Source organism: Phyllobates terribilis, unplaced genomic scaffold (genome assembly GCF_046119375.1).
Source record: "Phyllobates terribilis strain yellow unplaced genomic scaffold, ASM4611937v1 Scaffold_7__3_contigs__length_470593459, whole genome shotgun sequence".
NCBI classification, from domain to species: domain Eukaryota; kingdom Metazoa; phylum Chordata; class Amphibia; order Anura; family Dendrobatidae; genus Phyllobates; species Phyllobates terribilis.
Window position 1 is genome coordinate 275,532,468 of NW_027362767.1, and position 214,481 is coordinate 275,746,948.

Here is a 214,481-nt window from a genome sequence, read left to right on the forward strand (position 1 = left end):
ACACACACTATAGATGGATATACTATACACACACTATAGATGGATATACTATATACACACTGTAGATGGATATATCATACACACACTGTAGATGGATATACTATACACACACTATAGATGGATATACCATACACACACTATAGATGGATATACTATACACACACTATAGATGGATATACTATACACACTTCTCTGCCTCCTCTGTGAGAAGTTGTGAGCACACAGAGATGCAGCAGAGCTCGGCCGGTGCAGTGAGTGGTGGGAGGAGAGGGGCACGGCTGGGCGACCATCCTCCTCCTCCTCCAGCAGCCGGTGCAGTGTGCTCTGCTTCAGGAGCCGGATCTGGAGCTGCTCCGGCTGGCACTTCTGGCCTCACAGAGGGCACCATGGACTGCCAGCTGGATCCCTACACAGGGAAGGACAGGTCGTCCATCATGAGGAAGAGAGCCGCTCTGCTGAGGAAGGGCTGCAGCTTCGAGATTCAGAGGTGAGCGCTCAGTGCTCAGAGCTGCAGAAGGTGCAACCTGCCATGGGCAGCACACTCAACTGCTGCAGCCACTTGTGCAGGACCACCTGATGAGAGTAGTAGTCCATTGTCAGGTAGTGGGCAGAGCATACCTGTTCTGGAAGTGCAGGACTATTCCAGGGACACAATCACAGGACCCTGCACTGACTGTCCACTGTCAATCACACTGCTGACAGTAAGCGCAGAGACCCCCAACATACACTTCAGGGACAGTGACATCTGTGGGGGCTCTGCGGCCTCTAAAAACCTGCAGATTCCAGGTAAGCAAACCAATGTGCCTGCATGTCTCTGTTTCCTCCCTGCATGTCTCTGTTTCCCCTCAGCCCACAAGTCTCTAACTGTTCCCCGCTGAACCCCTACGTCTCTGACTGTTTCTCCTCAAACCCTGCATGTCTCTTTCTGCCCTCAGATCCCGCACGTCTCTGACTGTTTCTACCCTCAGATCCTACACGCCTTTGACTATTCCTCGCCTCAGACCCTGCATTTTTCTCACTGTTTGTCCTCAGACCCCGCACATCTCTGTTTCTCCTCAGATCCTGCACGTCTCTGACTGTTCCCCTCAAACCCTGCACGTCTCTGTCTGTTCCCCTCAGAACCCCCACATCTCTGACTGTTCCCCTCAGACCCCTCACGTCTCTGACTGTTTCTCCTCAAACCTTGTTCGTCTCTGACTGTTTCTCCTCAAACCTTGCTCGTCTCTGACTTTCTCCTCAAACCTTGCACGTCTCTGACTGTTTCTCTTCAAACCCCTTACGTCTCTGACTGTTTCTCCTCAAATCTCTCACGTCTCTGACTGTTTCTCCTCAAACCCCTTATGTCTCTGACTGTTTCTCCTCAAACCTCTCATGTCTCTGACTATTCTTCTCCTCACACCCCTCATGTCTCCTGTTTCTCCTCAGACCCCACATCTCTGACTATCTCTCCCCTCGGACCCTGCACGTCTCTGACTTGACTGTTTCTCCTCAAACCCTGCACGTCTGAGTGTTCCCCTCAGAACCCCCACATCTCTGAATGTTTCCCTCAGACCCCTCACGTCTCTGACTTGACTGTTTCTCCTCAAACCTTGCACGACTGTTTCTGCCCTCAGATCCGACACGTCTCTGACTGTTTCTGACCTCAGATCCGGCACGTCTCTGATTGTTTCTGCCCTCAGATCCGGCACGTCTCTGACTGTTTCTGCCCTCAGATCCGGCACGTCTCTGACTGTTTCTGCCCTCAGATCCGGCACGTCTCTGACTGTTTCTGCCCTCAGATCCGGCACGTCTCTGACTGTTTCTGCCCTCAAATCCGACACGTCTCTGACTGTTTCTGCCCTCAGATCCGGCACGTCTCTGACTGTTTCTGCCCTCAGATCCGGCACGTCTCTGACTGTTTCTGCCCTCAGATCCGACACGTCTCTGACTGTTTCTGCCCTCAGATCCGACACGTCTCTGACTGTTTCTGCCCTCAGATCCGGCACGTCTCTGACTGTTTCTGCCCTCAGATCCGGCACGTCTCTGACTGTTTCTGCCCTCAGATCCGACACGTCTCTGACTGTTTCTGCCCTCAGATCCGGCACGTCTCTGACTATTTCTACCCTCAGATCCGGCACGTCTCTGACTATTTCTGCCCTCAGATCCGGCACGTCTCTGACTGTTTCTGCCCTCAGATCCGGCACGTCTCTGACTGTTTCTGCCCTCAGATCCGACACGTCTCTGACTGTTTCTGCCCTCAGAACAGGCACGTCTCTGACTGTTTCTGCCCTCAGATCCGGCACGTCTCTGACTGTTTCTCCTCAAACCCCTCATGTCTCTGACTATTCTTCTCAAAACCCTCATGTCTCTGACTATTCTTCTCCTCACACCCCTCATGTCTCCTGTTTCTCCTCAGACCCCACATGTCTCTGACGGTTTCTCCCCTCGGACCCTGCACATCTCTGATTGCTTCTCCTCAGATCCAGCATGTCTCTGTTTCTCCCCTCAGATCCCCCATGTCTCCTGACTGTTTCTCCTCAGACCCCACATGTCTCTGACTGTTTCTCCCCTCAGACCCTGCACATCTCTGATTGTTTCTCCTCAGACCCAGCACGTCTCTGTTTCTCCACTCAGATCCCCCATGTCTCACTGTTTCTCCTTAGACCCAGTATGACTGTGGCTGTTTCCACTTTGACCAAGCCCATCTTAACTGTTTCTTCCCTCAGACCTTGCACGTCTCTGACTATTCCTCTCCTCAGACCCCACACCTCTGACTGTTTCTCCCCAGACCCCGCACATCTCTTACTGTTTCTCCTCAGACCCTGCACGTCTCTGACTAGTTTTCTCTTCAAACCCTGTCTCCTGACTGTTTGTCCTGAGGCCCCACGTGTCTGACTTTCTCCCCTCAGACCCTGCATATTTCTGACTGTTTCTCCTCAGACCCCGCACACCTCTGGCTCTTTCTTCCCTCAGACCCCACAAGTCTCAGACTATTCCTCTCCTCAGGCCCTGCATATCTCTGATTGTTTATCCTCAGACCCGCACGTCCTTGTTTCCCGTTAGACCCTGCACATCTCTGTTTCTCCCCTCAGACCCCGCATGTCTCTAACTATTTCTCCTCAGACCCTGCACAACTGACTGTTTCCACTTGGACCCCGCACCTTTCTGACTGTTTCTTCCCTCAGACCTTGCCCGTCTCTGACTATTCCTCTCCTGAGATCCCACACGTCTCTCACTGTTTCTCCTTAGATCCCACACGTCTCTGTTTCTCATCAGAACCCGCAGATCTCTGACTATTCTTCTTCTCAGACCCCCCATGTCTCCTGACTGTTTCTCCCCTCAGACACCACACATTTCTGACAGTTTCTCCCCTTAGAACACGCATGTTTCTGACTGTTTCTCCTCAGACCCCACACATCTCTTACAGTTTCTCCTCAGACCCCGCATGTTTCTGACTGTTTCCCTTCAGACCTCGCATATCTCTGACTGTTTCTCCTCAGACCCTGCACATTTCTGAGTGTTTATCCTCGGACTGCTCACGTTTCTGTTTCTCCTCAGACCCCGCATGTCTCTGAGTGTTTATCCTTGGACTGCTCACGTTTCCGTTTCTCCTCAGACCCCGCATGTCTCTGAGTGTTTATCCTCGGACTGCTCACGTCTGTTTCTCCTCAGACCCCGCATCTCTGACTGTTTCTCCTCTGACTCTGAACATTTTTGAGTGTTTATCCTCGGACTGCTCACGTTTCCGTTTCTCCTCAGACCCTGCATGTCTCTGAGTGTTTATCCTCGGACTGCTCACGTCTCTGTTTCTCCTCAGACCCCGCATGTCTCTGAGTGTTTATCCTCGGACTGCTCACGTCTGTTTCTCCTCAGACCCCGCATCTCTGACTGTTTCTCCTCTGACTCTGAACATTTTTGAGTGTTTATCCTCGGACTGCTCACGTTTCCGTTTCTCCTCAGACCCCGCATGTCTCTGAGTGTTTATCCTCGGACTGCTCACGTCTCTGTTTCTCCTCAGACCCCGCACGTCTCTGAGTGTTTATCCTCGGACTGCTCACGTCTCTGTTTCTCCTCAGACCCCGCATGTCTCTGAGTGTTTATCCTCGGACTGCTCACGTCTCTGTTTCTCCTCAGACCCTGCACTCTGTGTCTTCCCTCGCACTCCCGCGCTTTTCCTCAGTACACCCTACCACTTCACTCTCTGCGAGCGTGGGATCTCATGCAGCCAATCATGAAGTAGCTTTGGTTTATTTAGGGTATTACCCAATATTGAATACTTAATTTTCTAACCTGATAGGGTTGTGCATACACAACAATTTGAAGGTGTTAGTATATCTGCATGTGGTTATGTCCTGTGGAAGAAGTGTGCAAGCTTCGAAACGCGTCGGTTAAAACCGCATTCATTACAGTCTGTACGTCCTGGAATTTGTTGCTATTCACCAGCAGCGCAGAAAATCCACAAATTTATTCCTGTATTCCATGTTAAACTAGCAGGAGCAGATGACTCGCTTCGATTGGCAGTTAGTTACAAAGGCATTTTGGTTGTTGTAGTTCTTCGTGGCCAATTAACTGCAATCTGGACACAGTTTAGGAGTCTTCAGAATCGCTTCTTTCCCTCATCTGAGTGCAGCGCTAAAGAGCTGTGAAAAATACAGGTCTATGGGGATCAGTGAGGAGCGGAGAGGTGTATATACTGTGATGGGGGCGAACAGATATACAGCAGACTGGGGGTGGTATAGTCACTGTATATACAGTGCCTTAAAAAAGTCTTCATACCCCATGAATTTTTCCACATTTTTCATGCTCCACCCACAAACTTAAAGATGTATAACCATCTCCAAGCTCCTATCCCATTATGTAGTAGGTGTAATAATAATAATATTAGTAAATACCTCCAATTAGAAATGTAGTATAGTTCTTCTGATTCGCTATGTCATGTACCCCATTTGCATGGCATTGCAGTAGCTTAGGTATCCATGGCTACAACCACTCATATAGTGACAGCTAGCTGTTAATGGTCATAACCATGGATACCTAAACTACTGCAATGCCCTGCACATAGGGTAAGCGACATAGCGAATCAGAAAAACTATACTACATTTCTAATTGAAGGTATTTGCTAATATTATTAGAAGCCACATTATTATTATTATTATTATTATTATTATTATTAAAAGCCACATTTCTAGTGGTGATATTCAGAATAATGTCCCCACCTAGTCCTCCATATAGTAGTGTGGGCCAAATATAATCACCCTGAGGGCCAGATTTGGCCCGCGGGCCAGAGTTTGACACGTATGATCTACACCTTGTATTAATCTGCTGTACGTACTTGCTTTATGACTTATCGTTATTGTTCCATATTATCATTGAACATGGTTTGTCTTTATTGCTATTGTTTTGCATATCCAGCACTAAGCACTTTATTTAAGTGTTTTTTACCAATTGTTTGCTATTGGTTAACCATGTGATTGTTTGATTGGTCAGAATTAAACTTTATTTTCAGTTTATGTGATCAACAGTCATTTGGCTTTTTAAGTATTTTTACTGTTATCTTTGGTTTCATGTACAATAAACATTAATTATTTTAGATGATCCCTTTTTGCATACTTCTCTTTATTTTCATGTAGTTTTTCTGGTATGCTGAAGGTTGGTCCCTTTACAAAGGGTGGTGTCCTCTATTATCCAGTTATGTTTTTTTAAAAAAGCACATTAAAAATGTCATTATTGTAATTGTCTTTCACTATTTTTTAGTAAATTTTTTAGGAAGAACAAAATATTATTTTTATTCTCCCTCTAGAATACAGGGACACAGAAATACACTGCTATATACAGATGTATCTCTATGTACCAGTATCACCTGCCTGTGGGTTTGCAGCCTGCAATGCAGCTTCAAGTATAAAACACTCTTCCAGTGATGTCAGGGGAGCTGGCGGCTCATAGCTTTAGCTGTAGACTGCAATGATGTAAGTTGTGGGTTTCATTTCCGGGGAGACCGGATTTCACAAAAAAAGAAAAAATATATATTTTTGTAATTGTTTTTCATATTTTATTTAATAGTTTTATAAGAACAAAAAAAATCTGACTTTTTCTTTATCTCTACAAAACTGAGACATAGAAATAAACACTGCTATGTAGAAATGTATCTCTATGTACCAGTATAATCTGCTTCTGGGTTCAGTGTCTCTAATGTAGCCTCAAATATACAAAATTCTCCTGTTTTCATCAGCGCAGGCTGTGGCTTACTGCTTCAGCTTTTGCCTGCAATGATAGTTGTATGTTTGAGTCCCCAGGAAAATCAAAAGAAAATAATTATTTATTTAATTAATGTGTGTGCAAAGTAGAAATGCTGGCCTCGCCCCAGAGTAGGAGGAGCTACGGAGCAAAGAAGAAGAAGAAGAAAAGTGAGTATTGGAAGTCAGAACAAAACCCTTATGTGCTGGGACAGCGGGACTGACCCCTCAAATCGTGAAAGTCCTGCTGAATCCAGGGCAATTGGGAGCAATGTTAATAACCTGAGGCCTTCACAGAGCAGCTGTAGTTATACTGAGAAGAAATTACACGCAAGTGGACTCAATTTACTAATTAGGTGACTTCTGGAGGCAATTGGTCACTCAGGATTGTATTAAGGGGTATCAGACTAAATACAAATGTATGTCACAATTTTCATACAGTATGTATACTTTTAAATAATTAGAAAACCATGTATCATTTCCTTTACACTTCACAAATGCTTGCTACTTTGCGTTGGTATCACATAAAATCCCAATAAAATACAATTAGTTTTGTGGGTGTAATGGGAAAAATGTGGAAAAGTTCACAGGGTATGAAGACCTTTTCAAGGCACTGTATATACTGGGGGTGGACAGGTGTCCATACAAGGGGCGTTTGGTGGGGGGGCAGACAGTTGTCTATACTGGGGTGATCGTTGAAAAGCAGACTGGTGTCTATAATGAGGGGCGGACAAGTGTTTATTACAGGAGTAGATGGAATAGGGGTGGGTGTGATGTTGTGGCTGTATGTACAGTTGTGTTTATGTGTGGACCCCTGATCACTGGCGTGATAAGGCTTTGTGCACACTGAGGTTTTCGAGACATTTAAAAGGAGGAGTTTTTTAGTGGGAAGTGCTCCTTGTTTGGGAAGGTTTTGGAAGAGTTTTTTTCTTTCTGAAGCATTTTCCAGCCTTCTTATTTGACAGTGCTCAGTTTGCAGCTTTCTCAATAAGGAGCCGCATCCTAGAAGTGATGTGCACTTTCTTTTTTTCCACCTTACCAAGTTTCTTATTGTCATTGATTTGAGAATAAAATTAAACTGCCTGTTACTCTTTCAGCTTCATGTGCACATCCCTTAAATCCTTCTCTAACTTGTAACAGCAGGAAGCCATCGGAAGCTGAAGTGGATGCATTAGTAAAGATTATTAATTAATGGGCTCCGGAGCAGTGCATCCCCTGGTCTGCAGGCTGCATTATATGCCGGGGGTCCGAGTACAGAATGGCTTATTGAATGTTCCCATCATTGGGTGCAGAAATTGGAAGTGTGTTCTGCAGATTCTCTGCTTCTCCCTAGATTCTACATTGACCATCATTCTCCTGCCAAAGCCCTGAGGCCAAAAATGAGCCAATATACGTGATTTGTGTAGTGAAGCCTGTCCCCAAGTCTACTTATGGGGGCGGGAGGTGGGTAGCTCATTTTCCTCTTTTTCTCTCTGCTGGTTCAGGTACTGGTAGACTTTAGTCTTCTGTCTTTTCTGTAATAAAAAAACATTTTTCTGTGCACTCATTTCTTTCTGAGCCTGTTTGATGCACATGTAGAGCTGCAGTGTATAGCATGGTGTAGGCAGTCCTTGATAAGAACGGAGGTGGATTTCAGTCCACCTTAAGGTTTGCTGTGTGCGGATGGCTCCTTTCTTATGTGCGTTGTGATATCACTGTATAATTGGCATCTGATTAAGGCTATGTGCTCCAGACTTTTCCTGAGCGTTTCTGCATCTCCCTGGCAGAAAAAACCCATGCGGATTTTACATGCGTTTTTTCAGCCAGTGACAAGCGTTTGTCACGCGTTTTGCACATTTGATTTCGCATGCGAGTTGTCAAGCGCTTTCCAAGCGATTTTAGCATCACTTGGAAAAGTGCTTGACAGCTTGGTCACACTATATAAATCCATGCTGCCAACATGGATTTTATATAGTGTGACCAAGTTAGTTAAAAAAAATAATAAAAATGGTAACAAATGAAAAAAAAACATTATACTCACCTTCCGATGGCCCCCCGGTCTCCTTTTCCGATGCGTCCGGTCTCCCCGGTGTCTCACGGTGGTGTAAAAGGACCTTCCATGACGTTATTTAGTTATGTGTCAGGTCACGCGACTGAATGACGTCCTGGAAGGTCCTTTTACTCCATCGCGAGCCACCAGGGAGCCAAGACGTAACGGATAGAAGACCGCAGGCCATCAGAAGGTGAGTATAATGTGTTTTTTTATTTTAAATTCTTTTTTTTTTTTACAGTTACTATGGTACCCGGGTCTGGAGAAGAGTCTCCTCTTCTCCAGACCTGGGTACAATCCGCACATTGAATCGCTTAATATCCGCATGTGCACATGTAGTCATGCGGATATTAAGCGATTCAGTTCAAGTCAATGGCGGCAAAAATGCCGCGATTATGCAAAATAATTGGTAGTGCTGCGGATTTTTCCGCAATGATAATCCGCAGCGGAAATTTCCGCATTATGTGCACAGCACATGCGGATTATCATTGGGGAACATGGCAGGCCTACTAACAAGCGTTTTTTAAGCGTTTCTGCGGCGGAATTGCTGCTGCGAAAACGCTTAAAAAACGCATAGTGGGCACACAGCTTAACAGTGTCCCCCGGTGGACAGATCCCCTTGATTTACAGTGAGATATATGTGCATGCTGTGGCCACTGCTCAGTAGTTGTGTTCAGCAGTGGGTCCAGTATCAAAATCTGACTGCTGCTCCCTCCTTATCTCTCACTCTTGTGCTGTAGAAAGTAAATATGCCAGGGTAATATGACCTTGACCAGAAAGTTCTCAAACTTCACAGCTGGAGTCCTGGGGAAAAGGCGCTGGGTCTGATGCTCGTCCCTTTAAGCCACTCCTTGTGGAACCTGTAGATGATTGCGCCTGAAGTTCTGCTCTAGCTGAGGTTTATCTTCTTAGGAGCCGCTGTAAATAATGTGCAAATCGTTCTGGTGTGGCCTCCACTGCAGAAAACAGTGCAGGTCCGCTTCTGTCCAGTAATATTGGATCTGTCACAGACATGACCAGAGGGCAACAGATCTCTACACGGGCTCCAGTGAGGCGGCCGCACTGTGTCAGGACGCTATTAATCTGCATATTAACCTCATATCTGTAGGTTAATAGCGTTACTTTACATGACAGGTTTGCTTTAAACACATACATAAAAAATGGTACGGAGTCACTAGTAATTTGGATCAGTGTATAGTCCGTGTGTCATCAGTGTACTGTCACGGGGGTACCGCGACAGAGAGTGGTCTCCTCTATTTCAGGGGTCAGAAGATCTCAGTGTTTGGCTACACTCACACCTGCACTGGTTGTGTCAACTTTGCTTTCCAGTTAGCTGTGCAGATTTCTCTTGTTCGTTTGTTGCAAGGGTTAAACTCTCCTGCTTGTCTCCAAAAGCTTTTTGCCCTGAGTTATCTCAGCTGTGCTGATTTTCTTCACTCCCCTCTGATATAAGTACTCACCTCTAGCCTGGGTAGTTGCCAGTGTTAAGCCCCCGTCTCACATAGCGATATCGCTAGCGATATCGCTGCTGAGTCACGGTTTTGGTGACTCACCAGCGACCTCACCAGCGATGTCGCTGTGTGTGACACTTTGCAACGATCAGGCCCCTGCTGTGAGGTCGCTGATCGTTGCAAAGTGTCCTGGACCATTTTTTGGTCGTTGGCCTCCCGCTGGCCAGCACACATCGCTGTGTGTGACCAGTGGGACCAACGATCTGGCTGGTAACTATGGTAAACATCGGGTTACTAGGGGCACGCGCGCACTTAGTAACCCGCTGTTTACCATGGATACCACTCTGCTACGGTGCGCGGAGGCTCCCGCGCACCGTAGCAGAGTGGTATCCATGGTAAACAGCGGGTTACTAGGGGCACACGCGCACTTAGTAACCCAATGTTTACCATAGTTACCAGCCTGCTCCTGCTTGCAGCAGGCTGGTAACGGGAGCAGGACATCGTGGAACGATTCTTTCCACGATATCGCTGCTCCCCTGATCGCTGGTGAGCCTGCCTGTTTGACAGCTCACCAGCGATGTATTAGCGATGCAGCAACGATCCCTGACAGGTCGTATCGTTGTCGGGATCGCTGCTGCATCGCTTAGTGTGACGGGGCCCTTAGCTTGCTTTATCTTCGAATTGCTTTGGAGCTGTGAGCCTTGCAACCAGAAGTAGTTTAGGCTTCCTCTAAGGAGATTGCTGTTTCATTTTCTCCCTTTTGGTTTTCCTCTCCCTTCCTTTCCCTTTTTATACTATCCCATAGTCTGGGTGCACGTTGAGTGATTTCTGCTTTCTGTTACCCTTGTCTATTTCCTTTTGTGTCTTTATTATAGAGCAGCACAAGTGTTCCTGCTGCCCTGCGCACTAGCCAGGGATAGGTAAGCGACCGCCGCATGGGCCGAAAGAGCCCTTCTACGGACTTCAAAGAGCTCAGGGTTGCACAGGGCAAGTCTCAGGGGTCGCCCCTCTAATCATTCCTAGTGGCAGTATGTCCCTTCCCATCCGTCTCGCCGTGTGACATATACGGTCCATGTGACTCGCCCCCTGGGCCATGTTGTGTAGCGTTGCGCACGCGGGGAATACCCGGAGCCGGATCCGATCGGGGTAGTAGTCCTCGTGGCGGTGACCCGGTCCGTGCCCAGGGTGTCAAACTAAGTGGCGTTATTGGTATGATGGTATTAGTGTCCGACTACGCCACCCGTTGAATGCGGCTATGAAGCCGCCGCTGCAGGGCAGTCCGCTGAGGCCGGTGGTACGGATGTGCAGCGTGGATGGTATAACCCCCAACGGGAGGGGTATGGCCTCACGGCAGAGGATGAGAATGATGTTGGGAGAGATGGTGTGTATGTCCCAGCACTGATGGTACCGGTGCGACAAGGAATCACTGAGACTTACAATTGCAGTTTTCACAGCTTTACTCACAGTTCTTTATCAGGTCCCTTGTGCACAGTTAGGACCACCCGATCCGTGCTGCGTCCACCAGGTGCGGGACTCGGCCAACTCCCAGGCAGTTCCAGAGCGTGGTCCTGAGCTCCCCTCTCTTCCTTTCTACTGGCCGTCCCCACCAGGGATCCACCTTTGTCCAGCTCCCTCGGGCCTTCTGGTGGTGAAACCTTTCCTGGTTTCCCTGACCCTATATGGTATGCCTTCCTGGTAGATATGGCGAGGGGTCGCGCCAAATCTTGTCCACGACCTCCGGTTCCTGGCTAAGGATAATTGGCCTCCACCAGTTTGGGATCCGGCACCCTGTTCTGCCAACCCTTCACCCGTTATTTCGTGGGATCTCAGGGTTCCCTCTCTCTTGCGTCTCTGGGCCTTTCCTGGTGTTTCTGTTCCTTCTTCCTCTGACTTCTCTCTCTCTCTCCCTCTCTCAGCTTCAGGCCTGGCTCTGGAGCTGGGCCCAGACGGAGCCACAGCTCCCTGTCAGCCCTCTCTGTCTGAGCTCCTCTCTGCACAGAGCAGACCAAAAAGACCCTCTCCTAAGATGGTGCCCACCTTATATACTCCCTCTGACACCCGAGCCCAGGTGACAAGCACCCAATGGGCTCCTACCTATGCCCAGAGTCCCTCCCCTATCTGCTCCTACACCACTGGGATGTCCCCCCCCCCCCCCACTCCAGCCAGGGACAGAAGCTGTCGTACCTGCACATCTATCTGGTGGGAGTACCGTTGATCTGTCCCCCGGAAATGGGGTGAGTGTAGTGCATGCAGCTAACTGAGCTCAGTTCCACACTCCATCCTTACCCGGGAGTGGAATACCACACCTCTGGTCTGAGGTGCAATACCCCTGTAGCAGCCGAGTCCTCGGGGTGCTACATTCCCCCCTGGTAAATCACAGCACGTCCTCGGGCTGGAATAGAGCAAAAGCAAATTAAAACATACAAAAATTTTTAAAGTGCACTCACACATAAGATACTAACTTATGAACTCATCCCTTTATGGGAGGTACTTTTCCCTTTTAACTTTACAGGTATAAAACATTACGAAAACATTATCAGAAAATACCATTAACTCTCTTAACATCATAAAAACTTTTTCATATAAAACATTCTTGATCAACACGTTCTTGATCTCTGGTCACCGTGCAACTTGTGACCAGGTAAAGTGCAACAGTCTCTAATTCTGTAGTAGGAAAACAGTTTCCTACAAAACCAGTAGGGGGCGCTTTAAGAAGCGCAACTATTTACAGGGTATGGCCGCTCTCAGTCCTCGGCCAGTGGGAATAGGGGAATGGCTGCTCACAGTCCTCAGCCTGGTAATGGATAGGGGCACACAGGAAACAGTTCCTTTAAACAGTTCCACACTAGTCCCAACGGGGACCACACTTCAATTAGCAGCATGTCAAGTACCCTTACGGGTAACTATATACAGTACTTTGTTTATGCTACTTCCTTCAGTAGCGGTATCCTCTCCTTGTCTCCTCCTGAGGGTAGTCTTCAGACCCGTCCGGGTCCTCTTGGCTTTCCTCATACTGTATCTCCTCCTCAGTCAGCCGGTGTACGTGAAGGGCGTACGATCCTTTGGCACACTGATGCCGGGTGAAGGTGACCTCATCACCCGGGTAGAGGTCACGTCCGCGATGTCCCTCCGGCAGGTGGCTCTCGACATCCCTGCGGGTGACAAAGACGTCGCCGGGGGTTCGGTGATCCCGGATAAAGCCCCAGCCATGCTCCAGCTGGAACTTTATTACGGTCCCGGTGGCGCGGGGACCGTGGGCCGCACGGGGGTTTCGTCGGGCTCGGCGTTTCTGCTCCGCGCTCCGGACCTGCAGCTGTTCTTCGCGGATCCGCCTCTCTCGTCGTTCTCTCCCGAAGACCTCTAGCTGCTGACGGCAGCACTCCTCACGCCGGGCTGCGTCCGCCCGGGTCTCCTGGGTAAACCCCATTAGGTTCTCACCGGTGGGGTCCCATGCAAACTGGGCTTCCTCCAACGGGAGCGGGACAATTTTGGCGGGCGCCGGAGCCGGGATTAGAGGCTCACACAGGGGCCGTTCCCTCCGGAGTCGGGGATTGATGTACTCCGGTGGCCAAACGAAGGGCAGCCCGTCCGGGCTAGTATGCTGTGCAAACAGATCTTCACCCAGGGTGGCACGGTGGAGGTAGAGGGCGCTGTAGGGGCAGCGGCGCCCGGGAGTGCTCGGCCTTGCGTCCAGGCCGGTGGCACTTCCTCTTTTGCCGTGCTCAGGGTCAAGGGGCGTGGCGCGGAAGGGGGCTTGACCGCGGCTCCGGCCGCTTGAGGCCTAGTTGGGAGCAGTGGCGGTGCGGCAACGGGCGCGATGAGGGTGACTTCGGGCTCTGCGACGGGGAGCTGGGGCAGGCTTACGGCTACTGGGCTCGGGGTGATGACGTCCCCATTACCTGCTTCCATCCCTGCGGCTCCCTCCGCGGCGTCGTCTCCGGCCTTCGTCCCTCCTGCACCATCCTCAGGGGCAGACATGCTCCACGTTGCGGGTGGCGTCCTCTGCTGGCGGGTTCCAGCCTGCTGGGCCATCTCCCTCCTCCATTCGGCCAGTGCTTCTTGTTGTACTCGGGCCATCTTCCGGGCCAAGGCCTCCAGCGCAGTCTGTGCACGCTCCCGATCTCTGGGGAGCTGTGCCAGGATCTCCACCAGGCCTTCTGGGGTGGCGGCCTGCAGCAGGCCCCGGACCACGGGGTCGGTACCGCTTGTCTCTTCCTCCATCCCCGGGTGCGATCTGTCCAGACTCCTCCATGCCGCACCCATCTTCTCCGTTTTGTTCTCTATCCGCCCTCCTTGGGAGTGGCCCCGGGGCAACTTGGTGACAGTCAGTTTCAGGGGCAGACCCCCCACTTTGATGGACATTTCCATGGTGGTAGTCTCGGCTGGTGGGGGCGGTCTCCGCTTTTGGCGCCCTTCTGGGACCGCGCCCACGATGGGAGGTGGTCTCTTGCCACCCTCTGGCACGCCCATAATGGCGTCCGCTCTGCCAGGGCGGGAACTGTCCAAGATGGCGGGAATCGTCTCCCGATGGCGGGAAACTTCGCAGATGGCGGGCAAAGACTGCAGATGGCGGGCAAACGGCGGGAAACGACCCCAGATGGCGTCCGATGGCGGGAACCCTCTGGAATTGGCGGGAGACTCCTTTTTGCGGTAAATGTGAACTTTTCTTCAGGCACGCAGTACCCGGTGGTTGCGGGCACGGAATCCTGACGACTACGCCAAAGTTGACTCGCCCCCTGGGCCATGTTGTGTAGCGTTGCGCACGCGGGGAATACCCGGAGCCGGATCCGATAGGGGTAGTAGTCCTCGTGGCGGTGACCCGGTCCGTGCCCAGGGTGTCAAACTAAGTGGCGTTATTGGTATGATGGTATTAGTGTCCGACTACGCCACCCGTTGAATGCGGCTATGAAGCCGCCGCTGCAGGGCAGTCCGCTCAGGCCGGTGGTACGGATGTGCAGCGTGGATGGTATAACCCCCAACGGGAGGGGTATGGCCTCAGGGCAGAGGATGAGAATGATGTTGGGAGAGATGGTGTGTATGTCCCAGCACTGATGGTACCGGTGCGACAAGGAATCACTGAGACTTGCAATTGCAGTTTTCACAGCTTTACTCACAGTTCTTTATCAGGTCCCCTGTGCACAGTTAGGACCACCCGAGCCGTGCTGCGTCCACCAGGTGCGGGACTCGGCCAACTCCCAGGCAGTTCCAGAGCGTGGTCCTGAGCTCCCCTCTCTTCCTTTCTACTGGCCGTCCCCACCAGGGATCCACCTTTGTCCAGCTCCCTCGGGCCTTCTGGTGGTGAAACCTTTCCCGGTTTCCCTGACCCTATATGGTATGCCTTCCTGGTAGATATGGCGAGGGGTCGCGCCAAATCTTGTCCACGACCTCCGGTTCCTGGCTAAGGATAATTGGCCTCCACCAGTTTGGGATCCGGCACCCTGTTCTGCCAACCCTTCACCCGTTATTTCGTGGGATCTCAGGGTTCCCTCTCTCTTGCGTCTCTGGGCCTTTCCTGGTGTTTCTGTTCCTTCTTCCTCTGACTTCTCTCTCTCTCTCCCTCTCTCAGCTTCAGGCCTGGCTCTGGAGCTGGGCCCAGACGGAGCCACAGCTCCCTGTCAGCCCTCTCTGTCTGAGCTCCTCTCTGCACAGAGCAGACCAAAAAGACCCTCTCCTAAGATGGTGCCCACCTTATATACTCCCTCTGACACCCGAGCCCAGGTGACAAGCACCCAATGGGCTCCTACCTATGCCCAGAGTCCCTCCCCTATCTGCTCCTACACCACTGGGATGTTCCCCCCCCCCCCCACTCCAGCCAGGGACAGAAGCTGTCGTACCTGCACATCTATCTGGTGGGAGTACCGTTGATCTGTCCCCCGGAAATGGGGTGAGTGTAGTGCATGCAGCTAACTGAGCTCAGTTCCACACTCCATCCTTACCCGGGAGTGGAATACCACACCTCTGGTCTGAGGTGCAATACCCCTGTAGCAGCCGAGTCCTCGGGGTGCTACACATGTGCTGTTTTTCCCATCAGTGATCAGTGATTTTCATAGATGGTTTAACAAATAAATATATAACAAAGCTTTTCCGATCTTTTGCCATGTTAAATACAGACAGCTCACTGACTGCACACTGATCCATCCATCCATGTGCTGTATGTTTTTCACAGACTTAGAGACTTGTATTGGCATTTTTCATCCATGATACTGGAGAAAAACTGACACGTGAATGGCACCACAGATTATAATGTTTACTTGTTCCTTCCGTGAAAAAAAAACAACCCAGATACAACACATACGGGCAACACTGACGTCTAAACGAGGAATAAGACTCCCTCCACGTCTAATTATTGTTATTATTATTATTTATTTATATAGCGCTATTGATTCCATGGTTCTGTACATAAGGAGGGGTTAGATACCAAATACAGATATCACTATAGTAAACAAACTAACAATGATAGACAGGTACAGAGGGAAGAGGACCCTGCCCTTGCGGGATTACATTCTACAGGATGGTGGGGATAGAGACAGTAGGTTGGGGTGGTTGCAGTAGCTCCAGTGTTGTTGAGGTGGCTGCAAGCAAGGTCATGGCACGCTGTAGGCTTGTTTGAAGAGATGGTTTTTCAGGTTCCGTCTGAAGGATCCAAGTGTGGTGGATAATCAGACGTGTTGAGGCTCAGAATTCCATAGGATGGGAGATTTTCGGGAGAATTCATGAAGGCGATTGGGCGAGGAACGAATAAGTGTGGAGGAGAAAAAGAGGTTATGGGAGGACCAGAAATTACATAAGGGAATGTATCAGGAGATTTGTTCAGAGATATACGGATGAGAGCAGTTATGGATGGCTTTGTAGGTCAGTGTTAGTAGTTTGAACTGGATACGCTGGGCAATTAGGAGCCAGTGAAGGGTTTTGCAAAGGGGGATAGCAGAGGAGTAGCGAGGCGAGAGATGAACTAGTCGTGCAGAAGAGTTAAGGATGGACTGGAGGGGTGCGAGAGTGTTAGCAGGAAGGCCACAGTGGAGGATGTTGCAGTAGTCGAGGTGGGAGATGATGAGGGCATGTGACTCGCCCCCTGGGCCGTGGGGCACTCGGAACCGGGCAATAGGGAGACGATGGGGGTAGTAGTGGCGACCCGGTCCCGTGGCTCAGGGTGGTCAGACCAGTGGCAGTCTTTTAGATGTTTTAGATAATGTCCGACAACGCCACCCGTGGATTGCGGTTATTAGGAACCGCCGCTGCAGGGCAGACCGCTGGGGCCGATGGTGGGTGCGGCTGGGATGGTGTGACTCCCCACGGGAAGAGTGCGGCCCCAGGGCAGTGTAGTGGATGGTGGGAGTGATGGTGGTGAGAGTCCCAGTACCATTAGTGCTGGAGGAGCGAAAGAGCACACAGACAACGTACTGCAGTCCAATGTCTTTTACTCACAGTTCAGGTGCTCCGGGTCACTTCTGCGCAAGCAGTGACCACCCAAGCCGTGCAGTGTCCACCAGGTGAAGGGCTCGGTCAACTCCCAGGCAGCTCAGGAATATGGCACAGGACCCCCTTCTTTCCTTTCTCTGGCCTACCTCACCAGTGACCCACTTTTGTCCAGCTGCCGCGGACTTGTGCGGGTAAACGTGGGCCCCGTTCTCCGCTGTCGTATATGGTGCCTTCCCAGCAGGTTTGATGAGGTGTCGCACCAATAAATGATCGCGACGTCCGGTCTTTGGCTGAGGGTTGTTTCTCCTCCACCAACTTAGGATCCGGTACCCTTAATCTGCCTGACCCTGCACCCTGGATTCTCATGGGTTCATAGGGTCCCTTCCACCTTCTTGTTCCTGAGCCCTTCTGTTCCTCTGTCTCTTCTTCTCCTTTTCTGTTCTGTCTTCTCCTCCTTCCCTTGGCCTCTTCCTAGGCCCACTCTGGAGTAGAGCTCTTACAGAGCCTCTACTCCCTGTCTTCTCCTCAGTCTGCACAGACTGAACTTCACTTCTCCTTTCTCTCAGAGCTAGGATAGTGCCCACCTTTTATACCTCCCTCTGACCATGAGCCCAGGTGACCAACAACCAATGGGCTCCTTCCTACGCTCAGGAACCAACCCCTATCTGCCCCTACAGCACTGGGTATTCCACCCCCCTCCCCACGCCAGCCAGGGACATAGTCGGTAGTGCCTGCACTTCTGTCTAGTGGGAGCACCGTTGAGCTGTCCCTCGGAAATGGGGTGTGTGTGCTGTATGCAGCTAACTGAGCCCTGGTCCATACTCCATCCTTACCTGGGAGTGGAATACCACACCTCTGGCAGAGGTGCAATACCCCTGTAGCGGCCGAGCCCTCGGGGCGCTACACATGCACAAGCAGTTTAATAGATTGATGGTTGAGGAAAGCACGGATTCTGGAAATATTTTTGAGCTGGATGCAACAGGAGGTGGTGAGGGCTTGGATGCTTGGTTTGAAGGACAGAGCAGAGTCAAAGGTTACTCCGAGGCAGCAGATTGCCGGTACAGGGGAAAGTGTGATGTCATTTATTGTGATAGAAAGGTCAGGTGGGGAAGATATGCGAGATGAGGGAAAGATGATGAGTTCAGTTTTATCCACATTGAGCTTGAGGAAGCGGGAGGAGAAGAAGGAGGATATGGCTGCTAGACATGCTGGGATTCTGGATAGCAGAGAGGTGACATCTGGGCCAGAGAGGTAGATCTGGGTGTCATCAGCATACAGTTGGTACTGGAAGCCATGGGATTTTATGAGCAGTCCCTGGCCAAGGGTATAGATTGAGAAGAGTAGGGGTCCTAGGACAGAGCCTTGAGGGACTACAACAGAGAGGGGACAGGGTGAGGAGGTAATGTGGGAGTGGTAGACGCTAAATGTGCGGTTAGAAAGGTATGAGTAGATCCAGAATAGGGCAAGGTTTTTGATGCCAAAGGAAGAGAGAATCTGTAGTAGGAGGCAGTGGTCTACTGTATCGAAAGCAGAGGACAGGTTAAGGAGACAGGTCTAATTATTTCTGTCCTGTATACTGGGTTATGACTTACAAATACTGATGTAAAATATTGAACAAATACTGAATGTGTGACCGAGGCCTTAATTTGAGGGTATTCACATCCTAATTGGAGTAAGGGTGTCACGCATAGTGTGGGAAAGACTAAGTGCAATGCGAAGGGATAAGGGGAGGGTAGCCCAAACGCTAGGGAGAGGGGGAGTGGAGACCCCTGGGCAGAGCTAATATCACCCTACCTGTCCTATCGTCCCTATACAGGTTCCGCACCTATCTCTGTATATCCCTAGAGTTAGGCCCTAGATAGGGAAGGGGTGGTGAGCACTCGTCAGTCCCCACTATAAACTAAAGACAACAAGGCAGACAAACAAAGGGGGGAAAACTTAGCTTTAGCAGACTCCAGATAACACCAAATGTCCTCCAAGGGCACCAGAGAGGAAGCAAGCTGACTGCTATTGCTCCAAGCCTTCATAAGGGAAAATGAGAATATCACCGGCGACTCCCTGAAGCAGACTGAAAGTTTATAAACACCTAGACCAGGGTGTGTCAATCAGAGCAGGAGGGAGGTTGCCGCTGGGTCGAAATGTGAGAAGCATTAAAAAGGCGTCTGCAATGCCAAACGCAGTGACCTTTTGCAGCCAGATCCAGAGCGACTGTATGTTACATTTGACACACCCGTGACAAAAGGTTTAGGAATCTTTAAGATTTATCTGCCTCTTTTTAAAGGGACCAAAAGTGATTGTACAGTTATCTCAAAAGCTCTTTAATGGTCTGCATGGGCTTTTCCCTCAGTAATCTATCATCAATTAAGCATGTAAAAGGACTGGAGCTGATTCTAGGTGTGACATTTGCATTTGGAAGCTGATGCTGTGAACCCATGACATGAGGTCAAAGGAGCTCTCAATGGAAAATAAACAGACCATCATTAGGCTGAAAAAAAAGAGGAAATCCATCAGAGAGAGTTGGGAGTGGCCAAATCAACAGTTTGGTACATTCTGCAAAAAAAAGACTGCAGTGGTGAGCTTGGGAACTCAAAAAGGTCTGGACATCCACAGAAGACAACAGTGACTGATGATCTCAGAATCCTTACCTTGATGAACAAAAACCCCTCACAACATCCACACAAGTAAAGAACACTCTCCAGGAAGTAGGTGTTTCAGTATCTAAGTCTACCATAAAGAGAAGACTTCACAAGAGCAAATACAGAGGGTTCAGCACAAGGTGCAAACCATTAATCAGACTTAAAAATAGAAAGGCCAGATTAGATTTTGAAAAAAAAATATCTACAGACGCCAGCACACTTTTGAAAAGCATTCTTTAGAAAATTAAACTAAGATCAACCTGTACCAGAATGATGGGAAAAAAAAAAGTTTGGAGAAGGCTTGGAACGGCTCATGATCCAAAGCACAGCACATCCTCTGTAACACATGGCGGAGGCTGTGTGATAGCACGGGCTTGCATGGCTACCAATGGCCCCGGGTCACTAGTGTTTATTGATGATCTGACTGAAGACAGAAGCAGTCGGAGGAATTCTGAAGTGTACAGGGTGATACTTTCTGCTCAGATTCAACCAAATGCAGCAAGGTTGATTGGATGGCGCTTCACAGGACAGATGGACAAAGACCCAAAACATTCTGCGAAAGTAACCCAGGAGTTTTTAAGGCAAGAAAGATGCACAAACAAGCAATAGCTGAAGCCAGCTGCAGTAAAGGCCTGGCAAAGCATCACAAAGGAGGAAACCCAGGGTTCGGTGATGTCCATGACTTCCAGACTTTAAACAGTCATTGCCTGCAATGGATTTTCTACAAAGTCTTCAAAATGTACATTTTATTTATGGTAAAGATAATTTGTCCAATTACTTTTGAGCCCCTGATATGGGGAGGCTTTGTAGAAAAATGGTTGCAAACCTTAAACTTTTCACATGACATTTTTGCTCAACCCGTTTCATTAAATCTGAAAGTCTACACTTCAATTGCATCTCAGTTGTTTCATTTTACATCCAAAATAGTGGCCTGCAGAGCTGAAATCACGGAGATTCGGTTACTGTCCAAATATTTCTGGACCTAAATGTATATACACTGCACAGTACCACTTCTCCTGTCCTGTCATACATAAATACTGACATGGCCGAAAGTATTGTCACCATTGAAATTGTTCCAGAAAATGAATTATTTCTCCCAGAAAATTATTGCAATTACACATGATTTATTATACACATGTTTATTTCCTTTGTATGTATTGGAGCGACGCAAAAAAACAGAGAAATAAAGGAAAATTGAACATCATTTCACACAAAACGGGTAGGATAAAATTGTTCACACCTTTCCAAAATTGTGGGTAAACAACTTTGTTTCAAGCATGTGATGCTCGTTCAAACTCACCTGTGGTTTTTTGCCTATTTTATTACATTATATCCTGTGGTTAAATAGTTTTGTAATCCGATTTGTGTGTGATGCATCAGGACTAAATAGTCTAAGTAGGTGAAGTGAAGTGAGAAAAATATAGGCATAAATTAAATTTATGGTGTCAAATTAATAAAAATTACCATGTGTATATGTAGTCACCCCTTTTGCAATGAAGCCCATAAAAAATTCTTGTGCAAACAATTACCTTCATAAGTCACTTGCTTAGTGAAAAGAAACCCATCTGTGTGCAATCTAAGTGTCACACGGTCTGTCAGTGTATACACAGCTTTTCTGAAAGACCACAGAGGTTGCAACACCATTAAGAAAGAAGCACCACTAACCAAACAACACCATGAAGACCAAGGAGATCTCCAGACAAGTCAGGGACAAAGTTGTTGAGAAGTACAAATCAGGGTTGGGTTATAAAAAAAATATCCCAATCTCTGATGATCCCCCTGTCACGCACAGTGTGGGAAAGACTAAGTGCAACATGAAGGCATGAGGGGAAGGAAGCCCAGACACTAGGGAAAGGGGGAGTGGAGATCCCTAGGCAGATCTAATGACACCCTGCCTACCCTACCATCCCTACATTGGTCCCACACCAATCGCCGAGCAGGAAACTTAAGCCCTGTATATCCCTAGAGCTAGGCCCTAGATAGGGAGGAGGGATGAGCACTAGTCAGTCCCCACTATAAACTAAAGACAACAAGGGAGACAAACAAAGGGGGAAAACTTAGCTTGAGCAGACATCAGAGAGATAACACCAAACGTCCTCCAAGGGCACCAGAGAGGAAGCTAGGAGATTGCTGTAGCTCCAAGCCTTCACAGGGGGAAATGTGAATATCACTGGCGACTCCCTGCAGCAGACTGAGAGTTTATAAACACCCAGACCAGGTGTGTAAATCAGAGCAGGTGAGGGGTTGCCACTGGATCCAAAAGTGAGAAGGATTTAGGAAGACGTCTGCAATGCCAAACGCAGTGACCTTCTGCAGCCAGATGCAGAGAAACTGTTAGTCACATCTGACACACCCGTGTCTACGAGTGGCCTACGAACACACAGGACCAGGTTTCTCAGGATAACAGGTGCTGAATGAACAAACTGTAACGGGTCTGGGAGGTGGAACCTCTGAGCTACTATACAAAGGGGCAGTCCTTGTAAGGAAGCGGGTGGCTCCCAGGGAAGGCGGGCAGGTAGACACGGCGAGTGATGGGGAAAGTCTCTGGGTAGAAGGGCAGGTGGTCACGGCAAGTGACGGGAAAAGTCTCTTGACAGGCGGGTGGTCACGGCAAGTGACAGCAGGGTAAGAGTCTCTAGACAGGCAGGTGGTCACGGCAAGTGACGGCAAAGCCTCCAGGTAGGCTAGCAGGCGGGTAGCAGGTGAGCGCTCCCAGGTGAGCGGGTAAGAGTCTCTCGGCTGGCTGGCAGGTGGTCACGGCAAGTGACGGCAGAGCCTCCAGGTAGGCTAGCTGGCGGGTAGCAGGTGAGCGCTCCCAGGTGAGCGGGTAAGAGTTTCTCGGCTGGCTGGCAGGTGGTCTCAGGCAGGTATCAGGCAGGTGCCTCCTGATCCGTAGGCGAACTAGTCCATAGACAGACTGGCGGATGCTGGTAGACAGACTGTCGGACTGCAGGGAATGCAAGCAGGTAGACAGCTGGAAAACAGACTGGCAACGGGACCTGAGGGCTGAAGCAGAGGTGAAAGGCTTTGCAACAACTTTGCTCGGGCACCTCCATTTTGGGGGAGGTGCCTTATATATGGGAGCTCCACCGGCAATTGGCCGGGGACTCCTTAGGACGTGCGCGCGGCCCCTTTAAGAGAGAGGGAGCGCGCGCACGTCCTAAGCACAGTGCCCGGGAAGCAGCGAGCGCTGCCAGCAGCGCGGGAAGAGGACGCCGAGGACGGAGCAGGGAGGTGAGGGGAACGGCGTCTCTGCCTAGCAGGAGGCAGGGACGCCGACGCTACAGTACCCCCCCTTTAGGCCCTCCCTTTTTTAGGACGGAGAGAAATTTATCAAGGATGAGCGGGGCATGGATCTTCTCCCGGGGTTCCCACGTTCTCTCGTCAGGACCAAACCCCTTCCAATCCACTAGAAAAAATGTCTTTCCTCTTACCCTTTTGGTGGCCAGAATGCTCTCTACCTCAAACTCGTCTTCAGTGGAAACCGGAGCAGGAGGCGTACCTGTAGACTTGGAAAAAGAGTTAAGTACCACAGGTTTGAGGAGAGATACATGGAAGAAGTTAGGGATCCGCAAGTTGGCCAGGAGTTTCAATTTATAGGCCACCGGGTTGATTTGTTTGATAACTTCCAGTGGGCCGATGAACCGAGGCCCTAACTTGTAGGAAGGAATCTTGAGCCGGACGTATTTGGACGAGAGCCAGACTTTATCTCCAGGACGGAATTGGGGCGGATCCAGATGTCTTTTGTCAGCCTGTTTCTTCATCCGCTCGGAGGACAGAAGAAGTGCGGATCTGGTACTTTCCCAAATGGAGGAGAATTCGCTAACAAGAGATTCCGCGGCCGGATTATCCACCGAGGCGGAGACGGGAAACGGGATCCGAGGATGTTGACCATAGACAATAAAAAACGGGGATTTAGAGGAAGACTCGCTCTCGTGATTATTATAGGAAAATTCGGCCCACGGTAAAAGATCCACCCAGTCGGAATGGTGGGCATTAATAAAGTGCCGGAGGTAACAGGTTAGAATTTGGTTGATTCGCTCTACTTGACCATTGGACTGTGGGTGATAAGCAGAGGAGAAGTCCAAGGTGACCCCCAGCAGTTTACACATGGCTCTCCAGAAGCGAGAGGTGAACTGAACTCCTCGGTCGGATACGATGTGGAGAGGGAGACCATAAAGACGGAAAATATGATGGATAAAGTCTTTAGCCAATTCAGATGCAGACGGAAGACCCGGCAGGGGAATGAAGTAAGCCATCTTAGAGAAGCGGTCAGCGACCACCCAAATGACCGTACAACCAGCAGAGACAGGGAGATCCGTTATAAAGTCCATGGCTATATGCTGCCACGGAGCAGCAGGTATGGGAAGAGGCAGAAGGCGGCCGGCTGGCAGATGTCTAGGAACCTTGTTGCGGGCGCAGGACACACAGGCTGAGACAAAGTTTATTACGTCCTTGTGCAGGGTAGGCCACCAGTAATGCCGGGTAATAAGCAGGAGGGACTTCTTCTGGCCAGCATGGCCAGCTAGCTTAAACGAAAGTCCCCAATGTAGGACTTTCTCACGATCAGGTACTGTTACGGACGTCTTACCGGGTGGAAGACGATTTAGATCCACGGGAGCCACCAGCATTACCTTGGCGGGGTCGATGATGTGCTTTGGCTCCTCCTCTAGATCGGAGAACAAAAAGGATCGGGACAAGGCATCAGCTTTGATATTTTTGTCTGCCGGGCGAAAATGAAGAATGAAATCAAAGCGGGCGAAGAACAAGGACCACCGGGCTTGGCGCGGGTTAAGTCTTTGGGCACTCTGGAGATAAGCCAAGTTTTTGTGATCCGTGTAGATAATTACCGGGTGAAGAGCCCCCTCGAGCAGGTAACGCCACTCCTCCAGTGCCAACTTAATGGCTAACAATTCTCGGTCTCCTATAGAATAATTGTGCTCAGATGAGGAGAAGAGTTTGGAGAAGAAGCCTCAGGTTACCATTCTTCCGGATGGCGACTTTTGGGTGAGCACCGCTCCGGCTCCGGAGGAGGAAGCGTCTACTTCTAAGAAGAATTGTTTGTTGCTGTCCGGACGGTGGAGCACAGGAGCGGAGGAGAAAGCTTGTTTCAAAGACAGGAAGGCCTCCTCTGCCTCGGGCGGCCATTCTTTGGGATTAGCGCCCTTACGGGTGAGCGCAGAGATAGGGGCAGTCCGGGAAGAGAAGTGCGGAATGAAGAGGCGGTAGTAGTTGTCGAAGCCCAGGAACCGCTGGATAGCCTTCAACCCCTCCGGTCGGGGCCACTTCTGGATGGCAGAAAGTTTCTCTGGATCCATTCGTAGACCGGTCTGAGAGATGATGTAGCCCAGAAATGGAAGCGAGCTCTGCTCAAAGAGGCACTTCTCAAATTTTGCGTAGAGGTGGTTTTGCCTGAGCCTGAGCAGGACCTGACGAACGTCCCTCCGGTGTGTAGGGAGATCCGGAGAGAAGACCAAGATGTCGTCCAGGTATACCACCACGCAGGAGTAGAGAAGGTCACAGAAGATATCATTGACCAACTCTTGAAAGACGGCGGGAGCATTACAGAGACCGGAGGGCATTACGAGGTATTCATAGTGGCCATCCCGGGTGTTGAATGCCGTCTTCCATTCATCCCCCTGACGGATACGAACCAGGTTATAGGCCCCACGGAGATCCAGCTTGGTGAAGATTCGAGCACCCCTCAGACGGTCAAATAATTCAGGAATGAGCGGAAGGGGGTATTTATTCTTCACCGTGATCTGGTTAAGGCCTCTATAGTCTATGCAGGGACGGAGTGAGCCGTCCTTCTTTTTAACGAAGAAGAAGCCTGCTCCCGCCGGGGAGGTAGATTTCCGGATAAATCCCCGGCCAGGTTCTCCTCGATATATTCAGATATGGACCAGGTCTCAGCAGTGGACAAAGGGTAGATACGCCCTCGGGGCGGAGTAGCGTCAGGTACCAAGTCGATAGGGCAACCGTATGGTCTATGAGGAGGTAATGTCTCTGCTTACTTTTTATTAAAGACATCAGCATAAGACCAATAGGGTACTGGCAGGCCAGGTAGATTGGCTGGGGGAGGAGAAGGACGGACAGGACGAACGGGAACTAAACAAGTCTTATGGCAGTCCTGTCCCCAGCGAAGGACTTCTCCGGTCTGCCAATCACGCACGGGTGCATGTCTCTGGAGCCAAGGTAGGCCAAGCAAAAGAGCATGAGAGAGTCCAGGTAGAACATGGAAGAAGATGCTCTCAGAGTGCAGCATTCCCACCTGCAGAGTTATGGGTTCGGTGATAAGTTGAATGGGATGTGGTAAGAGACCCCCGTCCACGGAGGCGACAGATAAGGGTTCGGCCAGAGGTTTGGTGGGAATGCGGTATTTCTCTACCAGGGACTGGGAAATGAGATTTCCTGCAGCTCCAGAATCAAGTTGAGCTAGTTCAAAGTAACGGTTCTCCCCGCAGATGTTAGAGACCGACTGCATCAGAGATGGAGAGGGTTTATTCTTGTCTAGGATGACCTCTCTGAGCGATCCTAGACACAGGCGTTTCCCGACCTCTCCGGGCAGGAACGGATCCAGTGCTCCTTACTGCCACAGTAGAAGCAGCTCCCCTCGGCACGGCGTGACTCTTGACGGGTTTTGACCATCTTGGTCTGGTCGACCTGCATTGGTTCAGGTGAGTGCGCCTGGGGAGTAACAGAGGAAGTGATGGGATTCTGGAAGGTAGGAGCAAGGCGAGGAATCCTCCTCTCACGGGTGACCTCTTTGGTACGCTCCTGGAACCGGATGTCAATCCGGGTGGCAAGTGTTATTAAGTCGTCGAGAGTGGTAGGAATGTCCCGACCAGCAAGTTCATCTTTAATCCGGCCGGATAGACCCTCCCAGAAGACGGACACCAGGACGTCGTTATCCCAGGCAAGCTCCGAAGCAAGGGTACGGAACCGTATGGCATATTTATTGGCCCACGGTGAGACTCCCTTGACGGAGGCGTAGCAGAGATGAGGCGGAATAGGTCTTTCGTCCTGGTTCGTCGAAGACTTTCCGGAAGGCCGTGAGAAAGGCTGGCAGGTTGGACACCAGGGGGTCTCCTCTCTCCCATAGAGGATTTAGCCAAGCCAGCGCCTCCCCATTGAGATGGGACATGATGAAGGCCACTTTGGCTCGGTCGGTGGAAAACTGGTGTGCCAGAAGTTCGAAGTGCAGGGTGCACTGGTTAATGAAGCCCCGTGCCTGACCGGGATCTCCACCAAAACGAGGCGGGGCGGAAAGGCGGGGATCGGGAAGGGATGCCATGGTATTGATGGACAACGGCGCTGCCGGGGTAGTAGTTGTGCGAGTAGAAGCAGCTCCCGACGAGGCAGTCAGTGTGTCCAGGTGGGAGTGAACACTACGCAGGTGGCCCAAGATGGAGTCCTGTTGGGACCTCTGACGGGAAAGTTCATGACATAGGTCCGAGAGCGAGGGAGCTTGGGTGCCACCGGGTTCCATGGCCCGAGCAAACTGTAACGGGTCTGGGAGGTGGAACCTCTGAGCTACTATACAAAGGGGCAGTCCTTGTAAGGAAGCGGGTGGCTCCCAGGGAAGGCGGGCAGGTAGACACGGCAAGTGACAGGAACAGTCTCTGGGTAGAAGGGCAGGTGGTCACGGCAAGTGACGGGGAAAGTCTCTTGACAAGCGGGTGGTCACGGCAAGTGACAGCAGGGTAGAGTCTCTAGACAGGCAGGTGTCACGGCAAGTGACGGCAAAGCCTCCAGGTGGGCTAGCATGCGGGTAGCAGGTGAGCGCTCCCAGGTGAGCGGGTAAGAGTCTCTCGGCTGGCTGGCAGGTGGTCACGGCAAGTGACGGCAGAGCCTCCAGGTAGGCTAGCTGGCGGGTAGCAGGTGAGCGCTCCCAGGTGAGCGGGTAGGAGTCTCTCGGCTGGCTGGCAGGTGGTCTCAGGCAGGTATCAGGCAGGTGCCTCCTGATCCGCAGGCGGACTGGTCCATAGACAGACTGGCGGATGCTGGTAGACAGACTGTCGGACCGCAGGGAATGCAAGCAGGTAGACAGAGCTGGAAAACAGACTGGCAACGGGACCTGAGGGCTGAAGCAGAGGTGAAAGGCTTTGCAACAACTTTGCTCGGCACCTCCATTTTGGGGGAGGTGCCTTATATATGGGAGCTCCACCGGCAATTGGCCGGGGACTCCTTAGGACGGCGCGCGCGGCCCCTTTAAGAGAGAGGGAGCGCGCGCCCTAAGCACAGTGCCCGGGAAGCAGCGAGCGCTGCCAGCAGCGCAGGAAGAGGACGCCGAGGACGGAGCAGGGAGGTGAGGGGAACGGCGTCTCTGCCTAGCAGGAGGCAGGGACGCCGACGCTACACAAACCAACCTGGGGGCATTCACCTCTGATGCTGAAACCCACATCCTTTCCTCTGGACCATAACCCTTCCAGTGCACCAAGTATTGTAGGGAACGACGTTGGAGACGAGAATCTACAATCCTCGAAATCTGAAACTCCAAATTACCATCAACCATTATTGGGGGCGGCGGTAGGGGTGAGGACTCAAGAGGTTCGGCATATTTCTTGAGCAGAGACCTGTGAAAGACATTGTGGATCTTAAGGGCCTGAGGTAGCTCTAGACGAAACGCTGTTGGGTTTATAACGGCGGTTATTTTATAGGGACCAATAAATCCAGGTCCCAGCTTCCAAGAAGGAACCTTCAACTTGATATTCCTGTTAGACCACCACACAAGGTCATTCACATTCAGGTCCGGACCTGGCAAGCGTCTCCTGTCAGCCATATGTTTGTACCTGTTTCCAATGATCTTCAAATTACTCAGAACCTCCCCCTGAGGACAGCGACGAAGCAAAACGTTCCTCCTCAGGAACTCCCGAAGCACCTCCCTACTGAAAGTATCAAACTGTGAATGGTAACCGTATGCACCAAAGAACGGTGACCTGCTGGTAGATTCTTGACGATGATTATTAATAGCAAATTCTGCGAGCGGTAAGTAGGATACCCAATCCTCCTGATTTTCGGAGACAAAACACCTGAGGTATGTCTCCAAATTCTGAATAACACGCTCGATCTGTCCATTCAACTGAGGATGAAAGGCAGAGGAAAAGGACAGCTGCACCCCCAGTCGGGAACAGAATGCCTTTCAGAACTTGGAAACAAACTGGTACCCCGTTCTGACACCACATCGGAGGAAACCCCGTGAAGCTTTACAATCTCATTTCTAAACACCTGAGCAAGAGTCTTGGCATTCGGAAGTGCAGGTAATGCGACAAAGTGAACCATTTTACTGAACCTATCTACAACCACCAAAACCACAGTTTTGCCTGCAGATACCGGTAGGTCAGTAATAAAATCCATGGACAAGTGTGTTCATGGCCTGCTAGGAATAGGTAGTGGAAGAAGAGTACCAGTCGGACTGGTATGCGATACTTTAGAATGGGCACAAAATACCTCAAGCAGATATGTGTTCAACCACATCCCGATGAAACCCTAGCCACCAAAAGCAACAAGAAAGGAGGTCCGCAGTTGCCTTACCACCTGGATGACCAGCAAGCACAGAGTTGTGATGTTCCTTAATTACTTTGCGGCGCAGATTAGATGGTACAAATAACCTTCCTGAAGGGCAGGAGGCAGGGGCATCCCCCTGAGCCTCCAACACCTCACCCTCCAGCTCAGGGTGCAATGCTGAAATGATTACCCCCTTCTGTAAAATCGGGGCAGGGTTCTCATGGTCACCACCACCAGGGAAGCTCCAGGACAAAGCATCAGCCTTGACATTTTTGACCCCTGGACGGAAAGTGACAACAAAATTGAACCTAGTTAAAAAACAGGGACCATCTAGCTTGCCTAGGGTTGAAACGTTTACCTGAGTGAAGATATGACAGGTTCTTATGGTCCGTAATAACAGTAATAGGATGGATAGCCCCCTCCAATCAATGTCGCCATTCTTCAAACGCCAATTTAATCGCCAAAAGCTCCCTTTTAATCATAATTTCTTGCAGCCGAAGATAATTTCTTAGAAAAGAAGGCGCATGGACACCATTTACCAGGGGACGGACCCTGAGACAACACAGCCCCAATCCCCACCTCCGACGCATCAACTTCCACAATAAAGGATTGGGAAACATCGGGTTGACTGAGTATAGGTGCACTGGCAAAACAGCTCTTTAGGGAGGAAAAAGCCTGAAGGGCGGAATCCGACCATTTGGAAAAATCAGACCCCTTCCTTGTCATGTCAGTAAGGGGTTTCACAAATACTGAATAATTTTGTATGAATCTCCGGTAAAAATTACTAAAGCCCAAAAAACTTTGTAGAGCCCTCAGGTTCTCAGGACGGTCCCAATCAAGGACAGTATGGATCTTCTCCAGATCCATCCGAAAACCCGAAGATAACAACAGGTACCCCAAAAGCTGCACCTCCTGGACGGCGAAAACACACTTTTCTAGTTTGGCATATAGTCTGTTATCCCTTAATATCTGAAGTACCTGTCTAATATGCCCCCCATATGTCTCAAAATCAGGTGAGTAAACCAAAATATCATCCAGATAGACCACGACAAACCTGCCCACCAAATGATCGAAAATATCATTAATGAAATGCTGGAATACCGCAGGTGCATTGGTCAAACCGAAAGGCATAACCAGACTCTCGAAATGCCCTTTAGGGGTATTGAACGCTGTTTTTCATTCATCCCCCTCTCTGATTCTAACCAGATTGTAAGCTCCCCTTAAATAATTCAACTTGGAGAACACCTTAGCTCCCACAATCTGGCTGAACAAATCTGGAATCAGAGGAAAAGGGTATGGATCCCGGATGGTGATTTCATTTAAATCCTTCATGGCTTGTCTCTCAGGGCCAGAAAGATTATACATAAGAGCTAAACTGCATCATTGCTAAATAAAATGTACTTACAAAAAATGAAGGCTCTTAGCGCATAAATTGGCCAATTCATGTATGCCCATCAACCATGACAAGGTAGCCTCTGCATGATGGGTAACTAACCTCCTAAATATGCCTTCAGGTAAAGAAGGTGTGAATCAGGAGTAAAGTACCCCAATCCTATATCTCTGTAAGGGAGAGGAACTTCAAAAATGTGGAGCAATGACCATAACCCAATCACAAATAGAAAGCCCCATCACAAAGGATTCATATATGGAATAGTAGAGAGGGAGAGTCGGGCACATACATCTCAGAACCATTATAGTCTGTGATATCCTCCATATTTGCACTGCAAATCCCTGTCCAGGAGATCCTGTGGTCCTTCTAGTATATCCACACACCAGGACAACTCCTTTGGATCAGTTCTATTGAACATGGCACATCTACATCCCAATGTACTTAATATATTTTGATTTAACCTTCTTCTCCTATGACTTGATCAAATAAGAACTGTACTATTTTAGTGACCTTTACTTTTGTACTGCATCTTTAAACTTGGGGATATACTAGAAGGACCACATTCTATATATGAATCCTATGTGTTGGGGCTTTGTATTTGTGATTGGGTTATGGTCATTGCTCCACCTTTTTGAAGTTCCTTTCCCTTACAGAGATATAGGATTGGGGTCCTTTACTCCTGATTCACACCTTCTTTACCTGGCAATGTACCAAGACTGTGGGACCAGTGATTAGTTTGTTAAAATACCTGCAGTAATTGAATCTTCTCTGAACTTTATGGCTTGATATTTATATGTTGCAACATATGATGGACGCTGTAGGATGTGCACATCCCGGCTTCTATCCTTACAGGATATTGATCCACTCTGTCGACCTTGACTACATGTAGTGAGGGCCCCCGTCCCTCACCCCATGTGGCCATTCGCGACCGTGTTGGATATCTAGAATTTTGCGTGTATGATATGTACATTTCTTCAATCAGCTGAATGTGTGGTTTTAATGTGTATGTACTCTTTGGTACTTATATGCACATTACCTGTGCTGTTAGGCACGGGTTGATCATTTACCAGCATTTCCCTATCGTACTGTGCATGGACGCCCTAGTAACTGCCCACTGGGAGGCATGGTTACAGATTTTGCGTCCTCCTAACTGTTGGGGGTGGTATCTGCTGATGTGGTGCCCCATACGTCATTTCCGGCCACGTGACTTCCGTTTCATGCCGGCGGGACCGAGACACGCTGTCATAGGTAAACATCATTACCCTTCACTAGGATATATATAACGGACCAAACATTTGTGCACACCATTCCCCTGACGAAGCCGCGTGGGTCACAGCGATACGCGTGGGGCTTTCTCTTTCCCTCTGCCTGACGCTATCCAGGCCCCCTTTACCTCCATACTAGCTGGCGCTTTAGGTAACCATTTAGTGCTCTGACAGGACGCTTGCTCTTACATATCCCCTTGTGGGACATATGATTATTCTCTCTGGATTTTCTAGAGTCCATCATTGGGTCTTTTTGTATTTTTCAGTGGTTTGGGTTATTTCCCACCTCTGAATTGTGTTTAATTCATGGTCCTACAGTAACTTTTATTATGAAGGCTACTTTATTAGAGCTGGCATTTACTATGAGATGTGTCTTCTCTTATTTATATTAATGTTATTCTCTATCATGAAATGTATCTTCATCTGTTTATATTGACATTATCTCATATATATATTTCTTTGTGCATGGATTAATTTATGCGCCATCTACCTATTAATGTATTTCTCTATATATTATTGGGGATTTTTCTAAATCATGTATTGTTACATTATTTTAGCATTATTCCCTACTCACTATTATACCCGTATGTATTTGGGGGTGTACATCACTGTTTGATTATTGACATCAGTCATGCGGGGGGGCAATTTGTATGCCAATTGATGGCTTTTTTAAAATGTTTTTATTATGTGTGGTCCAATAAACTTTTTTCTACATTATTCTATATTGGAGGTGTGCTCGTCTACTATGTAGTGCTTTTTCTTCCAATAAGTTCATGTATTCTCTCTCTACATGACGTAGCACCCCCTTTTCATATCAGTATTAGTATTGGTGGTGCAACCCCGCTCCCCCATTTTTTTATACTGTTGTAATTGGAATGGCACAGATCTTGCAAAAGGGAGCACTCCATTTAGAAAATGGCACAGTCCTTTCTTTATGCTGTATCTTCGAGCATTGAACAATGGTTCTAGGTCTAAACCGGCTTTTACCAGGTACCAGCCACTCCCACCTACCTCCCCCAGTGACTTTATGTAGCATCGGCGTCTCTGCCCCCTGCCAGGCAGAGACGCCGTCCTCCTTACCGCCACGCTCCTGGTCCGGCGTCTTCTGGCCCCTCTGATGCTGCTGCTGCTGGTGCACGCAGCTTCCCGGGCACTGTGCTTAGGGCGCGCGCTCCCTCCCTCTTAAAGAGGCCGTGCGCATTGTCCTAAAAAGTCCCCGGCCAATGGCCGGATGACTTTCCCTATTTAAAGCACCTCCTCCAATATGGAGGTGCCCGTGCAAGGTTGTTGCTCTGTGATTCTTACTGTTGCTTCAGCCCTCAGGTCCCTCTGCAAGTTAGTCCTGTCCGCCAGTCTGTTCTTCAGTCCAGTCCGCCAGTCTGACTACTATCCAGCCCGACAGTCTGTCTACAGTCCAGTCCGCCAGTCTGTCTATGGGCTTTGCCTGCCGGCTTACCTGGAAGCACCTGCCTGTTACCTGCCGTGCCCGCCAGCCTGCTTACCTGGAAGCACCTGCCTGTTACCTGCTATGCCCACCAGCCTGGTTACCTGGAAGCACCTGTCTGTTACCTGCCGTGCCCGCCAGCCTGCTTACCTGGAAGCACTTGCCAGTTACCCGTTGTGCTCGCCAGCCTGCCTACCCGGAGCACCCGTTTGGCTATCAGGCGAATCAGCCTGCTTGTCTACCCGGACCACCCGTCTGCCTGCCTGCCGTGCTCAACTGCTGTACCGGTCAGTTCCTGCCATCTGACTCGTGGGAGTCACCTGCTCTCATACAAGGTCGGTCCCAGAGTGGCACCTGGTCCCCCTGCTCGGTCCCTCCCTGGTTCACGGAGTCGATTGAGCCGCCGTGCGACCTTGGTCAGGCCGAGTAGGTACTTAGTCACGCCCCTCTGGTTCCTCCTTGCACCGCAGCACAGAGGTTCCACCACCTGGATCCGTAACACTTTACATGGGGGCCGATAAATAAATTGCGGGTTCAGGTACCAAAAATTATGAGTTCCCCGATCTTAAGGATATCTGTCCCCCTGGAGGTCCCAGGAGGGAAATATTAATGCCATATTTCTATACATAAGAGACATGGTATATACAAATATATCCACCTGGCTGATACTAATTCTGGGTAATAGGCAGGCCACACAGCAATGCAAGTGAATGATGCCACGATGCCAAAAATGTCTTCCATATCTATAGAACCTACTTTTCACTAAAAAATAATATTCATATTGTCCTGGCTAAGCCATTGCTTTGTGTGCTTCTTTAAAGGCAGGAAGAACTTATTAAGGCTATGTGCGCACGTTCAGGATTTGATTGCAGAAATTTCTGCAGCGTTTCTGCATCTCTTGGCAGGAAAAACGCTGCAGAAAAAACATGCGTTTTGACGCATTTTTTTATGCGTTTTTAAGATGCGTTTTTGTACATCAATGAATGCTTTTTGGAGCTAAATAAAGATATTTGAAAAAAGAAATGTGTGACATCTCTTTAACCCTTGGATTACCATCAGACCTGGGGTGAGTATATTGGTTAATTTAAATGATTGTGTCTGTTGTATTTCAAATAAAGTATTTTACTCTGTGTGTGTGTGTTTATTTCAGGGCTGTGGAGTCGGTAAGCCAAACCTCTGACTCCTCAATTTCCACGACTCCTACTTCCTCATACATGGCTCATGTTTAAGTGTTAAATTTACTATAGCACAGATTTATCTCAGCTAAAAGTCTAGACCCTTAGATCAGGAATAGGACAGACATTTATAGGACATTTCATAACTTTCCCAAATTCTTATGAAAAAATATTCCCCACAAACTGCATTGAACTACTGTACCCAATTTATTATATATTTTAGGAGTTGGAGTCGGTCCATTTTATACCGATTCTGACTCCACCAAAATGGACACCGACGCCACAACTCTGACTCCACAGACCTGGTTTATTTAACTCTTTACTTTAATTAGGTTTAGTACTGAAAGGGTCTGATTGACACCTTGTCATCACTAAACAAAAGGGCTAAGTGTCAGCTAATCCTGTACACCCAATCTCATTAGCATTTCCATTCAAGTCATTTCTGGGCCAGCTGAGAGCTGCTATTTTTAGCCTAGGAAGGTGCCATTAGGCAAACATGTTCCCTGGCTTTTAATAGCAGCTCACAACTGTTTCGTTAGCCGCCAGGCCCCCACAATCAGCAATAAGCAGCGCTTTGGACGCAGCGTATTTTCACTGAGTCCAAAATGCTGTGTCATAATGCCGCACTTTTGTTGTAAATACATTTGGATCCACCATATATAATGCTATTTCAATCGGTCAAAATCTGCAGCGGAGACTAGCGTGTCCGCTACAGAAATTGACATGTTGCGGGTGAGTTTAGGTACGTGGCCACGGTCAGGAGCCGCTGCAGGTTTGAAGCTGCATATTTACGCAGCATCAAACCCGCAACGTCCAGATGTTACAGCAAAGTGGATGAGATTTCTAGAAATATCATGTCCACTATGTGTACATCTGAGGTTGCAGATGACCCGTGGACAATGACATGCGGTGTATCTTTCAGGACTGCAGCATGACAAATTTGCTTACGGAGTCGCTAGTCTCCGCAACAGAAATTTGACCACTAGAATGTATTGAATGCGGTTAATACGCATGGTTCAGTGAACACATGTGGATTTACCTGCGGTCTATAGAATGCAACATTTTGGACGCAACAAAAATATGCTACATCCGGATTGTGGGCACATAACCTAAAATAAATAAAAAAATGTCGTGGGCTCCCGCGTCATTTTCATAACCAGCAGAGGGAAAGCCAACCGCTGGGAACTGATATTAGTAGCTGGGGAGGGGGCCATTCTACAGCAGTCACATCAATCATTGATGTGACTGCTGTTGAAGACAGCACTGTACACTGACAGGAGTGTAATCACTCCTGTCAGTGTACATCGCTGTGCTGCTGGCTGAGGTCACCTGAGTTCATCAGCTGAAGATCAGGTGATCAGCTCTGGTGACCTCATTACTGCATCAGTGATGGGTGGGAACATTCATGAGAATATTCCCACGCAGTACTGGTGCCGTAAAGTGAGGTCCCGGAGCTCTCAGCTGATCTTCAGCTTATGAACTCACATGACCTCATCCAGCAGCACAGCGATGTACACTGCCGGAGCGAGTGCGCTCCTGTCAGTATACCGCCGGGTGATCGGGTCACCTGGGGACATCGGGAGAACACCGGACATGTGAGAAAGGTGTTTTTTTTATTTTCAATAGATTTTTACTTTTTTTTTTTTACACCGCGCACACGCCAGCTCGGCTGAAGAGACTACTTCTCCCCTCAGCTGTTCCGCTCTCGCTGTTATCAGCAGGAGCGGCGATCAGATGATGGGAAAAGTAGTCTTTTTCCCCGGGTCGAGTACCATTCTTTGTGTGTTTTTGCGCTGCAGAAACGCTGCAAAGAATGGACATGCTGCGGATTTTAACACAATGACATTCCTGAGCGGAAAAATCCGGATCACGTGCACAGCACATCAGAATTGTCATTGCGTTAGCTGGCAGATGGATTACCTAGCGTTTTTGGTGCATTTCTGCTCTGAAAAAACACAGCGACAACGCATCAAAAATGCACATTGTGCACATAGCCTAACACAGGGACAGCAAATATCACCATACCAGCCTGTTGTTTGGCTACAACACAGCGAAGGGTCGTAGAGCAAAGGGGTGGAAGAGATTATCAGCTTTTTTTTTCATGGCCCTGTTTCACAATTCATAGTGAAGCCATGCTTCTATACTCAATATGAGGGTCACACATTCGCTCTCAAGAGATGGTTTAAAAGATCGGTTTGCTGACCATTTTTTAAGTCCATTTCCCCAGCATCCCTCTGGCGGGACAACCCGTCTGCGTTGCCATTATTCGCTACCTTTCTTGTGTTGAATGGTAAAATCATACTGCTGTAGATCCAGGCTCCACCCCGGTAATTTACCATTGTCGCTGGCCACCTGGTAGAGCCAACTGAGAGTGTTGTGGTCAGTCACTATGTTGAAATTGCACTCCTACAAGTAGGGCTGTAGCTTCTGCAGGGTCCACACTATGGCGAGACACTCCTTCTCCACAATTCCTGGGGCAATAGCTTGCGGCTCAGGAACATCTGGAATACTGTGTACAGTTTTGGGCACCACATTTTAAAAAAGACATAGACAAACTGGAGCAAGTTCAGAGAAGAGCGACCAGAATGGTGACTGGTCTGCAAACCATGTCCTATGAGGAACGGTTGCAGGATTTGGGAATGTTTAGCTTGCAAAAAAGAAGACTGAGAGGAGACTTAATAGCTGTCTACAAATATGTCAAGGGCTGTCACATTGTAGAAGGATCATCTTTATTCTCATTTGCACAAGGAAAGACTAGAAGCAATGGGATGAAACTAAATGGGAGGAGACACAGATTAGATATTAGAAAAAACTTTTTGACAGTTAGGGTGATTAATGAGTGGAACAGGCTGCCACGAGAGGTGGTGAGTTCCCCTTCAATGGACGTCTTCAAACAGAGGCTGGACAGACATCTGTCTGAGATGATCTAGTGAATCCTGCTTTGAGCAGGGGGTTGGACCAGATGACCCAGGAGGTCCCTTCCAACTCTGCCATTCTATGATTCTATGATTCTAACATCACTGGATTGTCTTCCCCTCTTTGTTTATCTGGCTGAGCATAGCAACCAGGCCACATGCACTGGCATCTGTTTGAACTACAAACGTCTGAGTGAATTACGAGGCTTGAAGAACTGGGGAACTGGCAAGGGTGGTTTTGAGTGCTGTGAAGGACCGCTCACAGTTGACTGTTTGCGGTAGCTTTTTTTTGGGATGGTCCGTCAGAGGCTTGGCAATGGCACTATAATTGAAGACGAATTTCCTATTGTACCCTCTCTCTATCCAAGAAGGACATCACCTGATTCTTTGTCTTTGGGGTGGACCAGGAGGTGATAGCATCCTCTTTCCCAGTCTCTGGTTTCAGGGTTTCACCACCCACTTGGTGACTGAGGTAATGCACCTCCGTCATGCCTGTCTGGTGCTTTGCTGGCTTAATGGTCAAACCAGAGCCCTGGACCCGCCTGAGCACCTACGACAGGGACTCCTCCCAGGTGTGACTGAAGATAGCAATGTTATCCAAGTAAGCCATTACAAAGCCATCCATCCCTTGATAAGCTGGTTGAACAATCACTGGAAAGTGACAGGAGCAATTTTCATGCAAAAGGACATGACAAAGGATTCGTACAATCCCAATGGGGTGATAAAGGCAGAACTTTCCTTTGCCTCTTTGGACATGGGAATCTGCCAGTACCCCTGACTGAAGTCCATGATGGTCAAATAATATGCACCAGCTAAGCGATCCAGCAACTCATCAATGCATATGCATCAGTGGCTGTGATGGCATTTAACCTCCTGTAGTCCACACAAAGCCTGGTTGTCTGGTCCTTTTCCAGGACTAGAGGCGAGGCCCATGCACTTTTGGACCATCCCCAGACGTAGCATTTCGCCTATCTCACTTTTGATGTTGTTTGCACCTCTAGGGAGACACTGTATGCAGATTGCTGGGCTGGAGGGTGATTCCCTGCCTACCTGGTGGTCGGCTAGCTGCCTCATCCTTGGTACACCAGTGAAGGTGGCCAGGTGGGGTCGGAATACCTCCCGCAGCTGAGACCTCTGGTCCACGGAAATCTGTGGGTTGAATTACGCGTCCTCAGTTCATTCTCCATCCCGGGCTGCTGCTAGCAATTCCACCAGGACTTCACTCTGGGGGCAGGGGGGGGGCGAGGGGAGGTTACACACAGGAAGTGCACAGGCTTCCCTGTCATGATGAGCATTCATCATTTTGAATACGAAGACCTTCTGCCACTTCGTAGCATGTGTAAGTGTGGTGGACTGTTCTGTTGCGTTCCTACCCCTGAAGACAACAATCGCGCTATGTGTAATGCAAATAGTGATGTGCATCTTTTATATCGTGTGATGGTAATGTACAGCGTATAAGTAATGTAAAGTTTTAATGTGCAATTTGAGTAGTGCATTGTGCTGGCTAAGCACAGGATTAGACTTGGGATAGTATAAGTACTGTTCATATAGTTAAGTGGTTTAGCAATGGTATAGGACATAAGATAAGGACAATATGTTTAGTCTACAGGATAGGATATAGTTAATGTATGGAACTAGCCCAGTGGGTGGGGACCAGTTTTAGTAAAAAGTGGGCACTTCCTGGTGGTGACTCAGATAGGGAAGTACATTGACAAGGTCAATTTAAAGAACAGTGGGATGCTAGGGCCAGCATGTACCAGTCGTTCAAAGCAGTGGGAAGCCGTACTGGAATCCCAAGCGGATGCTCCTGTCATGTCCGGAGCCCACGGTTGGGCATAGGAGCTGCCGAGCACATTCTGTTCTCTGTCGTACAGTGGAAGATGGACAGAGACCCGTGTAGACGGAACGTAGTGGATCCTGGGTGCACTGCTGAAGTGGACAGGAAATCCCTGAGGCTGACAGAATCAGTGGGCTTGGGGATAGTCCGGATGAACTAGTGGTAGGGCTGAAGATGTGTTGTGCTAAGGTAGTAAGCAATACAAAGTGCTGTGCCATATCCCACATGTTACAACCTGATGAACTTGAACAGACCAGTGAACTTTTGCTTGTTGCAATGAACTTGGTGTCCCCTGAGTTGTGTGTGGCGGCTCCTGAAGATGGAGGCCTGGAGACAGCGGAGGCCTGCGGCCTACAAGTGAGTGTGATGCACCCCTCACCTGACAGAACACTGGGTCTGGGACACTCTTTTCCTGTAAAGTGCCACAGTGTAACCGGACAGCAGCTCTGTCATGACTACCGCTCTTGGCTACTTTACACATGGTCAATGCTGACCACGTAATTTATGTCAATGAGACGCTGGTGCATGACGTATGGACTGTCCCATGCAGCGTGAAGCTTATTCTGAGTCATGGGGATTAGGACCCACACCTTCTGACCTTATTCGTACACCCTCTCCCGGTCATTGAACAGATTCTGGCTGGCTTGGAGTGCGTCATTGATGCATTTTGTCACAAAGCCTCATGATGTGCTCAATGATGGACACTTTAGGGCTGATCAGTTCTTCTTTCCAGTATTCCCTTACCAGATCAAGGGCCCCCGGACTCGTCTTCTATACAGGAGCATGAAGGCAAAGAACCCCGTCGATGACTGTGCTACCTCTATGTAAGCAAATAGCAGGTGTGGGAAGTACCGCTCCCAGTTATGCCGATGGGACTTCACCAGCATCTTAAGCATCTGGTCAAGATTACCATTGAATCGTTCACATGTAAGTCGTGTACCAGGAGAATTCTTGAGGACACGGCAGAGCCACGGGCGAGAAAACAAACTCTTACACAGTTTGATCTTAAACTAAACTATTTTACTGTCTATTTTTACCAACACCAAACAAAAAGAAAACATTTAAATATTATGTGAACATTAGTTAACAGCTGAACCTCAGTGCTATACAGTGGGCACCTAAGCAATCTGTATTAACTATCTTTTTTATAAATTTGCCTGCTGGCGTACCTGTCTAAACTGACCGCCTGTTACCGTTTTACACCTTAAGAATTAGATTAATTATATGCATGTAATGTACAGGCTAGCCAGCGGTATAACACTGAGGTTTTACAATCTTTCCAATATTTCCCCTATTTACCCAACCAAACTTCCCTTTCCCTACCCGTAGTATTTACAGAGGAACAGTATTAGGATGCTGTGCAGAAACTTCCTCCTGTACCAAACTGGAGTTCAAATATTATCCAGAGTCCGTAGTGTGCTGCGTCAGCACCTCAAAGTGGATCGGGAATAGTTATTAAATCAGCGTAAACCGTGGTAGCGAATCCGAAAGTTCTGGTCACTGATACTAGCCACAAATGTGTGAAGAAGTCAATATACCTAACTAACTACAGGCTATACTTTAGCCTTGAATATTCTGGTGCCAAAAATGTCATGTGTGAACAGTTACTCACTGCGGGGCCCCTTTAACAGGTGAGCGGTACCGTTGATGCTTAATTTCTCAATGATGTCTAACACGTCTTCACCATAGATCCTGGCCGTTATTGTCTCTGGACAGGGTTTCTGGCAGGAATTTCCTCAGGTTTGGACAGGATCCGGTCGTAAGCAATCTCAGCTTCAATATCCTGTCCCTCTGGAGCCAATGGGGTATTTTCACAAGCAGATGCCACTGAATTCCCTTCCAGCGCGTCCTCTTCTGTTCACGACATATTCCAGACTCCCCCCAAAATGGCCGCTCCACTTATTCCTGTCACGTCCGTTTTTCAACTGTCACTGAGAAATCCTCTGAGCACAGTAACTAAGCCCCTCCCACACTGGAGCTAGACCAATCACCAACTCCCCTGTGGTTGTTGGGCAGATTTCACCATTACTACCCCATCATCAATATATTAACTGCTTATTCTCCTTATCTAATCATGTAATACAATACATTTTAAATCATTCACAGAGTTAAAACCTTATATACTGTGTATATATATAGTACAGACCAAAAGTTTGGACACACCTCGTTTAAAGTTTTTTCTGTATTTTCATGACTTTGAAAATTGTACATTCACACTGAAGGCATCAAAACTATGAATTAACACATGTGGAATTATATACTTAACAAAAAAGTGTGAAACAACTGAAAATATGTCTTATATTCTAGGTTCTTCAAAGTAGCCACCTGTTGCTTTGATGACTGCTTTGCACACTCTTGGCATTCTCTTGATGAGCTTCAAGAGGTAGAGGTCTACATCAGTTCGGGTAAGTATTCCGGCCACCGAGCCTTTTGACTATCCTCCAGAGTCCGCAGCAGCTGAAGCAGAGTGCGGTTAAACCGCTCACATGCCCCGTTCCCTTGGGGGTGATATGGGGTCGAGCAGGAACGCTCAGTGCCATAAAGCTGATATTGCTTGGCCATCAGAGTGCCCTGGAAGCATGCCTCCTGATCCGAATGAATTCTTTGCGGACAACCAAACACTTGTATAAAGTGTTTGCAACCGCCTCAGCGGCTGACTCTGCTGTCTGATCCCTGGTGGGTACAGCCACCGCATATTTTGTGAAATGATCTGTCATGACCAGACAGTATGAGTGTCCCGAGACCGAATACCCAATTTGTACATAATCATCAGGATCTCTAGGGACGCAGACATTCGAATGGTCTGGACAGGGGCCCGCTGTTTGGAACTCTTACTCAGTGTGCAAGGCCGTCTCCTGAAACATGCCTCAGTCACCATGTCTTTCAAGTCGGGGCGATATACCAGGCGCTGGAGCCACCTGTATGTCTCATTGCTCCCAAAATGGGCACCCCTCTCATGTGCCTCCCGGGCGGCCGCCGGCCCCAAAGACATGGGAATAACTATCTGCTGTTGATATTGCAACTCCGATTGTAAGTAAACAGCCCGACACAACAGCCCCTGGGTAACAATCAAATTATCCCATTGCCTCTGCAGCTTCTGGTCTTCTGGAGACAGGGGGGCTTTCTCTTCTGCCTGTGGCCAGACTTTGATCCGGACCCACTCTTTCACTCTCCGTAGGTCCAGATAGTCATCCTGAATTCTTCCCCAATCAGCCAAAGTCTTTCATAACACCATTGGCATCCCGGAAGCCATCCCACTTGCCAAGTTATGGAATGTAGGTAACTGGCTGAAATTCGGTGTTTCAGTGTCCTCCAGCTCTTTATCGGCATCCTGGAACGGCAATCCTACTGGGACTCGAGAGACTCCATCAGCATTACCTTTCTCTCTTCCTGATCGGAACCAGATGCGATATTGGTACTTGGAAAGGCGAGCCAACCACCTTTGTTCAAGAGCCCCCAATTTAGCATTTTCCAAATGCGCTAATGGATTATTATCCGTCATTACAGTCACTTCGGCACCTGTCAGATACTTTGCAAATTTTTCGGTCATGGCCCACACTAGGGCCAAAAGCTCCAACTTAAAGGAACTATAGTTATCAGGATTGCTCCGAAACTCTCAGAGATTGGTTGCCGTAAGCAATCACCCTCTCACGTCCGTCTCGGACTTGAGATAGGAGAGCCCCCAGTCCATGTAGACTCCCATCAGTGTACAACAAAAATGGAGTATCAAACCTCGCATACGCCAGGACTGGATCACTGGTCAGTGCCTTCTTCAACGCTACAAAGGCCTCATGCTGCTGTGGTCCCCACTTGATGGGTCGAGTCTTGGGCTCCCCCGTCATGCATTTAGTGGGCCAGCCAAATGAGAGAATTTGGGTATAAACCTTCTATAGTACCCGGCCACACCTAGAAAGGCCCACAATTCCCGGAGGGTATTCGGCCGAGGCCACTTTTGGACTGCTTCTACCTGGCTGGTAGCCGGATTCACCCCCTCTGAGGTGATCACATGCCCCAAGTACTCTATCCGATGTTGAAACAGTTGATACTTCCGGGGTTTGATCTTGAGGCCGTGATCTCGCAACCGCCCTAGGACTTGTTGCAGCTTCGGCAAGTGATCCTCGAAGGAGGCACCAAACACCACCACATCGTCCAAATATATGAATACTGACTCGAAGTTGACGTCACCCAAACAATGTTCCATCAACCGTTGGCATGTCCCTGGGGCATTTGACATGGCCAAACGGCATCCTGTTAAACTCATACAGTGCCATGGGTAAAGGCCGTCTTTGCCTTGTCCTTCTTGGCCATCGGTACCTGCCAGTATCCACTGGCCAGGTCAAGAGTTGAGAAGCACTTCGCACTACTCAGGGCGGATAACGACTCTTCGATCCGCAGAAGAGGATAAGCATCTCGGACAGTCTGGGCATTCAATTTTCGGTAATCCACACAAAATCGGAGGGACCCGTCTTTCTTCCGCACCAAGACAACTGGAGCAGCCCAAGGACTTTAACTCTCCTGGATCACACGATTCTCTAACATGCTTGCCACCATATCTTTCACCTCCTGATACATCTTTGAGGAAATTTGCCGGTATCTTTCTCGAATTGGCGCAGCATCACCAGTAGGGATTTCATGTTCAATGGCAGTACCACATCCAAAGTCTTCATCGTGTCTTGAAAACGCCTCCTGAAATACCCACAGAGTTTCTTCAAGAAGCTTTTATTGTCTCGGAGTCAAAGTCTGGCGGTACACCCCCATCAGATTCATTACCGCTCGCCCATTCTATTCCACTATTGGAGCCAGCCTTTGCTGAATGTCTATGGCATAAGTCCAGGCCGACCTCCTAACTGGCTGTAACGTGAAGTCTCTTCTAGGAAGGCTTTTCCATCAGACACATAGACATTGGCCAGCAGGGTACCTCCGGGGACGGTTAACTCGCTGTCTAGGATATTAATACAGCGTACGGGCACACATCTGTCTTTCACAGTGGTGAGGGCCCAAGCTACCAGTGGTGTGTCTGATGTCTCTTCCTGAGTAACGGGCTCGATCTGCACTTCCAGTCCATTTAGTCGGTGTCCAGTTCCTACCAGCAGCATCAATATCTGTTCCTGCCGTGGGGGGATTTTCACCAGAGTCTGACGACACCCTCACTCGTCCGACAGGCTGATTGCACATGGGGCTCTTCTGGAGGCTACAGCTCCTCACGATGTGCTGCAGAATTTTCTGAATCGGCCGGTGGGTGGTGGCCCGCTGCTAATATTTAGGCCCTTCCCTGGCATACAGATGGTGGTCTAGATCCCTTAGTACGTTCATGCCCAACATCACATCCAATCCTCTCCGGAGCGGATGGTCTACGAGCACGATCCCCTTCTTGCCAATGTCCTGACCAAATAATTGGACTTACATCCAGACTATTCCTTGCACCTCCATCTCACGATTGTTGGCTGCCGTCAGCCTGATGATGCTTCCATCTCCCGGCTCCATCATGTGTCCAAAATGTCTTTCAAAGAACTCAAGGGGCATAATAGTGCATTCTGACCATGTATCAACTAGACAGCGTACCTTCTGATCTTCTAATTCTGCTTCCATAACAGGGCTGCTGGCGTACAGATCATGTTCAGCTTGTCCGGGGTTTGGCATTCTGTGGAACGCCGCAGGACGCCTAACTACTGTGGCGGTTGGGAGTTTAACGCCGGCTCAACATGCACCTGTACAGAGCAGTCCCTAGCGATATGACCATATCATCAACAGCACCAACATTGGGGCCCCCAACGAGGTCGTGGTTCTGATGTGACATGATCCATGGGATTTTGCCTCCTGGCGGGTCTTATCGTAGGGCCTTGAGATCGCGGAGCTGCTGTCGGTACAGGGAGAGACTGAGTTCTTATCTGGGCTATCGCTAAACGAAGTTCCCGTATTTTTTCTTGCATTGCTGCCATCAGAGTCTGGACCGCCTCTTTCAGACCCGCCGTCTCTCCTGATCCAGTCTGACTTTCTGTAATTAGGGCACTACTCACTGATTTCTTTATCACTGGATTTGTCTCTTCCTCCCATTCTAAGGCAGCCAAGTATATGTCATCAAATGTCAGAGCCGAGTTACCTTGAGTCAACTCTCGAAGTTTGTCCAGTAAGGACTTATCAGTCATCCCAACAATGAACTGGTGTCTCAGGAGCCGATCCAGTTCCTGAAAGGCACCCATACCTGCTGGGTCTCGTCTCCAGATCTCCTGCATTGCTTCCTGAAGGGTGTTCGAATAACTCATTAGTGCTTCCCCCTCACATGGCGGTCGGTTAAAGAATTCGCTCCTCAGCTGCGTCACCTGCACACAGGTCCCATGGACCCTGTCCAGCAGAGCAAATATCTTTTCTATGGTGTCTCTCTCATATTCGGAGCGCACCATCAATGTCCGCCTGGCATCACCCTCTAACTCATTCAGAGCTACCTCTGCTTGTAACTCTGGAGTCAGGGTATACTCCTTAACTGCACTCTGCACCCTCTCCATCCAATCCTGAAGGCCCATGTTATTGCCATCAAACTTGGCCAAGTGATGGAACAAAGTCTCTGCTGGAAGGTACCCAACCTGGGCTGAGGCACCATGAACGGGACCCTGAGTCGACTCTGGGAAATTGCTTCCCGCCGTTTTCCCGTCCATGACGATCGCCGTGTCCTCCCGACTACGCCAAGTTGTAAGTCTTGTACCAGGAATATTCTTGAGGACATGGCAGAGCCACGGGCGAGAAAACAATCTCTTAAAGAGTTTGATCTCAAACTAAACTATTTTACTGTATATTTTTACCCAAACCAAACAAAAAGAAAACATTTAAATATTATGCGAACATTAGTTAACAGCTGAACCTCAGTGCTATACAGTGGGCACCTAAGCAATCTGTATTAACTATCTTTTTTATAAATTTGCCTGCTAGCGTACCTGTCTAAACTGACCGCCTGTTACCGTTTTACACCTTAAGAATTAGATTAATTATATGCATGTAATGTACAGGCTAGCCAGCGGTATAACACTGATGTTTTACAATCTTTCCAATATTTCCCCTATTTACCCAACCAAACTTCCCTTTCCCTACCCGTAGTATTTACAGAGGAACAGTATTAGGATGCTGTGCAGAAACTTCCTCCTGTACCAAACTGGAGTTCAAATATTATCCAGAGTCCGTAGTGTGCTGCGTCAGCACCTCAAAGTGGATCGGGAATAGTTATTAAATCAGCGTAAACCGTGATAGCGAATCTGAAAGTTCTGGTCACTGATACTAGCCACAAATGTGTGAAGAAGTCAATATACCTAACTAACTACAGGCTATATATATACAGTACAGACCAAAAGTTTGGACACACCTTCTCCTTTAAAGATTTTTCTGTCTTTTCATGACTTTGAAAATTGTACATTCACACTGAAGGCATCAAAACTATGAATTAACACATGTGGAATTATATACTTTACAAAAAAGTGTGAAACAACTGAAAATATGTCTTATATTCTAGGTTCTTCAAAGTAGCCATCTTTTGCTTTCATGACTGCTTTGCACACTCTTGGTATTCTCTTGATGAGCTTCAAGAGGTAGTCACCGGAAATGGTTTTCACTTCACAGGTGTGCCCTGTCAGGTTTAATAAGTGGGATTTTTTGCCTTATAAATGGGGTTGGGACCATCAGTTGTGTTGTGCAGAAGTCAGGTGGATACACAGCTGATAGTCCTACTGAATAGACTGTTAGAACTTGTATTATGGCAAGAAAAAAGCAGCTAAGTAAAGAAAAACGAGTGGCCATTATTACTTTAAGAAATGAAGGTCAGTCAGTGCGAAAAATTGGGAAAACTTTGAATGTGTCCCCAAGTGCAGTTGCAAAAACCATCAAGCGCTACAAAGAAACTGGCTCACATGAGGACCGCCCCAGGAAAGGAAGACCAAGAGTCACCTCTGCTTCTGAGGATAAGTTTATCCGAGTCACCAGCCTCAGAAATCACAGGTTAACAGCAGCTCAGATTAGAGACCAGGTCAATGCCACACAGAGTTCTAGCAGCAGACACATCTCTACAACAACTGTTAAGAGGAGACTTTGTGCAGCAGGCCTTCATGGTAAAATAGCTGCTAGGAAACCACGGCTAAGGACAGGCAACAAGCAGAAGAGACTTGTTTGGGCTAAAGAACACAAGGAATGGACATTAGACCAGTGGAAATCTGTGCTTTGTTCTGATGAGTCCAAATTTGATATCTTTGGTTCCAACCACCGTGTCTTTGTGCGACGCAGAAAAGGTGAACGGATGGACTCTACATGCCTGGTTCCCACCGTGAAGCATGGAGGAGGAGGTGTGATGGTGTGGGGGTGCTTTGGTGGTGACACTGTTGGGGATTTATTAAAAATTGAAGGCATACTGATCCAGCATGGCTACCACAGCATCTTGCAGCGGCATGCTATTCCATCTGGTTTGCGTTTAGTTGGACCATCATTTATTTTTCAACAGGACAATGACCCCAAACACACCTCCAGGCTGTGTAAGGGCTATTTGACCAAGAGGGAGAGTGATGGGGTGCTAAGCCAGATGACCTGGCCTCCACAGTCACCAGACCTGAATCCAATCGAGATGGTTTGGGGTAAGCTGGACCGCAGAGTGAAGGCAAAAGGGCCAACAAGTGCTAAGCATCTCTGGGTACTCCTTCAAGATTGTTGGAAGACCATTTCCGGTGACTACCTCTTGAAGCTCATCAAGAGAATGCCAAGAGTGTGCAAAGCAGTCATCAAAGCAAAAGGTGGGTACTTTGAAGAACCTAGAATATAAGACATATTTTCAGTTGTTTCACACTTTGTTAAGTATATAATTCCACATGTGTTAATTCATAGTTTTGATGCCTTCAGTGTGAATGTACAATTTTCAAAGTCATGAAAAGACAGAAAAATCTTTAAATGAGAAGGTGTGTCCAAACTTTTGGTCTGTACTATATATATATATATATATATATATATATATATATATATATATATATAACAAGCACAGTGTTGTACTGGTGTGGATACAGATTTACAAAATTACAGCACTCTGGTGAACCAACACACATCTCACACACACAAACCATTAGTCTGTGGGTGCTGCACCTGCATTTTCTTACAGAGTGATTGCATTAGAAAAGACATGAACTGAGTCCCCTCATCTGTAAGCATCACCCTGTAAATTTCCTATTAGAGAGAAAATGGACAAAAGGGCATCTGCCGCCATATCTGCCCTAACTTAAGATAGAGCCACTGCCTCCGGGTAGCATAATCTACCACGTTAAGTATGAATCCTTTTCCAGAGTTGCTGGAGATGGCCAGAGGCCCGATGATGTCCACAGTAATCCTATGGAAAGGTTCCTCTATCAGCGGCAAAGGGATCAAGCGAGCCTTGAGGACAGGTCCCGACTTCCCCACCCTATGTCAAATGATATATGAATGCCATTAGTTGGCAACATCTGTCCCCATTTTGGACCAATACAAGTGGTGGGCCAGCTGGGGCTTGGTTATGCTGACCCCAAGTGTCCAGCCAGTGGGACCTCGTGGGAAATCTGCAACAACTCCTTCCTAAACCGATAGGACGCAACCGTCTTTCCCTCAGCCACTCCTGTTGGGAGTTACAGGGAACAGTCTCCCGGTATAACCTCCCCTGGTCCCAGAATGCATTCTCCTTGTCGGATTTGGAGGTGGACTTCTCCACAGAGTCCCTCAATGCCTCCAGACTGGCCTCTGTATGCAATGCAGCCTGGACCTCTGAAACTCCTCTCTAGAAGTAGCCAGACGTGACATTAAGGCTCCAACCTCACTGGACCCCTCTGGGACCTGCTCTGGGCTAGGAACTGGACCTGTTATCCCCCAGAATAATGAGGGTCCAAAAGGCAGCTCTTTACTTGCATGCTGGACATTCTGACAGCAAGTGACAGCGGCTATGCATCCTCTCTCCAGGAGATAACAACACTTTCCGCCTTCCTGACAGGCCGTAGATAACACTTTCCCATAATCCTGACAGGCTGTGGATAACACTTTACTATCATCTTGACAGGCTGTGGATAACACTTTACTATCATCTTGTCAGACTGTGGATAACACTTTCCCACCATCCTGACAGGCTGTGGATAACACTTCTTCATCGTCCTGTAATACCTCATGATCAGTCATGGGACTGTTACCACTGGCCATGTCACAGTCCACCATGACACTCGCCAGCTGCATGTGACCACCTTCCTCATGTTCCTCTCACTTCTGGTAGAGGATCCTCAGCAACATCACCCTAGAGCGTGGTATGGCTGAGTTCCCCTGCACCACAGAGCATATCATCATCATGCACAACATTGACATCCACATTACCAACATTTTGATCTCATGACTGACCAGATCTTAGAGGGTTGTCAGGAACGTACTGACCGACCAACCGTCCCAGATCAGTCCCCAACAAAACATTTGTGGGAAGGTTCTCTGACACTCCACTTCCCTCAACCCCCTCCCAGCACCCCAGTCTAGAAAAACCCTGGCCATCTGCAAAGGTTGGTGAACACCCCCAAGCCTGGTGGCATTCAGGCGTTTACTCTGATGGTCCATGGCAAATACATTGCTATTGCCGATGCTCCTACTATGGTGTATCTCCTAATCTGTCCCCTGATGAACCCTGAATGAGGAGAGGGTGAAACGCGTGGGGATAGCTGCTGGCATTCTCTGTGCCATGATTTTGGGACTTTTTCCTATGCATTGGTACAACCTACAGGATACTGTTTGAATTGAATTATCCGGTCTCTATCTGAAAGCAATCTACTACCTACCTCAGATAAGTCCATTTCTCTCTTAGGCTATGTGCCCACGATGCAGAAATGCTCCGGATTTTTTCCTGAGCGTTTCTGCATCTCCCTGGCAGAAAAAACGCATGCGGATTGTAAATGCGTTTTTCCTGCCAGGGACAAGCGGATGTGAAGCGTTCTTCACATGCATTTCCGCATGCGGGTTGTCAAGCGCTTTCCAAGCAATTTTAGCATCACTTGGAAAGTGCTTGACAACTTGGTCTCACTGTATAAATTCATGCAAACGGCATGGATTTATATAGTGTGACCGTAAAGAATGTTAAAAAATAAATCTATACTTACCTTCTGATGGCCCCCGGAGTCTTTATTCAATGCGTCCTGGCTTGCAGGCAGCTCGCGGTACACTGAAGGACCTGCCGTCACATGACTAAATGATGTCAGCGCAGGTCCTTCAGTCCACCGCGATCTGCCGGCAAGCAGAGACAAGGAGACCGGGGGCCATCAGAAGGTAAATATAATATTTATTTTTTATTTTATTCTTTTTTTTATAGGTTCTATGGTACCCGGGTCTGGAGGAGAGTGTCCTTCCGCATGTACAGATGCAGTGATGCGGAATCCAAGCGTTCCAATACAAGTCAGTGGCGGCGAAAACGCAGCACTTCCGCAAAATAATTGGTAGTGCTGCAGATTTTTCCACAATGATAATCCGCAGCGGAAATTTCCGCAGCATGTGCACAGCACATGCGGATTATCATTGGGGAACATGGCAGGCCTTCTACCAAGCGTTTTTTAAGCGTTTCTGCAGCGGAATTGCCGCTGCGGAAACTCTTTAAAAAACGCATCGTGAGCCTTATAGCATTTTTGTAGTATCTATTGCTTCTTTGAGATTATTGATTATCTCTCTATTTATACTTTGAAAGAGATTAAAATGTATGGAGCACTTATCATATGTTTATAAGCGTTTGGTTGTGACCTAGGCGGTACCACTGCATAGGATCAGAATTTTGTATCTTGAATATCTTTATGTTAATGTATGTTTGGTGCAAGGGTATAATAGGGCAATTAAGGGACTGCTGACGTGGAGCGGGGACACCAAACCGTCTCACTAGGGTGATAAACATCCGCTGCTAGGCAAGGTCCTAGTTGTTTTAGGGATATCCAGGGCCAGCCTGAATGATATTATCTAATTATATCTCTTATCATTACTAGTGTTGAGCATTCCGATACTGAAATATCGGGTATCGACCGATATTCGCGGTATCGGAGTTCCGATACTGAGTTCCGATACTTTTAGAATATCGAATACCGGAATTGGAAGTTCCCATAATGCCTGCGCTCTGCAGTGTCTCTGAAGGATGACAAGCTGGATGGCAGCGCTCAGCTTACTGTACTTGTCATTTAGTGTAAAGGATTTATTAAAAAAAATAATAGTGTTTTCATACACCGTCTCTTAAAAAAAGCCGGCCGGCAATTCAGCAGCGGTACCCGACAATTTAGAATAGAAAGAATAGAGGATCACACATAGATTAGATACATAGAAACATGTCAGTCACATATATAAGAAGTACAGTGACAGTGTTGCTTACTGTACTTGTCATTTAGTGTTAAAATAAAGGATTTATTTGAAAAAAAATTGGCGTGGGGTTCCCCGTAATTTTAGGCTCTAGAGGAGGTTAAGCAGACGACTGGGGCAGATGTTTGAAGCCTGGGAAGGGGGTAATACCCACGGAGCTTCCCAGGCTACTAATATCAGCCCCCAGCTGAATACCTAGCCTTTACTAGCTATTAAAATGGGGGACCCCCCCCAAAAAAAAATGTCATGGGGTCCCTCCTATTTTAATAGCTAGCAAAGGCTAGGCAGACAGCTGGGGGCTGATATTAATAGCTCAGGAAGGGTGCCATGAATATTGGCCCCCTCCCAGGCTAGAAACACCAGCCGTCAGCCGCCCCACAAATGGCGCATCCATAGGATGCGCCAATTCTGGCACTTAGCCTCGCTCTTCCCACTGCCCTGTAGTGGTGGCAGTAGGGTAATAGGGCTGGGGTTGATGTCAGCTTATAATGCCAGCTGACATCAAGCCCAGGTTAGTAATGGAGAGGCGTCTATAAGACACCCCCATTACTAACCCCATAGTCAAAGTTAAAAAAAAACACAAACACCCAGAATTAAGTCCTTTAATTGAAATAAAGACACAATTCTTTATTGTTCTAAATTAACCCATACTTACCATCACGCCCATTCCAGCTGAAGCCAACGATCTCCTGCAATAAAAGTAAAATAATAAAGCAACATCATCCTTACCTTTCCATGGTTCCCACGACAGCTTCAGCTCTGCTACATTCACATGACAGGCTGGATCGCAGCCGAAAGCAGCATTTCTTGGGCGGCTGACGGCTGGTGTTTCTAACCTGGGAGGGGGCCAATATTCCTGGGCTATTAATATCAGCCCCCAGCTGTCTGCCTAGCCTTTGCTAGCTATTAAAATAGGGGGGACCCCAAGTCATTTTTTTTGGGGGGTCCCCCATTTTAATAGCTAGTAAAGGCTAGGTATTCAGCTGGGGGCTGATATTAGTAGCCTGGGAAGCTCCGTGGGTATTACCCCCTTCCCAGGCTTCAAACATCTGCCCCAGCCGTCTGCTTAACCTCCGCTAGAGACTAAAATTACGGGGAACCCCACGCCAATTTTTTTTTAAATAAATCCTTTATTTTAACACTAAATGACAAGTACAGTAAGCAACACTGTCACTGTACTTCATATATATGTGACTGACATGTTTCTATCTATCTAATCTATGTGTGATGCTCTATCTTCCTGTTCTAAATTGTCGGGTACCGGTGTATGCCGCTGCTGAATTGAAGGCTTTTCATGTTTCACTGTGAGCACTGTTCCCATCGATTTGGGCAACCACCTCCCCCAATACATTCTACATTATTGTTAGTTGTTTTCCTTCATGTAGAATTAACCTACAAGGAAAGAAAGGGTTTATTTTCATTCCGATATTTGTGTCCCATTGACTTGCATTGGTTTCCGGTATCGGAATCGGCGATATCCGATACTTTTTGAGTTTCGGCCCAATCCAATCCGATCCGATATTTCCTGATATCGGAAGGTATCGCTCAACACTAATCATTACCCTTTGCTGCACGGACATTTTTATGGTTTTTGTCCACTACATGACCAATAGCTGGTCTTTTAAAGTATCTATTAAAAGTTATATCTTATTTTAGGTTTTTTTCTCTATTTGTCTTGCATTCATGGTCTTCCCAGGGATTAGGTCTTCAGGGGACACCAATTTAGGGCGGATGAGGGTTCGTTCAGCACCGGAGTCCTTGAGCCCCACAGTGACAGTATCTCACAGTAATTGATTGTCACAGGCTGACCCAACATCCCCATTCGCAAAAGAACAGCAACATTAGGCTCCTGGACCTTGGATGTGGAGTTCCTCTTCTGCCTCCCAGCAGGTGATACTGATGTGTCCAGTCCAGTTGCAGGTGAAGCACCTACGGGAATCAGGGACAGGCTTGCTGTGGGCAACTGTTACAAACCCCACAGATGAGCCTATGGCAGGGACGGCAGAACGATTGGTTGGCCTTTGGCAAGGGCATTTCCTGTTAAAATTTTTTCTCTCATGGGGTCACGGCCCCCGATTGGCTAAATAGAAGTCCACTATTCTCGCTGCTTGAGCCATATCTTTGAGTTCACGGTCCAGAACAAACTGCACATCCGGTGGGCAGAGGTTCAGGAACTGCTCCTTTAGGAATAAGTCTTTTATGGCCTCTGCAGTGGTGACAGACATGCGCTGGTCCACTGTTCCATGGTGACCCTCTGGTGGTCAGAGAGGGCAGCATAGGTTTCCTGAGGGCCACGCTGGATCTTGTGGAACTTCCGACGGTATATCTCAGGAGTGAGGTTAAACTCCTTCGTCAGGGCCTTTTTAATGGCCTTATAGTCACCACAATGCTCAAACTCAAATACACTGAGGGCCAAAATGAAAAACTCGGACAAACTCACAGGCCAACTAGTATACAGTATAATGGGCCCCACAAAGTCTTCCATACAGAATACTGGCCCCCACATGGTCCTCTGTACAGAATAATGGCCCCCACATAGTCCTCCGTACAGAATAATGGTCTCCACATAGTCCTCCATACAGAATAATGGCCCCACATAGTCCTTTATACAGAATAATGAGCCCCACATAGGGGTGGTGGTACTGGTGTCGCGAGCCAAATAAAACCACCCTGTGGTTCAGATTTGGCCCATGGCCAAGAGTTTGACATGTATGAGGTAGAGCTACAAACAACTTCAGGGCTGCACCTCTCAGTCTTAGAGTTAAAGTGGTTGTCCACTACTAGGACAACCTCTTCTCAATCTGAATGTTTGCTGCCGTTAAAATTCGGTATATATAGTCACATAAGCTTAAAAGGTATAGACAAAAAAGTTACTAGACCTGTTATCATAGGAACGGCGCAGATCTTGCAAAGGGTAGCACTCCGTTTAGAAAATCTCCCAGTACTGAACATGGGTTGTAAGTCAGAACCTGCTTTTACCAGGAACCACCCCTCCCATCTACCTCCTCTGGTGACCTCAGATGGGGGCCGGTAAATATGATGCAGGCTCAGGTACCAAAAATTATGAGATCCCCGATTTTAAGGATATGTTCCCCCCTGGAGGTCCCAGGCAGGACATATTAACACCATATTTCCTATAATGATTTTCGCTTTGTATATATATCAGACATGGCATATACAACTTTATCCATCTAGCCGATATTAATTCTGGCTAATGTGTAGGCCGCACTGCAATGCAAGTGAATGTCTTGTATTCGGCATTGCGCCACAATGTTGAAAATATGTTTCCCACATCTATAGAACCTATACTTGTCACAAAAAAAAGCAATATTCATATCTGGTACATGGCTCCAGAATCTGCGATTATGGGCCATGTGTTGCTTTGTAGTCAGGAAGATCCTATTTACACAGGGGTAGCAAATATCACCATACGAGACTGTTATTTGCTATTCATACTGACTTCTTCACAGCGAGGAGCCGTAGAGCAAAGGGATGGAGTAGAGTGTTAGCTCTTCTTCTATGGCTCTAATTTACAATTTATAATAAAGCCATGCTCCTATGCTAAGTGTCAGGGTGACAATCAGTATCCATTATTCTGTATATATACACACTGCACAGTACCACTTCTGTCCTGTATACTGGGTGTAATTCTCAGTATCTGTATTATCCTGTATATACACACTGCACAGTACCACTTCTGTCCTGTATACTGGGTGTAATTCTCAGTATCTGTATTATTCTGTATATATACACTGCACAGTACCACTTCTCCTGTCCTGTATACTGGGTGTAATTCTCAGTATCTGTATTATTCTGTATATATACACTGCACAGTACCACTTCTCCTGTCCTGTATACTGGGTGTAATTCTCAGTATCTGTATTATTCTGTATATATACACTGCACAGTACCACTTCTCCTGTCCTGTATATACTGGGTGTAATTCTCAGTATCTGTGTTATTCTGTATATACACAATGCACAGTACCACTTCTCCTGTCGTGTATACTGGGTGTAATTCTCAGTATCTGCATTATTCTGTATATACACACTGCACAGTACCACTTCCCCTGTCCTGTATACTGGGTGTAATTCTCAGTATCTGTATTATTCTGTATATACATACTGCACAGTACCACTTCTCCTGTCCTGTATATACTGGGTGTAATTCTCAGTATCTGTATTATTCTGTATATACACACTGCACAGTACCACTTCTCCCGTCCTGTATACTGGGTGTAACTCTCAGTATCTGTATTATTCTGTATATATACTGTCATGAAAACGACACCCACTTGGGTCAGACCTTGCAGCTCTCTGGCGCCCCCTTATCCTGCTGGTCAAACACGGTATTGACCGAGGATACGCACGGGTGCAGCTGCTCTAATTTATGTCGACTATTGCGGCACGTGATGTGACAGGACCTATATATACCACCAGTTCCTTCCAGGAACGTATATATACCTCCGACCAGCCACCCTCAAACCACAATATCACATAAACACTGGTATACTGCCACCACCGATCGCTTAACAGGTGGATCGGGTACCTGGTAGGTAACGTGAATTAGCGGGTGAGGAACATGTTTGCTCGACATAGGACAAGAAGAAAGAAGCTGGTAAATAATAATGATTTACTCCCAAAGGTGGGCAGTGTTTACAAAATATATACAAGATATTATAAAGGAGACAATTTACATGTATGCATAAAACAGTTATTAAAATAACAGGGATAAGTAATAGCAAAACCTGCTTCACAAGGTGATGGTCTCAGATTCTGTGGGGGGGACGGCTCCCCGGGAATTAGAGGTGATTCTTCTTACGCCGCGTGATGTGCGTGCGTTCGACGTCCCTGAGAAGAATGGCTTGAAAAATGGCCGATCTGGTTTTTAGCAAGCAGCCAAAACTCTGGGAGACACCCCTTATTTACCTTACAAGGGGGCTCGGCTTTGCGAGCCCACCCAGCTGCAGAAGACCTAAAAAATCCTTCAGATTTCATATCTTGGTGTGGGGGGGTCCCACATCCAAGAGGGAGACATCATCTTGACCGTCACCAATATTCATGAAGATAGATATTAAATATGAAACCTCTATGACGCTCAGAAGCTCAGAATCCATTATCTCAGTTCCTGGTCATTCCTCAGTTATGCAAGTTATACTATTGTAATGGGAAAAAGGTAAGCATTCAAAAAAAGTGGTTCCGATGTTTCTGTCAGACCTGTGCGTGATTAAAATTGGCATAAAACGTTTGTACAATTAAACAATGGGATTTTTTGGAGGGATTTTCCGGTTTGTACCAATGCGTGCCCTGGACTGAGGTTTTATGGCGGGTCATAAAGATTCCTGGTTTGGGGAAAAGCAAAAGTGAGTTCTATGTCTTCTCTTACAAACGGATAGGGGGTGGGGGTTTTCCTTTTTTAAAACATCTCTCATTTTTAAAACTCGGGCAAAAATACCTTTTGCCTGACACCTCCCCCTTTTAGACTGCGCTATGGAGGTAGGACCTTCTGGTACTCCTCCAAGCGTATGTCTGGAGGCTCACCTCGCCGGGACAACCCATCGGCATTGCCATGCTCGCTGCCCTTGCGGTGTTGAACGGTAAAGTCGTACTGCTGGAGGGTGAGGCTCCAGCGTAACAACCTTCCGTTGGCACCTGACATGGTGTGCAGCCAACTGAGGGGGTTGTTGTCAGTCACAACATTGAAGGGGCGCCCGTACAAGTAAGGCTGTAAGCGGTTGAGGGCCCATACAATGGCCAGGCACTCCTTCTCTATGGTGGAATAGGCCACTTCCCTCGGCAGCAGTTTCCGGCTTAGGTACAACACGGGGTGTTCTTGGTTCCCCGAGTCGACCTGGCTGAGTACAGCACCGAGGCCAAACTCACTGGCGTCGGTCTGTACTAAGAGTGGCCATGTGCCGTCGACCGCCTTTAGTACAGGAGAGCTGCTCAGGGCAGTCTTCAAAGCCCTAAAGGCCACCTCGCATTCATCCGTCCATTTGACGGAATGGGGTAGGCTCTTCCTGGTGAGGTCTGTCAAGGGCTTCGCAAGGCTACTATAGTCCTGTACAAAGCGTCTATAGTACCCTGCGGTGCCCAAGAAGGACTGCACCTGCTTCTTGGTCCTGGGGGTGGGCCAGGACACGATAGCGTCCACCTTCCCAGGCTCTGGCTTCAGAGTACCCCCACCTACCCCGTGCCCCAGGTAGTGGACCTCGTTCATGCCCTTCTGGCACTTTCCCGGCTTGATGGTCAAGCCCGCCTGGTGAATGCGCCTGAGCACCTGCTGCAGATGCTCGAGGTGATCCTCCCAGGTGGGACTGAAGATGGCAATGTCATCCAGGTACGCCACTGCGTACCTCTCCAGTCCCTGGAGCAGGTGGTTGACCATTCGCTGGAACGTGGCAGGGGCATTTTTCATGCCGAAGGGCATGACCGTGGATTCATACAATCCGAAGGGGGTGATAAAGGCGGACTTCTCCTGGGCCCCGGGGCTCAAGGGAATCTGCCAATATCCCCGACTCAAATCCATAATGGAGAGATAGCTCGCGCTGGCTAACCGCTCCAGCAGCTCCTCAATGCGTGGCATTGGTTGTGCGTCAGAGGCGGTGATAGCGTTGAGCCCCCTGTAGTCCACACAGAACCGGGTGGTCCGGTCCTTCTTAGGCACCAGGACTACAGGTGAGGCCCACACGCTCTTGGTCCGCTTAATCACCGCCAACTGCAGCATCTCCTCGACCTCCTGGCGCATGACATGCTGCACCTCGTCGGAGATTCGATAGGCTGTCCGCCGGAGTGGGGCATGATTCCCGGTGTCCACTTCATGGACCGCCACTTCAGTCCTGCCAGGCAGGTTGGTGAACACTGCTTGGAAGGGTTTCAGCACTGCTTGCATCTGAGACCTCTGGTCTGCGGATAGCAAGTCGCTTAGCTCTACATCCTCTAGGGACCCTCTGGCCTTCGCTTGGGCGAGCATGTCTAAGAGGGGGTCATCCTCCCCATCCTTGGGCAGGTTGCAGACCGGTAGGACACAGGTTCCACGTTCTTGATGAGCCTTCATCATATTAACGTGAAACGCCTTCCGCCTACCCCGCTCGTGGTCAAGTGTGATCACGTAGGTGACCGGGTTGAGCTGTTGGTGAATGACGTACGGGCCTTCCCAGGCCGCCTGAAGCTTGTTCTTTGGTACGGGGACCAGCACCCACACCTTCTGACCCACCTGGTAGCTCCGTTCTCGGGCGTTCTGGTCGTACCAATGCTTCTGGTCAGCCTGGGCTTGCGCCATGTTGTCATGCACCAACTGCGTCAAGGTCTGCATCTTGTCACGGAAGCGCATGACATACTCCACGATGGACACTCCTGGGGAGCTCGGCTCTTCTTCCCAGAATTCCCTTATCAAACCAAGGGGTCCTCGGACACGCCTGCCATACAGGAGCTCAAAGGGGGAGAACCCCGTTGAGGCCTGTGGAACCTCTCTGTAAGCAAATAGCAGGTGTGGGAGGTAACGCTCCCAGTCGCGACCCTGGGTCTCAACCAGCATTTTTAACATCTGTTTGAGGGTACCGTTGAATCGCTCACACAAACCATTGGTCTGTGGGTAATACGCGCTCGATACCAGATGCTGCACCTGCATTTTCTTACATAGGGCCTCCATTAAGCGTGACATGAACTGGGTCCCCTGGTCGGTAAGCATCTCCCTGGGAAATCCTACTCGCGAAAAGATGGCCAAGAGGGCGTCCGCCACCTTATCCGCCCTAATTGAGGACAGGGCTACTGCCTCCGGATACCGGGTAGCATAGTCTACCACGGTAAGGATGAAACGTTTTCCAGAGCTGCTGGGTGTGGCCAGTGGTCCCACAATGTCCACAGCAATCCTCTGGAAAGGCTCCTCTATCACTGGCAAAGAGATCAGGGGGGCTTTGGGGGCCGGCCCTGACTTTCCCACTCTTTGACACGTGGTACAGGAGCGACAGTAGTTCACCACATCTGTCCTCATTTTGGGCCAATAAAAGTGATGAGACAGCCGGGCCTTGGTTTTGCTAACCCCCAAGTGTCCAGCGAGTGGAATTTCATGGGCGATCCGCAACAACTCATCCCTGAATTGGTAGGGGACGACCAGCTGTCTTTCCCTCAGCCACTCCTGTTGGGGTGTACAGGGAACTGTCTCCCGGTACAACCTCCCTTGGTCCCAGAATACCCTCTCCTTATCAGACTCGGAGGTGGGCTTCTCAGCGAGGCTCCTTAACGTCTCCAGGCTAGCATCTGAGTGCAGAGCTGCCTGAAACTCCTGGCTGGAGGAAGCCAGAAGTGAGGTTAAGGCCACGTCCTCACTAGGACCCTCTGGGACCGGCTCTGGGTCCATACCTGATCCTGTTATTCCTCTGTCCGAGGAGGGTCCAGAAGGCAGGGCGTTACTTGCATTCTGGGCACTCTGACTGCGGGTAACAGCGGCTATATAGGCCGTCTCCCCGGGGAATAACACCGTCTCATTAGCCTGAGAGGCCATGAGAACTACTTCTCCATCATCCTCCATTACCTCAGGCACAGTGCTACGTATGCGGCAGCTACCATCAGCCAGGTCTCCATCTGTTGTGACACTGGTCACTGGCACAGCACCACCTGCTTCATGGTCCTCGTGCCTCTCCCCATTACCCTTGGCACTGACCTTTGCTTCGGCTAGGGGATCCTCAGCAACATCACCCCGCAGAGTGACATGGCTGAGTTCTCCTGCACCTTCCAAGACAACAACATCATCATCATGATCATCATCATCATCATCATCATCATCATCATCATGATCAGGTAAAGCATTGACATTCACAGTATCAGTATTAACCTTACCAACCGTATCAGATCGGGGAGGGGTGTTAGGGACATAATAAGCTAGCATCCTCCCCAAATCAGTTCCCAACAAAACATTTGCAGGTAGGTTTTTGGATACTCCCACTTCCTTCACCCCACTCCCCGCACCCCAATCAATAAAAACCCGGGCCATGGGCAAGGGGCATCGGACGCCCCCAATCCCGGTGACAGTCAGGGTCTTTCCTGGATTAAGCGCTTCAGGGGACACCAGTTCGGGTCGGATGAGGGTTCGTTCGGCCCCAGTGTCCTTGAGGCCTACAGTGAGAGTGTCCCCCACCCTGACAGACTGAAAGTTTTCACAGGCCCTCCCAACCGGCCCACCCACCAAAAGAACTGAGGCATTAGGCCCTGGGGCCTTGGATGGGGGGTTCTTCCTCTGCTTCTCTGGGCAAGTGGCGCTGAGATGACCAGTCTGGTTGCAGGAATAACACCTGCGGGCATCAGATGCAGGCAGGGCCTTGGTAACGGGAAAAAGGCCTCCGGAAGGTCGGCTGGCAGGGGCAGGGATAGTGATTGATGGCTTACCCCCTTTCCAGCTGGTGACGACCGGCTTCCGCACCTCTGGTCTCCGGTTGGCCTCGTAGGTGTCTGCGATCTGCGCTGCTTTATTGGCATCAGGTGGCTCCCGATCCATCACGAACTGCCGTACCTCAGTCGGACACAGATGCAGGAACTGGTCTTTCACCATCAGATCCTTTAGCTGCTCAAAGGTGGTCGCTGACAGTCCTTGGATCCACTGCTCAAAGTTGGTTCTGAGCCCGTCTACCACATCGCTGTAGGTGTCATGTGGTCCACGTTGGAGGGTTCTGAATTTTTTCCGGTAAACCTCTGGAGTCAGCTGGTACTTTTTTATCAGGGCCTGCTTGATGGCCTCATAGTCTCCATCCTGCTCTCGAGGGAGGGAAGCAAACACCTCCAAAGCTTTTCCTCGGAGCCCTGGAGTCAAATATCTTGCCCATTGGTCGGTGGGCAGCTGATACTGCCTGCAGGCCTTTTCAAAGCCTCGCAGGAATGTGTCCAAGTCCCCATCCTTTTCCATCACAGGGAAGTGCTCAGGACGAGGTTTAAAGCAGCTGGCACTGTTGGACTCACGGGTCCGCGTAGAGGGCGACTCCTTCTGAATCCGGGCTAGCTCCAGCTGGTGTTGTCGGTCAGCTTGTCGCTCAGCAGCCTCTCGGTCAGCTTGTCGCTCAGCCCGCTCCTGGAATTTCAGGATCAGCTGCAGTCGTCCATCATGATCGTCTGTGGCGAGCTCCTCCAAGGCCATCTGCAGGTGGGGGTCCACACTACCCTGGTTGCGGGTATGGCTGGCAATCACCGGTTGGACCCCTGCAGCAGCGCCATCCGGGCCTTGGCTGGCCGCCCCCTCATCAGGGCTCCGCTGTCGGACGGGCTCTGCAGCATCTTGTAACAGTTCAGAAATCATTTGTTCTCTGCTTTTGCCATGGGGGTCAATGCCTTTGATTATACATATTCCAATAAGAGTGTCCTTTTTCTGCTGGTGATACCAGGACTCCCCAACTACGACCATGATCACCAAAATAAAAATAGAAAAGAAAAAGCGAAGAAGGGTAGGGGTAACTGCTACACATACAGTATTGTCTCAGATCTAATAAACACTGAGTTCGATCTTCAAAACTTTTGTGCAAGTTTTTAGTGAGAGGAATGATTGCTCAAACCAGATCACTAATGTCCTATGATCCCACCGCTTGCCACCAATTTGTCATGAAAACGACACCCACTTGGGTCAGACCTTGCAGCTCTCTGGCGCCCCCTTATCCTGCTGGTCAAACACGGTATTGACCGAGGATACGCACGGGTGTAGCTGCTCTAATTTATGTTGACTATTGCGGCACGTGATGTGACAGGACGTATATATACCACCAGTTCCTTCCAGGAACGTATATATACCTCCGACCAGCCACCCTCAAACCACAATATCACATAAACACTGGTATACTGCCACCACCGATCGCTTAACAGGTGGATCGGGTACCTGGTAGGTAACGTGAATTAGCGGGTGAGGAACGTGTTTGCTCGACATAGGACAAGAAGAAAGAAGCTGGTAAATAATAATGATTTACTCCCAAAGGTGGGCAGTGTTTACAAAATATATACAAGATATTATAAAGGAGACAATTTACATGTATGCATAAACAGTTATTAAAATAAAAGGGATAAGTAATAGCAAAACCTGCTTCACAAGGTGATGGTCTCAGATTCTGTGGGGGGGACGGCTCCCCGGGAATTAGAGGTGATTCTTCTTACGCCGCGTGATGTGCGTGTGTTCGACGTCCCTGAGAAGAATGGCTTGAAAAATGGCCGATCTGGTTTTTAGCAAGCAGCCAAAACTCTGGGAGACACCCCTTATTTACCTTACAAGGGGGCTCGGCTTTGCGAGCCCACCCAGCTGCAGAAGACCTAAAAAATCCTTCAGATTTCATATCTTGGTGTGGGGGGGGGGGTCCCACATCCAAGAGGGAGACATCATCTTGACCGTCACCAATATTCATGAAGATAGATATTAAATATGAAACCTCTATGACGCTCAGAAGCTCAGAATCCATTATCTCAGTTCCTGGTCATTCCTCAGTTATGCAAGTTATACTATTGTAATGGGAAAAAGGTAAGCATTCAAAAAAAGTGGTTCCGATGTTTCTGTCAGACCTGTGCGTGATTAAAATTGGCATAAAACGTTTGTACAATTAAACAATGGGATTTTTTGGAGGGATTTTCCGGTTTGTACCAATGCGTGCCCTGGACTGAGGTTTTATGGCGGGTCATAAAGATTCCTGGTTTGGGGAAAAGCAAAAGTGAGTTCTATGTCTTCTCTTACAAACGGATAGGGGGTGGGGGTTTTCCTTTTTTAAAACATCTCTCATTTTTAAAACTCGGGCAAAAATACCTTTTGCCTGACATATACACTGCAGGTCTTTTTTTTTTATTGATAGAATAAGTACAGTACATGACAGAACAATAATACATTACAGGACACCAAACATAAGAACAAAACAAGACGACAAATCACAGAAAATAAATCCCCCCAGGAATATATACATATACAAGAAATAAATATTATAAAACCTATAAAACCCCCGGCCCAGCTTCATTCATACTACTATATACAATCCCACACAACGCTCACACCATCCTATATACACATAAAACACCGTCCTATATACAAGATTATATACAATAAAACACTAAACCTAATATAACGTATGTACAACCGGACACTAACACTAACCTACTGGTCCCACTGCCTGACCTTACAGTCACCCCCTTACCGCACCTCATTCACACCACAGCAAACCAAAAATATATATATACAATAGTGACATGAACAATTTTAAACTTTTTTTTTAAATTTTGTAATTTTTTAATATATATATAAAACACAAACCTACACTAACTATCCCGCCACCCCTGATCCAGCTCTGGCCACAAAGTTCAGGATTACTCCGAGCTAGGATCAGGCCCCAGAGTTTTTCCCCAGGCGGGGCCTGGACCAGGCCAGATCAGTCCTCTTATCACCGCTGATGAAGAACCCCCCCCCAAATCCCCCACCCAACCTAACTAAAAACCCCTATTATACATTATATACAATATAAACAGAACACAACCTACACCCTCACCATCCAAGGCTCAAGTTCGATGCTGACAAACCTTCTATTCAGGAGACAGAAATACAAAACAAAAATCTAGGGTGGAAAGACATCAGCCCACCACCAGGATATAGGAGTACTACCGGACTAAGGCACCCTGAAGGAAAAGCCCCTCCAGAGACGGGCCGCCCTCCGGGCACCCAGTCTTTCATACTCCAGAGAACGTACCTTCACCAGGTCACCTAGGATGTTCCTACAGACTTCATCTACATGGAGGATTTTACTCTGCGTCGAGACTAAAACTCGTGCGTTCCACGTGAAATACCTGACCACTGCGCTGACTATGAATAAAGTGTCTCGGTCCCTTCTCCCAAGGTCTCCGAACGCTCCATAGGCCCACCCGGCGTAGGACAGAGTAGCCAGCCGCGGCCAACCAATGGAAGCCCCCACCCTGTTGTACACCTCTGTATTAAAGGGACAATGAAGCAGGAAGTGCTCCATGCTTTCCAGCACGTTAGCACAAGCCTCACGGGCGCAATTCCTGTCCTCAGAGCTCCTGAACTTCAAATTGTCCCTCACATACAGCTTACCATGGAAGCAGCGCCAAGTCAAGTCCCAGTACTTCTCGGGGATCCTGCTAGAATTTAACAAACTCAACCCAACCTCCAGATCCCGACTTGGGCAGTCTTTGAGGGCCAATCGACTCTGAAAATGAGAAAGCAAGACCCTCATATCGAGGAGTTTCCTCGGGAGGGACCTCACCTCCCACATTCCCAGACCCCACCGGCGGATCATTTTCAGAACCGGGGTAACATAAGCCGGGAGATGCCCGTGTGGTGTGCGAAAATCCTTCAATCTTCCCCCTGTCTCCCATTCCTGGAAGAAAGGCTGAAACCATCCCTTGCAGGAGAATACCCACGGAGGAGCCCTCTCTTTCCAGAGGTTTGCCACGTTCACTTTCAAGAAGGTGTTCACTAGGAACACCACGGGGTTCACCATATTCAAACCCCCTAGTCTCCTCGTGCGGTAAGTGACCTCCCGCTTGACTAGGTTCAGTCTGTTCCCCCATAACATCTGGAAGAACAGACTGTAGACCCGTGTCCAGAGAGGCTCTGGCAAGACACAGACGCTGCCCAGGTAGATTAGCAAGGGGAGCAGGAAAGCTTTGCACAGGCCAACCCTTTCCCTCAGGGTCAAAGACCAACCCCTCCATTGGTCCACTCTTTGGGTGACACCTTTGATTCTGCCTTCCCAGTTTTTCGTGGGGTAATCACCCTGGCCGAATTCGATGCCCAGGACTTTGGCATGTTCTTGGGGTTCGGGGAGGGTGTCCGGAAGATCAAACCCGGGATCTCCGCCTCCCAGCCAGAGACTCTCACACTTATCCTGGTTGACCTTGGACCCGGATGCCTCCGAGTAGCGCTCCACTTCTGACATCACCACCACTGCCTCCTCTTGCGAAGAAACAAAGACGGTGACATCATCCGCATAGGCCACCACCCTCAGGATAGCCTCCGGCGCCGCCCCGCCCATCCGCACCCCCGCCAACGGTCCACAATCGATCCTTCTGAGGAAGGGATCGATCGCAAACGCGTAAAGCAAAGGGCTAAGAGGACAGCCCTGACGGACACCGGATCCTACCCCGAAAGGTCGTCCAATCCACCCATTCACCAGAGGGAAAGTCTCAGCCCCTGCATACAAGGTCTTAAGCCAGTCCACAAACCCTCCAGGCAGACCATACCTCAAAAGAGTGGACCAGAGGTACTCGTGGTTAACCCGATCAAAGGCTTTTGCCTGATCCAGGGTCAGCAAGAACCCCTTCCAGAGGCCCGCCCTGCCTTGCTCCACGGCCTCTCGGACACCTAGAACAGCACTAAAAGTGCTACGGCCAGGAACGCAACAGTGCTGAACCTCCGAAAGGAGCCAGGGTGCAAACTTCACCAGCCTGTTGAAAAGTATCTTAGCCAAAATCTTCCTGTCCACATTGAGAAGTGCTATGGGACGCCAGTTCTCAATGCGTGACGGATCCTTACCCTTTGACAAAATGATCAAAGCTGACCTCCTTAGTGATCTCGGCAGAGTGCCCGAGGAGAGACACTCGTTAAACACCTGAGTCAAGAGGGGGACCAAAGAGTCCCTAAAGGTCCTAAAGAACTTGGATGTTAAGCCATCCAGACCTGGCGACTTTTTGGGCCTAAGCCCATCGATCGCCAGTCTCACTTCCTCTTCTTTGATCGCTTCTGCCAAATCGCCCAGCGAGAGGTCAGCCCCTGGCTCAGGAACGGATTCAGCCAGGAAAGCCGACATCCCGTCACGATCAAGCTCCCTCCTTCCCAAGAGGTGCAAGTAGTAGGAACTGACGACCTCCAAGATCCCTGATCTGGACCTTCTCAGGGACCCCGTACTGTCCACCAGCCCCGTCACTATCTTACTATTCACTGACATCTTACAGTTTCTGTAAGGGTCGGGCGAGCAGTACTTCCCGTAGTCCCTCTCGAAAACCAAAGATGCGTGCCTATCGTACTGACACCTCTTCAGCAAGGACTTCACTCTGGAGATTTCCTCGTGGCTACCTCCAGTCGAGACAAGATGCTCGAGTTTCCTCCTCAGGCTCTGATAAAGGCGATCCCTGTTCAGGCTTCTGAGGTTCGAGAGCTGCCGGAAGAATCTCGCCACCCGATGTTTGAACATCTCCCACCACTCCGACTTAGTGTTACTTAGGCCCAGCAATGGTACCTGGCTCTGAAAGAATTCCTCAAAAGACCGTCTTACAGCTTCTTCCTCAAGGAGTGACGAATTCAGCTTCCAATAGCCTCTTCCCATCCGAGGAGTCTCTGTAACATTCAGAGAAAACATAATCAAACAGTGATCGGAGAACTCCACCTCCACAACCGACAACGGTGAAGAGACGGCCTCCTCCTTCAAATAAAACCTGTCTAGCCTAGACCTGCACTGACTACCTCTAAAAAAGGTGAATCCCGTGTCGCCCAGGTTGTGCCGGATGTGGACATCCACCAGGCGAGCCTCACTCACTATCCTGTTTAACGCGACGCAGTCATAAGCCAGCCGGTCTCCGGAACCTCCTCTATCACAGGATCTCGTGACATTGTTGAAATCCCCTCCGAAGACCACCTGCCGACTCGAAAATAAAAAAGGTTTGATCTTCAGGAAGAGACATTTGCGGTCCCACTTGGACTGGAAACCATAGATGTTAATGAGCCGAAGCTCTTGTCCCCCCATGGAGACATCTAGGATCAAGCATCTCCCCATTTCTAATTCGATCACTCGTCTGCATTCAACCGCTGCGGTCTTAAAAAGGACCGCCACCCCGCTATACGGCTCGGCCGCAAGAGACCAGTAGGAGGGCCCATGCCTCCACTCCCGCCTTGCTGTATGCAAGGTTGATATATCGGTCAACCTGGTCTCCTGCAAAAACAAAATGTCGGCGTCAAGTTGGCCGAGAAAATGAAAGGCCGTGTACCTTGCCGCATCTGACTTTATGCTGCAAACATTAATAGTTGCCAGCGTCAACGGGGTGGGTGCCGCCATCATGATTGATTGAATTAGATAGCCTTTTTCTTCCCACCACTGACAGTCCCAACCTCTTCCTCCGATAATGACGGGTTTTTAGTGCGCTTAAGACAAACAGACTCGTCCATTCTCTCCTTAAATACATTCTTGCCCTCGTCTGGTGGTCCTGGGTTAGTCGTCCCCCCAGAGGGCTTTGTATTTGCCCCCCGAGAGGAAGACCCAGCCATCTCCTGAGCCCCAACCACCTTGTCCGCAACCTCCGGCCCCGTGTCCCCACTTCCCCCCTCCAGAGGGAGGTCCTGAAGAGCCCCGAACCTGTTGGAGAGATCCACCAGAGAGGGGGCGGCTGAACCCTCCAATGGCGCTTGGATCACGGGCAGAGAGTCAGAGGGGTCGCACTCCAAAGAGGCAGCTCGAGACCTGGTCCCCCTCCTACCTCTGGCCGTTTTCCTGTTACCCTTTTTCTTTTTCTGTGACCACTCCCCCTCTCCCTCATCTAGACTGTCACCAGAAGAGGGTTCCTGGGAAGACATGGCATCCTCTCGCTCTTCCCTTTCAAGTCGCTTTACTTCCTCGCTCAATTCACTGTCTTTAGGATCCTCAGCTGCAAGTGAAGTACCTGGGTCAGAGTTTAGGGACATTACTCCCTGCCCCCTGTCCCCACGGCGCTTCTCCTGATGGTGGATGGCGGCAGCTTGCTCCTCACCGGTTCCCTGCCTCCCCCGCCCCTACTGGTCCCTTCACCGGCAAGATTAGTTCCAGCTTTCGCCTGTCCCGCACTCGCCGCTTTCAGGACCGCATTGGCGAAGGAACGCGGACAGCGACTGAACGGGTGACCGAGGTCACCACACAAGTTACACCTAATCCTGCGACAGGCAGCAGCAAGATGACCAAGGTCCCCACACAGTGCGCATTTCTGGGTGGTACACTGCGCACTGAAGTGTGTGGGGCTACCGCACCTGTGACAGACCTTAGGCTGCCCCCGGTAGAAAATCAAGATCCTATCCCTCCCCAAAAAGGTTGAGGAGGGGATATGGGTAACAGTGTTTCCCGAAACCTTCAATCTCACCATGAAGGTCCAGGCCCCTGACCAGATACCATGGTCATCCAGATTCTTTTCGGGAATATTGGTGACCTCTCCGTATCGACTCACCCAGGTGGTAATGTCCATACAGGAAAGCGACTCGTTACTAGTCAAAACGGTCACTTTCCTGACTGAATCTTGGCGGGTTATTGCCAGGGGAAAGAGACCATGCCATTCGGGGCGACTCCGAGCCAGCTCATGGCGAGACCAGAAAAGCTCAAGGCCCTCCGGTCTCACGAAGCTGACATCGAAGTAGGAGGTCCCGTAGGGATGGATCAAGGCAAAGATGTCATATGCCGCAAAGCCCATCCCGAGCAGGAGCTCAACCACCTTCGACCTATCAGGACAGGCATCCTTGCTTAGCCACTGGAGACGGACCACGTTCCTACGGTTACTCCTCTGCCCCGTTGTCGGCAGAGACCAGACAGTCTCTGTGTCACGGGTGTGTCGCCACGAAGATCGTCACGATTACACAGCCTGACTTCTCGCAGCTGACTTTTTGGTGCTTTGTGTTTTTCGGCAGTGAGGGAGTTAATTCTCTCTCTCTCTGTGCTAGACGAGGTCCAGCCTCGCCCAGCTGCAATCAATGCTGCTGTAGTGAGACTCCTTCAAATGCCTGCTGGTCTGTTAGGGAAGTGTCGGTGAAAGCATTTCATGCAGACTAACAGAGCGGATCGTGGTATTTGGAGTTTCAGAGATAAGTGTATTTGGAGTGTTTTTTCCCTTCCTCGCTTTATCATTTATCTCCTTTCCCGTTGGTGTTCCCTCTGTTGTAGTTGTGTAGTTTTTGTATGCAAGGTGGTTTTGGTTTTTCCCTTGTACTGTCTCGTTCGTCTAAGTACTGTGTGTGGGCATATTATTACTTGTCCCCTTTTGTTGTGATCGGGGTCCTTCTCAGGACTAGATTACTTAGGTGCAGGGATCCTCAGGAGGTAGGGGTTACGCTGGCGGCCTGGACCTCTGTACCTTTAACAGTACCTCCAGGTTGAGGGATTAGTCAGGGCCCCAGCTTAGGGTCAGCTTAGGCCCCCTACCTCCAGTATACAGAGACAGCGTGACATTTTCACCGACCACTTAGTTTTTCTCCAGCTACCATGGATCCAGTAGCCGGTCTAGCTCGGCAGTTGCAGAGTTTGTCCATGGAGCTGGCGGACGTTAGGTCCAAGGTTTTGTATCCTCAGGAGCAAGCCGGACCAGAACCTAAAGTAGCTCTCCCTGACAGGTTCACTGGGGGGCGGGACAAGTTTTTTGTTTTCCGGGAGGCATGCAAGTTGTACTTTCGGCTGCGGCCTCGGTCATCGGGGAGTGAAGAACAAAGGGTGGGAATTGTCATCTCGCTCCTACAAGGGGACCCACAATCTTGGGCGTTCTCTCTTCCCCCAGTCAGTGGATAGGTTTTTCGCTGCTCTGGGACTCGTATATGATGACCCAGATCGGATCTCCCTTGCTGAGTCTAAGTTACGTAGGATCCAGCAGGGAGATCGTCCGGCGGAGGAATTCTGTTCGGAGTTCCGTAGGTGGGCCACGGACACCCAGTGGAATGACCCGGCTCTTAGGAGCCAGTTTTGTCAAGGTTTATCTGACAAATTACAGGATGTGTTGGCACAGTATGACTCTCCCGTGTCACTGGAAGCCGCTATGGCCCTTGCTATTCGCGTTGACAGACGGCTTCGGGAGAGGTGCGGGATAACTCTACCCCCTGTGATGACTCCACCTCCTACAAGGTCCCCTCATATGGTGGTTCCCCTGGTCAGTCCAGAGGAGCCTATGCAATTAGGAGGGACATCATTTCGGGGGAGGAGACCGGTGGTGCGCCATAAGACAGGAAGGTGTTTCTTCTGCGGGAGAAAGGGACATTTTATTGGGGGGTGTCCATCCCGTCCCTTGCAGAGTGAAGAGTCGTCGGAAAACTGTTGATCCCAGGTTGTGTGGTGGACGGCAATCTGGGAGTAGGTATTTCGTCCCTAGGTTCGTCTCAGTTTCTCGTACCGGCGGAGGTGGTGGTGGGTACGAGAACTGAGAGGATATCTGTTCTTCTGGATAGTGGGGCCGGGGCTAATCTGGTTGATGCTCGGTTTGCCCGGGTTCAAGGTATGCGATTGAGTGAGTTGGCTAAACCCATCCCCATATTCTCGATCGATGCCAGGCCTCTCGGTCAGGGAAGTTTTTTGCAAGCTGTGCATGACGTAAAACTTCAAGTGGGGGCGATACATAAAGAACTGTTGTCTTGCTACGTGTTGGAGGGTCTTCCCACTCCTATAGTGTTGGGCCTTCCTTGGTTAACTAAGCATAACCCGGTTATTAATTGGCAAACCAGAGAGATAAGCCAATGGAGTAAATTCTGTAATAAAAACTGCATGAACACGGTCATCGGTGCGGTTACTTCTTGGGTCTTACCTCCATTTCTGGCGGACTTTGAGGATGTATTCTCGGAGAAAGGGTTCCAGGAACTACCTCCTCATCGCGAGTATGACTGTTCTGTAAAACTGCTCCCTGAGGCCAAGTTACCTAAAGCTAGGTTGTATAACCTTTCTGGTCCTGAGAGGCAGGCCATGAAGGATTATATTTCAGAAAGTCTGGCTAAGGGGCATATTAGACCTTCATCTTCACTGGTGGCTGCGGGGTTCTTCTTTGTTAAGAAGAAAGATGGAGGCCTACGCCCTTGCCTGGATTTCCGTGAACTTAATCGGATTACGGTCCGAGATCCGTATCCGCTCCCACTTATTCCCGATCTCTTTAATCAGATCGTGGGCGCCAAATGGATCTCTAAGTTGGATCTCAGGGGGGCGTACAATCTGATTAGGATGAAGGAGGGGGATGAGTGGAAGACGGCGTTTAACACTCCGGAGGGGCATTATGAGAACCTTGTCATGCCATTCGGTCTGACTAATGCCCCGGCGGTGTTCCAACACTTTGTTAATGACATTTTTCGCCGCCTGGTGGGACAGTTTGTTGTCATATATCTGGATGATATCTTAATTTACTCGCCGGATCTGGTGTCTCATCAGGAGCACGTTAGGCAGGTGTTACAGATCTTGCGGGATAATAAACTGTATGCCAAATGGGAAAAGTGTGTGTTCGCCGTACAGGAACTCCAGTTTTTAGGCTTCCTGGTTTCAGCGTCCGGTTTTCGTATGGACCCTGGGAAAGTGCGGGCAGTTCTTGAGTGGGATCGGCCTGAGAATCTTAAGGCACTACAACGTTTCCTGGGGTTTGCTAATTATTACCGGAAGTTCATTCGTAATTTCTCGTCCATGGTTAAGCCTCTCACAGACATGACTAAAAAGGGGACGGATTTTTCTAGGTGGTCTGACAAGGCTTGTCAAGCATTCTCCTCCTTGAAAAAATGTTTTGCCTCGGCACCCATACTCATTCAACCTGATGCGTCACAGCCATTCATTGTAGAGGTAGACGCTTCCGAGGTAGGGGTGGGAGCAGTATTGTCACAAGGTTCGTCCCCTGGTAAGTGGCATCCGTGCGCCTTTTTCTCTAAAAAATTGTCGTCCGCTGAGAGGAATTACGATGTCGGCAATAGGGAACTCTTGGCCATTAAGTTAGCTTTTGAGGAGTGGCGCCATTTTTTGGAGGGGGCAGTCCATCCGGTCACCGTCATCACCGATCACAAGAACCTGCTATATCTGGAGTCCGCGAAACGTCTGAATCCCAGACAAGCTAGGTGGTCTTTGTTTTTTACCAGGTTTAATTTTGTCGTTACATATCGTCCTGGGTCAAAAAATGTAAAGGCAGATGCCTTATCTCGTAGTTTCCCTGGGGCCGGGAATATGGACGACCCGATTCCTATCCTTCAGGAGGGGGTGGTGGTTTCGGCAGTATGCTCTGAGCTGGAGGAGGAGGTATTGGAGGCTCAGGGGGACGCCCCTGTTGGACCTCCGGGGAGACTGTTTGTTCCAGATCAGTTGCGACAAAAGGTGATCGAGGCACACCATAACTCAGTTTTTGCAGGACACCCGGGGAGTAGAGCAACTGTGGATCTCCTCTCGCGTCGGTTTTGGTGGCCTAACTTACATAAGGAGGTGGTAACTTTTGTCGCGTCCTGTGGGGTTTGTGCGCGCTCTAAGACCTCACATACCCGTCCGTCTGGGGCCCTCTTACCTTTGAAGATCCCGGAGCGTCCTTGGACTCATCTGTCTATGGACTTTATTACGGACCTCCCTCCGTCTTCGGGTAAAACGGTCATACTCGTTGTAGTGGACAGGTTCAGCAAGATGGCACATTTTATCGCTCTTCCGGCTCTCCCTAATGCTAAAACTCTTGCGCAGGTGTTCATTGGGGAGATTGTGAGGCTTCACGGGGTACCCTCCGAGGTGGTGTCTGATCGGGGGTCTCAGTTTGTGTCCAAGTTCTGGAAGGCGTTTTGTGCACGGCGGGGGATGCATTTGTCGTTCTCATCGGCTTTTCATCCTCAGACCAATGGTCAGACGGAACGTATGAACCAGAGCTTGGAGACATATCTCCGGTGTTTTGTGTCAGAGAACCAGGAGGACTGGGCTTCTTTCTTACCTCTGGCAGAGTTTGCTCTTAATAATAGGCGGAGCGAGTCCACTGGTAAGTCCCCGTTTTTTGGGGCATATGGTTTTCACCCCCAGTTTTGTACTTTCAGTAGGGGGGGCTCTTCGGGGGTTCCTGAGGAGGAACGATTTTCCTCATCACTCGCTTCAGTATGGAGAGGGGTGCTGAAGAATCTGAATACTATGGGGAACCGATACAAACGTATGGCTGATAGGAGGAGAGTGTCTGGTCCGGACCTAAGTGTGAACGATCGGGTATGGTTGTCTACCAGGAATATAAAACTTAAGGTTCCCTCCTGGAAACTGGGTCCCAGGTTCATCGGGCCGTACAGAATCAGTTCTATTATTAATCCGGTGGCATTCCGTCTTGACCTCCCCCCTACGTTTAAAATTCACAACGTGTTCCACAGATCGTTGCTTAAGAGGTATGTGGCGCCGGTGGTACCGTCACCTTTACCTCCCCCTCCAGTGGTGGTCAAGGGTAACTTGGAGTTCCAGGTATCGAGGGTCATCGATTCACGCTTTAATCGCCGGTCCCTTCAGTACCTGGTTCATTGGAAAGGGTATGGTCCTGAGGAGAGGATGTGGGTTCCTGCGTCGGATATTAACGCAGACCGATTAGTTCGGGCCTTCCACACAACTCACCCGGATAAACCTGGCCCTGAGGGTCCGGAGGCCCCTCGTAGAAGGGGGGGTACTGTCACGGGTGTGTCGCCACGAAGATCGTCACGATTACACAGCCTGACTTCTCGCAGCTGACTTTTTGGTGCTTTGTGTTTTTCGGCAGTGAGGGAGTTAATTCTCTCTCTCTCTGTGCTAGACGAGGTCCAGCCTCGCCCAGCTGCAATCAATGCTGCTGTAGTGAGACTCCTTCAAATGCTTGCTGGTCTGTTAGGGAAGTGTCGGTGAAAGCATTTCATGCAGACTAACAGAGCAGATCGTGGTATTTGGAGTTTCAGAGATAAGTGTATTTGGAGTGTTTTTTCCCTTCCTCGCTTTATCATTTATCTCCTTTCCCGTTGGTGTTCCCTCTGTTGTAGTTGTGTAGTTTTTGTATGCAAGGTGGTTTTGGTTTTTCCCTTGTACTGTCTCGTTCGTCTAAGTACTGTGTGTGGGCATATTATTACTTGTCCCCTTTTGTTGTGATCGGGGTCCTTCTCAGGACTAGATTACTTAGGTGCAGGGATCCTCAGGAGGTAGGGGTTACGCTGGCGGCCTGGACCTCTGTACCTTTAACAGTACCTCCAGGTTGAGGGATTAGTCAGGGCCCCAGCTTAGGGTCAGCTTAGGCCCCCTACCTCCAGTATACAGAGACAGCGTGACACTCTGCCCCTCTCTCTCGGAAGGCTGAAAGACCATGTCTCTCTATCCAGAAAGACAGACAGATCAACCTCCCTCCCCTCTACCGTGATGGAGCTCTCCCCTCTCCTCAGGGCGTCCAGGAGCTGCTGTTGCAAGTCACCATCCCCAGGGCCACCAGACGAGGGCGCACTACTACCCCCAGCACTGACAGCTCCTGAATAGCTTTGGGCTGAAGCCCCCGCCAATGCTGGGGGGGCAGCGGGACCAGCGCCTACTCCCCCCCCACCAACACCAGTGCTGCTCCCACCATTCACTCAAGTAATATTCACACCATTCGCAGGACCATTACTCCCATCGTTCACTCCACTACTACTCACACCATTCGCAGGACCATTACTCCCACCATTCATTACACCACTACCCCCAACATTTGCTACACCACAACTCCCACCATTCCCACAACTCCCAGCATTCATTCCACCACTACCCCCACCATTTTCTACATCATCATTCACTGCACCACTACCCCCACCATTTGCTACATCATCATTCACTGCACCACTACCCCCACCATTTGCTGCATCATCATTCACTGTACCACTAATTCCACCATTCCTACTACTCTCATCATTTGCTCCACCATTACTCTCACCATCTGCTCCACCATTACTCCCATCATTCACTGCACCACTATTTCCATTCCCTTTACTTGTCACCCCATTACCTCTGCTGTTCTCTGCACCTTCCACAGTCACCTCCATTCCTTCCTCCCTTGTGTCTGGTGTCTCTGCACTCACACCTGCTGGGCCGGGGGAGGGGAGCACTTCCAGAGACTCCTTTCCCTGCAGCACCACACCCGTTTCCCTTTGGTTGCTGCTGGCTTTCTGCAGGTCATCTCCTGGAGAGCGCCGCCCCCCTACTGCAGCATTTTGGTCCTTGTGCTGAGCAGACTGTTTTCTCGGCACCTCTGCCCGCCCTGCACCCACAGACTTTGGGGTCTTAGTGTCCTTTTTGGGCGCTGGGGCACACTGCCCCCCTGTCGCAGCAGTGTGCCCAGTGTTCCTCGCAGAGGTGTTTTTCACATCCCTCCCTGCCCCCCCGGCCCCGGTGATAACCGGCTTAGCCGCAGAGGGCAGGGTGGGAAACTCCACAGAACTCCCTATGTCCGGCGCTGTGAGTACCTCCACAGCCTCGCCTCCTGCACTGTTCCCCGCACAGATGGCAGCATCGCCGGACGTCCTTCTCCTCTCCCCACCTTGCCTTTGCCTCGAGCCCACTCCAGAGCCCGTGCCTTTAGGTTTGGTGGGGTTTAAACAGAAGGTGGCAGGCGCAACATCAGACATTGGTACATACTTGTAACTCACCACCTCCTGTGCAGCTCCTCCGGTCTTCCTCTTCCTCCTCTTGGTCTCCTCCACTGGTTTGTCCTCACCGAAAGAAAACCGTGTCAGGTCCACTGGAGACTCCAGCAGTCGGATCTCCCTCAGCAGTCCTCCTTCCTCTTCCTCCCCCGACACTCCAGCCTCTGCTGTCGGAGTCCTCTGCCCTGCAGGGAGACCACTTGAGCTCCGGCTCTGCCCCTCACTGGCTCCAGCAACTGAGACTCCAGTCACCTCTTCATCCTCCCCCTCCTCTTCACTAAGGACGCCGGCTGGCGGTTCTCCTGAGGTGTTTAACCCCTTCATTTCTGAGAACCGCCGCTGGTTCTTAAACCTCTCCAGGAAGGGACCTGCGCTTTTCTCAATCCCCTCCCGGAGGAGCACTAACCTGACCACCTCGTCTCTGAGGGCTTTAAACCTCTGGGAGGTCGCGGGTCTTTCCTTGTTGGACGCCCGGGTGTTCAGGATCCGGGCCTCCCTCAGCTCCTCTTTCAGCTGGGTTAGTGCTTTGCCGGCGTCCTCGTACTCTCGTAACGTGGCGACCACTCGGGAGGAGAAGGAACTTGTGGACTCGCTGGAGCTCATCTCCCCCCAGGATCTTACTGGGCTCTTGTTCCTGGGGCCTGGGGTGCCCCGGTCTCCCTCTCTGGGCTGGCGGTGAACAGTCTCGGGGTTGGAGCAGATGGATGTACTCTTCCTCACCCTTCCCGATCTCCTCCCTCCCTCCTGGGCCGGTTGTTGAGGCTCCTTTTCCCCCGCCGGCATAGACCGGGGGATAGGAGGCTGGGAAGCCATGCCGGCCTCCCAGTAGGCCTGCCTCTCCCTGGGGAGAAGAGAGGCAGACGACGGCCCTCCTCCTGGAAGTGCTTGGGCTCAGGAGGCAGGTGCTACTCTCAGCACCACTCCTCCTGTCCTGTGTGTATACACTGCAAAGTACCACTTCTCCTGTCCTGTATATATACACTGCACAGTACCACTTCTCCTGCCCTGTATATGCTATACACTGCACAGTACCAATTCTCCTGTCCTGTATATACTATACACGGCACAGTACCACTTCTCCTGTATATACTGTACACTGCACAGTACCACTTCTCCTGTCCTGTATATACTATATACTGCACAGTACCACTTCTCATGTCCTGTATATACTGCACAGTACCACTTCTCCTGCCCTGTATATGCTATACACTGCACAGTACCAATTCTCCTGTCCTGTATATACTATACACGGCACAGTACCACTTCTCCTGTATATACTGTACACTGCACAGTACCACTTTTCCTGTCCTGTATATACTATATACTGCACAGTACCACTTCTCCTGTCCTGTATATGCTATATACTGCACAGTACCACTTCTCATGTCCTGTATATACTGCACAGTACCACTTCTCCTGCCCTGTATATGCTATACACTGCACAGTACCAATTCTCCTGTCCTGTATATACTATACACGGCACAGTACCACTTCTCCTGTATATACTGTACACTGCACAGTACCACTTTTCCTGTCCTGTATATACTATATACTGCACAGTACCACTTCTCATGTCCTGTATATGCTATATACTGCACAGTACCACTTCTCCTGTCCTGTATATACTGCACAGTACCACTTCTCCTGCCCTGTATATGCTATACACTGCACAGTACCAATTCTCCTGTCCTGTATATGCTATATACGTCTCAGTATCTGTATAATTCTGTATATACACTGCACAGTAGCAAGTCTCTTATATGCAGAGTCCCTCTTAGGCTATGTGCCCACGATGCAGAAATGCTCCGGATTGTTTCCTGAGCGTTTCTGCATCTCCCTGGCAGAAAAAACGCATGCGGATTGTACATGTGGATTGTACATGAGGATTGTACATGCGTTTTTCCTGCCAGGGACATGCGGATGTGAAGCGTTCTTCACATGCATTTCCGCATGCGGGTTGACAAGCGCTTTCCAAGCGATTTTAGCATCACTTGGAAAGTGCTTGTGAACTTGGTCACACTATATAAATCCATGAAAACGGCATGGATTTATATACTGTGACCCGAGAGAATGTCAAAAAATAAAAAAATAAATCTATACTTACCTTCTGATGGCCCCCGGAGTCTTGCTTCGCTCACATGACTATGACGTCAGTGCAGGTCCTTCAGTCCACCACGATCTGCCGGCAAGGGAAGACAAGGAGACCGGGGGCCGTCAGAAGGTAAATAGAACATTTATTTTTTATTTTATTCTTTTTTTTACAGTTTTCTATGGTACCCGGGTCCAGAGGAGAGTCTCCTGTCCTCCACACCCGGATACCATCCGCACATTGAAACGCATGGAATGCGCATGTACAGATGCAGTGATGCGTAATCCACGCGTTCCAATGCAAGTCAATGGCGGCGAAAAAGCAGAGCTTCCACAAAATAATTGGTAGTGCTGCAGATTTTTCCGCAATGATAACCCGCAGCGGAAATTTCCGCAGTATGTGCACAGCACATGCGGATTATCATTGGGGGACATGGCAGGCCTTCTACCATGCGTTTTTTAAGCGTTTCTGCAGCGTTTTTGTCGCTGCGGAAACGCTTAAAAAAACGCATCGTGGGCACACAGCCTTAGGGTCTGTTGCCGTTTTCTCATGTCTTTTCTGTGCAGTTTTGTCACAAGACCTGAAGCCCTAGTCCCAGCAAAGTGGATGAGATTCCTGAAGTCTCCTGCACATGTTGCTTATTTTTTCCTTGCAGATTTCACCAATTGTAATGTGTGGGGAAATATCTGTAACAAAAACGCATGTAAAAAATGTGAGAAAATCACAGATATTTTCCGCCTAGTTTTTCATCAGGATGTTGTGCTGTAATCCTGAGCGTGTGCACAGAGCCTTATTCTGGATGTGTGTGCTGTATTGTCACCTCTTGTATGTTACATGTTGTCACATTGTACATCAGTGTTGTGTGATGAGATGGTGGGGGTTGTGGTGCTGCCTTCCTTTGCAGAGGCTCCACACCCCATCACCTTTCTTCCCCCCTCTGGGGTGTGCGTATTTGGGAAGCCTGGCCCGGCTCCAGCTCTTCTCCATCCTCCTCCTCTGCTGAATGTGGAGCTGCAGTGGTTGTGCTGCCATGGAGTGGAGGAGACCCTCATCATCCTGCGCTGGTGTCTGACCTCAGCCTGATGTGCAGCTTGTGCTCATGACTGCTCCCCATGTCTGCTGGCTGCAGTGGCCGCCGCCTCCTCTGCTTTCTTTCTCCTTGTGCTTGAGACACTAAGATGGGAGAGGACTGGTGATTGTAGCATGAGGTGAGGAGGATGCTGGGGGTAGTGGTGCTAGGCTGCTTCATGTCTGCTGCATACATGCAGGATCTATGGGGAGGGGATGTGTCTGCAGTGTGACCCCCTCCTCCTCCATCACACACAGCAGTCGGTGTCCCCAGAAAGGCGTGAGGTCTCCATTATTCCTGCTCCAACTCAGCAGCTCACTCCCATTATTGCTGCAGAGCCCTCATTTCCAGCTGGGCATTAGTGAGGATGGATACTTTTATTCTGGTGTATTTTTGGTGTATGCCTGTGTTACCCCAGAGTTTCCAGCCAGGGGCGCTCTACCCTAAGTGTAGCACATGTGATACATCACCCTGTAAATGCCATCAGCTGGCCACTCCTGTCCTCACCATCAGATCAGGGGTTTCTGTCAATAGAGTATGGCATGTGTTAGTGACGGGGGCTCCAGGGTGGGGTGTGTGATGGTGATGGGGGTGCCTCGATGGGGTGTCTGTTGGGGCCCAGGGTGCTTCTGTTAGTGACGGGGGCTCCAGGGTGGGGCGTGCGATGGTGATGGGGGTGCCTCGATGGGGCGACTGTTGGGGTGACTGTTGGGGTCGGAAGTGCCTAAGTGTGGCGATTGTTGGTGATGGCGGTGCCTCGGTGTGGCATGTGTTGGTTTTGTGGGTGCCTCGGTGTTAGTATGTGTTAGTGACAGGGGCGCCTCCATGGGGCATGTGTTGGTGAAGGGGGTGCCTCGGTGTGATGGTGACGGGAGGACATAGGTGTGGCGTGTGATAGTGATGGGGCACCTTGGTATGGCGCGTGATGATCACAGGGGCGCATCAGTGTGGCGTGTGATGGTTTCCGGGGGTGCCTCGGTGTGGTGTTTGATTGTGATGAGGACGCATCTGTGTGATGGGGACAGGGCGCCTCGGTGTGGCATGTGATGGTCATGGGGCGCATTGGTGTGGCGTGTAATGGTCACGGAGTGCCTCAGTGTGGCGTTTGAAGGTGGCAAGGGTGGTGTGTGATAGTGATGGGGGCGCATCAGTGTGGTGTGTGATGGTGACGGGGGTGCCTCGGTGTGGCGTTTGATGGTGACAAGGGCGCATCGGTGTGGCGTGTGATGGTGATGGGGGCGCTCCAGTGTGGCGTGTAATGGTCACAGGGCCACATTGGTGTGGCATGTGATGCTCACGGGGCGCCTCAGTGTGGCGTTTGATGGTGACAAGAGTGCATCGGTGTGGCATGTGATGGTGACGGAGCGCCTCAGTGTGGCGTGTGATGGTCACGAGGGCGCATTTGGTGTGGCATGGATGGTGACGGGGGCGCCTCGGTATGGTGTTTGATGGTGACGGGGCACGTCGGTGTGACATATGATGGTCACGGGGCGCCTCGGTGTGGCGTTTCATGAGGACAAGAGCGCATCGGTGTGGCGTGTGATGGGGGCGACTTGGTGTGGCGTGTGATGGTCACGAGGGCGCTTCGGTGTGGCATGTGATGGTTACGGGGGAGCCTCGGTGTGGCTTTGATGGTGACAGGGGCGCGTTGGTGTGGTGTGTGATGGTGATGGGGGTGCATCGGTGTGATGGTGATGGGTGCGCCTTGGTGTGGTGTGTATTGGTGACGGGGCACCTTGATGCGGCTTGTGTTGCTGACGAGGGCTCCAGGGTGGGGCATGTGATGGTGATGGGTGTGCCTAGATGGGGCATGTGTTGGTGACGGGGGTGCCTCGGTGTGGCGTGTGTTAGTGATGGGGGCTCCAGGTTGGGGCGTGTGATGGGGGTGCCTCGATGGGTTGTGTGTTGTTGAAGACGGGGCGCCTCGGTGGGGCGTGTGATGATGACGCGGCGCCTCAGTAGGGCGTGTGATGGTGACGTGGGCGCCTCGGCGGGGCATGTGATGATGACAGAAGCGCCTCGGTGTGGTGTTTGATGGTGACGGGGGTGCATCTGTGTGATGGTGACAGGGCGCCTCGGTAGGGCGTGTGATGGTGACGTGGGCGCCTCGGCGGGGCGTGTGATGATGACGGAAGCGCCTCGGTGTGGTGTTTGATGGTGACGGGGGTGCATCTGTGTGATTGTGACTGGGCGCCTCGGTGTGGCATGTGATGGTCATGGGGGTGCCTAGATGGAGCATGTGTTGGTGACGGGGGCACATCGGGGTGGTGTGTGATAGTGATGGAGATTGCAAGGGTGGGGAGTGTGATTGGGGTGCCTCGATGGGTTGTGTGTTGTTGAAGGGGGCACCTTGGTGTGGCGTGTCATGGTGACGGGGAACCTCGGTTAGGCGTGTGATGATAACGGGGCGCTTCGATGGGGCGTGTGATGGTGACGTGGGCACCTCGGCGGGGAGTGTGATGGTGACAGGGTGCCTTGGTTTGGTATGTGATGGTCACGGGGGCGCCTCGGTGTGGTGTTTGATGGTGACAAGGGCGCATCGGTGTGGCATGTAATGGTGATGGGGGCGCATCGGTGTAGCGTGAGATGGTGACAGGGGCGCCTCGGTGTGGCATGTGATGGTGATGGGGGCACCTCGGTGTGGCGTGTGTGATGGTCACGAGGGCGCATCAGTGTGGCGTGCGATGGTGACAGAGGTACCTCGGTGTGGCGTATGATTGTGATGGAGGTGCATCAGTGTGACGTGTGATGTAACAGGGACGTCTCGGTGTGTCGTGCGATGGTGACAGAGGTATATCCATATAATAGCGTGACTGGTGTAGCATAGGGGGCTGGTTGCTAACACCGGGGTAACATGGGTGTTTGTGGCCCCCATTACCAACTTGTATATCAGTCGTTCCAGTCTCTGGTGGATTCTGGGGGTTCAGGATTCCTGTTGTCCTTCTACCGTTTGACCACTAGTGGCTGCTTTTGTTCACCTAGATATTATGCTGCAATTTCACCTCTTACCACTGGAGGCTGCTGTTGTGTCCTGCCATTGTCCTTTACTAAAATGGCAGATTGTGAAACTGTGGAATCCATCTTGTTTCCTGTTTGGGCCTACGTAAAGCCGCATGGATCTCTCACTCATTGCTTGAGTATTATGTCTAGCTGTTTAACCTAGTTCAGTCTTCAGCTCCTTGTTCTGAAAATTATCTTACCCAGACTGTTCCCACTTCTCTATGGATTGTTGCTACAACTCCTACTGCTACTTCCAAGAACTTCTACTACTGCCAGCCGTTTCTTGCTCGTGCTCCTCCGGCCATTGGATTCCAGCAGTGCTACACCAGAAGCTTAATAGGAATCCTGACATGGTAGTAACTGCTGAGGGTCTCTCTTCCTCTTCCTTCGGGTTTATATTATTTCCATTAACACAATAGAAATATCTGGAACTTTATGACAGTTGTATAATAATCTCTTCTTTTCTTCTCTCCCATCGCTGCCACAGAGCGACGGCCGCCGTCCCTGCCAGGTACCGAGCCATCATTGTTGATATTATAGAGTGTGGGGGATATATATATACAAGACATCAGACTGGAGATGGGGGGATATATGTTATAATACCCTGACAGGTATGCAGGAGACTGGGGGGGATATAGTCTCTGTATATATGTGTTGTATACTGACAGGTATACAGGAGACCAGGGGGAAGATATAGTCTCTGTATATACAGCCATGGCTGAAAGTGTTGGCACCCTTGTCATTGTTCCAGGAAATGAAGTATTTCTCCCAGAAAATGATTGCAATTACACATGTTTTGTTATACACGCGTCTATTTCCTTTATCTGTATTAGAACAACACAAAAATTAACCAAGGAAAAAAGACAAATTGCACATAATTTCACACAAAACCCCAAAAATGGGCCAAACAAAATTGTTGGCACCCTCAACTTAATATTTGGTTGCACACCCTTTGGAATGAATAACTGAAATCAATTGCTTCCTATAACCATCAACAAGCTTTTTACACCTATCAACTGGAATTGATCACTCAAACTGCTCCAGTTCCCTCATATTTGAGGGAGCCTTCTCCTAACAGCAATTTTAAGATCTCTACACAGGTGTTCAATGGGATTTAGATCCAGACTCATTGCTGGCCATTTCAGAACTCTCCAGTACTTTGTTTCCATCTATTTCTGGGTGCTTCTTGAAGTATGTTTGGGATCATTGTCCTGCTGGAAGACACATGACCTAGGACACAAACCCGGGTTTCTGACACTGAGCACTACATTGCGAACCAAAATCCTTTGGTAATCTTCAGATTTCATGATGCCTTGCACACAGTCAAACACAGCCAGAAGACACAGAACAGCCCGAAAAAATCTTTGAACCTCCACCGTATTTGACTGTAGGTACTGTGTTCTTTTCTTTGTAGGCGCATTTAGTTTTTGGTAAACATTGAAATTATATGCTTTATCTTGGTCTCATCTGTTCACAAGACTTTCCCAGAATGATTTTGGTGTACTCACTTACATTTTGGCAAACTGCAGTATAGCTTTTTTATGTCGCTGTGTCAGCAGTGGGGTCCTCCTGGGTCTTCTGCCATAGCATGTCATTTCATTCAAATGTCAACAGATAGTTCGCGCTGACACTGATGCACTCTGAGCCTGCAGGACAGCTTGAATTTCTTTGGAACTTGATTGGGGCTGCTTATCCACCATCCGGACTACCCTGCGTTTCAACTTTTCATCAGTTTTTGTCTGCCGTCCACATTCAGGGAGATTATCTACAGTGCCATGGGTTGAGGGTTGTAAACTGCTTGATTGTGTTGCGCACCGTGGACAAAGGCATATCAAGATCTCTGGAGATGGGCTTGTATCCTTGAGATTGTTGATATTGTTCAACAATTTTGGTTCTCAAGTCCTCAGACAGTTCTCTTCTCCTCTTTCTGTTCTCCATGCTTAGTGTGGCGCACACAGACACACAATGCAAAGATTGAGTCAACTTCTCCCTTTTTTAACTGGTTTCAGGTGTGATTTTCAGATTGCCCACACCTGTTACTTGCCACAGGTGAATTTGAATGAGCATAACATGCCTGAAACAAAGTTGTTTACCCACAATTTTGGAAACGTGCCAACAATTTTGTCTGGTCCATTTTTGGGGTTTTGTGTGAAAATATGTCCAATTTACCTTTTTTTTCTCTGTTTTTTGTGTTGTTCCAATACATACAAAGGATATAAATATGTATAAAACAAGACATGTGTAATTGCAATAATATTCTGGGAAAATACTTTGACTGTATTTATTATATACGATGACTGTATTATACACAATGACTATATTTTATTTATTATATACTGACAGGTATACAGGAGTCTGGGATTGTATGGGTGCGGGGGGATATAGTCACTGTATATACAGTACAGACAAAAAGTTTGGACACACCTTCTCATTTAAAGATTTTTCTGTATTTTCATGACTATGAAAATTGTACATTCACACTGAAGGCATCAAAACTATGAATTAACACATGTGGCATTATATACTTAACAAAAAAGTGTGAAACAACTGAAAATATGTCTTATATTCTAGGTTCTTCAAAGTAGCAGCCTTTTGCTTTGATGACTGCTTTGCACACTCTTGGCATTCTCTTGATAAGCTTCAAGAGGTAGTAACCTGAAATGGTCTTCCAACAATCTTGAAGGTTTCCCAGAGATGCTTAGCACTTGTTGGCCCTTTTGCCTTCACTCTGCGGTCCAGCTCACCCCAAACCATCTCGATTGGGTTCAGGTCTGGTGACTGTGGAGGCCAGGTCATCTGGGGTAGCACCCCATCATTCTCCTTCTTGGTCAAATAGCCGTTACACAGCCTGGAGGTGTGTTTGGGGTCATTGTCCTGTTGATAAATAAATGATGGTCCAACTAAACGCAAACCGGATGGAATAGCATGCCACTGCAAGATGCTGTGGTAGCCATGCTGGTTCAGTATGCCTTCAATTTTGAATAAATCCCCAACAGTGTCACCAGCAAAGCTCCCCCACACCATCACACCTCCTCCTCCATGCTTCACGGTGGGAACCAGGCATGTAGAGTCCATCCGTTCACCTTTTCTGCGTCGCACAAAGACACGGTGGTTGGAACCAAAGATCTCAAATTTGGACTCATCAGACCAAAGCACAGATTTCCACTGGTCTAATGTCCATTCCTTGTGTTCTTTAGCCCAAACAAGTCTCTACTGCTTGTTGCCTGTCCTTAGCAGTGGTTTCCTAGCAGCTATGAAGGCCTGCTGCACAAAGTCTCCTCTTAACAGTTGTTGTAGAGATGTATCTGCTGCTAGAACTCTGTGTGGCATTGACCTGGTCTCTAATCTGAGCTGCTGTTAACCTGCGATTTCTGAGGCTGGTGACTCGGATAAACTTATCCTCAGAAGCAGAGGTGACTCTTGGTCTTCCTTTCCTGGGGCGGTCCTCATGTTAGCCAGTTTCTATGTAGCGCTTGATGGTTTTTGCAACTGCACTTGGGGACACTTTCAAAGTTTGCCCAATTTTTCGGACTGACTGACCTTCATTTCTTAAAGTAATGATGGCCACTCGTTTTTCTTCACTTAGCTGCTTTTTTCTTGCCATAATACAAATTCTAACAGTCTATTCAGTAGGACTATCAGCTGTGTATCCACCAGACTTCTGCACAACACAACTGATGGTCCCAACCCCATTTATAAGGCAAGAAATCCCACTTATTAAACCTGACAGGGCACACCTGTGAAGTGAAAACCATTTCTGGTGACTACCTCTTGAAGCTCATCAAGAGAATGCCAAGAGTGTGCAAAGCAGTCATCAAAGCAAAAGGTGGCTACTTTGAAGAACCTAGAATATAAGACATATTTTCAGTTGTTTCACACTTTTTTGTTAAGTATATAATTCCACATGTGTTAATTCATAGTTTTGATGCCTTCAGTGTGAATGTACAATTTTCAAAGTCATGAAAATACAGAAAAATCTTTAAATGAGAAGGTGTGTCCAAACTATTGGTCTGTACTGTATGTGTTATATGCTAACAAGTATACAGAAGACCGGGGGGATATAGTCACTGTATATTTGTATTATATGCTGACAGGTATACAGGGGAATATAGTCACTGTATATACAGTATCTCACAAAAGTGAGTACACACCTCACATTTTTGTAAATATCTTATATCTTTTCATGGGACAACACTGAAGTTATGACACTTTGATACAATGTAAAGTAGTCAGTGTACAGCTTGAATAACAGTGTAAATTTGGTGTGCCCTCTAAATAACTCAACCCACTGCTATTAATGTCTAAACCGCTGGCAACTAAAGTGAGTACACCCCTTAGTGAAAATGGCCAAATTGTGCCCAATCTGTCAATATTTTGTGTGGCCACCATTACTTTCAAGCACTGCCTTAACTCTCTTGGGCATGGAGTTCACTAGAGCTTCACTGGAGACCACTGGAATCCTCTTCCACTCCTCCATGACGACATAACAGAGCTGGTGGATGTTGGAAACCTTGTTCTCCTCCACCTTCCATTTGAGGATGTCCCATAGATGCTCTATAGGGTTAGCTCTGGAGACATGCTTGGCCAGTCCAGCATCTTTACCCTCAGTTTCTTTAGCAAAGCAGTGGTCATCTGGGAGGTGTGTTTGGGGTTGTTATTTTGGAATGCTACCCTGCAGCCCAGTTTCCTAAAGGGGGGGGGATCATGCTCTGCTTGTACATGATGGCATTCATGTTTCCCTCCTCACAGCTGGCAGCACTCACGCAGCCCCAAACCACAACATTCCCACCACCATGCTTGACTGTAGGCAAGACACACTTGTCTTTGTACTCCTCACCTGGTTGTCACCACACACGCTTGACATCATCTGAACCAAATAAATTTATCTTGGTCTCATTAGACCACAGGACATGGTTCCAGTAATCCATGTCCTTAGTCTGCTTGTCTTCAGCAAATTGTTTGCAGGCTTTCTTGTGCATCATCTTTAGAAGAGGCTTTCTTCTGGGATGATAGCAATGCAGACCAATTTGATGCAGTGTGCAGCGTATGGTCTGAGCCAGGTCTGCCACCAGCAATTTCAGGGCTCCATACTGGCAACATTTTCAGGCCCCCTTGAGACTCCGCCCAGGCTCCACCCCAGCTTCGCCTCCACCCCTCGAACCTTCCACAGTCCCATCTCTTAGAAAAACTCCACTTCTGCACCATGTCCTCACCAATGACACATTAACAGTTCCCATCAAACACCGGATCACATTCATAGCCAGCAGCTTTTGTTTTGGCCAAAAGATTTTTTAAGCCGCCACCAGGACAAAGTAGACTCTTCTGTCCGGGCCCTACTCTACTCTAACCTATTAAACATTTCTTAAAATATCCAATACTCTTTTTAGGTATATTTTTCTTTTTTTTTCTTTAAGGGAAGGTGTCACATACATTTTTTTAAAATGACCAATAATCTCACATACAAGGGACAAATACCGTCACACCATGGCAGGACCACATATTACCACCACATAGAGAGCAAATAATACTACATACAATGGACAAATACCACCACACCATGACAAGACTACATATTACCACCACATTGTGACCGAATGTAGCGTCGGCGTCTCTGCCTCCTGCCGGGCAGAGACGCCGTTCCCCTCACCGCCACGGTCCAGGTCTGGCTTCCTCCAGCTCCCCTGCTGCTGCTGTTGCGCGCACCGCGCGTAGCTTCCCGGGCACTGTGCTTAGGGCGTGCGCGCGCCCCATCCCTCTTAAAGGGGCCGCGTGCGCTGTCCTAAAGAGTCCCCGGCCAATGGCCAGAGGACCACTCCTATATAAAGCACCTCATCCAAAATGTTGGTGCCTGTGTAAGGTTGTTGTTTGTGTGCTAACACTCTCCTCAGCCCTCAGGCTCCAGTGCCCGCCAGCCTGTCTGTTAGCCGTGCCCGCCAGCCTGTCTATCAGCCGTGCTCGCCAGCCTGTCTGTCAGCTGTGCCCGCCAGCCTGCCTGTCAGCCGTGCCCGCCAGCCTGCCTGTCAGCCATGCCCGCCTGCCTGTCTACCCGGATTACCTGTCTGGCTACCTGCTGTGTCCGCCTGCTTGCCAACCCGGATCACCCGTCTGGCTACCTGCCGTGCCCGCCTGCTTGCCAACCGGGATCACCCGTCAGGCTACCTGCCGTGCTCTCCTGCTGCACCTGTCAGCCTCAGCCATCTGACCCGTGGGAGTCGCCTGCTCTCACACAAGGTCGGTCCCAGAGTGGCACCTGGTGCACCTGCCCGGTCCCTCCTTGGTTCACGGAGTCGACTAAGCCGCTGTGCGACCAGGGTCGGTCCGAGTAGACACTTAGTTACGCCCCTATGGTCCCTCCTTGCATCCCAGCACAGAGGTTCCACCACCCGGATCCATAGTAGTTTGCACAGCCCATGGAACCTGGTGGCTCCCAGGCTCCTTCACTCTCAGACCTGTACCAAGAGGTCTCTCGCCAGAGATCCCAAGAGGATACTATCCTGTCCTACCTGCGGACAGTCAACTCCCGCCTGGATGTGCTGTCCACCCCGACTGTGTCCGCCTCTAACTGAGCGGCACCCGCTCCGTCGGTACCTCAACCCAGTGGCGCTGTGGCACCTGGCTTTGGACCCTGGCTCTCTGCGCCGTCCTATGTCGGGGCTTCATAAATTAGTGCACACTGCACTTTGAACTCCTGGCACACCAGTTCACCTCCGACCGGGCCAAGGTGGCGTTCATCATGTCTCACCTCACCGGAGAGGCGTTCCCGTGGCTTAACCCTCTGTGGGAGAGAGGGGATCCTCTGGTGTCCGATCTTCAGGCTTTCCTCGCGGCCTTCCGGAAGGTGTTCGATGAGCCCAGACGAAATTCTTCTACTGCCTCCTCACTTCTCCGACTCCGCCAAGGGAGTCTCACTGTGGGCCAGTATGCTGTACGTTTACGAACCCTCGCATCTGAACTTGCCTGGAACAATGAGGCCCTGGTGTCCACCTTTTGGGAGGGCCTTTTCGGACGGATCAAGGATGAGCTAGCCGGTCGTGACATACCTCCCTTCCTGGACGACCTGGTGTCATTAGCTACCCGGATTGACATCCGTTTCCTGGAACGCGCTAAGGAGATGACCCGTGAGAGGAAACCTCCGCGCCTCGCTCCCATCCTCCAAAGTCCAGTCTCGCAACCTGCACTCCCCCGGGTGTCTTCTCCTAAGCCGATGCAAATTGACCAAGTCAAGATGGTTAAGTCTCGCCAGGAGACCCGTCGTGCCGAGGGGAGTTGCTTCTATTGTGACAATATAGAGCATCAGATCTGCTCTTGCCCGGTGAGACCGGGAAACTCCAGTGTCTAGGACCGCTCGGAGAGGTCGTCGTAGGCAAGAGTTTTTCCTCTCCGCCCTTGACTCTGTCCGTTTCCGTTACCAGTGGTGAGACCCGCTTCTTCAAGACTGCCCATCTGGATTCTGGAGCCGCTGGGAATCTCATACAACAGGCCGTTGTGGATCGTTTTCAGATTCCAACCATACGTTTGGCGGATCCTTTAGCTGTTTCCTCTGTGGATGGAAAGCTTCTCCCCGAAACCATCTTGTTGGTCACTGACCCGGTAACTCTTCAGGTGGGAATGCTGCACTCGGAGAAGATCTCCTTTTACGTACTGTCCGGTCTCTCTCATCCCCTCTTGCTTGGCCTGCCTTGGTTACAGAGACATGAGCCCGTCCTGAATTGCAGCTAGAAATGCCATATGACCTGTCTGGTTCCAGTTCGTCCTGCTCGACCCCTGTCTACTCCGGCTAACCTACCTGGCCTGCCAGCACCCTACTTGTCCTATGCGGACATTTTTGATAAAAAGGAGGCAGAAACACTACCACCTCATAGGCCGTATGATTGCCCCATCGACTTAATACCTGGTGCTTCACCTCCTCGCGGGCGAATCTACCCTTTGTCGCTGGCCGAGACCTGTGCCATGTCTGAATTTATTGAAGAAAATCATGCTAGGGGATTTAGAAATCCACCTCTCCGGCTGGAGCAGGATTCTTCTTTGTCAAGAAGAAAGACAGCTCTCTTCGTCCTTGTATCTACAATAGGGGTCTAAACCAGATTGCCATCAAGAATAAGTACCACCTGCCTTTCATCTCGGACCTGTTTGACCGCCTAAAGGGCGCAAAGGTCTTCACTAAGCTCGACCTGCGTGGGGCATACAATCTGGTCCGGATCCGCCAGGGAGACGAGTGGAAGACGGCATTCAACACCCGGGATGGTCACTACGAGTACCGCGTGATGCCCTTCGATCTCTGTAATGCTCCAGCCGTCTTCCAGGAGTTGGTAAACGATATATTTCGAGATCTCCTGTATTCCTGCGTGGTGGTGTACCTGGACGATATCTTGGTGTTCTCCCCTGATCTACCCTCTCACTGGAGGGATGTTCGTCAGGTACTGCTGAGGCTCCAGAAGAATCGCCTGTATGCTAAGTACGAGAAATGCCTCCTTGAGCAGACCTCCCTGCCATTTCTGGGGTATATCATCTCGTAGACCGGACTGCGAATGGATCCCGAGAAGGTGTCTGCCATCTTAAAGTAGCCCCGACCTGAGGAGTTGAAGGCTATTCAGCGGTTTCTGGGATTCGCTAACTATAATTGCCTCTTCATTCCTCATTTCTCCTCCCGGACAGCTCCCATCTCTGCTCTTAAGGCCCCATCACACTTAGCAACGCTACAGCGATCCCGACAACGATACGACCTGTCAGGGATCGTTGCTGCGTCGCTATGTGATCGCTGGTGAGCTGTCAAACAGGCAGGCTTACCAGCGATCAGGGGAGCAGCGACATCGTGGAAAGAATCTTTCCACGATGTCCTGCTCCTGGTTACCAGCCTGCTGAAGCAGGAGCAGGCTGGTAACCATGATAAACAGCGGGTTACTAGGGGCACACGCGCACCTAGTAACCCGCTGTTTATAATGGTTACGAGCCTGCTACGGTGAGCGGGAGGTTACCGCTCACCGTAGCAGAGTGGTAACCATGATAAACAGCGGGTTACTAAGTGCACGTGTGCCCCTAGTAACCCGCTGTTTATCATGGTTATCAGCCTGATCGCTGGTCCCGCTTGTCACACACAGCGATGTGTGCTGACCAGCGGGAGGGCGAAGACCAAAAAATGGTCCAGGACATTCTGCAGCGATCAGCGACCTCACAGCAGGGGCCTGATCGCTGCAAAGTGTCACACATAGCGACATCGCTGGTGAGGTCGCTGTTGCGTCACCAAAACCTTGACTCAGCAGCGATCTCGCTAGCGATCTCGCTATGTGAGACGGGGGCTTTACCCGTAAGGGAGCAATCCCAGGGAGTGGTCTGACGAGGCAGAGAATGCCTTTATCTCTCTTAAACAAGCATTCTCCTCCACTGCTGTGCTACACCGTCCTGATGGCAATAAACAGTTCTTCCTGGAGGTTGATGCCTCTTTCTCCGGAGCCAGAGCAGTGCTCACCCAGAAATCCTCGTCCGGGCGAATGGTGACCTGCGGCTTCTTCTCTAAACTCTTCTCTCCGGCCGAGCATAATTACTCCATAGGAGATCGAGAACTGCTGCCCATCAAATTAGCGCTGGAGGAGTGACGCTACTTGCTTGAGGGGGCTCTGCACCCGGTGGTCATCTACACTGACGATAAAAACCTTGCGTATTTGCAGACCGCCCAGAGACTTAACCCGCGTCAGGCCAGATGGTCTTTGTTCTTTGCTCAATTCTGCTTCAATCTCCATTACTGCCCGGCAGACAAGAACATTAAAGCCGACGCTCTATCCCGCTCCTTTCTGTCTTCCGACCTGGAGGAGGAGCCTCTACACATCATTGATCCCTCCAGAATAATGACTGTTGCTCCTTTTGACCTGTCTCATCTACTTCCTGGTAAGACCTTTGTAGCGGCTCAGGATCGGAAGAGGTTCTTACTCTGGGGCCATTCGTCCAAACTGGCTGGCCATGCCGGCCAGAGGAAGACACTTCTGCTCATTGCCCGGCACTATTGGTGGCCCACCCTGCGCAAGGATGTTGCAGATTTTGTCGCGGCTTGTTCCTCTTGTGCCCATAACAAGATACCTAGGCACCTTCCAGCCGGTCGTCTCTTTCCTCTTCCCGTGCCTTCCTCTCCGTGGCTATATATTGCAATGGATTTCATCACGGATCTTCTGGTATCGGCTGGTTGTACTGTTATTTGGGTGGTCACCGACCGCTTCTCCAAGATGTCTCACTTCATTCCTCTGCCTGGTCGTCCGTCTTCACCTGTGCTTGCTAAGGACTTTATCCGTCACATCTTCCGTCTCCACGGCTTACCCCTCCACATTGTCTCGGACCGAGGAGTTCAGTTCACTTCTCTCTTTTGGAGAGCCACGTGCAAGCTGCTGCATCTCTCTTCGTATTTCTCTTCTGCCTATCATCCTCAGTCCAATGGTCAAGTGGAACGTATCAATCAGATCCTTACCAGATCTCCCGGCTTTGCTCAGTACATGACTTTACTAACTCTCCCCTTCCACTCTCTGACCATAATCTTCTTTCATTCTCTGTCAAGAACTGTGACTCTACTCAAGACACTCCCACCGTCCACACTTATAGAAATTTACGCGCCATTAACACCCAGAAATTTATAAAAAGGTTGCAATCATCATTGGCCCCAATCTCCTCCCTCTCATGTCCCGAATCTGCATTGAAGCATTATAACAAAATAATGCTATGCGCCCTGGATGAAGCCGCACCTCCTACACAAAGAACAATTCGGCATAGACTGCGACAACCCTGGCACACGCCTCAAACACGTCTTCTCCAGAGGTACTCCAGGTGCGCTGAACGGCTGTGGAGAAAATCAAATCTGCCCGAAGATTTCCTCCACTATAAATTTATGCTGAAAACATATAACTCTGCCCTTCACCTCTCCAAACAAACCTACTTTAACAACCTCATCATCTCACTTTCCAATAATCCTAAACGACTCTTTGACACGTTTCATTCTCTCCTCAATCAAACAGCACAGGCCCCGACCACCGACCTCAGCGCTGACGATCTGGCTAACTATTTCAAAGAAAAAATTGACCATATCCGACAGGAAATTTTCTCCCAATCCCCAAATGTTATGCATGCTCCCCCCCGCCACATTGTATCTTGCTCATTTTCTGACTTCGAACCAGTCACGGAAGATGAAGTGATCAGGCTCCTTGCATCTTCTCGCCCTACCACCTGCACCAGCGACCCTATTCCCTCACATCTCCTTCAGTCCCTTGCTCCAGCTGTCACCTCTCACCTAACTAAAATTTTCAACCTTTCCCTCTCATCTGGTATCTTTCCCTCTTCTTTTAAACACGCCAGCATACAACCATTACTTAAAAAACCATCCCTCGACCAGAACTGCACGGCCAACTACAGACCTGTTTCCAATCTTCCCTTTATCTCTAAACTCCTGGAACGCCTGGTCCACTCCCGTCTAATCCGCTATCTCTCAGACAACTCTCTTCTTGACCCTTTACAATCTGGTTTCCGCTCTTTACATTCTACTGAAACTGCCCTCACTAAAGTCTCTAATGATCTACTAACAGCTAAATCTAATGGTCACTACTCCCTGCTGATTCTCCTGGATCTCTCTGCAGCATTTGACACTGTGGATCACCAGCTCCTCCTCACTATGCTCCGCACTATTGGCCTCAAGGACACGGTTCTCTCCTGGTTCTCCTCTTATCTCTCTGACCGCTCCTTCTCTGTGTCTTTTGCCGGCTCCTCCTCCTCCCTACTTCCTCTTACTGTCGGGGTTCCTCAAGGATCAGTCCTAGGCCCCCTTCTTTTCTCCTTATACACCGCTCCTATTGGACAAACAATCAGTAGATTCGGTTTTCAGTACCATCTCTATGCTGATGACACCCAATTATACACCTCTGCTCCGGACATCACCCCTGCATTACTACAAAAGACCAGTGATTGTCTTTCTGCTGTGTCTAACATTATGTCCTCCCTCTACCTAAAACTGAATCTGTCAAAAACTGAACTACTCGTCTTTCCTCCCTCCATTAATCTACCTGTGCCCGATATTGCCATCTCCGTTTGTGGCTCAACCATTACTCCCCAGCTACAAGCCCGCTGTCTTGGGGTCATTTTTGATTCAGATCTTTCTTTCACTCCTCACATCAAATCACTCGCTCGTTCATGTCATCTACACCTCAAAAACATCTCAAGAATCAGGACTTTTCTCACCTTTGACTCGGCAAAAACTCTTACTGTCGCTCTTATTCATTCTCGTCTTGACTATTGCAACGCTCTACTAATCGGTCTCCCTCTTACTAAACTCTCCCCTCTCCAATCCGTCCTGAACGCAGCAGCCAGGATCATATTCCTCGCCAACCGCTACACCGATGCCTCTTCCCTGTGCCAGTCATTGCATTGGTTGCCCATCCAATATAGAGTTCGTTTTAAACTTATCACGCTTACCCACAAAGCGCTCCATGCTTCAGTACCCCCCTACATCTCCTCCCTTGTCTCAGTCTACCACCCTACACGTGCCCTCCGTTCTGCAAATGACTTGAAACTAAAATCCTCCATAATCCGAACTTCCCACTCCCGTCTCCAAGATTTCTCGCGTGCTGCGCCAATTCTCTGGAATGCACTACCCAGGACAGTTCGATTAATTCCCAATACCCACAGTTTCAAGCGAACCCTAAAAACACATTTCTTTAGACTGGCGTATCACCTAAACACACTCTGTCCATCCCAGCTTTCCCCCATATTAAAATCTTCTTCAACTTCGGGTTCAAACCAACCATGCACATAAAAGCCTCTGTCAGGACTGCACACATACTGGCTGGCGACCAGTCCATGTATTATTATTTATCCTATTCAGTATATCAAGGCTGCATTATACAATATATGTACTTTTTACCTTTTGTGTCTCCCCCACTTCCTCATAGACTGTAAGCTCGCGAGCAGGGCCCTCACTCCGTTCGATATGAGATATGCTTATTCTGTATTGTCTGTATAAGTCCCCCCTAAAATTTGTAAAGTGCTGCGGAATATGTTGGCGCTATAAAAATAAACTATTATTATTATTATTATTATTATTACCAGCTTTCTTCGGCACTTTGTCAACGCTCACCATAGCGATTGGGTTGAGCTCCTGCCCTGGGCCGAGTTTTCCTATAACAACCATGTGAGCGAGTCCTCTGCTAAGTCTCCGTTTTTTGTGGTATACAGTCAACACCCCCGGATTCCGTTTCCCTTCTCCGCTTCAGTGGACAATCCTGCTGCGGAATCACTCGTCAGTAAATTTTCTGCGATTTGGGAGGACACTAGATCTGCGCTTCTTCTGTCCTCCGAGCAGATGAAGAAGCATTCTGATAAGAGACGTCTGGATTCCCCTCAATTCCATCCGGGAGTCAAGGTCTGGCTTTCCTCCAAATATGTCCGTCTCAAGATACCATCATATAAGTTGGGTCCGCGGTTCATCGGTCCGTTCGAGATTCTGAACCAAATAAATCCAGTGGCTTACAAGCTGAAACTCCCGGCCTCCTTACGGATTCCCAACTCCTTTCTCGTGTCTCTACTCAAACCGGTTGTCCTTAATTCTTTCTCTGACGATCCAGGTACCACTCCAGTCTCCGCTGAGGACGTCCTTGAGGTAGAGAACATTTTGGCCATCAAGAGAGTAAGAGGAAAGACTTTCTTTCTTGTGGATTGGAAGGGGTTTGGTCCTGAGGAGAGATCTTGGGAGCCCAGGGAGAACATTCATGCCCCTCGTCTTCTTGAAAACTTTCTTGCGGGCCTAAAGAAGAGGGGGTGTAGGGGGGGGTACTGTAGCGTCGGCGTCTCTGCCTCCTGCCACTGGCTTCTCTGCCACCGCTGCGGTCCCGGTCCGGCATCCTCCAGCTTTCCTGCCGCTGCTGTTGCGTGCACCGCGTGCAGCTTCCCGGGCACTGTGCTTAGGGCGCGCGCGCGCTCCCTCCCTCTTAAAGGGGCCGCGCGCGCTGTCCTAAAGAGTCCCCGGCCAATGGCTGGAGGACCACTCCTATATAAAGCACCTCCTCCAAAATGTTGGTGCCTGTGCAAGGTTGTTGTTTGTGTGCTAACACTCTCTTCAGCCCTCAGGTTCCAGTGCCCACCAGCCTGTCTGTTAGCCGTGCCCGCCAGCCTGTCTATCAGCCGTGCCCGCCAGCCTGTCTGTCAGCCGTGCCCGTCAGCCTGCCTATCAGCTGTGCCCGCCTGTCAGCCATGCCAGCCTGCCTGTGTACCCGGATCACCCATCTGGCTACCTGCCGTGCCCGCCTGCTTGCCAACCCGGATCACCCGTCTGGCTACCTGCCGTGCCCGCCTGCTTGCCAACCCGGATCACCCGTCTGGCTACCTGCCGTGCCCGCCTGCTTGCCAACCCGGATCACCCGACAGGGTACCTGCCGTGCTCTCCTGCTGCACCTGTCAGCCTCAGCCATCTGACCCATGGGTGTTGCCTGCTCTCACACAAGGTCGGTCCCAGAGTGGCACCTGGTTCACCTGCCCAGTCCCTCCTTGGCTCACGGAGTCGACTAAGCTGCCGTGCGACCAGGATCGGTCCGAGTAGGCACTTAGTTACGCCCCTCTGGTCCCTCCTTGCATCCCAGCACAGAGGTTCCACCACCCGGATCCGTAACACCGAATATTACAATACTGATCATTAATTAAAAAAATACAATACTAAGTGCCATTATACACAGGAGCTCTGTATATAGTGTCACTGTACAGGTAATACATTGATCACCAGTGACATTATACACAGGAGCTCTGTATATAGTGTATAGGTAATAAAGAGATCACCAGTGACATTATACACAGGAGCTCTGTATATAGTATACAGGTAATACAGTGATCACTGGTGATATTATACACAGGAGCTCTGTATATAGTGTTAGCATACTGGTAATACAGTGATCACCAGTGACATTATGCACAGGAGCTGTGTATATATATACAGGTACTGTATATATTATACACTGTATAAATTATATATATTGTATACTGTATATATACAATATACTATATATTACTATATATATATATACTGTATATATTATATATATATTATACACTGTATAAATTATATATTGTATATATTATACTGTATATATTATACACTTATAGTACTGTATTACCTGTACACTGTGCATGTCAGTGTACAGGTAATACAGAGATTACCAGTGGCATTATACAGTACAGACCAAAAGTTTGGACACACCTTCTCATTTAAAGATTTTTCTGTATTTTCTTGACTATGGAAATTGTACATTCACACCGAAGGCATCAAAACTATGAATTAACACATGTGGAATTATATACTTAACAAAAAAGTGTGACTGTGGAGGCCAGGTCATCTGGCGTAGCACCCCATCACTCTCCTTCTTGGTCAAATAGCCCTTACACAGGCTGGAGGTGTGTTTGGGGTCATTGTCCTGTTGAAAAATAAATGATGGTCCAACTAAACGCAAACCGGATGGAATAGCATGCCGCTGCAAGATGCTGTGGTAGCCATGCTGGTTCAGTATGCCTTCAATTTTGAATAAATCCCCAACAGTGTCACCAGCAAAGCACCCCCACACCATCACACCTCCTCCTCCATGCTTCACGGTGGGAACCATGCATGTAGAGTCCATCCATTCACCTTTTCTGCGTCACACAAAGACACGGTGGCTGGAACCAAAGATCTCAAATTTGGACTCATCAGACCAAAGCACAGATTTCCACTGGTCTAATGTCCATTCCTTGTGTTCTTTAGCCCAAACTTGTCTCTTCTGCTTGTTGCCTGTCCTTAGCAGTGGTTTCCTAGCAGCTATTTTACCATGAAGGCCTGATGCACAAAGTCTCCTCTTAACAGTTGTTGTAGAGATGTATCTGCTGCTAGAACTCTGTGTGGCATTGACCTGGTCTCTAATCTGAGCTGCTGTTAACCTGCGATTTCTGAGGCTGGTGACTCGGATAAACTTATCCTCAGAAGCAGAGGTGACTCTTGGTCTTCCTTTCCTGGGTTGGTACTCATGTGAGCCAGTTTCTTTGTAGCGCTTGATGGTTTTTGCAACTGCACTTGGGGACACTTTCAAAGTTTTCCCAATTTTTCGCACTGACTGACCTTCATTTCTTAAAGTAATGATGGCCACTCGTTTTTCTTTACTTCGCTGATTTTTTCTTGCCATAATACAAATTCTAACAGTCTATTAAGTAGGACTATGAGCTGTGTATCCACCAGACGTCTGCACAACACAACTGATGGTCCCAACCCCATTTATAAGGCAAGAAATCCCACTTATTAAACCTGACAGGGCACACCTGTGAAGTGAAATCCATTTCTGGTGACTACCTCTTGAAGCTCATCAAGAGAATGCCAAGAGTGTGCAAAGCAGTCATCAAAGCAAAAGGTGGCTACTTTGAAGAACCAAGAATATAAGACATATTTTCAGTTGTTTCACACTTTTTTGTTAAGTATATAATTCCACATGTGTTAATTCATAGTTTTGATGCCTTCAGTGTGAATGTACAATTTTCACAGTCATGAAAATACTGAAAAATCTTTAAATGAGAAGGTGTGTCCAAACTTTTGGTCTGTACTGTACATAGGAGCTCTGTACATAGTATATAGTGTATAGTGTCAGTGTACAGGTAACACCCTGACTCACCATTGACGTCTCTAATTTGAAGATATTCATCTTCACTTTCCATCCAGCACAGACCGCCATTACTTTTTTTCCAGCCAGGACTCGTCTCTGCATAAAATAACACACAGTTATCTAGAGCATCGCTTCCAGAGCACATTCCCCAACTTCTACACTACGCAGCACAGACGTGCACCCACAATTAATATATAATTAGTTATTATGCAACCCACCACTCCAAATATAAATTGTAATCCACCACTGTGCCCCCATTAACTATAAATAGCCACTTTCCCCACCTAATAAATATATAAATTAATTAGCACCTGTACTCTTTCCCCCAATTCATTACCAGTCACTGCATCCTCAACGCCCCCCACCCTGTACCTCCTCCTACCCCGATTCATTAGATTTACATGCCCCCTCCCTATACCCCAATTCATTGTCATGGCATGTCCCTTCTCCCACCTCCACCCTCTGTTCATTATCAAATGCTCTCCCCCACATTCAATACATCATTTACTCTCATCCACCCCCGATTCATCAACATTTGATCTCCCCCACCCTCAATTCATCAACATTTACTGTCCCCCATCCCCCAGTCTCAATACATCATCATTTAATCCTTAACCCTCAAAATTCATCATTATTTGCTCTCTCCCAGCCCCCCCAAGTCATCATTTACATTCCCCACCCTCAATTAATTTGCTCTCCCCACCTCCCACCTTCAATTCAATTTCTGTTCCCCGTTCCCCAACCTCACTTCATCATTTGCAGTCCCCTGTCCGCCTTCCTCTCTCACTCCATCATTTGCAGTCCCCTGTCCCCCTTCCTCTCACTCCATCATTTGCAGTCCTGTCCTCCTCTCACTCCATCATTTGCAGTCCCCTGTCCCCCTTCCCCTCTCACGCCATCATTTGCAGTCCTGTCCTCCTCTCACTCCATCATTTGCAGTCCACTGTCCCCCTCCCCCCCCATCATTTGCAGTCCCCTGTCCCCCTCTCACTCCATCATTTGCAGTCCCGTCCCCCTCCTCGTTTAACGCCATCATTTGCAGTCCTCTGTCCCCCTCTCACTCCATCATTGCAGTCCCCTGTTCTCCTCCCCCTCTCACTCCATCATTTACAGTCCCCTGTCCCCCTCTCACTCCATCATTTGCAGTCCCGTCCCCCTCCTCGTTTAACGCCATCATTTGCAGTCCTCTGTCCCCCTCTCACTCCATCATTGTAGTCCCCTGTCCCCCTCTCACTCCATCATTTGCAGTCCCCTGTTCCCCTCCCCCTCTCACTCCATCATTTACAGTCCCCTGTCCCCCTCTTACTCCATCATTTGCAGTCTGCTGTCCCCCTCCCTTTCTCACTCCATCATTTGAAGTCCCCTGTTCCCCTACCCCTCTCACGCCATCATTTGCAGTCCCCTGTCCCCCTCTCACTCCATCATTTGCATTTGTTTGCAGTCCGCTGTCCCCCTCCCCCTCTCACTTCATCATTTGTAGTTTCCTCCCCTCACCCATTCAATCCATTTTATAAAGAAAAAAAAAAGTTTTTCATATTTATCTCACTTGCCATCCCCTGCAGGTTCAGCTCCGCTTCTGCTGTATTAGCAACGGCCAGTGGCGCGCGTACATCACAGCATCACAGTGATGACGTCATTGTGTACGCGCCGTCACCTGACCAGAAGTCCGGAAAAGGCAGAGGGAGCTGGAGCTTCGCAGCCGTTCAGGTACTTTGACGGCTGTGGATCTCTAGGAAAGCTCCTATCGGTTAGGTGTGTGGTGCCAAAGGCGGCGCCCAGGCGCACAGCACCTTGTTACAGCCTGGGGCCTGGTGAGCAGAAGCACAAGAGGGGGGGCCCTGACTGGGCCAGAGCCGCTATGCTCACCGGGCCCCATACAGCAGTAAGGGCGGTAATGCCCTGATGGCGGCCCTGGTCTGAGCAATGACAGGCGGACCCCCCACCCCTGTAACCTATTCAGCAATTCTGGCAGCACTCATACGTCTATTTTGAAAAGACTACTTCTGGATATGACGCATTTGCACTCAACTTGTTCGGTCGTCCATGGCGAGGCCTGTTCTGAGCGGAACTTGTACTGTTAAACCACTGTATGGTCTTAGCCGCCAAGCTGCAGCTCAATTTCAGGGTTCAGGGTGTTGGCAATCATCTTGTAGCCTAGGCCATCTTTATGTACAGCAACAATTCTTTATTTCAGATCCTCAGAGAGTTCTTTGCCATGAAGTGCCGTGCAGAACTTTCAGTGACCAGTATGAGAGAGTGTAAGGCTGTGTGCCCACGATCAGGATCTGCTGTGGGTTTGACGCTGCGGACTTATGCAGCGTCAAACCCGCAGCTGCCAGATGTTACAGCATAGAGGATGGGATTTGTAGAAATCCCATGTCCACTATGCTTCTCTGTGCACCTGCGGATCACCTGTGGACACGGACATGCGGCTCGTCTTCCCAGACCGCAGCATGTCAATTTCTCCTCATGTCTGCATGTGGAAAAAATGTCCGTCTCTCATTTGCATAATGAGCGGAAGCCGGGGCAGCTCTTCCGCAGCGTCTGGGCCGCAGGCTGGTACTCATCGTGGGCACATTCCGTGAGAGCGATAACACCAAATATAACACACCTGCTCCCCATTCATACCTGAGACCTTGTAACACTAACGAGTCACATAACACCGGGAGGGAAAATGGCTAATTGGGCCATTTTCACTTAGGGTGTACTCACTTTTGTTGCAAGCGGTTTAGACATTAAGGCTGAGTTCACACGATGCGTATTTCATGCGTTTCCGCGGCGTTTTTGCAGTTGCGTAAACGCCGCGGAAACGCATGAAAAACGCATGGTAGAAGGGCAGCAATGTTCCCCAATGGAAATCCGCATGTGCTGTGCCCATGATGCGGATTTTTCCGCAGCGTTAACGCTGCGGTCAAAAATCCGCAGCATGTCAATTAATTTTGCGGAAACGCGGCGATTTCGCCGCCATTGACTTGCATTAGAACGCGCCAATTCCGCAAGACAGCATTTGTACTTGCGTAATTGGTGCGTTCTAATGTGCGGATGGTACCCGGGTGTGGAGGAGAGGAGAGTCTCATCCACAGCCAGGTACCATTAAAAAAGCTGTAAAAAAAAGAATAAAATAAAAAATAAATGTATTCTTACCTTCTGTCGGCCCGCGCAGCGCTCCCGCTTGGTTCCCGGCACTTGCAGTGAGTTGTAGGACCTGATCTGACGTCAGAGTCATGTGACGGGTCACGTGACGCTGACGTCGGCAGGTCTTTCAATTCAAAGTTGCCGGCGAGGGAGAACAGATTGAGCAGGACAGCGCGGGCCATCGGAGGTAAGTATATACACTCTCTCGGGTCACACTATATAAATCCATGCTGTTTGCATGGATTTATATAGTGTGACCTAGTTGTCAAGCACTTTCCAGGTGATGCTAAAATCGCCTGGAAAGCGCTTGTCAATCTGCATGCGGAAACGCATGTGAATCCACATGTATTCTGCAGGAAAAACGCATGCACAATCTGCATGCGTTTTTTCTGCCAGGGAGATGCAGAAATGATGCAGAAATTTTCTGCTTCATTTCTGCATCGTGTGCACATACCCTAATAGCAGTGGGTTGAGTTATTTAGAGGACACACCAAATTTACACTCAAGCTGTACACTGACTACTTTACATTGTATCAAAGTGTCATATCTTCAGTATTGTCTCATGAAAAGATATAATAAGATATTTACAAAAATGTGAGGGGTGTATTCACTCTTGTATACAGGAGACCGGGGGGGGGGGGGGATATAGTCTTAGTATATATGTATTATACACTGAAAGGTATACAGGAGACCGAGGGAGGGGATATAGTCTTAGTATATATGTATTATACACTGACTGGTATACAGGAGACCGGGGGAGGGGATATAGTCTTAGTATATATGTATTATACACTGACAGGTATACAGGAGACCGGGGGAGGGGATATAGGCTCTGTATATATATATTATACACTGACAGTTATACAGAAGACCGGGGGAGGGGATATAGTCTTGGTATATATGTATTATACACTGACAGATATACCGGAGACCGGGAGAGGGGATATAGTCTTAGTATATATGTATTATACACTGAAAGGTATACAGGAGACCGAGGGAGGGGATATAGTCTTAGTATATATGTATTATACACTGAAAGGTATACAGGAGACCGGGGGAGGGGATATAGTCGATGTATATATATATTATACACTGACTGGTATACAGGAGACCGGGGGAGGGGATATAGTCTTAATATATATGTATTATACACTGACAGGTATACAGGAGACCGGGGGAGGGGATATAGTCGATGTATATATATATTATACACTGACTGGTATACAGGAGACCGGGGGAGGGGACATAGACCCAGTATATATATATATTATACACTGACAGGTATACAGGAGACCGGGGGAGGGGATATAGTCCCTGTATATATATATTATACACTGACTGGTATACAGGAGACCGGGGGAGGGAATATAGTCCCTATATATATATATTATACACTGACTGGTATACAGGAGACCGGGGGAGGGAATATAGTCCCTAAATATATATATATATATATATATATATATATATATATATATATTATACACTGACAGTTATACAGAAGACCGGGGGAGGGAATATAGGCCCAGTATATATGTATTATACACTGACAGGTATGCAGGAGACCGTGGGAGGGGATATAGTCCCTGTATATATGTATTATACACTGACAGGTATACAGGAGACCGGGGGAGTGAATATAGTCCCAGTATATATGTATTATACACTGACAGGTATACAGGAGACCGGGGGAGGGGATATAGGCCCAGTATATATGTATTATACACTGACAGGTATACAGGAGACCGGGGGAGGGGATATAGGCCCAGTATATATGTATTATGCACTGACAGGTATACAGGAGACCGGGGGAGGGGATATAGGCCCAGTATATATGTATTATACACTGACTGGTATGCAGGTGACCGGGGGAGGGGATATAGGCCCAGTATATATGTATTATACACTGACTGGTATACAGGAGACCGGGGGAGGGGATATAGTCTTAGTATATATGTATTATACACTGACAGGTATACAGGAGACCGGGGGAGGGGATATAGGCTCTGTATATATATATTATACACTGACAGTTATACAGAAGACCGGGGGAGGGGATATAGTCTTGGTATATATGTATTATACACTGACAGATATACCGGAGACCGGGAGAGGGGATATAGTCTTAGTATATATGTATTATACACTGAAAGGTATACAGGAGACCGAGGGAGGGGATATAGTCTTAGTATATATGTATTATACACTGAAAGGTATACAGGAGACCGGGGGAGGGGATATAGTCTTAATATATATGTATTATACACTGACAGGTATACAGGAGACCGGGGGAGGGGATATAGTCGATGTATATATATATTATACACTGACTGGTATACAGGAGACCGGGGGAGGGGACATAGACCCAGTATATATATATATTATACACTGACAGGTATACAGGAGACCGGGGGAGGGGATATAGTCCCTGTATATATATATTATACACTGACTGGTATACAGGAGACCGGGGGAGGGAATATAGTCCCTATATATATATATTATACACTGACTGGTATACAGGAGACCGGGGGAGGGAATATAGTCCCTATATATATATATATATATATATATATATATATATATATATATATATATATATATATATATATATTATACACTGACCGTTATACAGAAGACCGGGGGAGGGAATATAGGCCCAGTATATATGTATTATACACTGACAGGTATGCAGGAGACCGTGGGAGGGGATATAGTCCCTGTATATATGTATTATACACTGACAGGTATACAGGAGACCGGGGGAGTGAATATAGTCCCAGTATATATGTATTATACACTGACAGGTATACAGGAGACCGGGGGAGGGGATATAGGCCCAGTATATATGTATTATACACTGACAGGTATACAGGAGACCGGGGGAGGGGATATAGGCCCAGTATATATGTATTATGCACTGACAGGTATACAGGAGACCGGGGGAGGGGATATAGGCCCAGTATATATGTATTATACACTGACTGGTATGCAGGTGACCGGGGGAGGGGATATAGGCCCAGTATATATGTATTATACACTGACTGGTATACAGGAGACCGGGGGAGGGGATATAGGCCCAGTATATATGTATTATACACTGACAGGTATACAAGAGACCGGGGGAGGGGATATAGGCCCAGTATATATGTATTATACACTGACAGGTATACAGGAGACCGGGGGAGGGGACATAGTCCCTGTATATATGTATTATACACTGACAGGTATACAGGAGACCGGGGGAGGGGATATAGGCCCAGTATATATGTATTATACACTGACTGGTATGCAGGAGACCGAGGGAGGGGATATAGGCCCAGTATATATGTATTATACACTGACAGGTGTGCAGGAGACCGAGGGAGGGGACATAGTCCCTGTATATATGTATTATACACTGACAGGTATACAGGAGACCGGGGGAGGGGACATAGTCCCTGTATATATGTATTATACACTGACAGGTATACAGGAGACCAGGGGAGGGAATATAGTCCCTGTATATATGTATTATACACTGACAGGTATACAGGAGACCGGGGGAGGGAATATAGTCCCTGTATATATGTATTATACACTGACAGGTATACAGGAGACCGGGGGAGGGAATATAGTCCCTGTATATATGTATTATACACTGACAGGTATACAGGAGACCGGGGGAGGGAATATAGTCCCTGTATATATGTATTATACACTGACAGGTATACAGGAGACCGGGGGAGGGGATATAGGCCCAGTATATATGTATTATACACCGACAGGTGTGCAGGAGACCGAGGGAGGGGATATAGGCCCAGTATATATGTATTATACACTGACAGGTATACAGGAGACCGGGGGAGGGGATATAGTCCCTGTATATATGTATTATACACTGACAGGTATACAGGAGACCGGGGGAGGGGATATAGGCCCAGTATATATGTATTATACACTGACAGGTGTGCAGGAGACCGAGGGAGGGGATATAGGCCCAGTATATATGTATTATACACTGACTGGTATGCAGGAGACCGAGGGAGGGGATATAGGCCCAGTATATATGTATTATACACTGACAGGTGTGCAGGAGACCGAGGGAGGGGACATAGTCCCTGTATATATGTATTATACACTGACAGGTATACAGGAGACCGGGGGAGGGGACATAGTCCCTGTATATATGTATTATACACTGACAGGTATACAGAAGACCGGGGGATGGGACATAGTCCCTGTATATATGTATTATGCACTGACAGGTATACAGGAGACCGGGGGAGGGGACATAGTCCCTGTATATATGTATTATACACTGACTGGTATACAGGAGACCGGGGTAGGGGATATAGTCCCTGTATATATGTATTATACACTGACTGGTATACAGGAGACCGGGGGAGGGAATATAGTCCCTGTATATATGTATTATACACTGACAGGTATACAGGAGACCGGGGGAGGGGATATAGTCCCTGTATATATGTATTATACACTGACAGGTATACAGGAGACCGGGGGAGGGGACATAGTCCCTGTATATATGTATTATACACTGACTGGTATACAGGAGACCGGGGTAGGGGATATAGTCCCTGTATATATGTATTATACACTGACTGGTATACAGGAGACCGGGGGAGGGAATATAGTCCCTGTATATATGTATTATACACTGACAGGTATACAGGAGACCGGGGGAGGGGATATAGTCCCTGTATATATGTATTATACACTGACAGGTATACAGGAGACCGGGGGAGGGGATATAGTCCCTGTATATATGTATTATACACTGACAGGTATACAGGAGACCGGGGGAGGGGATATAGTCCCTGTATATATGTATTATACACTGACAGGTATACAGGAGACCGGGGGAGGGGATATAGTCCCTGTATATATGTATTATACACTGACAGGTATACAGGAGACCGGGGGAGGGGACATAGTCCCTGTATATATTACACAGTGGCAGGTATACAGGAGGGGGTGTATACATATGCACTTCAGCAGGACATGGGCGGATTGCGGGTGGGTAGATTTTGGACGGATTCCCGTGGCCGCTCTTTCTCCTATTGACTATCAGCAGTAGAGGGCGCTAGAGACTCACAGCTTTATTGTGGGGGGGGGCTATCCTGACAGCAGCCCCTCATTATAACGCTCCAGCACTGATAGAGTACAATAGATAGATACAACCAGCAGTGGTGCTGACAATGGGGAGGGTGGAGCCTCTGGTCGGTGATGGACCCGGAGCTGTGCTCTCCCCCCCGGTACACGGGAATGCGACATTCCGGCGTGTGCGCTGATGCTGCGGGGACCCGGAGACATTGTCAGCCCTGCCCCGAGGAGGAGGAGGCGGCTGCACGTCCCGCCCCGGCCGCTGATCCATCGCTCAGGTGCTGCGAGACATGTCCGCCAGCCCCGGGGAACCCAGCGGATGATGGACTGTGCAGAAGCTGCAGCCACCAAGCTGCACTGCCTCAGCCAGCGGTAACAGCGGGGACACCGGCCACCTGCACTGCCGGGGGGAAGGGTGGAAACCGGTCACCTGCACTGCCGGGGAGGGCTGTCACAGGAGACACATGAGAAGATACTGTGCCGTGTATGAAGAGAAGGAGGAGGTGGTGGTACTGTGCTGTGTATATTGGGGAGGAGGAGGTGGTACTGTGCTGTGTATATTGGGGAGGAGGAGGCGGTACTGTGCTGTGTATATGGGGAGGAGGAGGCGGTACTGTGCTGTGTATATTGGGGAGGAGGAGGCGGTACTGTGCTGTGTATATAGGGGAGGAGGAGGTGGTACTGTGCTGTGTATATGGGGAGGAGGAGGTGGTACTGTGCTGTGTATATTGGGGAGGAGGTGGTGGTACTGTGCTGTGTATATGGGGGAGGAGGAGGTGGTACTGTGCTGTGTATATGGGGAGGAGGAGGTGGTACTGTGCTGTGTATATTGGGGAGGAGGAGGCGGTACTGTGCTGTGTATATTGGGGAGGAGGAGGCGGTACTGTGCTGTGTATATTGGGGAGGAGGAGGCGGTACTGTGCTGTGTATATTGGGGAGGAGGAGGCGGTACTGTGCTGTGTATATGGGGGAGGAGGAGGGGGTACTGTGCTGTGTATATGGGGGAGGAGGAGGGGGTAGTGTGCTGTGTATATTGGGGAGGAGGAGGTGGTACTGTGCTGTGTATATGGGGGAGGAGGAGGGGGTACTGTGCTGTGTATATGGGGGAGGAGGAGGGGGTAGTGTGCTGTGTATATTGGGGAGGAGGAGGGGGTACTGTGCTGTGTATATTGGGGAGGAGGAGGCGGTACTGTGCTGTGTATATGGGGGGAGGAGGAGGTGGTACTGTGCTGTGTATATGGAGGAGGAGATGGTGGTACTGTACTGTGTATATGAGGGAGGAGATGGTGGTACTGTACTGTGTATATGGAGGAGGAGATGGTGGTACTGTACTGTGTATATGGGGGAGGAGGAGATGGTGGTACTGTATATATGGGGGAGGAGGAGATGGTGGTACTGTACTGTGTATATAGAGGAGGAGATGGTGGTACTGTACTGTGTATATGGAGGAGGAAATGGTGGTACTGTACTGTGTATATGGGGGAGGAGGAGATGATGGTACTTTACTGTGTATATGAGGGAGGAGACATGGTACTGTACTGTGTATATGGAGGAGGAGATGGTGGTACTGTACTGTGTATATGGGGGAGGAGGAGATGGTGGTACTGTGTATATGGAGGAGGAGATGGCGGTACTGTACTGTGTATATGGAAGAGGAGATGGTGGTACTGTACTGTGTATATGGAGGAGGAGATGGTGGTACTGTGCTGTGTATATGGGGGAGGAGGAGGTGGTACTGTACTGTGTATATCGAGGAGGAGATGGTGGTACTGTACTGTGTATATGGGGGAGGAGGAGGTGGTACTGTACTGTGTATATGGAGGAGGAGATGGTGGTACTGTACTGTGTATATGGAGGAGGAGATGGTGGTACTGTACTGTGTATATGGAGGAGGAGATGGTGGTACTGTACTGTGTATATGGAGGAGGAGATGGTGGTACTGTACTGTGTATATGGAGGAGGAGATGGTGGTACTGTACTGTGTATATGGGGGAGGAGGAGGTGGTGCTGTACTGTATATATGGAGAAGGAAATGGTACTGTGCTGTGTATATGGGGAGGAGGAGGTGGTACTGTACTGTGTATATGGAGGAAGAGATGGTGGTACTGTACTGTGTATATGGAAGAGGAGATGGTACTTTGTATATGGAGGAGGAGATGGTGGTACTGTACTGTGTATATGGAGAAGGAGATGATGGTACTGTACTGTGTATATGGAGAAGGAGATGATGGTACTGTACTGTGTATATGGAGGAGGAGATGGTGGTACTGTACTGTGTATATGGGAGAGGAGATGATGGTACTGTACTGTGTATTTGTATATGGAGGAGGAGGAGATGATGGTACTGTACTGTGTATATGGAGGAGGATAAGATTGTGGTACTGTACTGTGTATATGGAGGAGATGGTGGTACAGTACTGTGTGTATGGAGAAGGAGGAGATGATGGTACTGTACTGTGTATTTGTATATGGAGGAGCAGGAGATGATGGTTCTGTACTGTGTATATAGAGGAGATGGTGGTACTATCCTGTGTATATGGAGGAGAAGATGGTGGTACTGTGTATATATGGAGGAGGAGATGATGGTGCTGTAATTACTGTGTATATGGAGGAGGAGAAGATTGTGGTACTGTGCTGTGTATATGGAGGAGGAGAAGATTGTGGTACTGTACTGTATATATGGAGGAGGAGATGGTGGTACAGTACTGTGTCTATGGAGGAGGAGGAGGAGATGATGGTACTGTACTGTGTATTTGTATATGGAGGAGGAGGAGATGATGGTACTGTACTGTGTATATGGAGAAGATGGTGGTACTGTACTTTGTATATGGAGGAGGAGAAGATGGTGGTACTGTCCTGTGTATATGGAGGAGAAGATGGTGGTACTGTACTGTGTATATGGAGGAGGAGATGATGGTACTGTGTATATGGTGGAGGAGATGATGGTACTGTACTGTGTATATGGAGGAGGAGAAGATGGTGGTACTGTACTGTGTATATGGAGAAGGAGGTGATTGTACAGTACTGTGTATATGGAGGAGGAGATGATGGTACTGATACACAGTACAGATGATGGTGGTACTGTGTATATGGGGGAGGAGGAGATGGTGGTACTGTACTATGTATATGCAGGAGAAGATGGTAGTACTGTACTGTGTATGAGGAGGAGGAGATGGTGGTACTGTACTGTGTATTTGTATATGGAGGAGGAGGAGATGGTGGTACTGTACTGTGTATTTGTATATGGAGGAGGAGGAGATGGTGGTACTGTACTGTGTATATAGAGGAGGAGATGGTGGTACTGTACTGTGTATGAGGAGGAGGAGATGGTGGTACTGTACTGTGTATAAAAGGAGGAGGTGGTACTGTACTGTGTATATGGAGGAGGTGGTGGTAATGTACTGTTTATAGGAAGCAGGAGGTGATGGTGGTACTGTGCTGTACATATAGAGAAGGAGGTCATGGTGGCACTGTACTGTATATAATGAGGTAGTGGTACTGTACAGTACATAAGGAGGTAGTGGTGGTATTGCTTGTAAGGAGGTGATGTACTGTACTGTGTATGAGGAGGAGGTGGTGGTACTGTGTATAAAAGGAGGTGGTGGTACTGTACTGTGTATAAGGAGGGGGTGGGGTTGGCACTGTACTGTGTATGAGGAGGTGATATGGTACTGTACTGTGTATGAGGTGGTGGTGGTACTGTGCTGGGTATGAGGAGGTGATGTGGTACTGTGCTGTGTATGATGAGCTCGGAGGTGGTACTGAACTGTAAATGAGGATGAAGTGGTACTTTGCTGTGGAGGAGGTGGTACTGTACAGTGTGTGAGGAAGAGGCGGTGTTACTACTGTGTTGTGTAGGAAAAGGAGTTTGTGGTGCTGTGCTGTGTATGAGGAGGAGGTGTTACTGTGTTGTTTATGAGGGGAGCGTGATGGTAGTACTGTACTGTCACTGTATATAAGGGGGTGGTGGTACTGTTTGCAAGGAGGAGGAGGTGATGGTACTGTGCTGTGTATGAGGAGGAGATGGTGGTACAGTACTGTGTGTATGGAGGAGGAGATGGTGGTACTGTACTGTGTTTATGAAGGAGGAGGAGATGGTGGTACAGTACTGTGTATATGGAGGAGATGGTGGTACTGTATTGTGTATGAGAAGGAGGAGATGGTGGTACTGTACTGTGCATAAAAGGAGGTGGTGGTACTGTGCTGTGTATATGGAGGAGGTGGTGGTACTGTACTGTTTATAAGGAGCAGGAGGTGATGGTGGTACTGTGATGTATATATGGAGCAGGAGGTGATGGTGGTACTGTGCTGTACATATGAAGAAGGAAGTCGTGGTATTGCGTGTAAGGAGACGATGTACTGTACTGTGTATGAGGAGGAGGTGGTGGTACTGTGTATAAAAGGAGGTGGTGGTACTGTGTATAAGGAGGAGGTGGGGTTGGCACTGTACTGTGTATGAGGAGGTAATGTGGTACTGTACTGTGTATGAGGTGGTGGTGGTACTGTGCTATGTATGAGGTGGTGGTACTGTGCTGGGTATGAGGAGGTGATGTGGAACTGTGCTGTGTATGAGCAGGAGATGGTACTGTGCTGTAAATTATGAGCTCGGAGGTGGTACTGTACTGTAAATGAGGATGAGGTGGTACTTTGCTGTGGAGGAGGTAGTACTGTGTTGTGTAGGAAAAGGAGTTTGTGGTGCTTTGCTGTGTGTGAGGAGGAGTTAGTACTGTGTTGTTTATGAGGGGAGCGTGATGGTAGTACTGTACTGTCACTATATAAGGGGGTGGTGGTACTGTTTGCAAGGAGGAGGAGGTAATAGTACTGTGCTGTGTATGAGGAGGAGGTAGTGGTACTGTGCTGTGTATGAGGAGGTGGTAGTGGTACTGTGCTGTGTATTAGGAGGAGTTTGTGGTACTGTGCTGTGTATAATGAGGAGATGATGGTACTGTGCTGTGTATGAGGAGGTGCTACTGTGTTGTGTACGATGGTGGAGGGTATACTGTGCAGTGTATGAGGAATTGGTGTTACTGGGCTGTGTATGTGGAGGAGGTAGTGGTGCTGTGCTGTATATGAGGAAGAGGTAGTGGTGCTGTGCTGTATATGAGGATGAGGTAGTGGTACTGTGCTGTGTATGGTGATGAGGTGTTGGTACTGTGCCGTGTATGGAGAGGATGTTACCGTGCTATGTTAGCAGGTGTTACTGTGCAGAGAATGCGTAGTAGGTTGTGGTGCTGTGGTGGTACTGTGCTGAGAAGGTGGTAATTACTGTTTGGGGGGAGGAGGTGGTGGAACTGTGTTGTGTATGAAGAGGAGCTGGTGGTATTGTCCTGTGTATGAGGAGTTGTACTGTGCTGTGTACGAGAAAGAGGTGGTACTGTGCAGTATATGAGGATCAGGTGGTGGTACTGGGCTGTGTATGAGGAGGAGGTGGTACTGCACTGTGTATGTGAAGGAGGTAGTGGTACAGGGCTGTGTATGAGGAGGAGGTTATGGTGCTGTGGAGGTGATGGTGGTACTTTGCTGTGGAGGAGGAGAAGGGTGTACTGTGCAGTGTATGATGAAGAGGTGGTGGTACTGTGTTGGGTATTAGGAGGTGTTTGTAGTGCTGTGTATGAAAAGGAGGTGGTGGTACTGTACTGTGTATTAGGAGGAGGTGGTGGTACTGTGCTGTTTATGAGGAGAAGGTGGTACTGTGCATTGTATGAAGCGGAGGTGGTAGTACTGTGCGGTTTGTGAGGAGAAAGTGGTTGTAATGTATTGTTTATGAGGAGGAGATGGTGAAATGTTGCTGTGTATGAGGAGGAGGTTGTACTTTGCTGTGTATGAGGAGGAGGTGGTGGTGGTACTGTGCTATGTATGAGGAGGCTGTGGTGATGGTACTGTGCTGTGTGTGAGGATGAGGTGTGGTACTGTGCTGTGTGTGAGGTGGTGATGGTACTGTGCTGTGTGTGAGGATGAGGTGTGGTACTGTGCTGTGTATGAGGAGGAGGTGGTGATGGTACTGTGCTGTGTGTGAGGATGAGGTGGTGGTACTGTGCTGTGTGTGAGGATGAGGTGTGGTACTGTGCTGTGTGTGAGGATGAGGTGTGGTACTGTGCTGTGTGTGAGGATGAGGTGTGGTACTGTGCTGTGTATGAGAAGGTGGGGGTACTGTGCTGTGTATGAGGAGGAGGTGGTGGTACTGTGCTGTGTATGAGGAGGAGGAGGTGGTGGTACTGTGCTGTGTATGAGGAGGAGGTGGTGATGGTACTGTGCTGTGTGTGAGGAGGAGGTGTGGTACTGTGCTGTGTGTGAGGATGAGGTGTGGTACTGTGCTGTGTGTGAGGATGAGGTGTGGTACTGTGCTGTGTATGAGGAGGAGGTGGGGGTACTGTACTGTGTATTAGGAGGAGGTGGTGGTACTGTGCTGTTTATGAGGAGAAGGTGGTACTGTGCATTGTATGAAGCGGAGGTGGTAGTACTGTGCGGTTTTTGAGGAGAAAGTGGTTGTAATGTATTGTTTATGAGGAGGAGATGGTGAAATGTTGCTGTGTATGAGGAGGAGGTTGTACTTTGCTGTGTATGAGGAGGAGGTGGTGGTGGTACTGTGCTATGTATGAGGAGGCTGTGGTGATAGTACTGTGCTGTGTGTGAGGATGAGGTGTGGTACTGTGCTGTGTGTGAGGTGGTGATGGTACTGTGCTGTGTATGATGAGGAGATGGTAGTACTGTGCTGTGTATGAGGAGGAGGTGGTGGTACTGTGCTGTGTATGAGGAGGAGGTGGTGATACTGTGCTGTGTATGAGGAGGAGATGGTGGTACTGTGCTGTGTATGAGGAGGAGGTGGTGGTACTGTGCTGTGTATGAGGAGGAGGTGGTGATACTGTGATGTGTATGAGGAGGAGGTGATAGTACTGTGATGTGTATGACGAGGAGGTGGAGGTGGTACTGCACTGTGTGAGGATGAGGTGGTGGTACTGTGCTGTATGTGAGGAGGATGAGGTGGTGGTACTGTGCTGTATATGAGTGGGTGGTGGTCGTACTGTGCTGTGTATGAGGAGATAGAGGTGGTACTGTGCTGTGTATGAAGAGGAGGAGGTGGTGGTACTATGCTGTGTATGAGTAGGAGGTGGTGGTACAGTGCTTTATAGGAGTAGGTGGTGGTGGTACTGTACTGTGTATGAGGAGGTGGTGGTGGTACTGTGCTGTGTATCAGGAGGAGGTGGTTGTACTGTGCTGTGTGAGGAGGTGGTGGTACTGTGCTGTGTATGAGGAGGAGGTGGTGGTGGTACTGCGCTGTGTGTGAGGATGAGGTGGTGGTACTGTGCTGTGTGTGAGGATGAGGTTTGGTACTGTACTGTGTATGAGGAGGAGGTGGTGGTGGTACTGCGCTGTGTGTGAGGATGAGGTGGTGGTACTGTACTGTGTATGAGGAGGAGGTGGTGGTGGTACTGCGCTGTGTGTGAGGATGAGGTGTGGTACTGTGCTGTGTATGAGGAGGAGGTGGTGATAGTACTGTGCTGTGTATGAGGAGGAGGTGGTGATGGTACTGTGCTGTGTGTGAGGATGAGGTGGTGGTACTGTGCTGTGTGTGAGGATGAGGTGTGGTACTGTGCTGTGTGTGAGGATGAGGTGTGGTACTGTGCTGTGTATGAGGAGAAGGTGGGGGTACTGTGCTGTGTATGAGGAGGAGGTGGTGGTACTGTGCTGTGTATGAGGAGGAGGTGGTGATGGTACTGTGCTGTGTGTGAGGATGAGGTGTGGTACTGTGCTGTGTGTGAGGATGAGGTGTGGTACTGTGCTGTGTGTGAGGATGAGGTGGGGGTACTGTGCTGTGTATGAGGAGGAGGTGGTGGTACTGTGCTGTGTGTGAGGATGAGGTGTGGTACTGTGCTGTGTGTGAGGATGAGGTGTGGTACTGTGCTGTGTATGAGGAGGAGGTGGTGGTACTGTGCTGTGTATGAGGAGGAGGTGGTGGTGGTACTGTGCTGTGTATGAGGAGGAGGTGGTGACTTACATAATGGCCGCAGTGATTGACATGATCTACGGCAGATTCTGTACCCGGAGTGGCGCTTTTCTGCCATCATATTCTGCCCTCAACACTATATGATCTATTTTCTACTCCCCCTAACAAAATTCCCTGTCCTGTGCCCGCCGGATAATGTTTCATGCTGAACAGGACCACCTGTGTATGGTGCAGGTGCAGTTTCCTTTATTGCAGCGTGTTTTCCATTGGTGGTGGTGGTGGATCGGTCTTGTGCAGGCACCACCCCTCCCCCTCCTCATTTGAGACCCCTCCTTGCTGGGGACCATTGCTGTGCAGCCTGCTTGCAGTAGACTCGCTCTGGACCGCTCGCTATGGTTACTAATGAAGCGTTTCTCTTCCAGCTCCGTCTCTGAAGACCTGGGCTGCCGGCGCGGAGAATTCAGCAGGAAGCACTATGGCTCCGTGGAGCTGGTGAGTCCCAGCTGTCATAGAAAGTATACAGCAGGTCAAATAAGTATTGAACACGTCACCAATTATTAAATATATTTCTAAAGGTGCTATTGACATGAAATTCTCACCAGATGTCGGTAACAACCCATCCAATCCACACAGGCAAAGAAATCACACCATAGATGTCCATACATTAAGTTTTGTGTAATATTGAGAAATGACACAGGGAAAAAGTATTGAACACGCTTACTGAAATGTATTTAATAACCTTAAGAAAGAAAAATGAGCTGCACTCACCAGTCCTTAAAAGCAGTATCTTTATTCCATAAGAATAAAAAGTCCGGCGAGCAGGGAGAGCGGGGAAGAAAAACGCAGACAACAGCTGTTTCGCGTGAAGACGCTTCTACGGGTCTGTGTTACACACAAAACATGACATCACATCCTTTATATGCAAATTAACCAAGAACACATGATCACAAAAATAAAAAAACACAAATCAGAACAGAATCATCAAAAAAGAAAAATCCAGACGATCATTTAAGCCCAATGGACCATTAGCATTCAGGTGAATGATCCATTTAGTTTTGATTTGAAGCAGCAGCTTATTCAGATTGCCGCCTCTACTGGGAAAATGAAGCTGTTCTAAGCCAGCAAATCTCAGTGATTTAGGGTTAGCATTATGAAATTCAGTAACATGCTTAATAAATCTTTTAGAGCCCTTTTGGGTTTCTAGGGAATGTACATGCTCCCTGATCCTAATAAATAAAGAACGTATAGTCTTCCCTATGTAAAAAAAAATTACTTAAACAATGTTCTTGGACCTACAGGTAATGAAATCCTTAACAAAATGTGTAATCGGGCCAATATGCAAGGGATTAGTCATGAGGTGCAGATTACAAAAAGAACAAGAACCGCATCTAAAATTCCCACAGGGAATGTTTTTCTGCAACCAATTTTTAGATTCCACTGGGAGTCTGTGTTTACTGACTAAGACAGCTTCAAGACGCCTCCTGTATGGAGAAACTAGTCGCAGGAATTGCTCAGGTGTGATTTTGGCCCATTCTTCCACACATTCTTCAAATCCTGAAGGTCCCGTGGGCTTCTATGAACTCTGAACTTTAGTTCTTTCCATAGATTGAAAGTTTCCTTGGCTGTGTGTTTGGGATCATTGTCTTGCTGAAATATCCACTCTCTCTTCATCTTCATCATCCTGGTAGATAGCAGCAGATTTTTATCAAGACATTTGTCCATTCATCCTTCCTTCAATTATATGAAGTTTGCCATTGCCGTATATTGAAAAACAGCCCCACACCATGATATTCCCATCTCTAAACTTCACTGTTGGTATGGTGTTTTTGAGATTATATGCAGTGCCTTTTGGCCTTCAAAAATGGTGTGTATTATGGCATTCAAAGAGTTCAATTTTGGTCTCATCTGACCAGAGTATATTCTCCCAGTATTTCACAGGCTTGTCTAAATGTTGTTGATCAAACTTTTAAATGCGTTTGACATGCTTTTTGTTCAGCAATGGACTCTTGCATGATGAGCATGCATACAGGCCATGGAGGTTGAGTGTATTACTACTCCGGATTATGGCCCCAACAGTGCTCACAGGAACCTTCAGTAGTTTAGAAATTCTTCTCTAACCAATGCCATCAGTATGTTTTGGATCAGTAAGGTTGTGGAGGTCTTGAGACAGCTCACTTGTTTTACCCATCATGAGATGTTTCTTGTGTGACACCTTGGTAATGAGACTCCTTTTTATAGGCCATCAGTTGAACCACCTTTAGAAATAGATTTACTTCGAAAATTGGTGATGTGTTTAATAGGTATTTCACCCGCTGTATGTTTGTATATAACAGGCTTTTTTCATAGGGTAGGGGAGATAGAACCCTAAGATTATCCGCATGAGTTGACATCTGTACTGTGAGAGTGTGTGTATACAATGTACTACTGGGTGTATATGTTTCAAGGAACACTAAGTATACATTGCTGTTACTGTATTGTATATGATGAATAATATATGTCGTAATGTCTGGATGGATTTTTGTCTCTAGTAGTAGTAATGTCTGGATGGATTGGGGGGGATCGGTGTCTCTAGTAGTAGTATTACTGTCTGGATGGATCGGGGGATTGGTGTCTCTAGTAGTAGTAATGTCTGGATGGATCGGGGGATTGGTGTCTCTAGTAGTAGTAATGTCTGGCTGGATCGGGGGATTGGGGTCTCCAGTAGTAGTAATGTCTAGATGGATTGGGGGGGATCGGTGTCTCTAGTAGTAGTAATGTGTGGATGGATCGGTGTCTCTAGTAGTAGTAATGTCTGGATGGATCGGGGGATCGGTGTCTCTAGTAGTAGTAATGTCTGGATGGATCGGGGGATCGGTGTCTCTAGTAGTAGTAATGTCTGGCTTGATCGGTGTCTCTAGTAGTAGTAATGTCTGGATGGATTGGGAGGATCGGTGTCTCTAGTAGTAGTAATGTCTGGATGGATCGGTGTCTCTAGTAGTAGTAATGTCTGGATGGATCGGGGGATTGGTGTCTCTAGTAGTAGTAATGTCTGGCTGGATCAGGGGATTGTGGTCTCCAGTAGTAGTAATGTCTAGATGGATTGGGGAGATCGGTGTTTTAATTGTTGTAATTTCTGGATGGATCGGTGTGATCGGAGCGTGTAGTAGTAATGTCTGGATGGATCGGAGTATTGGTGTATGTTGTAGTAGTAATATCTATATGGATGGGGGGATCAGTCAGATCCGTGCCTCTACAATTAGTGCTGCTGTCCCCAATCTCAGTGCTAGTATTCATCCGTTGACCAGCACAATTTCCTTAGGGGTACTCGTGTCTTGTGCCCACCATACGTGAGATTCGTGGCCAGCAGAAGCTGTTGTAGGATTTGGTGGTCAGCGCGTCCAGTGTGTAATGTTATTACTGCGGCCATAACCCTGATCCTGCGCGCCGTCATCTATAATGTCACAGGCAAGCATCTTATAATCTATATCTGTGGGGGAGGGTGAATATGTGTCCCGGGGCCTTTGTCTTGTCTGTATCCCCCCGGGACAGTAGTAAAAGCTAGTGTATGTCCACTCCTTGGGGAGGACCTACAGTTAAGTCCAGAAATATTTGGACAGTGACGGAATCTTTGTGATTTCAGCTCTGCAGGCCACTATTTTGGATATAAAATGAAACAACCAAGATGCAATTAAGTGTAAAATTTCCGTTTTAATTAAAGGTGTTGAACAAAAATATCCCTTGAAACATTTAGGAATTGCAACCATTTTTCTACAAAGCCTCCTCATTTCAGGGGCTCAAAAGTAATTGACAAATTAATTTTAACATAAATAAAATTTTCATTTTCAATACTTTGTAGAGAATGCTTTGCAGGCAATGACAGCCTGAAGTCTGGAAGCCATGGACATCACCAAACACTGGGTTTCCTCCTTTGTGAGGCTTTGCCGCCTTTACTGCAGCTGACTTCAGTTGTTACTTGTTAGTGGGTCTTTCTGCCTTAACCCCCTAAGGACTGAGCCACTTTGTAGGTTAATGACCAGGCCAATTTTTTTCAATTCTGACCACTGTCACTTTATGAGGTAATTACTCTGGAACGCTTCAACAGATCCCCCTGATTCTGAGACTGTTTTTTCATGACATATTGTACTTCATGATAGTGGTAAAATTTATTTGATATGACTTGCAATTATTTGTAAAATAAACAGAAATTTGGCGAAAATTTTTAAAATTTTGCAATTTTCAAACTTTGAATTGTTATACCCTTAAATCAGAGAGATATGTCACACAAAATAGTTAATAAATAACATTTCCCACATGTCTACTTTACATCAGCACAATTTTGGAACCAATTTTTTTTTTTGTTAGGAAGTTATAAGGGTTAGAAGTTGACCAGCGATTTCTCATTTTTCCAACAAAATTTACAAAACCATTTTTTTAGGGACCACATCACATTTGAAGTCACTTTGAGGGGCCTTTATGACAGAAAATACCCAAAAGTGACACCATTCTAAAAACTGCACCCCTCAAGGTGCTCAAAACCACTTACAAGAAGTTTATTAACCCTTCAGGTGCTTCACAGAAACTGAAGCAACGTGGAAGGAAAAAATTAACATTTAGCTTTATTTCACAAAATATTAAATTTAGACCAAATTTTTTTTATTTTCAAAAAGGTAACAGAAAAAATGGACCCCAAAAGTTGTTGTGCAATTTCTCCTGAGCACGCCGATAGCCTATATGTGGCAGAAAACCACTGTTTGGGCGCACGGCAGGGTTCGGAAGGGAAGGAGCGCCATTTGACTTTTTGAATTCAAAACTTGCTGGAATAATTAGCGGACGCCATGTTGTGTTTGGAGAGCCCCTGATGTCCCTAAACAGCAGAAACCCCCCACAAGTGACCCCATTTTGGAAACTAGACCCCTCAGGGAACTTATCTAGATGTGTGATGAGCACTTTGAACCCCCAGGTGCTTCACTGAAGTTTATAACATAAAGACGTGAAAAAATAATCCAAAAAATTTTCTTTTAGCCCCAAATTTTTTATTTTCACAAGGGTAACAGGAGAAAATGGACCTCTCATTTTGTTGTGCGGTTTCTCCTGAGCACGCCAATACCCTACAATGTAATTGGCAACTACTTTTGAGGCACAGTGCAAAGGTCAGAAAGGAAGGAGCACCATATTATAGTACAGATTTTACTGTTATGGTTTGTGGGTGCCATGACCCACTAAGAGATCCCTTGAGGTGCTGTAACAACAGATTCCCCCATAAATGACCCCATTTTACAAACTACACCTCTCAATGAACTCATCTAGGGGTGCAGTGATCATACTGACACCAAGGGTGTGTCACAGAATTTATTCCATTGGGCAGTGAGGAAAAAATAATTACATTTTTACAGCAAAAATTTTGTTTTAGCCCCAGATTTGACATTTTCACACTGGATAATTGATAAAAATGGCACCAAAATTTGTCCCATAATTTCTGCTGAATGTGGCAACACCTTATATGTGGTTGTACAGTACTGCTTGGCCACACGGCGACACTCAGGAGGGACGGAGCGCTATTTGCCTCCTGGAGCGCAGATTTTCCTAGAATAGTTTGCATACCCCATATACAGAGCCCCTAAATGCTAGAAGAGCAGAATCCCCCCTTAAGTGACCCCATTTTTTAAATTATACCCCTGCCAAACATGTGGACACTAAATGTGGTTTAGGCACACTGCAGTGCTCAGAAGGGAGGGGGGATTTGGGAGCGCAGAATTTGCTGAATTTCTTTTGGGGGGTGAGGAGCCATTTAGCTTTTCCAGAGCCTTTGTACTACCCGTAACGTGGAAGCCCCCTATATTTCCATTAACACATGACAGACCTGAGTGGGGGCTTTTATGTGAAGCTTTTATTGGGAACATTTTACATAACATTTATCCGGCGCTCTACTCTGAGCACTTACTTTGGGGTTTCCATCTAAATCTCCAAATGACGTGATTCAGATGAAACCCCTGAGGGATCCATTCACTATATCGAGATGAGGCAGCAGAGTTACTCTGGACTCTGTCTGGCCTCTGTTCAGCATTATCCTTCTTTTCAGAGGTGCACAAAACTGTGGCTGACTGCGCTTTTATTTACGCCTAAAAAGATGCACACCGCCAGATCATAGGTCAGACTGCGACCATAGTACCTCCATCTGCCTCATTACAGGGAATCTTCCGTTATGGGTTCCGTCTGAATCAAGTATTTCAGAGATTTACACGGAAACCCCGGTGTAAGCGCTCAGCGCAGGATAAATGTGCGCCAAGCCATACTGCGATCTTTGGGAGGCAGAATAAACAAATCAGCAGGTGAAGAATTGGTTTTATATATTTTTTACGCCGTTCCTCGTGCGGTATAAGTGATTAGGCGACTTTATTCTTCGGGTCGGTGCGATTACAGAGTTGCCAGATTCATATCGGGTTTTTATGATTGACAGCTGTCACTCATTAAAAGACACTTTTTTTTGCAAAAACTAATGTTTGCATTGCCATATTTAGAGAGCTATAATTTTTCCATATTTTGGCCGACAGAGTCATGTGATGGGTTGTTTTTTGTGGGACGAGTTGACATTTTTATTGGTACCATTTTTGGGAAAATTACATTTTTTGATCGCTTTCTATTCAGATTTTTGGGAGGCAGAATGAACAAAAAACAACAATTCAGGATTTTTTGTTGTTGTTACTTTTGTGGTAAAATTGATAAGGCAGCTTTATTCTTCGGGTCAGTACGTTTACAGCGGTACCACATTTATGTAATTTTTTTATGTTTTTGCGCTTTTACATAAAACTTTTATAGAAAAGATAATTATCTTTGTATCGCTTTATTCTGAGTGCTGTAACTTTTTAATTTTTTGGCTTGATTTTTGCGGCACAAGTTGACGTTTTCAGCGGTACCATTTTTATTTTCATCCGTCTTTTTGATCGCGTTTTATTCCACTTTTTTTCAGCGGTATGATGAAAAGTCATAGTTTCTCATGTTTTTGTTTTTTTTACGCTGTTCACTGAAAGGGTTAACTAGTGTGACACGTTTATAGATCGAGTCGTTCTGAATGCGGCGATACCAAATATGTGTACTCTTTTGTTTATTTTTATTTTTTTTTACCTATAAATATGTATTTATTAGTGTAATATATATATATATTTTTTTTTATTTTATTTTTTTTAGATTCTTACATTTTTTTTTTTTTTAAACTTTTTTACTTAGTCCCACTATGGGACATTCACTTTTTTCATAGATATAATGTATTGCAATGCACAAGCATTGCAATACATTGAACCTATATTGAAACTCCTGCAACTATGCTGTGCATTGGTCTTAGGAGCTTTCCGTAGCTTGGTGACCTGGGGGTCGTCATGACGAACCCTGGTCACCATGGCAACGGTCGAACCCCCGCAATGACGTCACGGGGGCGCCGATCTGAAGGCAGAGGGAGCTCCCAGCCCTCTGCCTTGTCTCCTGAATGCTGCAATCGTGCTCAATCGCAGTGTTCAGAGAGTTAACAGCCAGGGGTGGCGCTGACACCGCTCCTGGCTGTTTAGTGCTGGAGGCCAGCCACTGGCAGCGCTGAGCTGCGGCACTGATAGAGCAACAGACGCTGAAATTTCAGCGTCTGCTACTCCATCATGCTGTGATCGGTCAGTTAGATTGACTGACCGACCGCAGCGATCTGGGTGCAGGGACCGACGGCATGGGTCCCTGCACCCCTTCTCGTGCCGCTCAGCTGTCACGGACAGCTGTTGGCACTGAACTGGCACAGCGTGTTTACACGCAGTGACCGTTCAAAGCCATGACGGACACTGCAGGGCAACGAGCGGTAACTTCCACCCGCTCATGCCCTGCAGTGTCCGTCATTGAGCGCGATGGGGTTAAACTCCTGGTTTACTTTCGCAGGATGTTTTGGGTCATTGTCCATCTGTCCTGTGAAGCGGCGTCCAAGCAACCTTGCTGCATTTGGTTGAATCTGAGCAGAAAGTATCGTCCTGTACGCTTCAGAATTCATCCGGCTTCTTCTGTCTTCAGTCACAACATCAATAAACACTAGTGACCCTATTGGAAGCCATGCGTGCCCGCGCCATCACACTGCCTCCACCATGTGTTACAGAGGATGTGCTGTGCTTTGGATCATGAGCTGCTCCAAGCCTTCTCCAAACATTCTTCTTCTCATAATTCTGCTATCTTAGTTTTGCGTTTCCAGAACTGGGCGGCTTCTGTAGATGTTTTTTTTTTGCAAAGTCTAATCTGGCCTTTCTATTTTTAAGGCTGATTAATGGTTTGCACCTTGTGGTGAACCTTCTGTATTTGCTCTCATGAAGTCTTCTCTTCACTTGGGTGGATGTTGTGAAGGGATTTTCTTCACCATGGAAAGGATTCTGTGATCATCCACCACTGTTGTCTTCTGTGGACGTCCAGACCTTTTTGAGTTCCCACGCTCACCAGTGCGTGTTTTTTTTTTTTTTTGCAGAATGTACCAAATTATTGATTTGGCCATACCTAACTTTCCTGTTATCTATCTGATGCATTTCTTCTTTGCAGCCTAAGGATGGTCTGTTTTTCTTCCATTGAAAGTTCATCTATCTGCATGTTGTGGGTTCACAGCAACAGATTCAAATGCAAATGTCACACCTGGAATCAGCTCCAGACCTTTTACCTGCTTAATTGATGATGGATTAATAAGGGAATAGCCCATTAAAGAGCTTTTGGCATAATTGTCCTATTACTTTTTGACCCTTGAAAAAAGAGGCAGCTACATATTAAAGAGCTGTAATGCCTAAACCCTTACTCCAATTAGGATGTGAATATCCTCAAATTAAAGCTTTGAGTCTGCACGTTAAGCCCATATTGATTATATAACTTTCATGAAAGTCAGCCGCCATCTTAGGTATGATACGTCATACCTGAAGATATTCCCTATTGTCACACAGCTTCTACCATGTCACATTTTTGCAGCACCTAGTAAACAGAGCAATTCGCCCCCACCTCTGGAGATCAGTGTCCAGAAACTTCTTTGATATGGTAAATAGATGGGCCCGTTTTTGTTGTGTCCAAGCAGGACAGAGTCAGCTAGGCCCCAGGGGGGTAATTAACACCTTGATGTCACTGCAAACCATTTGTGCAAGCCTGAAAACCATGTGCTTTCTTTGTGGAAAATGGCCACCAAAGCTACAAGATACACTATCAATTCCTAACCACACGATACAAGTTAGGGAACCCAAATAAAATGTATCATGTGAGGAAGGTGCCCGCGGACACAATGATGGGACTTATAAATCCATAAGTGGCCTGGAAAGCTCTATAGTTAGAAGAACCATATACAAGGTCCCAGGGGAGGCATGTTTAGAGTCAATGGCTTCCCCACAAGAGGAGGATCACGACGAGATCTCTGGTGATACGATGAGATCACCCCGGGGAAAGTTATGGGTACTTTTCCAAAATGGAGCTAAACGAGCATTGGTAGGGGGGCGGGGCTTAGTAAACTGACATCACCAAGAGTGGGCGTGACTGGACTTTAGTATAGCCGTCAGCCAGAAACCCCCTCAGTTTGACCCAGGAGATGATGTGAACAACTCCTAACGTCGGGTCCAGGTCTCTGAGTGGGAGGAGCACCTTTGCCATGTGCTACTGAGGCTTGGACGACTGCAACTAAGCTTGAACCTGTGGGATCGCAAATCCTCCCTTGCACCACAAGAACGGTAACTGATTTATCGTTGTTATTCCTGTGTTTTGTTTGTCTAATTGTTATATCTCTTATTCTGGCCAAATACCGTTGTATAGTTAATTGTATAGCCTTGTAATCTAGTGTATTCTTATAATCGATTAAATCATAAATTAATCGTGGGCTGTATCCTTTACTCTGCATATACGAATCCATTGGACCGGAAACGCTTGACTGAAACGCTACTGGGTTGGTTCCTGACCCGATACAAGTCTATTAACGGACCGGGCTTGTATCAAACGAGAACTGGTGGCAGCATACCATCTGGGCGATTTGAGGAAGGCTGGCAGTGACGGTCGGAGGTGTGGATATATATTACTGGCGCAGTCAGGGGAATATATATACCGCCCTCACTGCAGAAGGCCTCAAATACCCAGAGGGCTACAGGACGGCCTCTCCGGCGACCACTCACTCTAGGTGCACTACCTTGACTGACCTGAGAGGCAAGGGGGCGCCAGAGAGTTGTGCCTGTATCGTGGCGTCACGGATTGGTGACGTGTAAGGGACAACACACCACCGTGTTTTCCCCCGCTGGTAGCAGCTTCCTGGCACCACTTACTCTAGGTGCAGTACCTTGACTCACCTGAGAGGTAAGGGGGCGCCAGAGAGCTGCACCCACCGGCCGGCATTCATCACAATAACTGTATCTTGAATACGTTTTGGTAAACAGCAAAAATTGCAAAACTTGTGTCACCGTCCAAATATTTCTGGACCTAACTGTATATAGACACTTTGGTGGTCTCAGCGGGAACACTGGATTATGTGGGATCTGCAGTCAATGCATAGTTAAGGGAATCTCTGACTTCTCCTTCATCAGCACCCCCCAGTGATAACTGACTCCTGTCGGTTGGGGGTGGTATTCTGTTGGGCTCGGTACGCTTCTGTGCAGTATTAAAGGTAGTGGCGGATCATATGGCGGCATGCAGCTGGCCTGTGCTTTGTGTACTAGGGAGACATAACGCTGCTTTCTCGTGCCTGTGGCCGCTGAACCCGTGATGGATTCCAGGCCCGTGTAATTCTGTCACTGGAGATGTAATTAGATGAGTCTGGAGAAATGTTGTCTCGGAGATGTCTGACTCCGGGCCCAGCTTTCTGTCTGGCCTGTGCTTACTGTTGGCAGCTGTTGTAATGACATGTCCCAGTCCTTAATGGGGTCTGTTCATTGAGGACGACCCCCATATTTACCAGCATGTCATCCTCCCAGCTGCTGGCGGAGCCAGATAGACGCTTTAAACCCACATGAATGGAGATTTGTGATTACAGGTAACGTGAAAATGTAGGACTACAACCCCCACCCGATTATTTTTATATAACTCCCACCCTGTGATGAGTGCAGCGCTGCAGATGGTAGACCACAAATGGAGTGAACTGCAGGGAGCACAAGTGATGCGGTCTGTGACTGGCTGAGGAATCCAGGCTGTACATGGAGTACTCTGCCAGTGCTGCGCTTTGTCTCCGTCCCAGGGATTCGGACTGTACGTCAAGTACTCTGCCAGTACTGCGCTCTGTGTCTGACTTGGGGCTATAGGCCGGACGTGGAGTACTCTGCCGGCGCCACGCTCTGTGTCCGACTTGGGAACCTGGGTCGTACATGGAGTACTTTGCCAGTGCCGCGCTCTGTATCTGACTTGAGGATCTGGGTCGTACATGGAGTACTCTACCGGCGCCACGCTCTGTATCTGACTTGAGGATATGGGTCGTACATGGAGTACTCTACCGGCGCCGCGCTCTGTGTTCATCACGGGAACCGGGCTGTACATGGAGTACTCTGCCGATGCTGCACTCTGTGTGTGGCTCAGGATTTCCGGCTGCATGTGGCATACTCTAACGATGCTGCACTTTGTGTCTGTCCCGGGGATTCGTGCTGTACGTGGAGTTCTCTGTCAGTGCCGCGCTTTGTGTCCGTCCCTGGGATCAGAGCTGCATGTGGCAGTGGAGTTCTCTGCAGGTGCTGCGCTCTGTGTCTGGCTCAGGGATCCAGACTGTATGTGGAGTACACTGACGGTGCTGCGCTCTGTGTCTGGCTCAGGGATCCAGGCTGTATGTGGAGTACACTGACAGTGCTGCGCTCTGTGTCTGGCTCAGAGATCCAGGCTCTATGTGGAGTACTCTGCTGGTGCTGCGCTCTGTGTCTGGCTCAGGGATCCAGGCTGTATATGGAGTACTCTGCTGGTGCTGCGCTCTGGGTCTGGGTCAGAGATCCAGGCTCTATGTGGAGTACTCGGCTGGTGCTGCGCTCTGTGTCTGGGTCAGGGATCCAGGCTGTATGTGGCGTACTCTGCTGGTGCTGCGCTCTATGTCTGGGTCAGGGATCCAGACCGTATGTGGCGTACTCTGCTGGTGCTGCGCTCTGTGTCTGGCTCAGGGATCCAGGCTGTATGTGGCGTACTCTGCTGGTGCTGCGCTCTATGTCTGGGTCAGGGATCCAGGCTGTATGTGGCGTACTCTGCTGGTGCTGCGCTCTATGTCTGGGTGAGGGATCCAGGCTGTATGTGGCGTACTCTGCTGGTGCTGCGCTCTATGTCTGGGTGAGGGATCCAGACCGTATGTGGCGTACTCTGCTGGTGCTGCGCTCTATGTCTGGGTCAGGGATCCAGGCTGTATGTGGCTTACTCTGCTGGTGCTGCGCTCTATGTCTGGGTCAGGGATCCAGGCTGTATGTGGCGTACTCTGCTGGTGCTGCGCTCTATGTCTGGGTCAGGGATCCAGGCTGTATGTGGCGTACTCTGCTGGTACTGCGCTCTATGTCTGGGTCAGGGATCCAGGCTGTATGTGGCGTACTCTGCTGGTGCTGCGCTCTATGTCTGGGTCAGGGATCCAGGCTGTATGTGGCGTACTCTGCTGGTGCTGCGCTCTATGTCTGGGTCAGGGATCCAGGCTGTATGTGGCGTACTCTGCTGGTGCTGCACTCTATGTCTGGCTCCGCTCTGGGATTGGCTTCTCCAGGATGATGTGTGTGGGCTGAGCTGTGGCAGAGCCGAAGACCTAGAAATATCGGCTTCCTGCATTGGGGGACACTGGTCTTACTGGCCGCACTATATATAACGACACATCATGTGATCTTGTTTCCACAGCTCATTTCCAGTGACGCTGATGGAGCCATACAGAGAGCGGGAAGATTTAGGGTTGAGAATGGATCTTCAGACGAGGTACGGGCTCATGAAGGGGTCCATGTGGTTATAAAGCTTTCCAAACTGACTGCAAGAAATCACAATATAACCAGTATACCGCCATACACCAACACAATATAACCAGTATACCGCCATACACCAACGCAATATAACCAGTATACCGCCATACACCAGTGCAATATAACCAGTATACCGCCATACACCAGCACAATATAACCAGTATACCGCCATACACCAGCACAATATAACCAGTATACCGCCATACACCAGCAGCACAATATAACCAGTGTACCGCCATACACCAGCACAATATAACCAGTGTACCGCAATACACCAGCACAATATAACCAGTGTACCGCCATACACCAGTACAATATAACCAGTGTACCGCCATACACCAGCACAATATAACCAGTATACCGCCATACACCAGCACAATATAACCAGTATACCGCCATACACCAGTACAATATAACCAGTATACCGCCATACACCAGCACAATATAACCAGTATACCGCCATACACCAGCACAATATAACCAGTGTACCGCAATACACCAGCACAATATAACCAGTGTACCGCCATACACCTGCACAATATAACCAGTATACCGCCATACACCAGCACAATATAACCAGTATACCGCCATACACCAGCACAATATAACCAGTATACCGCCATACACCAGCACAATATAACCAGTGTACCGCCATACACCAGCACAATATAACCAGTGTACCGCCATACACCAGCACAATACAACCAATATACCGCCATACACCAGCACAATATAACCAATATACCGCCATACACCAGTACAATATAACCAGTATACCGCCATACACCAGCATAATATAACCAGCATACCGCCATACACCAGCACAATATAACCAGCATACCGCCATACACCAGCACAATATAACCAGTGTACCACAATACACCAGCACAATATAACCAGTGTACCGCCATACACCAGCACAATATAACCAGTGTACCGCCATACACCAGCACAATATAACCAGTATACCGCCATACACCAGCACAGTATAACCAGTATACCGCCATACACCAGCACAATATAACCAGTGTACCGCCATACACCAGCACAATATAACCAGCATACCGCCATACACCAGCACAATATAACCAGTGTACCACAATACACCAGCACAATATAACCAGTGTACCGCCATACACCAGCACAATATAACCAGTGTACCGCCATACACCAGCACAATATAACCAGTATACCGCCATACACCAGCACAATATAACCAGTATACCGCCATACACCAGCACAATATAACCAGTGTACCGCCATACACCAGAACAGTGTAACCCCATACAACCAGCATACAGCCATACACCAGCACTGTTTAACCCCATATAAGTAATATAGCACCATACACCAGCATAATAGAACCAGTATACAACCATACACCAGAACAGTGTATCCCCTTATTACCAGTGTACCGCCATATTTCGCATTGCCTCTCCATGCACATTCCCCTTTTGCTGTACAGTGTCCTGAACTGGTTGTTATAACACTCACATTTGTCCTCTGCAGATCAGTGACTACACGCCGGGGGTCTGGAGACGGACGGACGTTCACCTGGAGAACCCCGAGTATCACACACGATGGTACTTCAAGTATTTCTTGGGGAAAGGTGAGTGCAGCCGCCACATGAAGGAAAGACTTATTAGTCAGCAATGTCGTCTAGCGGGTGATGGGGACTGCATGTTGGGAGTGGTCTTGCGGGAGCGGTGCGCTCTGCGGGGATCATGTGCTTGGGGTGGTCTTGCGGGAGACATGCTCTCTGCGGGGTCTTGTAGGAGGTGGGCTCTGTAGGGACCGTGTGCTAGGGATTGTCTTAAGGTACTGTATGCTGGTCTTTCAGGAGGTGCACTCTGCAAGTACCATGTGCTGGGGGTGGTCTTGTGGAAGGTGGGCTCTGCAGAGACTGTGTGCTAGGGATAGTCTTGCGGGAGGTGGGCTCTGCAGGGACCATGTGCTGAGGGTGGTCTTGCGGGAGGTGGGCTCTGCAGAGACTGTGTGCTAGGGATAGTCTTGCAGGAGGTGGGCTCTGCAGGGACCATGTGCTGAGGGTGGTCTTGCGGGAGGTGGGCTCTGCAGGGACCATGTGCTGAGGGTGGTCTTGCGGGAGGTGGGCTCTGTAGGGACCATGTGCTGAGGGTGGTCTTGTGGGCAGCGTGCTCTATGACAGAAGATTTTGGCGATTTGTTGATGGTGTTTTGCTTTCAGTCCATCAGAACTATGTAGGGACTGACGTAGAGCGGAGTCCGTTCTTCTTGTCCGTGGTTCTTTCTGACCAGAATAATCAGCGTGTTCCGCAGTACCGAGCGATCCTATGGAGGAAATCTGTAAGTGGCGAGGACATAGAGCAGCGGGGTCACAGCAGCGGGGGGCAGCTCCCTCCAGTACTTCTCTTACTTTTCTGTGATTGCTTTTCCAGGGAACGCTGAAAATTTGTCTTTCTTATTGTCCCACAAAAACCTTATCAGTGAAGTCTATACTAAGGTGAGTGGCCTGGATCCCCCCGCGGCTGGTGAGCGCTGGTTCCCCCCACGGCACGCAGTGGACGAGCCCCGATTCCGTTGTAGCAGAGCTGTGTGTGACCTGACAATGTGATTAGAAAGCAGAAGCTTTTTTTTGCAGATCTCTGCTTGCTGTGAGTGAATAGTATTGATACAAAATCTGTCCTGACCTGTTCCTTCTCACAGCTGTGAATTTGTTGCAGTGTAACTTTGTGGATATACTCTAATCTAACCACAAAAGCAACACAAATCCTTCTCTCTGCTGATACATTGTAACAACCTTCAGCTGGGATAGCAGGACTAGGTTTCCACCCTGTGGATGCTTCCATTCTTACTTATTTAATATGCAGCATTGAGGCTCCCTCCGCTGCTGACCTTTCTGTTGTCTGCAGGGTCTTACAGTGAACCTCGTAGATAATGTGCTGGTGGGTGCATATTTACTGGAGTCTCCTATACCCAGGAGCCACAAATAACGGCTTGATTATATCTTTCAGTGCCATGAACCTAGATAAATTTGAGAAAAGTCCCAGGGAAATCCTAAACCCAGAGATTCAGAAGGTGAGCAGTCTGCCATCTTTACTACAGACCCTCCCACACCGGCATCTGTCCCCGCCCCTGATGTCGGCCTGCCCCCTGCTGTCATATCCTCCCTAGCCCCCTGCTGTCAACCCCGCCCTCTGCTGTCATCCTCTCCCTTGCTGTCATTCCCTCCCCCACCCCTTGCTGTCACCCCCCCCTGCTGTCGTCCCCGCCCCCAGCTGTCATCCCCTGCCCCCTGCTGTCATATCCTCCCTAGCCCTCTGCTGTCAACCCCTCCCCTGCCCCCAGCTGCCGTCCCCTCCCCTGGTGTTGTCCCCTCCCCTGCCCCCTGCTGTCTTCCACTCACCTGCCCCCTGCTGTTGTCCCCTGCCCCTGCTGTATTCCCCACTCCTGCTGTTGTCCCCTCCCCTGCCTATGCTGTCGTCCCCTCCCCTGCCCTTGCTGTCGTCCCCTCCCCTGCCCTTGTCATACCCTCCTGCTGTTCTTTCTGCCCCTGCTGTCGCCCCTGCCCCCTTGCTGTCGTCCCCCGCCCCTGCTGTTGTCCCCGCCCTTGCTGTTGTGCCCACCCTTGCCCCCTGCTGTCGTCCCCTCCCCTGCCCCAGCTGCCGTCCCTGCCCCTGCGGTCGTCCCCTCCCCTGCCCCTGCTGTCATCCCCTCATCTGATGTCGTCCCCTTCCCTGCTGTCGTCCTCTCCCAGGCCCCCAGCTGTCGTCCTTGCCCCTGCTGTCGTCCCCTCGCCTGCCCCCTGCTGTCGTCCTTGCCCCTGCTGTCGTCCCCTCTCCTGCCCCTGCTGTCTGCCCCTGCCCTTGCTGTCACTGACTCTCCTCTCTCCTCATTAGGATCTTCTGGTCTTGGAGGAGCAGGAGGTGAGTGCCCTGGAGCTCGGGGGCAGGAGCCACTTCTCTGTATGTCAGACATTTCCTGTGCATTATGGGAATAATCGCCTGCACTGCCGCCCGGTGTCTCTATCCTCTACCTGGGAGCAGGCAGCACCTATAGTGGCCAGTGAGCAGCGCAAAGTAACATCTGTTTGTTTTTTAGGGCTCAGTGAATTTTAAGTTTGGAGTTCTTTATGCCAAAGACGGACAATTAACGGACGACGAGATGTTCAGTAACGGTGAGAAGCTAATTACATTGTTGTCAACCAAGGCCAGGGGCGCCGCATATAGAGGTGGGGGGGGACAGGCGGATGCTGTGATGTAGGAGTTGGGAGGACTCTTGCAATGATGCGGGGGTCGAGTGTGCTGGGTGCAGTGATGTGGGGTGCAGTGATGCGGCTGGTTGGGGAAGGGGGGTGCGGTGATGTGATTGGTCAGGGGCTTCGGGTGCGATGATGCGGCGGGTCGAAGTGCCAGTGGGTGTGCTGATGCAGTGTGTCGAGGGGGGGGATATGCTGATGCAGTGTGTTGAGGGGCTGGTGGGTTTCTGATGCCGTGTGTTGAGGAGCGGGTGGGTGGCTGATGCCGTGTTTCGAGGAGCGGGTGGGTGGCTGATGCCGTGTGTCGACGGGCGGGTGGGTGTGCTGATGCAGTGTGTCGAGGGGTGGGTGCAGTGATGCAGCGGGTCGGGGGCACCAGGTGCAGGTGTGGTTATGACACCTCGTCCCCCACAGACAACAGTGGTTACAGTTGCATCCAGTGGAGACATTCCTGTGTATCTCCAGGCTGGCCAAAGCTCAGAGAGTGGTTGGGCACCGGCTTCATCTGTAACAAACCCTCAGCTGTCAGCAGGACTAGGCCCTTCTGAGGCAGTGCCTGCTCTGTCCTGCGCTGCGTTCCCACAATCTCCTTTTCTATTTCAGAGGCTGGAAGTGAAAGTTTACAGAAAATGCTGAACCTGCTGGGAGACACCGTCACGTTAAAGAGCTGGATCGGTTACAGGGGCGGATTAGACACCAAAAGTAAGTGCTCCTAAATGTTGGATTGTCATCACCTGACAGAGAGCTGTTATTTGAGGGGCCCATAGACTTTGCTGGGGGACTCCATGGACTGTGCTGGCTGAGGGGGTCCACGGACTGTGCTGGGGGGTCCATAGACTGTGCCGGGGGGGGGTGTCACCTCAGCGTATGAAGCGCTCTGTCCGACATGACGTCCGCTCACCAGTGCCGGGAGGTGCTGTCTTGGGCGGAGGATGATCCCATCTTCGGTGAACCTCTCCGTACAGGGCAGGTTGTCAGCGGATTGGTACCTGGAGCCGCCACAGAATCGCACTGGACTCTCATACATTTGTTTGCAGATGACACCACAGGAACACATTCAGTGTACACAGTTTACCAAGGGCACGAGATCATGTTCCATGTCTCCACCATGCTGCCGTACTCAAAAGACAACCGACAGCAGGTAAGGAGCTGTGGTGGTCTCCCGTACTGCCCCCTCGCAGCCCAGTGATCAGCTTGGGATGTGAGGGGCTGGGATTCCCTGTGCTAGGCCCGTGCACCCTCTGACGTCTGTCCTGTTACTTGCCTGGGATAGTGACCCGCTCCTGCGCACCATTTACACTGTGCCGTCAGGCGATGGATTTTGCCGTCCTGTGCCTCTCGTCTTACTTGTGGCCTAATATTGGTGCATGTTTCCGCCACTTTTCAGGCGAGGCCCACACAGTGTACATCAATGTGCTGGGCGGATCGTCAGGGTCTTATGCTCGGATTGAGCCTCGGCTTTCTGTATATTCCAGGTAGAGAGGAAGCGTCACATTGGGAATGACATCGTGACCATCGTCTTTCAGGAGGGCGAGGAGTCGTCTTCGGCCTTCAAACCATCCATGATCCGCTCCCACTTCACACGTATCCACCCGCTGTAGTGTCCCAGGCAGGAGGAAGCGAAGCTCAGACCGGATATGACGTTGTACCAGCTCATACTACTACCACCATCATCCTTATCACTGTGACCTAGAGTATCAGCACATGAGTGAGTGCCCCACATAGCGGCCATGCTTTCCCTCCTGGAGATGGTTGTCTGCATCCACAGATGGTGAGGGTTATAGTGTCTTGAGTGTCCCCGTCTTTCCTTAATATAAATGATAGATATCTTTGCCTTGGTGCGATATAACAAACAGAAGGACAGTTACAGGTGAGTGTTGTGGCCAGCGTGGGGCGCTGCATACATTACACAGTTCGGACATGAATCAGTACACCTTTCGACTATACAACAGGCTGAAGATCTTTTCCGAGGAAAGTGTCCCGCTGTTTGGGCCTCCCCTGCCGTGCCCACCCGTCTTTACTGACCACCAGGAATTCAGGGATTTTCTTCTAGTAAAATGTGAGTGTTTCCACCTGCAGCAGCCTCCATGATGATGTGCATCCTTCTTACTGACAGTCTCCATTGTGTCTCCTCTGCCAGTAATAAATGGTGAGAAGGCGACTCTAGAGACCCCAACGTTTGCTCAGAAGCGGCAGCGCACCCTGGACATGCTGATCCGCTCCCTTTGCCAGGATCTGATGCCTGACTTGCATAAGGTTTGCCCAGTGTTGATGGTTTCCTCATAGCTGTTGTGAAATATTCCGCTGCGCGTCGCCCACACGGCAATCTGTCAAATCAGCGCCTCATCCAGAACATCTGCTCCGTGCCTGTCAGCAGCCAGCGCTGCAGATGTCAGTACCACTTATCCGTATGGCGAGTGACAGCAGATACGAGCTGCATGTGTGCTATATAACAGTGCTGTGCAAAAGTTTTAGGCAGGTGTGGAAAAAATGCTCCAGAGTAAAACACTTCAAGGAATAGAAGTTTGAATAGTTTATTTCTATCGATCAGACGCCTCCTAGTGGTATTACATGATGGATGAGAAGCTCCTGGATTTCTCAGCATTGAGGACATCATTAATCCTGACCAAATCCAAAACCCTCCACCGTGCATCACTACTCTTGCAGACCCTCATTATTGTGTCGCTGTTCAGCCTTCAGGAACAATCTGCTTCTGTTATAGCATAATATTTTACTCCTCGGAGACCTGCTGACATTATCTGCTACCCAGTTCCTATGTTTTCCTGCAGAGTTTGTACATTTGGGTGTTTCCATGTAGAAGGTTTGGTTTAATTCTTCCATGAGGACGACTTCTGGCCTTGGTGCAGCTGGTCCCCCAGTTTGCTGCCTGGTCTGAGCTGATGGCGCTGCTGGACATTCTCCAATATCAAATGGCAGCAACGTGTCTCATCTACTGCACTAGGTGTCCTTGGCCGACCGCTGGGTCTGGGATTCTCAATGTTGCCTAATTCTTGCTGCGTCTTTGGAAGAGCTTCAGCAGTACATTGTGAAACTCCAGTAGCTGTGAAATCTTTGCCTGGGAGAGACCTCGCTGATGCAGTATAACTACCCTATTTTTTCTCTGCTGCGCTTAGTTTTGCCATGGTGAATGACCTGGGACATGAAGCCATCTTTCACACCCTCACCATTGTAGCACAGTGTGGCTGTTCCTCATCTAGCGTTCAGCCTCCTACACAGCGGTTTCTGTTTCAGTTAATGACTGTTTCCACCTACATACAGTGGGTACGGAAAGTATTCAGACCACTTTAAATGTTTCACTCTTTGTTTCATTGCAGCCATTTGGTAAATTCTAAAAAGTTCATTTTTTTCTCATTAAAGTACACTCTGCACCCCATCTTGACTGAAAAAAAAACAGAAATGTAGAAATTTTTGCAAATTTATTAAAAAAGAAAAACTGAAATATCACATGGTCATAAGTATTCAGACCCTTTGCTCAGTATTGAGTAGAAACACCCTTTTGAGCTAGTACAGCCATGAGTGTTCTTGGGAATGATGCAACAAGTTTTTCACACCTGGATTTGGGGATCCTCTGCCATTCTTCCTTGCAGATCCTGTGCAGTTCCATCAGGTTGGATGGTGAACGTTGGTGGACAGCCATTTTCAGGTCTCTCCATAGATGCTCAATTGGGTTTAGCTCAGGGCTCTGGCTGGGCCAGTCAAGAATGGTCACAGAGTTGTCCTGAAGCCACTCCTTTGTTATTTTAGCTGTGTGCTTAGGGTCATTGTCTTGTTAGAAGGTGAACCTTCAGCCAAGTCTGAGGTCCAGAGCACTCTGGAAGAGGTTTTCATCCAGGATATCTCTATACTTGGCCGCATTCATGTTTCCTTCAATTGCAACCAGTCATCCTGTCCCTGTAGCTGAAAAACGCCCCCATAGCATGATGCTGCCACCACCATGTTTCACTGTTGGGATTGTATTGGGCAGGTGATGAGCAGTGTCTGGTTTTCTCCACACATATCGCTTAGAATTATCACCAAAAAGTTCTATCTTTCTCTCATCAGACCAGAGAAACCTATTTCTCATAGTCTGGGAGTCCTTCTTGTGTTTTTGAGCAAAATTCTATGCGGGCTTTCATATGTCTTGCACTGAGGAGAAGCTTCCGTCTGGCCACTCTGCCATACGGGCCCGACTGGTGGAGGGCTGCAGTGATAGTTGACTTTGTGGAACTTTCTCCCATCTCCCTACTGCATCTCTGGAGCTAAGCCACAGTGATACTGGGATTCTTCTTTACCTCTCTCACCAAGGCTCTTCTCCCACGATTGCTCAGTTTGGCTGGACGGCCAGGTCTAGGAAGACTTCTGGTGGTCCCAAACTTCTTCCATTTAAGGATTATGGAGGCCACTGTGCTCTTAGGAATCTTGAGTAATGCAGAAATTCTTCTATAACGTAAGCCACATCTGTGCCTTGCCACAATTCTGTCTCTGAGCTCCTTGGGCAGTTCCTTTGAGCTCATGATTCTCATTTGGTCTGACATGCACTGTGAGCTGTGAGGTCTTATATAGACAGGTGTATGCCTTTCCAAATCAAGTCCTAACAGTTTAATTAAACACAGCTGGACTCCAATGAAGGAGTAGAACCATCTCAAAGAGGATCACAAGGAAATGGACATCATGTGACTTAAATATGAGTGTCTGAGCAAAGGGTCTGAATACTTATGACCATGTGATATTTCACTTTTTCTTTTTTTAATAAATTTGCAAAAATGTCTACATTTTCTGTTTTTTTTCAGTGAAGATGGGGTGCAGAGTGTACTTTAATGAGAAAAAAATGAACTTATTAGAATTTTCCAAATGGATGCAATGAAACAAAGAGTGAAAAATTTAGAGGGGTCTGAATACTTTCTGTACCCACAGTATAAGATTGATTGTCATCATCATCTCTTTGGTAGAATCGGTTACTCATAGCCTTAACTAAAATTCTGGACTGTAGAAGTGACAAATACCTAGAAGAAGTGATAGAGATGACGGGCGGTCACCAGATGCTGAATGGATAATTGGGCATTAACCCTTCTGTTTGTGGACACTTCTTATTCTGCAGCACTATTTCAGCACCTGCCTACCACGTCTGCCGAGTGCTGTGTATAGATGTTGTGTCGCTTCTCTGACGTCTGCCCATGGCCTGGTGCTTATGTCCCAGAAGACTCTGGCACCTCTGCTGCCCAGGTGCAGTCAGCTGGAGAGGGAGATTGTATGAATGTGATGGCGGCGGAGGGCCGCAGGAGCCCCCGCTGTATGCCGCAATCATGCGGAGGCAGGGAATACCTGATGCTGCTCAGTCATTTTGCTTTTATTTCTGCGGTTTTAGAACATGTTAAACAGAAGATCATTCAGCGACGTTCTTCCCGAATCTCCAAAATCTGCCCGCAAAAAGGAAGAAGCGCGACAGGCGGAGTTTGTCCGTATTGGCCAGGTCAGTGTCATGCGGTCTGTGCAGGCAGGTCGGCACTTACACTGCCTACTGCAGGACAGTGACCTTCTCCAGCATGTAGGGTTGGCGGGGTCTCTAGTTACATCACCATGGCTTATGGCCTGACACTCTGCTCCTTTCCAGGCCCTGAAGCTGAAAACAATCGTACGAGGGGATGCCCCAACTAGCTTGGCCACCACGGGACTGTGTAGGAGAGAGGTAGGGGCCGTGAGGGTGGGCACTGTCGCTCCGTATACGAGCCGTGACTGTACAACTGACACTTCCACTATACGTGACCAGTACCTGATAGATATGTATCTGGTCTGTATGTCAGTGATAGCGATCAAAATATACTCAGCGCCCACATATAAGTATGTACACTGTGGTGTCAGAGTCATGGGAGTGTCTGTATACCTTGTGGTTGTAATCTCCGGGGCGACGGACGTGTATACCGCATGGCTATAATCTTCGGGGTGACGAACATGTGTATACCTCGTGGTTATAATCTCCGGGGTGACGAACCTGTATATTGCGTGGTTATAATCTTCGGGGTGACGGACGTGTATACCACGTGGCTATAATCTCTGGGGTGACGGACATGTATACTGCGTGGCTATAATCTCTGGGATGATGGATATGTGTATACCTCGTGGTTATAATCTCCAGGGTGATGGCTACCGCGTGGCTATAATCTTCGGGGTGACGGACATGTGTATACCCCGTGGTTATAATCTCCGTGGTGATGAACGTGTATTTTCTCCGGGGTATAATGGATGCGTTTGCCACGTGGTTATAATATCAGTGGTGTGATGGATGCATGTGCCACGTGGTTATCATTTTTGGGGTGACAGACACGTGTACTGTGTAATTATTATCTTCAGGGTGAGACGGACGTATGTTTGCGGTGACCTCCATGTCCGTGTCTCTCTGCAGCCCTGGGAGTCTCATTGTTTTTGCAGTAACTTCTGTGAGGACGCCGCAGGTGGAGATTCTTGGGGTCCGTCTCTCTTGGTCTCCACGGACAGCGGTGTGCTCCTGATAGACGGTGAGTGTTCTTATGTCCGATCACACATGTAGCTAATGACATCAGGAGTAGAGCGACGATGTCATTGTAGTGTCTCATGTAGGAATCTAACACAAGGTGTCCTCCCCAGGTGCTCTGCAGCCGGTATGACGCCTTCACAAGTGCACAGCGATTCTGTGACAGCAGCAGATTTGTGTCTTTTTAGGGATAGTTAGGGTTTATGGTCGGAGGATCGGGGCTCATTCCTCTGATTCTGGGGTTTGATCACCATGGCTGAAGGATGGGGAGAATCCTCTAGATATCCGGTTCCTCTCGTGATGTCTGAGCAAAAACCGCTGAGCTAAAATGCCTCAGGGGTGGCGCAGTCTGTGTCCCCCGCTGATGGATGAAGCACACTGTACACAGGAGACCGTAGGGAATAATATGTGCAGCGCGCCTCTGTTGTGTCCTCCACGTGTATTTTGTGTCCTCTCCTACACATCTTTCGTGTCGTCTCCTATGCCTCTCTCTTGGCCTTTCTCACGTGGACTCTCCTGTTTCTTCTGTGCTTCTCTTGTAGCCTCTCCTGCTATCTCCACATCTTACCCATGGCCTTTCACATGCCTCTTAATGCCTTTCTCGCGCTCTCCCATGTCCTACAAGCCTCCCTCGTGGCCTACATGTGTCTCTCTTGGCCTCTTGCCGCATCCTCCACGTTTCGCTTGTGGCTTTTCAGGAGCCTCTCGCATTGCTTCGAACCACATAAAAGTGAAGTATGCCTGCACCAGTTCCCAAATCTTTCCTGTTTAGTAAAAAAAAAACTCTAGGATGGTTTTTCTAGCCCTCGACTATCCACATCTGGAAGTGCTAAGTCTAAATAAGCAGCGCTAATCAATTGTCCAAGGAAGTATGAAAAAGACAGCACTCACCAATGGATGCCAATAAAAAATCCTTTTATTTCAGATCCAACATACAGACGTTGTGGCTGGTTCAGGGGCTCGGGGGTGTCCTTCTTTTACCTCCGCATCCCTGAACCAACTGCAACGTCTGTATGCTGGATCTGAAATAAAACGATCTTTTATTGGCATCCATTGGTGAGTGCTGCCTTTTTCATACTTCCTTGGACGTTTGATTTTCTCTCATTGCTTCTTCTGCATCCTCAGCGCACAGTCTGCGTCCTGTCCTCCCACATTAGGGTTTTTGGTGGCTGAAGTGGCTCTGCTTCTCTCTGGAGAGGTCATCACAGAAGCTCTGAGTCCACCATGCGCACCTCACATCTCCAGTTTCTTCTATTGGTGATTGTGTAGACTGCTGCCATTGTGAATGATGTGATTTCTCTTCTGCAGATGGACAGCCGGCAGTGCCAGTGTTTGATAGATCGCTGCAGATCAGACAGATGCATGTGCTGGAGTCTCTGGATCTCCTGATCACCCGAGCTGATAAAGGTATGTGGATCTTCTGTGCGTCAGCTGAGGTTCGACCAAGCGTAGGCTACAGATATCGGCATCCTGCGCGGTGTCCAGTGCATGTAGAGCCGCGTCTGCTCTCAGGTCTTTATAATTTGGCACTGGGTAATGGCGGTGCTCTGCATTCCTGGAGACGTCAGTTAGTGTTAACAAGGCAATGCAGATCTCTGGCTGTATTCATGTAAGATGGGGTGCAGAAAGCCAGGGACCAGGAGCAGCGGTGCAGAAAGCCAGGGACTGGGAGCAGCAGTGCAGAAAGCCAGGTCCGAGAGCAGTGGTGTAGCCAGCTTGGGCCAGTCCCATCCAGCTCTCCTCACAACATCAGACACTAGTGAAACCCCCAAATTCTACGGATCACCAGTGCTGGAACTATTGGGGTCCTGCTGTGTAGAAACACATCATTAGGGATATGTTCCTTTTGTATTGACTCTTGCAGATAAACGTCAGCTCTTCTTCCTTGTCCTTAGGGAAGGACGCTCGTCTCTACGTCTTCCGGTTGAGCGCCATCAGGAAAGATCTGGAAGACAACCAGGTGCCAAGGAACAAATACGAATGCCTAGAAAATAAACTGGAGAAAACAAAAGGTGACAGAGTGCCCCGAAGATGGAGGAGCAGAGTTCTGCATCAAATTGTGTGCGCATGTATAGCCACACACTTTGGAGCCCTTCTGAGTGGTGGGGGTCGATGGAGGCGTTGGGTTTCCTCTTGGTGGAAGGGGTCGGTGGAGTTGCCGTGCCCCTCTCGGCTGTGGAAGACTCTGGAGATGCCAGGGGCTCCTCTTGGTGGCAGGGGTCATTGCAGGTGCCTCGCTCCCTTCTCGGAGCAGGGGTTGGAGGAATCACTGGGCTGACCTCTCGGCTGTGGGGTTGTCTGTGCTGGGATCCTCTATTGGCGGCGGGGGGAGATCGGTGGCGGTGCTGGGGGCTCCTCGTAGTGGGAGAGTAGGTGCAGATACCAGGCTCCTCTCAGTGGGGGGGTCAGTAGAGGCGCTGGATTTCCTCTTGGTGGTGGGGTGTGAAGACCCCGGGTCTTCCGTCGGCGTAATGCTACTCAGACAACACAGGTTGAGGGGAAAACAGTGTGGCAATATTTTATCGAACCACCAAACAGATAATAAACATATAGAACAGTCCCAGCAAATACCCAAGATAGTGCAAAATTACACAGTCTCACCCTTCCGCTGGCCTGCCGGGAATAGATCAACTGCGTCTTTGGGATTTCTAGGACCAACTACCTCAACCAGTGGCCCCCCCGCTTTTGGCGGACCCTCACAGAGAGGAGGTAGCGGCAAGCTTAGGAAGCTGACAGTCCATAGTGGTACAAGGCCAGGAGACCCGAGGGTTCCACCCTGGCCTCTCCGAGAGTTTCCAAGGTGCCAGATGACCGGCTGGTCACAATCTGGCTTTTCCGAATGTCTCCATGGGCTTCAGGCGACCGGAGAGTCCCACTTGGCAACCCCAAACAACATATCCATGGGACCAGGTAACCTCATTGTCCCAAGCAGGTTTGCCCAAATGTATCCATGAGTTCTCTGATGGTCAATTGAGCAGATCTGTATCTTTCCAGTCAGGGCCATGTACCCGTAGGATGGAATCCTGTAGAATCCAAATCTGTGTCTCTCTGGATGGAGCCATGCTACCAAACTACTGTCCAGAATAGTCTCTCTGATCTTTGATTCTCTTTGCAGCAGGATAGAAAACCCTTTTTATATTTACATATGTGGCTAAGGTCATCATTCACATGTCAGGGGAAAGGTGCAGGGCTCAGGTTTCCTTGTGTGAGCATTTAATCAATTTACATAGTTGGTATTCCCCTGCTCTTGTAAATCAACGACTAGCTGGCTTAGTGCAATATGCAATTAGCATAGTAACAAACATCATTGTTCCCGAGTCACTGTCTTTCTTGACCAGCCAAAGAAACACTTACAGTATTGTGTTTGTGTTGACTTTTGAATGTATTTCTCTTGACCTAACAAATCTAGATGTTTGGCTAATTAAGATTAGAAGCTGTGTCGTCACATGGGGGTTGGTGTCAGGGCTGTGAAGCTGGTAAGCCAAACCAACGACTCCTCAATTTCCTTGACTCCACAGCACGGCCTCACTACTGAGCATGTACATAAAGTGCAGCACTGATTAATCTCAACTAAAAGCTGAGATCCTTAGGATCAGTAACAGAACAGACATTTATAGGACATTTCATAACTTTCCCAAGTTCTTGTGAAAACATTTACAGCACATCCTGCATTGTCCTATTGTTCCCACTTTGTTAGATATTTTGGGAGTTGGTACATTTTATACGGACTCCGCCTCTACCAAAATGGACACCAACTCCACAGTCCTGGTTGGTGGAGGTGTCGGGCCCCTCTTGGGGGCGGGGGAGATCGGTGCTAGCCCTTCATCTTGTAATGATTATGTCTCTGCACAGGGTGTCACTTGTACGCCATTAACACCCACCACTGTCGGGAGTTGCGGGTGGTCGTTGCCATCAGGAACAAACTGCTGCTCATCACTAGGAAGCACAGTGCTGTACACAGCGCGGCCGGAGCGTCACCGGTAGAAGCCTTCCAGTACATCAGGGTGAGGGGTCTGCCGTACGTAATATTTCTATAACTGACCAGTGATGACATCACTGTTCTTCATGTAAATGATGTCATTGAGGTGGAGGGGTCCTTTAACCCTAGTTGCTACAGAACATCTTTTATTAGAGGGGGTCTCGCTAACCTTGCTGTCCACAGTTCATCTGTCATGAAGCTGCTGCTGAAAATTGTAATATATTAGTCTCTCTGACAGCAAGCAGAGATCCTGAACACTGTAAGGAATTTAGAAATGAGAGCTTCCATAGACCCAGCTGTTATAACTGCAGCTTGTATCTATCACAAGACAGCAAGCAGAGATTTTGCATTGATCCTGTGTAACCAGCGCTGTGGTCTGTCTGCAGGAGATCTGTCTGTCCGACCCCCCGGTGGTGATGACGCTTGTGGACGGGCCGACCGGAGAGAACGATAACGCCATCTGTGTGGCGTATCGGCACCAGTATGATTTGGTGAATGAGAGCACCGGAGAGTCGTGTCGGCTGCATCATGTGGACGCAAGTAGGGTACGTTGCAATCTCACCACCTGCAGCACAGAGTATTACAGCTGATTAGTAGATCATCACTAACACCAGGGCCATGCTGTGAAGGATGAGGCCCTCAGAATTGTATTTATGCCAGGCCTGTGGAGCTGACAGAAGAGGCGGGAGGCGCAGTGTGCCTCTTATCCTGAATATTCCGCTTCTCATTTCAGGTTCATTTTGTTGCAGCGATTGATGTTTATGAAGATGGAGAAGCGGGAATCCTGCTGTGCTACAATTGTGAGTGGAGGGCCCCGTTATGTGTGAGGGGGACCCCGTGATGTGCATGAGGGGGACGGGAGACCCTGTGATGTGTGAGGAGGGCAGTAGGACTCTGTGATGTGTGAGGGGGACCCCATGATGCGTGCGAGCGGGGCAGTCGGACCCCGTGATGTGATGGGGACCCCCATGATGTGGATGAGGGGTGCAGTGGGACCCCGTGATGTGTGAGGGGGACCCAATGATGTAGATGAGGGGGCAGTGGCACCCCATGATGTGTGAAAGGGATCCAATGATGTGTGTGAGGGGGGCTGTGGGACCCTGTGATGTGGATGAGGGGGCAGTGTAACCCCATGATGTGTGTGAGCGAGGCAGTGGGACCACATGATGAGGGAGAGAGGTTCAAGTAATGGGCGGGGGGAATCCTACATGGCAGAAGCAGTGATTAGTGTGGTCTCCATGTATGTAGGTTACCCCTTCCTCCCTGACACAGGGGCGCTCATGTGACCTCTCTGTTTCTAGATTCTTGTTACTATAAGAAGGTGAGTCCATTCAATGGTGGTTCCCCGCTCCTCCAGCCTTCTGCGTCAGATTTTTACTTCAGCTGGAACCAGGTTCCTCACGCCGTAGGTAAGACACCTGTACATGCGGGCACAGGAGTGATGGGTCCAGGGGGGCGTTCACTAATATTGCTGTTCTGTGCCGCAGTCTGCGCGTTCCCCTATATCCTCGCCTTCACCACAGACTCCATAGAAATCCGCCTCGTTGTCAATGGAAATTTGGTGCATACGGCGGTGGTACCAGATCTGCAGCTCGTGGCATCGCGGGTAAGACATACAGGTCATACACTAGAGTTCAAAATAATAGCTATAAACTATGTAACTATGTAGCAGTCCAATATGACTAATGAAATTAATCGCTGTTTTTGGTATAAATTATATTACCACGCCAAACAATTTACCAGTTGGTGCAGTAGATTCTAAGAAAAGCAACAGACCTGGCATTCATGATCGGCGTGGTTTTGAGTCTCTGTATTTGAATAATTAATTGAAAGGGGGTGTGTTCAAAATAATAGCAGTGTGGAGTTCAATTAGTGAGGTCAATCATTCTGTGAAGAAACAGGTGTGAATCAGGTGGCCCTTATTTAAGGGTGAAGCCAGCACATGTTGTACATGCATTTCTCCTTGAAAGCCTAAGAAATATGGGTCATTTGAGACATTGTTCAGAAGAACTGCGTTCTTTGATTAAAAAGTTGATTGTAAAGGGTAAAACTTATAAAGTGCAGACAATGATCGGCTGTTCAGCTAAAATGATCTCCAATGCTTTAAAATGGAAAGGAAAACCAGAGACACATGGAAGAAAATGGAAGACTACCATTCGAATGGATCGAAGAATAGCCAGAATGGCAAAGGCTCAGCCAATGATCAGAGCCAGGATGATCAAAGACAGTCTCAAGTTAACTGTGAGTACTGTGACAGAAGACGCCTGTGTGAAGCTAATCTCTTAGCAAGAAGTCCCCACTAGTGTTGAGTGAGTAGGTTCTGTTCCGAGTATTTACAGCTGCTCGGTGATATGTTTGAATCGCTCCCGTGTGCATGATTTGCGACTGTTTGACAGCTTTATTACATGTGAGGAATGTATTAAATAGCAGCTGTAAATACTCGGAGCTCGGCCCGAGCATACTCGGCGAAAGGGTTAATAGAACATACTCGCTCAACACTAATCCCCACAAATTCCAACTGGTAAAAAAAAAAAAAAAGACATGTACTGAAGCGGATACAATTTGTCAAAGAATACATCAACTGGCCTAAAGAGAAATAGAGAGACATTTTGTGGACTGATGAAAGTAAAATTGTTCTTTTTGGGTCCAAGGGCCACAGACAGTTCATCAGACGACCCCCAAACTCTGCATTGAAGCCACAGTACACTCTGAAGACAGTGAAGCATGGTGGTGCAAGCATCATGATATGGGCATGTTTCTCTTACTATGGTGCTGGACCTATTTACCGCATACCAGGGATCATGGACCAGTTTGCATATATTAAAATACTTGAAGAGGTCATGTTGCCATGTGTTTCAACAAGACAACGACCCTAAACACATCAGTAAATGGGCAAAATCTTGGTTTCAGTCCAACAAAATTGAGGTTATGGAGTGGCCAGCCCAATCCCTGGACCTTAGTCTCACTTGTGGGGAGACATCAAAAATGCAGTTTCTTAGACAAAGCCAATAAATGCCAAAAAATTGTGGGATGTAGTCAAAGCATCCTGGGCTGGAACAACGGTTGACAGGTTCCAGAATTTGGTTGACTCTATGCAACATCGATGTGAAGCAGTTCTAAAAAAACTGTGGGTTTACAACTAAATATTAGGTTAGTGAGTGACAGGAATGCTAAATCTTCAAAATAAAGGAGTACATATTGTGAGTTTGTAAAGACAAATGCAGACACTGCTATTTTTTTAGAACAGCCCAATGTTCATTTTTTGTTATTTTCTGTAAAGTAGTTAAAATTCTATACATTTCTCTTCATGTTTTGAATTAGAAAACAGTGTGCAATGCTCCCAATGTGTGAAAATAAAAACTAGTATAAAGATTTTGTGCTTAACTCATGTTTTTCAACACACTGCTATTATTTTGAACACTACTGTATGCTGGCCAGGTAATCAGTGGGGCAGCAATGGCCAGGGCTCCTAGTGACAACCCAGGGTCCTCGCTGACCTCCAGATATGTCTGCACAGCAGGGGAGGGATCTGGGATTACCGACGAGCCCTGCATTGTCATAGTAATGGCCGCTGTCTTCTTCAGTCAGATATTTACTTCAAAGCATCCACCACGATGGATTCGTCCTCCAACAGCAGCTCCAGAGACACCAGCAGCCGCAGCTCCCCCCAGACACCCACAGGCTACGACCTGCCGGCATTTCCCAGCACGCCCGGAGAAGGTACAGCTGGTGGGGGGACCCTGTGCTTGTGTCACTGCAGTAGGGTGCCAGACTATCCGAGCACCCACCACCCCGCTGCTTCTACAATGCCATCCACCGGCTCCTACAGACAAATCGCCGGCTGCCTCTCTGAACACAGCTACACCCCTCCTCCACACTAATAAACCCCATCTGGTCTTATATGGAGGATTTCGGACTTCAAACACATTAAATTGTGCCACCATGTCCTCCTTTCACTCCGCAGGCGAGGTCCAGTGCCGGAACATTTATAAGATCCCCCTTAGTAACCTTGTGGGCCGAAGCATCGAACGACCTCTGAAGTCTCCTCTGGTGCCCAAGGTGATCACCACCCCCACATCCGGGGTCATCGCCTGCACCCCCGTCACGCATTCTCTATCCCTATCCCGAATGGAGATCAAGGAGATTGCGAGTCGGACAAGGAAAGAGCTTCTGGGTAAGATCTGCAGCCTCCGCCCCCGCCGCCATCTTCACACGTGATGATTTCTTGTCTTTCCATCAGGTCTTTCTGCAGAAACAACATCCAGATCTGAAGGATCCCAGCGCCCAAAAAAACAGATCCAGAAACCGGCAGAGGAAGGAAAGGAGGAGGAAACTGGCAGATCGAGTACGGACAGGTAGTAGCATTCACACAGGTGGCCAGAACAAGGTCCGACTGAGCGGAGGACGTCTGCAGCTGTAGGTGTGACAGTAGTAGACGTGTCCATCGATTACCGGAAATGTGAGCAGAGGACGCCTACAGGTCTGGGTGACGGTAGTAGACGTGTCCCTCCATTACCGGACATGTTAGCAGAGGACAGGTACCTGGTCTCATACCCGTAGAGACTGTACCTGTGCCTTGATCAGTAGTCAGGTGCACAGGATTACGGACAGGTGTGAGACAGTCCCTTCCTCACCAGGGCAGAAGTAACAGGGCGATAAAAGCGCTGACTAGTTGCAGCAGTCAGTCGCCTTCATTGTGAGCGGCTGGCTAGAGCCGAGCAGTCCGAGCCACAGTCATCTCACTGCTGCTTCTCTTTTTCCCCAGGATACATTCAGAATCGTTTGAAAGTAACTGTGAGATTCGGCGGCACTGCTCCACCAGCTCCGACCCCGAGTCTACGGTCAGTGTGGAGGAGAGCCCCCCAGTCAGCACCAGCCTCGCTCACATCACTACATCCTTTGATGAAGATATTGTTGATTTAAAGTGAAGACAATCTACGACGTGGGCCTCGTCCTCCGCGCAAAGCACGCAACGTCTGAACATGGCCGCCTGTGATCTGCTGCCTGCAGGAGAGATATCCATCAGGTCTGGGCAGGAAGTGAGGAGCTGCGCAGTCTACACCATCCGTATACAGATGGGGGTGATGCAGAAGAACGCACTGGTCGTGGCCCTTGTATAGAATGACTCTCCATATGCTGCATTGGTGCTGCATACATTGCGGACCCAGATGGTCACTATTTTGCTGGCTGTACAGAGTAGTCGGCTTGGAAAGTGGAAGCCTTCAGCCAGCAGAGTAGGGAGTGCAGCTCTGACTTATGTAGGCTGGATTGCCATTCTACATGGGACCTGTCACACGATGGCTGGGGGGTCTGGACTCTGGCGCACCTACCTGACGGTGGGAGGGGGCGCTCCGCACCACACTGCCACATTAATGACTGTATACTGAGGATATGACAATTTGTCGCGGTAACGTCTCCCTCCTCCCTGTACATGGAGATCCCCGGCTGTCGTGTTCCACACCTCACCACATGCTCTTCTGAATGGACGTGATGCTGGGAGTTGTAGTACACCTGCCGCCGTGTTGTGACAGTGATTGGAGCGTCTGTGCACTGCATGCTTCCTCCTGCACTTCAGCTGATCCACGACCTTGATGTGCTGCCGAGAAGTAACTGCTGGAAAGTTCCAGAATAATTTATCTTGTGGGACGTTCCGACCTTCGGACAAATTGTGGTTTTTACTTTCTATATTTTCCTAAGGGGCCAGAACGTGTGGTTTTGTATCTGATTCTGGTCAACTGCTGAACTCCTACAAGCGCCAACCACCAAGTGTCTTAATGATCGTATTTCCATTGTTTCTACGCCACGTGATGTCACTGTGTCCCGTCTGTGGCCTGTACATGAACACTTCACCACACGGGGGCGCCACAATAAAATTGATGACGTTTTGTCTCCGGCCTTTGTGTGGTTCTTTCACAATCGAACAGGGTGGATGTTGGGAATGCGAGGTAGCGGACAGCCCAGAGATGATGGGACTGAGTTACTGGATGGATTTGTTACAATGTGTCAGTGTGTAGACCTCATGCTGTAGGCAAGGCTCACCACATGTGCACTGACACACTGTAACAAATCCATCCCTTCAGCTCCAGAATATGCATTTTATTCTGTGCATTGTCCACACTGTTACATTGCGACAAGCTCTCAGCTGTGTGATGGTAACAGCAGGAGCAGATGTTTCTGTGCACGTCTCTTTCTTTTATAAACTCGGGACCACGTGGTCTTAGAAATATCCAGTAATAGAGACAGGAGCCGGTGCCAATCATTTCCTGCTATTCCAAGAGGCGGCACCTTCCTTACAATTTCCAAACAGCCACATCTGCTTTCAGCTCCGGCCGACGGGAGAACTCAGCAGATTAAAGCAGCAAATTTTCAAGATTTCTGCTCCCGGTCGTAGAATGGAAACCTCAATCATTTACAGCCAGTGGATAAAACTGTCTTCACACGGCCGAAAAAAGTGGTCAGATCTTCTGTCGTCCCTGGATCCAGATTCCCATTCACTAGCAGCCAGCAGATGTCTTGGGGCCGGATTTCTGGTGCGTTTTATTCTCTACATGTTTCGCACCACTTTTTGTTTTTTTTCTTTAAATCTTATTCTTATTTTTCTTCCATAATTTCGCTTCTCCAGAAGTCAGAGATTCATCAAATGCATATTTTTTTTGGTGTATCACACTCAAGTCCCCCCACTCAACTCATGAACCGCGTTCGCCATTTTAAAGAAAAATAGTTTGTGAACACAAGACAAAAGGGAGTTCAATATGTCTCAAAATGATGAATCCGGCCCAGGTGCCAGGAGTGTGTGTGATAACGGAGGAGGCACAAGCTGCCTAATAAGTGGTGTAAGATGCCAGATGCTGATCCAGCACCAATTGGGGGGGGTGCCCAGAATTGACTGAGCGGACTAGAAAAGGGACGACGTCTGCCCGAGGGTCGTGTCTGGCATTGCAGTCCCCACGAATCTCAAACAGGCGTGGTGCTGTTTTTTGTAATCCCTTGTAACCTTTAAGGATAAGTGGCCACTGATTGTCAGCAGCCGGTGGTAGTATTCATCCATCACTCAGATCTTCCCACTGTTGTGAGCCCACCTGTGAGGATGCGAGACCGCACACTGCACACATACAATGCTCTGTGAGTTTTACAGGTTCTGGTCAATTGTATTTCACAGTACTGAGAATCCGGGACATTGGCACCAGGTCTCATCCTAGATAAAGTCCCGTATAGTTGGAGTGTCATCTACTGGTGGAGGGGGGGGGGGGTCACACGCAGCAGCCATCACGTGACCATAGTCTGACAATTCCCAGTGTGCTACATGTGCACCCCCTCCCCCCACAGGAATAAACAGCACTAGATAATAAAACCAGTGGGAGCGGCCACAAGAAGCCCTACCGTCCCTTGCAGGGATTAAAGTAACAATTTATAGCAGTGCATCAGGTTGGCCAGAGGGCCCCATTAAGTCAGTAACATTGCCTCCTGAAGGTCCTCGCTCCCTCCATGATTTCCAGTTACCACTGGGTGGGATGTGGCATCTACTGGACAGAGCCAGAATCTAGTCTTTGTCTCTCCAAACTTTGCTGGAAATGAGATTCGATTTGCTCCAGCGTTTTTCCTTTTGTCTCAGGTACACAGATGACGGTGAACAGGACATTGAGTCCACAGAAAGCAGCAAACAACCAGAAAGTCCCGTCCGGGCCGAGAAGATCCTGCCAAACACAAAGTAACATGTCAGCCGCTGCCCCACCCACATGACTAACGCCCCACCCACAACTTACCAGCATATTATGAAAAACTTTTGTAACCAGGAATGCGCAGCCCCAGTTGGTGACAACACACACCCCACTGGCCACGCCACGGGCACGAAGTGGGAAGATCTCAGACATGAGTAGCCAAGGAATGGGGCCCCAGCCCACGGCAAACCCTATGGGAAGGAGAAAAGTCAACGGTCCGAGGCAGCATAGTCTCCACCCACTGCCGAAGACAATGCGCCACCTCCATTGACAACAAATGCCAGCTCTGCCCACCGTGATGACTAATGTCTCCATCAACCGCCAATGCCAGTGCATTACCTCCGCTCACTGCCAATGACCATGCACCATCTCCACACACCGGAGAAGACAATGTACCGCCTTTACCCATCGCCCATGACAATGCGCCGCCTCCACCCACTGGCAGTGACAATGTGTCCCCTCCATCGACCTCCAATGCCAGCACCACCTCCACCCACTGCCGATTACCTTGTGCCGTCTCCCCCACCCCACCTATCCCAGCACGCCACCTCTGCTCTCCCGCCCACCTCCCCCACTGTCAAGTGGTGGGATGTTTCCTTATCGTAGGATTGGTAAGGGGTTTACTGAAGAATATGTAAGCACTTGCAGAGGCCCTCGTCTCCGGAGCTTACCAGTGATGAACAGACCCATGCTGAGCAAAGCCAACCAGGCCAGTGGGTCTGCAGGACCGTCCACCACGTCTACCGAGCTCATCAGGGCTGACGAGTTGTTTCTGTGTGTCACACTGATTCTAAAATACAACCCTAACAAGGATGTGCTAACAGCCATGATGGCTCCTGTAGAGACAGAAGAGCATGTGTGAGTGGATGAGGCGGCAATCAATGAGGGGCGATTATCACCAGGATGAGCCTTCCAAATCCTGAGGGAACAAGATACTCATCTATTGTCTTCTTCCTATTCCTGCACCGCTGATTCCTCCTGTCCATACAGACACCTGCCACGGTGACATCACGAATGAGGACTCGCTGTCACGTAAAGGCACCAAGATTCGGAGACAAGCAGCGCCCAAGCAATGAGGAACATGACATAGGACTCCCACAATCTGTGACCACAACATGTGGAGCGATACCCCATGTACTGACATCACGGACCGTACCTGAGAGAAGCAGCAGCACTTTCCGCCCAGCCCGGTCCACAATGAGCGCAGCCATCGCTGTGAATGCCACCTGCACCAGCCCCACAACCACCGAGGCCAGACTGCTATTCTGTAAAACATGGTGGACAGAATAAACATGAGGCAGAGTGAAGATCACCAGCGCCACCACAACTCACCTGAAAATTGGCTTCTTCAAAGATCATATCTGCATAGAACATGACAGCGTTGATACCGGTGGCCTGCTGGAAGAACATGAGCAGGACGCCTAGGATGAACGGCTTGTAAATAGACGGCGCCCGTAGATCTGCCAGCGACAGACGATGGTCCTGAGAAGAGGAGAAAATCAGTGCAATCAGCGCATCCCGTTGTATACAACAGAGCCAACAGTATACAGCCCCCTAATGTACAGCGACCCCCCAATATACAGTCCCACTAATCTGCAGCACACCCCCTATATCCAACACCCCCACAATATACAGCTCCCCGCTATAATATATACCCACCAAAACCCCACACAATATACAGCCCACCTAATGTACAGCGCCCCCCCCGAAACACCTCTCAAAAGTATACAGCCCCTCCCCAGTGTACAGAACCCCCCAACAATATACAACTTACTATGCTCCATTGCTGATATAACCTCCAAATTACATCATATGTGACTGATATTTCACCCGCTGTATCAGTATCGGAGCGTTATAAGAGGGACAGATAAGTATTGAACACGTCACCAATTTTCTAAGTAAATATATTTCTGAAGGTGCTGTTGACATGAAATTCTCACCACATGTTGGTAACAAGCCATCCAATCCACACAGGCAAATAAATCAAATAGATGTCCACAAATTAAGTTGTGTAATAATGAGAAATGATTTAGGGAAAAAGTATTGAACATATGAAGAAAGAGAGGTGCAAAAAGCCATGGAAAGTTAAGATACCAACTGAAATCTATCAGTAATTAGAAAGCAATCCTGGCACTTAGTGAAAAATAATATCAGCTGGTTCAACTGATGGCCTATAAAAAGGTGTCTCATTACCAAGGTGCCACACAAGAAACATCTTTTGAGGGGAAAACCAGTGAGCTTTCTCAAGACCTTCGCAACTTTATTGTTGCAAAACATACTGATGGCATTGGTTACAGAAGAATTTCTAAACTACTGAAGGTTCCAGTGATTACTGTTGGGGCCATAATCCGCAAGTGGAAAGAACATGATTTCACTGTGAACTGGCCACAACAAAGTGCTCCCTGAAAGATATCAGACACACGAGTGAGAAGAATTATCAGAAAAGTTTTCCTAGAGCCAAAGGAACACCTGTGGAGAGCTACAGAAAGACCTGGAATCAGCAGGTACAATTGTTTCAGAGAAAACGATAAGCAATGCACTCAGCCTCCATGGCCTGCATGCACGCTCACCACACAAGACTCTATTGCTTAACAAAAATCATGTTCAAAAGTGCGTTTAAAGTTTGCTCAACAACATTTAGACAAGCCTGTGAGATAATGGGAGAATACAATCTGGTCAGATGAGACCAAAATTGAACTCTTTGGATGCCATAATACACACCATGTTTGAAGGCCAAAAGGCAACGCATATCACCCCAAAAACACCATACCAACAGTGAAGTTTGGAGATGGGAACATCATGGCGAGGGGCGGTTTTTCAGCATACGGCACTGGCAAACTTCATATGATTAAAGGATGAATGGACAAATGTACTGAGACATTCTTGATAAAAATCTGCTGCCATATACCAGGATGATGAAGATGAAATGAGGGTGAACATTACAGCAAGACCATGCCAAACACACTGCCAAGGAAACTCTCAATTGGTTTCAGAGAGAAGATAAAGCTGCTAGAATGGCCGAGCCGATCACCTGACCTGAATCCAATAGAAAATCTATGGAAGGAACTAAAGCTCAGAGTTCATAGTAGGAGCCCACGGGACCTTCAGGATTTGAAGCGTTTGTGTGGAACAATGAGTCCAAATCACACCTGAGCAATGCCTGCGACTAGTTTCTCCATACAGGAGGCATCTTGAAGCTGTCATCAACAACAAAGGCTTTTATACAAAGTATTAAATACATTTCAGTAAGCATGTTCAATAGTTTTTCTCTGTGTCATTTCTCATTATTACACATAACCTAATTTATGGACACGTGTGGGGAGTTATTTGCCTGTGTGGATTGGATGGGTTGTTACCGACATCTGGTGAGAGTTTCATGTCAATAGCACCTTTAGAAATATATTTACTTAGAAAATTGGCGACGTGTTTAACACTTATTTCACCCACTGCATACCCTCCAGACGTTACTAAATATGTGACTGATATCAGCCCGTCATATAACGTTCGAGCACTATAATCAGTGTGGGAAGATGCTGTATGTTACCGCTATGATGGCTGGACCCCTCGCACACATCCCCTCCTCTGCTCACCTGCTGGCCTCCGCTGACCACTATCTGCCGATACTCCCACTCGTGGTCCACGTTGGGTCCTCTCAGGAAGCAGAGAGCGGCCATGGCCTCTGCCCTTCTCTCCTGGTTGATGAGATATCGGGGGGTCTCGGGCATGAAACACACAACCAACAGCATGAAAACAGGGGGGATGGAGCAGACCACAGCCAGCCAACGCCAGCTCACCATCATTCCTGCACAGGGACAAGTCAACCAGTCATTAGGTATGACAATGCTGTACACCCCTTCCCCACCAGACATTACCTGCAATATACGCTCCCACAATCCCAGTGACCACCATCAGCTGGACGCAGGACCCTAATGCGCCTCGGACCCTGGAGTGGGACGTCTCCGAGATATACACCTACAAGTTCACATGGAAAGTGAGACACGGGTCCACACACAGACAGCAGTGGACCCCCATAAAAGCAGAGTAGACCACCAGCGATACAGTGCGAGTGTGCACAGCACAGGGGGTGCGGGGTCAGGAGACCACCACATTGATGCAAAATGTGTGGTGACCACAAACAGTGCACAGATGAGGCAGGGGTCTCACCGGGACCACTAGGGAGGTAACTCCACTGGCCAGTCCAGATAGCACTCGGCCGCCCAGGAGCATCCACACGTTCTGTGCCGATATGATCAGGGTGAAGCCCAGGACAAATGGAAGAGCGCATAGCATGAGGCTGAGCTTCCGGCCCATACTGTCCACCATCCATCCACCAAGAATCCCGCCGGCTGCTGCTCCGATGGTCACTATAGACTGTGGAGGAACAGAGAGACATCAGATGGAGGAGGAGCTAACTTCCTGCATCTTTCCACCACATTGGGGGAGGAGACTCACCCCAAACCACGAAGCCGCCTCCTTATCCAGCACCAGTCGCGGGTCCTCCGTATTCTTCAGATCTGAGATGGCTGGAGAGCTGAACCCCAAGACAAAGCCGAAGCTCAGGGGCCCCAACACCGCTCCAAACGTGGCCAAGTATAGATTCCTGTTCTGGACACGACTGCATGAAGGGAAGAACGCCAGGTCATGTGACATCAGAGAAAGTCAACCGCCCCGACAATGGGCCTATAATGTGCCGGATTACTAGATATTCTCCATTATATAGAGCCTTGAAAAAGTCTTCATGCCCCATGAGCTTTTTCACATTTTTTCACGTTACACCGACAAACTTATAAAATACATTTTATGTGATACCAACTCAAAGTAGCAAGTATTTGTGAAGTGTATGTAAAGGAAATGAGGCTTGGTTTTCTAAATATTTTCCAAAGACGTAGTTACTTACCGATAACGGGATTTCTCAGAGCCCATGACGGTACCACGGAGAGAGGGGATCCGCCCTTGAAGGACAGGAAACCTACAGATAAAAAGGGCGGCACCTCTCTCCCGCATCAGTTGTTTACAGTGCACGAGAGGACCTTCAGGTTATTAACAAAACATACAATATTATTATGATGCTTATCAGGAACAACACGTGACTACATATAAATAACAAAAGTAAGTGTGCACACCCACGTGTGAAGAGAGGGAATGTTCGGATGCCGTTATGGGCTCTGAGAAATCCCGTTACCAGTAAGTAACTACGTCTTTCTCCTTCCCGCATGATGGCACCATGGAGAGCGTTGCAGAGAAATTTATCATTAGGGAGGGACCACCACTTCTAGAACCCTTCAATCAAAAGTAAAGTCTGAAGAAGAGGCTAGGTCCAGCCGATAGTGATTGAAGAATGTAGAGGGAGAAGACCATATAGCAGCTCTACATATCTGTTCTATTGAAGCCCCAGCTCTTTCCGCCCAGGAGACTGCCACTGCCCTTGTCGAGTGAGCTTTCAGTCTTTCCGGGGCGGCTTCCCCACTTGAAGAGTATGCCAGAGTAATGGCGTCCCTTATCCATCTCGCCAATGTACCCTTGGAAGCTTTTTGCCCCCTCCGAGGTCCCTGGAAGCACACAAAGAGCCATATCCTTCCTACACTCTTGTGTGGCTGCTAGGTACTGCATTAGGCACCTTCTGACATCTAATATATGTAGATCCCTTTCTCCCTTGTTCTTGGGTTTGGGCAAAAAGAAGGAAGGGTGATCTCCTGAGATTTATGGAACCATGACACCACTTTTGACAGGTAGGCTGGGTCGGTTTTGAGAATGATTCTATCCTTCAAAACTTGTGTAAAGGGAGGCCCTGCAGATAATGCCTGGATGTCACTGACTCTCCGCGCTGATGTGAGAGCCACTAAAAGTGATGTCTTAAGGGATAGGATTTTAAGAGATGTATCTGCCAAAGGTTCGAAAGGAGGTTTGGTTAAAGCTGTAAGGACTAAGTTTAAATCCCAAGGAGGTGGGTTCCGAATAGGGATGGGCCTAGATCTAGTCGACGCCTTCATGAATCTAGACATCCACCAATTCCTGGCCAGGTCGCAATTGTATAGAGCCCCTAATGCTGCGACTTGAACCTTCAAGGTGCTTGTAGCTAGGCCATGTTCCAACCACCTCTGCAGAAATTCTAAAATGGCTGTCAGTGGAACCCCCCCCCCCCCCCCTTCTAACCTGGAACCTGAAGATGAAAGGAACTTTCTCCAAGTTTTCCCATAAAGTTTGGTGGTTACAGGTTTCCTACTTTGTAGTAAAGATTATAGATTAAGTTTGGGAAAAACCCTTTATCCCTCAGGAGAGCCCTCTCAAATTCCAGGCTGTCATGTGTAAGCTTGTTACCTGAGGATGAAGAACTGGCACCTGGAAAACAAGATCAGGAACTTCTGGGACTACCCAGGAGTCGGAGATGGACATCCTCTTCAGCCAAGAAAACCACGTTCTCTTCGGCCAGAAGGGGGCTGTTAAGATTACTTTTGCCCTGTCTTCTCGGATCTTCCTCAGAACTGCCGGAATCAGGGCAATCGGAGGAAAAGCATAGGCTAGATGATGGTTTCATGGAATCATGAAGGCATCTAACACTATGGGGTTCTCTTTGGGGTCTATTGAGCAAAATGCGTCTACTTTCCTGTTCCGACTGTTGGCAAAAAGATCTATGATAGCAGAAATGTGGGGTCGTCCTATCTGATTGAATACTGACTGTTTCAGTTCCCACTCGCCCTGCCTCAGCTGGGTCTGACTCAGGAAGTCTGCTCTGCGATTTTCTGTCCCTCTTTTGTGGAGTGCAGATAGAGACCCTAAATTGGTCTTGGCTAACTGAAAAATGGACTCTGATACCTCCATCAGAGGATGGGACCGAGCTCCTCACTGATGATTCAAGTATGTTACTACTACCCGGATGTCTGAGAATACTCATACGTGGTGTCCCTGAAGAGTGTTTAAGAATTCTAAAACGGCAAGTTTTACTGCTAGTAGTTCCTTCATGTTTGAGGATACTAATCTTAGGTCCTCTGTCCAGACCCCCTGAGCTATCTGGTCGTTCAAGTGAGCCCCCCAACACCTGGGGCTTGCGTCTGTGACTGAAATCAGTGTGAGAGACTGAAATCACTCCTGGAATACCCAGGGTTAATTTGTCTATCCTCATCCACCATCCTAGAGAAAGCGCAGTTTTTGATGACAAGGTTAGCTGAACTTCTAAATGCCCCTTTAAAGGAATTTTGGCTCCTAAGATTTCCCACTGCAAATCCCTGGTGTGCATCTGAGCCCATTGAACGGCCGGGATACAGGCAGTTATGGAACCTAGGCGGAACATGGCTTTCTGCAGAGTCGTAGAGGGATGGTCCCTTATCAGAGATATCTGAGCTAGGATCTTCTGAATTTTCTCTGCTGGGAGGCAGCACTCCTGATTTTTTGAATCTAATATGATACCCAGATATTCCTATACTTGATGCGGCTCGGTTTTGAATTTCTTTAGATTCAAAAGCCAGCCTAAGTTTGTCAAGGATTCCATGACCTTCCGTAGTTGGTTCTTGCAATGTCGGAAAGAATTGCCCATTATCAGAAAATTGTTTAGGTACGGGACAATTAGGATATCTTGTTCCCTCAAGTGTGCCATTACCTCTGCAACTATCTTGGTGAACACCTGTGGAGCTATGGCTAGACCGAATGGGAGAGCCGTGTACTAAAAGTGCTTGACTACACCTCTTATCGGGATTGCTACCCTGAGGAATTTCTGATAATCTTTGTGGATGGGGACGTGATAGTAAGCGTCATTTAGGTCCAGAACAGTCCGGAAGCAGCATTTTTACAGATGTTTTTATTATTTCCATTTTGAAGGTCTGGACCTTCAATAACTAGTTCAGCTTCCTTAGGTTTATGATTGTCCTGAAAGTCCCATCCGTTTTTTCCTCAGAAACAGAGGGGAGTAGAATTCTTCGCCTTTTTCCTGGGAAGGGACCTCTTGAAGGACTGCTTTTCCTATCAGGCCTAGAACCTCCTGCTCTAAGGCTAGTTGCTCTTCGTTTGAGGATCTCTGGAGTGTCACTACGAAATTTGGTTGGGGAATTGAGTGGAATTTAAATTTTAGACCTGATTTTATGATCTAAGAGCTATTGGATATTCTTTCCCAGGCCGGGAGAAAGAGGTAACAGAAAGCCTTCCCAATGAGGGCTTTCCCCAGGTGGGGGGGTCTGTTGAACATGAACACTTTCGTTTTCAGCAGCAGAAGGGAAGGAAGGGAGACACAGATCCATTACTAGTGGGTAGGCGGAGCCCCACAGGATAGTTCACCTCAGATTTATAAAAAGTGACGACCGGCCCCTCCAGCTTAGGCTCCTCCTACTCCCATGTTCCTCAGTCTGAAATTTGAGGTCGCAGAGGATAGTCGCTGCCTTCGCAGCTCCTCAGAAGATTTTCTTATTTTTATTCCGGAGACCTGGACCCCCCGTGGTCTAGAGGTCTCAGCGCTGCTGGGACCCCTGACCCTCCCCTGGCAGATCTGCGTACCCCCTAAGGAGGTCCCCGCAGAACCCTGCTGGCCCCGGGGGATACAGGGCGCTCCCTGGCGGAGACGCACACCGCTCGTGTGGGGTCCCTGCGCGCTCCGCCGTGGGGGTGAGCAAGGGCCACGGAGCCACACATCCCTGGGGGTCCCTGTGGCGCTCAGCTGGGTAAGTGCTCTTATTGAGTGCCCCCAGCGGCTGCTGCGGCAGCTGCTGTCACTATATATGTGTTTTGTGGGGACTGCTGTTTTTTTCTGGCTTGCAGGGATTTCTCCTCTGCATGCAGCATTTGATCCTCGGCTGGCAGGGGAGGAGGGACGGAGGATTCGCGCGCTCCGTTCGTAGCTCAGCGGGGGGCGTGGCTTAGCGTCTCTACTGTCGGTCTTCTTAGCTCGTGACAGGAAGTGCCTGGAAAGCACGCACTGGAGATGTCCCAGCCCCTTCTTCTTCCGGCTAGCGTCCATCCTCGTGTAGCGTCTCCTACTCCCTGCTCCCCGCTCTCAGCACACCGAGAAGAGCAGTCTCTACGCCAGCTGGTGAGTCTCTCCTGCCTTTTAGGCAGAAAGTTCCTTCTTGGGTATTACAGCGCAGAGCACTTTCCTTATGTCCTAGGCTGACAGGGTGTGCTGTATACGGCGCTGCTACTTCCCTGCTGAGATGGCTCTGACGCACACCTCACAAAAAGGGTAGTGCGGATCAGTAGCATTAACCCCTTCTGAACGGGGTCTGGCCCATCAGGCTGTTAACCCTCTCTGGAGGTGCACACTTCTGGGATCAGAGGGTGCTTCTCTCTAGTCTGTTAGGTTAACTTTTGCTCTGCAGGTCGCTGGGGTAGCTTTTCGCCTTCTAAGGAGGAGCTTTAACCCTTCAGTGCCGGGTGACTTTTTGTGCAAGAACAGGCTGTGGTAGTGGAATTCACACATCCTTGGTTACTGTACCCATTGTAAGGTTATTACCGCCTTATCCGCGACGCTCGCAACTGTGTGGGGGCATGTCGGATCAGGGACCAGGGGGCGCGGACCTCTCTCCCGGACCGCTTCAGGATCGGTCACGCGTATCTGATACGCCGGGGTCTTCAACGGTGTCAGGTTCGACGCTAGTTGGGGGTCTCAGTGATGTTAAGGTGGAGGCGCTCACTCGCTCCATTGACAGTCTGTCTGACCTCCTGGGTCATTGGGTCTCTGCTAAGTCCCAACCGACGTCTAGAAACAAGAAGCGTCACAGGCTTGTGGCGGCGCCGTCTCCTCCGTGCAGTGCGTCGGAGGCTTCAGAATCGCCGACAGACTCTTCTGGTGGGATCTCCGATTCTGATGAAGAGAATCGGCGGGGTCGCTCTGCTTCGCTTTCGGGCCGCGTGGACGCTTTTGTTGAAGCTATGCGGGAAGCGTTACAACTGTCTGAAGAGGTGACAGGGCGCCCTGGCAAATCGGCCCGGCTGTATCAGGAGTCGTGTCGGGCTCGCTCGACGCTGCCGATGCACGAGGAACTTACCAAGGCGGTGGAAAAAGAACGCCTGTGTCCGGATAAAGGTTTCCAAGGGTTGCGGTTTTTTGATGCCCTGTATCCCTGTTCCACGGAAACGATCACTAATTGGGTCCCCTCTCCTGAAGTGGATGTGCCATTGTCTCAGCTGAGCAAATCCTCTTAGCTTCCTGTTAAAGGGAAGGCGAGTCTTCAGGACCCGCTGGACAGAAGACGGAGTTAGCGGCAAAGTCCATCTACGAGGCCGCGGGTCACGGATTCCGAGCGGCCTTGGGGGCCATGTGGGCTGGTGAGGCTTCGCTTCGGTGGTTGGATCAGCTGCGGACGGCATGGCAAGATGGAACTCCGCTGTCTGAAGTGGAAAGGCTCTTCCAGCTCTTGGAAGAGGCGGCCCGATATGGCAGGGACGCAGTGCTGGATACTACTTCGGTGATGTCCAGGGCTCAATCCTCGGCCGTCACAGTCAGGAGAGCACTGTGGCTTAAACAGTGGACCGGAGACGCAGTATCCAAACAAGGTTTGCTGAGTCTGGCGTACAAGGGCGGTCAGCTGTTTGGTTCAGACCTCACGGAGCTGATTGCTAAGGCCAAGGCCAAAGATACGGCTTTGCCGCAGCGAAAGGCAGCGGTTTCTACGTCCGGCAAGTCAAGTGCCGGTAGTGGTCGTCGGTCCTTTAGGCCCAGGGGTCGGTTCGGTCAGCCTTCTTGGAGATCGGATCGTCCCTCGTCTTCCGGAAAAAAGACCTCCCAGAAATCCCGTACTCCTTGGAAACAACATTTCCGTCAGGACAAGCGGGAGGTTGACAAAAAGCCCGCTAAGGCGGACTGACGCCAGGAACCCTCTCGAGGGCTCTCGGGTGGGAGGTCGTCTGCTAGAATTCGGGTCGATTTGGGCGTCACACGTATCGGACGCCTGGGTGACGCGGGTTATGTCGGAAGGTTATTTCATAGAGTTTCATTCTCGACCCCCGGACAGGTTTCGTCAGTCGCGCATCCCGTCCGAGCCCAGGCTAGCTGCCGCACTGCTGCGGGAGGTCGACTCTCTTCTGAAGCAGGGTGTGGTGATTCCGGTTCCGCCAGAGGACCAGGGAAGGGGGTTTTATTCCAACCTTTTTGTGGTTCCCAAAAAGAAGGACAAGTTTCGCCCCATTCTGGACCTCAAAGAATTGAATTTGCATGTCCGGACCCGGAAATTCCGTATGGAGTCTCTTCGCGCCGTCGTGGCGGCCCTGTCGCAGCACGATTTTTTGGTGTAGATCGACATCCGCGACGCCTATTTGCATGTCCCTATTGGCAGGGCTCACCAGCGCTTCCTGCGGTTCGCCATAGGTCAGGCCCATTACCAGTTTGTGGCCCTACCATTCGGGTTGGCCTCGGCGCCCAGGGTTTTTACAAAGATTCTGGCGCCGCTCATGGCGCTCCTTCGAAAGCAAGGAGTTACGATTCTCCCCTACCTGGACGACCTGTTAATTGTGTCACCCACAGCGGAGGAGGCTGTGACAGCTCGCGATCTCTCCCTTCAGCACCTGGAGGACTTCGGGTGGCTGGTCAATTGGAAGAAGTCGTCATTGGAGCCGTCACAGTCAATCCTGTTCTTGGGGATGCATTTCGACACGGTACGGGCAGTGGTGTCCCTGCCTCCGGACAAACGAGCGAACCTTCATCACCATGTCCAGGCTATGAGGTCGGCGATGACGATGTCTCTTCGGAGGTGTATGCGCCTTCTGGGTCTGATGGTGGCGGTGTTAGAACCTTGCTGTTAGGTTTTTTTTCCTTTGCTGGTCACATGACCTTGTTGGCCTATTTAATCCTGCTCCGCCCTTCTGGCTTTGCTGGACTTCATTGTATATCTACTTTCTAGCTAGCCTGTGCTCTGTATCTAACTCTGTTAGTTTGCTTGGTCTACGGACCTCTATGTTCTATCTATTTTGTTTGTTCGTCTTTCTGCTACTATTTCTGTTAGGAGGTGTCCCATATTCCTCCCAGTCCTTAGTACTTGTAGGGATTCCCTCCCCAAATCTATAGGTCTCCGTACAGACTAGATTAGGACTTTAGCAGGTCTGATCGCAGGATCAGGTTCCCTGTTACATCGTAGGGATTCAGCTGAGTCTTATAGTAGGGACAGATCTCCTCTCTTTCCTTAGCTTTGGTAGCAGAACATAACAGTAAGTCCAGCCTGTAAATTCTCTAAGGAAAGATTTTTTTTTGTTCCATCATGGTGTCGGTTCAGGATTTGGCTAAACACCTGCAGGGACTCTCTCTGGAAGTGGCCGAGCTCCGTCAGCACGTGAGTAACTGTCCTGGAGCATATTTCTTGGAGCCTAAGGTATGTTTGCCGGATTTATTTTTTGGTGAACATCGAGAATTTTTTTCATTTAAAAATGCTTGCTTATTGTATTTTCGTTTGAGACCCAAGTCCTCTGGGGATGAATCCCAGCGCGTAGGGTTCATAATGTCACTTTTGCGCAAAGAGCCTCAGGAGTGGGCCTTTTCTTTGCAACCTAGTGATGCATGCTTCAGATCAGTGGATAGTTTTTTTTCTGCTTTAGGACTATTATATGATGATCCTGACCGTGTGGCATCAGCTGAGACTGAATTGAGACGTTTAAAACAAGGATCAGGTAATATGGAAAAATATTGTACACATTTTCGTCGTTGGTCCACTCAAACAGGGTGGAACGATTCTGCTCTGAAAAGTCTATTTCTTGCTGGGCTCAGTGAAAAGGTTAAAGACCTGCTAATTGCTTATCCTACACCTGAGGATTTGCAACAGGCTATGCAATTAGCTATACGGGTGGATAGAAGACTGCGTGCTAGGGTTAATGAGAGCAAATCCTCTGCTATGTCAGTTTCTGGTTATGATAATGTGTGTACTAACAGTGGTGAACCGATGGAGATTGGATCGGTGGCACCTCGCTCTCAAGAAAAACACCGTCGTTTTTCAGAAGGCTTGTGTTTCTATTGCGGGAAATCTGGTCATTTGATTAAAGGCTGTGAGCTTCGTATGAAGAAAGAAAAAAAAATGGTCAGTCACGCCCGTATTGCCTGTTTAAATTCCAAGGGTATATTTTTAGCTGCTTCCACGATTGCTCAGGAAAAATTAATGGAATTTCGGGTGTTTGTTGATTGCGGGTCTACACTGAATGTTATTGATGGGGGATTCGTGGAAAAACTCAATTTAAAACCTGAACCTTTATCATCCCCCATTGCTGTGGTTTCTGTGGATGGCTCCCCTTTGAAGAATATTACTCTCAAGGTCAGTGAATTTCCTCTCACTATTAATGGTGTTCACCATGAGAAATTGGATTTGGTAGTGTTGAATAACTTGCCTTCTCCAGTAATATTGGGTTTGCCCTGGTTAAAATGTCACAATCCTGTACTGGATTGGTCTACCAGTGAAATTAAATCCTGGAGCCATAAATGTTATGACAAGTGTTGTAACGGGCGTATTGCAGCTTTGGATAGGGGAGAATTGCCTGTTCCTATTCAGGATTTTTGGAGAGTTTTTTCTGAGAAAGAATCGCAGGTTTTGCCTCCCCATAGAGACTATGATTGTTCTATTGAATTTGTCCCTGGAGCGACTCTTCCTAAAAGTCGTTTATTTAACCTTACTATTCCTGAGAGGAAGGCTTTGGAGGAATACATACAGACAAGTTTGGCCGCCGGTCACATTAGGCCCTCTAAGTCTCCTGTGGCGGTTGGATTTTTTTTTGTAAAAAAAAAGGACGGCGGTTTACGTCCTTGTCTAGATTTTCGTGAGATTAACAAAATTACGGTACGCAATCCTTACCCACTGCCATTGATTCCTGATCTGTTTAACCAGTTATTGGGGGCCAAGTGGTTCTCTAAAATTGACCTTAAGGGGGCATACAATCTGTTGCGCATGAAGGAGGGTGATGAATGGAAGACTGCTTTTAACACTCCTGTGGGTCATTTTGAGAATCTGGTTATGCCTTTTGGTCTTACTAATGCTCCTGCATTTTTTCAGAATCTGATTAATGACATCCTTAGACCTTTGATCGGTAAAAATGTGGTTGTGTATTTGGATGACATTTTGATTTATTCGCCAGATCTGGAGTCTCATTGGCGGAGCGTGCGTGAGGTATTACAGTTATTAATGGACAATTCGCTTTTTGCTAAGCTGGAGAAATGTGAGTTCGCTGTACAGAGAATTAGTTTTTTGGGCTACATTATCTCCAGCAAAGGTTTTGAGATGGATCCGGTTAAGGTTCAGGCTGTGCAGGAATGGCCTAGGCCTATTGGTTTGAAATCGATACAGAGGTTTTTGGGTTTCGCCAATTACTATAGAAAATTCATAAAAAATTTTTCTAGTATTGTCAAACCTCTGACTGATCTCACCAGGAAAGGTGCTGATGCGGTTCAGTGGTCTTCTGAGGCCATTGAAGCTTTTGTGTATCTCAAGGAGAGGTTCACCTCTGCTCCCATCCTTATGCAGCCTGATGTTACTAGGCCGTTTTTGGTTGAGGTTGATGCTTCCTCTGTGGGGGTTGGCGCAGTATTGTCTCAGGATAACGGGGATGGATTACATCCCTGTGCATTTTTTTCAAAAAAATTTTCGGAGACTGAATTGAATTACGATATTGGTAATCGGGAATTATTGGCTATTAAACTCGCATTTGAACACTGGCGCCACTTCTTGGAAGGTGCGGAATTTCCCGTTCAGGTTCTTACGGATCATAAAAATCTGATATATCTTGACGCTGCCAAGCGCCTGAATGCCCGTCAGGCTAGGTGGGCACTGTTTTTCTCGCGGTTTAATTTCTCCGTTACTTACATCCCTGGTACTAAGAATGTTAAGGCGGATGCCTTGTCTCGCAGTTTTTCTCCCATAGTCGGTGCTGAGAAAGAGGAAAACATTTTACAAGAAGGTGTTGTGATAGCTGCTTTAGACTCCGTTTTGGAAGATGAGATTCTTAAAGCTCAGGAGAATGCCCCATCTAACACTCCTCATGGGAGGTTGTTTGTGCCTGGGACCTTTAGGAGAGATTTGTTTGTTGAGTGTCACGAATCTCGGTTGGCAGGTCATCCCGGAATCTCTGAGACCAAGAGACTGGTGGGTCGCAGTTTTTGGTGGCCTGGATGGCAGAAGGAAGTCATTAAGTGGGTGCGCCAATGTACTATATGTGCTAGATCTAAGTCCTCACATACTCCTGCTGCGGGGTTGCTTTGTCCTTTGGAGGTCCCCAGTGCTCCTTGGACACATTTGGCTATGGACTTTATAACTGACCTTCCCCCCTCTGAGGGTTTTACTGTCATCTGGGTGGTCGTGGACCGTTTTAGCAAGATGTGTCACTTGGTTCCCTTCGTCAAACTGCCCTGCGCTAAAACTCTCGCTAAGGCCTTTGTCAAGGAAATTGTCAGACTTCATGGCGTTCCTACTGACATTGTTTCTGATAGGGGTCCTCAGTTCGTGGCTCGTTTTTGGCGTGCCTTTTGTGACAGGTTGGGAATTCATTTGTCGTTTTCGTCCGGATATCATCCTGAATCTAATGGCCAGACAGAAAGGAAAAACCAGGATGTTGAGCAGTTCTTGCGTTGTTTTGTGGCAGACAATCAAGAGGGGTGGTCTGAGTTTCTGCCACTTGCCGAATTTGCTCTGAACAATCATACATCTTCTTCTGCTGGTTGTTCGCCTTTTTTTTGTTGTTCTGGGAGACATCCGTCGTTTGGGTCGTTCTCCAAGTTGGGATCTGCCGTGCCTGAGGAGGAGAATTTTTCCGGTGATTTGGAAAGAGTTTGGACGGATGTGCGTGGTAATCTTCAGGAGGCCAACAGAAAATCTAAAGACTACTTTGATAGGAAACGACAGGAGGTTTTGTTCGCTGTTGGTGACATGGTTTGGTTGTCCTCTAGGAATCTGCGGTTGAGGATTCCTTCTAAGAAATTGGGTCCCAAGTTTGTAGGGCCCTTTAAGGTGCTTCAGGTTGTCAACCAATCTGCTGTTAGGTTGGAGGTTCCTACCTCCTGGAGAATTAATCCGGTCTTTCATGTCTCCCTGTTAAAAAAAGCTGTTGTGTCGGATGGTGACGCCTCTGCCTCTGTTCCTCCGGTGGTGGAGGACGGGGAATATGAAATTTCTCGCATCCTTGACTCTAGACGGTATAGAGGTAGTTTGCAGTATCTTGTGGCCTGGAAAGGTTTCGGACCCGAGGATAACTCTTGGGTGAGGTCAGATGATGTTTCCGCGTCCAGACTTATCAGAGCGTTTCACAGGAGATTTCCTGATAAGCCTGGTCCTAGGGGATCCGGAGGATCCTCTTAGAAGGGGGGGTACTGTTAGAACCTTGCTGTTAGGTTTTTTTTCCTTTGCTGGTCACATGACCTTGTTGGCCTATTTAATCCTGCTCCGCCCTTCTGGCTTTGCTGGACTTCATTGTATATCTACTTTCTAGCTAGCCTGTGCTCTGTATCTAACTCTGTTAGTTTGCTTGGTCTACGGACCTCTATGTTCTATCTATTTTGTTTGTTCGTCTTTCTGCTACTATTTCTGTTAGGAGGTGTCCCATATTCCTCCCAGTCCTTAGTACTTGTAGGGATTCCCTCCCCAAATCTATAGGTCTCCGTACAGACTAGATTAGGACTTTAGCAGGTCTGATCGCAGGATCAGGTTCCCTGTTACATCGTAGGGATTCAGCTGAGTCTTATAGTAGGGACAGATCTCCTCTCTTTCCTTAGCTTTGGTAGCAGAACATAACAGGCGGCAATGGAAGCGGTACCGTTTGCACAATTTCATTCCCGGGGTCTTCAAGATCTTATTCTGACCCGTTGGGACCGATCGCCGGCTTCGCTGGATCGCTGTGTCGGTATCTCCCGCAAGGTGCTAGAGTCTCTTGGATGGTGGTTACGTCCGGAGACTTTATCCCTGGGGAAATCCTTCCTCCTCCCATGGTGGTCGGTCATTACCACCGATGCCAGCCTGACTGGCTGGGGGGGGGGGGTTTGGAACGATCTCTGGGTTCAGGGGGTCTGGTCGTCAGAGGAGTCGTCTCTGCCGATCAACATCTTGGAGTTGAGAGCGATATTTCTCTGCCTCCGACATTGGACGGTCCCTTTGAGCGGTCTGCCGGTCCGGGTTCAGACGGACAATGCGACAGCGGTCGCATATATCAACCATCAGGGCGGGACGAGGAGTTCCAGACTCATGATGGAGGTCTCTTGGATCCTGGTTTGGGCCGAATCCAGGGTTCCAGCCATATCCGCGATTCACATCCCAGGAGTGCTGAATATCACGGCGGACTCCCTCAGTCGCGAGCAGGTGGATTACGGGGAATGGGGTCTTCATCCGGAAGTTTTTGCACTGCTGTGCTCCCGTTGGGGGACTCCCCAAGTGGACTTGATGGCATCCAGGCTGAACGCCAGGATTCCGACGTTCATGTCCAGATACAGGGACCCGGAAGCTGTGGCGGTAGATGTTCTAGTGGCCCCGTGGGACCAGTTCGAGCTGATCTACGTGTTTCCGCCGGTATCCTTACTTCCACTGGTGATCCGGCGGATCAAACTAGAGCGTATCCCAACGATTTTGGTGGAGCCGGATTGGCCGCGGAGGGCGTGGTATTCAACGCTGGTCTCTTCTGGCGGCGCCTCCGTTTCCACTGCCTCTTCGCCCGGACCTGCTAACCCAAGGGCCCATTCGCCATCCGGACCTGAAGTCGCTTCGCTTGACGGCGTGGTTCTTGAGACCAAGATCTTGACCCGTCGTGGGTTTTCGGCCGAAGTCATCGCCACCTTGCGGGCGGCCAGAGGTCTGGCTACGACCAGGATTTATCACAGAACTTGGAAGGCCTTCTATTCATGGTGTTCTGGATCGTCAAGGAACCCGAGGGTTTTTTCCATTCCCAACTTCTTGGCTTTTCTGCAATGTGGTTTGGCCAAGGGTCTGGCGGTTGGTACCTTGCGGGGTCAGGTATCTGCACTATCCGTGCTTTTTCGGAAAGATATTGCCTCGCGCAGGGATGTGCGTTCGTTTTTTCGCGGAATTGCACGTCAGTTCCCGCCCCGGAGGGCGTTTGTGGCTCCCTGGCGGCTCAATCTAGTCTTGGAGGCTCTTCAGCACAGGCCGTTTGAGCCTATGGATTCAGCTACGCTTTACTTGCTTTCTTGGAAGGTGGCCTTCCTGGTGGCGGTCACCTCTTTGAGAAGGGTTTCTGAGTTGGCGGCACTGTCTTGCTCGCCCCCTTTTCTGGAGTTCCACTCGGATCGCGTGGTGCTTTGTACCCGTTGCGATTTTCTGCCCAAAGTGGTGTCGCGTTTCCACGTCAATTAGGACATTGTGTTGCCCTCCCTCTGTCCGAAACCAAGGAATCCAAAGGAACGGGCCTTGCACTCGTTGGATTTGGTGCGGGCTTTGAAGTTCTATCTTACCATCACGCAAGGGTTTCGGAAGTCGGACTCTCTTTTTGTGATTCCTACTGGTCGTCGGCGTGGTCAGCGGGCTTCCAAGGACACTATAGCTCGGTGGATACGTTTGGCTATCCTGGAGGCGTACCGGCTCAAGGGCGAGCCTTGTCCGGTTAAGGTTCGAGCTCATTCCACGAGAGCGGTTGGTTCGTCATGGGCTGTTCGTCAGGGGGCCTCGGCAGCGCAGCTCTGCCGGGCGGCTACATGGCGTTCTGTGCACACTTTTACTAAATTTTATAAAGTGGGCGTGAGTGCTTCCGCCGATGCGGCCTTGGGACGCAGGGTCCTGCAGGTGGCGGTGGTTTAGGTTTTATCTTTATCTAGTTTTGGCGCTTGTTGCGCGCTTGCTTAATTTGTTGGGGTGTTGGCGATTCTGCCACTGTTTCCCACCCTTGAGTTCTGGACTGCTTTGGGACGTCCCACTAGTAATGGATCTGTGTCTCTCTTCCTTCCCTTCTGCTGCTGAAAGACGGATTTTGGTAAGACCTTACCTGTAAAATCCTTTTCAGCGAAGGAAGGGAGACACAGCACCCTCCCAGGGCAGAAGTGTATTATTGTTTTCCAGATGCGGCGCGACTCCTCTCTGATGGCGGTCATCGGGACTGGGGTCGGAGCGCTGGGGTCTGTTCCAGCATTGCCAGCTCATCGCAGTTGTCAGGTCCAGTGAGTAGTGCCTGGGACTGTGTGTTCTTTCTGTTATATGCATAACCTGTTCTCTCGCATTTCTGAATTTTCAGAAAGGGTTGTGTTGTTCTGCTGGTGTTGTCTGCTCTTCCTTAGCTTGTGTACGAACTGAGGAACATGGGAGTAGGAGGAGCCTAAGCTGGAGGGGCCGGTCGTCACTTTTTATAAATCTGAGGTGAAATATCCTGTGGGGCTCCGCCTACCCCCACTAGTAATGGATCTGTGTCTCCCTTCCTTCCTTCGAGAAAAGGTTTTTACAGGTAAGGTCTTACCAAAATCAGTCTTTCCTCCTATCCTCCCAATTATCCTGGTCCCTGGGGGGTTTCCGACGGATAAATTTCCTACTCCAAAAGGACTTCCTATAAGAGCTATTGGAGACGAGAGGGAAGCGTTTTTTTATTATTACCAGCTTTATCCAGAATATCATCAAGTGTAGGCCCGAATAAGAATTCGCCCTCACAGGGAATGGAGCATAACCTTGATTTTGTCTGGAGGTCTCCTGGCCAACATTTAAGCTATAGAGCACGACGGGCTGCGTTAGAGAAAACTGCCAATCTGGCTGCCAGCCTGACAGTCAGCAGATGCGTCAGCCAAGAAGGCAGCTGACACTTTCATTACTGGGATGGAGTCTAATATAGCATCCCTAGACGTTTTTTCTCTCAGCTGTGTTTCCAGTTGGTCTAGCCAGACCATTAGCGATCTGGCCGTGCAAGTGGCTGCTACCGCGAATTTTAAGCCCCCCCCAGCGGCCTCCCATGAACCCTTTAGGAAGGTATCTGCTTTTTTGTCCATGTAATCCTTCAATATTCCCATGTCCTCAAAAGGAAGGGAAACCTTTTTGGAAGTCTTAGCAATTGCCCCGTCTAACTTTGGCACCTTCTCCAAGAACGAATATGCCGGGTCATCGAATGGATACTTTCTCTTTGGGGATAAAAGGCCCTTTCTATGTTTGTTTTTTTTCACTCTCTCCTAATTAGAAATTGGATTTTTTCATTAAGAGGGAAAGATCTTTTTTTTTTTCTAATCCACCGAACATTATGTCCTAAATTGATCTTTTTGGACCAGGGTCTGTCAGCCCCATGGTGGACCTGACCGCTTTAATGAGGCTGTTTCCTCTACAAGGAAACAGCTACGTCCACCTCTATCCCTGGATGAAGATGAAGATGAACTGGACGTATCTGAGTCTCCCTCCTGTAAAGTGGCTAATGGTTGCATAGTTGATGGAAGGTATGTGTCACAGAGATGGCTGGTCTCTGATGTAACCCGGAGTATTTCTCTAGTGCATGTAAGCACTAAGGTTCGTTTGGTGCACCTGGGAGCCAGGTTATGGGTAGTTTAGAGAGTTGGGTGGGTCTAGCTACCCACATACCTCACCTCTGGGTGTGGTTAAAGCCTATATAATGGAGGCTGTTTGGCACATGTCTGTGTGTTTGGAGGGAGAAGGCCTCCTGTGTATGTTTGTCTCCAGACTGAGCCAGGATACTGGACGCTACCCCAGCCTGTGTGCTACACAGGCCTGGCTGAGCAGAGACCTACTAAGGACATTTTACTTTGTTTGTCTGATCTAAAGACTGTTTGCTTTTCTGTTTGACTTCTGGGTTTATGAAGCAATAAACCCACATGAACGTTTAAAAAGGAACAAGCCTCATGTTTTCCTCCGTCGCACCCAAGTGAGTAAAACCTCTACAATTGGTGGAGAATGCGGGCAGCGTTCCCAGCAAAGAAGTGTGACTGCTACAGGAAGGACTGCATGTTCTGGGTTAAGTCTGTCGCAAGCCAGCTAGCATCGCCAGACAAAATGGAGGACTTGCTGAAACACCTGGTCCTGTCGCAGCAGTACCAGCAGGAGACCAACAGGCTGTTGTTACAGTAGAACCAGTAGGAACAACGGCAGAAGATGCAGCTTCTGGCAACCGCCATCCAGGGCAGGACGAGCACCCCAACCCCAAGTCCGGCTGATGACGCCCACGTCCGGAAGGAGGTAGGGCAGGCCTTGCTGAAAATGACCCCAGGGGATGACGTTGAGGCCTTCCTGACGATGTTTGAAAGGGTCGCCGAGAGGGAGAAACTTCCACCAGAGCAGTAGGCAGAGGTACTGGTGCCATACTTAACGGGAGAGCACCAGAATGCGTACTATGATTTAGCTTTGCAGGACATCAAAGAGTATAGCCTGCGAGTTAGTCCACATTTTTTCCTGGACAGCTTTACCAAAGGAGATCCTGACCGACCAGTGAACTCCTTTTATGAGTAAGGTGATGAGGGCGTTATGCAAGGTCCTGAAAATCTCCCAGTTGAGGACTTCAGTGTACCATCCTCAGACAAATGGCCTTATGGAAAGGTTTAATAAAACGCTGAAGAGTATGCTGAGGAAAGCCATAGAAAAGAACGGTAGAGACTGGGACTGTCTCCTACTGTATCTGTTGTTCTCCATCTGTGAGGTTCCACAGGCCTCTACGGGGTTCTCATCATTTAAACTTCTGTATGGCCAGCATCTGCGGGGTCTCCTTGATATAGTCAAAAAAACCTGGGAAGCCGAAGTCACGCCCCACAGAAGCGTTACTGAGCACGTGGCACTGATGCAGCAGAGGATTGCGAAAATGATGCCCATCGTAAAAGGATATCTCCTCCAGGCACAAGAAGCTCAGGCCAGGGTCTACAACTGGTCAGCCAGAGTGAGGCAGTTCAATCCGGGAGACCGAGTCCTTGTGCTAATTCCTACTGTGGAGAGCAAGTTCTTGTCCAGATGGCAAGGGCCGTATGAAGTGGTGGAGAAGCTTGGTGATGTGAACTATAAGATTCATCAACCAGGAAGACAGAAACCATATCAGCTCTACCATGTCAACCTCATCAAGCCATGGCAAAACAGAGAGCCAGCTGAAACTCCGTGCTTGCTGGGCAGGCCAGAAGGCGAGGTTGGAGGTGTCGCCATAGCGGAGACGCTGCTCAAGGCCCAAAAACAGCAGCGCCGGGAGTTGCTTCAAAAGAACAGGGACCTGTTCTCGAAATTCCTGGAGTGCCCAAAGGTCGTAGAACACGAAGTTCTGATGGAGCCACATATGCGTGTAAACTTGAAGACCTATCGAATTCAGGAGGCCCGACAAGAAGCGATCTCCAAGGAGGTGGAGCGTATGTTGAAACTCTAGGTCATTGAGGAATCCAAGAGCGGTGGGTCGAGCCAGATTGTCCTGGTCCCAAAGCCCGATGGTGAATGGAGGTTCTGCAACGACTATCGGAAGTTGAATGAAGTCTCCAAATTCGACACATACCCCATGTCACGTGTTGATGAGCTGATCGAGAGACTTAGGCCAGCAAGGTACATAACCACCTTGGATTTGACAAAGGGATATTGGCAGATCCCCATGGCACAGGGAGCCAAGGAGAAGACTGCATTTTCTACACCAAACAGATTCTTCCAGTATGTCTGGGTACTGTTTTGACAACAGGGGGCCCCTGCAGCCTTCCAGAGAGCCATGGATCGAATCCTTGCACCCCATAAGCAATATGCCGCGGCATACCTGGACGATAGATATTGTTATCTTCAGCCCGGACTGGGAAAGTTATCTGGAAAAGGTCCAGGCGGTGTTTGATGCTCTAAGGAAGGCGGAGTTTTCAATAAACCCAAAGAAATGTGCCATGGGGAAAGAAGAAGCCAAATACCTGGGTTATATAGTGAGTAGAGGAGAGATCAAACCCCAAATCAGTAAAGTGGAGGCAATCCAAACCTAGCCGAGACCACTGTCCAAAAAGCAGGTTAGAGCCTTCCTGGGGATCGTGGGATACTACAGGAGGTTCATCCCAAACTTCGCAATGATGGCTGCACCCCTGATTGACCTCCTTAAGGGGACCAAATTGGCAATGGCCAAATGATCTGAAGAGGCAGGGACGGCCTTTCAAAAAATGAAAGGGGCTCTGTGTAAGCAACAGGTCCTGGTGGCCCCCGACTTTAAGGAAGAGTTTATACTCCAAAAGGACGCCTCAGATTTCGGTTTAGGAGCAGTCCTTTCCCAGGAGATACATGGGGAGGAGCACACTGCTCTCTACCTGAGTAGGAAGCTGTCCTCATGTGAGAGGAATTATTCGGTCATAGAAAAGTAGTGCTTGGCCATAAAGTGGGCGGTGGACACATTACGGTACTACCTGGTAGGACGTAAGTTCAGATTGGTATCCGACCATGCCCCACTCAGATGGATGAGGGAAACAAAGGGTAAAAATGCTAGGGTCACTCGCTGGTTTTTAGCCCTACAAGATTTCAACTTCCATGTAGAGCACAGAGCAGGGAAGCTACATGCTAATGCCGATGCCCTCTCGAGAATCCCCTGTCTGGTAGTAGAATGTGCCAAGCCCCATGGCTTTAGGTAGAGGCGGGAGGTATGTAAGGTGGCTAATGGTTGCATAGTCGATGGGAGGTATGTGTCACAGAGATGGCTGGTCTCTGATGTAACCCGGAGTGTTTCTCTAGTGCACGTAAGCACTAAGAGGTTCGTTTGGTGCACCTGGGAGCCAGGTTATGGGTAGTTTAGAGAGTTGGGTGGGTCTAGCTACCCACATACCTCACCTCTGGGTGTGGTTAACAGCCTATATAATGGAGGCTGTTTGGCACATGTTTGCGTGTTTGGAGGGAGAAGGCCTCCTTTGTATGTTTGTCTCCAGACCGAGCCAGGATACTGGACGCAACCCCAGCCTGTGTGCCACACATGCCTGGCTGAGCAGAGACCTGCTAAGGACATTTTACTTTGTTTGCCTGATCTAAAAACTGTTTGCTTTTCTGTTAGGCTTCTGGGTTTATGAAGCAATAAACCCACATGAACAAGTTAAGGAACAAGCCTCCTGTCTTACCCAAGTGAGTAAAACCCCTACACTCCTCATCCTCTAGACCAGGGGTCTCAAACTCGGCTGGGTATATGGGCCGCACACGAAAATTTTTTTAATTTGGGGGCCGCATTCTTTGCAGGAGAAAGTGACATTTTTAGTGATACCATTTTTTTTTTCTATACACCTTTTGAACATTTTTGCTGTTTTATTTTTTATAGCTTGGGTCGTTATGGATGTGGCGATAATAAAACATGCACTTTTTTGTATACTTTAGTTTAGATATAAAGCAGATTTTTTATTGGCAAAATATTTTTTCGTGCTTTATTTTGAAGTTTTTTTGCCAAAATCTTGTAGTAATGTGCCCCACCCTGGTCGGCATCTTGTAAAGTCCCCCATCTTTGTCCCCATCTTGTCGTAATATTCCATACTGGGTCCCATATTGTCATAATGTCACATACCGGTCCCCATATTGTAGATATGTCCTCATCTTGTAGTAATGCCCCATCCTGGTCCCCATCTTGTTGTAATGTCCCCATCTTTTAGGACTGTCCCCAGCCTGGTCCCCATCTTTTAGGACTGTCCCCAGCCTGGTCCCCATCTTTTAGGACTGTCCCCAGCCTGGTCCCCATCTTTTAGGACTGTCCCCAGCCTGGTCCCCATCTTTTAGGACTGTCCCCAGCCTGGTCCCCATCTTTTAGGACTGTCCCCAGCCTGGTCCCCATCTTTTAGGACTGTCCCCAGCCTGGTCCCCATCTTTTAGGACTGTCCCCAGCCTGGTCCCCATCTTTTAGGACTGTCCCCAGCCTGGTCCCCATCTTTTAGGACTGTCCCCAGCCTGGTCCCCATCTTTTAGGACTGTCCCCAGCCTGGTCCCCATCTTTTAGGACTGTCCCCAGCCTGGTCCCCATCTTTTAGGACTGTCTCCAGCCTGGTCCCCATCTTGGAGGACTGTCTCCAGCCTGGTCCCCATCTTGGAGGACTGTCTCCAGCCTGGTCCCCATCTTGGAGGACTGTCTCCAGCCTGGTCCCCGTCTTGGAGGACTGTCCCCAGCCTGGTCCCCGTCTTGGAGGACTGTCCCTTGTGCCGTTCTACACATACAAGAGAAGGAAAAAAAAAAAAAAAAAGATTCTTCTCACCAGTCCTGCGTTCCTTCTGCGTCCTTTCTGCACCTGTGGCCCGCAGGCTCCATAGACCCTGATCGCGGCCCGGTCCAGGAGCTGCCGGCAGCTGCGCTTCAGTTCAGTGTATTGCCGCGCAGACACCGGCTCTCTGCACAGCAATATCAGTGCCAGCCGCCGGCCTGTCAGAGGCCAGCAGCTGACATCTGCGCATGTCAGTGACGTCATACGCTGCTGCGCTGGGACGCAGATGTCAGCTGCTGGCCTCTGATAGGCCGGCGGCTGGCACTGATATTGCTGTGCAGAGAGCCGGTGTCTGCGCGGCAATACACTGAACTGAAGCGCAGCTGCCGACAGCTCCTGGACCGGGCCGCGATCGGGGTCTATGGTGCTTGCGGGCCGCATGAAGCATCCTGAAGGGCCGCGGGCCGCGTGATTGACACCCCTGCTCTAGACTGCAAGACCCATTTTTTTCCCCCTTTATTCTGAAGGGACCTATAGGTATTTTCTACTTGTGACTTTATCATGGACCTGAGCTCTGAGGCAAACTTTGGGGTTTCCTCACAGATTGTTTGCTCTATACAAGAGCGGCAGAGTCGTTTCTCCCATGTAGTGGGTAACTCTTCTGTGCAAAGTGCACAGGTCCTGTATTTGGTCTTGCCCGCACTTTTCCTTCCCTGAATAAGAGAAGAGAAAAAAGGGGGACCCTAATTATAAAGTGAACTTTCACAAAGATCACTTACCATTCTGATGGAAGAAGGGCTACCAGGTTAGGAGGAGGAACCATTTTTGTAGATAAGTTCTCTCTCGGTGTTGAGGTTCTCTCTCTGTGTTGATGCCACACTGGAGTCCTTGGTGCGCTGGGACGATCTGCCAGAACGCCTGCTCCCACACTCGTGATGATGGGAAGGGTCCTCTTGTCGTCCCGTTTCCTTATCCCGCTTTTTCCTCTGCTGTTGCTGTGTGGCTGCAACTGCAGCAGCTGCTGTGATTATTGGGGATGCAGAGTCTGCACCTCCTGCACCTCCTGGTGCTCCTGCTCACTCATGGCTGAAGGAGAGACTGCCAGAGCTCTATCAGAAGCACTTTCCCAGTACTTTCTGGCAGTATATAAGTCCCAGGCACTCCCCACACCCTCCCCGCTCTACTTCCAGAACACTTCCGGCTGACTTATTCCCGGGCATTTTTAAAATTATCTTTAATTGGCCTGGACGCCGGCGCGTCCCTCCAATAGGGACGCCCGTCTCACAGCATCTCCGAAAGAGGTCTCGCGCGCATGTGCCGATTGGATCTCCAGTCATGCCCTGTGGCACAACGTCATAGGGACGCACCGCATCCCCGCACTGGAACCCGGAAGTTCCGGTGTGCACTTCTCACCAGTGCCGGCCCAGGCTGCCTGCAGCGCAGGCCGTGAGGATCCAGGGAGAGGCAGCAAGTCCACAGCTGATCTTCTGCATCTCCCCACACACCCTAGAGGCCCACTGACCCCAGCGGTGGCGCTTCAGGCTACTGCGCCAGCCGAGGCAGGGAACCCCCCCCTGCCTAAATCGGTCTGGCCGGGCCTGACATCCCACGACGATTCCTTTTCTTCTGGCATTCAGGTATGCCTTTTCTTCTTACAGGTACACTGACTGTAGGTTCCCCGTCAAGGACAGGTAACCAACTGATGCGGGAGAGAGGTACTGCTCTTTTTATCTGTAGGTTTCCTGTCCTTGGAGGGCGGATTCCCTCTCTCCATGGTGCAGTCATGGGAGAAGAAAATATAAATCTGAAAATTGCGAGGTGCGTTTGTATTCAGCCCCTGAGTCAATACATTGTAGGACTACCTTTCACTGCTGCCAGTCTTTTGGGGATGTATCTACCAGCTTTACACATCTAGATGTGATATTTTTACCCATTCTTCTTGGCACACTCGCTCTTGCTCAGTGAGATTGGATGGAGATGTCTGTGATCAATAAATTTCAAGTCTTGTCACATTGATGTAAACAAAGCAAATTCATGTGTGTGAACGGCCAGTCACAGTCCAGAACCAAATGCCAAAGACATGGAAAGTACTGATCACAGACGTCTCCATTAATGATAATCGAGGAATGCTGGAAAAACAGGAATTCCTCACATGTATTAAAGCTGTCAAACAGTCGCAAATCATGTTCAGGGAGCGACAAAAACTTAACACCCCGAGCACGCTGAAGATAATAGGTGCTTGCCCGAGCATGCTCGTAAATCTCGAGCAACGAGCATGCTCGATCATTACTAGTCTCCATCCAATCTCACTGATCGAGAGCAAGTGTGCAAAGAAGAATGAGCAAAAATGTCACCTCTAGATGAGCAAAGCTGGTAGAGACATCCCCAAAAGACTGGCAGCAGTGAAAGGTGGTCCTACAATTTATTGACTCAGGGGCTAAATACAAATGCACCTCGCAATTTTCAGATTTATATTTTTAAAAATATTTACAAAACCAGGTATCATTTCCTTTACACGTAACAAAAATATGCTACTTTGTTTTGGTATCACATAAAATACATTGAAGTTTGTGGGTGTAACGTGAAAATAAAAGTGGAAAAGTGCTCGGAGTATGAAGACTTTAACAAGGCTCTGTGACTTCAGTCCGGGAAAAGGACCTGAAACATTAGGAGCCCAAGGTTTTCCCAAAATGTCGGAGTTGCTGGAGCACCTATGATGTCAGAGGGAGCAGCGTATCCCCGTATACACAGAGGGGAAAGCAACTGGAAGGTAGGAGGGAAAAGCCATAATCTCCACAGATAACAGGAGAAGTGTCACCTCATATTAATTGGGATGTTCACTACTCGGAGAACCCTTTCTCAATCTCTAGGTTTCCCCCAGTAAGATAATAACTATACTCCCCTCTCCTGCGAACATTACTGACATCAGCAAGAAGTGAGGGCTGCGGCTGCTCTGTCACTTCCTTCGGATCTCTTGCTGTGTTCGAAGGTGAAGAGTCAAGCCAGTGCTGATTGGCCGCAGGATAACACGACCTCCTCACAAGCCAGCTCCAAATCCGCTGGAACAGTGCCAGCACCGGAGGCAAGTATAAGATTTATACACAGAAGGGGGAGGCTCTCCGCGCACAGAAGGGGGAGGCAACCAGTGGACAGAGATACATGATAAGGTTCTTCCTGTAGCCACCACTAGGGGGAGCACCCTGTATACAGAAGGGGGAAGCTCCGTGAGTACAGAAGGGGGAGGCTCCGTGCATACAGAGATACATGATAAGGTTCTTCCTGTAGCCACCACTAGGGGGGGGCACCATATATACAGAAGGGGGAGGCTCCCTGTCTACAGAGATACATGATAAGGTTCTTCCTGTAGCCACCACTAGGGGGAGCACCATATATACAGAAGGGGGAGGCTCCCTGTCTACAGAGATACATGATAAGGTTCTTCCTGTAGCCACCACTAGGGGGAGCACCATATATACAGAAGGGGGAGGCTCCCTGTCTACAGAGATACATGATAAGGTTCTTCCTGTAGCCACCACTAGGGGGATCACCATGTATACAGGAGGGGGAGGCTCCCTGTGTACAGAGATACATAAGGTTGTTCCTGTAGCCACCACAAGGGGGAGCACCATGTACACAGAAAGGGGAGGCTCCCTGTGTACAGAGATACATGATAAAGTTCTTCCTGTAGCCACCACTAGGGGGAGCACCATGTATACAGAAGGGGGAGGCTCCCAGCGTACAGAGATACATGATGAGGTTCTTCCTGTAGCCACCACTAGGTGGAGCACCATGTATACAGAAGGGGGAAGCTCCCAGCGTACAGAGATACAGGATAAGGTTCTTCCTGTAGCCACCACTAGGGGGTGCACCATATATACAGAAGGGTGAGGCTACCTGTGTACAGATACATGATAAGGTTCTTCTTGTAGCCACCACTTGGTGGAGCACCCTGTATACAGAAGGGGGTGGCTACCTGTGTACAGCATACATGATGAGGCTCTGTCTGCAGTCACCACTAGGGGGAGCTCTCACACTAGTAGCCCCGGGTATACTCTCCCTGTCCTCACACCTGCATCATGTATGGTCGGACTCTGTATATTGTACAGGGCAGGCTCAGGACGCTGAGGCGTCACGTGTCCGTAATCATTACAGCCATAAGCATACACATAACCAGCACACGTGACGTCAGCACTCACCGCAGATATCGGCTCTGCTGTAAATCAGTAGATACAGGAGCATCAAGAAGAGGCAGAAAATCCTCATCGTCCATCATCACCGTAGAAGGAGGAGCCAGTCTGTGAGGTGGGAGGAGCAGAGAGCAGCGCAGGAAAGCCGCAGTCACAGCCTTCTCTCCCACCAGCAAGGAGCAAAGCAGACACAGGTCACATGACAGGGCCTCTATCAGCTGACATATCACGTGGTGATGGACACCGCCTCACTCGGCTGCAGCAGGGAGGAGGAGCTTACCACCCTAAATTCAATCGTGGCTCCGCCTACCAAACAACCAATCACATCATTGTTGATAAGCCACGCCCATTAATAATTGTTATCTTTGAGATGATGGACGAGTTACGAGAGTGGACGAGCTATTACTGCTAATCACCGGACTATACTGCAGTGCGGAGGAGGAGTGCAAAGCCCGCACACTGCATCCTAGTGTGCTCTGTACTGTACAGACTGATCACTGACTGCAGAGGGAGGACTGCTCCTCATCATTGCATCCTAGTGTGCTCTGTACTGTACAGACTGATCACTGACTGCAGAGGGAGGACTGCTCCTCATCACTGCATCCTAGTGTGCTCTGTACTGTACAGACTGATCACTGACTGCAGAGGGAGGACTGCTCCTCATCATTGCATCCTAGTGTGCTCTGTACTGTACAGACTGATCACTGACTGCAGAGGGAGGACTGCTCCTCATCACTGCATCCTAGTGTGCTCTGTACTGTACAGACTGATCACTGACTGCAGAGGGAGGACTGCTCCTCATCATTGCATCCTAGTGTGCTCTGTACTGTACAGACTGATCACTGACTGCAGAGGGAGGACTGCTCCTCATCAATGCATCCTAGTGTACTCTGTACTGTACAGACTGATCACTGACTGCAGAGGGAGGACTGCTCCTCATCATTGCATCCTAGTGTGCTCTGTACTGTACAGACTGATCACTGACTGTAGAGGGAGGACTGCTCCTCATCATTGCATCCTAGTGTGCTCTGTACTGTACAGGCTCATCACTAACTGCAGAGGGAGGACTGCTCCTCATCATTGCATCCTAGTGTGCTCTGTACTGTACAGACTGATCACTGACTGCAGAGGGAGGACTGCTCCTCATCACTGCATCCTAGTGTGCTCTGTACTGTACAGACTGATCACTGACTGCAGAGGGAGGACTGCTCCTCATCATTGCATCCTAGTGTGCTCTGTACTGTACAGACTGATCACTGACTGCAGAGGGAGGACTGCTCCTCATCACTGCATCCTAGTGTGCTCTGTACTGTACAGACTGATCACTGACCGCAGAGGGAGGACTGCTCCTCATCATTGCATCCTAGTGTACTCTGTACTGTACAGACTGATCACTGACTGCAGGGGGAGGACTGCTCATCATCATCACTGCATCCTAGTGTGCTCTGTACTGTACAGGCTGATCACTGACTGCAGAGGGAGGACTGCTCCTCATCACTGCATCCTAGTGTGCTCTGTACTGTACAGACTGATCACTGACTGCAGAGGGAGGACTGCTCCTCATCATTGCATCCTAGTGTGCTCTGTACTGTACAGACTGATCACTGACTGCAGAGGGAGGACTGCTCCTCATCACTGCATCCTGTGTACTCTGTACTGTACAGGCTGATCACTAACTGCAGAGGGAGGACTGCTCATCATCATCACTGCATCCTAGTGTGCTCTGTACTGTACAGGCTGATCACTGACTGCAGAGGGAGGACTGCTCCTCATCACTGCATCCTAGTGTGCTCTGTACTGTACAGACTGATCACTGACTGCAGAGGGAGGACTGCTCCTCATCATTGCATCCTAGTGTGCTCTGTACTGTACAGACTGATCACTGACTGCAGAGGGAGGACTGCTCCTCATCACTGCATCCTAGTGTGCTCTGTACTGTACAGACTGATCACTGACTGCAGAGGGAGGACTGCTCCTCATCACTGCATCCTAGTGTACTCTGTACTGTACAGGCTGATCACTGACTGCAGAGGGAGGACTGCTCCTCATCATTGCATCCTAGTGTGCTCTGTACTGTACAGACTGATCACTGACTGCAGAGGGAGGACTGCTCCTCATCATCACTGCATCCTAGTGTACTCTGTACTGTACAGACTGATCACTGACTGCAGAGGGAGGACTGCTCATCATCATCACTGCATCCTGTGTACTCTGTACTGTACAGGCTGATCACTAACTGCAGAGGGAGGACTGCTCATCATCATCACTGCATCCTAGTGTGCTCTGTACTGTACAGACTGATCACTGACTGCAGAGGGAGGACTGCTCCTCATCACTGCATCCTAGTGTGCTCTGTACTGTACAGACTGATCACTGACTGCAGAGGGAGGACTGCTCCTCATCATTGCATCCTAGTGTGCTCTGTACTGTACAGACTGATCACTGACTGCAGAGGGAGGACTGCTCCTCATCAATGCATCCTAGTGTGCTCTGTACTGTACAGACTGATCACTGACTGCAGAGGGAGGACTGCTCCTCATCATTGCATCCTAGTGTGCTCTGTACTGTACAGACTGATCACTGACTGCAGAGGGAGGACTGCTCCTCATCATTGCATCCTAGTGTGCTCTGTACTGTACAGACTGATCACTGACTGCAGAGGGAGGACTGCTCCTCATCATCACTGCATCCTAGTGTACTCTGTACTGTACAGACTGATCACTGACTGCAGAGGGAGGACTGCTCATCATCATCACTGCATCCTGTGTACTCTGTACTGTACAGGCTGATCACTAACTGCAGAGGGAGGACTGCTCATCATCATCACTGCATCCTAGTGTGCTCTGTACTGTACAGACTGATCACTGACAGCAGAGGGAGGACTGCTCCTCATCACTGCATCCTAGTGTGCTCTGTACTGTACAGACTGATCACTGACTGCAGAGGGAGGACTGCTCCTCATCATTGCATCCTAGTGTGCTCTGTACTGTACAGACTGATCACTGACTGCAGAGGGAGGACTGCTCCTCATCATTGCATCCTAGTGTGCTCTGTACTGTACAGACTGATCACTGACTGCAGAGGGAGGACTGCTCCTCATCATTGCATCCTAGTGTGCTCTGTACTGTACAGACTGATCACTGACTGCAGAGGGAGGACTGCTCCTCATCATCACTGCATCCTAGTGTACTGTGTACTGTACAGACTGATCACTGACTGCAGAGGGAGGACTGCTCATCATCATCACTGCATCCTGTGTACTCTGTACTGTACAGGCTGATCACTAACTGCAGAGGGAGGACTGCTCATCATCATCACTGCATCCTAGTGTGCTCTGTACTGTACAGACTGATCACTGACTGCAGAGGGAGGACTGCTCCTCATCACTGCATCCTAGTGTGCTCTGTACTGTACAGACTGATCACTGACTGCAGAGGGAGGACTGCTCCTCATCACTGCATCCTAGTGTGCTCTGTACTGTACAGACTGATCACTGACTGCAGAGGGAGGACTGCTCCTCATCATCACTGCATCCTAGTGTACTCTGTACTGTACAGACTGATCACTGACTGCAGAGGGAGGACTGCTCCTCATCATTGCATCCTAGTGTGCTCTGTACTGTACAGACTGATCACTGACTGCAGGGGGAGGACTGCTCATCATCATCACTGCATCCTAGTGTACTCTGTACTGTACAGACTGATCACTGACTGCAGAGGGAGGACTGCTCCTCATCATTGCATCCTAGTGTGCTCTGTACTGTACAGACTGATCACTGACTGCAGGGGGAGGACTGCTCATCATCATCACTGCATCCTAGTGTGCTCTGTACTGTACAGACTGATCACTGACTGCAGAGGGAGGACTGCTCCTCATCACTGCATCCTAGTGTGCTCTGTACTGTACAGACTGATCACTGACTGCAGAGGGAGGACTGCTCCTCATCACTGCATCCTAGTGTACTCTGTACTGTACAGACTGATCACTGACTGCAGAAGGAGGACTGCTCCTCATCACTGAATCCTAGTGTACTCTGTACTGTACAGGCTGATCACTGACTGCAGAGGGAGGACTGCTCCTCATCAATGCATCCTAGTGTGCTCTATACTGTACAGACTGATCACTGACTGCAGAGGGAGGACTGCTCCTCATCACTGCATCCTAGTGTACTCTGTACTGTACAGGCTGATCACTGACTGCAGAGGGAGGACTGCTCCTCATCACTGCATCCTAGTGTGCTCTGTACTGTACAGACTGATCACTGACTGCAGAGGGAGGACTGCTCCTCATCATTGCATCCTAGTGTGCTCTGTACTGTACAGACTGATCACTGACTGCAGAGGGAGGACTGCTCCTCATCATCACTGCATCCTAGTGTACTCTGTACTGTACAGACTGATCACTGACTGCAGAGGGAGGACTGCTCATCATCATCACTGCATCCTGTGTACTCTGTACTGTACGGGCTGATCACTAACTGCAGAGGGAGGACTGCTCATCATCATCACTGCATCCTAGTGTGCTCTGTACTGTACAGACTGATCACTGACTGCAGAGGGAGGACTGCTCCTCATCACTGCATCCTAGTGTACTCTGTACTGTACAGACTGATCACTGACTGCAGAGGGAGGACTGCTCCTCATCACTGCATCCTAGTGTACTCTGTACTGTACAGGCTGATCACTGACTGCAGAGGGAGGACTGCTCCTCATCACTGCATCCTAGTGTGTTCTGTACTGTACAGACTGATCACTGACTGCAGAGGGAGGACTGCTCCTCATCACTGCATCCTAGTGTACTCTGTACTGTACAGACTGATCACTGACTGCAGAAGGAGGACTGCTCCTCATCACTGAATCCTAGTGTACTCTGTACTGTACAGGCTGATCACTGACTGCAGAGGGAGGACTGCTCCTCATCAATGCATCCTAGTGTGCTCTGTACTGTACAGACTGATCACTGACTGCAGAGGGAGGACTGCTCCTCATCACTGCATCCTAGTGTACTCTGTACTGTACAGGCTGATCACTGACTGCAGAGGGAGGACTGCTCCTCATCACTGCATCCTAGTGTGCTCTGTACTGTACAGACTGATCACTGACTGCAGAGGGAGGACTGCTCCTCATCATTGCATCCTAGTGTGCTCTGTACTGTACAGACTGATCACTGACTGCAGAGGGAGGACTGCTCATCATCATCACTGCATCCTGTGTACTCTGTACTGTACAGGCTGATCACTAACTGCAGAGGGAGGACTGCTCATCATCATCACTGCATCCTAGTGTGCTCTGTACTGTACAGACTGATCACTGACTGCAGAGGGAGGACTGCTCCTCATCACTGCATCCTAGTGTGCTCTGTACTGTACAGACTGATCACTGACTGCAGAGGGAGGACTGCTCATCATCATCACTGCATCCTAGTGTGCTCTGTACTGTACAGACTGATCACTGACTGCAGAGGGAGGACTGCTCCTCATCATCACTGCATCCTAGTGTACTCTGTACTGTACAGACTGATCACTGACTGCAGAGGGAGGACTGCTCCTCATCATTGCATCCTAGTGTGCTCTGTACTGTACAGACTGATCACTGACTGCAGGGGGAGGACTGCTCATCATCATCACTGCATCCTAGTGTGCTCTGTACTGTACAGACTGATCACTGACTGCAGAGGGAGGACTGCTCCTCATCACTGCATCCTAGTGTGCTCTGTACTGTACAGACTGATCACTGACTGCAGAGGGAGGACTGCTCCTCATCACTGCATCCTAGTGTACTCTGTACTGTACAGACTGATCACTGACTGCAGAAGGAGGACTGCTCCTCATCACTGAATCCTAGTGTACTCTGTACTGTACAGGCTGATCACTGACTGCAGAGGGAGGACTGCTCCTCATCAATGCATCCTAGTGTGCTCTATACTGTACAGACTGATCACTGACTGCAGAGGGAGGACTGCTCCTCATCACTGCATCCTAGTGTACTCTGTACTGTACAGGCTGATCACTGACTGCAGAGGGAGGACTGCTCCTCATCACTGCATCCTAGTGTGCTCTGTACTGTACAGACTGATCACTGACTGCAGAGGGAGGACTGCTCCTCATCATTGCATCCTAGTGTGCTCTGTACTGTACAGACTGATCACTGACTGCAGAGGGAGGACTGCTCCTCATCATCACTGCATCCTAGTGTACTCTGTACTGTACAGACTGATCACTGACTGCAGAGGGAGGACTGCTCATCATCATCACTGCATCCTGTGTACTCTGTACTGTACGGGCTGATCACTAACTGCAGAGGGAGGACTGCTCATCATCATCACTGCATCCTAGTGTGCTCTGTACTGTACAGACTGATCACTGACTGCAGAGGGAGGACTGCTCCTCATCACTGCATCCTAGTGTACTCTGTACTGTACAGACTGATCACTGACTGCAGAGGGAGGACTGCTCCTCATCACTGCATCCTAGTGTACTCTGTACTGTACAGGCTGATCACTGACTGCAGAGGGAGGACTGCTCCTCATCACTGCATCCTAGTGTGTTCTGTACTGTACAGACTGATCACTGACTGCAGAGGGAGGACTGCTCCTCATCACTGCATCCTAGTGTACTCTGTACTGTACAGACTGATCACTGACTGCAGAAGGAGGACTGCTCCTCATCACTGAATCCTAGTGTACTCTGTACTGTACAGGCTGATCACTGACTGCAGAGGGAGGACTGCTCCTCATCAATGCATCCTAGTGTGCTCTGTACTGTACAGACTGATCACTGACTGCAGAGGGAGGACTGCTCCTCATCATCACTGCATCCTAGTGTACTCTGTACTGTACAGACTGATCACTGACTGCAGAGGGAGGACTGCTCATCATCATCACTGCATCCTGTGTACTCTGTACTGTACAGGCTGATCACTAACTGCAGAGGGAGGACTGCTCATCATCATCACTGCATCCTAGTGTGCTCTGTACTGTACAGACTGATCACTGACAGCAGAGGGAGGACTGCTCCTCATCACTGCATCCTAGTGTGCTCTGTACTGTACAGACTGATCACTGACTGCAGAGGGAGGACTGCTCCTCATCATTGCATCCTAGTGTGCTCTGTACTGTACAGACTGATCACTGACTGCAGAGGGAGGACTGCTCCTCATCATTGCATCCTAGTGTGCTCTGTACTGTACAGACTGATCACTGACTGCAGAGGGAGGACTGCTCCTCATCATTGCATCCTAGTGTGCTCTGTACTGTACAGACTGATCACTGACTGCAGAGGGAGGACTGCTCCTCATCATCACTGCATCCTAGTGTACTGTGTACTGTACAGACTGATCACTGACTGCAGAGGGAGGACTGCTCATCATCATCACTGCATCCTGTGTACTCTGTACTGTACAGGCTGATCACTAACTGCAGAGGGAGGACTGCTCATCATCATCACTGCATCCTAGTGTGCTCTGTACTGTACAGACTGATCACTGACTGCAGAGGGAGGACTGCTCCTCATCACTGCATCCTAGTGTGCTCTGTACTGTACAGACTGATCACTGACTGCAGAGGGAGGACTGCTCCTCATCACTGCATCCTAGTGTGCTCTGTACTGTACAGACTGATCACTGACTGCAGAGGGAGGACTGCTCCTCATCATCACTGCATCCTAGTGTACTCTGTACTGTACAGACTGATCACTGACTGCAGAGGGAGGACTGCTCCTCATCATTGCATCCTAGTGTGCTCTGTACTGTACAGACTGATCACTGACTGCAGGGGGAGGACTGCTCATCATCATCACTGCATCCTAGTGTACTCTGTACTGTACAGACTGATCACTGACTGCAGAGGGAGGACTGCTCCTCATCATTGCATCCTAGTGTGCTCTGTACTGTACAGACTGATCACTGACTGCAGGGGGAGGACTGCTCATCATCATCACTGCATCCTAGTGTGCTCTGTACTGTACAGACTGATCACTGACTGCAGAGGGAGGACTGCTCCTCATCACTGCATCCTAGTGTGCTCTGTACTGTACAGACTGATCACTGACTGCAGAGGGAGGACTGCTCCTCATCACTGCATCCTAGTGTACTCTGTACTGTACAGACTGATCACTGACTGCAGAAGGAGGACTGCTCCTCATCACTGAATCCTAGTGTACTCTGTACTGTACAGGCTGATCACTGACTGCAGAGGGAGGACTGCTCCTCATCAATGCATCCTAGTGTGCTCTATACTGTACAGACTGATCACTGACTGCAGAGGGAGGACTGCTCCTCATCACTGCATCCTAGTGTACTCTGTACTGTACAGGCTGATCACTGACTGCAGAGGGAGGACTGCTCCTCATCACTGCATCCTAGTGTGCTCTGTACTGTACAGACTGATCACTGACTGCAGAGGGAGGACTGCTCCTCATCATTGCATCCTAGTGTGCTCTGTACTGTACAGACTGATCACTGACTGCAGAGGGAGGACTGCTCCTCATCATCACTGCATCCTAGTGTACTCTGTACTGTACAGACTGATCACTGACTGCAGAGGGAGGACTGCTCATCATCATCACTGCATCCTGTGTACTCTGTACTGTACGGGCTGATCACTAACTGCAGAGGGAGGACTGCTCATCATCATCACTGCATCCTAGTGTGCTCTGTACTGTACAGACTGATCACTGACTGCAGAGGGAGGACTGCTCCTCATCACTGCATCCTAGTGTACTCTGTACTGTACAGACTGATCACTGACTGCAGAGGGAGGACTGCTCCTCATCACTGCATCCTAGTGTACTCTGTACTGTACAGGCTGATCACTGACTGCAGAGGGAGGACTGCTCCTCATCACTGCATCCTAGTGTGTTCTGTACTGTACAGACTGATCACTGACTGCAGAGGGAGGACTGCTCCTCATCACTGCATCCTAGTGTACTCTGTACTGTACAGACTGATCACTGACTGCAGAAGGAGGACTGCTCCTCATCACTGAATCCTAGTGTACTCTGTACTGTACAGGCTGATCACTGACTGCAGAGGGAGGACTGCTCCTCATCAATGCATCCTAGTGTGCTCTGTACTGTACAGACTGATCACTGACTGCAGAGGGAGGACTGCTCCTCATCACTGCATCCTAGTGTACTCTGTACTGTACAGGCTGATCACTGACTGCAGAGGGAGGACTGCTCCTCATCACTGCATCCTAGTGTGCTCTGTACTGTACAGACTGATCACTGACTGCAGAGGGAGGACTGCTCCTCATCATTGCATCCTAGTGTGCTCTGTACTGTACAGACTGATCACTGACTGCAGAGGGAGGACTGCTCATCATCATCACTGCATCCTGTGTACTCTGTACTGTACAGGCTGATCACTAACTGCAGAGGGAGGACTGCTCATCATCATCACTGCATCCTAGTGTGCTCTGTACTGTACAGACTGATCACTGACTGCAGAGGGAGGACTGCTCCTCATCACTGCATCCTAGTGTGCTCTGTACTGTACAGACTGATCACTGACTGCAGAGGGAGGACTGCTCCTCATCACTGCATCCTAGTGTGCTCTGTACTGTACAGACTGATCACTGACTGCAGAGGGAGGACTGCTCCTCATCATCACTGCATCCTAGTGTACTCTGTACTGTACAGACTGATCACTGACTGCAGAGGGAGGACTGCTCCTCATCATTGCATCCTAGTGTGCTCTGTACTGTACAGACTGATCACTGACTGCAGGGGGAGGACTGCTCATCATCATCACTGCATCCTAGTGTGCTCTGTACTGTACAGACTGATCACTGACTGCAGAGGGAGGACTGCTCCTCATCATCACTGCATCCTAGTGTACTCTGTACTGTACAGACTGATCACTGACTGCAGAGGGAGGACTGCTCCTCATCATTGCATCCTAGTGTGCTCTGTACTGTACAGACTGATCACTGACTGCAGGGGGAGGACTGCTCATCATCATCACTGCATCCTAGTGTGCTCTGTACTGTACAGACTGATCACTGACTGCAGAGGGAGGACTGCTCCTCATCACTGCATCCTAGTGTGCTCTGTACTGTACAGACTGATCACTGACTGCAGAGGGAGGACTGCTCCTCATCACTGCATCCTAGTGTACTCTGTACTGTACAGACTGATCACTGACTGCAGAAGGAGGACTGCTCCTCATCACTGAATCCTAGTGTACTCTGTACTGTACAGGCTGATCACTGACTGCAGAGGGAGGACTGCTCCTCATCAATGCATCCTAGTGTGCTCTATACTGTACAGACTGATCACTGACTGCAGAGGGAGGACTGCTCCTCATCACTGCATCCTAGTGTACTCTGTACTGTACAGGCTGATCACTGACTGCAGAGGGAGGACTGCTCCTCATCACTGCATCCTAGTGTGCTCTGTACTGTACAGACTGATCACTGACTGCAGAGGGAGGACTGCTCCTCATCATTGCATCCTAGTGTGCTCTGTACTGTACAGACTGATCACTGACTGCAGAGGGAGGACTGCTCCTCATCATCACTGCATCCTAGTGTACTCTGTACTGTACAGACTGATCACTGACTGCAGAGGGAGGACTGCTCATCATCATCACTGCATCCTGTGTACTCTGTACTGTACGGGCTGATCACTAACTGCAGAGGGAGGACTGCTCATCATCATCACTGCATCCTAGTGTGCTCTGTACTGTACAGACTGATCACTGACTGCAGAGGGAGGACTGCTCCTCATCACTGCATCCTAGTGTACTCTGTACTGTACAGACTGATCACTGACTGCAGAGGGAGGACTGCTCCTCATCACTGCATCCTAGTGTACTCTGTACTGTACAGGCTGATCACTGACTGCAGAGGGAGGACTGCTCCTCATCACTGCATCCTAGTGTGTTCTGTACTGTACAGACTGATCACTGACTGCAGAGGGAGGACTGCTCCTCATCACTGCATCCTAGTGTACTCTGTACTGTACAGACTGATCACTGACTGCAGAAGGAGGACTGCTCCTCATCACTGAATCCTAGTGTACTCTGTACTGTACAGGCTGATCACTGACTGCAGAGGGAGGACTGCTCCTCATCAATGCATCCTAGTGTGCTCTGTACTGTACAGACTGATCACTGACTGCAGATGGAGGACTGCTCCTCATCACTGCATCCTAGTGTACTCTGTACTGTACAGGCTGATCACTGACTGCAGAGGGAGGACTGCTCCTCATCACTGCATCCTAGTGTGCTCTGTACTGTACAGACTGATCACTGACTGCAGAGGGAGGACTGCTCCTCATCATTGCATCCTAGTGTGCTCTGTACTGTACAGACTGATCACTGACTACAGAGGGAGGACTGTTCCTCATCATCACTGCATCCTAGTGTGCTCTGTACTGTACAGGCTGATCACTGACTGCAGAGGGAGGACTGCTCCTCATCACTGCATCCTAGTGTGCTCTGTACTGTACAGACTGATCACTGACTGCAGAGGGAGGACTGCTCCTCATCACTGCATCCTAGTGTGCTCTGTACTGTACAGACTGATCACTGACTGCAGAGGGAGGACTGCTCCTCACCACTGCATCCTAGTGTACTCTGTACTGTACAGGCTGATCACTGACTGCAGAGGGAGGACTGCTCCTCATCATTGCATCCTAGTGTGCTCTGTACTGTACAGACTGATCACTGAATGCAGAGGGAGGACTGCTCCTCATCACTGCATCCTAGTGTACTCTGTACTGTACAGGCTGATCACTGACTGCAGAGGGAGGACTGCTCCTCATCATTGCATCCTAGTGTGCTCTGTACTGTACAGACTGATCACTGACTGCAGAGGGAGGACTGCTCCTCATCACTGCATCCTAGTGTACTCTGTACTGTACAGGCTGATCACTGACTGCAGAGGGAGGACTGCTCCTCATCATTGCATCCTAGTGTGCTCTGTACTGTACAGACTGATCACTGACTGCAGAGGGAGGACTGCTCCTCATCATCACTGCATCCTAGTGTACTCTGTACTGTACAGACTGATCACTGACTGCAGAGGGAGGACTGCTCATCATCATCACTGCATCTGACGCGCCCCCTGGGACATATTCCTTTTTGAGGGGAATACCCGGCACCGGATCAGATGGGGGGTTGTAGTCTCCGAGCGGCTGTGACCCGGCCCGTGCCCAGGGCGTCAAACTCAGTGTTATGTGGCAGTCCTACAGATGTTATTAAGAGTTCTTTTGTGTCGACTACGCCACCCGTTGTGATGCGGTCACTGTGGCCGCCGCTGCAGCAGGGTCCGCTGAGGCTGATGGTGGGTGCGCAGCTTGGTGGGATAACCCCCAACGGGAGGGGTATAGCCTCAGGGGGGACAAGTGCAGAGGATGGGGGTTGTGGTGGTACAGTGCAGACGGCAATGAAGACAGAGTCGGGTTGTGCAGTTAAGGGTGTTTACTTACTGCAGATGTTGTACTGGTCACTCCAGCTGCGAGTGACCACCCGAGCCGTGCTGCGTCCACCAGGTCCTGGATCCAGCCAACCCCCAAACAAGTCCGGAGCGTGGCCCTGAGCTCTCCTTCTGTCCCGTTCTCTGGCCGTCCCCACCAGTGATCCACCTAGGTCCAGCTCCCTCGGGCCTTCTGTTGGGACACCCTTGGCCCTGGGTTCCCTGACCCTTCATGTGGTGTGCCTTCGGGGTGGATATGATGGGTGACCGTGACAAACGCTGCCCACGGTCTCCGGTCTCTGGCTAGGGTGTGTTTTCTGCCCCCACCAGCTTGGGATCCGGTACCCTGTGCCGACTCTTCACCCGGGGATTTAAGTTGGGATCTTGGAGTCCTTTTCTGCTGTTTCCCCCTCTGGGTCTCTCTTTCTCTTCTCCTCTCTCACTCTGGGTCTTTCTTCTTCTCTGCTGGCTGACTTGTTCTCTGCATCTGACCCTGTTCTTAGTTGGTGCCCACCTTATATACACCCTCTATGTGTGAGCTCAGGTGACCAGCACCCAATGAGCTCCTATCTTTACCCAGGCTGCTCCCCCTATCTGCCCCTACACTACTTGGGATGTACCACCCCCCTCCCACTCCAGCCAGGAACAGACTCGGTCGTACCTGCACATTTCTAAGTGGGAGTACCGTCGGCCTGTTCCTCGGAAATGGGATGTGTGTAGTGCATGCAGCCTACCGAGCTCAGTTCCACACTCCATCCTTACCCGGGAGTGGAATATCACACCTCTGGGTTGAGGTGCAATACCCCTGTAGCAGCCGAATCCTCAGGGTGCTACATTCCCCCCTGGTAAATCACAGCACGTCCTCGGGCTGTAAGACATAACACCAAAAACATACATTTTTTTTTTTTTTCATAAACATATAAAACAACATATATTAGCAAATAAAACATTCTCGTCGCCTCTGGCTCCTCCTCCGGTCACTGCGCAACGTGTGACCGGGTAAAGTGCGACAGTCTCTCTGGAAAACTGGTTTTCCTATAAAACCAGTAGGGGGCGCTTTAGGAAGCGCAACTATATACAGGGGAAGTTGGCCGCTCTCAGTCCTCGGCCAGGTAAAGGGAAGGGAATGGCTGCTCACAGTCCTCAGCCTGGTATGGATTACGGAATAACGGGTACATAGTTCACTCATGCTGGTCCCAACGGGGACTATATATATGTAGCAACAGTTTCTTTGGTACCCGGTCGGGTAACTATTTACATCCACTGCTCTGCCGCTCTCAACGGCGTCTTCCTCCTGCTCTTTGCTTATAGCTGGTTGTAACTTCAGACCCGTCCGGGTCCTCTTGCTCCTCCTCCTCGCACTGCAACTCCTCCTCCGTCAGGCGGTGTACGTGGAGGGCATAAGGTCCTTTGGCACACTTGTGCCGGGTGAAGGTGACCTCGTCTCCGATGTAGAGGTCACGACCTCTGTGCCCCTCCGGCAGATGGGACTCCACGTCTCTACGCGTGACAAAGACGTCGCCGGGGGTGTTGTTGTCTCTAATGAAGCCCCACCCATGCTGCAGGTTAAACTTTATTACAGTCCCGGTGGTACGGGGACTGTGCGCTGCACGGGGGTCCCTCCTGGTCCGGCTCTTCTGCTCGGCACTCCGTACTTGGGCCTGCTGTTCCCGGACCCGCCTCTCTCTCCGCTCCCTCGCAAACTCTTCGAGCTGCTGTCGGCAACACTCAGCGCGCTCTGCTGCAGCTGCCCTAGTTTCCTGAGTGAACCCCATTAGATCTTCTCCGGTGGGGTCCCACTCAAACTGTGCTTCCGCTAGCGGGGGCGAGATCCGTGCCAGGGGCTTCGGAGCCGGAATCAGGGGTTCATCCAGGGGTCTTAGTCTCTGCTGCCGTTCCAGCTCATGGTATTCTTCGGGCCAGATGAAGGGCCGCCCGTCCGGCCATGTGAGCTGGCTGAACAAGTCCTCCCCCAGGTGTGGCACCCTTGGTTTTACGGGTGCGGGCGCGGTGGTGGTGGCGCCCGGGTTGCCCAGGTCTTGCGGCCAGGCCTGGGGCACCTGGAAGGTGAAGGGCACCGTTAGGACGGCGGCGCCCTTGGCTACCTGGCCTTGCGGCCAGGCCGGAGGCTCCGCGGAGGTAGGGGGCGCTGTTGGTGATGCGGCGCCCGGGGGTACTAGGCCTTGCGACCAGGCTGGTGGTATTTCCTGCTTTGTCACGCTCCGGGTCGAGGCGCGTGACGTCACAGGGGTCGCTGCGGCGGCTTCCGGTCGGGGCCTAGTCCATAGCGGTGACATGGCGGCTACGGGCACAGCAGGGGGACTTTCGGGCTCTGCGACGGGGAGCTGGGGCAGGTGGGCGGTTTCCCGGCTTGGGGTATAGGCGTCCCCTTTACCTGCCTCCATGCGTTCGGCTCCCTTCTCGGCGCCGTCTTCGGCCTTTGGTCCTCCCGCGCCATCCTCAGAGGCGGTCTGCTTCCTCTTCCAGGGTAGCGTGCTCCGTTGACTGGTCTCAGCTTGCTGGGCCATCTCCCGGCTCCATTCCGCCAATATCTCGCGCTGTACCCGGGCCATCCTCCGTGCGAGGCCCTCCAGGGCAGTCTGTGCACACTCCCGGTCTCGGGGGAGCTGTGCAAGGACCTCCACTAGGCCTAGTGGGGTCGTGGTGTCTAGCAGGCTCCTGACCAACGGGTCGGTGCTGCTCTGCTCTTCTTCCAGCAGGCTCCTGGCCAGCGGGCCGGTGCTGCTCTGCTCTCCTTCCTCGGTCTCTAGCAGACTCCTGGCCAGCGGGCCGGTGCTGTTCTGCTTTCTCTCCATATCCGGGTAAGCTCCTCCGCTACTCCTCGTTAGACTTCTTGCCTCCGGGTGCGCTCGCTCCAGACTGCTCCAGGCGGCACCCATCTTCGTTCTTTTTTTTCGTCTCCTCCCACCTAGAGGGCGGTCCCGGGGCAACTCGGTGACTGTCAGCTCCAGGGGCAGTTCTTTCACGCTGACAGACACCTCCAGCATCACAGTCTCTGTTGGTGGGGGCGGTTTCCACTTTTGGCGCCATTTTCTGTCCTGGCCCACGATGGGAGGCGGCCTCCTGCCCTCCTTTGGCACGCCCATAATGGCGTCCGCTGCTCTTCCAAGGCGGGAAATCTTCGGATTTGGCGGGAAGCGTCGCCCAGTGGCGGGAAACTCTGCAGATGGCGGGAACAAGCTGGAAATGGCGGACAATCGGCGGGAAACGACTGGTGATGGAGTCCGATGGCGTGGACCCTCCGGAACCGGCGGGAGACTTCTTTCTGAGGTAAACTTGCACTTTTCTTCAGGCACGCAGTACCCGGTTGTTGTGGGCACGTAATCCTGCCGACTACGCCAAAGTTGACGCGCCCCCTGGGACATATTCCTTTTTGAGGGGAATACCCGGCACCGGATCAGATGGGGGGTTGTAGTCTCCGAGCGGCTGTGACCCGGCCCGTGCCCAGGGCGTCAAACTCAGTGTTATGTGGCAGTCCTACAGATGTTATTAAGAGTTCTTTTGTGTCGACTACGCCACCCGTTGTGATGCGGTCACTGTGGCCGCCGCTGCAGCAGGGTCCGCTGAGGCTGATGGTGGGTGCGCAGCTTGGTGGGATAACCCCCAACGGGAGGGGTATAGCCTCAGGGGGGACAAGTGCAGAGGATGGGGGTTGTGGTGGTACAGTGCAGACGGCAATGAAGACAGAGTCGGGTTGTGCAGTTAAGGGTGTTTACTTACTGCAGATGTTGTACTGGTCACTCCAGCTGCGAGTGACCACCCGAGCCGTGCTGCGTCCACCAGGTCCTGGATCCAGCCAACCCCCAAACAAGTCCGGAGCGTGGCCCTGAGCTCTCCTTCTGTCCCGTTCTCTGGCCGTCCCCACCAGTGATCCACCTAGGTCCAGCTCCCTCGGGCCTTCTGTTGGGAAACCCTTGGCCCTGGGTTCCCTGACCCTTCATGTGGTGTGCCTTCGGGGTGGATATGATGGGTGACCGTGACAAACGCTGCCCACGGTCTCCGGTCTCTGGCTAGGGTGTGTTTTCTGCCCCCACCAGCTTGGGATCCGGTACCCTGTGCCGACTCTTCACCCGGGGATTTAAGTTGGGATCTTGGAGTCCTTTTCTGCTGTTTCCCCCTCTGGGTCTCTCTTTCTCTTCTCCTCTCTCACTCTGGGTCTTTCTTCTTCTCTGCTGGCTGACTTGTTCTCTGCATCTGACCCTGTTCTTAGTTGGTGCCCACCTTATATACACCCTCTATGTGTGAGCTCAGGTGACCAGCACCCAATGAGCTCCTATCTTTACCCAGGCTGCTCCCCCTATCTGCCCCTACACTACTTGGGATGTACCACCCCCCTCCCACTCCAGCCAGGAACAGACTCGGTCGTACCTGCACATTTCTAAGTGGGAGTACCGTCGGCCTGTTCCTCGGAAATGGGATGTGTGTAGTGCATGCAGCCTACCGAGCTCAGTTCCACACTCCATCCTTACCCGGGAGTGGAATATCACACCTCTGGGTTGAGGTGCAATACCCCTGTAGCAGCCGAATCCTCAGGGTGCTACACATCCTGTGTACTCTGTACTGTACAGGCTGATCACTAACTGCAGAGGGAGGACTGCTCATCATCATCACTGCATCCTAGTGTGCTCTGTACTGTACAGACTGATCACTGACTGCAGAGGGAGGACTGCTCCTCATCACTGCATCCTAGTGTGCTCTGTACTGTACAGACTGATCACTGACTGGAGAGGGAGGACTGCTCCTCATCACTGCATCCTAGTGTACTCTGTACTGTACAGGCTGATCACTGACTGCAGAGGGAGGACTGCTCCTCATCATTGCATCCTAGTGTGCTCTGTACTGTACAGACTGATCACTGACTGCAGAGGGAGGACTGCTCCTCATCATCACTGCATCCTAGTGTACTCTGTACTGTACAGACTGATCACTGACTGCAGAGGGAGGACTGCTCCTCATCATTGCATCCTAGTGTGCTCTGTACTGTACAGACTGATCACTGACTGCAGGGGGAGAACTGCTCATCATCATCACTGCATCCTAGTGTGCTCTGTACTGTACAGACTGATCACTGACTGCAGAGGGAGGACTGCTCCTCATCACTGCATCCTAGTGTGCTCTGTACTGTACAGACTGATCACTGACTGCAGAGGGAAGACTGCTCCTCATCACTGCATCCTAGTGTACTCTGTACTGTACAGACTGATCACTGACTGCAGAAGGAGGACTGCTCCTCATCACTGAATCCTAGTGTACTCTGTACTGTACAGGCTGATCACTGACTGCAGAGGGAGGACTGCTCCTCATCAATGCATCCTAGTGTGCTCTGTACTGTACAGACTGATCACTGACTGCAGAGGGAGGACTGCTCCTCATCACTGCATCCTAGTGTACTCTGTACTGTACAGGCTGATCACTGACTGCAGAGGGAGGACTGCTCCTCATCACTGCATCCTAGTGTGCTCTGTACTGTACAGACTGATCACTGACTGCAGAGGGAGGACTGCTCCTCATCATTGCATCCTAGTGTGCTCTGTACTGTACAGACTGATCACTGACTGCAGAGGGAGGACTGCTCCTCATCATCACTGCATCCTAGTGTACTCTGTACTGTACAGACTGATCACTGACTGCAGAGGGAGGACTGCTCATCATCATCACTGCATCCTGTGTACTCTGTACTGTACGGGCTGATCACTAACTGCAGAGGGAGGACTGCTCATCATCATCACTGCATCCTAGTGTGCTCTGTACTGTACAGACTGATCACTGACTGCAGAGGGAGGACTGCTCCTCATCACTGCATCCTAGTGTGCTCTGTACTGTACAGACTGATCACTGACTGCAGAGGGAGGACTGCTCCTCATCACTGCATCCTAGTGTACTCTGCACTGTACAGACTGATAACTGACTGCAGAGGGAGGACTGCTCCTCATCACTGCATCCTAGTGTACTCTGTACTGTACAGGCTGATCACTAACTGCAGAGGGAGGACTGCTCATCATCATCACTGCATCCTAGTGTGCTCTGTACTGTACAGACTGATCACTGACTGCAGAGGGAGGACTGCTCCTCATCACTGCATCCTAGTGTGCTCTGTACTGTACAGACTGATCACTGACTGCAGAGGGAGGACTGCTCCTCATCACTGCATCCTAGTGTACTCTGTACTGTACAGACTGATCACTGACTGCAGAGGGAGGACTGCTCCTCATCACTGCATCCTAGTGTACTCTGTACTGTACAGGCTGATCACTGACTGCAGAGGGAGGACTGCTCCTCATCACTGCATCCTAGTGTGTTCTGTACTGTACAGACTGATCACTGACTGCAGAGGGAGGACTGCTCCTCATCATTGCATCCTAGTGTGCTCTGTATTGTACAGACTGATCACTGACTACAGAGGGAGGACTGTTCCTCATCATCACTGCATCCTAGTGTGCTCTGTACTGTACAGGCTGATCACTGACTGCAGAGGGAGGACTGCTCCTCATCACTGCATCCTAGTGTGCTCTGTACTTTACAGACTGATCACTGACTGCAGAGGGAGGACTGCTCCTCATCACTGCATCCTAGTGTGCTCTGTACTGTACAGACTGATCACTGACTGCAGAGGGAGGACTGCTCCTCACCACTGCATCCTAGTGTACTCTGTACTGTACAGGCTGATCACTGACTGCAGAGGGAGGACTGCTCCTCATCATTGCATCCTAGTGTGCTCTGTACTGTACAGACTGATCACTGAATGCAGAGGGAGGACTGCTCCTCATCACTGCATCCTAGTGTACTCTGTACTGTACAGGCTGATCACTGACTGCAGAGGGAGGACTGCTCCTCATCATTGCATCCTAGTGTGCTCTGTACTGTACAGACTGATCACTGACTGCAGAGGGAGGACTGCTCCTCATCACTGCATCCTAGTGTACTCTGTACTGTACAGGCTGATCACTGACTGCAGAGGGAGGACTGCTCCTCATCATTGCATCCTAGTGTGCTCTGTACTGTACAGACTGATCACTGACTGCAGAGGGAGGACTGCTCATCATCATTGCATCCTAGTGTGCTCTGTACTGTACAGACTGATCACTGACTGCAGAGGGAGGACTGCTCCTCATCACTGCATCCTAGTGTGCTCTATACTGTACAGACTGATCACTGACTGCAGAGGGAGGACTGCTCATCATCATCACTGCATCCTGTGTACTCTGTACTGTACAAGCTGATCACTAACTGCAGAGGGAGGACTGCTCATCATCATCACTGCATCCTAGTGTGCTCTGTACTGTACAGACTGATCACTGACTGCAGAGGGAGGACTGCTCCTCATCACTGCATCCTAGTGTGCTCTGTACTGTACAGACTGATCACTGACTGCAGAGGGAGGACTGCTCCTCATCACTGCATCCTAGTGTACTCTGTACTGTACAGGCTGATCACTGACTGCAGAGGGAGGACTGCTCCTCATCATTGCATCCTAGTGTGCTCTGTACTGTACAGACTGATCACTGACCGCAGAGGGAGGACTGCTCCTCATCACTGCATCCTAGTGTACTCTGTACTGTACAGGCTGATCACTGACTGCAGAGGGAGGACTGCTCCTCATCATTGCATCCTAGTGTGCTCTGTACTGTACAGACTGATCACTGACTGCAGAGGGAGGACTGCTCCTCATCACTGCATCCTAGTATACTCTGTACTGTAAAGGCTGATCACTGACTGCAGAGGGAGGACTGCTCCTCATCATTGCATCCTAGTGTGCTCTGTACTGTACAGACTGATCACTGACTGCAGAGGGAGGACTGCTCCTCATCATTGCATCCTAGTGTGCTCTGTACTGTACAGACTGATCACTGACTGCAGAGGGAGGACTGCTCCTCATCATCACTGCATCCTAGTGTACTCTGTACTGTACAGACTGATCACTGACTGCAGAGGGAGGACTTCTCATCATTGCATCCTAGTGTGCTCTGTACTGTACAGACTGATCACTGACTGCAGGGGGAGGACTGCTCATCATCATAACTGCATCCTGTGTACTCTGTACTGTACAGACTGATCACTGACTGCAGAGGGAGGACTGCTCCTCATCACTGCATCCTAGTGTACTCTGTACTGTACAGGCTGATCACTAACTGCAGAGGGAGGACTGCTCATCATCATCACTGCATCCTAGTGTGCTCTTTACTGTACAGACTGATCACTGACTGCAGAGGGAGGACTGCTCCTCATCACTGCATCCTAGTGTGCTCTGTACTGTACAGACTGATCATTGACTGCAGAGGGAGGACTGCTCCTCATCACTGCATCCTAGTGTACTCTGTACTGTACAGACTGATCACTGACTGCAGAAGGAGGACTGCTCCTCATCACTGAATCCTAGTGTACTCTGTACTGTACAGGCTGATCACTGACTGCAGAGGGAGGACTGCTCCTCATCACTGCATCCTAGTGTGCTCTATACTGTACAGACTGATCACTGACTGCAGAGGGAGGACTGCTCCTCATCACTGCATCCTAGTGTGCTCTGTACTGTACAGACTGATCACTGACTGCAGAGGGAGGACTGCTCCTCATCACTGCATCCTAGTGTACTCTGTACTGTACAGGCTGATCACTGACTGCAGAGGGAGGACTGCTCCTCATCATTGCATCCTAGTGTGCTCTGTACTGTACAGACTGATCACTGACCGCAGAGGGAGGACTGCTCCTCATCACTGCATCCTAGTGTACTCTGTACTGTACAGGCTGATCACTGACTGCAGAGGGAGGACTGCTCCTCATCATTGCATCCTAGTGTGCTCTGTACTGTACAGACTGATCACTGACTGCAGAGGGAGGACTGCTCCTCATCACTGCATCCTAGTGTACTCTGTACTGTAAAGGCTGATCACTGACTGCAGAGGGAGGACTGCTCCTCATCATTGCATCCTAGTGTGCTCTGTACTGTACAGACTGATCACTGACTGCAGAGGGAGGACTGCTCCTCATCATCACTGCATCCTAGTGTACTCTGTACTGTACAGACTGATCACTGACTGCAGAGGGAGGACTTCTCATCATTGCATCCTAGTGTGCTCTGTACTGTACAGACTGATCACTGACTGCAGGGGGAGGACTGCTCATCATCATCACTGCATCCTGTGTACTCTGTACTGTACAGACTGATCACTGACTGCAGAGGCAGGACTGCTCCTCATCACTGCATCCTAGTGTACTCTGTACTGTACAGGCTGATCACTAACTGCAGAGGGAGGACTGCTCATCATCATCACTGCATCCTAGTGTGCTCTTTACTGTACAGACTGATCACTGACTGCAGAGGGAGGACTGCTCCTCATCACTGCATCCTAGTGTGCTCTGTACTGTACAGACTGATCACTGACTGCAGAGGGAGGACTGCTCCTCATCACTGCATCCTAGTGTACTCTGTACTGTACAGACTGATCACTGACTGCAGAAGGAGGACTGCTCCTCATCACTGAATCCTAGTGTACTCTGTACTGTACAGGCTGATCACTGACTGCAGAGGGAGGACTGCTCCTCATCAATGCATCCTAGTGTGCTCTGTACTGTACAGACTGATCACTGACTGCAGAGGGAGGACTGCTCCTCATCACTGCATCCTAGTGTACTCTGTACTGTACAGGCTGATCACTGACTGCAGAGGGAGGACTGCTCCTCATCACTGCATCCTAGTGTGCTCTGTACTGTACAGACTGATCACTGACTGCAGAGGGAGGACTGCTCCTCATCATTGCATCCTAGTGTGCTCTGTACTGTACAGACTGATCACTGACTGCAGAGGGAGGACTGCTCCTCATCATCACTGCATCCTAGTGTACTCTGTACTGTACAGACTGATCACTGACTGCAGAGGGAGGACTGCTCATCATCATCATCACTGCATCCTGTGTACTCTGTACTGTACAGGCTGATCACTAACTGCAGAGGGAGGACTGCTCATCATCATCACTGCATCCTAGTGTGCTCTGTACTGTACAGACTGATCACTGACTGCAGAGGGAGGACTGCTCCTCATCACTGCATCCTAGTGTGCTCTGTACTGTACAGACTGATCACTGACTGCAGAGGGAGGACTGCTCCTCATCACTGCATCCTAGTGTACTCTGTACTGTACAGACTGATCACTGACTGCAGAGGGAGGACTGCTCCTCATCACTGCATCCTAGTGTACTCTGTACTGTACAGGCTGATCACTGACTGCAGAGGGAGGACTGCTCCTCATCATTGCATCCTAGTGTGCTCTTTACTGTACAGACTGATCACTGACTGCAGAGGGAGGACTGCTCCTCATCACTGCATCCTAGTGTACTCTGTACTGTACAGGCTGATCACTGACTGCAGAGGGAGGACTGCTCCTCATCACTGCATCCTAGTGTGCTCTGTACTGTACAGACTGATCACTGACTGCAGAGGGAGGATTGCTCCTCATCATTGCATCCTAGTGTGCTCTGTACTGTACAGACTGATCACTGACTGCAGAGGGAGGACTGCTCCTCATCACTGCATCCTAGTGTACTCTGTACTGTACAGGCTGATCACTGACTGCAGAGGGAGGACTGCTCCTCATCATTGCATCCTAGTGTGCTCTGTACTGTACAGACTGATCACTGACTGCAGAGGGAGGACTTCTCCTCATCACTGCATCCTAGTGTACTCTGTACTGTACAGGCTGATCACTGACTGCAGAGGGAGGACTGCTCCTCATCATTGCATCCTAGTGTGCTCTGTACTGTACAGACTGATCACTGACTGCAGAGGGAGGACTGCTCATCATCATTGCATCCTAGTGTGCTCTGTACTGTACAGACTGATCACTGACTGCAGAGGGAGGACTGCTCCTCATCACTGCATCCTAGTGTGCTCTATACTGTACAGACTGATCACTGACTGCAGAGGGAGGACTGCTCATCATCATCACTGCATCCTGTGTACTCTGTACTGTACAAGCTGATCACTAACTGCAGAGGGAGGGCTGCTCATCATCATCACTGCATCCTAGTGTGCTCTGTACTGTACAGACTGATCACTGACTGCAGAGGGAGGACTGCTGCTCATCACTGCATCCTAGTGTGCTCTGTACTGTACAGACTGATCACTGACTGCAGAGGGAGGACTGCTCCTCATCACTGCATCCTAGTGTACTCTGTACTGTACAGGCTGATCACTGACTGCAGAGGGAGGACTGCTCCTCATCATTGCATCCTAGTGTGCTCTGTACTGTACAGACTGATCACTGACCGCAGAAGGAGGACTGCTCCTCATCACTGCATCCTAGTGTACTCTGTACTGTACAGGCTGATCACTGACTGCAGAGGGAGGACTGCTCCTCATCATTGCATCCTAGTGTGCTCTGTACTGTACAGACTGATCACTGACTGCAGAGGGAGGACTGCTCCTCATCACTGCATCCTAGTGTACTCTGTACTGTACAGCCTGATCACTGACTGCAGAGGGAGGACTGCTCCTCATCATTGCATCCTAGTGTGCTCTGTACTGTACAGACTGATCACTGACTGCAGAGGGAGGACTGCTCCTCATCATTGCATCTTAGTGTGCTCTGTACTGTACAGACTGATCACTGACTGCAGAGGGAGGACTGCTCCTCATCATCAATGCATCCTAGTGTGCTCTGTACTGTACAGGCAGATCACTGACTGCAGAGGGAGGACTGCTCCTCATCACTGCATCCTAGTGTGCTCTGTACTGTACAGACTGATCACTGACTGCAGAGGGAGGACTGCTCCTCATCACTGCATCCTAGTGTGCTCTGTACTGTACAGACTGATCACTGACTGCAGAGGGAAGACTGCTCCTCATCACCGCATCCTAGTGTGCTCTATACTGTACAGACTGATCACTGACTGCAGAGGGAGGACTGCTCATCATCATCACTGCATCCTGTGTACTCTGTACTGTACAGGCTGATCACTAACTGCAGAGGGAGGACTGCTCATCATCATCACTGCATCCTAGTGTGCTCTGTACTGTACAGACTGATCACTGACTGCAGAGGGAGGACTGCTCCTCATCACTGCATCCTAGTGTGCTCTGTACTGTACAGACTGATCACTGACTGCAGAGGGAGGACTGCTCCTCATCACTGCATCCTAGTGTACTCTGTACTGTACAGGCTGATCACTGACTGCAGAGGGAGGACTGCTCCTCATCATTGCATCCTAGTGTGCTCTGTACTGTACAGACTGATCACTGACTGCAGAGGGAGGACTTCTCATCATTGCATCCTAGTGTGCTCTGTACTGTACAGACTGATCACTGACTGCAGGGGGAGGACTGCTCATCATCATAACTGCATCCTGTGTACTCTGTACTGTACAGGCTGATCACTAACTGCAGAGGGAGGACTGCTCATCATCATCACTGCATCCTAGTGTGCTCTTTACTGTACAGACTGATCACTGACTGCAGAGGGAGGACTGCTCCTCATCACTGCATCCTAGTGTGCTCTGTACTGTACAGACTGATCATTGACTGCAGAGGGAGGACTGCTCCTCATCACTGCATCCTAGTGTACTCTGTACTGTACAGACTGATCACTGACTGCAGAAGGAGGACTGCTCCTCATCACTGAATCCTAGTGTACTCTGTACTGTACAGGCTGATCACTGACTGCAGAGGGAGGACTGCTCCTCATCACTGCATCCTAGTGTGCTCTATACTGTACAGACTGATCACTGACTGCAGAGGGAGGACTGCTCATCATCATCACTGCATTCTGTGTACTCTGTACTGTACAAGCTGATCACTAACTGCAGAGGGAGGACTGCTCATCATCATCACTGCATCCTAGTGTGCTCTGTACTGTACAGACTGATCACTGACTGCAGAGGGAGGACTGCTCCTCATCACTGCATCCTAGTGTGCTCTGTACTGTACAGACTGATCACTGACTGCAGAGGGAGGACTGCTCCTCATCACTGCATCCTAGTGTACTCTGTACTGTACAGGCTGATCACTGACTGCAGAGGGAGGACTGCTCCTCATCATTGCATCCTAGTGTGCTCTGTACTGTACAGACTGATCACTGACCGCAGAGGGAGGACTGCTCCTCATCACTGCATCCTAGTGTACTCTGTACTGTACAGGCTGATCACTGACTGCAGAGGGAGGACTGCTCCTCATCATTGCATCCTAGTGTGCTCTGTACTGTACAGACTGATCACTGACTGCAGAGGGAGGACTGCTCCTCATCATTGCATCCTAGTGTGCTCTGTACTGTACAGACTGATCACTGACTGCAGAGGGAGGACTGCTCCTCATCATTGCATCCTAGTGTGCTCTGTACTGTACAGACTGATCACTGACTGCAGAGGGAGGACTGCTCCTCATCATCACTGCATCCTAGTGTACTCTGTACTGTACAGACTGATCACTGACTGCAGAGGGAGGACTTCTCATCATTGCATCCTAGTGTGCTCTGTACTGTACAGACTGATCACTGACTGCAGGGGGAGGACTGCTCATCATCATCACTGCATCCTGTGTACTCTGTACTGTACAGACTGATCACTGACTGCAGAGGCAGGACTGCTCCTCATCACTGCATCCTAGTGTACTCTGTACTGTACAGGCTGATCACTAACTGCAGAGGGAGGACTGCTCATCATCATCACTGCATCCTAGTGTGCTCTTTACTGTACAGACTGATCACTGACTGCAGAGGGAGGACTGCTCCTCATCACTGCATCCTAGTGTGCTCTGTACTGTACAGACTGATCACTGACTGCAGAGGGAGGACTGCTCCTCATCACTGCATCCTAGTGTACTCTGTACTGTACAGACTGATCACTGACTGCAGAAGGAGGACTGCTCCTCATCACTGAATCCTAGTGTACTCTGTACTGTACAGGCTGATCACTGACTGCAGAGGGAGGACTGCTCCTCATCATCACTGCATCCTAGTGTACTCTGTACTGTACAGACTGATCACTGACTGCAGAGGGAGGACTGCTCATCATCATCATCACTGCATCCTGTGTACTCTGTACTGTACAGGCTGATCACTAACTGCAGAGGGAGGACTGCTCATCATCATCACTGCATCCTAGTGTGCTCTGTACTGTACAGACTGATCACTGACTGCAGAGGGAGGACTGCTCCTCATCACTGCATCCTAGTGTGCTCTGTACTGTACAGACTGATCACTGACTGCAGAGGGAGGACTGCTCCTCATCACTGCATCCTAGTGTACTCTGTACTGTACAGACTGATCACTGACTGCAGAGGGAGGACTGCTCCTCATCGCTGCATCCTAGTGTACTCTGTACTGTACAGGCTGATCACTGACTGCAGAGGGAGGACTGCTCCTCATCATTGCATCCTAGTGTGCTCTTTACTGTACAGACTGATCACTGACTGCAGAGGGAGGACTGCTCCTCATCACTGCATCCTAGTGTACTCTGTACTGTACAGGCTGATCACTGACTGCAGAGGGAGGACTGCTCCTCATCACTGCATCCTAGTGTGCTCTGTACTGTACAGACTGATCACTGACTGCAGAGGGAGGATTGCTCCTCATCATTGCATCCTAGTGTGCTCTGTACTGTACAGACTGATCACTGACTGCAGAGGGAGGACTGCTCCTCATCACTGCATCCTAGTGTACTCTGTACTGTACAGGCTGATCACTGACTGCAGAGGGAGGACTGCTCCTCATCATTGCATCCTAGTGTACTCTGTACTGTACAGGCTGATCACTGACTGCAGAGGGAGGACTGCTCCTCATCATTGCATCCTAGTGTGCTCTGTACTGTACAGACTGATCACTGACTGCAGAGGGAGGACTGCTCATCATCATTGCATCCTAGTGTGCTCTGTACTGTACAGACTGATCACTGACTGCAGAGGGAGGACTGCTCCTCATCACTGCATCCTAGTGTGCTCTATACTGTACAGACTGATCACTGACTGCAGAGGGAGGACTGCTCATCATCATCACTGCATCCTGTGTACTCTGTACTGTACAAGCTGATCACTAACTGCAGAGGGAGGGCTGCTCATCATCATCACTGCATCCTAGTGTGCTCTGTACTGTACAGACTGATCACTGACTGCAGAGGGAGGACTGCTCCTCATCACTGCATCCTAGTGTGCTCTGTACTGTACAGACTGATCACTGACTGCAGAGGGAGGACTGCTCCTCATCACTGCATCCTAGTGTACTCTGTACTGTACAGGCTGATCACTGACTGCAGAGGGAGGACTGCTCCTCATCATTGCATCCTAGTGTGCTCTGTACTGTACAGACTGATCACTGACCGCAGAAGGAGGACTGCTCCTCATCACTGCATCCTAGTGTACTCTGTACTGTACAGGCTGATCACTGACTGCAGAGGGAGGACTGCTCCTCATCATTGCATCCTAGTGTGCTCTGTACTGTACAGACTGATCACTGACTGCAGAGGGAGGACTGCTCCTCATCACTGCATCCTAGTGTACTCTGTACTGTACAGCCTGATCACTGACTGCAGAGGGAGGACTGCTCCTCATCATTGCATCCTAGTGTGCTCTGTACTGTACAGACTGATCACTGACTGCAGAGGGAGGACTGCTCCTCATCATTGCATCTTAGTGTGCTCTGTACTGTACAGACTGATCACTGACTGCAGAGGGAGGACTGCTCCTCATCATCACTGCATCCTAGTGTGCTCTGTACTGTACAGGCAGATCACTGACTGCAGAGGGAGGACTGCTCCTCATCACTGCATCCTAGTGTGCTCTGTACTGTACAGACTGATCACTGACTGCAGAGGGAGGACTGCTCCTCATCACTGCATCCTAGTGTGCTCTGTACTGTACAGACTGATCACTGACTGCAGAGGGAAGACTGCTCCTCATCACCGCATCCTAGTGTGCTCTATACTGTACAGACTGATCACTGACTGCAGAGGGAGGACTGCTCATCATCATCACTGCATCCTGTGTACTCTGTACTGTACAGGCTGATCACTAACTGCAGAGGGAGGACTGCTCATCATCATCACTGCATCCTAGTGTGCTCTGTACTGTACAGACTGATCACTGACTGCAGAGGGAGGACTGCTCCTCATCACTGCATCCTAGTGTGCTCTGTACTGTACAGACTGATCACTGACTGCAGAGGGAGGACTGCTCCTCATCACTGCATCCTAGTGTACTCTGTACTGTACAGGCTGATCACTGACTGCAGAGGGAGGACTGCTCCTCATCATTGCATCCTAGTGTGCTCTGTACTGTACAGACTGATCACGGACTGCAGAGGGAGGACTGCTCCTCATCACTACATCCTAGTGTACTCTGTACTGTACAGGCTGATCACTGACTGCAGAGGGAGGACTGCTCCTCATCATTGCATCCTAGTGTGCTCTGTACTGTACAGACTGATCACTGACTGCAGAGGGAGGACTGCTCCTCATCATTGCATCCTAGTGTGCTCTGTACTGTACAGACTGATCACTGACTGCAGAGGGAGGACTGCTCCTCATCATCACTGCATCCTAGTGTACTCTGTACTGTACAGACTGATCACTGACTGCAGAGGGAGGACTGCTCATCATCATCACTGCATCCTGTGTACTCTGTACTGTACAGGCTCATCACTAACTGCAGAGGGAGGACTGCTCATCATCATCACTGCATCCTAGTGTGCTCTGTACTGTACAGACTGATCACTGACTGCAGAGGGAGGACTGCTCCTCATCACTGCATCCTAGTGTGCTCTGTACTGTACAGACTGATCACTGACTGCAGAGGGAGGACTGCTCCTCATCACTGCATCCTAGTGTACTCTGTACTGTACAGACTGATCACTGACTGCAGAGGGAGGACTGCTCCTCATCACTGAATCCTAGTGTACTCTGTACTGTACAGGCTGATCACTGACTGCAGAGGGAGGACTGCTCCTCATCAATGCATCCTAGTGTGCTCTGTATTGTACAGACTGATCACTGACTGCAGAGGGAGGACTGCTCCTCATCACTGCATCCTAGTGTACTCTGTACTGTGCAGGCTGATCACTGACTGCAGAGGGAGGACTGCTCCTCATCACTGCATCCTAGTGTGCTCTGTACTGTACAGACTGATCACTGACTGCAGAGGGAGGACTGCTCCTCATCATTGCATCCTAGTGTGCTCTGTACTGTACAGACTGATCACTGACTGCAGAGGGAGGACTGCTCCTCATCATCACTGCATCCTAGTGTACTCTGTACTGTACAGACTGATCACTGACTGCAGAGGGAGGACTGCTCATCATCATCACTGCATCCTGTGTACTCTGTACTGTACAGCCTGATCACTAACTGCAGAGGGAGGACTGCTCATCATCATCACTGCATCCTAGTGTGCTCTGTACTGTACAGACTGATCACTGACTGCAGAGGGAGGACTGCTCCTCATCACTGCATCCTAGTGTGCTCTGTACTGTACAGACTGATCACTGACTGCAGAGGGAGGACTGCTCCTCATCACTGCATCCTAGTGTACTCTGTACTGTACAGCCTGATCACTGACTGCAGAGGGAGGACTGCTCCTCATCATTGCATCCTAGTGTGCTCTGTACTGTACAGACTGATCACTGACTGCAGAGGGAGGACTGCTCCTCATCATTGCATCCTAGTGTGCTCTGTACTGTACAGACTGATCACTGACTGCAGAGGGAGGACTGTTCCTCATCATCACTGCATCCTAGTGTGCTCTGTACTGTACAGGCAGATCACTGACTGCAGAGGGAGGACTGCTCCTCATCACTGCATCCTAGTGTGCTCTGTACTGTACAGACTGATCACTGACTGCAGAGGGAGGACTGCTCCTCATCACTGCATCCTAGTGTGCTCTGTACTGTACAGACTGATCACTGACTGCAGAGGGAAGACTGCTCCTCATCACCGCATCCTAGTGTGCTCTATACTGTACAGACTGATCACTGACTGCAGAGGGAGGACTGCTCATCATCATCACTGCATCCTGTGTACTCTGTACTGTACAGACTGATCACTGACTGCAGAGGGAGGACTGCTCATCATCATCACTGCATCCTAGTGTGCTCTGTACTGTACAGACTGATCACTGACTGCAGAGGGAGGACTGCTCCTCATCACTGCATCCTAGTGTGCTCTGTACTGTACAGGCTGATCACTAACTGCAGAGGGAGGACTGCTTATCATCATCACTGCATCCTAGTGTGCTCTGTACTGTACAGACTGATCACTGACTGCAGAGGGAGGACTGCTCCTCATCACTGCATCCTAGTGTGCTCTGTACTGTACAGACTGATCACTGACTGCAGAGGGAGGACTGCTTCTCATCACTGCATCCTAGTGTACTCTGTACTGTACAGGCTGATCACTGACTGCAGAGGGAGGACTGCTCCTCATCATTGCATCCTAGTGTGCTCTGTACTGTACAGACTGATCACTGACTGCAGAGGGAGGACTGATCCTCATCACTGCATCCTAGTGTACTCTGTACTGTACAGGCTGATCACTGACTGCAGAGGGAGGACTGCTCCTCATCATTGCATCCTAGTGTGCTCTGTACTGTACAGACTGATCACTGACTGCAGAGGGAGGACTGCTCCTCATCATTGCATCCTAGTGTGCTCTGTACTGTACAGACTGATCACTGACTGCAGAGGGAGGACTGCTCCTCATCATTGCATCCTAGTGTGCTCTGTACTGTACAGACTGATCACTGACTGCAGAGGGAGGACTGCTCCTCATCATTGCATCCTAGTGTGCTCTGTACTGTACAGGCTGATCATTGACTGCAGAGGGAGGACTGCTCCTCATCACTGCATCCTAGTGTACTCTGTACTGTACAGACTGATCACTGACTGCAGAGGGAGGACTGCTCCTCATCATCACTGCATCCTAGTGTACTCTGTACTGTACAGACTGATCACTGACTGCAGAGGGAGGACTGCTCCTCATCACTGCATCCTAGTGTACTCTGTACTGTACCGGCTGATCACTGGCTGCAGAGGGAGGACTGCTCCTCATCACTGCATCCTAGTGTGCTCTGTACTGTACAGACTGATCACTGACTGCAGAGGGAGGACTGTTCCTCATCACTGCATTCTAGTGTGCTCTGTACTGTACAGACTGATCACTGACTGCAGAGGGAGGACTGCTCCTCATCATCACTGCATCCTAGTGTGCTCTGTACTGTACAGGCTGATCACTGACTGCAGAGGGAGGACTGCTCCTCATCACTGCATCCTAGTGTGCTCTGTACAGTACAGACTGATCACTGACTGCAGGTGGAGGACTGCTCCTCATCACTGCATCCTAGTGTGCTCTGTACTGTACAGACTGATCACTGACTGCAGAGGGAGGACTGCTCATCATCACTGAATCCTAGTGTGCTTTGTGCTGTACATGCTGATCACTGACTGCAGAGGGAGGACTGCTCATCATCACTGCATCATAGTGTACTCTGTACTGTACAGACTGATCGCTGACTGCAGAGGGAGGACTGCTCCTCATCACTGCATCCTAGTGTGCTTTGTGCTGCACAGGCTGATCACTGACTGCAGAGGCAGGACTGCTCCTCATCACTGCATCCTACTGTACTCTGTACTGCACAGACTGATCTCTGACTGCAGAGGAAGGACTGCTCCTCATCATTACTGCATCCTAGTGTGCTCTGCACTTTACAGGCTGATCACTGACTGCAGAGGGAGGACTGCTCCTCATCATCACTGCATCCTAGTGTGCTCTGTACTGTACAGGCTGATCACTGACTGCAGGGGGAGGACTGTTTCTCATCATCACTGCATCCTAGTGTACTCTGTACTGTACAGGCTGATCACTGACTGCAGAAGGAGGACTGCTCATCATCTATGCATCCTAGTGTGCTTTGTACTGCACAGGCTGATCACTGACTGCAGAGGGAGAACTGCTGCTCATCACTGCATCCTAGTGTACTCTGTACTGTACAGGGTGATGACTGACTGGAGAGGGAGGACTGCTCCTCATCACTGCATCCTAGTGTGCTCTGTACTGTACAGGCTGATCATTGACTGCAGAGGGAGGACTGCTCCTCATCACTGCATCCTAGTGTGCTCCGTACTATACAGACTGATCACTGACTGCAGAGGGAGGACTGCTCATCATCATCACTGCATCCTAGTGTGCTCTGTACCGTACAGGCTGATCACTGACTGCAGAGGGAGGACTGTTCCTCATCCCTGTGTCCTAGTGTGCTCTGTACTGTACAGGCTGAACACTGACTGCAGAGGGAGGACTGCTACTCATCATCACTGCATACTAGTGTACTCTGTACTGTACAGGCTGATCACTAACTGCAGAGGGAGGACTGCTCATCATCACTGCATCCTAGTGTGCTTTGTGCTGTACAGACTGATCACTGACTGCAGAGGGAGGACTGCTCCTCATCATTGCATCCTAGTGTGCTCTATACTGTACAGACTGATCACTGACTGCAGAGGGAGGACTGCTCCTCTTCACTGCATCGTAGTGTGCTTTGTGCTGTACAGGCTGATCACTGACTGCAGAGGGAGGACTGCTCTTCATCACTGCATCCAACTGTACTGCACAGACTGGTCACTGACTGCAGAGGGAGGACTGCTCCTCATCACTGCATCCTAGTGTGCTCTGTACTGTACAGACTGATCACTGACTGCAGAGGGAGGACTGCTCCTAATCATCACTGCATCCTAGTGTGCTCTGTACTGTACGGACTGATCACTGACTGCAGAGGGAGGACTGCTCCTCATCATTGCATCCTAGTGTGCTCTGTACTGTACAGGCTGATCACTGACTGCAGAGGGAGGACTGCTCCTCATCAATGCATCCTAGTGTACTCTGTACTGTACAGACTCATCACTGACTGCAGAGGGAGGACTGCTCCTCATCATCACTGCATCCTAGTGTACTCTGTACTGTACAGACTGATCACTGACTGCAGAGGGAGGACTGCTCATCATCACTGCATCCTAGTGTACTCTGTACTGTACCGGCTGATCACTGACTGCAGAGGGAGGACTGCTCCTCATCACTGCATCCTAGTGTGCTCTGTACTGTACAGACTGATCACTGACTGCAGATGGAGGACTGCTCCTCATCACTGCATCCTAGTGTGCTCTGTACTGTACAGACTGATCACTGACTGCAGATGGAGGACTGCTGCTCATCATCACTGCATCCTAGTGTACTCTGTACTGTACCGGCTGATCACTGACTGCAGATGGAGGACTGCTCCTCATCACTGCATCCTAGTGTGCTCTGTACTGTACAGACTGATCACTGACTGCAGAGGGAGGACTGCTCCTCATCACTGCATCCTAGTGTACTCTGTACTGTACAGGATGATCACTGACTGCAGAGGGAGGACTGCTCCTCATCATCACTGCATCCTAGTGTGCTCTGTACTGTACAGACTGATCACTGACTGCAGAGGGAGGACTGCTCCTCATCATTGCATCCTAGTGTGCTCTGTACTGTACAGGCTGATCATTGACTGCAGAGGGAGGACTGCTCCTCATCACTGCATCCTAGTGTACTCTGTACTGTACAGACTGATCACTGACTGCAGAGGGAGGACTGCTCCTCATCATCACTGCATCCTAGTGTACTCTGTACTGTACAGACTGATCACTGACTGCAGAGGGAGGACTGCTCCTCATCACTGCATCCTAGTGTACTCTGTACTGTACAAACTGATCACTGACTGCAGAGGGAGGACTGCTCCTCATCACTGCATGCTAGTGTGCTTTGTGCAGTACAGGCTGATCACTGACTGCAGAGGCAGGACTGCTTCACATCACTGCATCCTACTGTACTCTGTACTGCACAGACTGATCACTGACTGCAGAGGAAGGACTGCTCCTCATCATCACTGCATCCTAGTGTGCTCTGCACTTTACAGGCTGATCACTGACTGCAGAGGGAGGACTGCTCCTCAGCATCACTGCATCCTAGTGTGCTCTGTACTGTACAGGCTGATCACTGACTGCAGGGGGAGGACTGTTCCTCATCATCACTGCATCCTAGTGTACTCTGTACTGTACAGGCTGATCACTGACTGCAGAGGGAGGACTGCTCATCATCTATGCATGCTAGTGTGCTCTGTACTGTACAGGCTGATCACTGACTGCAGAGGGAGGACTGCTGCTCATCACTGCATCCTAGTGTACTCTGTACTGTACAGGGTGATGACTGACTGGAGAGGGAGGACTGCTCCTCATCACTGCATCCTAGTGTGCTCTGTACTGTACAGGCTGATCATTGACTGCAGAGGGAGGACTGCTCCTCATCACTGCATCCTAGTGTGCTCCGTACTATACAGACTGATCACTGACTGCAGAGGGAGGACTGCTCATCATCATCACTGCATCCTAGTGTGCTCTGTACCGTACAGGCTGATCACTGACTGCAGAGGGAGGACTGTTCCTCATCCCTGTATCCTAGTGTGCTCTGTACTGTACAGGCTGAACACTGACTGCAGAGGGAGGACTGCTCCTCATCATCACTGCATACTAGTGTACTCTGTACTGTACAGGCTGATCACTGACTGCAGAGGGAGGACTGCTCATCATCACTGCATCCTAGTGTGCTTTGTGCTGTACAGACTGATCACTGACTGCAGAGGGAGGACTGCTCCTCATCATTGCATCCTAGTGTGCTCTATACTGTACAGACTGATCA

The 214,481-nt window shown here is 49.5% G+C and overlaps 2 protein-coding genes across 8 annotated transcripts; one reads left to right on the forward strand and one right to left on the reverse strand.

Moving 5' to 3' along the window:
- Positions 1–246: 246 nt before the first annotated feature.
- On the forward strand, positions 247–148,391 carry GARNL3 (GTPase activating Rap/RanGAP domain like 3). Of its 6 annotated transcripts, none has more exons than XM_073640844.1 (30): positions 247–487; positions 82,541–82,564; positions 115,296–115,365; positions 127,660–127,734; positions 129,285–129,384; positions 129,981–130,099; positions 130,192–130,256; positions 130,768–130,831; positions 131,653–131,679; positions 131,855–131,930; positions 132,615–132,713; positions 133,049–133,152; positions 133,487–133,595; positions 133,836–133,881; positions 133,964–134,070; positions 134,152–134,267; positions 137,377–137,481; positions 137,623–137,697; positions 138,412–138,523; positions 139,828–139,926; positions 140,415–140,531; positions 142,372–142,523; positions 142,885–143,043; positions 143,232–143,298; positions 143,800–143,907; positions 143,986–144,104; positions 146,083–146,218; positions 146,463–146,672; positions 146,739–146,853; positions 147,264–148,391. In XM_073640844.1, exons 1-30 carry the CDS (start codon positions 387–389, stop codon positions 147,424–147,426), a joined length of 3,039 nt encoding a protein of 1,012 aa, XP_073496945.1. In that variant the 5' UTR covers positions 247–386; the 3' UTR covers positions 147,427–148,391. The 6 variants fall into 6 exon arrangements, with proteins under 6 accessions (XP_073496945.1, XP_073496946.1, XP_073496948.1 ...); XM_073640847.1 differs by lacking the exon at positions 247–487 and adding an exon at positions 78,899–79,192; XM_073640845.1 differs by lacking the exon at positions 82,541–82,564.
- Positions 148,392–149,625: 1,234 nt separating this feature from the next.
- On the reverse strand, positions 149,626–179,602 carry SLC2A8 (solute carrier family 2 member 8). Of its 2 annotated transcripts, XM_073640851.1 has the most exons (10): positions 179,368–179,601; positions 154,669–154,831; positions 154,381–154,587; positions 154,089–154,188; positions 153,807–154,018; positions 151,549–151,698; positions 151,373–151,481; positions 150,888–151,052; positions 150,262–150,407; positions 149,626–150,192 (listed from the first exon to the last, which is right to left on the reverse strand). In XM_073640851.1, exons 1-10 carry the CDS (start codon positions 179,442–179,444, stop codon positions 150,019–150,021), a joined length of 1,503 nt encoding a protein of 500 aa, XP_073496952.1. In that variant the 5' UTR covers positions 179,445–179,601; the 3' UTR covers positions 149,626–150,018. The 2 variants fall into 2 exon arrangements, with proteins under 2 accessions (XP_073496952.1, XP_073496953.1); XM_073640852.1 differs by lacking the exon at positions 150,888–151,052 and having other exon boundaries at positions 179,368–179,602.
- Between the last annotated feature and the right edge of the window lie 34,879 nt (positions 179,603–214,481).

Coding starts and splice junctions, on each gene's coding strand:
- GARNL3 (XM_073640846.1), top strand. CDS start 107,116: ATGCTGCGGGGACCCGGAGACATTGTCAGCCCTGCCCCGAGGAGGAGG. Junction 140,532..142,371: donor TAAACTGGAGAAAACAAAAG/GTGACAGAGTGC, acceptor GTCTCTGCACAG/GGTGTCACTTGTACGCCATT. Junction 143,044..143,231: donor ATCATGTGGACGCAAGTAGG/GTACGTTGCAAT, acceptor TTCTCATTTCAG/GTTCATTTTGTTGCAGCGAT.
- SLC2A8 (XM_073640851.1), bottom strand. CDS start 179,444: ATGATGGACGATGAGGATTTTCTGCCTCTTCTTGATGCTCCTGTATCT. Junction 151,482..151,548: donor TTGAAGAAGCCAATTTTCAG/GTGAGTTGTGGT, acceptor CATGTTTTACAG/AATAGCAGTCTGGCCTCGGT. Junction 151,053..151,372: donor AGTGCTGCTGCTTCTCTCAG/GTACGGTCCGTG, acceptor CTGTCTCTACAG/GAGCCATCATGGCTGTTAGC.